We start from the raw sequence: 288,358 nt of genomic DNA on the forward strand, positions 1-288,358 counted from the left end.
ACAGCCCCCAGGTTAGAAAGGGAATGGAATACTGTGAAAGAAGACATGGCTGGCTTAGAGTAGCTGGAACAGTGAACAGTAATACTACACACGGGATCGTTTTGTAGAATGTCCGTCATCATCATTATTATCACCTTCTTAACCTATTATTATTACCTTCTTAACCTATTATTCTTAACCTATTATTACCTTCTTAACCAAGGAACTCACAGGGAGTCCCAAATGGTTCTCCCACCTTTTATCCTCACAACAACCTGTGAGCTTCATGGATGAATGTGGAATTGAATTGAACCATGGCCTCCACGCTGAATTACACCAACATTTTGCTCATTACACTGAGCTGGCTCTCAGTGCTTAGGGATGGGCTGCGCACGTGCAAACTAATACACATTGAATGTTTTGCAACACAAGCGAATCATTCCAAAATTAGCACACTTCTGGGTTCTTTTGTTTTTGGTAACTGTGGCTTATGCCAAATAGGGAGCTGGGAAAAATAAAGAGAACCATGCTCTTTTCAGCTTTTTCTTTTATTGTAGGGCAGCCTCCTCCGACCCATGCTGGTTGGGGCCATGCTGGGAGTTGTAGTCCAACACACCTGGAGGGCACCAGGTTGGGAAAGGCTGTTGCAGGAAATGCTTTTAGAAAGAAGAAGAAGGAGGAGGAGGAGGAGGAGAAGAAGAAAGTACAATTCATGGGTTGAACCATGGTGGATTTCTCCCATTATTACTTGCAAGTAGGCAACGGCTTTACAACTTGGTACTGCTCCTCCCTTCCGTGTCTACATCAGTAACAACACTAAGGGCGCAATCCTATGCATGTCGAGACAGAAAAAAAAAAGTCCTACGATTCCCAGCACTCCCCAGTCGGCATAGTTTGGTTCAGTCTAAACACACGTAGGGTTGCGGCCTGAGCTAAGCGTCTCCCCTCTCCTACAAACAAGGGGCGAGGGGGGAGGGGGGTGCCCGAAGAAAGGCAACCGCGCGAGTTGTGCACCCTGAAAAGGACTACAGGTCCCAGGATCCTCAGCGGCCGCCTCCTGCCTTCCGGGTCTGAGGCTGATCAAACCGAAAGTGCAGCAGCAGCGGCGGCGGCGGCCGCCCGCTCAACTCCGGTCCGGTCCTTTCACCTTCCAGCGTGTGCGGGAGAGCGCCAGAGAGGAGCGGGGGGCGGCGTGGCGGGGAGGCAGAGCCTCGCAGGACCGCGCGGCATGAACGGCGGAGTGGACTACCTCCTCTCGGAGGAAGGGATCGACCTCACCCGAGGACCTTCAGGTACAAAGTCAAAGCAGGGGTGTGGGAGGGCGGCGGCGGCGGCGTGGATCGCTGGTTTTAGCCACACGGAGAAATCGGAGCGACTGGCGCTGCTCTTCCCCGGGCAACGATCAACTCTCGAGCCAGCGCCAGAGCTCGCGGGAAAGCGCCAGGCTGAGGCCTGCATAGCGTTGCTCCTTGCTTCGCGTTGCAAAGCCGCTTGGAAATCCTCTTCAGAGCGCGGGAAGGAGGACAGCTCTGCTGTTGAAATGCTGTTATCAAGAAATGCGAGCGTCCCTGGGAAGCGGGTGCAGCTTCTCTCTCCCTCGTGCAGCCGGGGGGCGGGGCGGGGCTCACCTGGCATTGCACTCTGCTTCAGCGGCCATCCTACGCCAAGGAAGGCAGCTCGTTGTATTCGTAGGACTGGCAGGCGCCTAGTGGTTGGGAGCGGGGACTCTCCCCCCTCCGAGGAAACGATCCATCTCGGCAGAGGACCTTCCGGCACGAAGGCAGAGGCGGGCTGTGCTTGTGCATGGATTAAATGTCTCCCTCCGCCTTCGCTCCAGAAAGAACGTTTGTGATTTAAAAACAAGAATTCTCATTCCCTCTACTTTTTCTGAAAGGAGAAATATGTTTGAGGCTAATTTTACATTGATTTTGTAGTGGAACTTTCTGACCCCCACACACACCCCGCGACGTCTTCAGTAATGAAAAACAGAAAGCATCACTGAGGCTGCAATCCTGCACACACACCTACCGGGGAGTACGTCCCACTGAACTCAGTGGAGCATACTTCGTCATAAGCACCTGTAGGATTGCACTGTGGACGGGAATGGCGTGCGTCAGGAGTGTGCCAGCAGTGTGTGTTGAGAGAGGACGTGCCCTCTGGTGATGTTTGTTGAATTGGTAGGTAGCAGGACCTGCCTTCTCATTATGTGGGGCCTGTGTCTCCTCTTTGTATTTGACATTGGAACAGATGGCCAGCATGTGTACAGGACAGAGTGCTGGACTAGGAGCAGGGTTCAAATCTCCGCTCAGTCATGCAGCAATCTGGGTGAGCCCTGGGGCCAGCCTAACCCATCTTATAGGGTGGCTGTTAGGATACAATGAGATGACTCCTGTCTGAGCTGTTCTGCGCTTCTCTGAAGAAGAGTGGACGTGTACGCCGTTAACAAATAATAACAATCTAGGAGAACGGAAGGCCTAGTTTGAACTACCTCAGTGATTACCTACCGTCGCTATGCGTAGAGATGGTATTCATGTTGTGGGCAGATCCACTGTGATGCCAGCGCTGTTGTGTGTGTTCTTAAGAAAGCATGGGTCTGATTTTCTAGGCGTATGGATCTTGTGTGATGTTAAAAATAAAAAGACTGTTGCAGGTAACTGTCAGTTTTGAAGAAGACATCATCTCAAATCTACTTGAGCTGCTAGTGACATTAAGCTGCCTAGAGTGGTGAACTTCGTTGCAAGCGTCATTATGTTGCTTAGAGAAATGAACCGTGTTCCAAAATGTATCAGCCTTGTTATATGGTAGAGGAGGGAGCCTGGGGGAGAAAGAAAGGAATAAAAATTACTAGTGTCTTACCGTCATGGTCACTGTTCAGGCCTTGCCTCTAATTAAAGGGCAAATGTTCTTAATTCCACTAAGCAATCCTCCCTTGGATCCCAAGAAGCATCCAGTTCAGTGCCTCTCTTTTTTTCAACTTTGGATCACTTTGATTGCTTTCAAATTGAGCATTTTTGCTGGTTTCATATTCTTCAGTCTTGATCATTTCGCTCTCATTGTTTCTTCTGCATTATAGAAGAATCTTTAAACTATGTTGTTTTGGTGGAGGTTGTTACATTTAATTTATTAATTGAATATATTTATATCCCATCCTTCTATAACTGTATTCCAGAGTAGCTAATAAAGTAAGAAAAGTCTGTTTAAAAAAAATCATCCCTGAAAAATTAAAACAATAGAAACCAATAACCACTGAACAGCGTACAGCAGGGACATAAAGGACAAACTAGAGTGTAAAGGCATCGGAAAATAAAATATTTAGCTGTTGCTAGTGACATCTAGTGACAACTATTAAGCATTATTTATAACTTATATTGTAGCACAATTTCCACAGAGGTAGCAGTGTTAGACTGCTGCAGCAAAACCAGTAGAGTCTTGTGGTACCTTAAAGACTAAAAACATTCTAGCATATGCTTTTGTGGACACTGTCCACTTCATCAGATGCATGAACTATTAGCTTCCAGTTAGCAGATTTAAATACACATGAAAGCGGGGCGGGGTGGGGGGAGATGTAAACCATGTGGTCAGAGGTTTACATGTTTAAACAGAGGTTTAAAAACTACATGTCTGTAGTTTTTGAAATGCAAAAACTACAGACAGTGATAGGCAATTATCACTGACTGTACTTTTCTGCATTTCATTTCCTTCTGACTGCACAATTTTTGCATTTGAAATTGCAGAATTTCAATTTCAACCATCACCCCCTTGCATGTGCCTGTAAATCTACCAGTTTGAGGTTAGCAGTTCATGCATCTCATGAAGTGGACAGTGTCCATGAAAGCTCATGCCAAATTAATGTGTTAGTCTTTAAGATGCCACAATACTCTTTCCTATATTTTGACATGTTAATTGGTGCAGGCAGCCATGCATTCTAGTTTTGAAAGATTACATTCTTAGAAATAAAGTTGCACCAAAAGTCAGCTGGTCAATCACAGGAGGAAAAACTCTGCTGCTTTAGAGATTCTCTGCTTTATGATCTGCTGTGGGGTGTGTATGGGGTTTGTGATGGTTCTATTTTTATTGTATTAACTGTTTTTGGGGTTTGGGGGGGTAGTTTCTATTGTACATTGCCTTGAGCACTTTTGTAAATCATAGTTTATAAATATTGGTGGCATACTTTGGGCAGAATATTTTTAGTAAACTTAGCTGTTTGAAGGTGGGAACAAAGGTGGCGATAGTCTATATGAGCTCAAAGAGAGATATGGGGATTCAGTGTTCCTGAACCCAAACAATCTCTCAGTATTTTTAGACCAAATGTCTTGAAACAGCTACACATGAGGAAACAGAAATTCTGAGCACATCATGTTTCTGAACTGATTTCTGTTTTCTTCTAAAGAACTGTGAGCCCGTCTTCAGTTAAGTTGTGGTTTGCTGGCCCAGTTAAGGGCTCGAACAGCCTCCAATGCTTGCTTGTAATCTGAAGTAAATTTACCTTGTGATGGTAATGAGACTCCAATAGCTACTGGTGTTCATACTGGGCAAAATCCAACCTAAGTCCTACTTAGAATAGACTCATTGAAATGAATGGAATTTAAGGTAGTCGTGACCAACCGAAGTCCCATACTTTTCAATGGGTCTATTGTAAGTAGGACTTACGTTGGATTTTACCCATTCAGCAGTTCCACAGATACAAGGGATCTGACCCATAGAACAGAATTTAGATTCACTGTTTCTACCTTAGCTGCCCCAAATCTCAGCTGGACAACAAGACAACAAGTTTCTAACCTACAAGCCAGTGGAAATATGTTTAAAACCAGGCTTCTAAAAGGCAGCAGTGCTTATCAGCGGTGGTTTCTTTACTCTGTATGTCTTTGTGTGCTTTCATCACAGACTCCATGCATGCTCATCACTGCTTCTACTTGCACCACTACACAACTTGTTGCCCAAAAGTTTCAGAGAGGCAGATGCATAAATGGAGCAGGTTTTATGCTAATTTTCAAAACTGAATAAATATTCCTGAACTGCATAACTTACTACAAAAATAAATTGTTTGCCATGAGCTGCTTTGGTTCAGGATCCAGACACTGGTTAGTACAGAGTGCAACTAGCTCCTCGGCTTCATATAAGTGGTGAACGGGGATTACTGGTTCTGTATAAACTCCATGTCAATCGTCTATAGTTTAGCTTCTGCACCCGTACAATGAGATGCTAGTCAGCTAGTGTATTACAGAGCTTTATTATAAGTGAAGTATAAGGCTGATAAGGGATAACGTTTTTGTTTTTTGAGATGATACACTTATCATCATCATCATCATCATCCAGTCCTGACTTGGATTCCTGCATTGAGCAGGGGGTTGGACTCGATGGCCTTGTAGGCCCCTTTCAACCCTACTATTCTGTGATTCTGTGATCGCTCCCTGTGGCAATTAGTGTTAGAGAAAAAGCTCCGACTGGCACCAGCAGTACTTTTTTCCTAAGGGTAATTGCCCCACTGCTGGTGTGTGTGTGGGTGGATGTTCATTGGCGTCACAACTGGGGAGGTAATTATTAAACTTCCCCTCCCTACATTCTTTAATCCCAATGAGAAGCGCCCCTCCCATCCCTATTATTATTATTATTATTAAAATAGACATTGTTACTGACCACGCAGTTAAAGTGATGCCTACTTTGGCCCTTTGAGTTTTACCAGAGTAGAAGGGACTGGCCTCCGTTAGGTGCGGTGCTTTTGAGTTACTGGTTTACTTCTGGTCTTGCAGGTTCTCATGTCTCTCTAACTTGTTCGTGTTCTTAGGTTTGGGATTTAATATAGTCGGTGGGACTGATCAGCAGTACATTTCAAACGACTCTGGCATCTACGTCAGTCGGATCAAGGAAAATGGAGCCGCTGCACTTGATGGACGCCTGCAGGAGGGAGACAAAATTTTAACAGTAAGTAGTTCATGTTCTTCCGCCCAAATGGTTTCAGGTTGAAGAATGATGTTTAGAAACGAAGTACAGTTCCTCCAAAACTAGGTTGACTTCACAAGGCATCTCTCAGTTTGCAACCCTTGTGCTGTTTTGGAAACTCAAGCCCAGCTAGTGTGTGTGTGTGTGTGTGTGTGTGTTTTAAAGGTTTGTTCATTTTATAAGCTTCTGCTCAGGCTTTGCCTCATCCTCACTGTGAGTTTACTTTATGATACATGCAAATCCCGCCCCCCCTTTCCAGAGGCAGTTGGTTCAAAGGCATGACCAAATCCATCCTGCCTGTGACTTGTCTGTCTCTGGAATGAAGGAAAGGAAATTCACTAGTGGGTTCATGATGCCCACCTTCCACCATTCTAGAGGCTTGGACTATTTGCCTCTAGGGGGGAAATAAACCTTACTGGTATGTTGCAAGTCTTCCTTTTTCAGTTAATGCTTAAAGCAGTGAACATCACCTCGCACTAATGGTTGTCTAATAAATGGAAAATGTAATGTGTACCCGCTTCTTCCCTGAAATGGCCACACATCATTTTTCACTGTGTGTGCACAATGTGAAATGCACTGTAAGGACCCAGAGTTTTCTCCAGCCAGCATGTCCCATGGCATACACATGGGGCTTGCTTTGATTGAAGAAACGGTTTACTTATATAGCATAATCCACATGAGGTGTGTTGTTGTTGTTGTTGTTGTTCACATTCATAGGCTATTTTTCCAAACAGAATTCTTTCAAAGCAGTTTGCATAATAAAACTAAAAATGTTTTTAAAAATACAACAAAAGCAGCAGAGAACATTAACGTTTAAAACAACCAAATACACCCCAAATCAAAAGTTGGCTGGGGAATGCTGGGAGTTGTAGGACTTTTTCCTGTCTAAACGTGTATAGGGGTTGTGCCCTAAAATAATTAAAAGTCAGCCAGAAGAAAGGTAACATCAGCATGAAAAACAGGAGCTAATCTTTGCCAAAGGCAGAATGGTGAAAAGAATGGTCTTTGGGGCTTGTCTGCAAGAGGTCAGAGGTGGAGCTGGATGTATGTCAGGAGTGCACAACCTTTTCAGCCCTGAGGGCTGTGTGTGATGCCAGTGGTGCATGCACATGCACGCACACGCTTACCCATGCACACACATACATGGATGGGCTATTTCAGGACCACTGGGAAGTGACCCCAGTGGGATTGCTTCCCTTCTGTAGCCTTCCATTTGCCCCCCTTCATCAGTTCTGGAGGGTTCCCCAACCAGATTTGGGGGGACTGCAACGTGTAGGGCTCATCTCTTCTGCCAGTGGTGTCTGTTCTGTTGGAGGAAGGATACCACCAGATATATGTCCACCTGTGTGGATAAGAATATCCTTAAACACCTGGGTACCTGCATCTAAGCTGGCTTGTCTGCTTATGCCTAAAATTGTTATGCTTAAATTAGCCTTCACCTTTTTATTTTTCGCAGGTTAATGGCAGGGAGCTGAAGAACATGCTACACCAGCATGTTGTGGAACTCTTCAGGACCGCGGGTGACAAAGTATCGCTAAAGGTTCAACACAGGGTGTGTATTCTCTGTTCCTGAAGCCCTGTGACTGTTTCTTGTCAAGTCCTTCAGCCTGCTGCTTCTGGGATAATTCTTTCTTGTAGGTGATGAGCCTTATCAAGAGCAGGGGGGATGAGAGATCCTAATTGTGATTACAGAGATGTTAAACATTAATGTTTTTAATTGGTCATTGTGACTTTTCTGGTTCTTTTCCACCCTGTGAGGAAAAAAACTCATTGTGAATAGTTGCTGTGGGAATGTCACGGGGGAGTGCCGGATAGTCTATACAAGAGTTCACAGTCTTCTTGACACTGTAAACTAGCCTTTCCTCAGCTCAGCTTCCTCCAGATGTTTTGGACTACAACTCCCATCATCCCCAGCCAGCATGTGTTGTGGTGCGACACATCTGGAGGGAGCTAGGTTGGGGAAACCTACCGTAAGTGGTTGCTATTGCCGCATGTGCATGGCTGCATTCAAAGTAACACTCACTGGGCTGCTTCGCATGACACGATAAGCCACCCTGAAAATAAACCATGGTGGGTTGGTAGTTCGATCACTAACCCACGTTACTCCCGAAAGACAGGCCTCTGTGGCTTGCCATGGCTTGTTTCCCCCTTAGTCCTCCTGCCTGCTCCCATCATGTATCCCATTTGCCTTTGCATCACAACCTCAGCAACCTACCCTCTGCTCCACTAATGAGCATAAATGTGCTCATTAGCAGAGTAGAATCATAGAATAGTAGGGTTGGAAGGGGCCTACAAGGCCATCAAGTCCAACCCCTGCTCAATGCAGGAATCCAAGATGAAGCATCCCTGACAGATGGCTGTCCAGCCTCATCTTGAATGCCTCCAGTATGGGAGAGCCCACCACCTCCCCAATTTACTCCTGGGAGGGGAGGTTGTGGCGGTAGTTTTTTTGTAGAATTTTTTCCCCCTTTGGGAAGACTTCTGCAAATTTGCAGTAATTACTGCACTTATTCACAGTAACTACTGCACTTTAGCAAATTTGCGTAAATCTCTCTGATGGTGACAATTTTTGTTTGTCTCCCTAAAGGTGAAAAGTAAAAGTTAAATTTGCGCAAATCTCCCTGAAAGTGAAAAGGGGGGGTGTCTAGAGAGGCAACAAAGTGGAGGCGTAAATTGACACGTGTCATTTCTTATTGATGTATTGGAGGAGGCATGGATGGCAAGGGAGGCAGCACTATTGTGGAGGGACTGGGTTTTCACTGCTCTTGCCAGATAGCTCTGTAGCTCTTTCCAACAAGCCATGCGTAAGACACTCTGCTGGGTTCACACAAACTACTCTGAAAGAAGCCACCATGAACAACCCATCAACAAACCATGGATTTTCAGGGTGGCTTATGCGTGATTAACAAACCATGCTCAAGCCATCGTGCCGGGGTTGCACGACACGACAAGTCACGCTGACACAAACATGGCTGACAACCCACTGTGGGTTGTCATGTCATGTGAACCAGTTCTGTGTGAGATGGCCAAGCTAAACTGATCTCACATATTACTTTACTGTGGAAAAGGCTTCCCAGCAACAAAAGAAGGACAGGACTTTGTTCTAAGCAGCTTCCGATCTAAATTTTGACAGCAGGTTGAGAAGAGAGATGAATAGAAACGGATGAAAGTGAGCATAAGCATTTGCATGCACTCAGGCTTTGGTGTGGTTGCAGATGAAGATAGCTGGTAATGGTGGAGGTGGTTAGGAGGGGCTTTATTGAACAGGTGGGTGTTGAAGAAGGCATCTTCAGGCCTACCATAAGCAAAGGTGAGAGGCGATTAGGGATGTCGGAGAATTCCGCCACGGATCTCAGTGAGGCCGAATGCCAGTGCATTCGGCCCCTCGAAATCTGTGGCGGAACGGCCTGCCGCCCCCCCGCAGATCCCCCCCGGGACGAGACTTACCTGGGGCGGATGTTCCGGGCGGCGGCAGCAGCTCCGGCGGTGGCTGCGGCAGCAGCTGGTCTTCTGACTGGCTGCCACCGCCATTTGCAATCTTGTCGTTTTTTTTTGTTTTTTTTTACAGAGACGTGATAGGCTACGTGAAGACTTACGTAGCCTATCACTTCCCGGTTTTAAAAAAAAAAACGCATACGCAAATGGTGGTGGCTACGGCCGCCGCCATTTGCGTTCCTTATTTTTCGCCGTCTTAGTCTACGTAAATATTTACGTAGACTATTACGGCGAAAATAAAGGGGAACGCAAATAGCATAGTGGGTGCTATCCTTTCTTTTCTTCGTCTTAGTCTACGTAAATATTGACGTAGACTAAGACGGCGAAAAATAAGGAACGCAAATGGTGGTGGCCGTAGCCGCCGCCATTTGCGTACGTGTTTTTTTTTCTTTTTTTTTTACCCAGAGCCCTCCGCGGCCGGAAATCCGGCTGCGGACGGCCCTGGCCTGGTTCTGGCTGGCTGCTCCGCGGAGCCGCCGTGGAGTACAGCCAGCCGTCGAGGATTCTGAGGGGGAGGACCGGATCGCCTCCCCCCCCCATGAACAGAATCCGCGAAAAGGTAAGTGACTTTCGTACATCCCTAGAGGCGATTCAGCAGAGGTGGGGGACTCTGTCACGTCTCTCGAGCATAAAGTGGAGATACATGATGACGGCTGTAGGAATACATCACATTTTTTTAAACTCGGCTAAATCTCATTAAAGTGTAACATGTATACAAGCCTGCAAGAGTTATTAAATTCTTCATTATTAACTTGGAGCAGAATCCTCCAGTTTCCCAGCTGTAGTCCCTAAAATTTCCATCAGCCCCAGCTATGGGAGGGGCCGTGGCTCAGTGGTAGAGCATCTGTTTTGCAGGCAGAAGGTCCCAGGTTCGATCCCCAGCATCTCCAGGTAGGGCAGGAAACATTCCTGCCTGAAACCCTGGAGAGCCACCGCCAGTCAGTGTCGGCAATTCTGGATTAGAGGGACCAAGGGTCTGACTCAGTAGAAGGCCATTCCCTGTGTGGGTCACGCTTGTTTTGAGAAGCAGGTGTTCCATAGAAGTCTCCGCTGTTTCATGGTCTGGCCCAGTCATACCGTTGCCCTTTGTCCAATTGCAGCTGCTACCCCAGAATGGTCCCCCCAGCCACCGAGGAGATGGAGAGCCCGGAGGCGTTCCCTTGGCTGTGATCTTGGTGCCAGGGCTGGCCGTAGCAGCGGCCGTAGTGTGGGCCTTCCTGAGATACCGACAGCGGGTGTGACTGCCACCACTTCTTGAAGACCTTGGTGCATAAAGAAACCTACAGATCTATGAAGTAATTTCCAAAAGAACAAATCAACGATCGTATTCTGGACTGGCATTGGGGGAAGGGGAGGAGAGAATCATTGCCTGATGTAAAGTTGCTGCTGCTTACGATGTTGTGAATTTTGTGCACGTGGAGATCAGATGATGATTGTTCATGAACTGGGATGCCCCACTTCACGGCCCTGCAGAAGATGGGTTAACCTGCTTCTGATTTTCCTTTTGCCCCATAAATTCTCACTCGTGCCGTGTTTTTAAGAGGTGGGCTGTGATGCAAGGCCTCAAACAGTGAACCTCTCCTGACCGTTGGGCTTCTGACATCCTCCTTTGGCTGCTTGTCAAGCTGCTTCTGAAACTTGGGAGCCACTTCTGGAGCAGTTGCCAACATAGCTGTGGTTTTGATGGGGTGGGGGTGGGACTGAGGTGCCCTGGAGCATGTAGTCAGGTGTCTTTGCCTGTTCAAGGGGACTCTTTGGATTGCAGGCACTGCATCTAGCTGCGAAGGGGAAAGAGAGGACTAGAAGTTTTTGGAATTTAAATCTTTTTTGAGAATTTCCCCTTACTCTCCTTTACGTTCTCTTATAACCCACAGATATGCCCCTCTCAAACAGTAGGGAGAGATGAAAATAATGACGAGTTTATCTTTTTCTTAGAGTTTGTTTTTATTTGGGGGTGGGGTGGCGGTGTCCTTTTAATTATATGCCTTTGAGAAACATAGAGTGTAACTGATGGCCTTCTAGTTGGACATTCCCACTTCAGGAAAGTGTGGAACAACAAGGCAATATGGCAGCCCAGTGATCTGCTGGAAGAGGCTGGCTTTCAGATTATCAAAAGCTATATTTGGGTAGGATGTTCCTTTTTCCTAGGTTCCTATGTAAAAAGTGATGCACTGTCCTCAGGGATGTTGGTCTGTCTGTGCCACTGCTTTCACGCTGAAATGGATTCTGTGAAATGCACCCTTAGCTAAACATATATATTGAAGGGTGAATATGGTAACTAGTCTGCAGTGTAGAAATAAAGCAAGCCTTAGCCATAGCTGTTGGGCATTTGCAGAGGAGAGGGCTGTGCTGCCACTCTGATGCTTTAGGAGTACTCAGGGGTTGTGGGTGAAAATCTGTTGAATGCACCGGCACAGTACAACTAGGTGTGCAGCGTATACCGACCTTTGTATTGGCGCTGTTAGTCAGTGCAGATGGGCCAGAAGATCAATTTAAACTGAAGTTTAGTGAGTGCAGACCAAGCGGTTACAACAGGGCTGGGCTACATGTGGCCCTCCAGATGTTTTGGCCCACAACTTCTGTAACCTCGAGCCAGTATAGTCAATGGTAAGGGATTGTGGGAGTTGTATGCCAAAACTTCTGGAGGGCCACAAGTCCTTCCTCTGGGGATAAAGTGTTGTTAGGTATGCATCCACCTTTGTACAGGTATGCCCTTACATTTTTTTAGGAGGCAGGAAAAATTCTACATTGCCCCATCACACCTCTAAAGCAGGAGATAACATCAAGTGTTGGGTTCAACTGACAGCTGATCTTGGAATGATGTAGGCAAAATTCAGTGCTTGTATCAGATGGACAAAAGCTGCAATCTTGAGCGCAGTTGCTAGAAAGTCTATGGCAACTCAGTGGGGTTTCCTTCCAAGTAAATATGTTTCTGTTGGAGTAGTCAAACTTGTTCTTGCGTAGATTGCTGAAGCACCAAGTATCTCTTGCAAATGATGATTATGTGTTCATGCTATACAACCCTTGACCAGAGAGTCTGAACTGCCGCCTATAAATGCTCAGTGTGGTTTTTGAGCCATACTTCTGTGGACCATACAGCCAGGAAATCTTTTTATATAGGCGAACATTTGTGAGAGGACATGGAGATGGAATTCAAAAGGAAAAGCTGCAACAACTTCACTTTCATGATGGTAGTATACCTTCCCACACTGATTGTGTTGTTCAATGATTTGAGCTCACTGGAGTATCATCAGTTTCACTGTTCTCTAAGCGAATGTGTTTTGGTACCTTGCAAAAGAATATTGATGTGTGAGGCCTGTATGATGCCAAAAACAAAACAAAAATAATATATGCAATATACGTATTGAGACTTTAAATTGTGTTCTGAAAGAAAGCTCTTTAATTTCATAATCTCTAATATTTCTTCACAGGATTTTTTTACAAAAATTCTTGGGGTATTTTCATGACTGACACTCACTCACCAAAGTTCCCCCTACCTCCATTTTACTGAGCTTCTTTCCTCTTCAGGGAAGGAAAATCTTATCCTCACTCCAGACACACCAAGGTCACATTTAGTGTTGTCTACCCACCCTCAATGTTGTCAGTACTTATCCTTAACGTAGCTGGGTTTCATGGGTGTTACAGAGAAACGCACACCTGCCCACGTGCCCCAAATCTTTTGAGATGCCCCAATAACATCACGTGCTTTAATACAAGCCTATCGCTTCCCTCTGTACTCAGCAGCCTTGCAGTGACTAAGGGTGCAGTCCTATTGAGATGCCCATTAGCCTCCGAACTCAGAGGTGGATGGGCATCCTGTGCAGAGTGAGAGGAGCATTCTGCATTTTTTCTAAACGGGTGTTTTCACCTATTTAGCTGGGGCTCTGTGGAGCAGGGGGTGAAGGAGGCTGGAGGATTCTTCATAAGCCATCCTCCCTGCCCCCTCCCTGCCCACAGAACTGCCCCCTTTCCCTCCTCTCTCAGGTCACTTTTGCGACCTTGGAGAGGCAGCTGGTGCAGTTCTCTCTCTACCTGCTGGAAGGGGAGTTTGGGTTTCTGGGTCTGAATGCTGCCTCGGATCCTCGGGTCCAGGAATCTGAAAAAAACCTATCTCTTCCCCCCCCCCCCCCGGTCTAAGGGCCATAGGAGTGCCCCCTAAGAGACATTCAAATGGGGCAGCCATGTTAGTCTGTGGTATGAAAACAAAAAGAGTCTGTGGCGTCTTAGAAACCGCTTTATTGCTAAGGCATGAGCTTTCATGGGCTAAGCCCACTTCCTAAGATACATTAGTGCTCACTCCTTTGGCAGACCAGGGTGCATTCAGTCCAAACCTAAGGGCAAAGAGATTTGTAATCATGTGAAGGAAAAACAACAAAAATACAAGTTGTATACAGATAAGGAGACTGGTGCTAAATCTCATACCTTTCAAACAGGAAGCTTCGTTCGAGTGCAGCTGCCCTACAGGGCTAGAAAGGGATAATCGAAATATTCTGTACTGAAACAAAGATTATTGGATGTTCTGTAATATTCAATGATGGTAGGAAATGGAACATGCCAAGATTGTCCAGAGAACACATGGCAGAACAAGAAGGATAGGAATTTGATATTTATTCTGATTTGGATCTTTCAGAAGAGAATGGTGAAAGCTGAGCAAATATCAGTACAGGTAGATCAATTGTCAAAGAGTCATGTGTCTGATACGGGTGTCAGGAGATGTTGTCGAGACAGAAAACCACCAAAAAGATTTCGGGACTTTGTTACACAGTTTTGGCTATCAGCTTATATAATCTTTGTTGATATAAAGAACGGGGATGTGTTGTACCCTCTTAACTATTAGTTTGGGTTCTGAGCAGTTTGTCCTGAGTAGGACCTGGGAGGGAGAGGGAGAAAGGAAACACCGTGGAAGGAAAAAGGAACTGCACTTATGGCTGGGAAAAGAGCTCAAGATAATGAATAACGTGTTCTTTAGAATTAAAGGGATTTCTTTCTTATGGAGGAAGGGGCAGACAAAAAGCCAGCATCCTTGATGTGATGTAAGACCGGTGCCCCCAGTTCTGACGCCAGCCCAAGGCCCCTTTCTCTTGTACATCTCTGCACTGAGCCTATCTTTCAACCTTTCACTGCTGCCTTTGGTGGGGCCCAGCAAGGAGAAAGCAGAAGCCTCCATCCACCGTTCTGGCTTTCTACCATGCTTCAACAGTTAAAAAAGAGGAAGACTGGAATCTGCTTTATGCTGAGCTATACAACTGGTCCGTCTCTCTCAATAATGTCTACACAGTATTGTGTAGACAGGAATCTATTTAGATGTGGAACGGTATAGAAATGTTGTAAGCAAATAAATATCCATTCGCTGCAAGGCCCTACGACCCCTGGCCTGGCAGTCCCCATTTGCCTCCAGTGCAGCTCTCCATTTCTGCCTCTCATTGCAGGAGCTGCTCACTCCAAGCAAGGGCTTTCTAGCTTCGCTCTGTTTGCTTTGGTGGTGGACTAGCTGTTGTGATCTGGGCTATCGGAGGAAGCTTTGGCAGCGGGGAGTCGGGAGACCTGCCATACATTAGCCGTGAGGTGGCTGAAGGGGAGAAGCGAATGGAGCAATCAGGCAATTAACTGTGGTGGGGGAACAGCTTAAGAGCCAAAGAGCCATGTGATTGGCCAGCTGCAGTGGTGCACTGTGCAGGCACTGGAGGTGGAGGGGGAACAGCATAGGAGAGAGAGCGTGCGCTACCTGCACTGGGAGATTTTGCAGGACTCAGCAGAGGAGAGCACTCTCAACGGCGAGAAAAAGATCCATCTCAGTCAAAGGACTCAGGTGAGCCTGTTAGGCATCGTCTGCCTGGTAACTTCATTGATGAGGCCTTGCTTGGATGATGTAGAAGGGGGTGGGGAGGAGAAGGGTGGACTTGCCTCTGGCTGGGTCTGGTACACAGTGTCACCACTTGGCCAGGATGGTGGGGAGGCCCCTTGTGGCCTCAGTGGTGGTGCCTGGGCCCAACGTGGCTCCGACTTGAAAAATAGTGAAGATCACTGAGACAGAGGAAGACGATCAGCTAGGTATCATAGTCCTGAGTTGTTTAGAGCTTTGAATGTCAGCAACAAAACCTTGAACATGGCTCGGTGGCTAATAGGCAGTCAGTCAGTGCAGTTCTCTTCAGACAGATGTAATGTGTGTTTATCTAGGTGCTCCACTGAGCATCCTAGCTGCTGCCTTCCGTACTAGATGAAGCTTCAAAACCGGGCACAAGGACAACCCCATGTAGAGTGCATTACAATCTGATTTTGAGGTTACCAGCATATGGATCACCTTTGCTAGGCTATCCCTATCCAGGCATGGGCGTAGTTGGTGAATCAACTGAAGTTAGTAATGGGCACTCTGAGCCACTGAGGTCTTCTGGGCCTCCAGTGATGCAGATAGATCCAGGAGTACCCCCAGACTACAATGGGAGTGCAGCCCTATCCAAAACAGGCAATTGGCCCAATTCCTGGACCTGGGCACCACCTACCCATAAGGTGGGTGCTCCAGCTTAGCTGATACTGCTGCATCTTGCATCCCATAATCTTCTGGGCAGAGCAGGAGGCTACTACTGTGCATGTGTCCTATCTCCATCTTCTCAGAGCTAGTAGGAAAAGTACATCTGCTCCCAGTATATTAGTACCAAATCCTCAGCTGCCTCCTCTTAAATGCATTGCACACCCCTTCCATTACTGTGATGTCAGTTTCCTTGATTGTTTATTACATTTCTATGCCACCCAATAGCCAAAGATCTCTGGGCAGTTCACAAAAATTAAAAACACAAAGTACAGCATAAAAATAATATAAAATATAAAAGCTTAAAAGTACAGTATAAAAATACAACCAGAATAAACCCTAGCTGCAATGCAGAGATTTAAAATACAGCAACAGGTTTAAAACAGCAAAGCTAAAAGACCAGAATGCTAAAATGCCTGGAAAATAAAAAGGTCTTCACCTGGTGCCAGAAAGAGCACAATGTAGGCACCAGGTAAACATCTTTAGGGAGCTCATTCCAAAGCCGGGGTGCCACAGCAGAATCTGGTCACTCTTAATACTTGCTCAGGGGTACGCAGGGGTCTGTTTTGATTAGGAAATGGGATCTATGAAATTGAACCTGTCCAGGCATCTACTTTTCAGCATGTGGTGTATCATTGGGAAGGAGAGATGGGCACAGTCCATATTAGGTGTGGGCTAATGGAGGAAGAGCAAAGTCATCAAGAAGCCATGATCCAGAATACAGATAATTGAGTGGCCAAAAGTGCTTCTGGAGGAGACTGGACACACCAGGTATGTCAAAGTTGCAGTTGTAGTAGAACATGAGCAACATGTGCAGTTTGGCAAAAATGAAACTCGTACTGCTATACAAGTTCTGAATGTCATCCATATTGCAAATTCAATGTATGAGCCATTTTTTCTTCAGAAGTCTGTAGCTGGTCTCAAGATATGGTCAGAAAAGGACCTCATAGAAATCAATGACAGCATGGATGTCACTCTTAACTCTTTCTGTGTTTGGAGAAAAGATTTGTTACTTCCACATCTAGAAAATTATGCCTGTCATTCATTCATTCATTCATTCATTCATTCATATATATATATATATATATATATACATAGAGAGAGAGAGAGAGAGAGAGAGAGAGAGGGAGATTTGGAAGTAGGCTTGGATTGGCTTACGTAGTAGGAACAATTTGTGATAACCATTGGGGAGGTGCTGTTGAATCATATATGACTTCCAGTTTGTTCTATTTTTCTGACACATTTGCTCATGAATTAGGACATATGCTTGGAATGAGACATGATGGCAAGTACTGTCATTGTGATCAAAAAGACTGCATTATGGCTGCATATCAGGCAGACACTGATAAGTTTAGTCATTGCAGTTATTCTGATTATTCAAAAGAAGGAGTTCTCCTTGCTTGTTAAGTCCAAGCAAAGACCCTGATAAAATGTATAAATTCAAATCCTGTGGCAATGTAACAGTGGAAAAGGGCGAGCAATGTGACTGTGGTTCAAAAGCTGTATGTGATTTGGATCTAATTGTATGTTGCATCCAGGTACTGATTGTAGTATTGGAGAGTGCTGCCTCCATTGTCTGTACTGTCCAGATCCATGTGCTTGCAGAGGGAAGGCCGGCACCTGTGATCTCCCTGAGTACTGCAATGGGACTTCAGCATGGTGTCCTGAAGATGTTCATGTACAACATGGCGCCCCATGCAGTGCGAGTGGATACTGCCTGAAGCCCATTCCCCACTGATCAGTTGAGCAGTGAGACTCTGCAAACACCTGCCCCCTCTTCCCCATTGCTCAGCTGTGTGAACGGTTGGATGGGGGTTGAGGATGCATGTGGATCTACTTTTGTGCATACACACATGCTCCATCCATCCATCCATCCATTCACAGTGTGTATGAAAGTGGATGGATGGAGATGGTGTGTGCGTGTGCACCCCTCACATACCCATCCACCCATGCATCCACATAGCTGAGCTGGGGCAGTAGTTAGAGATTAACTTTATCTGCAACTCAGTTCCCAGTTTTCCACTGCTCAGGGGTTCTCGTTTGTTTTTCAGCCTGTTCTTCTGGATGTTAACTCAGAAATAAGTCCTGAGCTGTGATCATGGTACAGCAGGTTTAATGTACTGCCACCCCCATTCCACCCTACTTATTACATGATATAATCCAATATTAAGTGTGCTGGGTTTGGCCTCTGGTTAATGAAGTTACTGTTGAGTTTGAGAGTGAATGGTGCCCATTTCATTATTTAGGCTCATACAATGGAGACAGGCCATTCTTCAAGTATCTTGGTCATAAGCCATAAGACATCAAAGGTCAAAATCAGCACTGACTTGAGCCTGTAAATGGACTTGGAGAAAGCACAACACCAGCATAATGTGATCATACTGCCTAGACTCAGTTGAGAACATAGCCACCACATATTGAACTAGCTGCAGGTTTTTGAACAATCTTCAAAGGCAGCCCTGCATAGAGTGCATTACAGTAGCCTAACTTGGAGGTTACCCAAGCAAGGATCGTTGAGACTAAGCTGTCTCTGCCTAGGTAAAGCTGGTATACTAGCCTCAAATGGTAAAAAGCCACAGAAGCAAGCTATGCCTCAGTGACATATGGGATGCTATGTGTGAAGAATGCATGCTCTCTGCAGAGAGTGCAGCCTGCAATATGCATGCTATCCTCCCCATACAAACCTTGCTCAGTATAATGACAAGCACATCTTTGCTTGTTATGATATTAGGCAACTTCTGAGACTGGTATTGACTTGAATCCATATTATTCGTTTTCTCAAGTAAAGGTCAAAAGCATCTCATACAGCCAGAGTTCTCAGTAATTTAGTTGTTAAAGGCTCTGAAACCAAAAGCAAATATTCCTTTGTACAGATGAGATCTTTCCCATCCAATCTTTGGATTTTCAAATTAGTTTTCCTTTTAAATGTAGTTTTATGAAGCGCCAAGTGGCTTCCTAAATGCAATTTGAAGAAAGACCAATACATTGGAATATTGATTTATTTTTTTAAAAAAAATTAGGAGCAAATTCCTGGGGCAGCCAATGTCCCTCTGAGTCTTCACTGAGGAAAAACAGCTCAGCAAGGCATTTGAGGTAATCTTACACTTGCATTTCTGTTTGGAGGTTGCTTGTGAATTTCCTTGGGACAGAAGAACAGCATGTCCATCAGTTGCCTTTGCCAGAGCCTTGCTGAATATCAAACAGAATAATATCAGACAGGCTCCCAGAACCATTTGCTCCACTCCCATTGTTGTGAGCTGCAGTTCTCATAGTGGATCAGAAGAAATTCTTCCTTCAAAAGCTGTTGCTCCATGTATAATACCTGTCAGCAGATGCTGATTGCTATCTTTCTCCTGCTGGTTTAAGGACAGATCAAATAGATGGCAGGGGGGATCTTATAATAGGAACAGCTACCAGCACTGGCTTTTCTAATTGCTGCCTCTTCGATGTGAACAGGTGAGCCCTGTTATTTAGTCACCCTAGGCTGCAGTTATCCTTAATCACTCTGGAAACAGCCCCTTCAGGAGAGTCCTGTGCATGTGCACGGTGTGTCAAGAGCAAGATGGATCCCTAAGTGTTTAAATACAATAGCTGGTTTTGATGTAGATTTTTGTAGGAAAAGTTTTCTCCCCAGGGGTCATCTTTGGCGAACCCATTTGTTCCTCTGAACGTTCATGTCTGCTTCTGAAAACATCCGTTCGATTAACTGCACCAGCAGAGAAAGCAAATGCAGTGTTGTAAAATGGCAGGAAAGGGATAGAAAACAAGAAGGATCGTAACTGTTAATGTTGCTGTAATGTTCAGGGTTAGAACATGCTATGCATTTTTGACTGCCCCCTTCTAGAAGGTACTGGCAAAAGTGCAGAAAGTAGAGCTGTGTGCAAGTTGCCGCTCTAAATTCTCCACCCTATTTGTGGGCAGAGAAATGGGGGGGGGAGCACAATTTCACCAAATTTCTCCAGGAGGAGGAGAAATTCTCAACAGTTTTTCTCAGGTAGGGCTCACCATTGGCAGGGGTTGTAGCACAGCTTCTTTCTTTTTTGGTGAGGGGTTTTGGTTTTTTTGTGCTACCACTGCAAGTGGCAACAGCAGCAGTGCTGGCAGGCTGGCCTCCATTTTGCCTCCTCCACAATGGAGGTGCGAGGGGGGCAGTGTTGTGTCCAGCTCCAGGGTAGAGGTGGAGCAAGTATCTGCGCCAAAATCTGTCCTCTAAATTCCTGAAAGTTTTCTTCCTCCCATGAAAGAAGTTTCCATTCATCTGCTTCATTCTCAGGGTATTTTAAATGTATTTTAAATTGATTATTGTGTTTTTGAGGTTACCCAATCACTGTGACCCCTTCATGGATCACTGCCTTGTTGTGGCGAAGGGGCTTGCGTAACTCAGTGAAGCCATAAGCTATGCCGTGCAGGGCCACCCAAGACGGACAGGTCATGGCAGAGAGTTCTGACAAAATGTGATCCACTGGAGAAGGAAATGGCAACCCACTCCAGTATTCTTGCCAAGAAAACCCCATGGAACGTATCACAAGGCTAAAAGATATGATGCCGGAAGATGAGCCCCTCAGGTCGGAAGGTGTCCAATATGCTACTGGGGAACATATTTTGCCAAGAGAACATGCTGATCATAGCAAACACTCTTTTCCAACAGCACAAGAGGCGACTCTACACATGGACGTCACCAGATGGTCAATATCGAAATCAGATTGATTATGTCCTTTGCAGCCAAAGATGGAGAAGCTCCATACAGTCAGTAAAAACAAGACCTGGAGCTGACTGTGGCTCAGATCATGAGCTGCTTCTTGCAAAATTTCGGCTTAAATTGAAGAACGTCGGGAAAACCACTAAACCGTTCAGGTATGACCTAAATCATATCCCTGATGAATATACAGTGGAGGTGAGGAATAGATTTCAGGGATTAGACCTGATAGACAGAGTGCCTGAGGAACTATGGACGGAGGTCCATAACATTGTTCAGGAGGCAGCAACGAAATCCATCCCAAAGAAAAAGAAATGCAAGAAAGCAAAGTGGCTGTCTGATGAGGCTTTACAAGTAGCTGAGGAAAGAAGGGAAGCGAAAAGCAAGGGAGAAAGGGGAAGATATAGCCAACTGAATGCAGAGTTCCAGAGAATAGCAAGGAGAGACAAGAAGGCCTTCTTAAATGAACAATGCAAAGAAATCGAGGAAAACAACAGAATGGGAAAGACTAGAGATCTCTTCAAGAAAATTGGAGATCTCAAGGGAACGTTTTGTGCAAAGACGGGCATGATAAAGGACAAAGAAGGCAGGGACCTAACAGAAGCAGATGAGATTAAGAAGAGGTGGCAAGAATACACAGAAGAACTATACAGGAAAGATCTGAATGTCCCTGATAGCCATGATAGTGCGGTCACTGAACTTGAGCCGGACATCCTCGAGAGTGAAGTCAAGTGGGCCTTAGGAAGCATTAGTAACAACAAAGCTAGCGGAGATGACAGTATTCCAGCCGAGCTATTTAAAATCCTAAAAGATGATGCTGTTAAAGTGCTGCATTCAATATGTCAACAAATCTGGAACACTCAACAGTGGCCACAAGACTGGAAAAGGTCAGTTTACATTCCAATTCCAAAGAAGGGCAACGCCAAAGAGTGTTCAAACTACCGCACAGTTGCGCTCATTTCACATGCCAGCAAGGTGATGCTCAAAATCCTACAAGCTAGGCTTCAGCAGTATGTGAACCGAGAACTACCGGAAGTACAAGCTGGGTTTAGAAGAGGCAGAGGAACTAGAGATCAAATCGCCAACATTCGCTGCATCATGGAGAAAGCAAGAGAATTCCAGAAAAACGTCTATTTCTGCTTCATTGACTACACTAAAGCCTTTGATTGTGTGGATCACAACAAACTGTGGCAAATTCTGAAAGTGATGGGAGTACCAGACCACCTTACCTGTCTCCTGAGAAACCTGTACGAGGGTCAAGAAGCAACAGTAAGAACCAGACATGGAACAACCGATTGGTTCAAAATTGGGAAAGGAGTACGACAAGGCTGCATATTGTCACCCTGCTTATTTAACTTATATGCAGAGTACATCATGAGAAATGCCGGGTTGGATGAATCAGAGGTCGGAATTAAGATTGCTGGGAGAATTATCAACAACCTCCGATATGCAGACGATACCACCCTAATGGCAGAAAGCGAAGAGGATCTCAAGAGCCTCTTGTTGAGGGTGAAAGAGGAGAGTGCAAAAGCTGGTTTGAAACTCAACATTAAAAAAACGAAGATCATGGCATCTGGCCCCATCACTTCCTGGCATATAGAAGGGGAAGAAATGGAAGCAGTGACAGATTTTACTTTCTTGGGCTCCAAGATCACCGCAGACGGTGACTGTAGCCATGAAATTAAAAGACGCTTGCTCCTTGGGAGGAAAGCTATGGCCAACCTAGACAGCATAGTAAGAAGCAGAGACATCACCTTGCCGACAAAGGTCCGTCTAATCAAAGCTATGGTTTTCCCAGTAGTAATGTATGGCTGTGAGAGCTGGACTATAAGGAAGGCTGAGCGCCGAAGAATTGATGCTTTCGAACTGTGGTGCTGGAGAAGACTCTTACGAGTCCCCTGGACTGCAAGGAGGTCAAATCAGTCCATCCTAAAGGAAATCAACCCTGAGTGCTCCTTGGAAGGACAGATCCTGAAGCTGAAGCTCCAATATTTTGGCCACCTAATGCGAAGAGAAAACTCCCTGGAAAAGACCCTGATGCTGGGAAAGACTGAAGGCAAAAGGAGAAGGGGACGGCAGAGGATGAGATGGCTAGATAGCATCATGGATGCAATGAATATGAACTTGAGCACGCTCCGGGAGAGAGCGCAGGACAGGAAGGCCTGGCGTGCTATGGTCCATGGGGTCACGAAGAGTCGGACACGACTGAACGACTGAACAACAACAACAACAATCACTGTGAGGTGGCCAACGGTGCAGTGTGTGTGTTTTCTTTCCATTACACATCTCTCCATTGGTCTGCAGCCTCCCAGGCTGCCTGCACTTCCTGAGCTGAAAAACCCTATGGGAGGAATTACTTCATGATGCCTTCCCCTGGCTTTAATTGAAGTGTGGGAAGCTGAGGAGGTTACAGGCTGCTGGAGTGTCCAATGGAAAACAAGACACTCACACACACTCCTCAGCCTCTTCCTAAGTAAAGTAAGCACAAGAAAACTCAACCCATGAGGATTTCTCAGAAATTTTCTTCCCCACTGAATTTCTTTTTGAAAGCAATTTATTTTCCATCAAACTGAATGAAAATGGTCAGAAGAAATGTGGGATAAATTTTCAGCATACCACTAATACAGAAGGCCAATTAAGGATTGGGGAAAATTTCCTTCCATATAAAGGAAGGGAAAAACATTTGGGATTTCTTAGCATCTGGGCATTGGGGACCCTAAGAAGGACAGGAGAAGTTGTATGAGCATGAATAATGGAAGGAGCACCATTCACTCTCAAACTCAATAGTAACTTCATTATCCAGAGGCCAAACCTAGCACCCTTAATGTTGGATTAGATCATGTAATTATCTATTTCCTAAAATCGGCGTAATTATTCTTGCAGAATTTTGCTTTGCCATGTTGGTCCATCTAGCTTAGTATTGTCTAAAGCAGTGGAGGCTGGTGGCTCTGATGTCAGTGGGGTGGTGAACCTGCTCCGGGTTTCAGTCAGAACCAGTCAGCATTCTAAAGGAGCTATCCAAGGTACTTCACACCTTGGATAGCTCCTTTAAAGTTCCAGCTGGTTCTGACTGAAACCCGGAGCAGATTCACCCACCCCACTGACATCAGAGCCACCAGCCTCCACTGGTCTAAACCAGGTATAGGCAGCCTTTTGATCCCAAGAGCACATTTGTTTTTTCCCCATCTTAAGACATTCTCTTTTCTCTCCCTGACTAGATTCTTGCCCCCTTTCCTGGAATCTATTTTTGACTCCCTTCCTATGCCTGGAATCCCTTATTTTTTCCCCTCCCCCCAATCCCTGGAATCTCTCTATTGTTGCCCCCCCATGTACCTTCCTCACTCCTCCTTGCACCTTCCCCAGCCCCTAACTATGTTTCCCCCCACTGCCTACCTCACCTTGCCACCACCGAAGCTCTAAGGAGGAAGCAGGAAGTTGGCAGGTCAGGAGACTTCTCCTGATCTGCTGACTTCCTGCTTCTTCCTTAGGCCTTTGGTGGTGCAGAGGTGAAGTAGGCTGTGTGTGTGTTTGGCGGTGGCGGCGGTGGGGGGGGGGGATCGTGATTAGGGGCTGGGGAAGGTGTATGTGGACATATGAGAGGAAGACTGCCAGGGGGTCTTGGTGGGCATTAGGGAGCCTGTATGTGCCCCGTTGCCAATTCCTACAGTGACTGGCAGTAGGTCTTTCTGAGATTTAGACAGGAGGTTTTAGAGCTCCAAGGTTTTAATACTCCATAGCCACTATGGATGACATTTTAAACATTAGTTTCTCTTATTTCCTGTCTGGGAGGGGGTGCGGCCCACAGGGAGATTTTCAGGGCAATAAACAGCCCCTAGACCTCCCACAGTTGCCCGCCCCTGTATTAGACCAAGAGTGGGGCATCTTGTGGCCTCCCAGATGTTTTGGTGTACAAGTCCCAGCCAGCATAGCCAAATATGAGGGATGGTGGGGTTTTTAGGACAAAACATCTGGAGGGCCACAAGTTGCCCACCCCTGTATGCAACACATTGCAGTTTTGAGGTTACAGGAAGACAGAGGTTGGGAAAAGCAAAATGCCTCAAATAGTTGCACATTCAAACTAGTTTAACTCAGTAGTTCCAATTACACTTGCTTGGAGGCTAATTCTATTTAAATTAATTGAATTAACAGCAAATAAACATCGGACTGAGGTGTGATGGCCTTCCCGTCACTAATGCATTGTTAACAATGCCTGCAAAAACTATTAAAACTAATGCTTCTTGGACATTTCATGAAAACTTTGTCCCTACTGAATGCACTCACGTATATCTTGACAATTGTTTGAAGCCTGATAAATGAGGCAATGCTTCTTTGCAAATGTGCTCCCAAATATTTTTGCCAGCGCAAGCAGCATCTCTCTCAATCTGATTCAGTTTCATAATGACGCCATTTTGCCTGTGTGAGCCCTGATTGGCTGGGATCACCTGTGTGGGGGAGTGAATCTTTGTTTTTTGTTCTCATTGTGCTGCAGTTGTAGATGGGTGAATGGAGTAGCTGAGCAGGTGGTGATCCGTGCATGAAAAAGTTAAGGAACAGAGAATTAAATGCTCTCCCAACGCTTCTTTCTATCTGAAACTTCCAGTGAGCAAAAACTCAGCAGAGCTGTTCTAATTGCATTCCCTCCCTGAATAATGTAAAATTGGGAAACTATGTAGATAGCCTTTGGAGTAAGCTAGGAATGTTTCATGACAGGACATAATACTGTTTAAATATGCACTGTTTATTTCTAAAGTTATCATGTTCATTAGTTCAAAAGAGGCAACTAAGACCAGAGAGAATTTGCAGCAATTGGGTGTCCTTATTAGGGTCACTAGTGGGAATTAGAGAAATCGTTGTTTGTTTTTAGCTAATAATACATTTGTTATTTAAATGTCTTTTTAGCATAGATATACTTGGATCTCAAATCCAACTGAAGCCTCATGGACACTTTACACTAGTTTGTCTCGGATTGACATTGCACTGTGAATTTTAAAAAGAGGCATTCAGATTTTCAATTTTTGGGTGCTATCCATCGCCCTCCCCCACCCCCAAATGTATCAAATGCCAACATGTAATCATTATCAAAAGGAAATTATTTTTCTATCAATTATCCATGATTATTGTCAGCAGAGACAGGTGCCCAGTCTTAGGCTGCCTCTGTTTGCTATCTTTGTTGCCTGGAGAGAGAGCGCCCTTTGACACAGCCGAGGGAGCAGCCAAGTAGTGACATACAGCTTTTGTTAAATCTGCCCCGTCCGTGTTTCACAGATTGTCCGGCATCTTTTGTTCTGTTGTCTGCTCGTTGACGGAATTGGATTTTCTTTTAGGGATGTACAAGAATTTTGTTCCACTTGTGCTTACGTGCATTAGAGCTAGTGCACATTAGTGGACGTGTGAATTTGCACAAATTTCCCCAAAGGTTAAAAAAGCAGTCTGCAAGTCCACACAGTCTGTGCGACCTGGAAAAAGCTGGTCTACTCTGCAATCCACAGGTCGGATTCATAGAAATCCAAGCTCATTTGAATCCGTTGTGGATTTTTCTGACATCCCAAAGACTGGGGACAGCTTTCAGTTTGCCATTCATTTTGTGACCACTTGACATCATCAATTGCCAGCAAGAGAGGGAGATACCAGCCTTCTATTTTCTCTCTTTATTGACTTCTAGGCATTCACTTATTTAACTTTGATTTTCGTTAGCCACTGTGAGGGTCTCTCCCAGATCCCACCCCCCTCAGAGTGTTCTCAGCTCCCTCTTATGCCAGAGGACCAGGCTTGGAACCAATCCAGGTCTCACTTCTTGGACCTAGAAGCCCCAGCTCATCATAGGGGTGGGGTGGGGACTGACCATCCTTTCCACCCACAAAACAGTTGTTACCATGATTCCAAGACTTCCTTTGATGCTTCCTGGCTCTCTCCTTTCATTCTGCCAGTCCTTCTCTCCCCCTCCTTCTGGTTCCTGGGGGGTGTATATTGCTGACTCTTTCTTTCCTGCTCTTTGAACCTCTCTGCTTTCCACCAAGCCCCACCCTTCTCTGCTTCAGCCATGCTTGATTACAGCCAAGTAGTGCAGGCAGGAAGCCAAGTCAAATCACTCCTGTTCTTGGTCTCATCACAGCCACCATCAGCATATTAATGGGAAGGCAGGATACAAGTTTATTTCACTATGCTTAGGAATATAGGAAGCTGCCTTAACCGAGTTGAACATTAGCCCATCTGGCTTAGTATTGTCTAAAGCAGTGGAGACTGGTGGCTCCGATTTCAGTGGGGCTGTGATTCCATTCTGGGTTTTAGCCAGAGCCATCCAGAACCTTTAGAGCTATCCAAGGTACTGAACCCATTTTGTGGATAGGGTTCCACATCATTGATATCTCCTTTAGAGTTCTGGCTGGTTCTGACTAAAATTCAGAATGGAATCACAGCCCCACCAAAATCAGAGCCAGCAGCATCCACTGGTCTAAGATGCAGTTCGGGCTGGTGCTACAGTGGCTGTGTCCATGCTTTACTCCTACCCAGTTGTAACTCTACTTGCATTTACTGTATCTCTGAAAAGCTGCTGAAAGCTGATACCTGCAAATGTTCTCTGAGATGTGCTGATGAACAAGGCCTAAAAATACTGTACCATGAATGCTCGGCTCAAATTCTCCCACCACCACCACTTTGGTTGTGTGAATTGCCTCTGAGATTCCATAGATCTTCTCTGCTTTCTCTCTTCAGCAAGCAAAATAATGCTTTTTCCAGGTTTGGGAAACTGCAAAGCTTTTTTGCTTTGCAAAACTTGCAAAGCAAAACTTGCAAAGAAACTTGCAAATCAAGCAAGAATACAGCTTTTGGGTGTCTCATTTTCTACAGAGTGGCAAGAGTAACCAGCCTCCAAAGCATCTCTCTGTTGCAACAGATTACTATTAGAAATACCAAGTTTTGTGTGTTTTCAGGAAGCTGATGAGAAATCTTAGTCACTCATGATTGATATTTAAACAGCAGCATCTCCATTTGGACAAGCCTTGTGGTTGAGATGGCTAACTAAACATTTCAATAAAGTTATAGGCTTAGGAGAAGAGGAAATGAAGTCATTAAACTTCATTTTAATGAAGTTTATTCATTAAACTTCATTCAGGGGACTGGAAACAAAGCCCTATGAAGAGAGACTGAAAGAACTGGGCATGTTTAGCCTTGAGAAGAGAAGACTGAGGGGAGATATGATAGCGCTCTTCAAGTACTTGAAAGGTTGTCACAGAGAGGAAGGCCAGGATCTCTTCTCCATCATCCCAGAATGCAGGACACGGAATAATGGGCTCAAGTGACAGGAAGCCAGATTCCAGCTGAACGTCAGGAAAAACTTCCTGACTTTTACAGCAATGCAACAATGGAACCAATGACCTAGGGAGGTGGTGGGCTCTCCCACACTGGAGGCGTTCAAGACGAGGCCGGACAGCCATCTGTCAGGGATGCTGTGACTTGGATTCCTGCATTGAGCAGGGGGTTGGACTCGATGGCCTTGTAGGCCCCTTCCAACCCTACTATTCTATGATTCTAAACAGGGAATGCCTGTGAAAACGGGCTTGCATATGTTTAGCTTTTCGCTCTTGGTTAACGTCATTGCACTGAAGTCCCAGTCATTGTCCATCTCTTCTTTTCTGTGCTCTTACCTCCACTGATGACTTTTTCACATTAACAAACGGATCAATAGTGAAGTGGGCAGTATACTGCAGTGCAGGAAACATTTGTCAATGCAGGGTGTTGGTAGCCCTATTCACACATTCTCCACTCATGGAGACAGGAAAAGTGGGGCAGTGCTGCTGGCCCTGCACCCTTGAGCATCCGGGCCAATGCACAGTCTGGTGGAGTGTCCATTGGAAAAGAAAAATGGGAAACTGGGAGTCGTGGAATGCCTGTTCCAGTTCCTTACAGCTTATAGTACCCTGCAGGAGGACATGGCTGGCTGGCTGCAACTCTGAACAGAAGCAGTCCCATTAGGGATGACCATACAGTGCAACATTGTGTTGCAGGTGACACTTGTAGCACCTTGTTGTAGCTGAGCAGGGATGATGACCCCTAAATGCCTTCCATTGCAAATGGTGGCCTCTACAAATGCAAGCTGTGTCTGCATCAATATATTATTTTTTTTGAAGTACATGACAGCACTGTGATCTGAATGGCTTGAGAGAGGGGCATCCAAACATTCAGGTGATCGCCTCTTTGGGCAAGCAGGAATGCCTGTGACGTATGGTTACGGCAACACTGCCCAGTGGAGGATGCTGAGGTCAAATAGATAACAACCAGAATTGGATCACTGAAGTTTGACTAGTGGGGCAGGTTAGGTCCTATTGTGGTGCGAGCATCTTCGTTTTGAATGCGAAGAAAAGCACAATTGCCTTGTAGCAATAAGCCACAGGAGGTACATTTGGTAACCTATTGAAAGAGCTTGGCGCAGTCTCCCTGAAATACAGGTTTTGTGGAAACGAAGAGGGCATTGCCAACTACTTGGCATTCATTTCCATGCGTACAATATTTCATGGCTGCCTGTAGGTGTTTCACAGATACAAAGAGTTATAGCCAGTCTTGCACATTTTTTTTTTAAAAATTCACCTGCTAAACATATTCTTGTCAAAGCGGTTCTGCAAGACTTTGCAGAAGTCTCTCTGTCTCTGTCTGTCTGTCTTTCTCTATCTGTCTGTCTGTCTGTCTCACGCATACACACTCGCTCTGCAAGAGAGCAGTTTGTACTGGCACAAAGAAAGGTTTAAAATTTTAGTTTGAACCCTGGAGTCATCACTGCTGGAGAGTTTAGGGGGAAACCTGGTGCACATTAGGAGCACTCGCCAATCCATACGTAACTGAGGAGCACATGGACTTGTTGCTAGGTAACTGTCAAGTGCTCAGATTAGTCACTGTCACCTCCCTGCCTAGCAAGCCCATTCCTTAGACAATTTTACAGCTCATCCCTCCCTGCAGGCTCCTGAACAGAATGGTGAGCTAGTGGCATTACTTAGACTACAAGGTTAAATTAAAACATTTGTTAATATCGCATCTTTCCCCTGCAAGCCAAGTCCTTAGTCAACTTCACAGACTGCTTTTTTGCCACCCCTGCAAAATCTGATCCATATAATTGAGCTCAGTCCACACGGAGTTGGACACACAGAGCTGCCAAGGGCACTGGGATACAGGATGCAGGGAAGAGGATTACTTAAATAAAGGGTCATTGATAGGCAACTCTTGTCTGCTTCCTTTTGGAGTGCACAGACCACTCATCTTTCAAGTGCTTACTCAATATCAGCGGAAACAAATTTTATAGGACTATGGCTGGGGTAGGCAACTTTGGGAGGCCCAAGGGCCATTTTTACACAGTGGAACCCCAATGGGCCACACTCTGTGGGGCGCCCCACATTCCATGGAGGGGCAGGAATTGTAGTTTGCTGTTGAATTTCAGCAGCAAATCATTTCATTGTGGTAAAAAGGTCATCTTTACTTCTTCTGAAGCTAAAGTTGACCCTTTTAGCCCTCTGTAGTGGATACAGAGTGCTAAACGAACTGAATTTATCTTCAAACAAGTTAAATTTGACCCTTTTAGTACTCCATAGTACTAATGGCATTTTTTGTGAGGGGACTCCTATGCGCTGAATTTGATGGTTCAGGCTTTGATTGTACATTGACTGGCTCCCATCCCAACGAGACCTACAAACTGCAATAGAGTCTCTCTGTCTGTGTCTGGAAGTGGCTCACCATTTTATGTGTCTGGCTGGGAGCTGGTATATACAGTTGATTCATTTGGATAAAACTGTGCATGACTTTCCAGATAGAAGAGTGACTCTCACAGGAATTGCCCCAGATCATTCAAAATGAATGATCTGGGGCAATTGAAACTTTTGCCACTTCCACTGGTGTAAAGCCAGAGGGGTACTTGTGAACTTCATTCATCAGAGATTGAAGGCCAAAGAGAGCCATCTTCAAGTTGAATGTACGTGCTACCTAATGCAAGGGTTTCGCTGAAATTGTGGATATGGGGAGTGGGATATAATCCATTTTAAACTTCACTTAAAAGAAGGGGCACAGCAAGCAGCTTTTCGGTTCTCATTACTTCCTACATTTTGCCTGTGATTTTAGAAATATATCACTGATTGCTTGAAACTGGAGCATATGCATAGATGAAGCTGCCTTGTGATGTCAGAACATTGCTCCGTCTAGCTCAATATTGTTTGTTCTTGGCAGCAGCTCTTCGGTGTCTCAGGCAGACCAGCTCCTCAGTTCCTTTCAAGCAGAGAGGGCAGAGATTGAAATATCGGTCAATTGCAAATTGCATCATCTATGTCTACTAAGAGATATTCATGAAAAACAGTGTTGGAACCCAAAACCCATGTAGACTTTCTGGGAAAGATTTGCAAGCATGGGAGGAATCTAACCTCCTGCTCACACATCTTTTCTGCAAAATCAACTAGGATCTTGCATTCAAGTATAATATTTAACTCCTCCATTACTAATTCATGTAGAAACCAATTTATGCCTGAATCAAACCTATAGGTGCTTTTGATTTCATCCCATGCTCCTGACATAGGCTGCAAGGTGAGGGAATCAAAGTATTTGTCCCTTGGTGGTCCTTTTGTTCTCTAGATCTTGGTCATAGGTAGATCAGCCTTCCCCAAAGGGAAGGCCATGCTGGCTGGGGATCATTGGGTTTGTAGTCCAATGCATCTGGTAACCGCCTGGTTGGGAAAGGCTGGGGTAGAAGTTTGGAATATATGAATAAGTTAATAAATGCCAAACAGAAAATGAGTTTATAAAATATACTCTTAATTAAAAATTATGCCTTCAGTTGTAGAAGATTTGTTAAAGAATCTGCCTTTTCTTCTCCACAAATAGACTCACAGTGAATATGACCCAGTCACTCAGACTGCAGCACTCCAGTGTCCTGGAAAGCGATGAATAAGGCTACGTAATTTGTTGTTGTTGTTGTTCAGTCGTGTCCGACTCTTCGTGACCCCATGGACCATAGCACGCCAGGCCTTCCTGTCCTCCACTCTCTCCCGGAGTGTGCTCAAGTTCATATTCATTGCATCAGTGATGCTATCTAGCCATCTCATAGTGGGCCATCCACAAATAAGGCTACGTGAAAATGTTCAAAGCAAATAAAAGGCCATGACCCTCTTTCAGCTAACAGTGAGTTCTTATCTCTGAGGTTCAATAAATCTAATGCAAAGAACCAGAACTGTAGCTTAAATAGGAACATTTTAAAGATCCCCATTACAAGGAAGGCAGTGCTGATTTACACAGCTGAATTCTGCAGTGCACAGATAATGCTGAATCAGTTTTCACCACTAACATGTTTTATTGATTGATTGATTGATTGATTGCATTTATATCCTGCCTTTTTTCCTCTAAGGAACTCAAGGTGGCATTCATAATCCTCCTCCTCCATTTTATCCTCACAACAACAACCCTGTGAGGTAGGTTGAGCTGAGAGTCTGTGACTGGCCCAAAGTCACCCAGTGAGCTTCCATGGCCGAGTGGGGACTAGAACCCGGATCTCCTGACTCCCAGTCCAACACTCTCGCCCCTACACCACGCTGGCTCTCTCGTGTTGACTACTGAAGGCCTCAGAAGAGTTCAAACAGATTTGAACCCCAGCAAAACACAACCTACACCCCAGATCATTACTGCAGCTGTGACTAAGTGTTTAGGATGGGGTATAATGACCACGGTGCCAGCCAGACATCATGACCTGTTGTGCTGTTAGCTAAACTGGCTCAATAAGCAGGCACTGATGTCACAACGGCATCAGCAGGTGCAGCAAGACTTGCAGTGCACAGAATTGTCATGTCTTATAGAACAGGGCAGAGGTGAGATGTGGGGTGTGGACAGAAATGGAGCGAGGCTGGGGATAACTCCCTTATGCATAGTAGAACAAGTGGGTAGCTTCCAATTCATGCAGGGCGAGGCAAAGTGCATCCAAGAAAGCTACAAGCACCAAGTTATTAACCCAAGCCTTACTGGATTCACTTCCTTATATCTCATCCGTCATCTGGTCTCCAACATCCTATTTTTGAGCAAGACTCCCCCTGGACCAGTGCAGGGTTCTCCATATGGAGCTATCTTTGAAGTGTGCCTGGAAGCACCTAACCAAGACGGTGGTGGCCTGGCTGCCAACTAGCGCCTGTTTCAGAGAGCGCATTGCACCAAGTCTGAAACAATCCCACTAGTTTCTGGTTGGGTTCAGGATACCATTTAGCATTCTGGTTTTCACCTATAAAGGCCAGCTGTGGTGTGGGCACCTTTCCTCATATGAAGCTCTCCTGTGAGCTCCAAATGCTCCAGCCTTCTGAGGTCAGGCTGGGGACCACATGGGGTCCAGACTCTTTAGCAATGGTGCCAACTTTGTGCAACTTGCTACCTGAACAAGCTGTTCTCTAGTGATGGGTAGATCTACCAGATCCTTTTTTTTACCATATCAATTTGCGTGTTTGTTTTAGGGATGGCAGAGAATTCCGCCATGGACCCCAATGAGGCCGGATTCTAAAGAATCCCCCCCCCCCTGATTCCGTGGCAGAATTCCGTGACACTTACCTCCGCCTCCCTGCGGAATCCTCTTTGGCCGGATCCTCCAGCTCTGGAGCACTAGCGATACGGCCGCCATGCCGTATTGCTGGCTGACGGGGATTGACTGCGGATGCAAATGGCATCCAGGATGCTATTTGCGGGCGTAAAGGTCTTAGTTTAAGGTAAATGCAGCAGTAAATGGCTGCATTTAGCTTAAACTAAGACCTTTCCAGCCGCAAATGGCGTCCTGGATGCCATTTGCATCCGCAGTCAATCCCCCTCAGCCAGCCATATGGCATGGCGGCCGTATCGCTGGTGCTTTGGAGCCGGCTGGCGGCTCCGTGGAATCGCTGCAGAGCGGAGCTGGCTGAAGAGGATTCTGGGGGGAGGAACAGATCACCTCCCCCCAAGGGCGGATTCCTGGCTGGACCAGCAGGTAGGGAATCCACCTATCCCTGGTTTGTTTTTAATCACTCCTTTGTGCACATTTTTCAAATCATATACATTTTTTATGCCCCCACCCGTTGGCTAAAGAGTGTTTCTACACATTTTTGAACTGTATGCACTTTTCTTTGTGGACTTTTCAAATGTCATTGGATGCATTTTTCCTGTTCCATGGAATACATTGCAAGTCTGGAAATGTAGATTTCTAAATGCAAAAGACATCTGGTCCACATCTATTTCCCAGTGATGCAGACTGAGGAAATCCACACACACCTCGCCAAAACAAAACAACAACAACAAAAATCCAATGGAGCAGATTTCTCTCACATCCCTTTTGCTTTGGAGGGCTCTGGGGGCTATTGGCTGACCTGGTTGTTTCATTTTTGAAAATCTATCAGTGGCATGGGGGGGACGACAAAAAAAAGTATCCAGTCAACACCATAAATAACACAGGGTCCCCCTCAACTAAAGGGATTCCAGTGGAAGAGAGCTTTTGTTTCATAGGGACATTCATTCTACATACATCAAATGATACTTGACGAATTACTTGCGGTTAAGCTTCTTGTGAAAATTAAGTCCCTCTGAAAGGGAAGGTAAATGTCATACACCACATGCTAGAGTCTCAGCTTGGTTGGAATCCACAGCTGAACAATGGGCTTTGATTTTCTATACAAAGGAAAGTATGTATTTATTCTCTTTGTTCCACCAAGGTACCCACTCCTTGTTACTTATTCCACATTCTGCCCTAAGAAACCAAAGCCATAATTCTGGTTAAGAATCTACCCTGGCATTAGTTCATATGGCATTAGTTTTAGGATTTATGATGTTTATGTTTTGCCCCCAAATAATACTTTTCTTGTGATCTGAGTGCAATTTCCATGGTCAAAATGGGGCAGGTAGTCCTCTTTGACACAAGACAGTCTTCTATTTGTCCTCTGTTTGAAGGGCTATCTCAAGATAACCCACCACCAGAACTGTTGACCAACAACAGTTAGCACTTGGACAGCAGGCTGAACAGGCAAGCAGCAGGCACACGGGTCACCTGGTCACTGGGGCTTTCTGCCTCCGTTTCCATGGCACGATTAGAATGGGCTCCTTTAGACGACAGACACACAACATCCTGGAGGTTGACGACATCATGTAAAGGACCTGCAAACTTCCGTGAGGGGCCCTTCATGAGTGTGCAATAAGTTGCTCATGTAGAGACGCACACAGTCTTCGTGTAGAGAGGCTCACAGTCTTTGACAGTATGATGAGATGTATTTCTATTTAAATGATAATGATTATTTCTAAATTTACATCTATACATATAAACCAGCATGTGGAAATGTTGTGCAAATCTCTGTCTATTTTTTGAGTGATGCATTTCCTCTTTTGGGGTGATTCATAAATGGCCACCTTAAGGGACTAGCCTGTTATGGATGATTCTTCTTGTCATTTAGGCCGGGGGTGGGCATACTTCAGACTCTATGGATCTACCTTTGTTTTTTACTAGGAGCTCAAGATCCACCAACCAGAGCCAGAAGCAAAATGGTGGCTTAGGGAGGGTAGGGGAGCGGGGACCTTCTGTACACCTAACATTAAGGATCAGGGTGTCTCTGAGCACATGCTCAGACCATGCATTTGTTTTCAAGACCAGAACTGGCCTCATGGTCCTTTCATACACACAAATCTCTCCCTGCTTTCCCCCCAGGCTTTCTTTGTTTCAGCAGCCTAACTTGGTGGGTGGGGGACCCTTTTTGTTGCTTCTTTTTCTTAAAGTTCTGAGAGGCAGAAACTCTGCTGCCAATCTACCGCAAATCAACCCAAGACCTACCAGTAGATCCCAAAGGATCTTCTGTCCTGTCCAGCCCTGATTTAGGCTGTTCTTTTCTCATGGTAAGCAACTACATGTATCCTGTGATCCCCTTTATTGTGGTAATCTTAAACCTCCAGACGGTGAGGATTTTCAGTTGTCCTGGCAAATGAATGGGACCTTGGGAGATCAGTCAGTCAAGGTTTGTTTTTTCTTGAAGACACCAATATGTCTGCATTAGATACGTCTCAGCAGATCCGGCACAAGCAGTAGTCACATAAGACCTTTGCCTTCTCATTCAGCTCCAAACATTTTCCCTCAGCATACAAACCTGTGCTTTAATTGCACGGTTCATCGTTGTTCACTTAAAGGGGTGTGCCACAACAACCACTAATGGTATGTCATCAATAGCTGTAGACCAAGAATCTCTGACAAGACTGCAGCAGCCTAGTTCTTGCTTGCCTTTGCTTTGAATGCAGCAACCAGCATTTCATTGACACACCTAAGCCTGCACACACTTTCTTGGGTAAATATGTACAGGATTGCACTTCCTCCATTTCTATGTCCCATGACTACCCTTTAAGATTGACTAGGAACACTCCCTTACATATACCCCCTGTGTGCCAGATCAGGATGACAAAGACATGCAAAAAGGCATGTCAGAATTGTCTTCCCCTGAGAGACTTTGCAGATGGGAGTTGGGGTTCAACAACATCTGGAGGGCTGTACCAGCTCCTGATTCAGATATTAGAAATGTCATTAGAAGATGGGTGGAAGAAGGAAAGATGGCTGTTGAAGTCAGCACCTACCAGGCTGTGATTGCTCAAACTACAAAACTCTGGAAGCATTTAGACCTCCAGGTGAACACTGAGCATGAATTTGGCCAGATCATCTGCCTCCTAATATTGGATCCAAGTTTAACAAACATGATTATATTTGCATTGCATATAATTTGTTCACCCTCCCTCCAATAAACATAGTTCCTCTTTTTTAAAAGCAGAGTTTCATTCCAATGTGGTACGTACAACAAATTTTACTGAGGACATGCTCTCCCAATACCAAAGCTGTCTATTTGGGTCCCATTTTGTTCAGAATTACCCTGGAGGCCCCTGTAGTTAAAACCCCTCTTAAGTAGCAACATTTTCTTCTGCAGGGGAAGAAGTTATAAATGATCCATCATGGCCATTGAAAATAATGAGGTTTTGTATGCTGTACAATAGCAGCTGATGAAGAGAATCAAAAAGCATTCAGCAATTTTTATAGGGCCAAACTGACTTCTAAGTGGGACTGAATTTGGGGCTGCTTCAAAGCAGCTGTAAATAATTGCTTGAAAGACTGGTTAAATGCAGGGGGGGCCTTCCCATTGCCTGGATAGGTTTTATTTAATTTCAAGTAGATGTTTGTATATGTATATTCTATTAAAAATAGTTGATTAGCCCGAGTTGTTATTAGGGCAACTTTTTGTGAGTGTAGCAGCAAGATTATACAGATATTGCAACCTCCCACACCCCTACCCACCCCCCAGCATACATTTACCTGTGTATGCCAGGGAAAGCTTCCATTTATCCAGATTGGGCAAATAAATTTAGTTTGACCCAAAAGTGATTCTGTTTTATTTCTCTGAGATACAAAATCTTGCTGTCTGATCTGTCTCTAAATAAATGAGCTCAGAATAAAAGTTGTGAAGATATAAATGTGTGGACAGGTATTGTGGTGCATTTGCTTGGTTGTAAAGCATCACCAGAGTCCCTAAAACGAATGATGATATTCTTCCCAGCTTCTTCCCATGATTCTGCTCCTTAATGAATCCTTCAAATGGGTGGATTCAAGGCTGGTTCACCCATGCATATACAGCACTGGATCACTTGTCACTTGATGGCTCATTTCAGCCAAATGTGTTAACTGTCTTTGTTGGAAAGAAATGTGCAAAATGATACAAGTGACACAAAGGTTCTGAGTTACTGTAGTTATGTATATCAGCTCACTCACATGTTCAAGTCATCACCTGATGCTGGAGTCAACAAGTGATGAACATATGTGAGTTGGCCCCCACACAGGTGATGAAGTTAGCTAACAAATAGTGTACATTCATGTGAATGACACATCACAGCCAAGTATAGATCATGATCTATTTATTTATTACATTTCTATACCACCCAATAGCTGAAGCTCTCTGGGCAGTTCACAACAATTAAAACCATAAAATACAATATAAGATACAATATAAAAGTTAAAAACTACAGCATAAAATAAAAGTAAAAACCAAAATAAATCCTAGCAGCAATGCAAAATCTAAAATACAGTAAGCAATTCAAAACAACAGAAGCTAAAAGACTAAAATGCCTGGGAAAATAAAAAGGTCTTCATCCAGCACTGGAAAAATCACAATGTAGGCACCAGCCGAGCCTCTCTGGGAAGTGGGAAGCTCCTTCCACAACAGAGGTGCCACAGCAGAAAAGAACGTCTTCTTAGTAGCCACCCACCTCACTTTCTTTGACAGAGGAACTGCTGGTCTGTGAGTTATGTAGGAGTAGGTGTACATGCTGATTTAGCACACAAGAACATAAGAAGAGGCCTGCTGGATCAGACCAGGGGTCCATCTAGTGCAGCATTCTGTTCACACAGTGGCCAACCAGCTGCCCATGGGAAACCCACAGAGACCTTGTGAACTGGCCAGAGTGCTTTGGCTATGGGGCAGTATAGAAATAGAATGTGACTGACTGACTGACTGACTGGCTGGCTGACTGAAGCAGGACATGAGTGAACTGGATGGGGCCATACTCCCCACCTTTTAAAAAATAAATAAATCAGGTTTTCAGCTTGTGGGTGATTCTTGATCCAGTGGTCACAGTGGATCCACTGGTCACCATGACTGGGAGGTCGCAATGATTAGGAGTGCCTTATAGCAGGCTTGGCGGATGCACCACTTTCCCCCTTTCCTAGAGGTGTCAGACCTGGCCACTGTAATTCATGCTTTAAACATATCTAGACTTATAGCTGTGATTTGTTCTACATGAGGCTGTCTTTGAAAAGCTTTCAAAAACTTCAGCTGGTACAAAATGCTGTTGCTGACAAATCATTGGCTGTCATTGATCGCTCAAAGCATATTATTCTGATCTCGCATGATTTGCATTGGTTACCTATTTATTTCTGAGCTTTAGGACTGTTTTTTCCCTATAAGTGCCCCCTCAAGCACTCTGTTCAACATTTGGGGCCATGTTCAGTGTGCCTGCACTGACTGAAGTTTGGCAGATGTCTGCTAGGAGCGTGGCCTTTTCAGTTGTGGTGACAGTTCTGGAATGCGCTCCCCTGCAAGGCCTGCCAAGGCTATTTTGTCCTTTAAGCACCAGATTAAAAGCTGGCTCTTCATCAAGGCCTTTAGGCATGATGGATTTGGTGGGCTTTATTTGTGGGCTTGCTTCTGTTGCTGCTACTTTGTTTTATGAGTTTCTGCTAAATTTCTAATTTGCATTGTATTTTAATTTGTGCTATAGATGTTTAATTTTTTTCATTTTGTTTTATGTTTTTTGTTGTAAACCACTTTCGGTTTAAGCCTTTACAAAAAGCAGGATATACTATTTTTAAAAATTAAAAAATCTAGAAGGTGGTAGTGAAAATGCGTCACCACCATTTCATCTGAATCTACTGTCTAAGCTAATATTTTCATGGGTAAAAAAATTCCATGGCATGCTAAAATTTCCACAAGGAAATATTTTTTTGTGATTGGGAGACTTGCTTGTTTTCCTAAAATGATGTTCCTGGGTAAGTCCCTATACAGATAACTTTTTGCAGCTGTGGGGCATTACTAATTTCGCTTTTATCTCTTGAGGGAAACAGACTAAGAGGCAAGTTACTCTTAATGGGTGAATAATGAATGCTTTAAAATTAAGGCCTTTGCTGACAATCTGCCACAGTTCTTTCCGACCTGGTGCCACTCAGATGTGTTGGACTGCAATTCTCATCATTCGCAGCAAGCATGGAATGATGGGAGTTGCAGTCCAATAGACCTGGAGGATACCAGGTTGGGGAGGGCTGATCGGTCTGTCACTTAATTGAAGCGGAAAAAGTGAGGGCCATTGGATATAGCTTTACCAGTAAATGGAGACAGAGAGCAGATCTATACAGTGCTTTGTCTTTTTGCAAAGACTGAAAGGAACATTGCCTGATTTAATAGGCTACCCTTAAGTGAGATGAATGCAGAAGTACATTTTTTTCCAGTATATTATCTGGCAGGTATTGCAGGGTTAAATTTATTTCTTATGTCTTCTTCTCAGGATCAGCTCTTTTTGCTTTAGCAAAATAATAGTATTACAAATGAGAAATGTGTATGCTAATTCAACTGCCAGTCATTGATCTATTAGTTGAAGTAAATCAAATGACACTATTTATTTTCAGGGAAGGATATTTAAGGCACAACCCTATGGATGTTTAAAGAGAAAAAGTTCTACAACTCCCAGCATTCCCCAGCCAATCTCTAGGAGAACCAGGATCTGCCTTCTGCAAGAGGAAGGACTCCACATGCAGAAAGTCCCAATTTGGGGGGATCTCCCCTCCTCCCCACACCACAGTTCACCCCATTCTGCAGGGTCTCCTGACTCTTTGTGTAGCATTTTCAGGGGTCTGAAGGGGCTATCATGGGGAGGAGGAGGCAGAGAAGTCCACTTCCATCAGTGCAGTTGATCCACTATAAATCTGGATCCAACCCACTGTTTGGAATCAAGGTTGCCTGGGTGAGAAAGGCATGTCTAGACACCAGTTTTCTAGATATGAGAAAGGCATATCTAGACGTCAGATTTCTATGCTTCAAATTCAGCATGAGAAAAGAGTGGTACATTTTCCCCAGTGATATTTTCAATGCGGGATACCCACCCTTGCTGCCCCTGTCCAGCTGGGAGCCTGGACTGGGTGAAGAATTCTGCCCATGAGTACCATGAGGGCTGGGCACACTTAAGTAATGCGGCTGATTCTGTAAATTGGAGCCATGTATGGGCACACTCTCAGTGTCTTCTGTGGGTGAGTGTGGGCTGTTGAAAGAGCATGAATACTTAAGTAACAAAAATACATTGTGACTCTAAAACTAGATGGCACTATCCAACAGGGGCAAATGCTAACAAAAATGATATTGCACTAGTATAAACTACTCTAGTGCAATGCTAATAATGATAGCTGGCACACTGATTTCCAGGGAAATTGGAGTACCAGCTAACACTGTTGCTGTTGCACTAGAGTAATTAATTCTGGCATGAAGTAATTTATGTTAGCAGTTGCATACCCATTGGATGCTGCCCAGTCAAAAAGCCATACCTTCTCTAGCAACTATTAGAGCATTATAGGCTGTAGTCATGAATAACATCATCATATCAGAATGATAAGTATGGATTATATGGAATCTACTTGGAATTAGGAATGTCTGATCTCGGAAGCTAAGCAGGGTCAGCCCTGATTAATACGTGGATAGGAGACTGCCTGGGAATCAGGCTTCCTGCACTGAGAAGGGGATTGGATTCGATGGTCTTGTAGGTCCCTTCCAACCCTATTTTTCTATTCTATTCTGTTCTGTTCTGTTCTGTTCTGTTCTATTCTATTTTTTTAAACTTAAGTTTGGTTCATCCTGAATTTTCAGAGTTATTTTTAATAAGAAGTTGGCATGAAAATTCATACAAATTTTTGTGCATATTTCCCCTAATACATGCACTTTTGTATGCAATATACACATATTTTGCAAGCAATTTCCCCCAATATAATGCATTTCTAACTTTATTTTCATGAATATATGGATTTTTATGTGCATGTTTCCCTAATAAACACATTTTTGTATACATTTTTGTATACTGGAGAATTCCATTGCAAAATTCAACAAAGTGCAAATTCCCCAGGATAACTCAGTTTTGATTCATTTTTTTTGGTTTGTAACTGCAAAATTAGGTAAATTCACATTAAATTGGAAACTGAGTGACTTTCTCCCCCATTCCTACATGGAATGCAGTCAGAACACCATATTTGCAGAAATGAAATTTGCAGAAGTTTTTAATACCACAATTGCATTCTCTCTCTCTCTTTCTCCCTGGGCAACTTTACTTCATGAAACACAGGGCAATAAAATGTGACCTAAGCTGATAAAAGAAAGAGATACCCAGAAATAAAAGAAATACATGAAGATGCATTTTGACATAGTGCTAAGCTGTAATTTTGAAAGATGGATAAGACTGCAAGAATCAGAGTGAATATATCTACTTGAGGAGTTTCAAGCATATATATGTGAAGAGAGGTGAGGCAGAGTGGTTTGGGTGGATATGGGAAACTGAACAAGAAGCTTGCTCAGTAATTTGGGGAAATAAGATTCATTTTCTTCCAAGAACTAATAATGGAAAAATTCCAAAGAATCATGGAACTAGTTCTATGAGCTAAGGCAGCCTTCCCCAACCTGGTGCCCTCTGGACTGCAACTCCCATCATCCCCAGTTGGCGTGGCCATTGGAGGTTGTAGATCAGTCCATCTGAAGGGCACCAGCTCAGGGAAAGCTGAGCCAAGGAGACCCAAGCCTTACTTCTCCAGAGGCAAACTGCACCCTCTGGGGGAGGCTGATGGCTCCAGTGTCAGTGGGGCGATGTGTCAGCTCTGGATTTCAGTCCGAATCAGTCAGTATGCTAAAGGAGCGATCCAAGGTGTGGAGCAGGCTGCTTTTGAAACTGAGGAGCATTTCAAAAACACGTTGTGATCTGGCACGCAAGTCATTTTTTCAAAAGAAAACTGGGTCTTTAAATGAAGCATAGCAAGAAATATTTTGAGGCCGCATTTGCTGTCTGTCTGGCAGCATTTTCCCTACTGAGACTGGGTGTATTGCTTGGCTCTAGCCCTTTGCTCTTAAACCAGTGAGTCAACACCACAACTTCGGAGGTGAACTGGACAACCCCACACCATGACAGGGACATTAAAGCCTTTCATGCTACGACACCCTCTAAAAGCAACCAATCACAGGGCTCCAATAACAACCCACAGCTCCGTCAGACAATCTGTTGGAAGTGGTAGTCATCAGTGACAGATGCCCTCGATTTCTCCGTCGCTTGGTAAGCTGAGCTCAGTTTGGCAGCTTTTGCATTCACACAGCAAGCTGTGGCATTTTGTCTGATCCACATGAACAAGTGGACAGACGATAGCTGTAGCTATCCCATGATAAGCATGGCCGTGTGAACCAGTCCTGAGGTAACCGCTTTCGAATTGACTTATATGTCACTATTTTTCCCATGGTGAGGTGACTTTTCCTGTCACGTTATGGCAGAGACCCACGTCCCACACAGAACTGAGCACATTTGGGTCTGTTGGGCAGTGCAAGTTGAACATGCAATAATTAGACAAACAAACCTGGGGAAAATCATGTTGTGGATGGTAGAAAAAAATAGTCATGCGAATTCATTCTTTGCCTGTCTCCCTTTCCCATATTTTATGTATGTATGTATTTATTACGTTTATATCCCGCCTTTTCTCCTCCTTAGGGAACCCAAGGCGGCATACATAATCCTCCTCCTCCTCCATTTTATCCTCACAACAACAGCCCTGTGAGGTGTGTTGGGCTGAGAGGCTGTGACTGGCCCAAAGTTGCCCAGTGAGCTTCCATGGCCGAGAGGGGACTAGAACTCGGATCTCCCATGAGCTTTTGTGATTTCCTCAGTATAGTTTTGGAGCCTCCCGATGGTTGAAACTTGCTCCAGAGATCACCTTGCTTGCAAGCCTTGCCACCTTCCTGGGTGCCTGTGTAGCTAAAGGCTTTTGAATAGCCAGATGCAGCACTGGTGTCTCCCTCCTAGCCTGATTAGAGGCTTAAGCCCAGCAGCTAGAACGAGAGCGCCCCTGGGAACAGAGTTTTCCCCAGGAATTGAAATTAGGGCAGGGGTGTCTGCCTTTTCAGGGGGTGATGTCTGAGGGATGAGACCCCTTTTCCTTTGGCAAATGTTGCTGAGGCTATATGATACCCCTGTATGGCACATTTTTGGAAAAAAAGTTTCTCAATCATGATAATTTCATTAGATTTAATTTAAGTTTTAATTAAAATTAGCTACGTTTACATCCTTCTTATTTTCTTGTTGTAATTTTGCCCAAAATTACAGGCAAAACTGAAGTACTTTGGCCACATAATGAGAAGACAGAATACTCTGGAGAAGATGCTGTTGCTAGGGAAAGTGGAAGGCAAAAGGAAGAGGGGCCGACCAAAGGCAAGATGGATGGATGATATTCTGGAGGTGACGGACTCGACCTTGGGGGAGCTGGGGGTGGCAACAGCTGACAGAAAGCTCTGGCGTGGGCTGGTCCATGAAGTCACCAAGAGTCGGAAGTGACTGACCGAATAAACAACAACAACAACAATTTTGCCCAAGTACTCAAATGCAGTGCTTTCATTTTTAGTCACTTTGCATGCATCTGGTAGTGCCAGTCCTTCAATTAATGATATGCATATTAATTCATCATGTGATCATACAGAAGGTGACTTCTTTTAGAAAATAAAATGTTATTCAGTGATGAAAATGAACACTGAACTGTAGCTGTTGTGTTAGCCAGAGATAAATCTATCGATCTATCCAGCTAATCTTGCACAATATATTTTTTTTAAATCATCAGATTAAAATATATAGGGAATTAGCAATAAAATTAACCAAAGGCTTGGTGGGAGAAAGGGTTGTAGGGTCCTATTGAAGGTTGCAAGAAAGAGGACCAAACTAATTATTTGGGAAAGATAATTCTATGAGTGTGGGGCCACCATTGAAAAAGTCCTGTCCTTACTCACCAACTTGATTGACCTTCTGGTAAACCAGTTAGCAGGGCCTCTGAGGCTGATCTTGGGGCCTGGGGAGGTTCACATGGGTGGAGGCAGACCTTCAAATACAAATATTCTGTAGCTGAACAGTCTCCCTTCCTGAGCTAGCTGGGGTAATCTCAGGGCTGGTGTTGGATCATCATCCCAGGCTTCTTTTTCTGGGGGATTTCAACATTCATGGGGAGGTTGCTCAGTCAGGAGTGGCTCAGGATTTCATGTCTGCCATTGTGACCTGTCACAATTCATATCTGGCCATGCATGTCCAGCAGGGCACGCTCTTGATTTGGTATTCGGTATTCTGTTCTGGTGGAGTTGGTGCCCGGATAGTGGATGGGTACATGTGACTCCATTGTCATGGTCAGACCACCATCTGGTTAGCACTGAACTAGCAAAGAAAATGTGCATGTATGCCACCATCACATCTGCATAGAATAGATCAGTGATGTGTTTCTGCACTGTGTGAGGCCTTCTTGACCAGGATGCTGGAGAGGGGGAACCGGAGCAGTCAGGGCCTCACTGTGAACAATTTGCTTCATTCTTTGTGGGTAAAGTCTCACAGATTTGTTCATTTGGACTCCAGTGTGGGGCAGCTCAGACTGATGCCACCTTGGTAACCAGGCGGTTTGGATTCTTTTCAGCTTATAGATCTCACAGATGTGGGCAGGGTTTCTGGAGTGGTGAGGGCTACCACCTGTTTACTCAACCCTTGCCCTTCTTGTCTGATTAAATCAGCCAAGGGAAGACTGATGCCATGGCTAAGAGAAGTTATTGTTGCCCTTTATGGGAGTAGCTTGTTCCCTCTTACTTAAAAGAGGCAGTAATAAGCCCTTTATCAAAGAAACCTTCCTTTCATCCAGCAGATTATATAATTATAGGCCAGTCTCAAATATACTATTCTTGGCCAAGGTGACTGAGAAGATGGTGGTGTTATGCTCTAGACACACATAGATGATATTGATACTGGACCCATTTCAATCAGGCTTTTAACTAGGATATGGAAATGAGACTGCTTCGGTCACCTTGGTGGACGACCTACGCTGGGAAATAGATGGGGGAAGCATGGCCCTGTTAGTTCTCCTGGACTTCTTGGCAGTTTCCAATCAGACCTTGTTTTGCAGAGGTTCCAGCCCTTTCTACCATATTGTCTCCAGAAGATTGAGCTGGGGGATGTTTGTTGGATTCCATGGCCTTTGGCCTAGAACAGGGTTCTATCATGCCCCCCATGTTATTTAATACCTACGTTAAACTGCTGGGAGAGGACATTCAGAGTTCTGGAGTAAAGTTCCACCAATATGCTGATGATGCTGAGCTCTGTTGATCCTTGTCATTTAGTACCCATGAAGATGCCAATAACCTTGAATGTTGCCTGAGTTCAGTAATGGGCTAAATGTGGGTGAATATGGTGTAGTAAAGTCCAACAAGACAGAGGTGCTATGGGTCAGTAGAAAGCCTGTCTTGAGAACTGTGATTCAACCTGTTCTGGAAGGAGTTGCACTTCCTCCTGGAAGAGTTACCCATGACTTGGTCCCATCACACTTACACTACTGCAATGCACTTTAATTAAGGCTACCCTTAAAGAGTGTCTGGAAGCATCAGTTGGTGCAAAATGTGGCAGAAATGACAGGAGGCACCATAACACTGACACCCCCCCAGCCCTATTCCAGCCCCCACCCCCAGCCCTATTCCAGTGAGTCAGTTCCAAAGGATGGCATGGTCAATAGCATCAAATGGCGCACAAGACAGAACATTCACCAGGGCATTTTTTTAATACCATACCTAGGCCAGAAACCAGAGTGGAACTTCTTTATTCATTTTGGGGATCATAGCACCAACCATACCGAAATGACATTGTTCATTCTGGGAAACATAGTACCAAGACTAAGTCAAAACAGATTTTTTTCAGCTAGATTTTGCTTACTAGAAAATGGCAACCCTGCCTTTGACAAGTTGATATTGGAGTGGGGATGTTCAGAGAATTCTGTTGTGTGTGTTTGTGTGTGGGGGAGTGTTCCTTGTGCCAAGCAATTTTACACCCAGGACTTCTTCCTTTTTATATCCCTTATCCAGTTATGTCCCCTGATGACAGTCAAAGCCAACCCACTTGATCTCTCTCTTAAGTCAGCTGACTGGATCATGAGAGGCTGCTATAGATTAGCCAACCACTAGTTGAGGCATCTGATACTTTTGGAGAGCAACTGCCCACATGAGTGAATCATATTTTTAAAAGTGGGCATCTGAGGGAGATGCATTTTCATTTTACTGGAATGCAAATAGCCTAATGTAATGCATGGTGGGAGGGGGATTATCTCAAAATCCACACAATACAAAGAAAAGGAAGCAAGTGTTAGCCTCACACACAGCATGCAATCTGCTAATTAGTGCGAATGGGTCCTTGGAAGCTATTATAGGATAAATATACTCCAAGTTCATATTACTGTCAAGACCCACTTTAAACACCCACTCCGCAATGTAAAATGTGATTGAGGGATTCAGAATTGTGTTCTAATATCAAGGCAAAACCCAATTCATTCAGACAAGGTTGTTGTCATTTAGCAACTATAAAGGAACTTCAGCTGTAAACTCTAAAAAAAAGTTGCTTTGTAACAGAGCACATAGAAGACAAAAACCCTTGCCTTACTTTGCTGTGCCCCTGGTGAAGATTGTGATGAAATCACATTGGGCTAACTGAAGTATAATTTCATGCCTTAAAAGTTCTTTCCTTTCCTTTCTCCTTCATTACTCTAAAAATACAACAACCCAAAGGTTAAATAATTAAGTTTGGAGTTTTCTAGTAACATTTCAGTATAAACTTGAATTCTATTCTCCCCCCCCCCCAATACAATGTACTTTTCTAAGAGTGGATAAATTGGGTCAAAATAATAAATTTTGGTATAAAAAAGGGTGCTTGGGTCTTGGTGGTAGTGGAGAAATGTTAACTGAAATCCCCCCCCCCAGTATTTTCTTTTTTCACCTGGTCCTTCCACCCTTTGGAGGTGAAGACAAGCCATCATCTGGGAGATTATAGCTTGCCCACAGCCACTCAGTGAATTCACTGAGATGGGCCTTGTACAGATGGGGCTTCATCTGACCACCATCAGCCTGCAACCAGTTCTGCTGAGCACTGTGGTTTTTCCAACCTTCAGATTTGCTTTAAAGGCTGGAAAAAGTGAGATGCTCCCTCTGTAGTCCCCTGCACCTGACCTCATAGAATCATAGAATAGTAGGGTTGGAAGGGGCCTATAAGACCATCAAGTCCAACCCCATGCTCAGTGCAGGAATCCAAGTCAAAGCATACCTGACAGATGGCTGTCCAGCCTCATCTTGAATGCCTCCAGAGCCCAGCACCTCCCCATCAAAAAACTCTGCTTCAAAGGGAATTCCAAGGCACAGGGCCTGTGCTAGCACAAATAATCCCCATGAATTCAACCCAACGCTGTCTGTTGCTGCCTGCATGATTTCTAGAGAGCAGCAAAGGGAGTGCCTGTGTGTGCTGAGTGGCCTGAAGTGTGTGAGCTGAGCCTTTCCTCCACAATCTCAAGGGAGCAGGATGGATGTATATATGAGCCAATTCCCCAAGTCTTCCAGTAATATTTCACTCCTGGACTGCACTTTGGGATCCTGTGCTGTTACCATAAAGATGATAACAAAACAACATTTTCTGCAATAGTAAAAAGAGCTGGAAGTGGAAACCAATTTAGCACCTGAGTGGAAATCTTTCATTCCAAGTGGAAACAACGGTATGCCATTGTAATCAATGAGACTGCTAGCAGTTTGGAATCCAAGACTCCTCCATTACAATCTGTGGCAGTTTCTCCATTGAGCTCAGCAGGAGGGGGTTGCATCTTTAAACTGAAAAAGTAACCCAGCAGATGGAATGAAGGCTGTACACACTTAGAATCATAAAATAGTAGGGTTGGAAGGGGCCTACAAGGCCATCGAGTCCAACCCCCTGCTCAATGCAGGAATCCAAGTCAGAGCATCCCCGATAGATGGCTGTCCAGCCTTGTCTTGAACACCTCCAGTGTGGGAGAGCCCACCACTCCCTTGGTTCCATTGTCGTATTGCTCTAACAGTCAGGACATTTCTCCTGATGTTCAGCTGGAATCTGGCTTCCTGTAACTTGAGCCCATGATTCCGTTTCCTGCACTCTGGGATGATTGAGAAGAGATCCTGGCTTCCTCTCTGTGACAACCTTTCAAGTACTTGAAGAGCACTATCATATCTCCCCTCAGTCTTCTCTTCTCAAGGCTAAACATGCCCAGTTCTTTCAGTCTGTCTTCATAGGGCTTTGTTTCCGTTCCCCTGATCATCTTTGTTGCCCTCCTCTGAACCCTCTCTAGTTTGTCTGCATCCTTCCTAAAGTGTGGTGCCCAGAACTGGACACACTACTCAAGATGAGGCCTAACCAGTGCTGAGTAGAGGGGGACTAGTAGTTCATGTGTGTATGTGTGCATACATGTGCATGCATACACACACGCTCCTTAAATGCATCCTGGCAACTTATACATACTAAGACATGCATTTAGACCACCCTACTCCAACTTAGTGTCCTCCAAATGTTTTGGACTTCAGCTTCCATCAGCCCAAGACTCTATGGCTAATCATCAGGAATTCTGGGAATCATAGTCCAAAACATCTGGAGGGCCCTAGGTTGGGGAAGTTTAGACTAATTAGGCAGCCCTACTTTGACATTCTAATTCAAAATTACCCCTCCTTTAAAAAAAAAAAAAAAAGGTAAATGGTGATGTGTAAAACTATCCACATTGAACTCCATATACATCAACCAAAAGATGTTGTCTCTGTTGAAAAAACGATAATGCTCAGAGCAGGCAAGCATGCCCCACTCTGGCATGTGAACAGAGCTTTTACTCCTCCATATTGACTGGCCTGCTGGATCTTGCCTTTCCACAAATGAAAGGTAGCAAGGATCTCTGCTCTCTTGAATAGTCCGCATGCAGCTGGAAAAGCATTCAACTGCTGCCTGCGAAAGACCGGGGAATGCTGGGCGATGCTGATGTAACAGGCTCTCTGCAATTTTCATTCAGATGTGGTTGGCTGAAAGCTGGCAGAGAGCCTCAGCTACGCCTCCAAATCAGATGAGGTAATCCCAGCTCCCTTTTTTGGCTACTCCAACAGGATCTGCGCTTTTCCAGCTTTAAGGTCAGCATCCTCCCCTCCCTGAAATTCACTGGGCACAGGAACACAGCCCCCTTCTCCCCCTTCCCCTTCCAAGCCTCCCCCTCCTATCTCTTTAATGCACATCCCACTATGTTTTGGGGGGAGGGGGAGGGAGGAGCAAATACAGGAAGAAATATACCGCAATGGATATCACAGTTTACTCTGGCCTCCAGGTCCGATCTGAATGGGATTTGCGAGACTGTGGCAAGAATTTGCAGGGCTAGCAGAAGGCACAATCCTAACTAGGAACAGGATAGGAGAATGTCCAGGACACCCCCGTCCCCCTGCGAGAAGTGATAACTGCCCTCTCTGCCCTCATTCGCTAGCTCCGGGTGGTTTAAACGTCTCCCTTCGGAGATGCATCGGCTCAGGAAAAGATGGAGTGGTACCCTTCAGCTCTTTCGAGCCAGTGGGGAATGTTTCTGTTGAGACGAGCTGGCAGGGAAAAGAGGGGTTTGGGCCTCCGGTACAAAGTGCTGAGAAGAGCCAAGACTGCCCGCCGAATTTCCCGGGTCGTCGCTCCTGTTCTGCCTTCAGCACCTGGAGAGCTCCTTGCACGCTCTCCTCCTCGCGGGGACCCGTTCCGCGGGATGGCGGGCTCAAGAAGCTTCAGCACTCTGGACAGCTCCCCCTCCGCCCCCTGAACCGTTCCGGGATTGAACTCAGTGGCTTAGTGCACGTCCTGTTTCCCCTTAAAGGCTTTTTCGCCCCACCACTGGTATTTCTTCCAGAGACTGAAACAGTTATCCAAGCCTTTCCTGGCTCCCTCCACCCCCACCCCACCCCAAATAATCCTCACGAGCGGGCTTGCTTGCCACAGATCGGTCGAAGAGCCAAGCGTTGAAAGGTAAACTTAGCACCCGGATCGCTTCCCCCGCCCCCGCCCCCGCCCCCGCCCCCCAAGGCTGCAAAACTTCGGGGACAGAAACACAGGAGAGCCAAAGACGCCGCAGAGTTGGCAGTCCTGTTTTTCTCCTCGGCTGAATTTCGAGGCTCTGTGTATATATGTAGGAGGTCTTACCTCTGTACAATGTCTGGGATATGTTCTAGCCTAGAGATGGGTGCTGATCTTCGCTTTCAGCTTCCCCTCTCCCCGAAGCGCCTTCCCCCATGTCAGTCCACATCCTGAAGTTCATCTTAAATACCTATACTTTGGCTGAAGGTCTGCTCCAGATTTCTCTACCCGCCCCTCCTTTAATCCTCCCTTCTTTCTCCTTTCGGTGTTCCCCTCCCCGCCACCCCCATTCTGGGGTATGTAGAACACCGGCTGATCTCTAAAGCAAACAAGTCTGCCTTTGGGTGATGTTGGTTGGGATTTGCAATTAGAAAACAGGACCGGGGACTGGCTGGGAACATGCCGTGCAAACGCCGCCACATCCATGAGCTGCATTATTAAAACAAACAAACAAACAAACAAACAAACGAGACGTGAGTGTTCTGTCGGGAGGTGAAAAAGGAAGCATCTTCACCAGGAAACTTTGGCATCAAAGGGCAAGGAAAGCTCTCCCCGGACATTCCCACCACAGCTGACTGATCCTAGCATGGGCACTGATTTTCCTGTGTAGCTAAGGGTGAAAGAAAAGAAAAGAAGGAAACACACACAGAGAGAAAATCCCATCCCCGTGGGCACTGCCACATCTGGCAGGGAATTAAGGGCTTAAATCCAGCCTTCGCTGCAATCCACAATGGCAAATGAACCGGTGATTTTGAATGTTTATGACATGGTGAGTAAGAAACAATCTGATGCCTCCGTTCGGGGCGGGAGGTGAGGGAGACGACGCCGGGATGTGATTGGACAAGAGAGTCTGTTGTGATGAGCCAAGCAGCGCGCACAGCGCTGGCCGGGCGGAACCGCACACAGCCGCTCGCGAGGGAGCTGCCGCCGCCGCCGCCGCGGGCTTTCCCTCCCCTCACCCCCTCCTGCTTTGGGGGGGCGGCCCGTCAGATCAGGCTAAAGGTGCAATCGGGCTGGATTTTCAGGAGATTACTCTGAGGAAGGTCCCCCCCCCCTTAATTCTCAAAAGCCCAGCTAAGGATGGGGAGAGGCAGCGAGAGAGGTGTTTGCATGCCTGATGGTCAGAGCTGGACGCCCTTGACTTCCAAGGCCATTAAGTGCCCCAGACTAGGGAGGAATGGAAAGAGGGAGGGAGGGAGTGCTTTAGGCTGCAATAATCCTAAATACAGTTACTTCTGAGTAAACATGCATAGGATTGCATTGTTAATATATCAACCCGCCACAGACCCAATGCGCTTTTATTTAGAAGTAAAATTCAGTAGAGTTCCACGAGGCTTACTCCAACGTAAGACTGGATAAACCTTTCTGTGAACCGCCCATACAGCTTCGACTACTGGGAAGTATATATAATAAATACATAAATAAGATTGCAGCCATCATCTTAACATAGCACATTAGGACTCCAAGGGCATGGGGCAGTTGGAAAAGATGCCCTGATTCAATGGCATTTGGGGGTGTATTTTAACATTAATATGATCACTAGTGGAACAAACTACTTTGCTCTACCATTGTGCCATAGGAGGTGAGGCTCCCCCCCCCCTTCCACAACCACTGTCTGCTAATGGAAAGCACCCCCTTTATAGTGCAATCCTATGGATGTCAGAAGTAAATGTGTATAGGATTGCAGCCTTAGTGCTGTTCATATCAAATTTAAGCTCCTTTTCTCCGCTGACATCTTCTTTATTGGGTTTACTCCTCACAACAAGAAAAGAGGATACTCAAATAATAAAGATCTGTAACACCAATCAAGGAATGAGAGGGTTAAGAGCTCAGTGTTCAATTTAATGTATAATTCCCGTGGACTATCTATCAAGATGAATTTCTTCATAAAACTCTGCACTGTAAGAACTGGCTTGGGTCCTCTTGACTGATAAGATGTTTCCCCTATATTTTCTGATTGGAGACTCCAACATTTAGCAGACACACAAAATATTAACCAATTTTATTGTCAAATAAAGACCCAGCAGCCGGCTTTTTCACATAAATGTTCAATTGTGCCTCTGAAACACTGATGAGATATCTCATAGAGTTATAAAAGCTCCACTGCATGAGTGAGTCATGAAGCATTCACTAATGAATTATGGTAAAAGGTTTTAGAGAATTTAAGCAAGCTTAATCATGAACTGAAGAGTTGGCTAATATTTGAATATAAAATTATGCCCTATCTATCGGGATCACCTAAAGCAAAGATATAACAACAGTTTGAGGAGGTAGGTAGCCCTGGGCAGCAAACACACATCCTCCTAACATCAGTTTTCTGTAGTCAATGGGAGTTCATTGCTGGATTAGGCCACTTGGCTCTCTCTGGGTCATAATTAATAAGTAGGAGGGGAATCAGGAAAGGGGTAGTCTTTTGCCTCTAATCTTCCTTTGGCGAAAGTTATTGAGGGTATTACTTTAATTAACCATTGAAATACAACTGCACTGAATCAGCTCTGGCTCCTTGAGTTGCTTTCAAATGGGTAATATGTTCTTCACTTTTCTTTGGTTGCCATTTCTAAGCTTTGATTATTTGTTTTCTTTGAAGTATTGCATTTTAAACCTGTACAGCTGTTAAAAGGTATGTTGATTTTTGCCCACAATGCCCAGTCTAAGGCAGTGTTTGGGTGGCATGTGTGTGTTTTTAATTGTTCCAGACTTTTAATGGCTCAGCATGTATGAAGTTTTAAATAGTCAGCACGTGTCGTTGTATAAGTAGGCTCTTAAATTGCTGATATCCTTAGGAAAATGTCCAGCCAGCCAACATGGAGTTCTTTTTAATATTTTTGCACATATGGGTAAACATTTTGAAGAAAGTGTGTCCTGTTTACCCACCAACAATAACCTCTTATTTTTATTGACAGAAATATCAATGCAACAAAATTTCAGCACAATCATATATACCAATAGTCATTTCAACTCTCCAAGTGCCGGTCCTTATATACACAAACCAGTAGCACCCAGATACAAGAGGGAGGTATCAACATGATCAGGGAAACCATGAGGTTTAGAGAAGTAAAAAAAATATTTAGGGAAAAAAACTAAGGGTACACCCACCCACCCCAATAAATACAGTCCAGTGAGAACTGAGAATGTTGCCTGACTGTTGTGGGGAGTACAGGGGGAGCGGTATTCCAATGGAATGGCTGGAATCCTGAACAGGAACACCACATATCACAACATTTTGTTGCAGGTTTCACATGCCGGTTGGGGGTGATGGGAGTTGTAACCCAACATATCTGGAGGGCACCAGGCTGGAGGAGGGAGGCTGTCTACTTGTTTATTGTTTGAAGATCTTTATGCTACTCCTCAGAAAGGCTCTCAGAGCGGCTTACAAATAATCAGTAAAAGAAGACAGTCCCTGCCCGCAGGCTCATAATCTAAAAAGATGCAACGCAGAAGGAAAAAGGAAGAGAGAGGGAAGAGGAGAAATATTAATTCTTTTAGCAGGGCTGGTGGAATGGCCCTGGTCTCCCTCTCATCTCCCTCCATCCAGCCTGCTGGAATGGCTGCTGGTGGTAAAAGCTGAGGGAGGGCGAGCCTTCATGGGGCAGGTCTTCAGCAGGCCTCATCTCCCACCAGACTAACCTGGCGCAAAGAGCAGTATATACTATATCAAGACCTGTCTGCCTGAATTACTTTACTGTTTTAACTTAACTCCCTTAAGTTGGGTAGATTTCCCTTCTCATGCATTGTCTATGTCCTGCCAGTAGGAAACTGCATCCAGGCATGTGGTTCATATTTAAGAGCACATGATGATTCCTTCAAGCTAATCAGCAGCCCATTCCCCCACTTTAAACCATAGAAGCAGGTTCCTTAGGAGCTTCTAATCGCTGGGTACTATGGGTGAACTTAAAAAGTAACTACAGCAAAATTCTTAAAAGTATATTTCTTCTCTGCAGCATCCAGTGAGATCTTAGGTATGTTTTCTTAGCAGCAAGCTCCACAGTGTAAGTGTGTTTAGGATCGCAGCTTTAATTTTTAATACGTTAAAGAGCAGACCTTTGAATCTTGCTGTGAATCTTACCCTCCCTTATTTAGACCTCTCCCCTCCCCACCCATTCCCCACAAACCTGAAGCTAATCTCTCAGAATAAATTTAACTGTTCTGGAATAATGTTTCACAGGTAGATTATTTTTACTCCTCTATCAATTGTTCCGTCCTTTTAAAAAAGCATATTGGTTCCCTCCGAAAAGTGTGGGAAAGACAGTACTAAGTGCTGAAGATGGATCATTGTTTTCCTCCAGAATGTTACAATCACCTATATCCACACGCAGGGCCACCTATATCCACCTATATCCACACGTAGGAGAGTAACCACCTATATCCACATGCAGGGCTAGCCCTACCATTAGGCAGAATGAGGCGGTTGCCTCAGGTGGCAGATGCTGGGGGTGCAAGGAGCAGCAGTAAGGCACTGGATAACAGGACTGTGTATGCCGCATTGCCCACTTGCACCCCCTTAAGCTAGTCTGTTGCCCTCAAGTGCAGCAGAGGACATTGTCCTGTCACCAGCACTGAAGTAGTCAGCCATCGTATCAGCCAGCCCTGCCCCACCATCCATGTGTCTCAAAACTGAGCTGAAAGGATTTCTTCTAAAACTGAGGTCATACATGTTTAGGGGCTTATTCACATCTTGACTTTTCCTCTGTCAGCAGAAGTACATAGAGGAGAATTTTCTGCCTCTGCAGATGTGTGTTTTGTGAGGGTGACCCTGCCCACTCGAAACTGGACTGAGCCCTGTTACATCCAGATTGTTACATCTACAACAGCCACCCCCAGCCTGGTGCCCTCTGGTGCCATTGGCCATGGTGGCTGGGGATTATGGGAGTTGTAGTCCAACACATCTGGAGGGCAACAAGTTGGGGAAAGCTGCCCTACAGCATATACAAGGATTTATGATAATCCCACTGCTTATCTGTCTCTCTGCGTTACTCTTATCTCCCCTGCCTTTATATGTATAATTCATTCTTTCTCACAACACTTTGCCCCAGTAAAAGACCTACAGTTCTCTATGGATTCAGAGTATCAGGTTAGCAACTTAGAAGTTTACAATGTGGTGCCTTGTAGAGGAAACCTGGTTCTGTGTGGGATAGAATTGTGTTTATCTAGTATGCTGGGAGCAATATAGCAGCCTGTTCAGAATTTACCAGGTTCAGACAAGGCAACACAGAGAAAAACAGCTGGCTTTAGCAAGAATGGAGATTAGAATCCAATTAACATGCTTCTTCCTTTGTGAGAGGTTCCCATTTTTGATCCCTTTGCCAAATGGTACTTCCTGGCTTGGACAGTCATTGGCCAGAGAACAGCCGCTGCTGTGCCCAAATCAATGGCCATCAAATCCAGAAAGCCTCCTGTGGTGGATGAAGCACTGCTTCTTTCCTCTGACAAAAACAAATTGCGAGCATTTGGAGCATAATCACCCAAAGTTAAGCACTTCGAATGCCTGTTGATTTCAATGTGAGAGCTAAGCAGCAGCTTAAATCTCCCCATTGAAATAATTGGGGAGATTCTCTCAGGCATTTGGCAGCATATAATGCTTTTTAATCAGGTCCTAGATTGTCTATGGTTGATAGTTTAAAAAATTGGTTATAGATATATGTTGCCTGTGTGTGTGCTGTCAGTTTATATGTGTTTTATGTAAATGGTTTTACACTTTGTGTAATGTATTTTCGGGCACAATCCTATGGCCGCTAGTCAGTGGCTAGATGGCCAACCTCAGAGACCACGCACCAAGGTCAGTTCCCTAAGAACCAACCTCCACCCCCTCCCAGCCTGCCTCGTAGGTGGCGTGGAACGGCCCGGTGCTCTGCACTTGGAAGAAGAGCACAGAGTGGCGAAAACCGGGTGTTCCTGGGGGTGTGCCGGGGCAGAGAGGGTGGTAGTGCCGTTCCGATGCTTCCTATGTGTCATCCGGCATCCGCTCCCTTGCCCGCCCGCTCCAGCTTCCCACAGCTAGACAGCCGAAATCAGCTGTCTAGCCGCAAATGCAGGGTGGCTGAAGTGTGGAGGGGACGATCCCCTCTGTGCTTCTCCTGCCCTGTATTGGATAGGCGGTCACCTCAGAGTTCAGAGGCGGCCACCTATCCCCATAGGATTGAGCCCTTAATGGTTTTTAATCTTTGTGAACCGCCCAGAGAGCTTCAGTTATGGGGCAGTATAGAAATGTAATGTATGAATGAATGAAATTGTGACTTTTAAAATGCTTAACTTTGGCTGGATCATACCCTCAGCTAGTTCACTTTGCTTGTAGAGAGTGAAGCAAGCAACTGTCAGCTGATAGACTTTAAAACATTTAAGACCCCATTCCTAAATACATTAGGGGCAATCCAGGACAAGTCCGGTGCACTTAATCTTGCACTGAAATTCATGTGCCACAAGCACCTGATTTTGTACTTAAAGGTCCATTGATTTCAACAGGATTTAAGTACGAATGAATGGGTGGAGCCATTGGCTATTATTCCTAAACAGTTGGATGGAATCCAGATCAAAGGAGGACAAAATACCAGCAGGGATTGTGGAGTCTAAAATGGGAACTAGGAAGCTGCCTTACACTGAGTCAGACCCTTGGTCCACCGAGCCCAGTATTGTTGACACTGACTGGTAGAGCTCTCCAAGGTTCCAGGCAGGAGTTTTCCCAGCTTTATCTGGAGATGCCAGGGGCTGAATGCTCTGCCACCGATCTATGGCTCTCCCGTATAGATTTCCCTTTCCACCTGGAATGACTATCATTGATCATTCAGCTCACTAAAGGCCTCAAAAGAGAGATGTTTGGCCTAGCATGACCAAGGACTATTTCTAGACCTACTTTTGGACTAGACCCACAACCCACCAAAGATCAGTGAATCCCATGTCTAGTCATTGGTCTGCCCCAACCAGAGCCTGGAAATGCAGCCTAAGGCCTGTGATGGACCTTGATAAAATCCAGGAGGGCAGTTCTTACATTCCTAGTGGGACATGTTCCCTCCAGCCATGAGTCAGCTAGGCAAATTCCCATCATGGGTCAGCTCCTCAGTGTCATTTATTTTTATTAATATTTATTCATCAGCAAAGTTATATGCTGCCTTTGCTATTTGGTCTCTCAGGCACTGTGTCATCATGTCATTACATTTCCCAATATTACACACACACACACACACACACAGAGAGAGAGAGAGAGAGAGAGAGATGAAAGCTAGATTCTTTCTTTCTTCTTCTTTCTTTCTTTTTAAGGCAAGCAGGGGTTACTTGGATATAATAAGTGCTCATGGGCCACCAAACCTAGTGCCTATCTTGCATGTCACTGGAGTTTGGGATATAGCATTATCATTTGCACTTTATTACACAATGATGGCATAGCACAGCAGAGATGTATGTGTCTGGGGATGGGGGTAAGAATAAGTTGTAAAACGATTGTTCTAAACAGATGTGGTGTAATGGTGGCAGTTGGGAGAGGATTCACATCTGGGGATAGCAATTAACATGAATGTAAAGCTCTGTCTTGACTGACAAACATGACCCTCCTGTGGCACATGGGAGCACTTTGGCCACAGGAAAGCTTAGCCGGAGGACGAAAGTGCAATTAAGGGCCTCTGTGCAGATATGCAATTGCTGCTTCATGAAGTCTTGTGTATTCACAGATTGCAGCCATTTATCTTCACCCTGATGGACACATGTGAGAAAGAAGCGGCTTGTCTCTAATGAAATGTTAATAGCTAGCGTGGGGAGCTACACCTATAAGATTTACTTTCTGCCACATAAAATAGGGGCTCCTAACTTTTAGGGCAGCCTTCTGTAACCTGGTGCTCTCTCAATGTTTTGAATGACATCTCCCACCATCCCCACTATTGGCCAAGCTGGCTGGCACTGATGGGATTTATAGTTCTTAGGGCTGGACTTACTCTGAAGGAAATTTATGTTTTATTTGATTTATATCCTGCCTTTCTACAAAAAATGTTGCTCAAGGTAGCTAACAATAAAAAGAAATACATCACCCCCTTCTTCACTTAAATGAACGCAGTGAGGGGAGAGGATCACAGATGTTTCCTGTTCAGAAACTTATGGGGGTGGGGACGGGACACAGGTGACTTATGGATGGCTAATTGGAACAGAGAACTGAAGGGGTTAATAATGCCATTTCTGATTTTTTTTCTCCAACTGAATCCAAAATTCCCTTGGGGATCTCTTTAAATTGTTAACATATGGCTGTTGGATCAAAGGCCTATGGAAGAAATTCCAAAGGATCCTCTTATCGAAGGCTGTGCATCTGAGTTGCTCCTGCCAGTCTGGGAAAGTAATTCATACCCATCTCAGGGTAGCTTTTGGTTAAAGAGGAGAGAAAGAAATAACTGTTAGTAGCGGGCGATCAGTGGGCTCCAAACATCACTGCAGAGCAGACCTCCCCAAGCTGATGCCTCCAGATGCTTTAGACTTCAATTTCCATCAGCCCCAGCCAGCATGGCTAATAGTCAGGAATGATGGGAGTTGTAGTCTAAAACATCTGGAGGGAACCAGGTTGGGGAAGGCTGGTGTACAGAATGGTAACCCGTTTGTAACCACAGCATCAACTGGGCTGAAGCCTAACTGAAGTAAGCCAAACTCCCAGACTCAGTGGTAAGATCAATATGGATAGTAACTGTAACAACACATTGTGATGGGGCAAATGTACATCTGGGGGAATTCAGAATATAAACTCCGCAAGTTCAAAAAGCCTCAACCCAAGCCCAGGTCAGGCCCAGATCCTGTCTAAGTTAGGTCCAGCTCAAAATAGGATTCAGCATTAGCTGTCCATCCTAGTCACTTCCCAAGCATGAAACCTTATCTTTGAGAATGGGGAGAGGGCAACCAGTCATCAAGAGGTCTCACTAGAGACAGTGGTGGAGAGGGCTTTCTTCTTAACTGTAAAGGACACTCCTGAGCACAGACAGGAATGTCATTTCCAGCCAGGGAGCATTGGATGTATGGCTGTACTGCCTTCCAAACTGAACTAGGAGGCAGAGAGAATGACCATCGCTCTCTTCCCACTCGGGAACGATGAGCATGGGATATGTAGCTGCCTGTTTCTAGTGAGCCCTCCGCACCACTAGATTCCCCTCCCCCTTCTCGAAGGTTAGGGGCTTCTTGCTTGGAAAGTAGGTAAGGAAAAGGAATGGTGCAGGTGCTTCATCCTCTTGCTTTGGGAGTGGGTTGGCTTTCTTGAAAAATGTGTTGTTGTTTAGGGGATTTTCCAGTAGAGCGAACGTGCTTCCAGTAGAGCTGACATGCATGATCAGAGTTGTCACATGGTTATAATACACACACATACACAAACTAGCATGTCAGGGAGGAAAGTTTAGCTCAGCCTTGCAGCTTTTGTGATATGGCAGGGAGTTCAGACATGCTGTTCTACCCACTGCAGCCTGAAACGGTACAATGAGGAAGGTCATTTGCTCTCCAGGGAGGCAGATCCTGGATCCAACCCCAGGTCATGTAGGGTTATGCCACTGTAGGTAGTTCCAGGGTGGTCAAAGTAGCCTTATGATGCCATATTGATGAATTGCCTCCAGTTGCATCCCTTCTTACTCACTCCCACCCACTTCTCTGCCATGCAATATGTTTGAGTTAAGCAACTACACTGCATCTGACTGTTGTGGCTACGACAACTGCAGGTGTACCAGATTTGGCTCACACTGTTCCATCAGTGCAATCTCCTTGGTAAGCCCTTAAGAGGAGCACATTGTCACAGGTCACAACATAACACAACTGTGCCACTGGTATAGGATTATATGACAATGCCGCAGGCCATTGGATTCATTCTTGTCTGATGTAAGAGACAGGTGGTAAGGGAACCTTTCTTAATAACAAATTAGATCAATCTACATTGCCTAGCAAAAATATTGCCTTAGATCATGGACAACTAAATGTATCCACAAAAATATCCACTACTATTGATGCAATACGTGAACATCACATATAACTAGCATGTGAGTTATATATTTATCACCTCTACCATCTATTGACTCATTGCTCAGGATTTGTGAATGGATCTTGGCCATGCCCACTGCAAACAAAAATGCTCCTCTCAAGATCAATGCAGGGCATAGTAAAGTACATACCCTATGTGGGGCTGCCTTTGAAGATAGTCCAGAAGCTGCAGCTTGTGCAAAATGTGGCAGCCAGACTGACAACAGGGACAAGACAGTCTGAACATATAACACCAATTCTGGCCCACTTGCTCTGGCTGTCTGTATATTTCTGAGCCTGATTCAAGGTGCTGGTTTTGACCTATAAAGCCTTACATGGCTCAGGACTGCAATATGTGATAGAGCACCTCTCCCGGCATGAACCTACCCATACACTACACTCATCGTCTAAGGCCCTCCTCCAGGTGCCCCCTCTGATGGAAACTTGAAAGGTGGAAACAGGGGAGAGGGCCTTCTCAGTGGTGGCCCACCAATTATGGAATGAACTCCCCAGTGAGGCCCACCTGCTGCCAACACTGATATTTTTTCAGCACCATGTTAAGACCTTCCTCTACTCCCAGGCATTTGACAGCTTAGGATTTTAATCAGGTCATGGGATGTTGTTTGGATATGTACGTGCGTCTGCTCTGTTTATATGTTTGTAGCTAAATAGTTTTTATCTATTATGCATAATACTGTATTCTTAAGGTTTTTAATCTTTGTAAACCACCCAGAGAGCTTTGGCTATTGGATGGTATTCTCTGGTGCAACAGGGGATGATTTTTGTCCTTTAGGTGATTTTTTAGATGAATACTTTTCCAAATTTGTATGGTTTTAACGAATATGTTATTGGATATTATATTTAGAGTTAATTTTTGTCATTATTCTTTTGTCAATCGCTCCAGGACTCCTTTCAGTTGCATGAAGTGTACTAAACTAATAATGGATTATATCTTCTTCTTTCTCTGAACAGCAGGAGACAACTGTTCTTCATATGGAATGTTACAACAGATGACAAATTTAACTGCAATGTCCATTTCTGAAAGCAGAGTGTTGAATGCAGTTTGACAGCTGAAGGACTTTAAATCCGAAAGATACTTCAGCTGATCACAAGTCTGTGTAATAAAAATATTACAAGGTGAAGTCTTGACTCTGAAGTCTTGACTACTTGCCATGTTTTCTTGCTGCTCAATATCTGTCAGTCTGGATTTCAAAATGTCCTTAGCTTTCAATAAACCTAGATTTAATAGTAGGAACTCTTTAACAAAGCCGCACCAGTTCAAAATCTTGTCAAACTGTGTTAGCCAGGAATTACGGGTTTTACTGGACTTTAAACAAAGTTAAATCTAACACCCATCAATTTTTTTTCATGTCCCTCAATGGTAAATGGTATAACCACCTTGGACTGATATTTTATTTAATATCCCACCTTTTCCATTTTAAAGAAGTATGAAATTGAATAGAAATATTTCTGTTGATGGAACTGCTTCCATCAACAGAACCAGAGCGGCATGGTTTCCCCCCACACACCATTACAACCCCCCGTATGTGCTCAAAATCTGTTCTGATGAGTTGGGGACCTTGGGGTACTTTCCAGAACAGATTTGTGGGAGGCTCCAGAGGAGAGGACAGAGGGAGAAAGCTCCATCGCATAAGCAGACTTCCGCTCACGTGACACTGGATTCTGCCCAAATCTCCCAAGGTGGCTTCCAAGTAAAACAGACCAAACAAACAACAAACAATAACCCCATCATAAAAACACAATCCAATACCACAGCAGATCAATAAAGCAGCAGAAAGCCAGGGTAAAATTATCATAAAGCCACATAGCACTAAAATCCAGAAGCAGTGGTAAAAACCATCAAAGTTTATTAAAAACATAGACATAGTTTTAACCTAGTGCCTAAAGCTCATCAAAGCTAGTGCCAGATGAACATCCCTGGGGAAGACTGTTCCACAGCCAGGGGGGCCACTAAGAAAAGCCCTATCGCAGTTGACACCTACCTGACTTCCAAAGGCAGTGGAACCTGGAGGAGGGCCACCAAAGATATATCTTAAAAGCTGACCAGGTTCACATGGGAGTAAGCAGTCCTTCAAATTCATGAAGCATTCCATATTTTTATATTTTAAATATTTTAAGAGATGCATTTTTGTATGTAATATGATGTATTTTAATTTCTGATTCTGTAAATTGCTTAGGGATATCTTCAAATACTGTTGTGAACTGTGCATAGAGCTTAAGCTATTGGGCAGTATAGACATGTCATGAACAAACAAACAAACAAACAAACAAATGAATAAGGTAAGTGGTATATAAATAAATTAAATAAATGATAAATAAATAATATTAGGCAGCTGTTTATAGTTAACATGTGTCATCCTGGTATAGTGTAGATACATCACATGTATATCTTTGCCATCTTAACTTCCTTACTTTGGGAAAACTTTAAAATCTTAGCATTCTCAGGTCTCCAAGGCCTTGAACCCTGTACAGTCCTTTATGGCTGTGCAAAATAAAAGCTCCATAAGCTGAGCATTTGGCCTTAATAGGCACACAAGAAGCAACACACTGAGGAATCAGAACCCACTGCCCAAACACAAAGCATTTGATCTTTCCTTGGCAACATAAGCATCTCTCTCATCTCAGCAGTAGTGCTGGCTGTTGACCAGTGTAATCCCACTGATATCTCTGGAGTTATTTTGGATCTACATGGCGCAAGTAAATTGTAGGAATAGTTTATTTGAACAGCTTGTCTTCTGCTTACATCCTTCCACATAGCTGCCAGGATGTAATTAGTTTACTTCTGGGGCTCTTGACTTCTCTGCATTTTCCAGCTGTCTGTAGTCTTAATCTGATACTGAGTGGCCAGCGGACAGTGGCTTGCAACAGAAGCTGTCTCTGAAACCCAAAGCACTTTGGTTGCTTGTGAAAGTAGCTTCTTCTGGTTTCCTGAGCAACATTCATCACTTTAAGTTAGCCTTCCTCAACCTGGTGCCCTCCAGATGTGTTGGACTACAACTCCCATAATTCTTAGCCAACATAGCCATGCTGGCAGGGAATTATGGGAGTTGCAGTCCACCACATCTGGAGGGCACCAAGTTGGGGAAGTCTGCTGTAATTGGTAGCCATTCAGGGAAAGTTTGGTTTTATGTTTATAGTTTTATTGTCAGGATCATTCTGCTGATTATGTTAAACCTTATGGCATATGTCTGGGTGTTCCTTGGTGTGGGTACAGTCCAATTTCACAATTCAGTTGCCAGTAACATTTTATCTTACAAATCCATCCATGTTCCCAGGGGTTGGGACATGGAGGCTGTGATTGGACAGCATAAGCTAATTCCTTTGCATCTCTTGAAGAACTTTGAAAATAAGGACCATGCTTCTTAATTTGATGTGGTAATTAAATAGGCATGCAAAGCCAAAGAAGTATGACCAGGTTTGTGCTTTTGTGAACTAAAAACCTTTTAAGGGAGATCAGTGGAAAGATTACAGGTAGGGTGACCATGTGTCCCACTTTACAGAGGACAGTCTTGTATCTGACGGGCTGTCAGAGCACAGTATTCTGTTTGAAGGCATCCTCTACTGAAGGGCTGTCCAGTCCAAGTCCGATTTAAAGATAAAGAACCATTGGAAGGGAAAGCTGGGCCTTGCTGGTGCCCAGCAGACTGAACAGGCAGACAGCTCACCTGGTTACAGTCTTCCCCACTATCATGAGATGTATTTTTATTTAAAATATAGAAAATATTTCCACATTTGCATATATAAATATAAATTAGCATATGCAAATAGTATGTAAATCTCTGGCCTCTTTGGTCCTCCTTTTTGGTGCTGTATTTTCTCTTTTTTGGCAATGTGTAAGTGGCCACTCCAGTAACAGGCAGTGATTTTATGACATAATGCTGTTCCCCCTCCCCCTGCTAGGGTGGCCAGATGCAAAAAGGGCTCTTGAACCTCGAATTAATAGTTATGTCAAACAGAGAATTTCAGCAGGTGTAGCTTGCATGAGAATTCCCTGTTCTGCACAACTATTGAAGGTGCAGGAGGTGTGTTCTCTTTTTCATTGGTCACCCTACACTTGCTCTCCCCCCCCCCACACCACTGTACAAGTAATTTGCTCATCAATCAATGAGAAATCACCATCATTCAATCACCTTCAGTGTACTTAGCATCAGCTAACAGCAGTAGGTGGTAAATCTGTGGTCTGGACTTTTCTACTTCAGATTGTAGTTGGGTGCTCACGTGCTTGAAGGATCCTCCATAAAACAAATGGGAGGGGGGACCCCTGCACATAGAAAATAGAAAACAGAGATGTCTGGGAGACATATTCCAGTCTCCCCTTTATCTGGCATGCCCATTTTCTGTGCTCAGGGATTTATTTACTTTTTTGTAAGAAGGAGAATTAAGTCATATGAGCCCAACCCTACAGTCCAATCTTGATGCAGGTTGACGACATCATTTGCTGTTTGGAGAAACTAGTCTGTCTCCAGGACATTTGGGCAGGTGCGTGGAGGATAAAGGGCAGGATCAAGGGCATGCTGGATGGGGTTATGCTCCCCGTGAAGCCTCAGGCTTGCAGTTTGGGTGTATTCCTGGAGTTGGCCCGACTTTCTGACATGCTCTGGCAACCTGACACAGGACACAAATCACAGCAAAACTTTTTATTGCAGCAGTTCAGGTTACACAAAACAGCTTTCCAGAGCTTGAAGCAAAGCTTCCAGCATTTATAGACTCTAATGAACCAGAATGCCTAGGCAGAGGTTGCTTTGGTTAAGGGAAAGTTCCAAAGCTACAATCCACACAGAGTCAGAGTTAGCATTCAAGTCCAGCTGTGTGTGTGTGTGTGTAAATAAACACACACACACACACACACATTTCCCCGTCAGAGTCTTAAGGAAACAGGATTCAAGGCAGACAAGAGTTCAAGATCCACAAAAAGTCCAGGCAAGAAAGTATTCCAGGCAATTAAGACGTTTTTCTCAGCAAAGGCCCTTTGGCCTCTGCCCAGTTTAAATACAGGAGAGGAGCTGCTATTCTCTTCTGATGATCTATCCTGGCAGGGGAATCTGACCCATAAGCAAGCCCCACATCTAAGGGGGCACCTCTGTTCTTCATGCTTCAGTTGACACCTTAACCTGAGAGACACCCCCTCTCCTGTGGAATCTTAGAATACTAGATTTGGAAGGGGCCTATAAGACCATCCAGTCCAACCCCCACTCAGTGCAGGAATCCAAGTCAAACCATCCCTGACAGGTGGTTGTCCAGCCTCATCTTGAGTGCCTCCAGTGTGGGAGAGCCCACCATCTCCCTAGGTAATTGGTTCCATTGTCGTATTGCTCTAACAGTTCTAAAAGCTCTATTAGAGAACAGAGAGCTTCCTTCAGAAAATGGAAGTCTTGCCCAAGTGAGGAAAACAAAAGGCAGCACAAGCTTGCACAAAGGCAATGCGAGCAGACAATAAGAGTTGCAAAAGCCATTTTGAAGAGCATATTGCTAACAACATCAAGGCCAACAATAAAAAATTATTTAAATATATCAGAAGCAGAAAACCAGCTAGGGAGGCAGTTGGACCATTGGATGACAATGGAGTTAAAAGAGTACTGAAGGAGGATAAGAAGATTGCAGAGAAGCTGAATGAATTCTTTTCATCTGTCTTCACTGCAGAAGATATAGGACAGATACGTGTGCTGAACTGATATTTTCAGGAAGGGAGTCTGAGAAAGTGAGACAAACAGTGGTGACAAAAGGTGAAGTTCTGAACCTTATTGATAATCTGAAAGCAAATAAATCACCAGGCCCAGATGGTATCCATCCTAGAGCTCTCAAAGAACTCAAATGTGAAGTTGCTGATCATCTAACCAAAATATGCAACATTTCCCTACAATCAACCTCTATACCAGAGGACTGGAATATGGCCAATGTAACACCAATTTTCAAAAAGGGATCCAAAGGGGATCCAGGAAATTACAGGCTGGTTAGCTTAACATCTGTTCTGGGTAAATTGGTTGATGGCATTATTAAAGATAAAATTAGTAAGCATATAGAAGGACAAGCCCTGCTGAGAAAGAATCAACACAGCTTCCGCAAAGGTAAGTCCTGTCTCACTAACCTTTTAGAGTTATCGACTTTAGAGTGTCGATAAACATTTAGACAGGGGTGATCCGGTAGACACTGTTTACTTGGACTTCCAAAAGGCTTTTGTCAAAGTCCTTCACCAGAGACTCCTCAGAAAACTTAGCAGTCATGGAATAAGAGGACAGTTCTTCTTATGGATCAGTAACTGGTTAAAGAACAGAAAGCAGAGAGTAGGAATACATGGTAAATTCTCCCAGTGGAGGGAAGTAAATAGTGGGGTCCCAAAGGTATCTGTATTAAGTTCAATGCTTTTCAACCTGTTCATAAATGATCTGGAATTAGTAGTGAGCAGTGAAGTGGCCAAGTTTGCGGATGATACCAAATTATTTAGGGTGGTTAAGCCAAAAGGGATTGTGAAGAGCTCCAAAAGGATCTCTCCAAGTTAGATGGGCATCTAAATGGCAAATGCGGTTCAATGTAAGCAAGTATAAAGTGATGCATGTTGGGGCAAAAAATCCCATCTTCAAGTATAGCCTGATGGGATCTGAACTAGGCAGTGACCGACAAGGAAAGAGATCTTGCGGTTGTGGACAACTCAATGAAGATGTCAGCCTAGTGTGCAGCCACTGTAAAAAAAGGCAAACTCCATGTTAGGTATGATTAGAAAAGGAATTGAGAATAAAAATTATACTGCCCCTATACAAATCTATAGTGTGGCCACACTTGGAATACTGTGTCCAGTTCTTCATCAAGGATCAAGGGGCTGGAGCATCTCCCCTATGAGAGAAGGTTAAAACAGCTGGGATTGTTTAGCTTGGAAAAATGGAGGGTAAGAGGAGACATGATAGAAGTGTACAGAATTATGCATGGTGTGGAGAGTATGGATAGGGAGACATTTTTCTCCCTCTCCCAAAACACTAGAACCCGGGATCATCCCATGAAGCTGATTGGTGGGAGATTCAGGACAAATAAAAGGAACTACTTCTTCACACAGCACATAAACTATGGAATTCGCTACTATGATTTTTTTATTCTCAATTCCTTTTCTAATCATACCTAACATGGAGTTTGCCTTTTTTTTACAGTGGCTGCACACTACTTCGCTACTACAGGATGTAGTGATGGCCACCAATTTCGATGGCTTTAAAAGGGGATGGACAAATACATGGAGGAGAAGGCTATCAATGGCTACTAGTCCTGATGGCTATGTACTACCTCCAGAACCAAAGGCATTGAGCCTATGTACCCCAGTTGCTGGGGAACATGGGTGCCAGGGTTCTGTTGTGCTCATGCCCTGCTTGTGGGTTCCTGATTGGCAGCTGATTGGCCACTGTGTGAACAGAATGCTGGATTAGATGGACCCTTGGTCTGATCCAGCATGGCTCTTACCGTAAGCACGGAACTCCCACCCAACTTGGACTCCTTTTCTCATTAGAGTTGCTTGAAATGGGACCTTACTTATCATTGTTCTGAGTTTATTAAAATTGGCTTTCCTAAAATCCAGGGTATGCATTTGGCTACATTTGGCTTTTGCTTCTTTTAGAACAAAAAACTCAAGTATAACATGGTCACTTTCCCCCCAGAGTTCCCATAACTGCTACTTTATCTACTAGGTCATCTCTGTTGGTTAGGATCAAGTGAAGGATAGCTGATCCTCTAGTTCCTTCCTCCACTTTCTGTAGGAGGAAGTTATCCGTGCAACCCAAGTCAGGAATTTCTTGAAAGGACCATGGTTTGCAGAATTTGTCTCCCAACAGATATCAGGGAAATTGAAGTCCCCCATTACTACTGCATCATGCTTCCTTGAAACATTGGACGTTTGCTTTCAAATGTTTCATCCTTGTCTTCTCCTTGATTGGGTGGTCAGTAGGGGCTACCAAGCTCATCCTCCTGTATTTCTGAGCAGAAATATGTATTTTTAACATATATAGTGCAAGTGCAACTTCACCTCCCTTTCTGTTCCTTCTGTTCTTTTTGAACAAGTTATATCCTTCAATAGCTGTATTCCAGTCATGGGAGTCATCCCACCAAGTTTCAGTTACACCTATCAACTTGTATTTTCCCTCCTCTTTAAGAGTTCAAGTTTGTTCTGTTTGTTTTCCATATTCTGGGCGTTAGTATATAGACATTGAAGACCATGTGCTCTATAGTCTGGCTTTCTTCCTACATGTTTGTGAAGACTATTATTGGGCGCTATTAGAGCTGTTCTCTCCATTGTGGTGCATGAGCCTTCATCCATTGTTACCCCCCAACTTTACGTCTCCCTCCCCCATAGGATTCAGTTTAAAGCCCTCCGGATGAAGTTCTTCATGCCAAAGTCATTCTTCCCAGCCTTTGCGAGGTGCAACCCATCCCTTGCCAGCTGTCCATCTTCTAGGAAGTATAGCCCGTGGTCCCAGAATCCAAATCTCTCATGTTGGCACCGCTTTCATAGCCAGTCATTCACCTGGAATATTTTTCTTTCCCTTTCTGTCCTTCTTCTAACTACTGGAAGGATGGATGAGAAAACCATCTGGGCCTCAAAGTTCTTGAGTTTCCTTCCCAAAGCTTCAAAGTCTGATGTGATTTCTTCGTAGCTCTGCTTGGCAGCATCATTTGTTCCCACATGGCTGAGAAGGGATACCTGTCAGTGGGTTTTATGAGTGCAGGCAACCCTTCAGTCACGTCTCCAATCCATCCTCCCGGAGATAGCATACCTGGCGGGTCCACGGGTCTTTGTGACATACTTGGGTTTCAATCCCATGCCGCAAGGAGTCTCCCACAACTACTACTCTTCTCTGCTTGTTGTTGTAGGCCTTGGTTTCATTGCCTCTGCTTGTCAGGATTCCCTTGGCCCCCTTTCCTCAAGCACTCACAAACCCACAAAAGAGAAGATTCAGTCTCACGCCTTTAATTCATTGTTCCCAGGTTCATTACAGATGCAAATCCTCCAAGACTCTCCAGCTACAAAAAAAATGCCTCCAGGGGATTCAAATGAGATAAACGAAAGTTGCCCACAGTTTGAAAGGGCAGCTGTCTGACTAGGCTAACTTAGAGAAAGAAGTCTCATCCCTCTCCTGCTGCTCCCCTGCATAGCCTCTCATGCATCGCTAACTGGTTTGAACCTCTAAGCTCCACCCCTGATGTTTCCCTCTTAGCTCTGCATCTCTGCCTGGTGTCTCTGAGGTCACAGACCTCACGCCCCTCCTCCTCCTGCTTGCTGCTTCTCACAGAGAGAAGAATGAAGCTTTATGCCCAGCCATCTGAGAGTTAGTTACTTGAGAAGCACGCCTATCCATCTCTGAATTAGCCTGTGAAAATCCCCCCATTCTACCTGCTCCTCTTCTGAATCTGAGCTGCTAACTATCTCCCTGCGCTCAGAATCAATCCTGGCACTGCTTGACTGACCTTCAGCCTCTTGCTCGCTCTCATGCAGGGTCCCCTGTAATTCTTCCTCTGCAGGCTGTCATCCAGTCTCATCCTCAAGTACCTGAAAACGGTTCCATAGTTCCACTGCTTTCACTGGTGCATAGTAGCTCCTAGTTCTTCTGCTCCTGTCACCCTTTCCCAAGGAGTATCCTCTACTTCATTTTTCCTTGCCTCAGCGTTTTCCTCTTCTGCCTCAGCTTGCTGTTGCTCTTCTAGCTCCTGTACTTCGCTTTGCTGCTGTAGTTCTACCATTCTTCCTCCTGCTCAGTTCTCACAATCCCAGGCTGTAAATCAGAGGCCTCCCTCAAGGCCACATCCTGCCAACTCCTAGGCCCCGAACTTCCCATGACTGGACTGGGTTTTAAATCATCCTGCTCAAATTCTGACTCAGACTCTGGCACCAAAGCTTTAAGTGGGCTAGGCCTGACAACTCCTGGGCTCGACCCTGAACCTGGATGCCAAGGTTTCAATGGTGGCCAGGGGTGCATTGGCACAGGTGAGACTAGTTCACCAACTGCGCCTATTCCTGAATTTTGGGACTGACCTTGGGAAGCTGCCCATGGGGACTGTCATGATGCAGGCCTGCACTTCAAAATCTGCCACCCCACCCCTGGCAGGTTTCCCTTTGGTCAGCACTTAGGGAGTAAAATAGAGCCTTGCTAGTTTCCAGCAGGTAAGGATGCACCCTTCTTTACGTTAAGGCAAATGAAGGCAATGAGAGCCACAAGCATTTTGGAAGCCCCAATCACCATTCATCTCTAATCAGTTGATACATCACTATTTGGATGTGGACAGAAAACCCTGGAGTTATTTTTTTTTTCATGAGAAGCTGATTAATAAATACTGAAAGACACTGGAAATTCTCAGTGAAAATGATGTCAGCTATAATGTATTTCCAGGATGTGGGCTGATATGCATGCATGCATGCATGCATGCATACATACATACATACATACATATATTCCTTATTAGCTTTAATGAGCTCCATGGTGTGGGTGGCTGTGTAATATAATTCAATAACTCTTCTATCACTGATGGAGAGATTATGCTTAGCAACATTGCTTGGCAACCAATCTCAGCATCTTGTGTTGTAGGAATATCACGTCTGCTAAAAAGAATTTAGAGATATTACCATCATTTGCTGCAGGGTTGTGCATGGTGGCCGTTTTCAAGTATGTGGCCCCCTAGGCAAGCTGTCACAGGCTATGTGAGGGTGGATTACTTGTGGTTGCCTTGGGGCATGTGTGTGTGTGTGTGTGGGGGGGAACTAGACAAATTTATCTGCAGTGGAGGCTGGTGGCTCCGATGTCAGTGGGGTGGTGAATCCACTCCGGGCTTCAGTCAGAACAGTCAGAATGCTAAAGGAGCTATTCAAGGTGTGCTTTGGATAGCTCCTTCAGCATTCTGACTGAAACCCAGATTCACCAGCCCACTGACACCAGAGCCACCAGCCTCCATTGTTTATATATGTGCAGCAATATCCTTCAGGGAGCTGTACACTGCCCCTGATTGCTTTTCCCCATTGTAAGTAATAAAACAGTTTTACCTACCTGTTGCCAAACACTTATTAAAAAGCTAGCACCTATTTTCTATACGTATGTAAACACATCTGTTTTCAGACCAGAAGACGAGAGCCTCATGATTTCATACGATTTTTATGAGCTCCAGTTCCATGTTTGTATACATATAACTAGCCTTCCCCATCCTGACACCCTTGAGATGTGCTGGGCTGCAACTGCCATAATTCCCAGGTAGCATGGCCAATCATAAACTGGATCACAAATCTCATAAGCTGGAAATCCACGCTTTGGCCTAGTTCACATGGGCAGTTGTGGGGTTGTGGGGTGGTTTGTTACCCACCCCAACAAGCCACCCTTGCCAGGTTCAGATGACACAAGAAGGTGCACTGGTCTAGTGAGGGTAATTATGCAAATCTGGCCAGCACGCAACTGGTACACGCAGGGTGGTTAACAAGCTAAGTTGGCTTGTTAACCACCCTGCGATTGTATGAACTGAGTGCCTGCCTTTAAATCCACTGAGGAAGCAGAAGCTAAAATAGCCATGGTGGCTTCTTCTGCCTGCTCCTTCTCCAATCCTGTTTTCGCCCCCTCCTTCACCTGCTATGCTGCATACTTGATGTCATGCTCATTACTGCAGGCAGAGGAAAGCTTAAGCAGTCATTTTCCAATTGATGTGACAAAGTTGTCTGCTAAAAGTATCCCATACTCCCCCAGTGGAGCACTGGCAAGTTTCCAGGGGCCCATCTATTACAGCCTTCCTCAAGTGCAGCCCTCCAGATGGGGTGGACAGCAATTCCTATCATTCCCACCCAAGGAGCAAGGCTACTCTATAATGTATCCCAGCTCTCATAATCCCTCACCATTGGCCATGCTGCCTGGGGTTGGTGGGAGTTGCACTCCAAAACACCTGAAGGGCTCCACATTGGTGAAGCCTGATCTAGTGTCTGTTAAGAATCTTGCCAAAAATATTGGCCAACGTGGCTCTTGGTCTGATCCAGCCAAGGCCAGGGGAAGCACCTGCCATCCTCAGGGGGCAGCTGCCAGCAGGGCCCACCAGTACTTTAGCACTCCTGCCTGCCTGGCCCCCTTGCTGCAGGCATATCTGGCAACAGCAGTTGGGAAGCTGCCTGCCATTTTGAATTTCTCATAATGCCCCAGAGCAGCTAACATAAAGATGCTCTGGGGCACTGTGGGAACTTTAAATTGTGAGCAACTTCTCAAGCCCAGCAGCTGCCATTGCCAAGTAAGCCCACAGCCAGGAGACCTGGGCATGTACCCTGGGTAGCATGCAGGGCATCACACCAAAGTAGAAGGGGCCACCACAAAGCATTTTGCCTGGGGCTCCCACTAACCTGGAACTAGTTCTGGATCCAGCAAAGCACCTGGGATCACTTACATGGATTACCTATTTCTTAACCATTAAGGAATCCTGAGTATTCAGTTTTGTTTTATTAATTAGGGGGGAAAGTTGAAAAGAAAGAAAAATGCATCACGTAAGGCTATAGTCAGCCCCTGCACTAACATAAAAGGGCTTCTTAGACCTAACGCTGCGACTACACTCAGGTAGTGGAAGCCAAGCCCACACCACAAGGGATCAGAAAGACCGTGCAATAGAGCAGCTTTGAAACAAAATATTAAATGTTGTTCCCTTGGTATTTTATTCTTTTCTGTTTATTCTAAGATGTTCATCCTGCTGGTCAGCAAGAAGGGCTCTCAAGGGGGCTAACAATCCAGTTAATATACATATACGTATACATATACATATACATATATATACACACACACAGAGTCACACACACTTCAGTGAAGCAAAACAAAACACTACAGTAACAGATAAGAGCAAAAAACAAACCTCAGCAAGCAGCATTAGTCAGTCAGCAAAATGTCTTCCCAAATAGGAAGGATTTACTGGAGGAGGGCTAATGTTGTCCCTATCTTCAAAAAGGGTAAAAAGGAGGAACCTGGGAACTACGGAACAGTCAGTCTGACATCAATCCCTGGGAAAATTCTGGAGCAGATGATAAAGCAATCCATCTGGAAGCACCTTGAAAACAATCCAGTGATTACTCGAAGCCAACATGGATTTGTCAAAAACAAGTCCTGCCAGATGAATCTGATCTCATTTTTTGATCAAGTAACCTCCCTTGTAGACCGTGGGAATGCTGTAGACATCATATACCTCGACTTCAGCAAAGCTTTCGACAAAGTGCCCCATGATATCCTGATGAGCAAACTAGCTCAAAGTGGGCTAGATGAAACAACGATCCGGTGGATCCACAGTTGGCTACAAAATCGGACTCAAAGACTGCTTATCAATGGGATCTTCTCAAACTGGGGAGAGGTAACGAGAAGGGTACCACAGGGCTCAACCCTGGGCCCAGTGCTCTTCAACATTTTTATTAATGACTTGGAGGAGAAGGTGCAGGGAATGCTGATCAAATTTGCGGATGACAGAAAATTGGGTGGATGACATAAAATAGCTAATACCTTGGAAGACAGAAACAAAATTCAAAGTGATCTTGATAGACTGGAGCACAGGGCAGAAAACAAGAGAATGAAATTTAATAGGGATAAATGCCAAGTTCTGCACCTAGGGAAAAGAAACCAAATGCACAGTTACAAGATGGGGGATATGTGGCTCAACAACACTACAAGTGAGAAGGAACTTGGAATTGTTGTAGATCACAAGTTGAATATGAGCCAACAATGTGATATGGCTGCAAAAAAGGCAAATGCTATTTTGGGCTGCATTAATAGAAGCATAGCTTCCAAATCCCAGGAAGTACTAGTTCCCCTCTACTCAGCACTGGTTAAGCCTCATCTGGAGTACTGTGTCCAGTTCTGGGCACTGCACTTTAAGAAGGATGCAGACAAACTGGAGAGGGTTCAGAGGAGGGCAACAAAGATGATCAGGGGACTGGAAACAAAGCCCTATGAAGAGAGACTGAAAGAACTGGGCATGTTTAGCCTTGAGAGGAGAAGACTGAGGGGAGATATGATAGCGCTTTTCAAGTACTTCAAAGGTTGTCACAGAGAGGAAGGCCAGGATCTCTTCTTGGTCATCCCAGAGTGCAGGACACAGAATAATGGGCTCAAGTGACAGGAAGCCAGATTTCGGCTGAACAGCAGGAAAAACGTCCTGACTGTTAGAGCAATATGACAATGGAACCAATTACCTAGGGAGGTGGTGGGCACTCCCACACTGGAGACATTCAAGATGAGGCTGGACAGCCATCTGTCAGGGATGCTCTGACTTGGATTCCTGCATTGAGCAGGGGGTTGGACTCAACAGTCTTATAGGCCCCTTCCAACCTACCGTACGATGATTCTATGATTCTAAGAAGGACTAGGCCCCAATATCACTGCAAGCTTTACCAGCCTATAGCCTCTTCCCAGCAAATGAGCTGGAGTAGTTCCTTGGCTGAGGTTTATAAATTGTGAGGGACAGCAAGCAGCTGCACAAGGCTTGAGAGGGAGGAAGGTCGAGGCTCCAACACTCACTGTAAGAAGCTTTGCCACCCTGCACAGCCTATCCATGACCTGCACTCACTCCGTGGGACATATCCCACGGATCTGGACTATGGAGTATTGTGTGGAGAGCTCTGGCATTTTGTTAACATTAAAAGAGACTCAGGACTGTACAACAACCATGGCAAAACCTGCACACTCATTGCCTTGAACCAAGAGCAATGCGACAGTGGAACCAATTACCTGGGGAGGTGGTGGGCTCTCCCACACTAGAGGCCTTCAAGACGAGGCTGGACAGCCATTTGTCAGGGATGCTCTGACTTGGATTCCTGCATTGAGCAGGGGGTTGGACTCGATGGCCTTGTAGGACCCTTCCAACCCTACTATTCTATGATTCTATGATTTACTCAACTTCATAATGAAGTCAGCAAGGTGGCTATATGGGGAATGCTGGGAGTTGCAGGACTTTTTTTCTGTCTAAACATACATAGAATTGCACCCTAAATGTTAAAGATGTCCTCAAGTAAGAAAGCAAGTGGAAAGCATCTCACTCTTTAGACAGACTGCCCTTCCTCAAGCGAGTGCCTTCCAGATGTTTCGGAAGAGAACTCTCAACATTCCTGAACATTGGCCATGCTGGCTGGGGCTGATGAGAGTTGAAGTTCAGCGTATCTGAAAGGCTGAACTAGATATGATCACACACATTTCCCACTATTTTTCTACTGCTCTCTGAACAAAATCAGTGGGAGACACAGAGTAACGATGCAGTTGTGCAATAATATCCCAGAAATAAGATCATCGCTGCCAGATCTCTATATATTCTTCTTCTTGCAAGTGTTTTCTTCTTCTTCTGTGGTATCAGTGCTGGACTTCGAACACCACTTTGCTCCCAACTTTTTGCTTCTCCAAAAGAAGCAGAAATATTATGTGCAGCTGATTAGTAATAGCAGGTGCTCCCGTAGAGGGAATGTTATATACACACACAAATCAAAGGACAATATAGCCTTATCTGAAATGTACAAAAAAGGTTAGTAACCATCTCAAATGTAGAAAGGTGGGCTAATAATATTATCAATAATAAAACAATAAAACAACAGCAGCAACCATGACTAGGCACTTTGCAAGTAGAAAGTACAAAGAGCCCCTCCTGAAGGCTTGTGTTCTAAAGCAGCCTTCTCCAACGTGCTGCCGTCCAGATGGCTTGGGCTAAAACTCCCATCATCCCCAACCAGTATGACCATTATGTGTGGGAATGAGGAATGGGAGCAATAGTGAGCTAGTTAATCAAACAGTTAGTCAAGCCATCAAAAGGGACTTCCCAGAAAGGGCTGCAACCTTGCACATATTTAGGCAGTTCAAACTAAAGCTAAACGCAAAGGGCCTCTCAAAATTCTCCAGCCTATTTGTGGGCAGAGAAATTGCGGGAATAATTTCACTGCATTTCTTCTAGGGGAGGAGAAATTCTCCAGCAGTACAGATAGGGCTCGCTATTGGCAGGGGTTGTAGCACAGGTTCTTTGGTTTTTTCCTAAGGGTTGTTGGTTTATTGCACTGCTTCTGTAGGTGGCAATAGCATCCACTGTGTTGAGGCTTCCACTCTTCCGAGGCAGAATTTTGAATTTCTTTTGGTAGTATTTTTGAGCTTACCTAATCACTGCGAGGTGGCCGAGGGTTGTGTGTGGCTGTGTGTGGCTGTGTGTGTTTTCTCTCTCTATTACACATCTTTCCATTGCTCTGCACCCTCCCAGGCCACTTGCACTTTCTGAACTGAAAAAGCCCCATGGGAGGAATTGCCTCAGTGTCTTCCTCATGATGGCTTTAATGGAAGTGCAGGAAGCTGAGGAGGCTACAGGTTGCCACAGAGATTACTGCACAATGGTAGACAGGACACTCATGCACACTCCTCAGCCACCTCCTAAGCAAGGTAAACCCAAGAACCCCAAACCTAACCCATGAGAGTGTCTCCGACATTTCTCCTCCTTTGAATTTCCTATCGAAAGCAATTTATTTTCTATCAAATTGAATGAGAATGGTAAAAAAAAAAATGTGGGAGAAATTTTCAGCACAGCACTAGTTTAAACTCTATTGAAGCCAATGTCACGTAAGCAGTCTGTGTGCAGGAATACTGCTAAAAGCATTATTGCAGGATCCTCTGTTTCTTCATACCTTCCAGTTTGGTAATTACAGCAGCACTATGCTATGTTTTGAGGGGCCGCGGTGGCTTAGTGGTTATGACGCTGAACTGCAGACTGGAAGGTCGGCAGGTCAGCAGTTCGAGACCCGAGTGCTGTGTGACGGGGTGAGCTCCCGTCTTCAGTCCCAGCTTCTGCCAACCTAGCAGTTCGAAAGCAAGAAATTGCAAGTAGATAAATAGGTACCGCCTCGGCGGGAAAGGTAACAGCGTTCCGTGCACCTCGGTGTTCAGTCATGCCGGCCACATGACCACGGAAGCATCTTAGGACAGCGCTGGCTCTTCGGCTTAGAAACGGGGATGAGCACTGCACCCTAGAGTCGGACACAACTGGTTGGGGACACTTTTACCTTTATGCTATGTTTTATGCCAGACACAGAACTGACACAGCCTCTGCAGGTTTGTGCCATTTTGGAGCCCCACTGTGTCTCTGGTGAAAGTGGAAGGATTTTAGTCTGAGCAAGATGATACTGTTTCTTTCAAGCGTCCACCACGGTGCATCACCACAGTCACTGCCTTTCCACTTTAGACGCCAATGAGTAGTAAAGAGCAAGGAATGGAACACTCTGTTAATGCACCATGAACGCAGCCATTCCCTCTATAGTGTTGTTTGCTGTATCCAAACTAAGCTAGGCAGACCAGTTGTCTGACCAAAGAAATATGGCTGTACTTAGGTTAATTCCTACCACAATACAATTCGTGGAGCGGTTTTCACAGATCAAAATATAATTGCCCAATTAGACATTGCATGCAAAAGGCATTTGCTTGCATTCGTTTCCTGTCTGGTGGGGTGGAACCGAAATCTATCTTCCTGCTATGGATTTGGTTTTTTCCAGTTCATTAGGATTATTTTTTTTCTACCTCCTACACAGTTGTGAAGCCCAGTCCTTCCTTCCACCCTGCTGCCACCTGTCAAGGTTATAAAGACCACTCATGTTCTTTCAGCAGCTGAAAAACTGCACTTATCTGTTGACAGTTCAATTTCTTTTCCAGCTCATCCCATCTTCCTTGAAAAGTGCAGTATGTTGTTGTTTCCAGAGAGGATAAGTAGCAGGTTATGTGCTCCATATATGTGCACCTGGGTGCATAAATAATATTTACAAGCTGGAAGCCACTTTGAACCAGTCGGGTAGGCAACAAACGAATTTTACATTGGAAATAGAATACTTGATTTTCTCACCAACAAGTTCTTTGAAGGGCAGATTTTTTTCTTCATCTGACTAATCCAGGGGTAGAAAACTTGTGACCCTCCAGACATTTTGGCCTACCCATTAGCCCTAGCCAACATAGCCAACGGTGAGGGATCATGGGAGTTGTGGGCCAAAATATTTGGAGGGCAAACAAACTTGAGAGAGGCAAGCAAAGACAACCTCAGGCCTCTACTCGAGCTGCACTTTTCCCACCCTGCTCTCACTAGACCATTAATACCAAAGGCCCTGTGGGAAGGATACGTATGAGGTATTATATTTGAATATTGTTTGTTCTGATTTTATTAATGTGTCTTTATGTAATTTGTAAGCTGCTGTGGAAGAATTCATATCCTGAAGGTTCTGCAGCTCTGTAGTGTATAAATATTCTATATATTGTTTGTCTTTTTGCCCTGACATTTATGTCCTTGAATCTATTGTCTGTTGCTTAGGGATAATTTCTCTCTTTTTTTGTTAGTATATAGTAAAGTTAACGTAAAGCAGGGGTGGGGAACTTTGGGCACTTGTTCGGCCAATTCCTCCCCCCCCCCCCCCCGGCTCACTGCAGACTGCACTCCTGCCATCTCACAAAGAAAACAGAGGGGGACTAGCGGTCTGCTACCAAAATCCAGTGACAAACTGCCATGGAGCTTTAGAATGGACAAATTTAGCTTGAAAAGAAGCTGAATTTGTCTGTTCTAAGCAGGACCACCCTAACCTCTTTTGGTGCCCCAGGTAAGGTAGTATGTTGGCACCCCACAGGCAGACGCAACGTTGCCCTATTTTGCCTGCCCCACAGCTGCTGCTGCCAACATCTCCACTACCACCCTCCTCCTCCTCGCCTTCTCCCATCCCCAGCCACCGCTGCCACCATCACCCACCTACCTCCTGGCAGTACTGTTCCTCCTCCTCCACTTCTCTTTCCCTTCTCCATCCACTCTGGCTGCTGCCGCTAACACATCTTCCTCTCTTTCCCTTCCCCATGCGTGCCCCCAGGCCACCTCCTCCTCTTCTTTCCCTTCTCCGCATCCCCCCTGCCCCCGGCCGCTGCCATCATCCACTCTTCCATCTTCCCCCCTGACCACCACTGCCTAACTGCCTCGCTCACCATGAAGCATCCTTCTTAGCAAGGCTTTCTGAGTGAGATGGCCCTGGAGAATGCTTGCGCTCCGGCAGAACAGGTGATCTCCAAGACCACCTCACCCAGATGCCTCCCTATGAGGAAGGACCCCTCACAGTGAGGCATTTGGGCTGCCACCATACTGGCCCTCTGGAGATCCTCAATGGCCACTTTTCTGCTATGGAATTTGCTGTAGCAGGGAAGCGGCTGGTAGGGCTTCCCAGAGAGTCTACCCTACCCCACCCCATGCCTAGCTCTGAGGGGCAGGCCTTCCTCTGTCCTCCAGTCTCTCCTACCTTAGATCATGAATCTATTGGAAAGGGAATTCATATATGCTGTTACTTGCCTTGGGCTGTATAAATGGATACCCAGCATGTCCCAGCCAGCATGGCTGGCTGAAGGGATGGTGGGAGTTGTAGGACTTTTTTCTACCTAAGCATGCATTGAATTGTATTCAATATATAGGTCAGAAAATTGTATAAAACATGTCATGGAATCCTGTGGAGGCTGTTGCAGTTCAGTTACAAAATAAAAGTGGGTAAAAGAAAATGGCAAGAGAAATACTTTGCACATGGTTTAAGATGGCTGGACATGATCCAGCCCTAGTTGAATATGGGCTTAATTCTCCCACTGGAATCAATGAGACATAAATATGCTCATCTATGGCTGAATTGTGCCCTTTCTCATTTCTTGGTCTGCAACGCTGAATACAGAGAAACTACAACAACAACCCACTCTTGTTTTTGATGTTTTAGGCTTGTACATGTAAAGTTAAATTTCAGATTCTTTGGAAATTATTGGCCATTATTTCATATTGCTTTACAAATCAATGTACATTCACATTCCAAAAGAGCCAGTCTAATTTACTACACAGAATGTGTGATTTGGAGCTGAGTGATCAAACACAGATCACTGCTCAGCAGTGAACTTAGGGGACATCCATATGCATCACATTTCTCTATGTGTAGGTGATCCACGCAAGGGGAAGACTACACAGCATGTTGTTTGAAGCGTACGTTTTCTTTCTGCTGTGAGTATATGGACTGGGCACCAGATGTGAATATATGATGGCCTCAGCTAGGCAAACTGTGCCCCAAAATGTTTTGCCCTACAACTCCCTTCAACTTTAGCAAGCACTGGCAATAGCAAAGGATGATGAGAGTTGTAGGCCAAAACATCTGGAGTGCTGGAAACTGCCCATCCCTATCTTAGAGAATTGTTGCAAATTAGCCCCAATTATGATGGAAAGAAAAACTGGCATGAATAATACTGATGTCTTCCATTTACATTTTAACTTCTATCCAACTTTCTACCGCAAACGGGCACTCAAGATAATGGCGGTGATATATATCTCAAGTTTTTGTTGTTGTTTTAAAACAAGGCTTAAGGTGTTGCTGTCTTAGGTTGTCCTATTGAACTCAATAGGATGCCTCCCAGTGAGGGCAAGGCTAGAATTGGGCAGTTAGAAATATAGGTAAGGCTGCAAATGTAACTCATAAAAGACATTTCAGTTCTGTCACTTGAAAGCTCTGTACAGTTTTAAATACTTGTTTCTGCTTTGTTAACATGTTGGTAGATATTACGTGCAGGCATTCTCACTTTCTGTAGAGCGTTGGGCTTTCTTGAAAGGAGGCACAGTAAATGAGTCAAAAAGGCCCATTTAGAAAAATGCATTTGTATGTGGTGAAGTTAGAGGAGAGAAACAGGGAAATGAAAGCTTTCTTTGCAATCAATTTCACTTGTCACAGAGCCAGCAGTTCTGCCCCAGGGAATCTCTCTGCTAATGAAGGGGGAAAATGTTGCAACTAAAATACTTCATGTGCCATATGTGGTCAAAGGGCAGCAGGAACAAAGGCCAAGAACAGGTGCGTGGGCCAGCTCCTAGAAAAGCAGGTTTAGTGTGAATAAAAGGGGACCTCTTTCAAAAGAGCTCTAACAAAAGGAAAATTAGCAGAAGCACCAGTGGGAAAGAAGAAGGCTGCACGCACTTCTGCATGGAAAAAATGGGTGCAGATGCCTCTTGATTTGCCCCGTTCTCACCCTGAGGGTGACTGGAGGGATTTTAAGATGATAGTTTGAGTGGCAGCCTCCAATTACCTCTAGTGGATTCCAAAGGACTAATCCTTTGTGTATAATATTCAAAGGTGGGGGGAGGGAGTCACATGGAGAGACCAGGGATGGACCCTGAAGAAACAGTAAGGTTGAAGAGATTAATGACAGTGGTGCAAAAGAAGCAGTGTGAAGTAGCTGAAATGAAGACTTCCTAATGGGGCTCTTTAAAACAATATAATTAATTGGCGGTATTTACTTCTATGCAGGGATGTGAATGGAAAATATCTCTCTCACACACACACACACACTCACTTTGTACTGCCTTTTGCCACACTGGGATAGCAGGAAGCAGTATTTATTTATTTACATGGGTTTATATACCACTTTCCAGTGAACTATCAAAACGATTAACATAATAATATAACCATACAAAATATTACAATAAAGTACAATAAAATAACTGGTTGAGAATAAAACTGTAACTATAGTGGCTGGGTCACCCCTCAGGGAAAGCCTACAGAAAGAGGTGGGTCTTAAACTGAGGTCTGAAGATGAAAATGGAAGACACCTGCCTAACGTCAACAGGGAGCGTGTTCTGGAGGGCAGAAGCCACAATACTAAGTGCTCTGTTACGGATATTCCTGAGGCGAACCACAGGAGCATGCAACACCATTAGAAGTGCTCGTTCTGGGGACCACAAGGACCTGGGAAGGGACTAATAGATGAAATAGTAGAGGTAAAAGCAGCAAGAGAGCTCATCCACAGCATTGGGGGAGGGTGTCAGGTAATGTGGGAGTAGCTGTAACCATGGGGAAGAGACAGTGAGAGGGTGAGGCTGTATACAAGGCCTGAACAACTTGCGACCCAGGAAGCAAAATGCAGCCCACCAAGGGCTTGATAAACCTTGCAGTTTTGCCACAGAAAACTGGAGTTGTGTTTGGCTTGGTGGGTCTCAGGTGGGCAGGCATGGTAGTATGGAGCAGTACAAGATGGCCAAATGGAATAAGGGTCACTCTGCAGGACAAGGAGGGACTAAAGGGGATGAACTTGAGCCAGACATCCTAGAGAGTGAAGTCAAGTGGGCCTTAGGAAGCATTACTAACAACAAAGCTAGCGGAGATGACAGTATTCCAGCTGAGCTATTTAAAATCCTAAAAGATGATGCTGTTAAAGTGCTGCATTCAATATGCCAACAAATTTGGAACACTCAACAATGGCCGCAAGACTGGAAAAGGTCAGTTTACATTCCAATTCCAAAGAAGGGCAACGCCAAAGAGTGTCCAAACTACCGCACAATTGCGCTCATTTCACATGCCAGCTAGGTGATGCTCAAAATCCTACAAGCTAGGCTTCAGCAGTATGCAAACCGAGAACTACCGGAAGTACAAGCTGGGTTTCGAAGAGGCAGAGGAACTAGAGATCAAATCGCCAACATTTGCTGCATCATGGAGAAAGCAAGAGAATTCCAGAAAAACGTCTATTTCTGCTTCACTGACTACGCTAAAGCCTTTGATTGTATGGATCACAACAAACTGTGGCAAATTCTGAAAGTGATGGGAGTACCAGACCACCTTACCTGTCTCCTGAGAAACCTGTACGAGGGTCAAGAAGCAACAGTAAGAACCAGACATGGAACAACCGAGTGGTTCAAAATTGGGAAAGGAGTACGACAAGGCTGCATATTGTCACCCTGCTTATTTAACTTATATGCAGAGTACATCATGAGAAATGCCGGGTTGGATGAATCAGAGGTCGGAATTAAGATTGCTGGGAGAATTATCAACAACCTCCGATATGCAGACGATACCACCCTAATGGCAGAAAGCGAAGAAGATCTCAAGAGCCTCTTGTTGAGGGTGAAAGAGGAGAGTGCAAAAGCTGGTTTGAAACTCAACATTAAAAAAACGAAGATCATGGCATCTGGCCCCATCACTTCCTGGCATATAGAAGGGGAAGAAATGGAAGCAGTGACAGATTTTACTTTCTTGGGCTCCAAGATCACTGCAGACGGACTGTAGCCATGAAATTAAAAGACGCTTGCTCCTTGGGAGGAAAGCTATGGCAAACCTAGACAGCATAGTAAGAAGCAGAGACATCACCTTGCCGACAAAGGTCCATCTCATCAAAGCTATGGTTTTCCCAGTAGTAATGTATGGCTGTGAGAGCTGGACTATAAGGAAGGCTGAGCACCGAAGAATTGATGCCTTCGAACTGTGGTGCTGGAGAAGACTCTTACGAGTCCCCTGGACTGCAAGGAGGTGAAATCTGTCAATCCTAAAGGAAATCAACCCTGAGTGCTCATTGGAAGGACAGATACTGAAGCTGAAGCTCAAATATTTTGGCCACCTAAAAACTCTCTGGAAAAGACCCTGATGCTGGGAAAGACTGAAGGCAAAAGGAGAAGGGGACGGCAGAGGATGAGATGGCTGGATGGCATCACCGATGCAATGAATATGAACTTGAGCACGCTCCGGGAGAGAGCGCAGGACAGGAAGGCCTGGCGTGCTATGGTCCATGGGGTCACGAAGAGTCGGACACAACTGAACGACTGAACAACAACAAAAGGGGATGTAGGTTTTGTGCCCAAGATGACATATACATATGAATAAATTCCAAAGCAACTATGATGCTCTGGTTCTATCACCACTGGAGATTAGAATACCCTCTTTTATTTGCATATTAATATGCATTTACAGAAAGAAAGGGAGAAAATATCCATTGTTCTTTCACTTTTTTAATTTGGTTGTGTGAATAAAGGCATTGTAGTCTCAAGGATGCAGATTATGAGGGATAAAAGCTGGGGGCTCAGAACTGTCAGCACCAGAAGCCCATGAAGCCAGAACTGGACCACAAGTACGAACTGAGTCCATTGCCCATTCTGAGATGAATGGTACACCCTGGAAAACCAGCCTGGCTCACCAAATCTCTGAATCAGGCAGGCATAGGACAGAAGTATGCGTATGAGAGTGGTCACTGGATTTGGCCCGTTAGGGAAATTAATGTAAATTGTGCAGCTACTTTTACAGCAGAAAACACTACTGTCCTTCAGCACATTATGCAATTTTATTGTTCTTTATTCGTTCAGTCGCTTCCGGCTCTTCGTGACTTCATGGACCAGCCCACGCCAGAGCTTCCTGTCGGCCGTCGCCACCCCCAGCTCCCCCAAGGTCAAGACATTATGCAATAGCATTCTTTTATTCACCCTCCCTTGCCTCTGGGAGGAGGAAGAGAGAGCTGCCTCCATTTCACACAGACAATGCATCATTCATTTGGAAATCTGCTGCCACAAGATGTGGAGATGGCCACTTGCTTAGAGGGCTTCAAAAGGAGATTAGACTAATTCATGGAGGGCAGGTCTCTCCAGATTCAGAGGGAATAGGCACCTGAAGGCCAGTTACTGGGGACCCACAGTAGAAGAAGGCCACTGTCTTCATGCCAGTGGAGGCTGGTGGCTCTGATTTCAGTGGGGCTGTGATTCCATTCTGGGTTTCAGTTAGAACTCTAAAGGAGCTAACCAAGGTGCAGAGTGCCTTGGATAGCTCCTTTAGGGTTTGGACTGAAATCCAGAGTGGATTCATCACCCCACTGACATTGGAGCCATGAGCCTCCAATGCTTCATGCCCTGCTTCTGGCCTTCCAGCCAATGTCTGGCTGGCTACTCTGGGAAGAAGGATGTTGGACTAGATGGACCTTCGGTCTCCTCCAGCACAGCAGTTCTTATGTTTGGGACACTGGTTTTAAGAGGCTTAGCAATCCTGGTGTCAGGATTTCGGATGCAATATTTTGCTCTGGGGTTGTATCTAATGGTATCATCCTGCTAGTGCAAAGCTTCTACCACTTGCAGAAACCCCATTTTTATCCTTGTGCAACTGTCAAATTCCAAACTTTGATTCTGCTTGTGCAAACTGTTGCACAAAGTGTCACACAAGCTGGTCCACAAATCATTGCTGGAGGTGTTGCCCAGCTCATTACGACCTCATGAGGCTAAGTGTTGCTTCCACTCGTCCTGCTAACAGTTGTGCAACCACTAGCAGAACAACCCCAACTCTTGTCATTTTTCTGCTAGCATGACATTGGATATATTCTAAATACAACAGAGAGAAAGACTCATTTTATTCTATAAGGCAGTGTAATGTAATCTATTAAAAGCACATACGTCTTTGGAACATTTGATTACTATGGATTCCAAGTACGTGTATTTTTCCAGCACACGTTTTAACTAGGAATGATGAGAGGCAAAGCAAACTCCCAGTCTCTTAGCATTAGGAACATGTGAGCTGGCTTCTACTAGGTCAGACTGTTTGCTCATCCAGATCAATATTGTCTGATCTGACTGGTCACAGCTTTCCAGAGCCTAAAGCAAAGAAATCTCACATCAGCAGCTACTTGATTTTTTTTTTTTTTTAATGGAGATGCCAGGGCTTCAACCTGGGACCTTCTGAAGGTGCCCTACCACAGGCCTGTGGTCCCTCCTCATAGTTATAGTCTCAGAGGGAGCTGATCTTTGATGACACTTATCATTACTGGAATAGTAATATGAGACATGCTCATTTTCAGGTACGCCAGTCCCTAATAACATTTCGCCTCCACACTTATGAATCAAGATAAGATTATGGAGGTATCCAACAGCAATATTAGTTGCCTGTATTGTACATCATGTCCCCCCTCCCACACCCCCACTATAAGTCAGATCAGCTTTATTGGTATACATCTCTCTTGCATGATCCAATATCATACACTCTTAAATCTGCCTGCAAAATGCTAGCTTTATTTGACTTCCCTTTTACAAACTGTCTTCTCAGGGGAATACTTTGCTATAACAGCAGAGGGTCACTGTGAATTTTGTTAGCTGGTGGTAACTTGGTGAGTGGACAGAGAAGGGAAGAAGGTTGTATGAAGACAGTGTTATTGACTGTAATATGTGTGTGTGTTGGGCGGAGGGAGGGAGAGCGAGTGAGCGAGCGAGCGAGAATAATAGGTACTATTAGACTTTGGCTGATTTTTCTATTTGGCTTTTTTTGTTTTTGATCAAGCTTTGTGGGTGACCAGGTTATTTATTTATTTACATCTAGACAGATTCCAGAGTGGTGAACAATAAAATATACAAATCTGGATAAAAGAATAAAACACCATGTTAAAAATTATTACTATTTTTTTTTAAAAAAAGAAAAAGAATTATGTTAAAACCATGACTGGTCAGTTAAGGAAGACTTCCTGAAATAAAGATGTTTTCATGAGGAGCTGGAAACAGCATGATGTTGGCTCCTGCTTGGCCTCCAGAGGCAGGGAGTTCCATAGAAAAGAGGCCACCACACTGAAGGCTCTTCTCTGGGTGGACTCCAATTGGGCCACAGGTCTGTGCGAAACCACCAGGAGCAATTACATTCATGTACAAACATGCATCATGGAAGAAGCCATCTACAAAGTGCACAAATGCAGAAAACCAGGGAACACAGTATCCTCTCAGTTATGCAATATAACCTTCAATCTGCGTATGTGTATGATATTTGTCTGATCATGCACAATTTTAATAAGTAAATATTTTTATTACTTTTTATTAAAACATTTCTATCCACTATACACCTTATACTGTAAGTTTTATAGCTTAATGGACATGTTTAATTGTTTTTACTCAGCTGTATCTGAATGGGATCTTGCAAGTAATTCTAGCAATGTTTCAAAACATCAAAAAATGCAAAAATGACCAAACAGTCTTATGATACTTTTAGGACCCAATCCTATAGAGACAGACAGGAGTCTCTGACCTCCCTTGAAGTTGGAGGTGACCGCCTATCCAATGCAGCACGGAAGCAAGGAGGGGATTCCCTCCGTGCTTCAGCCACCCTGCACTTTGCCTGAGACGTGTGTTTTTGTGTGTCTAAGTGCGGCTTTGGGGAGGGGGCAGGAGCGGGGCTGCAGACCACATAGGAAGCTGTCTAAAACAGCTTCCATGGTCTCCTCCCATCCCCGCCCTCAGGAACGCCCTGTTTTCACCCTTCCATGCTCCGTGTTTTGAGCCCGGAGGCTGCGGTGGCGCAGTTCTCTCCACGTGAGCTATGAGGGGGAGGGGAGCACGGCTTCCCGGCTACATGCCTGTCTACGAGCTGGGAAACCGAAAAATCCTATCTCCCCCAGATGCTGTCTAGGGGACATAGGATTGCTCCCTTAAGGACTAACAAAATATGGCATGCTCTTATTGCAATAACTAATGCCTGTATCATCATATGCGTGAAGTGGAACCTAATTAACGTTCTAGGCATTTTTGTGCATTTGATTAAAAAGTATGTAGCCTACAAAAAAGTTCATACCACAATCAAGGTGTTAAGTCTTGAAGGTGCCATTGGACTCTGTGAGTTATTAAGCAGCAGACTAGCATGGCTATTCTTCTCTCAAAGCAAGCTGTCTTTGTCTTATGGTGAATGTCAGGATATGGGCAGAGTGAAGGTGAGTTCACATATGCATGCATATCACGTGATCTCATCACTTGGTTACTCAGTACTGGTGGCTCACGGATGACTATCTGAAATGACTCAATTAACAAGCATCGTGTCCGAGAAGAAGTATTGTGAAACCTGTCTCATGTTTGATCTCTGATTCTGTATTTGCACATGATAGTTTATTCACACAATCTTCATTCGATGCTGCAGGCATAAGGAAGGATGTGTAAACCAGGCTTATGTTTCATTAGGAATATACATAGGTCATCAGCATGGGGTCCTAATGCTTAAAATCCATATATGGTGCCTTTTCTAAATACTTCCACAGACATATGAATTAATTCCCATTGGATATGGTGTTTGCTTAGGCTCACAGACCACACCACCTGATGAAGACAGTTCCGTCTGATTTTAAACTGTGGTGTTGGGACAGAACAGATACAATTCTAGACTTTAATTTCTATTTTAATGAGACAAGTCTGTGAGTCTCAAGAGGAATAATGGAAACAGCTAGAATCCCCCTATGAAAGGGATGGAGACAGAGGGGAACCTTTCAAAAAAAACCATAATGTGTCAAAAGGTATTCAGTTGGTTATTACTTTCACTTTTTAAATTTCCATACACATTCCACCCCCACCCCCACCCCTGGCACTGGTAATGGCTTTAAAGACCCTGGAAATGTATACTTAAGCTGTATGCTGCAAGGTAATTGCATGTCACAGGGGGAGACCTTGTAGAGCTTTATTTCTATACTGTACAAGTGTAGAGCTGGGGGCGGGAGAGGGGAATACGATTTATGTAAATTGCTCCTGCCTTTTATTCAGTTTCATCCCACTCCCAAAGAAGATGAAAGGGGGAAGAACAAAGAGAAGGATCTTTCCCTTGTTTTAACCTTCCCCCTGCCCCACTTACTTGTCTGATCCAACTAAGGAGACCTGTGCATAGAAGCAGCCTTAACTAGTGAGACTAGATGTGCTCTACCCACACTGAATTGATTTCCAAGACTTGTACGACTTGGATGCAAAGCAAAGTGAGGACCATAATGTACCAATCAGCCCCCCATTTCAGGGAGGGGGGTTGTTGTTTTTAAAAAAGAACCTGTCAAGAGACTGTGCAAGTTTAGTTTGGCCTTTTTCTCAGCACAAACTGGGGGGCGGGGGAGAATCTTTCTCCTGTTGTGGGGCTGCAGAACCCTGGGGGCCAAATCTATCCTTCTTGGGGTCCCACTTTGGTCTTGCAGGGTTCCCCAGCTGGTCACACCTCCTTCCCCTGCCCCCATCCCTTTCCCCTGACTGCTGGTCATTTGGTGGCTCCGAACTTTTGTGCAGTTTCTTCTCCATTCTAAAACATTGAAATGCCTCTCCTAAGGCTGAGTAAGGCAGTAAGAGCTTTAAGCTAAAATATTCTGGCATTTCGGGGCCCACCCCTTTTGCCTTCAGCCTGCCCACCACTGGAATGTAGCCCTCTAAAGCTTCTCTGAAATGGAACTTGGCCCTCAGGCTGAAAGAGGTTGTGCACCCTGGCCTATTGATTCTGGCACGTACTTGTTCTTCCCAGTTCCATATTTGTTGTGGTGCTATTCATTCAAGAAGAGTGTCCAGCAGATCCACAGATTCTAACTGTGGTTCAAGTGAGTATTCTTAAGAAGTCTTACTTAGGAATCCTCCTCTTGCTCCAAATAGGCTGTAAGGGATCCTGTAAGGGATCCTGTAAGGGAGTACTGTGTCCAGTTCTGGGCACCACACTTTAAGAAGGATGCAGACAAGCTGGAGAGGGTTCAGAGGAGGGCAACGAAGATGATCAGGGGACTGGAAACAAAACCCTATGAAGAGAGACTCAAAGAATTGGCCATGTTTTACCTTGAGAATAGAAGACTGAGGGGAGATATGATAGCGCTCTTCAAGTACTTGAAAGGTTGTCACAGAGAGGAAGGCCAGGATCTCTTCTTGATCATCCCAGAGTGCAGGACACAGAATCATGGGCTCAAGTTACAGGAAGCCAGATTCCGGCTGAACATCAGGAAAAACGTCCTGAGTGTTAGAGCAATACGACAATGGAACCAATGACCTAGGGAGGTGGTGGGCTCTCCCACACTGGAGGCATTCAAGACGAGGCTGGACAGCCATCTGTCAGGGATGCTCTGTCTTGGATTCCTGCACTGAGCAGGGGGTTGGACTCGATGGCCTTGTAGGCCCCTTCCAACCCTACTATTCTATGATTCTATGATCCCTGAAATGTAAACTTGACCAACCTTCTGTCTCACTACAGTGTGTTACCAGAAACACAATGGCTATTGTCAAATGCAGCAGCCTCACATCTGTTCCTCCCCTTCTATCCTCTGGTAACACCTAGTACTATGAAACATATGAAATGGCAACACTATATTACACATTTCCCTGCTTCCTCTCTATCTATTGGCTGCCATTTGCAGGGTCCAAGACATGGCATGACATCATCACATCATGAGTTTTGTAGTACTAGATGTTACCTGGGGGGAAGGGGAGGAGGGGAGGCAGGGTTGGTGCCTTCAGTAGCAGCCATGTACCTCTTGCAAGATCTGCTTTGAGCTTAAGAATATAAGAACATAAGAAGAGCCATGCTGGGTCAGACCAGGGGTCCATCTAGTCCAGCACCTGCTCACACAGTGGCTAACCAGCTGTCGACTAGGAACCCACAAGCAGGACATGAGCGCAACAGCATCCTCCCACCCATGTTCCCCAGCAACTGGTTTACACAGGCACACTGCCTCTGATACTGGAGGTAGCACATAGTCATCAGGACTAGTAGCCATTGATAGCCTTCTCCTCCAGATATTTATCTAACCCTCTTTTAATTCCACCCAAATTGGTGGCCATCGCTACAGCTTCAGAAAGTTTTCAGATGCAATAATACCATATGGGTAGCCCAGCCTTAGCTATTGTCCATAGAAGACACTAAAAGACAGAATGTTGTTGCAGTGGAAGGGCTAAAATGATGATTGTTTAGTACCAGATTCACAAGATTTGGTGACATAAGGTAACAGAAAGTTTGTGTTGCATGCATCATTCAAGGGACAGAGAGGAAGGCACAAAGCAAGCTGCCTTATACAACGTCAGATCACTGTATTTATATTGACTAATTCATTCATTTCTATCTTACCTTTCCACCAAAGAAATGGTGGTCAGGGCAGCTAACAATAAAATCCAGATAAGCAAAGTTTTAATTAAAACATAGCATAAAAATAAATACATTAAAACACAACCACTTGTCCATCTAGCTCAATGGCACTGAAAGTGAGTGGCAGTGGGTCTCCAGGGTTTCAGACAGGATCTCACCCCCCCATCCTGGAAACTGAACCTGGGAGCTTTTTCATGCAAAGCAGATGCTCTGCCACTGAATTATGGCCCTTCATCCACACCAAACTCATTCATGCTCCTTGTCCAGTACAAAAACAGTGGTGTTGGTACTAGGCCTTGCAATATGTTGGCATAGAGTTTTGTATAACATGGGATTCCCCTGTGTGGATGCCAGAATTCCTTTTGCAAACAGTAAACTGGTCATGTTGAGAGTTCAGCACATGTCTAGATTGTCAGCCAGGATTTGATGAGGGAAGTTCAAAAATTGGATTTCCTTATGACTGGTTGGCTGGTTGACTCAGGTATCTACTTTCTGATTTGCAAACATCAACGCAGGTTTAATTTCAACCCACCTTTGACCATGTCAAGGTAGCTTTGTTTAGCCCTGATTCTGAACATGAAGACTCATGGTGTTACTTTCTGGACAGCATTTAGGTTCTTATATCCCCTCCCTCTGCAAAGTATGTTTTGTACCAAAACATTATCCATACAATAAATAGCTTTCTCATTGATCTACCCTCTCCCTGGTTGTTTCACTGCTGTGATAATCCCTTCATGTATAGCATTAGCCATGAAGTTACGCCAGAGTAATACAGTAATTTCTAAGTGCCACCTGCCACCTTCAGCAAATAGTTCTCATTTTGAGAAATGAAGAACTGCTTTTGTCAACAATGTTCCACTATAGCTCAATAGCAGTGAACCACTCAGATTTCATTTTGTTTACTTAGAGTAGATGGGGATATCTGAAAAAACATGGACCGTAAAATAATCATCTCTCTATGTTCATTTTCTTCCTGCTTTGTGTTCCCTAGATCTTCCAACAAACAGTTCAGATAATCTGAAATTATTTGGTTTGGTTTGTTTGTTTTTTTATTCATTTGCAATTGTGCTTTGACTCCCTCTAGATTAAAAAAAACACAAGCAAACCATGAACCCCCAAATGTGTAACTGGGTTCATTTGTAATGGCTGAACCAGTTACATTTAGATTGAAAATCGTTTTCTTCTATTATTTCTAGAGTGGATTGGTGCTAGTGAAAGATAAAAGGCTAAAGGTACAATCCTACGCATGGATAGGCTGAAAAAAGTCATACAACTCCCAGCATTCCCCAGCCAGCCATGCTGGGTATCCATTTATACAGCCCAAAGCAAGTAACAGAATATATGTATAAATGGGCTGTATAAATAGATATCCAGCATGCCCTAACCAGCATGTCTAAACATGCATAGGATTGCATCCTGAAGTGCTGTTATCACACACAAGTGGTACAAGAAAGGACACAGTTGTGAAACCATTTAGCTCATAGCTGATGAACCAGGGAGCTCCATTTCCTTGGTTTTGTGAAATAACTGGGACAAGGTAGCAGATTTGCATCATGGCTATGGAATCAGTACTTCAAGACTGGGAATCCACCCAGGGGGTTTGGTGGCCATATGTCCTACTTTATAATGAACAGTCCTCTGTTTGAAGATGTCTTCTGTTCAAAGGGCTGTCTGGTCTAAGTCTGGTTTAAAGAATGGAGAGCAGGGGCTTAATGTTAGCACCTGGACAGCAGCTGAGCAGGCACACAGGGCACCTGGTCACAGTCTTCCCCATGACTGTGTATTTTACTTCTATTTAAATTGTAGTAATTTTTGTCCTCTTTTTTGGGCAATCTATAAGTGGCTGCTGTACCAGAGAATGATCAAAAGGCACACGATGACCCTTCTGAGCACTGAGAGCCCCTTCTTACATTATGCTGGTGGCAGTGCTGGCTCCAGGTTTTTGAGGACCCTTAGGCAAGACATCTTCCATGGGCCCCCTAACTTCATGAGTCTACCTGCTGACTGCCTTTGTCACCAGCTGCTCTTGCACCTCATCCTCTTTCTCATCACTGCTACCACTTGCTTGCTTGACAGGCAGAGAGCCAGTGGGCAAGTAGGCCGTGGCATCTACCGCTCCTCCTTCTCACCACCAGCACTGTCTGGAGCAAAGGGAGAGGCAGGTGTCAAGCAGGCTGCCATGGTGAAGAAGAGGAGCGACTCCAGGGGCTCTTGTCCGTGGGCCCTTGCTAGGGTGTGGGCCTTTGGCATGTGCCCAACAATGCCTAATCTTGACGCCAGCCCTGGCTGGTGATGTTGGACCGGGTACAGCATGGCTCCTTGCATACTGCTAGGATAATATGAGAAGCTGTAGGCCACGTGAAAGGAACTCACACTGTGGCACCTCCGTATGCCAGCAAAACCACACTTTCTGGGAGGGGAGCCACCAGTACAGGGAAGAGCTGTGATGATGTGGGTTCCTTCTGTGTGGGCCAGAGCTTCTCACATTGTCCCAACAGCATGGGAAGGAGCCATCCAGCAGCTGCTCCTGTATTGCAAAGGTAACGTAAGAAAGGGCCTCTAGCTAGGCAGGCCTGGCCCTGTAAACTACGTGGATGGGAGGCTGTCTGGGAACCATAAGCAGAGGCAATGGAAATGAAAAACCCCACAAGAGTCATGTGAACCACCAGAAGCAACATCTCCAAGCAAGGCAGTGGCTCAAACCAAAAAGATACATTTTGTTTGTTCGTTTATTACATTTATATCCTGCTTTTTTTTCCTCCTTAAGGAACCCAAGGCGGCATACATAATCCTTCTCCTCTCCATTTTATCCTCACAACAACAACCCTGTGAGGTAGGTTGGGCTGAGAGTCTGTGACTGACCCAACGTCAGCCAGCAAACTTCCATGGCCAAGTGGAGACTAGAACTCAGATCTCCTGACTCCCAGCCCAACACTCTAGCCACTACACCACACTGGCTCTCGTGTGGTGAGAGCCAGCATGCTGACAGAACAAGCCAGTGGGGCAGATCAAAATGCCGAGTGGTGGTAGTTCAGGCCAAAGATGAGAGTCGGATAGACTAATCTGTAGAAGTTGAGTAAGATGCACTGAACCCCAAGAAAGAAATCCTGTGGAATTAAGTCAATGTGCAGACTGTTAGAATACAGTTGTCACCGACTTTTACAAAGGTCACATGTCAAGTAATATTTTTTTTAAGAGGCAGCAAAGAACACCTGAAGGCCCAGGCCCATGCTGACAGACTGAGTGGCAGTGGCTATGCCACAACACCACTTCGGTCACATGGAGTGGTGTACAAGTGCACATGCCTAATGCTTGATTTCTTATGGCTTGATTATTCAGCACATAATGACTTCCATCTGAAGGTACGAAGTGACCCCTCTGAAAAGTATGCCTGTTCAAGGTGACATCAGCGGAGGCAGAAACCCTGTGGTGTGTTTGAGCTGTCACTGCCAGTGGTGAAGCTCTTCTCAACAATTTGTTAGTGTTCACAGCCTCCCCAACCCAGGCATTAGCGCTCTCCTGACATCAGTGGAAGATTCATCTGTTTGTGTGCATAAAAGCTAGGCTGCTGTGTGGCACCATCTGGGATTTATATTTGGGCTTCCAGTACTTAGTTTTTACGGATTTTTTTAAAACGAAAAATCCACCAGCCTCCTATATGCCAAAGCTCACCTGGGAGGCTGGTTGTTCTCACTATTCTGAGTGTTGAATTGTTAGGAGGGTTGTTTGTTGTCAGGCAGCAATGGTATTTGAACCTAGCCAGAGGAGGTAATGTAGTAGTTATCAATAACTATTATTGTTATTGATATTGTTATGGTTGTTATCACTTATGTAGTGCTGTCAGTGCATATGTTGCCTTAAAAGTACAAGAGGAGAGGTCTCTCCCTCAAGGAGCTTACAATCAGATATTCAGCATAGGGGGAACAACAGTGCAAGTGGTAAGCTTGGTGAAGGCTAAGGGCATCTCTACACCAGCCTAAAATCCTGCATTTAAAATGGGGCTTTCTGCTTCCGTTTTAAATGCAGGGTCACGACGACTCCCTTTTTCACGTGCTTCCTTCCTCCCAACCCCTTCCCCCTCCTTCTCCCCATATCTGAGTCTTCCAGTATCTTTCATTGATCTTGCTCCTCTTCTTGCTGCTTTTACTCTTTACATGGAGGGAACTCAAGCGGAACACAACAGGGTAATTTGATAGCTCATTATCTGCGACCTATTTAAAAACGGAAGAAAAGGCATTTAGTGCAGGAGATGCCCTGGATGATCATTGCATCATGTAAAGAGCCCACAAACTTCCATGAAGGAGTAATCTCAATCACAGGATAAAAGCTCCATGTGAAGAAAGCCTAACAAGGAGCAACTGGGTGTTGAGGCTGTCTTCTCTGAATGCCATTGGGGAGCTTGCATGAGTGAAGCTGAAGCTCAGCTGGAATTTGCATTTCACTGGCCTAATGGACAGAAAGGTTTACAGAAATATTTTGTAAAACACTTTAGAAAAAACCTTAAAGGGGGTTGGGGGTGGAAATCCCAAAACATCCCAATGAGGACTGAACATGCTCAGTGGCCACAGAATGGTGAGTGTCTGTGGGGGGATGGAATGGAGTATCCTGGAAGAGGGTATGGCTGGGTGGAACCCTGAACAGGAGCACTGCACACTGCAACATGTTGTCGTGGGTCCCACTTGTCTATAATAATAATCCTTATCTAGTCTCTGGAAGCCCAGAGGATCAAGTATATTATCAGGTTGGTGCGTTTTCTTTTCTTTACTTCTTTAGAGCCCCAAGTAAGAATTAGAGGTGGGGGTTTTTAACTCTTAGAAAAACACACATTTTCAAAAATTGTGGCTCTTCTTTCCTCCTCCATGATCTCATTTTTCACATGCGGATTAATACAACCCCAAAAGTTAATGGTGAGACTGTACTCCTTCCTCCCTGCCCCACTTCCCTGCCCCAGGCTGGCTCACTGAATCGATATGGAGCTGGCTCTGATAATGATTTTGGCTGCTTTTCAGCCTTGATGTCACGAATGGATTTTCCCCTGCCTTGCATGAATTATGTATCTATGTGCTTGTGGCTACATTTGCATTCTTAAAAATGTACTCCTGCGTAAGCACTGGAATCCATTTTTTATGAAGGGTGGTATGTAAATATTTTAAACAAACAAAACAAAACAAATACTTCCATTCATAAATATAAGACTAGGTAAAAAAACAAAAACCAAACAAGTTCCTTCAGCCTGCGGTTCAATGCAGTGCAAGTGGACTTTGCTGCTGGGAAATGAAAAAAAAAAAGGATGAGTATTCTTTGTAAGCAGCAGATCACAGGGTAAAACTGTTGCTGGAACGCACCACTTCAAATGTGGGCTGGGACCTGGGTGGACTTGGTCCAGAAAGGCAGCTTATCGATAGTTGAATTCATTGACTGATTTGATTTGTACGCTGCCTTTCTACAAAGAAAAATGGCACCCAAGACACTTACAATCATAAATAAAACTTGATTAAAACAATAATAAAACAAATGGATTAAAACAATTAAAAATGCAACAATGACAAAATAAAAACAACACCCAAATCAACAGACCCACTTACTCACCAAAGGCTTGTTGAATAAAAAGGTCATTACCAGCCGGCAGGAGGACATCAGAGAGGGGGCAAACCTGACCTCCCTCAGCAGGGAGTTCCACAGCCTGGGAGCGGCCCCAGAGCAGGCCCTCTTTCGTGTCGCACCTCCAAACGTTTAAATGAACTTTCGACCCAAACCTGGGAGCTCTGGTGGAAGAGCCTGAAAGGTTTCCAGAAACCACCACTCCCCAGCTTAGCTTTTTGGTGCCATCACCTGTTTCAAGGTCCTGGTGGTGATTCTGCTTCCCCAAAATCCCTGTAGCTGGTGGCTACCATTTTTCCTCCCAGAATTCCCTAGAGTACAGGGAGGGTAGGAAGCACTGCTGTCACTCTTACTTGGTTTCATGGTGATGTCATGTCATCATTTAGCAACACCATTACCATGTAGCTGATCAAGCACTCCATGTGAATAGCGTGGAAAATTTGGGGAAAGATTTTCAGTGCAATCCTTCCAGAGTGCAGGTGGGGAATCACATGGTGGAATTATCCTCCAATTCTGCCCCCCCCCATGTATTTTTATTTATTTAAAAGATTTATATTCTGCCCTTCATTGGAACTTCTAGGGAAGTTTATGTGGTAACACATAAATAAAATATAGCACACAACATGTTACAAAAGAAAAATATATTAACATACATTAATATTGTAATATATGCATTGTATTTTATTGTTTTAACTTTATGTAACTCACCCAAAGAACTTTTGCTATTGGGCAGAATAAAAAATATAATAAATAAATAATTTTAAAGCTTGGAGAAATAAAAATGTTTTTGCCCGGTGTCAAAATGATAGCTCAAAGGAGGGAATTCCTCAAATGGGGTGCCACTACCAAGAAGGCCCTCTCTGGTTGCTACCTGCCTTCCTTGCACATAGAAAGCTACCTGTCAGGGAAAAGGGGTTTCACCTAGCTTTCTCCACAATGTGGTAGTTCAGTTTCTATGTGCAAACATGAGATCCTATCACCTGCAGTCTGAAGCACTACAGTTCACAAACTGTTTTGGCCCCCAGAATCTGCTGTTTGTGTAGATCATGTCTCAGAACACCCTTCACATAACACAATTCTACAGCTTTATGTGTGTTTGAAATGACATGGGAGTGGGGGGGAGTATAACATATCTTTTTTTCCAGATGTCCAGGGGACAAAGTACATGATACATTTAATAAAGCCCTGATAGGTTGTTCTTGTTTTTTAATTGAAAAACAGACCTGAAATGCTGCAATTTTGAGTGGAGAAGCGCAGGGAGGGAATGTGCTTAATCGTTTCCCCACGAGCAGTTTTCCGGAGTCAAAATTGTCCCCTCCCATTTGATTTTCCCCTATGGACCTCCAGATACATAAACATACCACTTTAAACCATTCCCTCCCCCCTGCCCTGCCCCCACACTCATTATAAAAATGTCAGCGGCAAAAAGTCTCACGCACTGGGGCAAACTATGCATCTCTCCCACGGGAAGATGCATGCGTGCCCAATGCAGAGACAGCTTGTGCATCTCCCCATGGTGACACATGAATTCTCCCTTTGTACATGACCCATGAAGCATGTGTTGCCATGAGTATGGCTCTATTTATCAGCACAGAGGGAACATCCAGAAGCAATGTAACTGTTCACAGGATGATTAATTCAGCCCAGTTATGTTTCTTTGGAAGGCAAACTGTGTGCCAGCTGCCAGTAACACTCAACTTAGCCTTGGCTGCTAGCCTGTTGAAGCATAATGCAGATGGCAAGTTGTTAAGCAGGCTGGGCCCTTAGCAAAATAATAGAAACCAGCCTGGTCCCTGAGCCTTTGCTACTACTTTAGACAGCCGTCCTCAACCCGGCATCCACCAGACATATTGGACTACAACTCCCATAGTCCCCACTCAGTGGCCTGCCAGCTGGGGATGATAGGGTTGTCCAACACTCCTGTAGGGTGCCAAGTTGGGGAAGGCTGATTTAAGATTGAGTTACAGTGCACTAAATCTAGAATGCCTGGAGGTATTTGGAAACCAGTTCTAAATCCATGCCCTACTTCTTCAAGCGTTTACTGCATCTGTCAGCTGAATCAAAACCCTGAGGCACCATGTCCCCAAACCATTTTATTGGGCTTCAGTTCCATACTCGATCTCAAATGTTCTGTGTGGAATACTTCTGTTTCTTAATGATCTGATTGAATGTTTCCCACGTATTCACTGCTGCTCATTTTCAAGCTGTTCATCATAACTTCATTGCAGCCAGGAGGACTGAGGCTCAAACTACACATGATGCTCAGCTGTGTGATTCTCCCCACCACCACCATGTAAGAGTGACTGTGTGTGTGCGTGCATGCATGCGCGCACGTATGGGGATTTGCGTAATCCTTTCTCCTCTGGCTGTTTTGCTTCTAAAATCACCCCAAGTTGCTTTTCCACTTGGCGGGGGTGGGAAAATACTATGTCCCTGCATTTTTCTTCCTACAAGTGAGAAAGCACACTCTTGATTAACATTTCTAGAGCTGCTTTGCATTAAAGAAAATGAATCCTTCAGGGGAAGGAATCACAAACCTGAGCTTATATATAGTCTGAGCCTGAGTCAAAGTAGACATAATGCACTTTACATTGTTACTGCCCAGTTTTCCATGTAAACAGAATTGGTTTATTATTTGTATGAATTTAAAGCATTTTTACCCTACCGTTTAGCCAAAAAGGCTCCCAGAGCAGGTTACAAAGATATAGCATGACAGTCTCTGCCTTCAGGCTTACCATCTAAAAGACATGACATACAAGGAAAAGTGGATGGGGAGGGAGGAGTCAATTCACAAAAATCAATCCACAAGTCCACAGGATCTTATGACTCAGAAAAAGATGGTCCACTGCGGAATCCACGGTTTGGATTCATAGAAACCCAAACTCATTTGACTCCATTGTGCATTTCTCTGAGATGGTTAGTTATACTTTTTATATAGTAAATTAGATTTCCTTTCTGGTTTTCTTCCTGCCTTTGCAGGGTCAGAAACAGAATAAGACTCTTCCGTGATGGGGGCAACAACACTCTGGGTTATTTCCCAACCTCCGTGCCAGGGAAAGGGGGAGAGATCAGAAGGGCTGCATTGGAATGCCCAGTCACCTGGAGCCAACCTACATGGTTGAATTAATGTGGTGGTAGAGCGCACTGGGGTCGTTTGTGACAGATGATGCCATCGCTGTTGCCAATCCGTCACCATCCCGTAGCATCCGTCCCCAAAATGTGCATTTTTGCAGAGTAGTTTTAGTGCAACTTTCCCCCTTGGACCTGTGATTCCACTGCAGCGTGTCACATTCCTGCGAACTAAATTTGGTAGGTGGAGCGTGCCAAGGGGTGTGTCTGTGACCTGTTCTGACCTGGGAAGGGGAAGTTCAAGGGGTGGTTCCCTTCTTTTTTTATCTTCCTGTTTTTCCTGCCCTTTGTGGTTGTTGCTTTGGAAAGACTTCCTGCAGTCCTGCCATTTTTCCAGAGAACTCTGAGGTGGTAATTGCTAAGTGGCTCCCTTTCCTGCTGTCCCTTTTGTCTTCTCATTACTAATACTGTGCACTATATTGCTGTATTTTGGCAGCAATATACCGCAGTTGCTCGGGGCTGTTCTCTGCTCATGTCCCACTGCTCTTGGGATTTATAGGTGTATCACATAAGCATTGGTGCGATAAAGCGCCGTGCCAGTTTCTCATAATCCCGTATTACCGCTATTTTGCTACTGCAGGTCATAGCGTTTCCATCAGTATTTTGGAGTATAGGTTTCCACTGGTCTATCTACAGTGCTGATCTCTGGGGCAAGTTCCCATTTGCCTTATCAGCAAGCTGAAGCCTTAGAACCAGCATTAACCCTTGGCGAGCAATGGCTGTTCTTCCTGTTGTTATTTCACGGCATTTGTGGATCTGCAATCCGAAAACATGCCGAAATCTTACGAAGTGTCAGAGCAGCAAGGCTAAGGCTGCAACTTACCTGAGAGTAAGGCCCACTGAATATTTACTTCTGAATAGACGTGCGTGGGATTGCTGTGTAAGGCTGAAGTCCTAAGCATACCTCCTTAGCTATAGCAGGTTCCACTGAAATCAATGGCAACTACTTCCAAATTAGGATTCCATGGCATCAATGTGTTTAAAAACTAAGAGTGATGTTTCTCTTCCTCTCCTTAGGACAGTCCCCACCATAAATCCCATTCAGTACATACCGAGAGCCAAACAAAGCATAGGCCTTTTACAGGCAAACCAAGGATCAGGGCATAGAACCATATGCTTACGCTACACTGTGTGGTCCTCCAGTATTCATTCCCAAAGGATGTTTTCAGGTTGTACCTATTATAAGCCATGTCAAACCAAACTAAGTCACAACATGCCATTAGTGGGCTTCGTGGCAAGGGTGGGTGTCCTGGGTTCATAGAATCATAGAATAGTAGGGTTGGAAGGGGCCTACAAGGCCATCGAGTCCAACCCCCTGCTCAATGCAGGAATCCAAGTCAGAGCACCCCTGACAAATGGCTGTCCAGCCTCGTCTTGAAGGCCTCCAGTGTGGGAGAGCCCACCACCTCCCCAGGTAATTGGTTCCATTGTCGTATTGCTCTTACAGTCAGGAAGTTTTTCCTGATTGGCCTGAGCAGTGCTGTCCACTTTAAAGGATAGGTGCTGACCCAGGCGATTTCCGTATTAGCTAAGAGTAGCACTGTAGTGATTACAAATGGGATAAAATGTTGCTATGTGGAATGGAGTGTTGCGGTTCAGGTTTACAGCCACCCAATTCCATTCCCCCACTCCATAGTCAGTGGGGCAGCTAGGGCAGGGCCCCACAGCCCAGGCCCCCCCCAAATGACCACTCAGAGAGCAGCATGTGCAGAAGCAAACTCCATCTTATTCCTGTAGTCATGAAGGTGCTATGAGCTAAGTGATTTTAAAATGCAAAACTGACGTGCCCAGAGTGTTTTTTGTTTTCCGTTGGGGTTGGCAAAGAGTTTTGTTGTTCCAATGCATCAGGAATGTAGAAGCAGTTTTAAAGCATGGAATGGCGGATGAAAGGCAGCAAGAGGAATATTACTTGTATGTTTCACAACCGAAGTAATGCACATGGCCATCTAAAGGGCGCCCCGTGAGACTATCATAAAAAGGTAAAGGTGTCCCCAATCAGTCGTGTCCCACTCTAGGGTGCGGTGCTCATCCCCGTTTCTAAGCCGAAGAGCCAGCGCTGTCCGAAGATGCTTCCGTGGTCATGTGGCCGGCATGACTGAACACCGAGGTGCACGGAACGCTGTTACCTTTCCCGCCGAGGCGGTACCTATTTATCTACTTGCAATTTCTTGCTTTCGAACTGCTAGGTTGGCAGGAGCTGGGACTGAAGACGGGAGCTCGCTCCGTCACGCAGCACTCGGGTCTCGAACTGCTGATCTGCCGACCTTCCAGTCTGCAGTTCAGCGTCTTAACCACTAAGCCACCGCGGCCCTAAGACTATCATGCCCGGGGTCTAAAATTACCCAGCTGCCCCATTGCCCATAGCCAGCCAAAATTCCGTGGTCGCCAAGCATGCCCAGTCCTCACAAGGCTGTTCTGGGGATTACTCTCGTTCAATGGAGGCTGGTGGCTCCAATGTCAGTAGGGCAGTGAATCTGCTCTGGGTTACATTCAGAACCAGTCAGAACTCTAAAGGAACTATCCAAGGTGCAAAGCCTACACTGCTCTTGCTGGATTTTTCCCCTTAAGACTGTTGTACTTCTGCAAACCTTGGAATTCCCCCAAGTCTGCTGATACCTACCATTTTGGCAACATAAACAACGACATAGGCAGCCTAAACATCAGAAACAGAGGGAATGATGTTCCCTGCAGCTAACCCAGATATAATCTAAGTCAGCCAGAGCCTGTTGTAAACCTCTGTGTGTGTGCGTGCATGCACGTGCGTGCATGTATTTATTTATTTTTTAAGTTATGTCCCACCCTCCTGCCCGAAGTAGTGCTTCATTTATATTTTTCCGACTCTTAACAGACCTTGTGTCAGGAATGCCCCTAAGCAGGAAGAGTGTGCAGCACAACATGTCCTGCTCAGCTCGCCTCTTTCATCTATTCAGGACTGTCCAAAGTTCAGATTGAAAAAGCCTGCCTAATAAGGGGCATATTGGGATTAGTACTCTAGAGGAAGAGATGGCAGATGGGCCAGGGACCACAGAGGCTCAGGTCATATGCCAGCCTTTCCCCTAAAATGGAAGCATTAATTTCCCAGCCAGAGACCAAGGAGCATTACGGGGCTTTCTGGCAGGAGAGCAGACTTGTAAAGGTGGGGGGAGGGAGGGGGAGGAATTGCTGGCGAGGCACTTTGGAATTAGGGGCTTCTGCTATTTGGGTTGTGCCTGCCTCCTTCTCATCACCTTTGGGATTTCTGTGTTGAATAATAAAGCAACTCTGTTTTTAATATGGAACTGTAGCGTTCATTCAAAATGCATCTCCAGATACTTAAGAGAGCTAATAGGGTTGGCAAAATCATCAATAATGCAAGTAAAAAGGGAAGGAAAGTGGATTAAGTGTATCCACTAGGAACACACTGGTTGATACTACTGTGTATCAGAGCCACCCAGGAATGGGTGGATAGATACAGTCCAGATGGCAGAAAAATCCCCACTGAAGACAATGAAGCTGAGGGATTTGTGGAAAGGAATTTGGCTGATTAGCTGAGAGAAGCAAAATATATTTGCTGATCAATTCACTATCATCAGGGCTGTGTGAATTCTGTCACTGTAGCACATAAATGCAGAAATTAAACTCAATATCCTCAGAATCTTTTTAAAATGCAAATTTCTAGGCCTTATGAAGGCTACAAAAATTGGCTTGAAAGTTTGCAGGAAATGTTTGATGGAATATCAGAAGCCAGAGGAGGGATTGGACAGCATTTTGAGGGGTCAGGGCTTCAGTGCCTGTAACAGAAGGCTTTGAGGATGCACCAGTCAGGAAGCTAGACAAGGACTGTTGTCTATCTTAAACAAGAACAGAGCAGGCACAGAAAACGTCTGACTCTACCCAGATACAATTAAGTCCAGTGTCATGTAGTGACTAAACTGTATAATGACTCTATCCACATAATGCCTCTCAAAGCTTCTTGCCATTCTTCATGACTAGCAAATACGTGCCAATTTGCATAGAGCATGCAGGTCACAGAATCCAGACCTTATTTTTTTCACCACTATCTTCATTCAGTTTTTGGAAATTACAACTGCATTAAACAGTCGGCCTGAGGATTATGTCAGAATGCAAACATAAATCAAATAGTCCACACATTTTGGCTACCTTGGCACTGGAGTTGGATATTTAGAGGAGCAGAAGCACAGTTCTGGATTATTATGTTATTTGAAACCTAACCAAGGACCGAGAGACACCTTATGGTCACCCCATCCAGCTCCTGTGCAGTTGATGCAAAGGCTATAGCCAGCAAAAGCAGGGCTTCTAGTTGCACAGGCAAGTGAGCAAGCATTACATTGCAATCGTACGCATGTTTACTCAGAAGTAAGTCCCAAAGAGTTCACTGGGGCTTCCTCCCAGGGTTACAACCTGACTCCACCTTCCCCCTCCTGGCATCCTCCAGATGTTTTGGACTACAACTCCCAGCATTTCTGACCACTGGCCATGCTGCCTGGGGCTGATGGGAGTTGAAGTCCAAAACATCTGGACGGCACCAGGCTGGGGAAGGCTGGCCTAACTCAACTTGCCTAGGTCATTAATGGAGGCTCTTCTCCAGGTGATTCCCCCTACTGAGGTGAGGCGGGTGTCAATCCTCTTATCATCTCCCGCTCCCCACAGTTCATACACAGCCCTCCTTCACAGACAGCCATGTCCTTTGCCCCACAACTCAGGGCCCATCCCCTGCAACATAAGAGTCAATCAAGATATCAGATAACACACCTTGCTTGGCCTCTCCTTTCATTCAAATCCAGCAAACCCTCTCCCTGGATGCGGGTCCCTACCTTCTACTCTCCACCACTCCACTCTCTATTCCAGGGTCCCTAGAGATGCGAGTGAGGAAATTCCTCAGTACCACCACCCCATCTTCCCCCACCCCACTCCAAAATAAGGACCACAAACTTCTCATCCTCAAAAGGCCTGCTGTGTCACGGCGAGATCTTTTGTGGCCTACAAAAAATGACAGCAGATTGATCAGAAAAGACACAGTGAAAGACCAGCCAGTAACAGTAGCTGACAGAATGAAAGACTTCAACTTGCCAAGCTTAAGGGCCTGATAGGATTCGGGGGCCTGACAGGTGTCAGCAGAGGTATCAAGGAAAGGCAGAAAACAGAGTAAAAGTCCAGCCCAAAAGATGCAGACTTTTTCAGCAGCAGTCTTGGAAGCTACACTTTCATATCATAATCCTATCAGCCAATGAGGGGGCATTTCAGTCTCTCTCCAGAATGGCAGGTTTCAGCTAATTGTAAAGTACATTTTTATGAAACCTATAATAGCTACAGTGATTATTCTTTTTCCTATAACTATTGACTGAGTAAATGTTGACAACACAATTCCCCATTCCTGCTTGATATATCTCAGGTCACCAGTTCCAGATCTTCTGTGGACTTGCATCCTGATGCCAGCGCAACTTTCCTCCACCCTCCTCACTCACTCACTCATCCTGAATCTACAAAGTGGGAGACCACCTTTGTGGTTACTCTGACACATGTCACAACCCCCTGTGTTCCGACTCAGTTCTGCAGTTCCTCCATGGGTTACATTCAGCTGTGATCCAAAAATGTAACAAAAGATTTTTTTTAAAGGCAGGGAGCAATTTTTCCAGAGGCATTTGAACCTTCTTCTAGGCATACAGGGACTGAGGTTAAGCTAATCTGAAGTATTATTATTATTCCTTTTGTGTTTTGAGCCACTTCATTCTCAATATTTTATAGGATATATTTCACAAGCTTGTTTTGGTGTTTTAAATGTTTTGCAATTGCAACCCAACCAGAGCCTTCAGGATAAGGTGAGATGCAATAACTCCACAGACTGGTATGCGGTTCCACAGGGGTCAGTTTTGTCCCTCATATTATTCAACATCTACATGAAACAGTTGAGTGCGATCGTCCGGAGTTTTGGAGCGTGTTGTCACCAGTATGCTGATGACACGCAGTTCTATTTCTCCTTTTCATCTTCTTCGGGTAAGGCTGTGGATGTGCTAAATTGGTGCCTGGCTGCAACAGCAGACCGGATGAGGGCTAATAAACTGAAACTCAATCCAGACAAGACTGAGATGCTGCTAGTACAGTAGATGGTTCTCCTGATCAGATGGAGGGGGCGCAACCTGTTCTGGATGGGGTTACACTTCCCCCTGAAGGAGGAGGTTCATAGCTTGGGGAACCTCCTGGAGCCATCTTTGTCACTTGAGGCTCAAGTAGCCTCAGTGGCACAGAATGCCTTCTACCAGTTTCGGCTGGTGGCCCAGCTATGGCCCTAGCTGGACAGAGATAACCCGGCTTCAGTTGTCTATGCTCTGGTAACCTCCAAGTTAGATTACTGCAATGCACTCTACGTGGGGCTGCCTCTAAAGACAGTTCAGAAGTTGCAGCTTATGCAAAATGCAGCGGACAGACTGATACCAAGGACAAGATGGTCTGAACATATAACACCAATTCTGGTCTGCATGCACTGGCTGCCTGTACGTTTCTGAGCTTGATTCAAGGTGCTGGTTCTGACCTATAAAACCTTACACTGCTCGGGACCACAATACGTGATGGAATACCTCTGCCGGCATGAACCAACCCGTACGCTCTGTATCCAAGGCCCTCCTTTGGGGGCCTTGTCTGATGGAGGCTCAGGGGTGACAAGGGAGAGGGCCTTCTCGGTGATGGCCCTCCATTTATGGAATGATCTCCTTGATGAGGCCCTCCTGGCACTAGCATTGCCATCTTTTTGGTGCCAGGTCAAAACTGCCCTCTCAGGCATTTTGCAGCATATAACTTTTGTTTTTTTTATCATGTTCTGAATTGTTGATCACATCCTGGCTGATCGTTTTAAATTGTTTTAGATATATGCTGTTGTTGTGTGTGCTATCTGTTTATGTCCTTACATGATTTTTTTTTAATATACTTTATATAATGTATTTTAATGGTTTTTAGTTTTTGTGAACTGCCCAGATAGCTTTGGCTATGGGGCGGTATAAAAATATAATAAATGAAATGAAAATGGTATATAAACATTTGACTGTCCAGGCATTGTCTATTCCATTAATGTTTCCAAATCTGTCTTTCCCCCCTTTCTCTAGTACTGGATAAATGAATACACCTCCACATTGGGTATTGGAGTCTTCCACTCTGGAATTGAGATCTATGGCAGAGGTATGGAGCTTTCTGTTAGTTATGCCTGAAACAGGGAGGAATCTTTCACTATGTTCTAAAAATAGGGGTGGTGGTGGTGGTGTCTATCATGCATTGCTGTTTAGCATGAGCAGGAAGCTTGCCTTTAAAGACAGTGGTATCTTCACACCCACAGTTGCTTGCATGCTTTTTTTCTGCAACACAGTTTGGAATTGCCATTTTTATTTCTAAAAAGCAACAACAACAAAATTCACAGAAGTCAGTGTTGGCTCCAGGATTTTGAGGGCCCTTGGGCAAGGCGCCCTCAGTGGGCCCCCTCCCTCAGAGAATCTACTTTCTCACTGCCGTTGTGACCAGCTGCCATTGCGCCTCATCCTCTTTCTTATTATTGCTACCACTTGCTTGACAGGCAAAAAGCCAGTGAGCAAGTAGGCTGTGGCATCTCCTGCTCCTCCTTCTCACCCACCACCAGTACTGTCTGGGCCAGAATGAGGGACAGGCCAACAGTCTGCGGTGGTGAAGAGGAGGAACAAGTCCAGGGGACTCTTGTCAGTGGGACCCTGCTGGTGTGTGAGCTTTTGGCAGGTGCCCAACGATCCTACCCTTGATGCCAGCCCTGATAGAAGTGTAGGGTTGGATGTAACCATGTACTCCCAACTCTCTGCATCACAGCAAGTTTTTAAATAGGGAAACGTTTCTGGGTATAATTTATATGCATTAAAGTTGTAACATGATGCTTTAAAAGACCAGGGTCTGGAGAGGATTTGATTAGAAGGAGCAGCTTTCTAAGCAGGACTTTGATGAGGCACTGTGAGAGAACAGTAGCATTAGAGATAATTTTCTTTTTCTTTATTCGAATGCATTGCCTAGCTCAGTCATCAAAGGCAATGAGTCTTCTGGGATTGTTCACTAGTGCTGTATTAGCTGCAGAAGGCAACTTGAATTGTTGACCCTGTAATGACCCCTGCAATTTTATAACATCCAGTTTCAAGGACCATCAGAGAAGGCCAGTCCAGGGAAATGGTGGAAACAGGATGCTCTCTGAGCTGCGTTGAGGAGCCCAGGGTCTAAGCTGGCAGCTCTGTGGGTTGTTAGGTGTTGTGGACACCTGCACAACCTGAAGGCCCTCCTCACAGAGCTATTGATACAAGGGCTACCTGGCATTCTATAATTAGACTGCTTAAGGTTGCTAACTTTTGAAATAAAAAAAAAATGTTGGCACCTAGTTGGTGCAAGGGAGTGTGGTCCTCTGTGTCTAGAGAGTAGTTCCAGGAGCAGAACTGGGCAAATGGCCTAGTGGTTTTTGGCTGATCCAAGGGTGGAGCCCAGCATATAAAGGTATCTATTATTCACCAAAGGCATACATTTTTTAAAAAATGCTAGAGAGCGGGAGAGTGTAACTCTTGCTTTTCTGGAAAATGAATCTGTCCAGACATGTTTTTTTTCTGATTATCTGGCAACCATGTTGACTGTATTGGTTTAGGCCACAACCCAGATCCAAGTGATGCTGTGACTACTCTAAGACAAATCTGGCAGTTCTGTCCAATTTCAGGGCTGGTATCTTTCCCTCTGTTTCCAAGGTACAGGCTCTGGGTGCAATTCCTTATGTAGCCAAAACGGTACCATCTACACACAAGAGGGAGGTATCAGAAGGCTTGGGGGAACCCCTAGGTTTGCAGAAATACAAATATATATATATATCTGGAGGGGAACACCCTATTGGGGAAGAGAAGCCCACAAATTCCTCCCAATGCTCTGCAGCCATGGAATGCTCACTATCTGGAAGATGGGTTGGTGGGGAATAGTATGGACTGAGCAGCATTCCACACTTCATACTATGTTAAAGGTACCACTTGTTGATAACTACTAGTAGTAGTTATAGTTCCAACTCCTCCAATTCTTATTTATCATCATCGTTAGTAGTAGTAGTAATAGTAGTAGTAGCAGTAGTAGTATAAAGAGTTGGTCTAGCACAGACTGAGCTGTGAACCTGGAAGTCTATGCATCAAGTCCTGCCTCAGCCATGAGTTCATTAGGTGGCCTTAGACAAGGTGTGGACAGCTCCCTTTATCTCCAATATTGGGATGATAATAATAATACTGACCAACCTTAGAGGGGTGATGTAAGATAAGAGTATATGAACACTAAATGCTAATATTATTATCCATTATATGAAGATAGTGCAATGTACATCCAGCATTGTCGTTTCACATGGCTTTTAAACTCCTAGCACTGCAATGAGAATATAAAGGTCATAGAATCACAGAATAGTAGGGTTGGAAGGGGCCTACAAAGCCATCGAGTCCAACCCCCTGCTCAGTGCAGGAATCCCAAGTCAGAGCATCCCCGACAGATGGCTGTCCAGCCTCGTCTTGAACGCCTCCAGTGTGGGAGAGCCCACCACCTCCCGAGGTCATTGGTTCCATTAGGTCAAGGCACATTCAGACAGTTTTGCCAATAGCAATGATCGCAGGCATGATAGACCACAAATCTGTTTCAGTGTTAAGAAATAGTATAGCAAAGGTGACCCTTAGCTGATAGTATCTCGTCATGATCTGTGTAAAATATGAAGTAGAGGTGGGCAGCAAGTGGCCACCAGCTTCCCTTCAGCCCCTTAAGGTGCAATCCTATGCATGTTTAGACAGAAAAAAGGCCCACAGCTCCTAGCATGCCCCACTGTGGAAGAGGGCCCATTGAAGGTGTCTTACCAAAGGGCCCTCAAAAACCTGGTGCTTTTCCACGTGTCTCAATGGTGCAGCAATACTTTGAAAAGTGTTTGACTTAGCCTGGTAAAGGGCGCCTTTGGGTTCCGCTTCAGGAAGCAAAATGTCTTGGGTCAGCACTACCAAGGCATCCTGGGTCTGTCCAGGATTGATATGCAACCAGTAATGTTACCATAGTATAAAGAGTTGGTCTAGCACAGACTGAGCTGTGAACCATTTGTGTTCCTTAGTTTGAGCTGTCTTAGTCTACGTAAATATTTATGTAGACTAAGATGGCGAAAATAAGGGGAACGCAAATAGCATAGCTGCCGCCATTTGCGTACACTTTTTTTTTTTACCCAGACGTTTTAGGCTACATAAAAACTTACGTAGCCTATCACGTCTCTGTAAAAAAACAACAACAACTGCAAATGGCGGCGGTGGCAGCCGGTCGGAAGATCAGCTGCCGCCGCCCGGAAGATCCGCCCCAGGTAAGTCTCATCCCGGGGGGGATCCGCGGGGGGGGGGAGGCCGTTCTGCCACAGATTTTGGGGGGCCGAATGCACTGGCATTCGGCCTCACCATGATCCGTGGTGGAATTCTCTGCCATCCTTAATTGAGCCTCATGTGGTGCAGAGTGGTAGGTGGCAGTATTGCAGCCGAAACTCTCCCCATGACCTGAGTTCAATCCCAGCAGAAGCAGGTAGCCGGCTCAGGTCGACTAAGCCCTCCATCCTTCTGAGGTCAGTAAAATGAGTACCCAGCTTGCTGGGGGAAAGGTAGTCATGACTGGGGAAGGCAATGGCAAACCACCCCGCTATAGTCTGCCATGAAAACGCCAGCGAAAGCGGTGTCCCTCTAGGAGGCAGCAATGACTCGGTGCTTGCACAGGAGGAACCTTTCCTTAATGCTGAATGATGGCCAGCAAGAAGACACTATCTGATGTAAAGCATTGGGTTAGATTTCAGAATTGGCAGTCCAATCACTTTGCTGAAGAGTAAGGAAACCATTATTTAATGGTGAGGGAAGATCACGATGTTGTATTGTTTGGGAGGGAGAGGTACCTTCTTCTTGAGTTAGAATACCATCCTTGGCTTGTGTGGCCTTTTCCCTAAGAAAGCCTTCCTGCTATGACTTACAGTATCTTTCTTTCCTTGCCAGAATTTGCCTACGGAGGGCATCCCTATCCTTTCAGTGGGATTTTCGAAATCACACCAGGCAGCGCCATAGAGCTCGGCGAGACCTTTAAATTCAAGTAAGGGCCCTGCCTTCTCCAATCCCCGCTTGTCATCCTGCAGCCCAGGAGCTGTCAAAAGGACACTCCATTTTTAACTCCTTCCTTCCATTCTCTTCTCCCTTCCCAAGTGCACTTATTTTACTTTCTAATTCTTTCTGACATTCAAGGGAAGCATAAGGGAGTCAGAAGGTGCATACACCCAAGGGGAGTGGGGTTGAAAGGGGTGGCTTTCTGCTGGGAAAGTCTCTTTTGTTGTCTATCTTGTTTGCTCTCTGTAGGAATTGGCAAATCTGTCGGTTTTGCTTTCTCCTGAATTTGCTTTTTTTTTAAAAATCTCATGCTCTTTCTCTCCCCAAATTTACAAATTTTGGTAAATTCTTACCAAAAACAAACTGAAACGAAATTCTCTTCCATCTGCACCAGCCAAATTCAATAGGTACAGCTATTCCCAGCACAGAGTGGACCATGATGTACCTGCCTGCCATGTAGCTATTAAAGATGAGGAATCTGTCAGAAAAAAGAGAGGTGGCAGCCCCAGTTCAGCACCACTAATATGGTTAAATACAAAGGGATTCAAATCCAGATTTTTAAGAGCAAGGTACTCAAAAGCCCTGGCCTAGATGGATAAATCTGTCCATTTTGGTTTCTCCCACATTCATTTTTTTAAAAATTCAAGTTCTTTTTGTCCCAATTATGGAGAATTTTACAAATTTTGGTAAATTCTTATCAAAACCAAATTGAAATAAATTTCTCACCCATTCCTAGTTTTATGGCATCATCTAAAACAACACAGGTCTTAAATCTGAGAGGTCTAAATCCTCTTTTATGCTGTAGTGAATACAGTATTGGCCTTTGACTAGGGAGACCCAGGGTTAAATTCCCATTTAGCCATGTAGCTGACAGGGTGACCTTGGGCTAGTCACTATCCTTCAGCCTAACCTACCTTACAGGGTTGTTGTGGACATAACATGGGGAAAGACATGTGCCTCGAGCTCCTTGGAGTTAAGGCAGGATATGAATGCAATAAATAAATAAGGTACAGCACACTGAAACATGTAAAGTAATAATGAAGGAATTGGAGCCTCTGAGCATTTGTTGAGTTTGCTTCCCCTGCACTGACTGTCCACATGTGGCAATGTTTCTAAGGGCAACAAAGCAATTTCTAGTTTGATTGTAGACCTTTTCATATTGATGATGGGGGTGGGGGTGGTGAGAATTAGTAACCAGTATAAGGAGTTCAGGAGCATCACATTTGGCTTATTTATCCAGGTCCTAAAAGGAATAGTCTAACTGACATCCTGGAGAAAGTGACTAATTAACAAAATGCCTGGAGAACTTTGGATGAGATAGGCACAAAAACATGGTAAGGGAGGTCAAATACTAGGAAGGGCAAGACTTAGGGCAGGCACACAGTTGTTTTAAGGATGCTGCTTTCAATTGCTCCCCATGGTGGCTGCTTCTGTTGTGTCACAGCTATTTGTGTTAAGCAACAAGCCATATAGAATGGGCAGCTTTTACTCCATCCCATTGCAGGCCAAACCTCTAAAAAATGGTGGCATGGAGAAAATCACACAACTTATGTGGCAAGCCACTGTATGTGACCGGTGTGTAGCCTAAGGAGACACACCACTCACGTACAGTAGCTTGTCACATAAGGCACCACAGGAAGCAATCTTAAGTGGTTCTTAAGAGCAATCTTAAGTGACTGATTTGCATGCACTGGCCCTTAGTAAACCATTGGCAGGAGTTGGGCCTGTATCAACCTCTCCATCCTTGATTCATATTTCACACCTCAAGGTTGGCTTGCAGGCTGTGAATGGATCATATGAATGGGGTTTGGGAATGAGAGGAGGCTTCAGTTTAGTCCTCTTAGCATCTGTAACACAGTATATTTATTATTTATTGAAAGATATTTTTTTAAAGCCTTTCAGGGTCTATTGTCCTCATAAGGCAGTACACTGAAAATTCCATAACAAAACATAATGCTATATAAATGCTATATAAAATCACCAAATTGAAACTATATTAAGCCCCCTTAAATATGAGTAGTAACAATTAATCAAGACCATAGCAATTAATCAAGTTTGACTGAAATAAAAATGTCTTAGGAGTTCTCTTAAAATCCAACAATTGTAGGACCATATGTATTTCTTGGGGACACAACACGATTTACTTCAGAGTAAATGGGTGTCTCTACATTAAGCAAAAAACCACATCCTTTCCGGAGCTTCCTGTTTTCTGTTTCTTTGCAGGATTAGGAAGGGCTTCTTTACACGGGGGAGTGCCTCCCTCCCTCCCTGGTATGTGTGCAAAGGAGCAGGGGGGCGGCGGCGGGGGGGGGTGTTCTTGTTTTCATAACTTCTGCTGTAGTCTTCTCGTAGCCCCCAGGAAACCTCTGACTTCTGAGTAGACATAAAATGTAAGATTGTGCTGTAAGTCTGCAACCTTTGGCACACTTACTTGGGAGTCAGCTGCATTGAACTCAATGGGACTTACTTCTGAGTAGACATAAAATCACCCTGGGAGTCTGCGACCCTCTGCACACTTATTTGGGACTAAGCCCCACTGAACTTAATAGGATGCTCTGAAACAACAGAGGACGTTGCTTCTGAGCTTGGTGGGGTGAGGGATCAGATGTGTTCATTGCAGGGAGGCATTTTACCCTCGTCTCCCTCCAATTGAGAAGTGTGGAGGCAGGAGTCACAATCAGCAGGTGATTCTTGCCCTTGCGCCTGTCAGATCTGCTCAGTCTCCTTCAGTGCAACCCCGCTCCCATCCTCAATGCCTTTGTCATCCTGACTGCACCCCCAACAACTGAAAACAAACACCCACAGCAGGCAGACACAGTGGTTTCTACCACTACTGGAGAATTTCACGGGGAGGTTATGGCGCTCCTGTTCCATGGGCTGGGGAAAATACCACTTCTTTGCATTTGGGGAAAACAAGAGATAGGCTGGGGGAAATTGTGGGAGGCGTCTTGGAGGTTAATGGCATCACGTAAAGAGCCCACAAACTTCTGAGAGAGAGAGCCATGTACAATAGCAGGGTAAAAGTTCTGTGTGATGAACCCCAATATGTATATTGTACATATTCAGTGACCTGTAAGTCACTGAAAATGTTCTGCTACAGAACCCTAACTCTTCTTCACAGAACTACAGTTATCAGGACTCCTGCAGGGGTAACCTCATTCTCCAAGGGAGTATATGTTGAAATAGTCAGCACTGTATCAAATGTACGTTAAACATTTCTGAAAGTATCTGCCATTTAAATGCAAAACTATGGTAGTAGTGCTCAATCAGACTTACACACTATTTCTTGTGCTTTGCTATTTTTTTTTTATTTTCAAAGAGAATATGAACACAGACCAAACTAGAACTATGTCGTTGTGGGGTGGGGTTCTAGGTAGAATGGCTTTAAATCAGCCTATCTCAACCTCATATCATACCCTCCAGATATATTGGGTTACAATTTCATGATCCTGAGCCAAGGATGATGGGAGTTTTAAGTGCAAACATATCTGGCGGTACAAGTTTGGATTTAAATTAATAGAATTCTTTAGCCAAGTGCTATTGTGGATTACTTTTTACACCACTTAAGTCTGTAGTATTGGTATGCCCTGACTTTTCACCTGGACTACATCCTTGGCTCAATCGGCCATGTGAATAATATATAGGTATTGTCTCTCTCTTGTGCCACCTGGGTCTCTCCTTAGCCTCTTATCTTATTGCAGTGGAGGCTGGTGGCTCTGATGTCAGGTGTGTGTGTGTGTGTGTGTGAATCCACTCTGGGTTTCAGACAGAACCAGTCAGAACTCTAAAGTTTCTTTAGAATTCTGACTGAAACCCCGAGCAGGTTTAGCCCCCATTGACATTGGAGCCACCAGCCTCCACTGTCTTACTGTATGTTTCCTGTTCTTGACTGTCACCTTTTTTTAAAACCAGAGAATCCATTGCCTTGGGCACCACAGACTTCACAGAAGAGGATGTGGATAAAATCATGGAGGAATTGGGCAAGGAGTACAAGGGAAATGCTTACCACCTCATGCACAAGAACTGCAACCACTTCTCAGATGCTCTGGCAGAGGTTGGCTGCCTTCCATTTATTTTCTGTGTAATAGTTTGGGACCTCCAGCAATGCTTGCGTGACTATTTTGGCAAACTCAGCTCCAGCCACAAACAAATCCCCGATCAGAGCACTGTCACTGAATCATTGTAACAGGCTGATGGACATTTCCTGTTTGTAGAACTTTTATAAGCTAAGATACTGAGGCAGTAGCTGGCCTATAATGGGTAGTCAATCATGAGTAATTATTTTCTACAGCGGCATCCCATAATGTATCTACATGGCATAAAAAGGAAGGAGTTGAAAATCGAGCAGAAAGACACTCAGTTTGTGATGATGCCCTGACAGTAGAATGAAGAGCACTGTTATTTGCCAATTGCAACTTTGCGTTTGAGAAACCCGGTTATCTTTTTCATCCATGCCACTGAGCATCTAGGAGAATTTAGTCAAGTTACTTCACTGCCCTGCTGTGCAGCTGCTTCCACTCGTACTTTTTGGCCTATTTGCATTGCAATTTCCTACTGGGCATAGCCCTACATCTGGTATGTTATTGTCAGTTAACGTAATGGTGCCCTGATCTCACTTGACCTGTAATTCATAAAATTTTTGTTAGTTTGTATTTTTCTACCCTAACTCTTAAATTGCACTGTAGGACCTTTGGCATTAGGGAGCATTCCCAGTATGGGTTTCTTGGGGTGGGGGGGTGGGAAGAGGCTTCTTTCAGAAACCTGCCTCTGAGTCATTTTTGAACAGAACTCCCCCCGCTTTCCCCTTCGTCCCACAACTTTCTCCCAACAGCAACCCTCTTGACTGTATGCCCCCCGCCCCGACCAGCACTCATTTCTCTTTGCCTTCCAAAGCCTTGCCTTTGCCCTGTCCACTCATATTTTCAACAGGCCCCTATTTCTCAGATAACAGCCCCCTCTTATTTACTTTCACCATTCTGCATCTGGACCACCTGTCCATTTTGCTCCCCTATTTTCCATGCCCTTTTCTAAGTCAGCTCCCCAGTTCCCAGACTCTTTGTTTTTATTACCAAGAAGCCTTTTCTCTATGCCAGAAGTGAGGAACTCAGGCTCTCCAGGTGGGGGTCAAATCTGGCCTGCCTCGGGTCCCAATCTGCCGTTCTGGGGTTCCCTAAATGGCCATGCCCCTTCCCCTGGCCCCCTTCTCTCCCCCTGACCACCAATCATTTGGTGGCTTCCCAGCTTTTATGCAGTTTTCCCCCATTCTAAAGGTTGAAATGCCTCTCCTAAGGCTTAGTTATGGGCACCAAGAGCTTTAAGCTACAATATGCTGGTAGTTTTGTATATTTGGCTGCACCCTATTTGCTTTCAGCCCCACCCACCACTGGAATGCAGCCCCTGAGAGCTTCTCCAAAACTGAATTCAGGCGCCGGATTGAAAGAGGTTCCCCATTCCTCTGTATGTCCCCCAACCTTTCCAGCCAACAGCATATAGTGAATCTTAACTCCTGCGCCTATGTCCATTTATCTGCGTCCCAAACAAAATTACTCTTTCTTTCACTGAAGCTAAAATGTCAGCATTCCATTGCTGACTGCCTCTCACTCTGTAATTAAATGTTTGTGAACATGCCATGACATGAAAGCAGTTTATCCTATGGCCAGAGCGGCCTGACAGGCAACAGTTTCTTAGCCTATGATGATGATACAGTTTATTGTTGGTCTGGCAGATAGCCTTTCCAACATAACCATAAAACAAAAATGTTACAAATAGACAAATCACTACAAAAATAGCTATCAATTAAAAAATCTCATAAAACTATGGAGACAAAGTTCCTCAAGGGACATGGGGCTGACAGCACACAGTATTTATCCTTATAAAATTCCATCCATAGACTTCCACATAAATCACAGCAACATCTTTCCCATGGAATAAATATTAGTCTAGGGTGTACAGACCAAGACGAGGCTGGACAGCCATTTGTCAGGGATGGTCTGACTTGGATTCCTGCATTGAGCAGGGGGTTGGACTCGATGGCCTTGTAGGCCCCTTCCAACCCTACTATTCTATGATTCTATGACCATAGCTTCAGCTATTGTGCCTTGCACATGCCTTGCTATAGATAGCATTAAACCTAGATTTGACTTTTGCCAAGCCATTGCTCTCCCCATCCATGGACTCCTGTATAGCCCAGGCTGAAACAGCTTCTTGGCCTATGCTTTTCTCATGGCTGCAACCCCCTGGAAGGGATGTGTGATTTGGGCCTTGGGGTGCTTCTAGATGAGGCTTTTATAGTGCAATTGCCCAGTCTCCCTCACAGAATTTTATAGGGTGTGCATCCAGACAATGGGGTCTTCCATTTGTAATGCTCCCTTGTTTTCCAACTGCTTCTTCTGTCTTTTTTCTTAGTACAGCCAATTTGTTAATGTGGAAAAGATGGAAGAGCTAGAAGCCATCCGTCTAGAAGTAGCCCTAGTCTCAGTCACACAAATGCTTAATTATTCATTCTTTGGTCTAGGAAGAAAAACCCTCAGCACAAGACCTTTGACCAGAAAGGGACATGGTGGTCAGTTGATGTTTCCCCTGCTCCCTTTTATAAACCATACAATTTAACACAGATTATGCATCGGTCCCTTATTGTAGCTCCCAGCTTACTTTCTTCAAAAGGCATCCTTGTTGAAATTATAGAGCAGGGCTGCTGTAACTGAAGAGCCAGTACTTTCCTCTTTAAAAAGAAAAATGAAGCTCTCTACTGTGATATCTTTAAGATTTGCATGGACAATCCATATGAAGTGCTATAGAAAAGGTCATAAACTGCTGTTCTCTCAGAGCAGCTCCCATCCCCTATATATGTGCCTCATGGCTGCCATGAAATTGTTCTTCATGTTTTTCTTACCATAATGGGAGTAGAACAGAGGAAAAGGCCAAATCAGTCATTCTGACTTGCTTGGCGGCCTCTAGGACCACAGGTAAAAGAATGACAGCACTTTTGACAGTTGGGCATGCTACACACTACCCAGGGGTGGGCAACTTGTGCCCCCCCCCCGTGTTTTGGCCTACAGCTCCCATGATCTCTCACCATTAGCTATGCTAGCTAGGGCTGATGGGAATTACAGGCCAAAACATCTGGAGGGCTACAAGTCACCCACCCTTGTGTTACACTATAGCTATGTGTAGTGAAGCTTGAATGGTCCCTTCTGCTTAACCCTTCTCCCATCACTCACTTTCCCACAGGTATCCCACCCCCAACTCCTTGTGGTTTCAGACTTCTATTTGCAAGATAACTACTTGGAGGTAGAAAATACTGGAATACAGCTGGCGGGGGGGGGGGGGAGGGATGCAGGAGAAAAGCAACTGGCAGGGGAAGGGTTAAGCACTCCCTTCCCTGCCAGAAGCATTGTCCCCTCCCCAAAGGTAATTTGCATTGGAAAGGGTTTCTTTACATGTGGCTGCAGTGAAACTGTACTTTAAGAGGTCAAATTACTCAGGTACACACTTGAGATATACCTCCTCTGAAGCCTTTGAGAGGGGAAATGGGCTGTGTAGGCGTATAATGTGTTCTTTCTTTACAGGACTCTGTGGGATGTTGAGACGGAGTGAAGCATCTCAAGCCATTTTCTAAATTGCTACATCTTCTCTCTCTCTTTTTAAAGAACCAAGCAGATGTATGTTAAGTTGGAAGTTATTACACTTCAGTACAGGATTCAAGTACAATTATTATTTCAAAGTCTCCTTGTTCCTACATTGGCCTCCTTGGATTTGATTGATAAAGTGGCTTGTGCAAAGCATTAGCATCTTAGCAACAAGAACCTCTTCTCTTCTTTGGGCACTAACACAATGATACCCATTTGGGGGGTTGTATCCAATGGTGGCTTTGTCTCAGCGAAAAGCACTTCCATTTGTGCCAATTCTCACCAATTCTGTTGTGTACTGTCTCTTTAAGAGGCAAGCCAGAAGGCCTAGCATGAGATGGCCATGAGAAGAAACGGTTTCACTTTTGCAGCAGAATCCTGTATGAGTATTGGGCCTGTATGAGGCAGGGGCAGTTGTTGTTGTTGTTGTTGTTCAGTCGTGTCTGACTCTTCGTGACCCTATGGACCATAGCACGCCAGGCCTTCCTGTCCTGAGCACTCTCCCGGAGTGTGCTCAGGTTCATGAATTCATTGCATCGGTGATGCTATCTAGCCATCTCATCCTCTGCCGTCCCCTTCTCCTTTTGCCTTCAGTCTTTCCCAGCATCAGGGTCTTTTCCAGAGAGTTTTCTCTTCGCATTAAATGTGGCCAAAATATTGGAGCTTCAGCTTCAGTATCTGTCCTTCCAATGAGCACTCAGGGTTGATTTCCTTTAGGATTGACTGATTTGACCTCCTTGCAGTCCAGGGGACTCGTAAGAGTCTTCTCCAGCACCACAGTTCGAAAGCATCAATTCTTCGGCGCTCAGCCTTCCTTATAGTCCAGCTCTCACAGCCATACATTACTACTGGGAAAACCATAGCTTTGATTAGACGCAGTGGTAAATTTTGAGGTGCAGGCACTCATCATGACAGTCCCCATGGCTGTATCACCGCCCCTTTCCCAGGAGAGTCCAAACATGCAGGCAGCTATGTTGATCCATATCAACAAACCAGTTCTAGCAGTTTTCATCTCCACCAGAAACAACTCTTTTATAAAGTAATGGGTCTTAATTTCCCATTCAAGACCAAGACACCCCAGAATACTTTGCATTACATCAGGGAACAATATACTGTTGCTAGAAAAATCTATTTGTCCCCCCCAGCTACTGTGAGGATTGCAGCTAAGCCCAGGGAGAGCAGGGACGTATGAGCAGGGTGGCAGATAACATCAGTGTCTGAACAGGGGGCTGAGCAGCCCTAGGCCTAGATAGGCCATTAACCACCAGAGACAATTCTCACTTAAACTGCAGTTGTTGTTTTTCATCCAATCTAAGTTTTCTGCCCTGGGCTTTCACCAGTGAATTATAGTAATAAATGGTTGAGTTTTTGGAAGAAGTCCGGTGCATATTGCTATTCTCACTTACATCGTACCTACCAATTTAAGGGTCTCCCCAAACTGTTTTTGAGGGTAGGGGGACTCTCCAGAACAGAAAAGAATATGGAGCGGAGGTCTGCACTAAGCAAGAGGGAACCTGTGAAAAACAGGTGCTCTTACTTGCACAAGCGGAAGCACTTTGTGCTAAGGCAAAACGACCATTGGATATATAACCTTTTCTGGAATTATTAATCCAGATTAAGTATCACCTCTTGCTTTTGTTCTAATTTAACTCAGACTAGAATCACTCCTGAATGCGTAAGCATTAAGAACAGAAATGAAATTATGGCTCTTTAACATTTTTATGATGTGAGCAGTTTTTGATTTATTGTGATAAAGAAAAAAGATTACTCATTATTTAAAAAAAATGTAATAAAATAAAAATAGTCATGAGTATTTTGATGACCAAATGTTTAGTCCTATGTATACTTGCCTGGGTATAAGTCCAACTGAACTCAATAGGACTTATTTCCGAGTAAATATCTATATGACTCTACTGTTACAGTTACCTGAAAGGAGAAAATTTCCCATTTGGATAACTCTCTATACTGTAGCATGAACCAGAGGACCTGATCTTTTTTATTACTTTAGATTTCATTGTCCAGTTTTTCTTAGAGTAAGGGTGATCAAGTGAAAAAGATGAGAGACTTCCTGCACTTTTAATAGTTGTATATTAGAAGAGAGAATTTCAGGACGGGTAGTTTGCAGCACTTCTACTTAAACACAAACCTACCTAAAATAACATTTGCACACTGGCTAATTGACTATAATTCTGATGCCCAATTTTGGGAAAACTTACTATCAGTATATCCTGGATTGTTCAGTAGGATCCTCATACAGCAGAATTTAACAAAATTTGGAATTCTGGCTTGGAATCAATGTCATGTTGACGGATAAACCCTTCAATTTCCAGTTCCATTCTGCTTACACCTGAATAAGCATAACCAATAGTTTAGGATTCTTCTGATGGTAACTCTTTTTCGCAATCAGTAATTTATGAAGATTATTCATTTTTATAACAAGAATAAACAATACCAGAAATGAAAGAGAACAAAATCAGAACAGACAACGTTCTCTTTATTCTATCAAATTCTGGTGGGAGGTTAAAAGTTTAAACTCAAAGTACTTGCGGTCTCCACTGGAACAAGTAATCCTGATTAGGAATCTGTGCTAGCAGCTTAATGAGTCAGCAACATAAATAGTTCACTGACTCCAGACTGACCAACCCAGTGTTCTATTCACCAATTCTAACTAGTGCTGTGCTGAATCCTGCCTCGTTTGGGGGAACTTTTTCTCCTCCTGTGAAGAGGCATTGTTTTTTCTGCCTCTTTCTCAGGGAGGGGGAGAACTTCTTTTGGGGGGGGGGACAGGGTTTCCACGTACCTTTTTCAAAGGTGATTCTTGAGGGGTCTTCTTTCAATTTTTAATTTTTTTTTTAAAAAAAAACACCCCTTGCACTTGCACGAGCCCAGAACTCTTCTCCAGCCCAGAGTTATTCCAGAATGCCTATTGGAAACAGAGCAGTCACATGGTCTCCAGAGAGTTTAGAAAAAAAACTCCTCTGCCTCATACAGGCCCAATACTCATACAGGATTCTGCTGTAAACGTGAAACCGTTTCTTCTCATGACCAGCTCATGCTAGGGAGAAGAGTCCTGGGCTTCTGGCAAGTGGAGGGTTTTGTTTTTGTTTTAATTAAAAAAACAGAAAGAAGACTGCTCAAGAATCGCTTACACTTAAAAAAGTGTATGGAAACCCTGTCCTGCTCCCCGAGGAGAAAATTCCCTGAAATTCTCACCTCTTCCAACCTCTTTTGGCAGAGTTTCCATTTTGCCCCCACGAAATGCCGAAAGTGGAAGAATCAAAGTTTTCAGCACAGCACTACTTCAGACTTCATAGGAAGTATGATGAGTGTGTGGGTGTGGTACATACACGCACACACACTCACCCAGTGGAGGCTGGTGGCTCCATTGTCGATGGGGCGGTGAATCTGCTCTGGGTTTCATTCAGAACTCTAAAGAAGCTATCCAAGGTGAGTTCCGACTAAAACCCAGAGCAGATTCACCACTCCACTGACATCAGCGCCACCAGCCTCCGCTGTATACAAGCACACACATACTCACATATATGTGTTTGCAGAGGAATGGAGCTGAGACGCATGTTTGTAAATGTGTAACATTTATGTGCTGGGCCCTGTGCAGGGGGTGCAGAACCTCTTGCAGCCCAAGGGCCGAATTCCATTTTGGAAAACTATTCAGGGCCCACATTCCAGTGGCAGGCAAGGTTGAGGCCAAAAGGGGTGGGGCCAAAGGCAAAAGTGGCGGAGCCAAAATTACTAAAAATACCAGCATAATTTAGCTGAAAGCTCTTACTGCCAGAAACTAGGCCATAGGGGAGACTTAGAGAATGTTTCAGTGCTCTGCACTATTGCTGAGGAATTTTTTTCTTGTACAGTTATGGACAAAGATTCCGTAGAGGCAACCAGCTAGGTGGTCAAAAGAAAACTGAGGGAATGGGCAGGAACCCGCTGGGACATGCACAGTGGGGGAGAGTTCCCGCCAAAAACATTCCTCAGCATTATAAGTTTCCCGAATGAGGCTCAGTGCAGGCACGGAGCCCACATGTGCGATGCCCAGAGACCACGAAGAAGAAACTACATTTCTGTTACTAAAGTGATGGCATTTAAAGCCTTAGGCAGCAATATTTGAGGGGCACCTCTCCCTGTATACACCTGCTTGAGTATTAAGATATACTGAGGGGTCCCTCGCCTGTCCCACCATTGGGAGCGGTACATTATATGGAGACCTAGAGAGCGCCTTCTCCACTGTGGTGGCCCAGTTATGAAATGTCTGCCCCCCAGTCCCAGAGGCCCAGCTGGCATCAATGCTGGCTTAAAGACCTGGTTCTTCACCCAAGCTTTTAGGGTCTTGGTGACCATAGCTTGGCTTGACTTATTGTCACTGATTTTATACTAGATTGTGGGGATTTGCTATGGTTTTATAACTTTATGTTAAATTGTTTTTATTGATATTATCCTGTCCCAAGATCTTTTGCTATAGGGCAGGTTAGAAATATTTTAATTACTTAATGAATAAATACACAATACATTTCCAGGAGATCTTGGTACCCATAATGGTGCTGTGGCCCAATGAAGTCTGAAGCAGCAGCTTCTTCTCATTGCTGTCACTGCTCCCAGTTAAGTTCCAGTGGGAGTGGGAAAGGGGCAGCTGAAGCAATTGGAATAGTTGATGCTGAGGTGAGCTTGACTCTGGGGGGAGTTTGAACTATCTGGAAGTTCCAAACTGGGGATGTCTGTATGTACTTTGAACTCCACAATTCTAAACCTTGGTGGCATTAATTAGAATCTACAATAGGTATGACTCCTGGTTTTGGAACTGTATACAGTTTGATAAACATGAGTCCAGTAGGTGCCAGGCTAGCTTTCCTACATCATTATGCTTTTCTTCAAGGGCAATGCAAAGCTATAACATGGATGATCTTATATCTAGCGCAGCCTAATCATAATACCCTTTTTGATCATTAACTGTGGTTTGCTAAGACATTGGGCTTATGACTACACCTACTGGGGTAGAAAAATTCCTTTTTGTGCCAATGCAGTAGCTTGGATGACTTACAGTTGTTCGCCCATTCAGAGTGAAACCCATTATTCTCCAGTGTCATCAGCAATCTTAGTCTTAATTATAACCAAGCCTTCCCCAGAGGGCCACTTGTTACCTTTCCTATCATCCTGCAGCTGCTCCCTCTACTTAAACATCTTAATCTCAAGGACTTCCGTGCATTAAAAAAAACATAATTGCATTGCAAGCCTGGTTTGCCTTTGAACCAAAGAATGGAGCGATTGAGTGCAGAGAGGTGTTGGGAGCACAGAGCATGTGTTTTTTCACCAGGGTGCAAGGGAGTCAGGTGTGCTTTTTTGAGGCTTCTATAGCAGAGTATTGACTGGCTAGGCTGAAGTTAATAATTGACCATTCAAATTGGTGGACTCCACTGTGCAAGTTAGGGGGAAATGAATTTTTGTGTGAAGCCTAGAGCTTGAAAAACATTGGCTCATCACATCCCAGTGGTTTGGTTTAGTTAAGTTCAACTAACTCAGTATTTCTTTCCAGGGCAGGCCCAAGACATTTTGCTGCCTGAGGCAAAGGACAAGATGGCACCCCCTTCTATTCCACATACAGAAGCCAAATGGACCGGCAGTTGAACCTTATTTCAATGCCTGTGACAGGATGGTGTCCTCCACCACACCCGAGAGCAGCCGGCTAATTTAGGGGGTGTAGGAGAGGCTGTGTGTTACACACAGCTTTGTCCTCCAAGACAGTGGAATGATGGGAGAACTGCCACTGGTGCCCCCCAGCATCTGCCACCTGGGGCAGTTGCCTCACTCTGCTTAATGATAGAGCCAGCCCTCTTTATATCCCACGTTTCTTTTAAAATAGTAAGCAAAGCTGCTTAAAATAAAAAATAATATAACAATTAAAATGACACATTCATTAAAAACAATAGTTAAAACAGGCAGCGATATTAAAACTTTAGCAAAAGCAGCATTAAATATCCTAATCAGCAAGTCACTGATTCAGAATTGGCTTTACCATCTGCCAAACAGCATGAAAAGAGGGAGCCTGGCAAATCTCCACTGGAGCTGAGAGGGATTTCTCCATTGTGGCACCACCACTGAGCAGGTCCTGTCTCTTGCACCCACCTGCCCACAGCAGGGCTCCCAAGGGTGATGATTTTAAAGGCTGGACATGTTTGTATGGAAACAGGCAGTTACTGGAGTCACCTCATTCTAAGCTGTTTAGGGTTTTAAAGGCAAATGCCAACACTATAAATCGTGCTTGGAAGCAAAAGAGTAACAAGTGCAGATGTAATATATACTCCAATCTTCAAGTGCCAGATAGTAGTAGACAATTCAAGTTATAGACAATTCCCAGCTCCTGTTGGCTTTCCCCGAGGATTTACTTTAAAAGATGCTCTACCACCCTTTTTATGTTTAGCGCCAGCAGTCTGGTTCCATTTTGGTTCAAGTGGAGTACAACCCTCTTGTACAGGCCTGGCTTGTCCCAAAATGTTCCCCAGTGCCTAACAAATCTGAACCCCTCCTCCCTGCACCACCGTCTCATCCATGCATTGAGACTCCTCAGCTTCGCCTCGCTGTGTGTAGAAAGGTAGCATGTCAGAGAAAGCCGCCCTCGTGGTCCTGGGTTTCAGCCTCCTACCTAGCAACCTAAATTTGGCTTTTAGGATCTGACGACTACATTTCCCCAAATCGTTGGTACCAGCATGGACTATGGCCACAGATTTCACCCCAGCACTGTCTACTGGGCTATCTAGACTAGAATAAACTATCCAAGGCCTAGAGGAGAATGAGAGGCAGAATCTAGAACAGGCCTCCACAAAACTAAGTGGTGTGTTGGACAAGGGCAGCATAGCTTAGCGCCACAGCATGTGCTTTGCATGCGAAAGGTCCCACGTTCAATCCCTGGCTTCTCCAGTAGGGCTGAGAAAGAACCCTGGGCCTGTCTTCATGGGTGCTTTGCTGCAGTTTGGGACCATTTGGTAGTCCTTTGTGGCACATGATGCTATAGCCAGTCTGCAGCCACCCCAGAGTTTACCTGTGGGGAAGCTGCATTTTTGGAGAGTACTTTTACTCCATTGTTTTTCTTTAATTTGGCTCCTCTGTGGTTCAGCTGCTGTGTGCCCACCCCTCTGCTTTAAATTCAATATGATCAGGCATTCCTAGGGGTGTGTCTTTCACCTGGCCATGGTTACTTTCAGTAAACGAGGTAAATAGCCTGGCTTTCCAGCTCATCAAAGCGTTGGAGCCTTCCATGCCTTCCGAATCATGCTGTACTTCCTTTTCGCCAGTGGGAGTAATTAGCCTCCATTTTCCAGCCCAGCTCCCTTGCGTTACTTCACTGCTTCTCTGCACAGAGGGAAAGGGCTGTGGAGTTGCCACCCTTCGCTAGCGCTGCTGCTGCCTCTGCTGGGGCCTCCTCTCCTCCCTCTCCTGCATTCTTTAGTTTTCACTGTGTTGCCATATTGATACAGCAGGGCTGCAGGCTCCCGTTCCTGCCTGCTTCCTCTCACTATATAGCTAGTACTTGAAACAGTGCAGCTCTGATTTTCTCAATGGGAAAAAGATGCTACAGATTCTCAATGGGGGGAAAGCAGGCCACAGAGGCTGCAGACTGAGAATGGGTGAAGTGGCTAGATGAGTGTATTTACTCTCTGGAAAAGGAGAAAGGAGGTGGGAGCTCTAATTCCCTGACTGTTGGCTAGAATGGGGTGAAATTGTGCTGGAGAAGTGCGCTCATGGGGAGCCTTCAGATGCTGTCAGGGATAATAACGTGATAGCCAGGGGGAGCCTGGACAGGGGCAGGAAACAAGTCTCTTTCATTGGTTGAGCATCACCTGCTGGGTCGATGACATTCAGTTCTACTCCCCCCACCCAACGCGGAAGCAGGTTCCTTTCAAGCGCTGTGTGACCCATTAAAAGTGGATTTTTAAAGTACGGCACACTCGTCTTTTCTTGCTCTGTGTATCCTAATGGAACGATGCTGATTCCATGAAAATCTGGATAATACTCCAACGCGCTTCTCATCCATCGTTGTGAAGATTCCCACCCCACCCCCACTGCCTGAAACCCCAGAGAGCCACTGCCAGTCAGTATAAACAACACTGAGCTAGATGGACCAGTGGCAGAGGAGGCTGGTGGCTCCGATGTCAGTGGGGTGGTGAAACTGCTCTGGGTTTCAGTCAGAACCAGTCAGAACTCTAAAGGAGCTACCCAAGGTGCAGAGCAGTGGTCCGACTGGGTATGGGGTACCTTCCTATGCTCTGTACAAAGCAGACTGGCACGTGGCTGGTAGATTGCTTTAGATACAATAAGATGTTGTTCAGGCCTTTTCTATAGAAAACTGAGCCCTATTTGGCAGCCCTATGTGGTTCCATAACATAAGAGGCATCAAATAGACAGATATTATCTTCTTTAGATCCACTTTTGTTGCAAAGCAGAAAGCCCTCTGACTTCAGAGGTCTCTAGGCCATCTCTGGATTGGTTTCAAAAGTTTTCTAGATCTCCCTGCTGCTTGCCTCGGGATATCATTTCACAGTATGCAATGCGGGGGTTGTGTTCATGCATGCTTATTTGCCATTCTCAGCTGTGTTCTCTCAGCACTGCAAGATGAAGGCTGTCCTGTCCCTAGAGCTTGCATGAGGAATGAAATGTATGGCATTTGGCCAGTTGCCCAGCTTGCTTTGTTGATTCCTTTAGGCTTCTGTTTTTCTCTACAGGGAAGTTCACAGTCTCTCTCTCCTTGACCCCACTGCCTAGGGTAGTTGTAAGAATGGTATTAAGAGGAAATCTACTGCATTCATCTTGAAATGATATGAGTAAATTTTATTTTCCGGAATCTTCAATATAGAGACAACGGGGATTGCATAGTTTAGGTTGGAAGTCACGCAAACTGCTAAAATGCCATTTTGCTGCCTAGCCCCTCTTTTCTTTTACAGTTTATTGGGTGCTTCTGCTTGTCTCTCTGCTTCATTGGCAATACTTTGCATCTCCCCCCTCCACCCCCCCATGGCGAAAGGAGTCATGGAGAGGTGATCGCCCATGGAAGAACCAACTTAAAATGCACATTTTGATAACTGTTTCATGTTGTTTTCCCTGCCAATTCCACAGATCCTGTGTGGGAAGGAAATCCCACGTTGGGTGAACCGCCTGGCCTACTTTAGCTCCTGTATTCCGTTCCTGCAAAGCTGCCTCCCAAAGGAATGGTTAACTCCAGCAGCCCTGCAGAGCCACATCAGCCTTGGCCTCCATAAGGAAGAGCAGGGAGACACAACTGATGAGGAGTCCCCGTCCACGTCCGCAGTGGCCTCTGCTCCTGGCCCTTCGCGAACCTGCAGACATACAAGGGTCTGAGCTGCGCCAGTTTGAGGTGCCCACCAACCTTGTCCCCCCCAGTTTGTTGCTCACTTACCATTTCCCATACCCTTTTTATCCTTCTCCCAAGAACACTGGGAAGTATTCTTTCAAAGAGGAGATGAAACCCTTGCCTCTTTTTTAAAGTACTGCTGCAACTCAGCAAAGTGACTCATCATTCTAGAATTACATAGTCAACAAGTGTTGGCGTTTCAATTCCTGGGGCTGACATGTACTCTTTTATCCAGAAAAACAAAACAAAACCTGCTGGAATCTCTGGGACAGGACCTGAAGGGAAGCCATATTGAGAAGTTCCTTGTCTGGAGCTCTTTTAATCCTCTGCCACCTCCTGCCATGCACACAAAACGCCTTCTCTCCAGTTCCTCTACGGTTGCATCTTACTCACAGTGCGCCTCCTTTAAGTAACAAAATAATAGACTGGAATCAGAGCTTCACTTTCTCTTCCCTAAGACCAGCAACAGGCTCCAGTTAGCTCTCCATCTCCTAATTTCTCTTTCTTTTTGTAATCAAGTTTCTTAAGTCATCTGAAGGATAAATGAAAGGTGCTGCCATTCGATCACTGTAGATTTTTTGTGTGTGAATTAGAATATTGTATAAGAGACTGAAGGACTCTTCACCCTTCAATTACAATAGCAAAAATAATCTAGAAATGAATGTGTGGCTGTGACTTGTATTGAGTTAGAGAGAACGAGAGCTATAATTAGGATTGCTAATTCTTTTCTGGACAGAGGTTCTCATGCCTTTAATCTCACCATGGACACATTTAAAAGGCACAATTTTTCCATCGCTGGAGCTTAAGAACAGGAATCTGCCTACTGGGTCAGATCATTGGTCTATCTAGCCCAATATTAGCAACACTAACTGGCAGCATCTCTCCAGGGTTTCATGCAGGATTCTTTCCTAGCCCTATCTGGAGATGCCGGGGATCAAACCTGGGACATTCTGCATGCAAAGCAGATGCTGTTACCACTGAGCTACACACCCTCCCTGTGGCTTCATGATGGGAAAACTGAGCCTCTTGAATTTTTCCATGTCATGTGAAAGATATAGAAAGAGGGCCAACCCTGCCATACAAAAAGGTGAAGTGACCTGCTTTAGGCAACACCATTGGGGGAAGGGGGTGTGATAGATGAAGTCAGAAATCAGTGTCTGATGCAGCACAATTTTTTTTAAGGGTTGGGGGCATTTTGGGCCCACTTCAGACATCAGAATATCTTGTCATGGCACTGTGCAGGAACCTGTATCTAGATTGGAACTGGCAACCCTATCTAGGGCTGGTGTTGGGGCTGAACTCATGGGACTCTCTTGGGTACTTTCTAGCTGCTGCTTTCCATCTTCATTTCCATAACAGACTCCAGAGTGTGATAATGCTGAAATCACAGGTGAATCAGTGCCCTGAAACCTTTCAAATATGAAAGACAAAATTCAGCACAGCACTAATTGTTTTGACCCCAGTGTACTGATCCGTTTTTTCTGTGAGCTTTGTACTCTGACCCCACGATCTCCTTCATTCCCAAAAATGTTGTTTTCTCTATTTTTACTGACAGTGCCATCTATGTAGCTGCACCATGGGTGAAACTCCTTGGGGCCCGCCCCCAGTTATGCCACTGAATCTTCTATGTGCAACCATGAAGGCTATTGATTTTTAAATGAAATCTTGGAATCAGGCCAGAGTCAGCAGCCAGCATATTTGGGCAAACGCTGGAGCCCATGGGCCCTGGAGGGCTCACAGGGGCTGATGCCAGGATTTTATTTTAACTCAAGGATGTCAAGCCAGGCAGCTCTGCAGCAGCCATGTCCCCCCCCCCCCCAATGCCTCTGGGCCCGCCCCCAACATAGTGCTGCTACATTGTGGGCGGTGCCTAGAGGTACTGGGGGAAAGAAGATGGTGGTCGCTGATTGCAGTGACTTTAACCAAAGTGGTCCAGCCCCCTCCAAACAGGCAATTCACCCCCCAGCCCGACCTTACCAAGTGGTGGGTAAATGGCAGCAGGTAGGATCAGGCTGCAGGGAAGCCACTGCAGAACCGCCTGACTCGGTGGGTCACCTTTCAGTTCAAGACCTTGAAAGGAAAAAAGAAAAGTCATGCCGGTTGGGTGGGAATGACTTCTTTTTTCCTTACTCTGCCACCTGGTAAGCTTGGTGGTGTGGGGGTTACTGTATCAACTGGATCAGAGGCATGGTGGGGTTGTTCTGGAGGAGGCCCAGAGGGCCCTTTCCCATGGGGCCTTCAAACCTGGTGCCAGACAGGCCTGCTTGAAATGCTAACAAGAGCCCACAGGGTAAGGAATGGTAGCGGACATGCTCTGCCTGTAGAAGGGCCAAGGTCGAATTTGTGGCATCTCCATTTAAAAAGATCTCCTGAAACAAAGCTAGACCTAGCCTTAGAGAACCACTGCCAGAGTAGACAGCACTGGCTAGATAGACTGATAGAAATATAAGCTGCCTTATACCAAGCCAGCCCATCGGTCCACCTAACTCAGTGTTTTCTACACTGACTGGTCGTGGTTCTCCAGGGTTTTCCCCTGTCCCAGCTGGCAATACAAGGGACTGAGCCTAGTGCCTATTGCATAGAAAGCGTGTCCTCTGTCACTAAGCTACAGCCCTCCACCAAATGACCTGACTCATTCTCATAGCTCCATATAGTTATACGTCACAGAAACAGTCCAGCAAAGCTACAAGTTGTAAACAAGCTGCAAGTATGATTGCCACCTTCTTCTTTTCTCCCACAGAGGCTCTGTGCTCTGAAGATGTGGCTTTATGATAAGACAGAAATTCAAGAGCATGAAGATGCAGTGATGGGTGTGCACAAAGTTTCTATGTAATTAAGTTACCTGGCCTTTTAAAAAACAAACAAACCCTGATCCAGGGAAATCCCCAGCAATATTCAGGCGGGGGGTAGGGGGGGATTTGAGAATCGCTGCCCTAGTCAATTCTGCCTTAGAAGAGGCCCAAAGTATGGTCCTACTCCACATCTTTGGGGGCCTTTTCAGATCACCCAAGAATGGCTTGTTTTTATAGCTGCTAAAGTAGCGCTACACAACTGCCTTCAAAGGTAGCTTTACACATCACACACTGGCTGGTGTGACACCTGACTAGTCTCCCTACAGGCACCTCCCTTGGCCTGTGGTGAACAGGCTGAATTCTGGCCTGACATGCCTCCACTCAGCACTTCAAGACTTACTGCAGGTGTGATTCTGAGGTGGGTGAGTCAAGGTAGTGTTCTTTAGATTGTGGAAGAAACAGTGCTGGGGAGCCATCTCTGGACATTATGGGGACTGTACTATATTCTATATATGGAAAGTGCCTCCCTCTTACACACACACACACACACACACACAGTACAAAGGCCTTGCAGTAGAAGCTATTAGAAGGACTCTGGGTTTTTTTTTTAAACCCTCATATCTGAATTAAGGGCAGCTATTAGACTGAATATTAGTTAAACCTCTGCAATTCTAGATGGCCATGCCCAGAATAAGTCATTTCTCAGTCAAACCATCTATTTTCTTTGGCTGTCCAGGACTGCTGACTCCACATTGTCTGCTGTTTCATTTATCCTCCAAATTGGCACCACACAGTCTCTTCTTTCCAAGTTAATTGAGCATACATATATATTTTACACTAGAATCAGGATGATGATTGCCATTGTTTTGAAATTTCTAGAACTGCTCTTCAAGGAGGAAAAAGTATGTTGGCTGAGTTGCCCTTTTATTGCCCTGAAAAAATCCCCAGGACCCACTCTCCGCTGGCAAACAGCCTTGCAATCTACGTTATGTGCAATGACTTTAACACATGGCTTTAGGTCCTGCCTCTGTGGGAACTGAGTGAAGGTCACTGCAGGAACATCCACTTGGAAGGAGAAACCTGTAATCAGGATGAGATGTAGGAGCAAATCATTCCAGATGTTATGACAGCTGTGTCCATCAGTTGAGTTTCTGTTTTGCTTTTGATCTCAGAGTAAAGCTTCAGAAGAGAAGATTTATATGTCAACTCATTGGTGGAAGGTGCAAGGGAGAAAGATATTACTGGGTATATATAAATATCGCTGGAATTGTTTAGATCCTGCTCCTGCTAGATGCTGTGATGCATTGTTAGATCTAAACTCCATCCGCAATTTATTTTTTTCTCTTCCATATCAAAATTTATATGTATGGTTATTGTGATTCTTTAAACAATTATATTTAATGGAAAAGCAGAGTGAAGAATGGAGAAACCATCGACTGGGCAATGGAAATAGTATCTGTAACTGCTGACTTACTGCAGGAAGCAGACAAAGCATTGACAATAACAGCTTTCCTGGCTGCCACCTTTGGGTGCATGGCCTCATCCTTTGTCCATAGTTTCTAATGAGGGAAGGACCATAGCTTTGTGGTTAAAAAAAATACACCTTTGTATGCCTCAGGTCTCAGGTGCAACTTCTGGTATGTATGCTTAAAGTAGGGGTGGACAACATGTGGCCCTCCAGATCTTTTGGCCTCAACTCCCATCAGCCCTAGCCAGTATAGCCAATGGTGAGGGGCGTCATAGGCCAAAATGCCTGGAGAGTCAAAGTTGCCCACCCCTGGGTTAAAGAGATCCAGGTGGCAGACTGAAAAACATCTCTGCTTGATATTTTAGACAGCAGCTGCTGATCAGAATAGTTGATCAGTACTGGGTCAGATGTAACAGTGGTCTGACGAAATCCTAAGTGTATTTACCCAAACATAAGTCCTACTGAATTTCCATAAAACTACAGTCCCAGACTAACAAAGCCACTCCTTGTGTACGTGCTTGCCCACCCCCCTTTCTACCATTCCTTTTATTCAACATAGCCAAACACATTTTGCTATGCCCCATTCATACCATTCCCCAGGTTCCGTTTCCCAATTTCCCAACACGTTTGGAAGGCACCAGGTTGGGGAAGGCTGAGCTAGCCAGCCCATGAAATAAACTTTTTAGCCATCCACTAAACAACAGCCTAGAGATGATAATCTCCTCACGTGACACAACACAACAGCATTCCCGTTAAAACTCCATTTGTACATGGACTTCTTTTGCTCAGCAACACACGCCATCTCAATTTGAGCTCTGCACTTTTGTGGCCTGGCTGTTACGCAATTTGTTTTCCTCCTCTGCTGGTGGGTTCATATTTCAAATCACTTTCAGTCACCCACTAGACTAAGAACAGTTTCTGGGAATATTTGATGGTTTCTGGATACTTTCATTTCCGCTTGTATTGGACATTTTCAACTCCCTGGATTATATATTGCCAGCTGTGGTTTGTTTAGGAAATTCAAGTAATGGCTTCAGCCTCACCAACCCTCAAAAGTATACATTCTATAAACAGGTGTCACAATGCAGAATGCTAATGCCTTGCCAATCCGTTATGTATGTTTTTCAAGTGAGCATCCTTCAGTTTATGTCAGCCTTCCCAACCTGGTACCCTTCAGATATTTGTACTAAAACTCCCAGAATTCTTGACCATTAACCAATCTGGCTGGGGATGATGAGAGTTGAAGTCCAAAACATCTGGAGGAAACCAGGTTGGGCAAGGCTGTCGCAAAGGCTTATTGCTTATCAGCTGACTGGGGGGGACCAATGACATTCATGTGTTGCACACTGCAGTGTTGCATCCAGCTCTGCTGTCCTTGCATTTGTAAAAATATAGGGCACAGTGCAGAAGAAAATCAAAACATTTCTCAAAAAATCATCACCATAGGCTAGTTTGGAACAGTTCCGATCCTGAACTGTGGTCACCTGTGTCTGTCTGACAGGCTTTACACTGGACCTGTGAGATCACATACCTCAGACACACACAACCTGGTGCCCACCAGACGTTTTGTACTACAACTCCCAGAATCCCTGACAAGTAGCCCTATTGGCTGAGGCTTATGGGTAATTGCAGTCCAAAACATTTGGAGAGTACCAGGTTGTCTACCCCTGGCGTGCTGCATGCATTCACCATGACAACAGAGCACAATGATCCAGAAGCCAACTGAAAAGAGCAGAACGAAATTGAAAAGGACAACACCCCACGTATCTCCTCCTCTGACTATAAGACAACTGCTTTCCCTTGCAACCCCCCCCATTCACATAAGCATTTTTTGTGTAGTGGAATGAACCGCTGAAGCCTTGTCCATTTCTTGACATCTGGTTTCTGGCTGATAGTAAAAAGCAGATTCAGGAAATACCTTTCCTTCACCTTTAGGTGAAAGAAAATTAAAAAAGGAATGCCTTCTTAGACAATCTCCATGATAAACAGCAACCTGGCTGTTGATTTCAGTAACACTTCCCCTTTAAGGTGCCTGCGTGTGATTGCTTCCTGCCTGGTCCTTCAGCGTAACAGCAAAGGGGCCTAGGTGAAGAACCTCTTTAAGGCCATGTATTTACACCACTTCCTTTGGCCTGTCTCACAAGGTTCTGGGCAACCTCCTCTCCCTAGAATGTCCAAGATCGAGCACAGAAGAGAACAGCTGCTGCAACTGGCAGGCAGGATGAAGCTTTGGGATTGTCCAGGGCTGGTATATAAATACCGGAAACCTGGCCTTCTCTCCTTTTCTGCTGCACTTCACTTTCAACCTGTTGCACTTCTGGCTCTAGCAAGTCCTGCTTCAATTCCAGTAACAGATGGCTGGGACCCTGAGTTTTTCTTAAGGGTGTGTGTGTGTGTGTGTGTGTGTGTCGGGGGGGACCCTTCCAGAACACCCATGCGTGGGCTCTGGTCCAGCCTTCCAATAAATGTAGGGCCTGGAGTAGGGCCAATGGGTGCAGGGCTGAGGCCAGGGGTCAGCATTGCTGGGCACCTGCCAGCAGGGGTTCACAACTATGAACCACTAGAACTCTGTCCTTGCCATTGCTGCCCGCACACCTGTCCTATCAGAGTGTACAGCAGCAGTGGAAGGAGGGCCCTGTTCACTTGTCTGCTCTCTCCTGGATAGAGATAAGGCCTGGGCCGAGAGAGAGAGAGACAGAGAGAGACAGAGAGAGAGACAGACAATGAGGACAAGTGAGTGAGTAACGGTAGGATCCTGAGGGAGTCTTGTCCTAGGTCTGGAACTAGTGCTGAATGGGTGTGATTCACCTCCCCACTCCATGTGTTCATAAGTGTCCACAAATATGGATATAATAATGTTAACAAATCATTCAAATATTCTCACAAAACTCCCATGCTTCCAATTTTTTTTTAAAAAAAATCACCGGGTGTCTCTGTTTGGTTTGCTCCCAGAAAGATGGCCTGACCCAGGCCATACTATTCCTAAAGGAGATCTGGGCTGATTCCCATCATACATTTTTGAACATGAAGGTTCGTAATTCTGCAGTTGCAAAGCAATGAAAATGGAAAAGAGCAATAAGCAATTACTCTGGCTGCAAAGAAGATACCAATAATTAATGTGTGCCCCCAACCCCCTCACATGGAACAGGAACTGGTTAATTAAGGGCCAATTTGAGGATGGTGGCAGTGAACAGGAAGCAACTAATTAAAGTGGCAGAAGCTGAGAAGCCCAAGTCAGTTAAAAGAAAGGGGCAAGGGGGAAAATTAAAAGGACAGTAGCCCTGGGAAGAGTAAATAGCACTAGCCAGTCCACAGTGTACAGGCTGGCGCTGCAACTGCATTTCTACACCAAAACAAATCACAAATCGGGTCTTTAAAAAGACAGGAAGACAAGATGGGGGTGCACTGGATTGCAACAGGTTGGCAATTATGTTGTCTGGATTCTCTGTAAAAACTGAGTGAATGAATTATGCTTGTCCCAAACTAACACCTAGTATGGAAGCAACTACAGCTATTTCACTGCTTTACGGATGGATTTGTCCTTCAAAAAGCTTTAGATAAACAGAAGAAATACTGTACTGCACTTATAATAACCTCTTTGCATCTCTGGCTCCAGGTAAAAGATGACATGCGGCCCAGTCCGATGCACGTTGACTTGCATTAAACCCACTGAGTTCAATAGGATGAGACTGCAGGCAAAACGCAAATCAAGGGCTGTACAATAGGTTTGAAGAAGGTCTTATGTATAGCTACCAAGCTGCAGTCCTGTTGCTCTTGGTGCAATGCAGCTGAGCACTTAACTAGGAGTTAACAAAACAACACAAGGTCGATTCTGAACTGCTTATTTATTTTCTGGCTAAAATACTGTTTCTATACTTGCTCTTTGGACTAATCTAACTACTCAAAGCACTAGTGCTTGACTGCTTATGGCTGTTTCAGAAATTCAGTGGGAGATAAAACAGAGTTATCTCTAAAATTACATGACCAATCTTAATGAAATTTTCCAGGAGGTTAGTTCCTACGCCTTTCACATTTTCTTAACAACAGTTTTGGTTTTAAAATATGTAATGCCTTTTATTTGCTGTTTTATTCTATGTTGTCTTTATTGGTTGTTGGTTGTTCCTGTATTGAATTTTATTGTTTTTAATTTTGTAGCTTGTCCTGGATATATATTGAAGGGCAGCATAGTAGTTCTTTAAGTGTTGTGTTGATGTTGTTTTTCAAACTGCATGGTCTCAAAAATTGCGGAAAGGCAATCTCCTAAATTTATCCGATACATATATTATGACAGGAGGAGAGTGAACATGATAGAGAATGATCCACCACCCATAGCTCTCCCCGTGTTTCTCTGGCAGCCTGTATGAGCTCTCTTAGAGCGGAAACCTTACTGCAGGGGTGGGCAACTTTGAACAGTCTGGAGGCCATTTCCCCTCACACCCATGACCTTCTGCACGCCAGACTCCCACTGCCATGCCACCAAAAACAATGGGGGAGTAAATAAAAGTCATAGCAAATGCTACAGAGGCTTAGAATGGGTAAATTTAGCGTGATGGTTGCTGAATTTCATCAGCAAACCATGTCTTTTAAAAACATTCCTTCCTGTTTTTAAAGAAAAGACACAGCATGTGTGTGTGTGTGTGTGTGTGTGTGTACTGGGGGGGCAGGCATGTGTATAGCCCACCCCTGCTATACAAGTTATGTGTGTGGAGGCAACAAAAAACAAGTTACTGAATGAAATGTAGATTATTTGGCAAGGTAGTGATTCTGTTGCAAGAAAATAGCATTTGCCAACTACTTAGAGGGCAATATGTAATGAGTGGGAAAATGTGAGTCACCCCCACCCAAGCAAATGTCTTTATCATGATAGTAAATACTTTGTGGACACTTACCGGAAGTGTGTCATGAGCACAGATTGAACAGTATTTGTGACATTGTGGTGACAAGCAACACAAGTTCATCTGCCACCACTATATGTGACTTTTTAAAGTTTGCTGTTCATCCTTTTTTAAAAAATATATTCCTTAAAGGCTAAATGCTCCCGCAGTGTACCACTCACATGTGGAGCATTCAAACACTTCTAAAAAGTAGTGATGCCCTGTTTCTTTAGCACTGCCTCATCGTTTGGGGAAAAGGAATCTTTAGAATGGGCATTCCATAGAAGGCAATGCTATGTAGATAAATATCATCCACACTCCAGATGCACATTCCAGTGTACATCTGGATACACATTCAATTTATACCTATGGTTCCTGATCCAGCAAGAAACCTGATGAAGTGTGCAGAATGATCTCCTTAGCTGGATATGGATGATAGGGGTTTTGTAATATATGCTATTGAAAAATACATTAGTTGAACATAGGGAGCAGTCAAGCACCCAGACAGCGTCACATCCTGCAAAAGTGAATTCTCTACTTATAGCCCATTCATCACTAGCCAGCTGAGAAAATCAGACTTTTCTCTTTTATGCCTGCTAAATTGTTCTCTCTAGCTACACACAGACACACAGGGTCTATCTTCATGGGTGATTTGATATGGTTTGGGACCATTTGGAGGTCCTTTGTGACATATGACATTGTGGCCAGTCCACAGCCACCCCAGACTTTACCTGTGGGGAAGATAGGTTTTGCCGTTTTGCAGAGTAGTTTTACTCTGTTGTTTTTCCTTTAATTTGGTTCCCCTGCAGTTCAGCTGCTGTGTGCCCATCCATCTGCTTTAAATTCAGTATGATCGGGGCATTCCTAGGGGGGTGTCTTTCACCTGGCTGTTCCCTCGGTAACTTAGGTAACTAGAGTAACTAGCCTGCCTTCCCAACACATCAAGAGCAGTCTTTTGAGCCTTCAGAATCGTGCTGCACTTCCTTTTCACCAGTGGGAGTAACTAGCTTCTGTGATTATGAACTTAGCTGATGTTTGTGTTACTTCACTTCTCTGATGTTGTGTTAAGTCGCTTCTCCGATGTGGTGTAAAGTTGTTTCTCTGACCTCATGCTACTTCGCTTCTCTAATGTGAATAAGGGCTATATCACTGTAGAGATCTAGTGCAGTCTCGGGAACGTGGGAGCAGAGAAGCTTGTCATTGCGAAGAGGGAGAAGTGCCCAGGGAAGGAGAGAAGGGGGTTGGAAGCTATAACTCCACGACAGTTTGCTGGAATGGGAGAAATTGGGGGTGGTGGGGTTATTTCATAAGGAGCCTTCAGATGCTACACTGAAAAATTGGGGATTTTGGCTTTTTCATTCAAAAGTGCACACATTGGTGAAGGGAGGGGGGATAACTCTGTGACAGTTTGCTAGAATGGGGTGAAATTGGAGGGGGTACTCTCACAGGGAGCCTTCAGATGCTGCACTGGAGAATTGGGGATTTTGGCTTCTTCATGCAAAAGTGCGCACACTGGGGAAAAGTGTGTGTGGGGGGGAGCTCTAACTCTGTGACAGTTTGCTGGAATGGAATTGCAAATTAGTTATTCTACATTCATAATAATGTATTAGCAGGAGGGATTCTTCAGAACTGTGAATTAACTACTCTCCGTTCATAATAATGAAGTAGCAGGGGGGAGCCTGGACAGGGGTGGGAAACAAGCCTCTCTCAATGTTTGAGCAGTCCCTGCCCAGTTGATGACGTTCAGTTCTACTCCCCACAGTCAACCCAGAAGTATGCTCCTTTCAAGCGCTGTGTGACCCGTGAAAACCAGATTTTAAAGATACAGTACACTCAGCTTTTCTTGCTTTGTGTGTCCCTGATGGACCAAAGCCAATTCCATGAAAATCCAGATAATACTGCCCAGAGAGCTTCAGCTATTGGGCGGTATAGAAATGAAATAAATAAACAAACAAACAAATAAATAAATACTCTAATGTGCTTCTCATTTTGTTGTTGTGAAGATCCCCCTACTCACACACACATACACAAGCAAACACTGGTTTCTTCCCCCTTCACAGCCTGATTAATAGACGTCTTAGGACACAATTCTATCAAGATAAGTGGCTGCCTCTGAACTTGGAGGCGACCGCCTATCCTAAGCAAGGCAGGAGAGGCACGGGGGAGATCGTTTCCTCTGCGCCTCTCCTGCCTTGCTATTTTTTGCTAGACAGCCGTTTTTGGCTGTCTAGCGGGGGGGGGGGGCTGACATGGAGAGGAAGCTGCCATATGACATTGGATGTGTCGTACGTGCAGCTCCGCTCTCCTCACCCCGGAACACCCCCCAGCCCCACCCCTTTTCAGTCGCTCTGTGCTCCTCTTGCAAGTGTGGAGGATGGGGCTTCTCCATGCTGCCTCTGAGGCAGCGTGGATGAGGGGGGAGGTCGGTTCCCAGAAATGAGCATATCCTATCGCCCTCTAGACAGTGTCTAGTAGCCATAGGATTGCTCCCTTAGTTGGCAGCCATCAAAAGTAACTGAGCAAGCATCTTCAGGTCATTAGTGACCATTGAGAGCATGATGCAGATTAAAAGTCAGAGCTGCATTTTAGTTTAGTGTTTTAGAAAACACACCCCTAAACTATTCCTATTGAGATTTTCAAATCAAAAGTGCTTATTTAGTCCATAGACCTTTCATTGCCCATAGTTTCTAAATCTAAACCCCATAAAATCAAGAGACATTTCTAAGCCAGCAGTCTCTGGGTGATACCCATTCTATATTTAAGACATCACCCTGACTAATGCATGATATTGTTGGCCGAAGAGTAACTAGCCCAACCTTTATATGATCCTTTACCAGTCCATATGCTAAAGTATGAGCATGGAAACCAACAAGCCTGTGCTGTTTCTTTGCACTCTCTACAGACTGATTTCCTTTGGTTGACAATCTACAATAGTTCAAAAGCAATATAATATAATGCTTTCTTGATTCTGTTTGGTGAAGAGTTCTGTGTAATCTAGACGCCTTCATGAAAGATATCACTTCATTTATTTTATAGCTGTTAATTCTCTGCCAGCAACAAGAAAAGGGATTGCGTTAACATTTGATATAAAGAATGTGCCATCTAGTGGAGAAACACCAGGACGATGGTCAGACCTACTTTGCCAGACAGATGTATTTGAAATGGTCACATGACCAGAGTGATGGTGGAATGTGTTTGGGTTTAGTCAGTCCGATCAAACTTGCCTAAAATGCATAACATTTTTCTCAGATTCGTATTTTCTTTCATAGCCCCCATTTTAGCATGCTGTTTATTAATTGCTAACAGCTAGGCCACTGCTACAAATATTCTGTGGTAGTGGATTTTTTTCTTTTTCTTTTAAAAGAAAACAAATGAGTAACAGTAGCACATTCAGTTTATAAATTTAATTAAATTTGTTAATCCATGTTCTCTCACTGAGGTTTGGCCTGCTCCTGATTGCTTCTGGCTCAGTTATAAGTGGTATTGTAGTTGGGTGACTTATTTAACAGCATGGCAAGGGCGCAACACCCCTCCCCCAACCCTTGGAAGTTGTCCACCCTGGCACTCAGGTTTAAATCTGCCTGGAAACCAGACCATCTGATCTGGAAACCCTTCCCTAGTCACGCTCAATGATACTGAGGGAGATGATGCATTTTGAAGCCCAGGCCAGGGAGCCTGTGCCATCAGCTCTGGAAGGAACCACCAATGGCTTGAGACAACTATGGTTTGCTGTTTTGTTTTTTAGTGACATTTGTTTGTTTCAGTATTTAGAAATGGTAAATTCTGAGAGTGCCTTGGACTGCAAGAAGATCAAACCAGTCCATACTCCAGGAAATAAAGCCAGATTACCCACTTGAAGGAATGATTTTAAAGGCAAAACTGAAGTACTTTGGCCACATAATGAGAAGACAGGATACCCTGGAGAAGATGCTGATGCTGGGGAAAGTGGAAGGCAAAAGGAAGAGGGGCCGACCAAGGGCAAGATGGATGGATGATATTCTGGAGGTGACGGACTCGACCTTGGGGGAGCTGGGGGTGGCGAGGGCCGACAGGAAGCTCTGGCGTGGGCTGGTCCGTGAAGTAACGAAGAGTCGGAAGCGACTGACCGAATAAACAACAGAAAGGCAATAAAGAAATGCATTAGGGGCAGCTGCAGGAGTTGGGAGTTACAGGAGGTTTTTCCTGTCTAAACATGCATAGGGTTGCACCCTAAATAATAATAATTAAAAAACCTGCTCAGGAGCATCTAAATGTCATCTATTCCTACTTGCTATGCCTTTTAGTAAAGCCAGAGTTGACCTTGGCTGGCACCAACGATGTGTGGGAGCTCCCAAACAGCGTTCTTGCCGTGGCAATTGGCCTGTTTTGATAGGCAGCGGAGCTGGCCGTCGGACTGTACAGGAGAAAGCGGAAGGGCTATATATAACGTCCGCTTTTATCCGTCTGTGACATACAGGTGAAGATATTAGAATACTGAGGCTGTCTTGGAGAAAACCCCACTGAACTCAATGGGACTTGCTTCTGAGTAGACACGTCTAGGATTACAACTGGGAAATGTGTTCTCAAGACGGAGCAAGCTAGACACAGAATTAAAATCAACCATGTTAAGCACAGTAATAACGGTGGCGCCTCATCCCCCCCCCTTTAATTTGCCAAGTCTCCAAACTGGGGGAAGCTGCCCCAACAGAATTTCTGCCTGCTATGCCGCTCTTAAAGGCACAGGGGCCCTGCTTCCGCCGGGCTTCTCCTTGGCAGCGGATTCACGGCCGCCTATGAATTTTTGCCTGCGCTGCGCTTTCGCGCCGCGGAACCTTGCTGCTTCCGGCTACGGAATCCAGGGGGACGTGTTTTTCTGTGGAAACGCGGAAGTGCTGAAGGAACAGCCTATCTCTCTGCCTAATGAGGTGAAACCGCAGACAGGGCTTGTCATGGCTGGCATGCGAGCACTGCGTAAAAGCAAGACGCTACGGTACGGAGTCCCGATGATGGTGAGTGACGGCAGCGGCGGACACGTAGCTGAGCAGCGGGAATGCGAAGCGTTTGAGGGAGGGGCGTAGTCCGCTCCGGCGTTCGCCGGCTGTAGCGCGCCGGGCTGGCCACCAGGGGGCGGTGTCGGCGTGAAAGGCGGCGCGAGGGCGGCCACCCCCGCGCTCTGCTCCGCGAGGGGCGCGTGAGGGGTCGGGGTCGGGGGCGCGCGCGGGAGTCACGTCAAAATAACGGCTGTTACACGCACACGCCCCGCCTTCAGGCCGCCCACCCGGCTCGTGCGGGGGAGGGGGTTATATAAGCTGGAGGGGAAGTTGAGGAGGGGTCACCGTTTTATTCTTAGCAATGTATAAGCTATATAGTATGGCATATGTACTTGAAACCTGGCTGTAATTTTTTTAAAGAGGCGTTTGGTCTTTTTTTAAATGACGTGGCCTATTTTTTTTACATTTTTTTTTTAATTTTCTTCTTCCTGTTCTATTAATAATGGGTTTCCGTATTGTGTTCGTAAATTGCTTTGAGACTGCTTTTTCCGATGGGAAGCGACGCATAAATGTAATAAATAGTAATAATAGTATGACCGCTGTTCTCGGCCTCTCTGAAGAAGGAAAAACATTTGATAAGCCAGGCATAATCTCGTGCGAGAGGGGCTAGCCTAGCCTTCCCCAGCTGGTGCCCTCCAGATGTGTTGGACTCCAATCCCCAGCATCCCCAACTAGAAAGTTGTCCAGTGCACATCTGGAGGGTACCAGGTTTGTGAAGGCTGGGCTAGAGCAATGCACAGTGCTGACTTTCCAGCCGCTAAATGAAATCCAACAATATGAGGGGCAGGAGGAGCTAGAGATGTGGAAGACCAGAAAACACACAGCTGGTCATGCTTGTGGACGGAGGACTCCTTGTGCTACAAAATAATAGACTTTGTGCAGCTATTTCTTTTCTTACCAGATTTTCTGTGGTAAGAGAAAAGATAGAAGTGGCAGGAAAACACAGGAGGGTAACAAGTTGCAGATTTTATGGGGGTTGGCTAGACACCCCCCCCCCATAAAATTCCATGAACAAGGCAGGGTAGCAGTGCTGTAAAAACCTCTTCTGGAAGCACCCTAGGTCTTTTCCCAGCCCATCTCAAATCTCGGAGGAGCACATTTCCTCTGTTCCTGTGGCGTCCTGTCCCTAATTTCCTGACACTGGATAAACCCAACCAAGTATGAGACACTTGATGACCACCTTAAAGCCCTGGAATGTCACTGATGTGTGAGTAAGGGTGCAATCCTATTCAGATAGGTGGCCGCCTCCAAACTCGGAGGCGGCCACCTATCCAATGCAGGGCAGGAGAAGCACAGAGGGGATTGTTCCCTCCACGCTTGTCCTGCCCTGCATTTTCGGCTGGACAGCCGACTGTGGCTGTCTAGCCGAAAATGCAGGGCAGGAGAAGCATGGACCTTCCCCCACTCTGCCACAGGAGGGCAGAGTGGGGAAGGAGGCTGCTGTACGACACATTGGATGTGTCGTACAGGCATTTCCGCCTGCCCCGGAACGTCCTCCGGGAACGCCCCTTTTTGGCTCTTCCGTGCTCCTCTTGTGAGTGTGGAGCACAGGGCTGTTCCACGCTGCTTCCAAGGCAGTGTGGAACTGGGGGGAGATCAGTTCTCTGGGAACTGACCTCGGAGCGCGGGCTTCGAGGTTGGTTCCCAGAAATCGAGATACCCTATGGCCATCCAGCCGCTGTCTAGCAGCCAGAAGAATTTAGGAAGCTGCCTTATACTGAGTCAGACCATTGGTCCATCTAGCCCAGTATTGTTAACACTGACAGGCAGCAGCTCTCCAGAGTTTCAGGCAGGAGTTTCTCCAGCCCTACGTGGAGATATACTGGGGATCAAACATGGGATCTTCTGCATGCAAAGCAGGTGCTGTACCACTAAGCTTCACCCCATTCTTGTTTCTATGCCTGGCACTTCTTTGGTGTTGATTTGGCTATTGCCCTCATATCCTCCTTGGAAGCTTTCCAGGTGCCACTGGCTGACCATGGTTAGAATACTGGATTAGATGGGCGTATAGATTGATCCAGCAACGTTCTTTGTTATAACTGGAAAAAGGAATGCCCATGTACACTTTGGGCAGCCTTGTAAATAAACCCACAAAAATTACTAGCCTGCAAAAAAAAAAAGAAATGCGACTAGGCTACTATGAGACTGGTCAGGGCCAGCCCACCCATGAAGCAGGATGAGGTGCCCACATGAGGCGGTGGAGCCAGAGGAGTGGTGAATTACGTTTTGGGGGGGGCACCCCAGCCAGAAGAGCCCACTGCTGCCTCCAGCAAGTGCTCTAGAGAGCCCCACCAGATGCTCTCTTGCTGTGGTATTCCCGGTGGCGCTGTCTGGAGCAGCTGCTGGCCCTCTGTTGCCGCAGGGTTCCAGACTGAGATCTCATCCATGTCCTGTGAGATTGTGGCCACGTCCCCATGAGATCTTTGACCGGGTCTCACAAGAGCCCTGGCGGAGCAGCAGAGGTAAAGGGGATGGGGAGATGGGGGGGGTGCATAGCAGCTAAAGGGAAGGAGGGGTGCACAGGGACGGCACAAGTTCTGCTTCAGGCAGCAAGAGAGCTTGCCCCAGGCCCGAGACTGGTAGCCTGTGTTTCTGTGCTAGCCGAGGAGGAAGAGAAGCCCCATCCTCTTCAGCCCACATGGAAATGCAGGCATCTAGCCTCTTGGCAGGCTAGTGAAGGGGAAAAGAAAAAGTTGCTTTCCACCAAGTGGACTGGTGGAGGAAGGAAGCAGTCTGTTCCTCCTCTGCCAGCTCTCTGAATTTCCATATTGGTTGTGGAGAAAGGGTATTTCCTTCTTCCCCAGCACAGAAACCAAGTGGCGGTCAGATGAGGATCTGTTGCTCCTCCACCAGCCCTCGCATTCACCTCTGTGGAATTCCTGGTCAAATATAATGCCAATTATGTTACTTCAGTTCCTAAATAAGTTTGAGAATATATAGCTGTCGTTCTCTTAGCTGTTAACTGCTGATGCTCATTTCCCTATAGAAGTTTCCTCTGGATAAATCCTCTTTCTAGCGTTTCATTTCAGTAATTTACTCTTTAAACAGACCTGCACAACTGAGTACAGCCCAACAGCTGTGTATTGTACTAGGCCGGGCTTGGCAAGCTACTTGAGTTTGTTGCTTGGACTACAAAAGCTGTCAAGTATCTTGAAGGACATGATATATAGCTGACCGGCTGCACAACATTTAGCTTGGTGGCCTTTGAAATTCAGTTATTTGCTTTTTGCTGACATGCATTTGTTTGCTTGTGGGGGTGGTTTTCCCTCCTTTGTGACAGTTTTTGTGTCATGAGTTTCAGGATGCTGGTTATTTTCGTTGTTCCAATGGTACATGGTTCTGCAGACACTAAACAGACAGCAAGTGTGACTTTGTACAGAATGTAGTGTTTTGTGTGAATTCCTGTCTTCTATACTATTACATTCTTTCTCTCCAAGATCTGTTTACAAACCATTCCAATGTCATTAACTGAGGAGGTTTTTGTTTTTCTTTGTTTTTCTTTTTTGCAATAATGTATATGATGGGTCAGTGAAGCAAGTAGCACAGAAATCTTCCGAGCTGTTAAAAGCGCGCGCGCGCACACACACACACTGAGCAGTGTAAGAATTGTAATAAAGCAGTTGCACTGAGCAGCCTAATACAATACATAATAATACAATAAAACTCAATATAGAGAAGTGGTGGCACACTGTAAAAATTATTTGATTCCCCCCGCCCAAACATGCTATTGTGTGTTCTATATGTGTAACATCCTCAGAAAAGAATGAATTGTAGAATGCTCTGTAGAGTTCTCCCAGCTGAACCTTTGTTAAATGGATCCATACTTATTTCTTTACCCAGTAGGCAGGAATAGTACAAGAAGAGCGATTTAAGATATTAGGGTTCTCAGTTTTCAGACATTTCCAAATGGAGGCAAGTCTGCAGAACTGGAGGGAACCATGCGTAACTTCTGCCATTGGCCAGGGGACCAAGGGCCACTGTAGGCGTGCAACCCTTGCCTCCTAGGAAGAACATCATCATGCAAGAGGGAGATCAGCCTGGCACCACAGAGCAGTCAGAGAATGAGCTGATGCAGGGAGCTTCCACCCTTCTGCCAGGAAGAACACTCTGCTCCAACTGACAGTTGCACACTTGGGCCCATCCATTGGCCAGGGAACTAAGGGCTCCTGGGTTGTGTGTGTGTGGGATATTCCAGCCTACTGTAAACTGCCTTTGTGATCATTTGAGAGGTGGGATATACATCTTCTAAATAAATAAATTAGGGTGCAATCCTATGCATGTTTGAACAGAAAAAGTACTACAACTCCCAGCATGCTCCAGCCAGCCATCACGCTGTGAGTTGTAAGATTTTTTTTCTGTTTAAACATGCAGAGGATTGCACCTTTAGTGAAGCTGATTTTGATAAAAGGCTAGCAGACTTTGTTGTCAAACTTGGGAACTGTATAAGCTTTTCCTACAGTTCTCCTATGGCTATCTGCTAATAACTCTGAAGAGTTTTACGATATTAGACTTCAGTTATATTGGTTGCAGATGGTTCCTTCCCTTAGTGAGCAAGCATAGATTGTGAAGCATAGCTGTGATCAGCTTCATTGGTACAAGTGAGAACCTTTTGTACCTTAGTAAAGGAAAGGTTCCTCCTGTGCAAGCACTGAGTCATTGCTGACTCCTAGAGGGACGCCACTTTCGCTGGCGTTTTCATGGCAGACTATAGTGGGGTGGTTTGCCATTGCCTTCCCCAGTCATGACTACCTTTTTCCCAGCAAGCTGGGTATTCATTTGACCGACCTCAGAAGGATGGAGGGCTGAGTCAACCTGAGCCGGCCACCTGGGACCCAGCTTCCGCTGGGATCGAACTCAGGTCGTGGGGAGAGTTTCGGTTGCAATACTGCCGCCTACCACTCTGCGCCACAGGAGGCTCTGCCTTAGTAAAACTGACAGGCACCTTGTCAGTTTCTTACGTCCCTGCTTGGGAAACTAATCTACTAGAAGGAGGGGGAAAAAACCAGTTTAATCTTAGCTACCCAGTTATGTTTAGAAAAAACTAAAACAAATTAAGGGACAGGAGACTACTGTTTTGGTAACAGTAGCAAGTTATCTTTGTAGTTGGGATTGTGTTTATCAGTTTGTGTTGCCTGTTCATCCCCCATTCCCACCCCCCAGTTATTATGCTTGTGTTGTTTTAGAAATTGATTTGCTTACTTACTTACTTATTAAATAAATGTATATATTGCCCAACTAGCAGATGACTTTGGGGCTTACTCTACATCACTCTTTACATATGATTTGTAACATTGAATACGGCTAGTGGATCACTAAGGGCAGTTTTCTATTGTGCTCATGCACCAGTGGGAGCGACCACTTGTGCAAAGGAGATTTTGTGGTTCTGCAATCAACCCAAAACAAGTGAAAACACTCGTGTCCAGAATGGGGCAGGCCAGTGAAGCTCACAGAAAGGAACATCACTGATCTGTCCCTATCTGGAAACTAGTGTCTCTACGTGTTACTTTTAGGAGGACTTCAAATGTGCCTGATCTCAGAAGCTAAGCAAGGCCAGCCTTGGTTAGTACTTGGATGGGAGACCGCATGCTTCCTGCACTGAGCAGGGGGTTGGACTCAATGGTCTTGTAGGCCCCTTCCAACCCTATGATTCTATGAAACCACAAAATTCCCATTGCGCAAGCAGTTATTCCTGCTGGCGCAAAGAAACAGCGGGAGCACTATGGCAGTATAGGTTACTGCCTTCTATTTTTAACTTGAGGACTTGTTCCCATTTGGTTCTGGTTTTTAATGACCAGGGGTGAGGTTGTGGAACAGCAGTCTTCAGCTTTTCAACTTTGGCCAGCAGCATACAGTCAGGGCCAGAAAAATTGGAACAAGGATAACTGTTTTCGCAGTTGGCCTCTGTACACCACCACATTGAAGTTGGAAGGAAACACACCCAGATGGGAGCGAAGGCAGGACTTTCAGCTGTAATTCAAGGGGTTTGACAAAAGTGGGGCACTGACCATTCAGGAAGGACAGCCAGTGGCATACACACACACCCATTGTTGGTGGCTCATAAGTAACGGAACAAACCAACATCATTTCAAACTTAAGATCACCTTTAATACCTGGATGAAAATCCTTTGCAGTCAATGACTGCCTGAAGTCTGGAATCAATGGACATGAGCAAATGCCGAGTTTCCTCCCTCGAGATGCTTTGCCAGGCCTTTACTGCAGCTGCCTTCAGCTGCTGCTTGTTTGTGGGTCTTTCTGCCTTCAGTCTTGTCTTCAGTAAGTGAAAACCATGCTCTATTGGGTTGTGATCAGGTGACGGACTTGGCCATTGAAGAACATCCCACTTCTTTGCCTTGAGAAACTCTTGGGTAGCTTTTGCTGTATGTTTTGGGTCATTACCCATCTGCAATATGAAGCGGCATCCTATCAGTTTGGCAGCATTCGGCTGAATCTGAGCAGAAAGTATAGCCCTGTACGCTTCAGAATTCATCCTGCTGCTTTTATCAGCTGTCAGGTCATCAGTAAACACCAGCGACCCGGTTCCATTGGCAGCCATACGTGCCCATGCCATAACACTGCCTCCACCATTTTTGACAGATAATGTGGTATGCTTTGAATCATGAGCTGTTCCTTTCCTTCTCCATACTTTTCTCTTCCCATCATTCTGGTACAAGTTAATCTTGGTTTCATCAGTCCAAAGAATCTTATTCCAGAACTGGGCATGCTTTTTTAGGTGTTTGCTGGCAAAGGCTAATCTGGCCTGTCTGTTCTTGAGCGTTACCAGTAGTTTGCACCTTGTCGTGAAGCCTCTGTATTTACATTCATAAAGCCGTCTCTTGACTGTAGATGTTGACAATGACATGCCTACCTCCGCAAGAGCGTTCTTGACCTGGCTAGATGTTGTGAAAAGGTTCTTCTTCACCATGAGCAGAATTGTGCGGTCATCCACTTTAGTTGTCTTCCGTGGTCTTCCAGGCCTTTTGCTGTTGCTGAGCTTGCCAGTTAATTCCTTCTTTTTCAGGATGTTCCAAACTGTTGTGTTGGCCACTCCCACTGTTTTTGCTATCTCTCTGATGGGTTTATGTTGTTTCCTCAGCCTAATGATGGCCTCCTTCACTCGCATGGACACCTGTTTGGACCTCATGTTGGGAGTTCCAGTGGACAGTTACCAAATGCACATGTAACACTCAGAACCAGCTCCAGGCCTTTTCTCTGCTTGATTGGTCATGGGGTACCCAGGAAACAGGCCACACCTGGCCATGCAGCTGCTTGTCAGCCATTCGTTCCATTACTTATGAGCCACCAACGATGGGTGTATGTGTAAGCCACTGGCTGTCCTTCACTGGTGTGTGGGTAGTGCCCCACTTTTGTCAAACCCCTTGAATTACAGCTGAAAGTCCTGACTTCGCTCCCATCTTTGTGTGTTGCCTTTCAACTTCAATGTGGTGGTGTACAAAGGCCAACTGCCAAAACAGTTATCCTTGTTCCAATATTTCTGGTCCTGACTGTATGTCCACTTCTAATCTTGTCCTATATGCCATTCTTTTTCTTATTGTCATTCTCCTCTTAAAAAACAGAAAAGGCAAATGGTCAGTGTGCCACTGCTGTGACCAAATTGTGGGTCATAACTTACAGTTGGAGATACATGTATTAGGGAAACAAAGGTTTACCATCTGCTAGTTGTCTTGTTTTAGAAGGATATTTATATGTTTAATCTGTTGTAATTATTCATTACACTTCAGGGTTAGGAAGACTAGAAATGTGATTAAATAACAAAATAAACCTTCAGACCAGAGATGGAATTGGGTTACTTATTTGTGACATTTGTATACTGCTGAATATAATAAAATATCTCAGTGGTTCACAATAAATATTAAAATACAATATTAAAAACACAACATTAAAACACAGCATTAAAAACACTTCCAACTACAGTAAAAAATCAAGGAGCAGTGAAATGGACTGGCATAATTAATTTACTTACAGCCAGGGAAAGCCTGGGTGAACACGTGTGTTTTCAGGAGGTGTTTAAAAGATGTCACATTTTCTGCCTCCCAAACTGCATGAAGGAGGGTTTTCCAGATGGTAGGTGCTGCTACAGAGAAGGCCCACTGTCTGGGTACTTCATGGAGACATTTTGTTTGTTTTGGAATTATTATTTCAAATTATGAGGAGTGTGAGTTGTTAGAGGGGTTAGAATAACCAACACAGTGAAAGGAACTAGATGCAGTAGTTCTTTGGTGAAATTTGGCGATCTGTTTTTCTCCAGCTATGAACCTGACAATATGTGTTATCATATCTGTGCCTAGCGTAAGCCAACACGAACGTAGGAGAGTGATACAAGCTGGCCTTGAACAGTGTTTAACAGCTTTTGTGCTCCAGGGTGTAAAATTCTGCAGAACCAGGATGGTAACATCAGTCCAGATGTTGGAATGGACTCTTGTGACCTCATGGGTATTTCTTACATGTCTCACAAGAGGTTGTGCTGTATGCATAGATTGTCACATTTCTTTGCCTCTTTCTTCTCTATACTGTTGCCAAACTGGTTTCAAAGGATAGAGAGAACTACTTCTTTCCATTTTGCAGCCTATATTAGTAGTGCACCTGGTTTTCAAGTACAGTAGATGGTGCTCCAGTTTCTAAAGTATGGAAACTGAAATTCCAGTGTTGACTTCACATTTCTGATAATGGGTGCAGCTGCCAGTGACTCATTTGCCGTGTGACTCTTGCATACTATACTGGGAAAGCAAGAGTCTTTGGCACTGCTACCATCAGCTGCCATTAGACCCTTCCCTGAGCATGCAGAGTTACATATTTAGAACAATAAACTCATCTTAAAGGATATTCAAAAGAATCCCTTTAAGACAAACAGCAGGTGAGTGTAGAAACATTAATATATCTATGAATGCTAGTTTCTGATCTGTGTTTGATCAGGCAGCACTTCTGGTTCACATTTCCTCCTGCCCTTTGGAGGATGCTCATATACTGCTGTTTCTTTCTTTCCCATTAAAAAAAATGGGAGCTGTTCCCTTCTGTAAGGAAAAGAAAACCACTGAACTTGGGAGCATCCATAGGACAGGTTTACAAGTTTTGCCCTCAACCGCAGCAGGTGCCACTACAGCTATTTTGCTAGTCCTTCAGAAGTCAGTGTCTTCATTGATTTCTATATGAGAAAATAAATACAGCCTATCGTACTGAGAAGTCTTTTCCTGTTGCATATGTTAACAGATTTTTGCAAACCAAATTTTAATCTCTGAATTTGCCAGGGCCTTCATTTGTTGTTTGATGTTTGTCTTTTGTGGTTACTGACAGCTGATGTCTTTGTAGTAGGGCAATAGATACAAAGGACAGTATCATGTTATTCATATTGCCATTTTGTGTTGGAAGAAGGATAATTAAAGCTTGAAATCAAGTGGATTGTCAGTATATTGAAAATCATCAAATTATAAAATAAGGAATAGTATTGATATATGGGTAGCCAGATACTATCCCAAATTGAAAAGACTGCCTTCAGAAAGTTTTTATGCAAAGAAATCCCATGGGAAAGGCTTTCCGTAGTTCTGAGACAACAGCTTGAGGAAAACAGTCATGGGCTCATTCAGAAAGGTGGCACGCCAATAGTGATGCTTACAGGCTACTCTCAGTGTTAGTAGACAGTGGGCCATAAAAAAGAGGTAGCCTCTGCGCTGTGTTAACATTGCTAAGCCTGCAACATTTAACTCTGGACATGATGGGCTCAATTTATTAACCCTTTTTTTCCTGGCCAGTATTTCTTACACCATGGAACACTGTATGGTAAAAGAGAATATTAATTCCTTGTATGGGAGTGTGCGGTGCTTTCCTGGCTGGTCGTGTGGAAGCAAATGAAGAAATAATGCCAAACAGTCTTCAGACAGCTAAAGCTTTTGACTGTATTTGGAGTTGAAATGAAGAGGAAAGAGAATTCGTCATTTCTTCAGATGGAATGTGCCTTGCTTTGGGGGAAGAAAGGGACAGCCCTGTTTTTAACAGGAAGCTGTTCTTGACCCACCTCAAGAGACTTGTTCTTCAAACAGCTGCAGCTGTGTTAATACCCTTGTTATCTGACCTGGCCAAGCAGTGTGTGTAATGCAAAATGACAACAGTCTGGTTGAAGAAGCCATTTTAGCTCATGCTTGCACAATGGAGTATATGGACTACCTTCCTGTTGAGATTGGTTTTTGCAAAATGCCTTTTCTGTACTCTCTCACCCCGTATGAAAGACACTTTCTAATCAGCCTAAGGGGGCTCCTTTAAAATAAAAAAAAACTATGCACCTCCGCTAGAGTTTTTTGCCTGCCCACATCCATTTCCGTGTTGCAAATTTGGTTATAACAGTCTAGACATCGGGCAGAAGAGGGTGGGTCATGCACTCTTTGCACAATGCCGTTCTCCACTTTGGTCAAATAATTGGGCTGCTTTGCTCAAGCTGGAGACCTTTGCACAGAAATATGGAATGCCTATTGTTTGCACCTCTCCATTCAAGATGGATGAGGGCATGAAGGTTACATTCTCTCACATACTTGCTAGGGACAATTACCTGAAAAATGTTAATTACAACTTTGAATCTGCCAAGCTTGCCAAATAGTGTATTTGCAGTTGACAACCATTCATTGTTACTAATAAACTTAGGACATGGAAAATTCCCCCCCCCCCCAATCTCTGCCCTGGGGTCATTTAAAAATAGATTCTCAGTGTGAACCAGTCAATTACCTATTCAGACAATAAAGAGGTTCTGTCTACCCTTTCTGTATGTGTCTCTTCCTTCATCCTTCTTTTCCATCCACTTCATTCCATTCCCCCTCTCACCTAGTTCCTGGGGGTTTTTCCCCCTCCCAACAGTTGGTCAGCATTCTCTGGATACTGAACTCACCTAGTCCTCATTTTGGGGTTCCCCCTTGGGGGGAAGTGATGTCTAAATATAATTTGTACTTCTGCAAACCTTGGAGTTACCCCGAGTCTGCTGATAACCACTTGTTGTCTGTGGCTGTTGCCATTTTGGCTGCATAAGCAGGGGAACTAGAAGAATGGAAGCGGAGTTCAAATACATACAGGATGATGATGTTACATGAAGCTGGTTATTTAAGGAAATGACAAAGACCTGATGACCACAGTTAGAAAAGCACTGCTTTCAAGGTAGAATAAAATTCTGAAGCATAGTGATGTCATGAGCCCATATTGGGTGAGAGGTTATTTCCAGCATCTCTCCAGAATTTCAAACTATGAACTAAATTGCATGTGGTTTAAACAAGAAGAGAGTACAAGAAAAGAAGGAACCAGCTGGCAATCCCATTGAGCAAAACAGGCAATACTAATTCAGATGCTGACTTGGCTTTCTTTGGAAGGTCAAAGAAACAGTAAGAGAGGAAGCCTGCAATCCTATGCACACTTACCTGAGACTAAGCCCCATTGACATTCCACTGAACAAACTTACAAAGTAAGCATGGATGAGATTGCTCTGGAAATGTGTCACATAGAATGCATGAAAAGAGGAAGAACTTTTTTAAAAAATATCTCTGAGCAACAGAAACAACTTTAGATGCCCCATAGGAAAGTATAGATTACCTTTTCATGAATAAGGTACATGAGAAATATTAGAGTATGCTTAAAGGGAAAACACTCAGCAGGGCCTGTAATGCTGAACCTTTCAACTTAAGCAGGTCTACAGTCAAGATGGCTACAAAGCTAATATATGGGATGAGAGATGCTACTCTTTATTGAATTTGGTAGCCACACCCTTTGGGCAGAATAGCCATCCTCTTCCTCTTTCTAAAGCAGGGGAGCGACAAAGCCCTGCCTGCCCCAGATTGCTGCTTCAGTTCTTTAACCATGGGTGCTGGAGTAAAATATGCTAGGGCAAATGTGCCTTGACCTGCTGGAAGCATGAACGTGCAGACTGTCTTGATGCTTATTTCCTATTTTTCTCAGAGGGGCAGATTGTCCCCTACGTACATCTCCCATAGTTCAAATTGAGTGGGAAAACATCCCCTCCTCACACACATGCTTGTTATACTGGCAGTTGGATGAGTTTTATGTGTCTGAGATAGTTGTGCTAACTGATTTTGCTAGTTGATTTTGATTAGTGCAGAATAATTCATCTGGCAGCAACAAGGAGGGATGGGGAGGTCAGACAATGGCAAGTTGCAGTATTGTCTAAGTAATCAGTTCTCCAACATTGCCAGACCTGGTTTTCCATTAGACAACGTGACAACTAAAAGAGGCCCCTGCTTTTGGAGCTAGTTGTGCATATATATAAGGCTGCCTAAGTTTTTGTCTTCTGGATAGTAATTCCTTAAAGTATTTTTCATCCTTTCCGTGCATTTTCGTGTATATGCACTGCTTTGGGTCAAATATCTTTTCAGGGGCCTTGGAGCTCTTTTCTAAAGGTAAAGAAATGGATGTAAAATAATGGACCCATTTAGAATTGTGTTGGTAGGATTTCCCCATTTTTACTCTCCTTACTCTAATCTAGAGCAGCGTTTCCCAAACTAATTTGGCCATGGAACATTTTTGGGCTTAAAATATACTGATGGAATCCATAAATGCTGGTCTTGGGGTTATGGGATGGCCCTGGAATAAAGTGTGTGGGGGAGTAGAAAATGTTTTGAGTGAAACAGAGAAAATTAAGCCTATTTCATACCAAAATATTGCTACAGATAATTCTCAAAAGTTAGTCTGATTTTTTATTTGAATTTTTAAAAAGTTAGTTTTGGGGGGATGTTTTATATTTTACAAAGGATAAATGATATACGGGGCAGAACAAAGGGAAAATTATCTGAATGAACAACCGTCTTTCTGATAGGGGGCAGTTAATTTTTAAGTGTACAAATTAAAATAATAAGTACAAAAACATCACAAAATAGCAATATAATAAAGGTATAACATGAGGACTCTAGGAATCAATACACTGTCTCAACATGGCATTTGTTTTCCATGTTGATAAGCTTTTCCCTCCACTTGAAATGGAGGAGAGAGACTCTCCATGACCTGTACTCAGCATGGTATCGGACAAGGCCCTTCCCTTCTGTTTCATCAGGAGGGGGAGGATTGTAACAACAAAGTTTGAATGGCTGCTGCTTCTTGCCTGTGTAATTTGTGCTTTGAATTTGTGGCTTAAGAACCCCAGGCGTATTTGAACTCATGAGGGTTTGTATCCAAAGAATCCTTTTAAACATTACTTTCTCTTTCTCTCTTGGAGCAGGAGAATGGGACAACACAAACAAATGTTCTGATATACCTGAGATGTTTGCGAGGGCTGCCTTCAACAAAAACCCGTCTTAATCTGAAAGCGAAAAAAGGCTGGAGGCTCTTTGGAGTGTCTGTTTTTCAGGCTGAGGTTGAGCCATATTGGCAATATTACTGCCACTGCTGTACTTGGATAGTGGATGAAGTTTCCAGAGCTGTCAAACTGGGACCTTTCAGCAGCCCTAAGTTGCACACATAGCAGTTTTACTTTCAAAAAGGAAACCCCCAAAACCTCCTTAATTCCCATCACGGTGGAGTAAAAAGAGAATATTTCATTTGACTGTTCCAGTTCTGTAGCTGCACAATTCATAGCTTGAGGCTTCAACAGCAGCGGTCTTAAAGAAGAGGCTTGAAAATTATCATATTCTCTCTCTGAATAAAATATTTCATAACATTTTCCCTTCTTTCTTTTCACCAGTGCATGATTGGTGTTGCCAGCAGTGAATATTGTGATGTGATTAATTTAAGGTTTTGTGACAAAGGGAATGTAATTTTTGTAATCTGGCTTTTGAAATCAGTGCTACAGCACAGAATGAATTTCTCTAGCAACAGAGGTGATCTAACTTAGCAAATTGCTAGGCAGTGCTGGAACAATTGCTTCTTGTTTTGTTAACCCAGGAGTTATGTTATACTTTATTTCTAAGCCGCCTTCCACCCAAAGGCCCCCAAAGCAGCTCACAAAAATATACAAATACAATATTCAAACAATACACCAATACAAGTTTAAAGCAGAAATATCACAACAGCTGTTTAAAACTAAAACAAGTAAAAATCCTGCAGCCCAATCACACCTCCTACATATCCAAAAGCAAAAACCCATCAGCAAAAATGCCAGAGTAGATATGGAATAATCCAGGGCTCCTTATAATGTTTGCCAGGCAGGGGGATGGGCAGAGCAGAGGAGGAACAAATGCCTTGGTTGGGTCAGCGCCTCCCCCTGAAGCAGAGCCTCCCAAGCTGCAGGTCCAGCCTTGCTTTTAAAGTCTCCAGGTTTGGGGGGGGGGGTGAGTAGGTGGAACAGCTCACCCTCGATGGAACAGCACCTTCCCCTGAAGCAGTTCTCCCAAGCTGCAGTTGGCTGCTTGAGGTTTTGCTGAATAATTTGGTGAGATCGGAATCTGTAGTAGAATGCAGAGTTCTTATAGTATCAGAGGTCTGACTGAATGTATCGGCTTTATGTGTTGATGAGCAATAATATACTCCATCTATAGTGCAGCTTTAATAATAGATGTTTGCTTATCATACTTTTTTACTCAAGGTACCACAAGTAGCTTTTGACAATGCTGTTAAGGAGAAATTAATGTCAATTTCTGCATGAAACACTGAGGTTGCTGAGCATATGTGACAGATGGTGCTTCTGTGTCACATCACATGTTTCATTCTACCTTTCATCCTGTGCACATATAATTTCATTTAAAGTTTGCTCTTTGTGTGTGCCGTGAACTCACTGCAACATCAACAAAATCCCTTTTTGAAAATTGAGTATCTTAATCACAATGCTGCTAGATTGTGCTTTACAATAGGCCAAGTGAGGAATATTACTATTATGTGTTGTTAAAGGTGACCTTCAGATGCAAAATGCAAAACCTATAATCAGATCCATGTTTTCATGGCTTTACAGTAGTCAGAGTCAAAGTGAGACAATTCTGTATGTACATTCAAAACCCAATTCTGCTTTTCTTGTGTGCCACACAGACTACAGAATATTAACAGATCCCTCATGTTGTTAATCTCAGATGTGAAAAACCTCTGATCCAACACATAAATACCTACAGTAGGGAGTGCTAACAGTTAAACAGCACAATGTTACAAAACATGTTATGCCCCTGAATTGGGGAAAATGGGTTGTGTGTGAAGACAATTTATAAGTTATTGTCTGTCTGTTGGGAAAGCAAGATTATTGGTTATAGAATTTTAGTTATATATCTATACTCTGACTTTGCGTCATTTGATGCCCAAGGCAGCTTACATAAAACTGTAAAAAAAATCAGTTATAGCAATAAGAAACAAAACATCACAATGAAACAACAGATAAAAACACCAGCAGCATCTGTCTCAGTTATTACAAGGCTTTGTCAAGATGCAACAGAGTGTCTTGGGAATTAAAGCTGGCTCACTTGTTCAGAATTACGGACTTTCCAAAGGAAGAAAATTAGTCTATCTCAGGCCTTAAAATGTGCTGTTTCCTTATAATCACTAAACTGAAGCTGACATCTTGCCTGAAAGGGATGAGTGCTTTCAGTGGTTTGAGGGTCAAGAAGAGGACTAACCCTTAGAGAGGACATTGCTATGTTGAGTCTGTTATAGCCTCAGCTCGTTGCTACATGGCCCAGTTGTCATATTATGGATTCCGGTATACCCTGTAATAGGCAGGGAGAAGCCTTGTCACTCTGACCACAGGCACCAGAGTCAGGAAGACCTTGATGCTCTGAGAGAGAATTCCAAGCTTTCTTCTGGGGATTGTTGGAGGAGCAAACTTGTTGGATAAATGTATATGCACCCCACAGCAACATCCAAGTATCTTCACTGGTTTACAGCCATGGCTTATACAGAACTAGGTTTGGTTTATGTTATTGATTCCCAAGGCTGGGAATTGCTAATTCGTGGCTTGCACTGTGGTCAGTGTAAGCACACTCTTGCTGCCTGGACAGATCTGTTTTAGCTCAGTCTTTCTTTAGTCAGTGACCATCTTTAAAATTTTGCACATTTATAAATGAAATCTGAAAATTAGAAAAAAAGTCAATTCCCTTCTCCTTGCCTGAAGACATGGCATCCTTGGTCAAGGAAAATGTGAGAGGGAGAGGAATATATTACATGGCTTGGCATTTAAAAATACAAGGGAGCTAATGCTGATTCTGTGGAAACAGATGGGTACAATCTGATGTGGCACCCCGGCTCTGGAATGAGCTCCCTAGTGAGGTTCCCCTGGCACCTACATTGTATTCCTTTCGGTGCCAGGTGAAGACCTTTTTATTTTCCCAGGCATTTTAGCATTTTAGCTTTCTAAATTTTTATCTTTGTTGTTTTAAATCTGTATTTTAAACTCCTGCGCTGCTGCTAGGTTTTATTGTGGTTGTATTGTTATATTGTGGTTTTAATGTTCTATATATTTTAAATTGTTTTATTGTGTGTTGTTTGGTTTTAATTTTTGTGAACCGCCCAGAGAGCTTTGGCTATTGGGCGGTATAGAAATGAAATTAAATAAATAAATAAATACAATCCAATGAATGTTGGGCAAATGTAAGTGTCATAACTAATTGGTCTTGGGAACATACAAAGCAGCCTTATACTGAGTCAGAGCATTGATCCATCTAGCCTAGTACTGTCAACACTGACTGGCAGCAGCTCTCCAGGTTTCAGGCCAGAGTTTTTCCTGCCCTACCTGCAGAATTGCAGGATGAAACCTGGGACCTTCCGCATGCAAAGTATGGGCTCTACCACTGAGCCATGGCCCCCTCCCATTTCTTCAGCTGGTGGGTCTTGAGCCATAGCTCTGTTGCAAACTAACTCGGGGCATTTTGAACCAGTGGCAGCACAACTATAAAGAGATAAAAATAATAAAACTTTAAAAGTTAAAAGTAGGCTCCATGTTTGGTTCTGAGTCAGGAAAGGTTGAAGACTACTACCCTAATCACTCTCATGTAAGTCTGACTGACTTCTCTGGATCTTAAACACATTACTTTTTGGGACTGTGTATAGCAATGGTATTCCCCATAGTAACCTATGGCTGCGAGAGCTGGACCATAAGGAAGGCTGAGCGCAGGAAGATAGATGCTTTTGAACTGTGGTGCTGGAGGAAAATTCTGAGAGTGCCTTGGACTGCAAGAAGGTCAAACTAGTCCGTACTCCAGGAAATAAAGCCAGACTGCTCGCTTGAGGGAATGATATTAAAGGCAAAACTGAAGTACTTTGGCCACATAATGAGAAGACAGGACACCCTGGAGAAGATGCTGCTGCTAGGGAACGTGGAAGGCAAAAGGAAGAGGGGCCGACCAAGGGCAAGATGGATGGATGATATTCTGGAAGTGACGGACTCGACCTTGGGGGAGCTGGGGGTGGAGATGGCCGACAGGAAGCTCTGGTGTGGGCTGGTCCATGAAGTCACGAAGAGTCGGAAGCGACTGACCGAATAAACAACAAAAATATTTTCATTTAGGATGCAATCCTATGTCCACTCAGCTGTGAGCAAGCTCCATTGAATTTGGTGGGGCTTAGTTTTGAGTAGATATGTATCAGATTGTTCCATTAGTTTTCTTCTAGCGGGCCTACATTGGTCAATTTCAATTTGGTAAGAGTTGCATTATGAGATATAGCTGTATATTTATGTGAATAAAATGTCACATGAACATGGATACTGTAACACATTTTGCAAGCTTGAAGTGAGACAAACTAGATCTTAATGGCTCTAGCAAAAGCAAAGTGTTGCTTTCTGACTATTGTGGAGCAATAACTTCATAGTGCAGCTGTTTCAGGCCAGTATAGCTGCTGTTCAGACGCTATATTACTCTGGCTTTGTTCAGTAACCCAGTGTTGATGTATTAACACTGTAAATCACTGGAAAGCTAAACCAAGTTCAATGCCCATCTGTGTAAATTATTACTGTGATAATTATTAAAGAAGACAATGGTTTGTGTGTGTGTGTGTACATTCCTTAATAATATTACTTTGCATTAAAAACCATTTGCTGGTTGTTGCTCAACTTGTCTCAGATGTTTGCAACTCTCCCTCTTCATTTTATTTTTAAACTGCATCTTGTTACTGGGACTGTGATCCCAGCCAGTTGAAAATCATGTTGTAAATGTGGTGTTACAATGCTGTGTAGTCAATGTCACAAAGCCAGATCAGAATGAGAGCAATGTTTCCTTCACTCTGAATGGTGAACAGACTTCCCCTTTGTTTGTAGCCCCTCTCAATACATGCTGAAGTGGGGAGGTGTTTTATGTAGAGTGTAGAAACGTTTGCAAACATTGCCTGGGCTCTGCCCCATCCAAGTCCAGTTCAGTCCTTTTCATTGCTTCCATAAGGTTAGACCTCTACTAGTTATAATTTTTAGTCATAAAGGCTACACTACCTGGGCTAATATTTGTGAAACAAAGCACCAGCCAATCTAGCATTTGATGACTTCCTTTAGCAACTTTGAATTTGAATCTACTCCTTGGCTGTTTTCCTGTTTTGTCAAATGGGTTTGGGCTGAGCTGATGATCTACAGCCCTGGTCATACATGGAAGTCCCCAAAGCCAAGGTTAGACATGTATGAATATATATGATCTTGCCACAGTGTAGCAGGGCATAGTAAAAGGTTACACATTTTTAAAAGTGAATTGCTTTTTATGGCATCCTCTGACTGAGAGAAGTCATTTCACTTCCTCTATGCAGATATGCCCATTTCTCCTCTGTTTTTTATAGCTCCTATTCACAAGTCTCAGTGGTTTGGAGCTAACGGCAACAGAACTAATGGAAGATATAGGTGCAGCAGTGATTGATTTCTCCAGCTACATAATAACATATACAGTAGGATCCTGGTTCCAATCTGCTGGCTTGTTCTGGAAGCTTAATTAGGTCCTTTTCACCTTGGCACCACAGTGAGCCAACTGAATATTGTGGCTCCATTTGTTAAAAGTTTGAAAATGGTGAGAACAGGTCCCAAGAATCTGGTGACAAGGCTCCTTAATGCTGCTAAATGAAGGAGGCACTGGAGGAGGGGAGATCAAGAAAATCTGAGTCTCCAGGGAGTCCTCTGTACAAAAGTGGAAAGTGCTGATATGTTTGAAAATGAAAGCTGTAGTAAGCCTGCCCATTTGATATGGACGGTCAGTCAAGTTAGTTTCTCAGGAAACAAAACAAAATTTTTACTTAAGGCAGCAGCCATATTTCTCATACGTGCCCCCCACATGTACCAATTAACTAACTTTAATATCTGTGCCTTAGGCATATGCTGGGTCTGAGTCAATGTTATATTTATAGCTTACTTAGCTTTTTTTTTTAAAGAGGCAATTTTAAATATATTATACAATATGCAGAGAAAAAACAACAGACTTTTTCGAATTTACTCAGAATAAATTCCCATATAAGAATAAACTTGAATTAAATTTGAGAAGGGAAAACATTACAAAATGTATACCATATATGTTAACATAAACTTTCAAGAAGAATGTATAAAACTAGTATTTCACTTTGAAATATATTATTTTTTACAATAAACAGTAAAAGGTTTTCCACTTTCCTGTAAAAGTATTCCATCACTGTCTATTTTCTTTTGTTCTATTATAATGAGTTAATTTAACCATCACTCCTAAGTCACACATTTTATTGTACCTAAGTTTCACAGGACATTTTTTAGATCTTTAGATCTTTGCATGCAATGTCGTAGCAGTAGCCAACATAAAAGACACAAATACCTTGTGCTCTTGAATAAAATTCAAAAGGAAAATTACCAGGTCCAAAGGAATTTCATACCTTAAAATCTTTCCGTTAATTTTCTTTCTTTTCCAGTTTTTTTGACCTAAGGGACATTTCCATCATAGATGAAAATAATCTCCTATTTTGTCTTTATATTTCCAATAAAAAGGGGAGTAATTCTTTTGTTTATAAAAACTAGTGTTAAATACCATTTTGTCATAATTTTATAGCAATTTTATCTGAGTCATGCTCAAAGAGAAAATATGATTTTTCCTCTAAATATTTTTCCAAATTTTCATTGGGATATTTTCACCTGTGCCCATTTGTGTCGTTACCTGTTCAGGTTCAGTATCGTATTTTAGGAACAATTTATAAAGTTTTGATAGCAAATATTTGCCCTTCATAATAATTGTTTCAAATTCTGTTAGGTCTTCTTAGGGCTCAATCCTATGCATGTTTAGACAGAAAAAAGTCCTACAACTCCCAGCATTGCCCAGCCACCATGCATAGGATCCTTAAATACTGCTTTTCACTTGAACATGCTTAACATTTTTATAGCTGTTTAAAGCTGGTTTTCCCAGTGTAGTGCCTGTTGGTGCTGTGGTGGCCACAGGCACCTCCCTTTGGCAACTGCAAAAGCCCCCCGGCCACTATTTATTTATTGGTAAGAAGGGGGCTGGTGCACTGCTGGGTGAAGTGCCAGCCTTCAGTGCCATCTTTATTTTCCCAGAAGCTTTTGGTCCCAGAGGCATTCTTAGAAACTGGAACTGATCAGGAGCTCTAGTCCAGCACTTCACTTTAAAACGTACCCAGCTGCTAAGAAAACATAATAAGCTGGGGGTGGGGAGGGACGACAAGGAGTATCTGTGGGGAGGGAGGTTTGGGGCCTGTGGAGTGACTGGGCGCAGGGGTAGGCAGGAGAGAGTTATGGGGTGGGGGAGAGAAGGGAGGGGTATGTGGCTTGTGGGACTGATCAGAATGAGGAGGCTGACTCTTCTCCCCCACACACTGTGGTTCCAGTCCAGATCAGGCCTCCCATGGGTTAAAGTCCTCCTACTCCCCCCCCGCCGCGCATTACGCTCCCAATACAGACTAGGGTCCCACACTGGCAATTTGTGTCTGTGTGTCTATGGGGGGGTGGGGATCCCTGCACTCAAGGGAAGAATTATGCTGCCTGGTAAGTAAGTGTGTGTGGGGGGTGAGAAGCTGGTAGAGCAAGGAGGATCAGGAGGGCAGGGGACAAGAGTGGGGGACAAGAGAGAGGAAGGCAGAGATTTGTCTGTGAGTGTTCTCTGCGTGGAGTGGAGGTTTGTGAGCGTTCTGAGGGTTTTGTGTGTTTTGTGTGAAGTGGATGTGTTCACAATACTCTTAGCCTCACCAATTTGGCTTTCTGTGAAATAGATGTCATGTGACTGGTCATAGCCATCATGGTACTAGTTTTGTAAATGGGCGCACCCCAGCCTCAGCCATTCTGTGACAGTGTGCATGGCACTTCCTCGGTAATACAAATGTGCCCACTGGACCCAAAATGTTGGAGACCCCTGGCTTAAACATTTTGCACGCATTATCTTGGAGTCCTTACAACAGTCTTTCAAGATGAGTCCACATGCTATGCCAGCAGCTTCTCAGAATTGTACATAATTGTACATGTTTCAGATTCCACTTTGCTTCCCATCTTGATCATTTTTTTCTCATTTTATATCTTTCAGCTGCTTATAGTTGGTGGCTCTTTTGGGCTACGTGAGTTCACCCAGATTAGATATGATGCCCAGAAGCTCCACAGTAAAGTAAGTCAAATTCTTTTCCTCCTCCGTTTTAAAGAACACACGCATCAAGAGGACTGGACGAACTGTGTACATTGGGTTGTGCCAATCTTTATGAGGACTAACAGACGTACAAATCTACACATATGCTTGGGAGTAGCCCACTCATCCATTTACTTGCAAACAACAGAAAGATGAAACTTGGGTACCTACATGGCCAAGGTACTGCAGCCCTATTCAGAGTCCCCCCTGCCACCCCAATGTAATTAGGATCGCATGAGGGAAGAATAGGGATGAGCCCATGGGCCGTGCCCTCTCCACATCCTCTTTGCCTGTCTCCACAGCCCTCCTCACATTGGGGGCTAAGCGTCTGCAGTGCTGAGCTGCCTCGACGTGGGTAGGCTGCCCATGCAATCTACAACCTGGGGAATCAGGATCCTAAATTGCATGGGAAGCCTGTACAAGTAGAGAAGGCTCCCCACTGCAGAACTGACCCCTCCAGTGTGTGGAGGGCTGCGGAGATGAGTGACAAGTAGGAGTGACAAAAAAGAGGACATGCATCGTCAAAAAAAGGAGGAAAGCATCAATTTGCATAAAATTTACATATGCTAATTTATATGTATAAAAGAAAATGTACAAATTATTATTATTTAAATAAAAGCACATTTCAACTCACCATAGTGTGGAAGACTGTGCCCAGGTGACCCTGTGTGTTTTGCTCAGGCCACAGTCCTAACATCAAGGCCCAGCTCTACCTTCTGATGGTTCTTTATTGGTCCCCTTCAAATAGGGGACAGTCCTCTGGCAGCCCTTCTGTAAAAGAGGACATCTGGCCACCCTAGAATGGAGCCAATGAGCTCATCTGTTCTCTCCCTGTCATGCAGTTCAGTTCACGTGGAGGTGAACTTCTGAACAAGACCTCTGGTTACTGGAAAAGTTTCTCTTTCAAATTAGGCCATGAAGCATAACATTTCAAACACTCCAGTATAGAGCAAGTGAAGGCGCAGAGTGGAATGCTAGGCTGTGAGAGTCCCCATTATTTTTTATTTATTTTCTACCTTTGTATACTGCCTTTCTGCTTTTGCACTCGAGGTTCACAGTGAATAATGGCTTACAATTTAATATACAAAAGGGAAAAACTAGGGAGGGGTAAACAAGCAAATTCAGGTACCCTGGCCACTGTGAAATACAATTTAGAAAGGAAAGTACAATGTTATCTATAAATATGATTACTAATATTAAGAGCTGAAATTATCAGACATGTACATAATGTAAGGTCTTTTATTGCAATAATTATGAATCACCTAATATTTGAACAGCTGACTTGAATGACTCCTTCCTTCCATTTTGGTGAAGTTATCAATTAACAGAGCAATTCTATGCACTCAGAAGTAAATCCCATTGAGTTCAATGAGACTTATTCCCAGATAAGTATGTACAGAGTGCAGGTTAAATTGTCAAAAGACATTTGCCTAGCAAGCTTACTGTCTGCTGAAATCATGATACTGGTGATTAAGGCTTTCTTGTTGTGTGGGTAGATTTTAAGGTGATTTGTTAACGAGCTTTAGTTTACTAAAGTTACACTTGCCTAATACAACCAATATGGGGATACAACAGAACATTCTTAAGGTAATGTATATCTGCAAAAATAGGTTTTCCAGGCCTTTGACATACATTTGGTTCAAGGCAATGAGTGTGCAGGTTTTGCCATGGTTGTTGTACAGTCCTGAGTCTCTTTTAATGTTAACAAAATGCCAGAGCTCTTCACACAATACTCCATAGTCCAGATCCGTGGGATATGTCCCACGGAGTGAGTGCAGGTCATGGATAGGCTGTGCAGGGTGGCAAAGCTTCTTACAGTGAGTGTTGGAGCCTCGACCTTCCTCCCTCTCAAGCCTTGTGCAGCTGCTTGCTGTCCCTCACAATTTATAAACCTCAGCCAAGGAACTACTCCAGCTCATTTGCTGGGAAGAGGCTATAGGCTGGTAAAGCTTGCAGTGATATTGGGGCCTAGTGCTTCTTAGAATCATAGAGTCATAGTACAGTAGGTTGGAAGGGGCCTATAAGACTGTTGAGTCCAACCCCCTGCTCAATGCAGGAATCCAAGTCAGAGCATCCCTGACAGATGGCTGTCCAGCCTCATCTTGAATGTCTCCAGTGTGGGAGTGCCCACCACCTCCCTAGGTAATTGGTTCCATTGTCATATTGCTCTAACAGTCAGGAAGTTTTTCCTGCTGTTCAGCCGAAATCTGGCTTCCTGTCACTTGAGCCCATTATTCTGTGTCCTGCACTCTGGGATGACCAAGAAGAGATCCTGGCCTTCCTCTCTGTGACAACCTTTGAAGTACTTGAAGAGCACTATCATATCTCCCCTCAGTCTTCTCCTCTCAAGGCTAAACATGCCCAGTTCTTTCAGTCTCTCCTCACAGGGCTTTGTTTCCAGTCCCCTGATCATCTTTGTTGCCCTCCTCTGAACCCTCTCCAGTTTGTCTGCATCCTTCTTAAAGTGCAGTGCCCAGAACTGGACACAGTACTCCAGATGAGGCTTAACGAGTGCTGAGTAGAGGGGAACTAGTACTTCCTGGGATTTGGAAGCTATGCTTCTATTAATGCAGCCCAAAATAGCATTTGCCTTTTTTGCAGCCATATCACATTGTTGGCTCATATTCAACTTGTGATCTACAACAATTCCAAGTTCCTTCTCACTTGTAGTGTTGTTGAGCCACATATCCCCCATCTTGTAACTGTGCATTTGGTTTCTTTTCCCTAGGTGCAGAACTTGGCATTTATCCCTATTAAATGTCATTCTGTTGTTTTCTGCCCTGTGCTCCAGTCTATCAAGATCACTTTGAATTTTGTTTCTGTCTTCCAAGGTATTAGCTATTTTATGTCATCCACCCAATTTTCTGTCATCTGCAAATTTGATCAGCATTCCCTGCACCTTCTCCTCCAAGTCATTAATAAAAATGTTGAAGAGCACTGGGCCCAGGATTGAGCCCTGTGGTACCCTTCTCGTTACCTCTCCCCAGTTTGAGAAGATCCCATTGATAAGCACTCTTTGAGTCTGATTTTGTAGCCAACTGTGGATCCACCGGATCGTTGTTTCATCTAGCCCACTTTGAGCTAGTTTGCTCATCAGGATATCATGGGGCACTTTGTCGAAAGCTTTGCTGAAGTTGAGGCATATTATGTCCACAGCATTCCCACAGTCCACAAGGGAGATTACCTGATCAAAAAATGAGATCAGATTAGTCTGGCAGGATTTGTTCTGGACAAATCCATGTTGGCTTCGAGTCATCACTGCATTGCTTTCAAGGTGCTTACATATGGATTGCTTTATCATCTGCTCCAGAATTTTCCCAGGGATTGATGTCAGACTGACTGGTCTGTAGTTCCCAGGTTCCTCCTTTGTACCCTTTTTGAAGACAGGGACAACATTAGCCCTCTTCCAGTCCTCTGGCACTTCACCCATCCTCCATGATAGACAGTGGTTCTGAGAGCTCTTCTGCCAGTTCCTTTATTACTCTAGGATGTAATTCATCTGGCCCTGGAGAACTGAACTCATTCAAAGTAGTTAGGTGTTCCTTGACCATATGCCTATCAATCTCAAGCTGCAATCCTGCCCCTTCAGCCTGTACTTCTTCTTTGCCAGGGAGGTCATAGACCCTCTTTTGGGAGAAGACTGAACCAAAGTAGGAATTGAGCACTTCTGCCTTTTCTTTGTCATCGGTTATCATTTTGCCATCTTTATTTAATAGTTGAACCAACATTTCTTTCCTCTGTCTTTTACCATGCATGTATCTGAAGAAAGCCTTTTTGTTGCTTTTAGCATCCCTCGCTAACTTCAGCTCATTCTCAGCTTTAGCCTTCCTGACACCATCCCTGCAATTCTGTGCTACCTGCCTGTACTCTTCCTTTTTTGCTTGTCCTTCTTTCCACTTCTTATATGTGTGCTTTTTTGTTTTCAGTCATCTCTAAGCTATTTGTGAAGCCACATTGGCTTCTTCTGTTGTCTTTGGCCTTTTCTTCTTGTCGGAATTGTTTGTAATTGTGCCTTGAGAATTTCCTTTTTTAAAAACTCTCACCCATCTTGGACTTTTTTTCTCGTTAGAGTTGCTTGCCATGGGACCTTACTTATCATTGTTCTGAGTTTATTAAAATCTGCTTTCCTAAAATCCAGGGTATGTGTTTGGCTACACTCAGCTCAAGTATAGCATGGTCAAGTATAACATGGTTATATACCCAAGAATAACATGGTCGCTTTCCCCCAGAGTTCCCGTAACTGCTACAGCTTCTTCCTCCCACTCAGCTGTTGCTTGCCACCAACCTTACGTTTTCGGCCAAGAAAACTTAGTGTCCTCCAACAGGCCAGCTTATGTGCAGGGAATTCTCAGAATGGACTTCCTGTTTGCCACTCTGTTTGCCGCTCTGTAAGCCACTGCCCTGAAGATCAAAGGTGAACGCTTGGATAGGTGCAAATATGTTTACCTATTAATCTTAGGGAGTATGAACCAATGGGGGGCGGCCAGCCTTGTTTACCCCACCTTCTGCACCCCTGCTTTACCAATTACACTATGGGAATCTACAGTCAGGGCCAGAAATATTGGAACAAGGATAACTGTTTTGGCAGTTGGCCTCTGTACACCACCACATTGAAGTTGAAAGGCAACACACCCAGATGGGAGCGAAGTCAGGACTTTCAGCTGTAATTCAAGGGGTTTGACAAAAGTGGGGCACTACCCATTCAGGAAGGACAGCCAGTGGCATACACACACACCCATCGTTGGTGGCTCATAAGTAACAGAATGAATGGCTGACAAGCAGCTGCATGGCCAGGTGTGGCCTGTTTCCTGGGTACCCCATGACCAATCAAGCAGAGAAAAGGCCTGGAGCTGGTTCTGAGTGTTACATGTGCATTTGTAGCTGTTCACTGGAACTCCCAACATGAGGTCCAAACAGGTGTCCATGCGAGTGAAGGAGGCCATCATTAGGCTGAGGAAACAACATAAACCCATCAGAGAGAGAGATAGCAAAAACAGTGGGAGTGGCCAACACAGCGGTTTGGAACATTCTGAAAAAGAAGGAATTAACTGGCAAGCTCAGCAACAGCAAAAGGCCTGGAAGACCACGGAAGACAACTAAAGTGGATGACCGCACTATTCTGCTCATGGTAAAGAGGAACCCTTTCACAACATCTGTACATGGTTTTGATTCCTTTTTTAAAAAAAAAATAGGATAAGTATCCCCTTCATATGTTAATGTTTTAATTGGCACATACAGGAGAACTGCAAGACATGGTGGAGCCATTACTTCTGCTTAGTTGGAAAGGATGGTCATTATCAAGCAGGATTTTGAAGATCATGAGAATGCAAAGAAAGGGAGGTGTGGCTGATAGGAAGATGGCAAATACTGCTCTTGAGAAAAAATGTTTGCAAATTACCATGCAATAAACTTTTCATTCTCATGTAATGGTTTCATACTTTAAGCATAGGAAATTTGCTTAAATTATGTGTTGCAGAGCAGAGCATCTGAAATCTAGTGTAAAATTTGTTATCTTTCTTGTTCATTTCCATTTTCATTTTAAAAAGACGTTTCTAACCCTTTTGGTCATGGAGTTAGGTTTGAAATACAGTCAGGGCCAGAAATATTGGAACAAGGATAACTGTTTTGGTAGTTGAAAGGAAACACACCCAAATGGGAGTGAAGGCAGCTGTAATTCCAGGGGTTTGACAAAAGTGGGGCACTAACCATTCAGGAAGTACAGCCAGTGGCATACACCCCCCCCCCCCATCGTTGGTGGCTCATAAGTAATGGAACAAACCAACATCATTTCAAACTTAAGGATCACTTTTAATACCTGGGTGAAAATCCTTTGCAGTCAATGACTGCCTGAAGTCTGGATCCCATGGACATGAGCAAATGCCGAGTTTCCTCCCTCAAGATGCTTTGCCAGGCCTTTACTGCAGCTGCCTTTAGCTGCTGCTTGTTTGTGGGTCTTTCTGCCTTCAGTCTTGTCTTCAGTAAGTGAAAAGCATGCTCTATTGGGTTGAGCATCAGGTGACGGACTTGGCCATTGAAGAACATCCCACTTCTTTGCCTTGAGAAACTCTTGGGTAGCTTTTGCTGTATGTTTTGGGTCGTTACCCATCTGCAATATGAAGCGGCATCCTATCAGTTTGGCAGCATTTGGCTGAATCTGAGCAGAAAGTATAGCCCTGTACACTTCAGAATTCATCCTGCTGCTTTTCTCAGCAGTCAGATCATCAATAACCACCAGTGACCCAGTTCCATTGGCAGCCATACATGCCCATGCCATAACACTGCCTCCACCAGGTTTGATAGATGATGTGGTATGCTTTGGATCATGAGCTGTTCCTTTCCTTCTCCATACTTTTCTCTTCCCATCATTCTGGTACAAGTTAATCTTGGTTTCATCAGTCCAAAGAATCTTATTCCAGAACTGGGCATGCTTTTTTAGGTGTTTGCTGGCAAAGGCTAATCTGGCCTGTCTGTTCTTGAGCGTTACCAGTGGTTTGCACCTTGTTGTGAAGCCTCTGTATTTACATTCATAAAGCCGTCTCTTGACTGTTGTTGTTGACAGTGTTGACAATGACATGCCTACCTCCGCAAGAGCGTTCTTGACCTGGCTAGATGTTGTGAAAGGGTTCCTCTTCACCATGAGCAGAATTGTGCGGTCATCCACTTTAGTTGTCTTCCGTGGTCTTCCTGACCTTTGCTGTTGCTGAACTTGCCAGTTAATTCCTTCTTTTTCAGGATGTTCCAAACTGTTGTGTTGGCCACTCCCACTGTTTTTGCTATCTCTCTGATGGGTTTATGTTGTTTCCTCAGCCCAATGATGGCCTCCTTCACTCGCATGGACACCTGTTTGGACCTCATGTTGGGAGTTCCAGTGAACAGCTACCAAATGCATATGTAACACTCAGAACCAGCTGAGCCTTTTCTCTGCTTGATTGGTCATGGGGTACCCAGGAAACAGGCCACACCTGGCCATGCAGCTGCTTGTCAGCCATTCATTCCGTTACTTATGAGCCACCAACGATGGGTGTGTGTGTATGCCACTGGCTGTCCTTCCTGAATGGGTAGTGCCTCACTTTTGTCAGACCCCAGGAATTACAGCTGAAAGTCCTGCCTTTGCTCCCATCTGGGTGTGTTTTCTTTCAACTTCAATGTGGTGGTGTACAAAGGCCAACTGCCAAAACAGTTATCCTTGTTCCAATATTTCTGGCCCTGATTGTATATAGGCAGTGTTGACTGAAGCTCCAGGAAGCAAAAATAAATTGTGCAAATTTCATTAGTTCACATTTTGATAATTTGCATGATTCATTCAGAGCACAAAATTCTGATGTTCTTGGTATAGAATTTGGATTTATTTTTATATAGGTAGGTAGGTAGGTAGGTAGGTAGATAGATAGATAGATATTAGAGCTTTATATACTCTAGGTAAAACTGTATGGATTTACAGTGTCAGCACATGGCAACTTTGCTGGGACTGCAGCACCCTGGCAGGGCACACCACGGCACTGAAACCTGCCTGATGCTCCTTCACCCAGCCAAGTGATTTGGAGCCATCATCTAAAATTTCTCACAGTGCCTTGGAGCAGTGCTACATTAGGGGCATTGTGGGAAATTTATAATGGTAGCACCAAGCCACCCACAGATTGTAGTGCTGCTGCTCTTTGCCACTGCCAGTTGAACCCACCAGAACTCTCCAATGTAGGCAGGAACCACCTGAGGACATTTTGCTGAGGGCTCCCTCAGACTCCGAACTGTCCCTTGTATCAGGAATTAAGAATATTAAGCTTTTGCTGAATGATGTGTGACCACAGAATGTTGAGAACTAAGTTTGTTCTGAGTGGCAACATTTTGGTTCTGTATGCTTCATCTCCTCATAGGCCACCCTGTGTTAACTATGTTAAAATATGCATGGCCTCCATGTGGCACTTGGGAGGTAAATTCTGAATAAGAAAAAAAAGTTTGGCCGGTTTTTTCAGACTTCATCTTAAAGGGTCAGCCTTCAAAGGATGCAGAAGAACACGACAAAAACCCTTTCCTTGCCATCATAGAATCATAACAAGCAAATAGAAAAGATGCCATTTATAATCTACTTTAATATGTAAAACTCCATTTTGCGCTTTGTTGTCAATGCAAATTGTGTTAATCTCTGCAGCTCCTCAGAATTGTTCAGACCTGCCTGCAGTGTATGTTCAGTTGGTTGTATGGCCTTAGCAGAATGTCGAGATGTTGTTAACTCCTGTTTTTTTAGCGAAGAGAAATCAGAATATGGCAAATAAGGTATGGACCAGAACTTCCTGGCAGATTGTGAAATTAGGATAGAATGATAAAAATAAGCATATCAAATGGGATGGCTCTTGGGTATCCGGAAGATATGGTGCCTTTTCCTCTAGCACTATGTATGACACAATTAAGATATCAGTCAGACCAGGCCAACCCCCTGACTTGGTCAGGCAGCATATACAGCATAACAAGGAAGCTTTTTCTAGAAGGGAGGGTAGTTGTGTGTTCAGTCTGCCAGCAAGGGCTTACAGAGCCATTGCGGAATCTGTGGCTGAACTTTACAGAATAATTAAGTTGTCGTGTCTAGCCAGGCTTCCTACATTTAATTGGCTTTCAATAAGCTAATCACAATGACTGCATGTGGCAAGGGAATGATGATGATCACTGTTTGTCCCTGTCCCCCCTTCTTGTTAAGCAGATCATACTGGGCTGAGCTTTGAGTTTAATGAAGAAAAACCTTTGCTAATATCCCTGTGTAAGTTAATTTTCAGAGACTAAATTCATTAGTGTGTCAATTTGACTGCAACTCCTGATTTTATTTTTTATTTTTTTAAGAATGACTTTCAAATGTCATTTAACATGTTCAAGGTTTGTGAGTGATATAAACATTTCTACTGCTTGGGACACCCCCCACCAATTCCCCCAAACAACCTACTGCTGTTCATCAGAGTTATACTAATAAAAGTCATTTGCTTAACTTGATTTTTTAAATTTCAGACTAGTTCAGTGCTGCACATTCCAGTTGGTGGATGGTTTGATGCAGCTGAACAATTAATACCGCTTTTTTTTTTGTTTTTCCGCCGGTGCAGAATTGGATGATGATATATAAATAGCTTTGCTGCTGGCAGATAATCCTGATTCTATGTGAGCCTTAGTTTTGAACCATGCTAGAGTACAGCAGAGAAGAATGATGGGATATGTGAACTTCTTCCACATAACAGATCACATGAGTAATTTTCCCTTTCCCTGCAAGCAGTTAAGAGGGCCTCTCCCCAGGCACATGTGGAAATGTTAGTGTGAACCAAGCTGTATACAGATCCAGCCTCAGCAATTCCCATGATAACAACAGCTTGGAAAAGTGCTGCCACAATCAGGGAAATTGCTGCTAGCTGTGTTTTAGTTTTGTGTATTGTCTTTGAGCTTATTGTGTACACTATTGAAGTTTTCAGGCAAGAACACCCCCCTTCCCCCGGTTTCAGTGTCTGGATTCTGATTGCACTTGATGTTTCATCCCTATGACTATTTATTTATTACACTTCTATAACGCCCATTAGCTGAAGTTCTCTGGGTGGTTCACAACAATTAAAACCATAAAATACAACAGAAGATACAATATAAAAGCTTAGAAGTTTTAAACTAGAGTATAAAATAAAAGTAAAAACCAAAATAAAACCTAGAAGCTTAGATTTAAAATACAGTAAGAGATTTAAGACAACAGACACCGAAAGACTAAAATGCCTGGGAAAATAAAAAGGTCTTCTCCTGGTGCTGAAAAGAGCATAATGTAGGTACCAGGCAAGCCTCTCTGAGAAACTCATTCCACAAGCGGGGTGTCAAAACAAAAAAGGCCCTGTTCTTAGTAGCCACCCACTTCAATTCCTTTGGCAGAGGCTCCCAGAGAAGGACCGCTGGGAATGATCTTAGAATCTGGGCAGGTATATATGAGAGGAGTTGATCCTTCCAGTAACCTGGCCCCAAGCCATTTAGGGCTTTGAATGTTAATACCAGCACTTTGAATCAGGCCCGGACATGAACTGGCAGCCAGTGCAGATGAAAAAGTACTGACATAATATGATCACATTGCCCAGTCTCCGTTAGCAATGTCATTGCTTTATTTTGGGCCAATTGAAGTTTCCAGACTGTTTTCAAAGGTAACCCCACATTAATCCAGATGAGAGTTTACCAGAGCATGGATAATTGTAGCTAGGCTATCTCTGTCCAGATAAGGAAGCAGTTGGTATATCAGCCTGAGCTGATAAAAGGTGCTCTGTGCCACCAAGTACACCTGTGCCTCTAGTGACAATACTGGATCCAAGAGCACACCCAAACTACGATCCTTTAGTGGGAGTGCAACCCCCTCCAGAATGGGTTGAATATCACTTAGCCAGGCAGATGAACCACCCACTAACAGTACCTCTGTCTTGTCTGGATTGAGTCTCAGTTTATCGGTCCTTATCCAGTCCATTACCATGCCCAGGCACTGATTTAGTGCCTGCCTCACCTGGATTTGAGGAAAAGGTGAGATAGGTGTCATCCGCATATTGATGACACCTCAGCCCACACCTCCGGATAACCTCCCACAGCAGTTTCATGTAGATGTTGAACAGGATGGTGGAAATAATAAAACCCTGTAGAACCTCATAGCGTAGCTGCCAAGGCACAGAGCAATAATCCCCCAGAACCACCTTGAGAATTAGCCATCCAAGTAGGATTGGAAACACTGCAGCACAGTGCCTCCAACTCCCAACCCAAACAACCTATCCAGAAGGATACTGTGGTTGATGTTATCGAAAGCTGCTGAGAATCCAAGAGAATCAACAGGGTCATACTCCCTCTGTCCCTCTCTTGGCAAAGGCCACCCCATAGGGTGACCAAGGGAGTTTATGTTCCAAAACCAGGCCTGAAGCCCAATTGAAATGGGTCTAGATAATTTCATTCAAGAGTGCCTGGAGTTGACCAGCAACCCACTCAAGCACCTTGCCCAGGAAGGGGATGTTGGCTACTGGCCTATAGTTGTTAACATCATCTGGGTCCAGGGTAGGCTTTTTTCAGGAGTGGCCTAATTACTGCCTCCTTTAAAGAGACTGGCAACACTTGCTCTCTCAAGGAGGAATTTACAACCTCCTGGACCCAGACAGATATCCCTTACTTATTAGATGTAATAAGCCATGAAGGGCAAGGGTCAAGCACACAGGTGGTCGACTAGATTTGTCCAAGCACCTTGTCTACATCCTCGAGCCTTAACAACTGAAACTCATCCAATAAAACTGGACCAGATGGTGCTCTGGGCACCTTTGCTAATGGAACTGCATTAATTGTGGTATCCAATTCATGATGGATTTGAGCGACTTTATCTTCAAACTTGTCACAGCATGCTACCAAGGGTTCTACCATTTCTCTCCTTGGCCCAGATTGTAGCAAGTCATAAACCATGCGGAAAAGCTCCACTGGATGACACTGAGAAGATGCAATAGTGGTAGAAAAGAACTCCCTTTTTGCCACGATCACTGCCACAGACTTCTTACTTGTCCCCCCAGAGCATGATTTAAAGGCATATGATACAACAGAATTCAAAAATCCATATGGTGTAATACCTTTATTAGGCCAACTGAAATATCACCAAAAATGTGCAAACATTTGAGATCTCCAGATGTTATAAAAAGCTGGTTGGTGGGGGGACAGGGGAGGGAAGATAGTGGAGGAAAGGCTGATTGAATGTTGTTGTCAGGATGTCTTCATAGTCAGAGTCTTAAGATGATATGGAGGAGGAGGGATTGCAAACATTCAGATTGGGCTCTGCCAGGTGATGTGATGGTCTCACTGCCCTAGGACCATTGGGAACAAGAAAGTAGCAGGCAGCTGTTGATCCTCCATTTCTGAAAATGTAAAATCCAGGTGTTAACTCAAAACTGTCACCATCCTAGGTGAACCAGACAGGTTCCTTGGTTGGTGGAAAACAGAACATGGCTGACTTTGTTTTTTGGTACCGCAAAATTGCTAAAGCGAAGCAAGTCTGGGTATAGTTAGTGCTGGATGGAAGACCACCCAGGAACCCTATGCTACCTTGAATTCCATGGTGGTAGGTAGGGGGAACTTTTGTTGTTCAGTCGTTCAGTCGTGTCCGACTCTTCGTGACCCCATGGACCATAGCACGCCAGGCCTTCCTGTCCTAGGTGGAACATACATGGAATAAAATAATAAGGTAATTCCTGAACTTTTATGCTGCTTCTGATACAGATTTTGTGGCCCTATGGTGGACTTGTATAGACTGCCAACATCTCTGTTCTTTATATAACAGTGTGATCTGCAGGATGGTCTAGGGAGTGATCCATGTGTAATGTTCTGTCTGTGCAAAACGAACAATAACTCCTTTTAATAGTGTTGGCGAAGTAGGTGCTTAAAGACATCTTGACCCCTCAGGGGTCCATTTACCAAAAATTCATTGTGAGGAAGGTGAAACAGTGTTTCCAGGTTATCCAAGAAAAAGCCCAATAAAGGAGAAGGGGAGACACATATATTTTGTTTTATGTAGGGAGGCTAAAATAATTTTAGACAACAAGATAAGCTGGCCTCAAAGCTTTTAGTGATATCCATTTATTTGTGGCAGCTGTTCAGAATTACTTTAATATTGTAGTAACTTACCACCAAGGACCTTTCTATATACAAATGAATTCCCAGATTCAATTCAATTCCCAGATTCCATTGATTCTATTCCCAGATTCTATTCTATTTCTATTCTATTGAGTGGCAGTGTGCCTCTTCACACTAGTTGCTGGAGAACACAACTTGGAGGATGCCATTGCACTCATGTCGTACTTGTGGGCTTCCCACAGGCAGCTGGTTGGCCACTGCGTGAACAGAATGCTGGACTAGATGGACCTTTGGTCTGACTCAGCAGGCGTCTTATGAAATCACAGAAACCTTGAAAGCTGCCACATTTTGGAAGGTTTGTTCTCTTTATTTCCAGTACTTCATGAGATAAAGTGTAGTAAATTGGTGGTAGCTCACATACTGCTAATAGTTCTGAAAAGAGTGAATGTTGTAGCTGCATCTTAAAAAAAATAGCTACATGAGAAGCTGTCCCTGTCACAATCTCCTCAGTTACATAACTGTTATGTATGTCCTTCCTGTCTGATCATCCTGGCATCTCCTCTATCTCTTTTTCCCGTGGCAATTGATGGTGATGATGCAGGGTATATTATGATTCCAGAACCTCCTAATCACCATTCCAGCATCATGGCTGTCTGCAGCTTGTTTCCACTGATATATACCAGTCCTAGGGAAGAGAGAAGTTGTTTCCTTTAGGTTGTTCTTTAAAAGTCCTCTCCAAATCCAGCAGAGATTGTAAGTACAATGATTCTGTGCTTTGTACTGCACTGCTATCAGCCTCTGAGTGTGCTGATACACTTGTAATATGGAGAAAGAAGATGGAGGTGTTGGACGTGGTGATCCAGAGCACAGGAGTAGGTACTTCGCATTCAGCTGTACTTGCAGTACTGTGGACCAGGACCATGGACAAGATCTCCGGTCACTCTGGTGCTTTTAGTGCCTTATGTAGAATATAGAATCTATTCTTTTCTAGACCTCAATATTTAGCAAGCACTTTACATACACACACACCAATATACACAAAAATTAAAAACCTAGCATGGCACTTACCCCACTTCACTCTCAACTCTTCCATTTTCCCAAATTAAAAAGACTGAATACATTGGTCCTACTAATAGTGTTGGCATTTTTTCCCATCAGTATAATGTTTTGAATGCAAACTACATTTAATCTAACCTCTCCAGATAGTTCTAATGCTGTCTTCAGAATAACTGGAATACTGGCTTACAAAAACCAAATGGCATTCAAAAACAATTCCATTGCTTCCAAGGAAATATACTTAGAGCAATACAAATACATAAATTCTCATTTTACGTGCTTTACAGGGGATTTCGAAGGGATTTGGAAGTGAGTGTTTATAAAGCACTTTGGGCATGAAAAGTGCTGTGTAAATACTTAAAATTATGGAGGGTTTTTTTTCTTATTGCTGCTGCACTTCACTAGATGTCAGTATAGAAGCTACTTTGACTGGTATTTGGTGAATCTTGGATTGAGTCCTGGTTTTATTCTCTTTAAGCCCTTAGGAGAAGTGAATCCGTTTGATTAAGAATCTGATGCCTTTAATGAAATAGTGAAGCACAGTTCATCAGATGTATGCACTCAAGGGTTGTAAGTTAAATTCCATAATTTATTTGCATACATGAACTGGACTTCCAAATTGCTCCCACATAAACACCATTTTGAAACTAATGGTGATTGTGCAGAAGTAGTATTTGGTAGTCACAATCGTTACTTGTGAACAAATAATAGAATGTAATTGTTCTGTGTTTCTCTGAACATCACAAGGTGGAGAATCTGGTCCTTGGGTTGTGTCATTTCAACATAGTCTAGTTCTATTTACCTGGCCTCCAGGGGCATCATAGTCTCAAAAGACAATCATACATTTGAATGTAAGGGATCAAATACATGAGTGATGGGGGAAATCAGAGGTATGCAGAAAACTGATTTTAATCAGAGTTCAAAAAAAGTTAGCAGCATGCACTATAGAAATAATTGTGATGACCCAGGAGATCTCTTTCTAAAGAGACTGCAGGAGTTGAGACTCCAAGTTGCATGTTTTGACGTTTAAAGGTTTCAAATCCTAGCAGAAAATATTGGTGCATTTTTCATATAATTACACCCTTTTTGAAGAAGAGAAGAAAAGAAGGAAAGTTTTGAAGCACTGCACTATATAACATTTCCTCTTTCTCAGCCCAAACCTCAAGGGCATTTTGTTTTAAATCCTGCACTTCAGGCTATTTAAGTGGTTTGTAAAAGTACAGGTACAGCATATTAAAGAGACTTTACAAAGGCACCTTGAGGAATTGTGTTTTAATATTTTAAACATAGGTGTCTTACGTTTCTTACCGCCCTGCCCCATTTCCTCCATTACATTCAGGATGAGTCAACCAGCTATTCAGCAGCAGAGTTCCAGTTCCAAAAAGAGAACCTATATACCAAGCTGTGTATCTTTCAACAGCAGCCCGGCTTTTTGGACATGCAGTAGAGTATATGCCCCCATAATAAATGTCAATTAAATGGTAAATAAATGGTCTAAATATGACCCTATATTTCTCTGAATTAGTCACTGCTTTTATGTTTTTTAAATTAATTCAGGAAGGGCATATCGCTAACTGTGCCCCACAGTGCATTCTCTTTTTTTTCTGCACCCTCACAGCTTTCTTTGAACTCTTCCCTCTGTTAACCATTCCTTCGTTTCTCTTTTTATTCTGTACCACTGCCCCTCTTTGCTCTTTCTACATTGCTACAAGTTGTTTTGCCGCCATATTGATTATCCTCTGCTTCCTTATGCTGCAGTTCTCTGAACTTCATCTTCCCCTTCCATTTTTTTCCTCTGTACCCCATAGTATGCACTCTCTTGTCTCTCAGAGACAACAGGGGTCTCTACATACCCATCCTGTGTGTGCTTTTTTAAATCTGTATTTTATTTATTTATTAAATTTATTAATCACCCATCTGGCCGGTCACCCAGCCACTCTGACAACTCTGACATTTTGGTCTCTGACAACTCTCCACTATTGTACAAGTCTCTTATGTATCAAATAAAATGTTGATATTTTATATAATGTTAATATTATTGATAATTTAATTATATTTTTAGCTTTTGTGTATTTCTATTCATATGTTTTAACTGTAAAAGTTTTTAATGTTGTAAATCCGCCTTGAGTCCCACTATTGGGGAAAAGGTGGGAAATAAATAAATAAATAAATAAATGTATGTTTAGGGCAGTGTTTACTCCCTTACTTAGCTCATCCAGGGCTCAAGCTTATGCTGCTCCACTTGGGAGCAGTGGAGCTTAGATGGCTTTTATGGTCAGAGAGGAGAAAGAGGAACTCTGTGATGTCAGCGCTGGCTGCACATTTAAGCACTCGTAGAGGGCACTCAAATGCATACATACATACATGAATGTGGAGTAAGAATGTGCATTTGCTTGCAGCATTTTATATCCTTTCATGCAGCGAGCTAAAGGCAGCATATGTTGTTCTTCCTTCCCTCCATTTTATCCTCTCAACAACCCTGTGAGGCTAGGTTGAGAGATGGTGACTGGACCAAGGTCACCCTGTGACCTTTGTGGCACATTGGGGAATTGAGCCCAGATCTGCCCAGTCCTAGTCTGACTTCCTTACCACAGTATCACACTGGCTTCTGCTTGTCCACCTAGTCCAGCATTCTGTTTGCAACAGTGACCAGCTGGTTGCCTCTGTGAAGTTCACAAGCAGGGCCTGATGGTGCCCAGAACCTGGTATTCACAGGTCTACTCCCTGGGCTTGGAAACTGTTGTGAGTAATAGGCTTTTTGTATACCTGTCCTCTGTGAATTTACTGAATCCATTTTTAAAGCCATCTATGCTATGTTTTTGTGGGCTCTTGGGCAAGAAACAATCCTTGGCCCTCTAACCTTACCCTCATTCCAAATAAAGAGCACTTGCACCCTTCCTCCCCAAAGGTGATCTGGACTATAATAATGGCTCATTTCCAAATTCCATCCTGAAGCCTTGGTTTCACAGTACCATTGTGATGAAAATGAAATGAATGTCTTGTGTAGGAACTGTTATAGTCAGAATTTGCGTTGTTGATGATGATGTTGTTTTAAAAAAACTATTACTACCATCATGTCCATGAGAGGCACAGTTAAACATTCATCTGGAGATAGGGAGGAGCTGATGTTTCAATAATGAGGAGCTCTGTAAGAAATGTTTGCTAGCTTGTGCAATGTAATGTTAGTACCTGTTAGAAATAGCTATCTGGTATGCATGTTCACTACCCTAGGCAGTTGTGTTGTTGTTCAGTCGTTCAGTCGTGTCCGACTCTTTGTGACCCCATGGACCATAGTGAGCAAAAAATAGTCTTTGTGTTAATGTAGTCAAGGCAAAACATCAGGGCAGATTTAATTTTTGACATGTTTTGTAGGGACTTCCATGACTACATAAGCCAAAAACCAGAGTTAATTCAGGCAACTTTATCAAAGATACATATTTAAATTCATGATTTGGCTTAAAAAATGGTCTACGGGCTATACTGGGAGATATAAAACTGAAGGGAGGGGGAACACAGGTTTTACATAAATAAACTCAAACACCAATTTTATGGCACATTATAATATAAATCAGCATCTGGGTATTGTGTTTATTTTTTAATTTAGTGGATAGTAAAACTGGAGGTATGATGCAGTTCTCTGCTGCCCTTGTAGAATGGGAGAGCACAGAGCCCATTCAAGTGGTGGACAGGAAACAGCGAGATGGCTAAGACTGGAGAGAGAGAACTGGAAAGAAAAAGGATTTCTAGCCAATTCCTCCCGTTCTCCATCTATGTTAAGTTCTTATGGGCCTCTGTTACTCTGGTCTTTGCCAGTACAAAGCATGTTTTTTTTGTTTTTTTTACAAAAAGCTGGGCATGTGTAGTCAAATGCCTTAGAGGCTCTTTTTCTTGTATTTGGCAAAAGCAGGCAAGAAATCCATGAAATAAATGCAGAAAAAGTTCATATAGAGGTACACTTTGTAGTGAACACAAGGGAGTTGGGTAGGTTCTGTAGCTGAGCATATGACCAGATAAAGGTGATGCACTGTTGAATTTGTTAACATTTAGGACACATTGCAATACTTGCCTTTTTTTCCCTAGGAGAAAATGAGTATTTGGGAGGGTGGAGGGTCACACAATTCTTTATCCTATGCTTTATGAACAAACTGTTTTAACCCAATCCTTCTACTTGGTTCCCTCCATAGATTTGATATTTTGAACCTTAGATCATGAATATTTGGGATAGCTACTGCCAGCTAGTAAAATTCTCTTGAATGAGAGAGTGAAAATGATATGGAGTGTTTCTGGAAAGATTAAGCTTGTATTTAAGATCTCACTGCTACGTAAAGACCATATTTAGCCAGCAAAATACACCAATGAAACAGAAAATGGCTAAATAATAAATGTACAAGCCAGTTAAGGAGTTCTGGAAAGCTATATGCTGATCATAAACTTTTGGGATAGAGCATGCATGTTGATGATGAAAATGAAAATTGAACGAGTGAATGAAGATGAGAATTGGCATGCAATATGGCAAAAAAGCATAAATGATGGATCAAGTAAATGCTTGACAAGGTCGAGAAAAGATCACCTGTTGGATGACATGGATGGCAAAGGAAACCGACAGCTTTGCAAAAGCTGATGATTGCTGTGTTTCCTGGCAATGGCGAATAATGGTAGGTATAGGGCATGCTCTATCTCCTGTATTGCCTAGGTCTAGAATCAATCAAGGCAGATCCTTGATCAGCTCACTTTATTTTCTCCTGATCTCATGCTCTCCAGTGATGGCAATGCCCCACATCAGGGATGCTCCCCAAAGTCCAGACCTGAGATAAAAAACACGCAATAATGTGTAATCACTGCTGGATCCCAGAGTTCGTAGTGTATGCTTCCTTTCATGCTTTGTGTTGGGAAAGAAAATAAATCAACATCTTTTGCTTTTCCAGGATGAAAACTGAATTCATTTTGCACTTCATAAATTATGACAGGAAAGGGAGCTCCATTTTTAAACAGCACCACTTAAAAATATTCTTTCTGGGGTATAAACAACTGTTCTGAATGTTCTGGAAAGGTCCGGCAGTATAAATTAGTTTTACAGCCCATAAAATTCTGAAGTACAAATATTTGATCAGTGATTGCCAACCTCAGAGTAAAATGTTGTCAATTTACCCATCAGTCCAGTATCCCCAAAATCTTTTGGGTTGAGGGTCTGGTTAGGGCCTTACGACACGTTTGTTGCTTTTTCTAGTATGGCGTAGAATCGTAGAGTTGGTCTTTTGGCCATCTATTCCATACAGGAAATCCAGAGCTATAGTAGGCCTCGAACATAGCAGAGTGAGTTTTTCTGTGAGCCTCAATCCTTTGGCCCCAAAACTGTATCTTTAAATACATGGTGGCTGTGAAATGTTTCTACAACACAGCACTGACTTCAATGCAGGAGTTGATAGAGATGGTGCCCTAGGAGGAGAAAAAGAAACCCTTTTTTCATCAAAGAATCTTTTCTCCTTTCTGGTTGCTTAATGAAATTGACACTGCCGGTCTGCTTTGGAGTCTTGCATTCTTTGCTAGTAGTTTTTTTCTCCCTTTTTTTGGAAAGCTATCTATTCCACTTGAGGACAGAGAGTTGCATTGATGCAGTTCAGCCCTAGCTGTCAGGATATATTATTGTTGGACCAGAATGAACCATCACGGAGGTTCAACCATCATAGAGTATATTTAGTAGTGGCACGTGCAGCTTTATAACCAGGGCCATGTCTTCTTGTTTAAAATGTGTTGTGCCATTGAGATATGCAGAAAGGTCAAATGCCAGAAACGTAGTGGATATATAAGCATGGTGGAGGGGAGAGCTTGTAGAGGGAAAAGGGGACCAGCGCTTTAAACTTGTATTCATACCCATAACTTTACAAGCTGTTTATGTTGATATCATTATGGGTTCCCTATCAGATTTCTGTGAATAGGACTGTCACTTTGTTGCCTTAATTTAAGGCAATACCTAGCCAGAGTCTTGAACTTCACAAAGGAATGCTAATAGCCCAGAATATTTTGATGATATGTTTCCATGGGAATGAGTTAGATGATCTTCAGAAAGTCTTCTGAATGCCTAGAAAATACTTGGGGTGGGGGGCATGCCTTTCTCCCCCCACTTCTAACTAAAGATGATGCAATCTAGGGGCAGTATCCAGTGTTGCCCGTGTGCTGGGGGACCTATCACTGGCACATTGGGAAGCTAGCAGTTCCTGAAGCAACTGGAAACGAGTCAAAATGCTCCTTTCTGGAATGAGACAGGTCAGCAGAGGTTGCAGAAGGGAGCTCTCTTGTTCCAGAAATGAGCGTTTCAGCTCATTTCCGGGGTTGCTATAGGAAGTGCTAGCTTCTTGTTGTGCTAATGGTGAGTCCTACAGGTGCAACAGAATGAGTGGAAGCACAGCAGCAATATTGGATACCGCCCTAGGTGTGTGGGGAAAAAAATGGAGGCTGCGATTTGAGTCAGAGACAGAGAGCTGGGTTTGGGGGCTGTGTATGCTAACAGCATTTTGGGATCCTGGCTGCCTCTCTCTGGAGATCTGATGTGGGACAGTGGATTTGGCTGTTGTTTGGAGTGTGTAAGCTGTGCCTCCACCTATGCTCAGCCTGTATATTTGCAAGAAAACAACAGCCTTGAAGTATAAGAAATGTCATAAGTTTTCAATGACCTCCTTCCAAAGAAAATCAAACCCAGGTAAATGCTGTGCCCTTGGAACTTTTCACCACTTGCAGAAGGGGAGAGAACATGACAGTATGTATATACATTGATTCATTGTTTGAATTTGTTAGCCATGTATTGGAATGTATACCATCCTTTGGGAACCAGGTGTTTCTTCAAGTCTCTAGTATATCAGTATGCAGTTTCCAAAGTGGACTCCTTGGGGACAGGGGATGAGCAGAACTTGGCTGTTGTGTTTGTATTCCTGGTGCAATCAGTTCTGTTGATCTTTAGTGAGGCTCTGGCAGTCTTAAACTCTTTGGTTTGTGATCAAAATTGGACTTAAACCAACAGAAGTTCATCTAGCCATGAAAATAAATAAACCAAAGCTTTCTTGGACATTTGTCAACCTGTCCCAATTTCTCATTTTATGAATAGAAATGGGTGCAAGGCATTTCCATGTACCATTTATGCAGGTCATCTTTCTTTCCTTTAGACTAGTCAGGACAATCAAGGTGAAAAGCTCAGGATTTCGTGTTGACCACTCCTTGCAAGGGTCACCTATTCTTTAGATATTGCCAGACCCTACTGTGACAAACAGCCAGTTGGAATTTTAATGCCTTGCCATCATCTAAGAATTAAGGGTTTCCTTTCCTTCTGCACAGAAAAACAGCACGTTTATAACAGGCTGGAGAGGAAATGTCTTGATTTGTAAGCCTTCAGAAACATTAGGTTTTCTTACAAATTTACAAATGCAGTTGTTATATATTTTCTGACCTTTATTCTTAACTTGGCAGATTGATCCAGCTTTGGAAGAAAGAATTAAAAAAAATAAAGTGACTCTGGAATCGGAATATGAGGTATGTATGGTTCACTGCATGTATTGGCACTGAAGTGTTTTCTTTTCTACCCTGCCCTAGTGATAATATGGTGTTTTCTGTCCATAACTAAAATTAAACAATCCCTAGCTTTGATTTCAAGGCCATCCAGTAAAAGCAGGCTGCTTTATTTATTTTGGTAGAAACAATCTTTCGAGAGTTCAAAGCCTTTTAGTGCACACCCCTTCTTTGATGTCCGTCTGCCAAATGCAGCACTGTAAATGCCATTTTTACTGTTCCTGTGGTTAGTCTATAAAAGAAATGTGGGGCTGACTGGAATGTGCATATGTCTCCATTTATACTGCTAACCTTATGATGGGATCCATGTGGCTAATTGCAAAACCATATGATTGCCTTAGTGACACTGGCTGTTAATTTATCAGCATCTCAAACGGCTTGCAACTTTCCTGGTTTTCTAGCTCCATTTGACAGTCAGCATTAAAATATATATCCTTGCAAATAAATATATTTCATTTACTTTGGAAATGTGTATGATTTGGGAAGATACGCATTTTCTACTAACTACTAGTCTCTAGGACTGGAAATGAATTTCATCTCCACCAGGACAGGACTGGTCTCCATTGTCTTTTCTGTACTTGGACAGTAAGAACGTAAGAGCCATGCTGGATCAGATCAAAGGCCTATCCAACCAGATACCTGTGGGAAGTCCAGAAGTGGGACATGAGCACAACAGCACCCTCCTGTTTGTGTTCCCCAGCAACTGCTCTCAGAGCCATGCTGCCCCTGAATCCAGAGGCAGTATGTAGTCATGATGAGTAGTAGCCATTGAGAGCCTTATCCTCCATTAATTTGTCTAATCTCCTTTTAAATCCATTCAGAATCTTGTGGTGGCAAATTCCATACTAAATATGTGCTATGTGAAGAAGTACTGCCTTTTGTCTGTCCTGAATCTCCCACCATTCATCTTCATCGGATGACCCCGGGATCTACTGTTATGAGAGAGGGATAAAAACTTCTCCCTATCCACTTTCTCTGTACCATTCATAATTCTGTAGTCTTCTCTCCCGCCCGCCCCCCCGCCCCCGCCAACCCTTGTTTGGCTAGGGCCAGAGCCCAAGCCCAAGGAAGAGCAAAGAGGGTAGGCAATAGTAGTGGAATACAAACCAGTGCTGATCCAATGCTCTCTTCTGGCTCCTCATGCATTTTCTGTAGAGCACTTTTTAACTTCAAATTTTACTATTTACTTAAGGATGGAGGAGGAAGGACAAAAATCCCCCCACAATTATGATTGGAATTAATTAACTCTGGGGCATCACCATGCTTAAAAATGCATTTTCATTCTGAATCATTAATTACAGCTTTGTAAATGGAATGAAAATGCCTCCCTAAATCCATAAGTCAAACATCCTTAATCTGTTTGCCTTTTAGGGAGCCTTTTGTCTTCCATACTCACTTGTTCGTATTGTAACTCTGCTCTGATTTATTTATGTGAAGGAACTATCACATAACAAAAAGAAGAATCTCTCCCTTTTATTCTTGACCCACCAACTCATCCTGGAATGGTGTGCATACATATGCAGTACTTCCTTCCTACTAGGGTTAAAAAGTTTCTTGAAGGAAACTATTTAAATTGCCAGAATTGTATTGACTCTTATGGGTAAATCAAAAGTAATACCATAAAAATGGATTAGGAAAACATTAAATGTCCATTCAGATTATTATTGCAAGGATTGTACCTCATGGAAGAAGTGGCTAACAGATTCTTATGCATTGCCTTGACCCACTGAGTGGAAATCAAAACATTTCTCAAAGTAGAGGGAAATTCATATTGTCCCAACTTGGAAAGTGCTTCATAACCAATGGGGTTCAGCTAAAGTAGGGGTAGGCATCTTTTGGGGGCTATGGTCACATTTGACAATTTGAGAAACTGTCCTGGGGACCACCACAAAATGGCTGACATGGAAGATGTGGCAAAGGACAAGTAATCTGCCCCAAAGCCTGAGTACAAGGTAGAGGTGGGGTCTGAGCCACAATACATGAATTCCTCCTTTGAACCCAGTTTTCAGCACCAAAAGAAACCTATTTCACAGCAGTCCTAGTTTCTGGTAAGAAAATGTGTTCTTTTTTTAAGGGCACCTTGGTGAGCTCCAAGAAAGTTGTCCAGGGGCGTATCGGTGCCCATGAACACCACATTGCCTACCCCTGAGCTACATAAGTCAAGGTGTAAACCCACAAGATGTTGGACATCTTTAATTATATGCACTTGTACCGAGGGAATTCGAAGAAAAACATGAGCTCATAGTGAACTGTTCAGCACTTTACCTATCACTGTTACTACTGTTAATGTTACTGCTGCTACTACCCTTGCCTCAATCAGGGAATTTTCTTTTAGGGATGATGTGCTCTCTTTTCTCCTATCGAGAGTTTCAGTCTTGCCGAAGGTGGATAACCTTTGGGTTTTTGTAAATGTTTGTAAATTCACAGGGGTTTTCCTCAAAAGAGATGTGCATGAAGTGTACCCCAAAATAGGTGAAGTACTTCCACACAATCTAGAAAACTCAAATTTGATATACATGTAGTTCAAGATGCCCTGATTACTAGAAAAGTCTGAAAATTGGTAATTTTGCAACTAATAGTCAAAACTCAGGATGTGACATTTCCTGCATAATAGATGTCAGCACAGAACAGTACCATCTGCTCAGAGCACTAGTGGCAGCAGGAACATCTGATGGGCTGGGGAGAGGTTTCTGGAGAACATCTGCCCACCAGTATCATCACCCCACCCTTTGCTGCCACCACCACTTTTCAGGGAAGCAGATTCAGGAGCCACGTGATACCATTGTCTGATTCCAGTGACAGCACCCGGTATTCCAAATCTGTTGTTGTGAGGGCAATATTGTCTGCCTGTAAGCTTGATGTTATTATTATGAACCACTTTGAGAACCACCAGAAAAGGGATAGAATGGAATGCTGGGCTGTGGCAGCCTTCCCCAACCAGGTGCCCTCCAGATATTTTGGATGCCAGTTCCCATCAGCCCCAGCCAGCATGGCCAGTGGTGAGGAATGCTGGGAGTTGTAGTCCAAAACATCTGGAGAGCACCAGGTTGGGGAAGGCTGGGCTGTGGGAATTCCATTGCCCTTAACACACTTGAATCAGACTTTGACTGATGGAGGGGAGATGTGCAGTAGCAGCCAGGATCTGTGCTTTCAGAATGCTTGGTGGTTTGGTCATCTTCTACTTCCTTTCAGTGTATAAGTAAATGGCACTTTTAAGGTTCTGTACAGAGAAATGAAATAGTTTCATTCACTCTCATTGCCATTGATTGAGAAGATGGATGGACTTTGAAGGAGAAAGATATATGAATTTTTTTATATATAGTACTCCTTGTTAAAGGCAATAACAAATTCCCAGTGGTTGTATAAAGGTTTTATAGATTTGAGGTATTGTTCAGTGAAGGTTAGAATTGTACAATGGGAAGGAGTCTTGCAGTCCAGGGACTTCATCCACATCAAGGACCTTACTGAAAGCATGAACTAGAGATCTACAGGTACATCCTTTATACACACACACACACACACACAACCGTGCACGTACGCAAACACAGTTCGTATGCATATGGTGAAACTCTTGCATTCTTCCTCAGTACTATTTCTGTAGTGATGCTGACTGGACTAGAAGTAACTGTTCTTGGAGCATATACATATTTTAAAAATCTCTTGCTTCCCTGAAATTATGAAGGAAGTATGCATCTTTAACAGAATTTTTACTACAATTTCCACACACCTAGGGGGAAGGGTTAAAATTCTAACATTTGTAATACAGATGCAACTTTGGGACAAAGAAGAGGTAGCACTCTCATTTCATTTCTTCCCTTCTAATTGATGACTAAAATGTCCTTCATAGTTATACTTTATATAAGCTGTCAGGGCAGCCTTATTCTTCTGTATCTATGCCTAACTCTTACGGTAATGGCACTCATTACTAAGTGCATGCTAATAGTTATCCGTTTTCTAATTAGAATGTTAGCTGCTTAAATCCTCCCCCACCCCACCCCTCGGCCTTTTTTGTTTCTGAAGTGAGAGATGCAGCAGAGTCTCTAAACAACATATTTCGGGGCAAGGGGGGGATAGTTTGCTCTTTGTATTAGTACCATATATTTTGAGAAGGAGCTTGTGCCGTTGAATAATTACTAAGCTGTATTGTATAAGATGGGTGAAGTTCTGTTTATCCATACAGCACTGCTTCTGATATTGATGTTCTTTCAAGGTCTCAAGTGAGAGCTACAGTTGGTGCATATATTTATATACCGAATGACTGCACTTGCAGGTCTATCATGTGTTCTATCTGTTTTGTGCTCTGGGAATAGGCTACTGCCCCAAGTTCCCATATACCCACTGTTTAAATATTCTGCTCACAGGTGTGTATGTTCTTACGCAGCCAGCTCGGCCTTGCTGTCTCATTTGCCTAATAAATCATTGGTCTTTCTACAAGTGCCACCAGAGCTAATGGGAATGTAGCTCTACTTCTGGGATGCACCTTGTAAAGCAGATTGTAAAAATGCAAAGCACAGGATTTCATGCTAGAACACTGTGGTCTACATTATTTGAGGTGGCAAAGTGTGTGTGTAAAAACCCCAAAACAAAGGCAGGTATAAGAGGCGAACATATCCTGATAAGATACTTTTCTTTAAATAGTACAGAACTTCTTGTAGTCATCTTTTTTTCTTTCTAAATAACTCTAATCCCCAGAGATACAAAGTAAATTAGCATATCTGTGTTAAATTTGTGTCTTGCCCTGTCTCCAAGCAACTCAGAATAGCATTTTAGGCCTTATACTCACTGAGGTTGGTGGTAAAGCTGTGCCCAAAGGTTTCATTAATGCTTTACCAGCTCAGAGCTAAGGGCTTGATTGTGACCCTTCTTCCTTAGGCATGGCTGGCAATGTGGAAAGGTGTACCTATTTAATGGATCCAGTGTGGTGTAGGATACCACTGAGACAACAACACAGCACCAGATTTGGTCTGTTGGTTTACAAAGTGCAATATAGCCTAGGGTCTAGCTGGGCAAAGATTGTTTCTTCTCCTTCCACCTAACAATCCTTTGCTTGTCTTGAACATTAAGCTAACCTTCTTTAGGATGAAGCTTGAGGGAACCAGTGGGATCTTGAGTGTGCTCCGTACTTGAGCCTTGCCTCTGCTAGTTACTCATCTGACTCAGCAGTGTGTGCAGGCTTTCCCCAAAAGTGACAGTTCTGTCAAGTATACTGTCAAGCCATTGCTTATCTCTGTCTGTTCCAATTTGTGCTGGTTGCAGGAGGCTATATGGTGTTCTCATTGTACAGGGACTATTTGTTTATTGTTTGTTTTCCCCCACACAGTCATGTGCGTAGTATAGCCAGCTGTGAAATAGCTGTAGCAAATGGAGACTGAGGGGAAGAGGAGAAATACCGCAATTTTCCTTAAACATACTGGAATGCCATTGTGGTAGGTCATGGAGGTGAACAGTCCAACCTTGGCTGCCTCCCTCACCTTCTCTCTGGCTACTAGGGTAAACATGCTGTATTAGTGCAAATGAAAGCGCACATACCATTTTATTGACAGTATTGATTCATTCATTCTTCTCCCCCTTATCTCCAGCTTTTTAATGAATCGATCTAGGATTGATGCATTCCCATCCCTACCACCCTTGTCTTTTCATTTTGATCAGACTTACTGAAGATGTAGCTTGTGTGATGGAAGAGCAAGCTTTCCCCCCTCTCCTCCAATAGCCAGATAACATCTCATGTGAACCAAATGCCCCACACAAATATGCAATCTGGCGAACCCACCCCGTCACAATTCACTTTGAAGGGAAGGAATCACTTTGTTGGTCAGTAGAAAGCCTGAGTCTGGGACTGGGATTCAACCTATTCTGGGAGGGGTTGTTCTCCCCGCTAAGGGATCAGGATTGTAGCTTGGGAGTGCTCCTTGATCCTGTGCTGTCCCTGGTTCTTCAGGTGGCGGCAACAAGTGTGTTTACACAATTACACGTGGTGCGCCAGCTGCACTGGTCGCCAGTTGCTTTCCAGGCTCAATTCAAGGTGTTGGTTTTAACCTAAGCTAAACAGCTTAGAACCTGGCTATCTCAGGAGCTACCTGTCTCATTATTAACCTACCCAGTTAGTGTGTATGTGTGTTAAATGTTGTCTTAGCAGCGGAAGTGAGGCATTTGGAGTGCTCATCCAGTAGTGTAAGTGGCACATGTATGAACTGGAGCAAGGAAAAAGAGAGAAGAGATTCACATCTGAAGCTACTGTAGGAGAGGTGAAAGTTCAGTCCTGGACACTAGGAACTAGAGGCTTGATGCTAAATTACTTACAAATTAAATCACAGATTACTAAATTACACTTCAAATTAAGGAAGGAACGTGCCGCATCCACACTTCCTCATGTAGTTATGTTTATGGAGTCCATACTTCGTGCAGCTTTGACTGGATTAGGAATGTTTTTGGGAGGAAGGCTGTGATTACACAAAGATATCCATTTTGGCCCTGGCATAATTCTTTCAAGCTGGATTTATGCATACAATAGAATTAGGTGATAAAGTACTGGTAGAGTAGCCTGCGCTGTTTCAGGTTGTAAGTGGTGAGTATCCTTGACAAAAACGAGGAACATTAGTGTAGCAGAGCTAAAATTCTAGCCCTATCTTCTTTCTTCCTGCTATTCCACTTTTCTTATGGTATGGACTTCTGTTGTATGTGGCAGAGCATTTAAAAATAGTATCCCAGTCCTGAAACATGAAATGGTACAGTTCCTTCTACCGGGACTTTATCAGCTCACTCTGCTGAATGTGTAGATCAGGCTTTAAGCCATAGTCAGACCAAGTATGTTGGAGCCTCATGCTCTCTGCATGGCTACGTGTGTCTCTCTTTTCTCCTTCCCGCCCCCCTCCCCATTACAAAACATAATTAATTACAGTCTTTCATTCTCATCATGGAAGGTTTTACCAGAGGGGCTATTGACTATTACCTGGATTCCTTGTCAACTGTTCATTTTTACCTAAGTAAGCAGGAAGAAAAAAGTTGTCCCCTCTTAGTGAAATTTCATGATAAGATTCTGTTTCAGATCTTCTCATGCCTGAAGCCATGTCTTGTTCAACTCTGCTTTCCTGTTTCCCAGTGGAACAGTATTTAACTCAACTGCCAAATAATGGACCTGAACAGAATGCATTCTACAGATTTAGGAAAATGGAGTTGTCCAGTGCAAACCCCGCAAACTTCATATTGGACATTGAACTAGTGCTAGTGGCAGCCAAGCCATCTGATATAGATTAGGGAGGCAAAGTACAACCATTTAGCTCAGGGGTGGGTTGGGGAACCTCCAACACATGGGCCAAATGTGGACCTCCAGGTCGTTCAGTCTTGGCCTCACCAGTCCTAATCTGGGTTACTGATATTATTTACCCTGTCTCCCAGGTACAAAGCTAATGGAAGGAACCAAGCAAGTTGGGGAAGGAGAATCCCTGGAAGCAATTATCTTTGTTGTTCTTGCATAGTGAACTTGCATCCAAGACTTACATCCATAACTCCACCCACCTTTGGCTCTGGCCATACCCACTGCTTGAATTCAGAGCCAACAGGTTTTGCCTGAGGCAATGTGGACCTCGACAGGAAAAATATTCCCTACCCCTGATTTAGCCCCCCACCCCTGATGGTGCTAATGTTTTCCTTTGGCTTAAAGTAGGTACAAATGTGATGGAATTTTTAGTAGTCCAGTTTAAAGTACATTTACCTAATTTAAAGAAATCCGAGCTGATTAGTTGTATTAATTTTAAGTAATTGATTAAATTTTTATTCATGTACACTTATACGTGAATAAAAAGCATGCTTTCTTTGTCTTTTGTTACTGAGAAGCTCAGCTCTGCTGACTTGTACACATGTATCTGTAGCTTGTATTTTGTTTTCATTACCGTAGCAACTTGTTCAAAGCACCCATGTTTGTTCCAGAAAGATTGTTCTAAACTTTAGAGAATCCTTTGCTAGAAATTGCCACTGTGGGGGCAGATGCAAGAGAGTCTAGCAGGCCACCAGAAATGACTTGGTGGGCCACATGTGGCCAATGAGTTGCTCTAAAGCAAGATGCTCGTGGCAGCTAGGAGCTACAGGATCCTGATGTTAGCATGCTATTGATAGAAATAGCCTAGGGGGTTGACATACTAATTAAATCTTTGTCTTTCTGTAAACATTTGTGGTAAGCTAAAACTTGTGTTGTTTGTTCTTAATATTTGTCAGTGAGCTAATTTCCCAATTTAGTGAACGTACAGTGTGAAATTTATCACATGCCCACCACATCTCTGTAAAAGATCCCTGTATTTCCAGGTTTGTTGAATACATATATATATATATATATATATATATATATATATATACATACACACACACACATACACATACACACACACATACAGTACTGTGCAAAAGTCTTAGGCCACCATTAGATTTGTTGTTTTAGCAATGGTATAATGACCATATATAATTATTTCTCAGTCTCTTCATTAGATTACAACCAGAAAATACAGGAAATTTGTATGCAGTATTCAACAATAGAAAAAAAATCAGAAAAAACAGCTTCCATAGGCTAAAGTGGCAAGTATTTAGTGTGACCTCCCCTTACACTAGAGTAACAGCAGGTGCCTGGCCAGGAATGGTCTTCGTGGAAGGGTAGCAGCCAAGAAACCACTTTTGCGGAAAGGAAACAGGGTGAAAAGGCTAAAATACGCTAAAGCTCACAAAGATTGGAATGAGGATCAGTGGAAAAGAGTATTATGGAGTGATGAATCCAAGTTTGAAATTTTGGGGTCCAATCATCAACAGTATGTGAGAAGAAGAGTTAGAGAGAGATGGATGAATGAGTGCTTGCAGCCAGTGAAACATGGTGGAGGGTGTGTCCTGGTTTGGGGCTGCATTTCTGCCAGTGGTGTTGGCGATCTTGTCCGTATTGATGGGATCATGAATGCTGAAAAGTACAGACAGGTTTTAATTCATCATGCCATTCCTTCTGGAAAGTGCCTGATTGGGAATGGTTTCATTTTTCAGCATGATAACAATCCCAAGCACACTGCTAATGCAGTGAAATCATATTTACAAACATTTTTGTGAACCGCCCAGAGAGCTTCAGCTATTGGGCGGTATAGAAATGAAATAAATAAATAAATAAATTTAGCGAGGAAAACAGCTGATAAAACACCGACAGTCATGGACTGACCTCCACAGAGTCCAGACCTGAATATTATAGAGGCAGTATGGGATCACCTGGACAGAGAAATAAATAAAAGACAACCTACATCTAAAGAAGAACTCTGGGAAGTGCTGAAAGAAGCCTGGTATAATATACCAGAAGATTACTTCAGAAAACTTCAGGACAGTCTCCACAAAAGAGTTCAAGATGTACTTAGAGCCAAGGGAGGTCACACTAAATACTGACATTTGCCTGTACATATTTTCTGTATTTTCTGTTTGTATCTTAATACAGAGACCAAAAAATAATCATGGGTGGTCATTAAAACTTTGCTAAAACAACAAAGCTGGTGGTGGCCTAAGACTTTTGCACAGTACTGTGTGTATGTATATATATGTATATGTGTGTGTGTGTGTGTGTGTGTGTGTGTATATATACACACATACATACACACACACACACACACACACACACGAAGAGGCATGCTGGATCAGACCAAGGGTCCACCTAGTCCAGCATTCTTTACACACAGTGGCCAACCAGCTGTCGACCAGGAACCCACAAGCAAGACATTAGCACAACAGCACCCTCCGGCCCATATTCCCCAGCAACCGGTGTACATAGGCTCATTGCCTCTGGGACTGGAGGAAGCACATAGCCATCAAGACTAGTAGCCATTGATAGCCTTCACCTCCAGGAATTTGTCCAACCCCCTTTTAAGGCCATCCAAATTGCTGGCCATCACCACATGCTGTGGTAGCGAATTCCATAGTTTAACTATGCGTTGCATGAAGAAGTACTTCCTTTTATCTGTCCTAAGCCTCCCACCAATCAGCTTCATGGGATGACCCCGGGTTCTAGTATTTTGGGAGAGGGAGAAAAATGTCTCCCTCTCCACATTCTCCACACCATGCATAATTTTGTAGACCTCTATCATGGCTCGCCTTACCCTCCATTTCAATCTCAGCTGTTGTAATCTCTCATAGGGGAGACACTCCAGCCCCTTGATCCTTTTATTTGCCCTTTTCTGCTCTTCTTCCAGCTCTACAATATCTTTTTTAAGGTGTGGTGATAAGGAACTGTACACAGTATTCCAAGTGTGGTCACACCATAGATTTGTATAGGGGCAGTATGATCTTGGCAGTTTTATTCTCAGTTCCTTTTCTAATTATGCCTAACATGGAGTTTACCTTTTTTACAGCGGCTGCACACTGGGTTGACATTTTCATTGAGCTGTCCACCACAACCCCAAGATCTCTTTCTTGGTTGGTCACCGCTTGCTCAGATCTGATCAGGTTCTATTTGAAGTTGGGATTTTTTGCCCCAACATGCATCACTTTACACTTGCTTGTATTGAACCACATTTGCCATTTAGATGCCAACTCTCCCAGTCTGGAGAGATCCTTTTGGAGCTCTGCACAATCCATTTTGGTTTTAACCACCCTAAATAATTTGGTGTCATTGGCAAACTTGGCCACTTCACTGCTCACTCCTAATTCCAGATCATTTGTGAACAGGTTGAAAAGCATTGGTCCTAATACAGATCCCTGTGGGACCCCACTATTTACTTCCCTCCATTGGGAGAATTTACCATGTATTCCTACTCTCTGCTTTCTGTTCTTTAACCAGTTACTGATCCATAAGAGGACCTCTCCTCTTATTCCATGACTGCTAAGTTTGCTCAGAAGTCTTTGATTAGGGACTTTGTCAAAAGCATTTTGGAAGTCCAAGTAAACAGTGTCTACTGGATCACGCCGTCTATATGTTTATTGACATTCTCAAAGAACTTTAAAAGGTGAGTGAGACGGGACTTACCGTTGCAGAAGCCATGTTGATTCTTTTCTGGCAGGGCTCAGCCTTCTATGTGCCTTACTAATTTAATAATGCCTTCAACCAATTTACCCGGAACAGACATTAACCGGCCTGTAATTTCCCGGATCCCCTGTGGATCCCTTTTTGAAAATTGGTGTTACATTGGCCATCTTCTAGTCCTGTGGTATAGAGGCTGATCTTAGGGACATGTTGCATATTCTGGTTAGAAGATCAGCAATTTCATATTTGACTTCTTTGAGAACTCTATGATGGATACCATCTGGGCCCGGTGATTTATTTGCTTTCAATTTATCAATAAGGTTCAGAACTTCATCTTTTGTCACCACTATTTGCCTCAGTTCCTCAGATTCCCTTCCTGAAAACGTCAGTTCAGGCACAGGTATCTGTCCTATATCTTCTGCAGTGAAGACTGATGAAAATAATTCATTCAGCCTCTCTGCAGTCTCCTTGTCCTCCTTCAGTATTCCTTTAATTCCATTGTCATCCAGTGGTCCAATTGCCTCCCTAGCTGGTTTCCTGCTTCTGATACATTTAAAGAATTATTTATTGTTGGCCTTGATGTTGCTAGCTGTATGCTCTTCAAAATGCTTTGTTGCATCTCTTATTCTGTGCTTGCATTGCCTTTGTGCAAGCTTGTGCTGCCTTTTGTTTTCCTCACTTGGGCAAGACTTCCATTTTCTGAAGGAAGCTCCCTTTTCTCTAATAGCTCCCTTAAGACTGCTCGTTAACCATGCCAGCGACCTCTTGGACTTGGTGCTACCTTTCCTAACCTGTGGTATACATTTTAGCTGGGCTTCTATTATTGTGGTTTTGAGTAACCTCCAAGCATTTTGAAGGGATTTAATCCTCTTGACTCCCCCTCTTAACTTTCTTTTCACCAATTCCCTCATTTTAGAGATGTTTCCTCTTTTGAAGTCAAATGTGACTGTGTTGGAGTTCCTGAGCACTTTTCCACTTAAATATATATTAAATCTGATAGCACTGTGATCACTGTTTCCAATTGGTTCAACAACATTTACATCTCGTACTAGGTTCTGGATGACACCACTCAGGATTAAGTCCAAGGTCACCTCCCCTCTCATCAGTTCCATGACCAACTGTTGTAGGGCACAATTGTTTAGGGCATCGAGAAATTTAACCTCTTTCTTGTGACTGGAACATGCATTGATCCAGTCAATGTGGGGGTAATTGAAGTTACCCAATATTACTACCCTTCCTTGTTTAGAGGCCTCCCTGATTTCATTTTCCATCTCAAGGTCACTCTGGGCATTCTGGTCTGGGCGTCAATAGCATGTTTCTAGCACTAAATAAGTTTTGGAGCCTGGTATTGTCACCCACAGCGCTTCTGTGGAAGAGCCTACCCCTTTTAGGTGTTCTAGTCTGCTCAACACTATGCCCTATTTGATGTACAGGGCAACACCTCCCTCAGTACTCCCTTCACTGTCCTTCCTATAGAGTTTATAGCCAGAGATTACTGCATCCCACTGGTTCTCTCCATTTCACCAGGATGCATGCGGGTCCACGTACACATGTTAACAAGGACACTCAGTAACAGTTCAGATGATGCCTCCTGCAACATAGAATCATAGAATAGTAGGGTTGGAAGGGGCCTACAAGGCCATCGAGTCCAACCCCCTGCTCAATGCAGGAATCCAAGTCAGAGCATCCCTGACAGATGGCTGTCCAGCCTCGTCTTGAACACCTCCAGTGTGGGAGAGCCCACCACCTCCCTAGGTCATTGGTTCCATTGTTGTATTGCTCTAACAGTCAGGACGTTTTTCCTGATGTTCAGCCGGAATCTGGCTTCCTGTAACTTGAGCCCATTATTCCGTGTCCTGCACTCCGGGATGATCGAGAAGAGATCCTGGCCTTCCTCTCTGTGACAACCTTTCAAGTACTTGAAGAGCGTTATCATATCTCCCCTCAGTCTTCTCCTCTCAAGGCTAAACATGCCCAGTTCTTTCAGTCTCTCCTCATAGGGCTTTGTTTCCAGTCCCCTGATCATCTTTGTTGCCCTCCTCTGAACCCTCTCCAGCTTGTCTGCATCCTTCTTAAGGTGAAGTGCCTAGAACTGGACACAGTACTCCTGATGAGGCCTAAGCAGTGCTGAGTAGAGGGGAACTAGTACTTCCCAGGATTTGGAAGCTATGCTTCTATTAATGCAGCCCAAAATGGCATTTGCCTTTTTTGCAGCCACATCACATAGTTGGCTGATATTCAGCTTGTTATCGACAACAATTCCAAGATCCTTCTCACTTGTAGTGTTGTTGAGCCACGTATGCCCCATCTTGTCACTGTGTATTTGGTTTCTTTTTCCTTGGTGCAGAACTTGGCATTTATCCCTATTAAATGTCATTCTGTTGTTTTCTGCCCGGCTCTCCAGTCTATCAAGATCACTTTGAATTTTGTTTCTGTCTTCCAAGGTATTAGCTATCCCGCCCAATTTTGTGTCCAAGGTTCACAAGGTACATGCAAGTACATCAAGGTCCAAGGTACATGGTACATCCAAGTACATCATCTTACAAGAGGCATCCCCCTCCCTCATGTGAGTGAGAAACTGGAATAACTTAAGAGTGTACCTGCTGCTTGTACTTCTTTAAGTACACGTGTGTGTGTGTTGTTGTTTTTAAAACATAAAAATCTGCCTGATCTGATCTGCTGTTTAAATCAATCTAATTTATTACTTGGCTAAATATTGCAACTCTACCTTTTAGGGGACCAGCTTAGTGGAAGCTATAAAAAGGAATTACTTGGAGTACTGGTACATGTTCAGTCTTTAAAAAATGAAAGAGTCTATTTTAGGTGATTTCTGTTCATAAGCCATGGATAGTTTGAGAAGAAATTGTACCAGCTGAATTTCTCTTCTTGTATAATTATTTAAAAAACAAAACAGGAGCTCTGACCTATAAGTAATCTGCCTACCCAAGAGAGAATGTCTATTGGAGGGAAAGTTTAAGGAGTGGACACAGAGGTCCAAAGGTATTAAACTTCTTCATCCACAGGCCTAACAAGACAAGGCAAGAAATAACAGCTCTTTCTTCTCTGTGCTTTTCTTCTCTTTTTTTAAACATCAAGATGACAAATGGAGTTAGTAATAGAGACAAGAAAAGCTTTTTGCTTAGGGAGTATAAAACGACTAAACCAGATGAAAGGTGACTTGAGGCACTAACTTAAAAGAAATCATGGGAGATACTGCTTAACCTGAGTATAGTAGATTGGCTATGAAAAGCATCTTATAGATAAAATGGGCAGCTGATTATGTTGACCCCAGTTCCTATTTCCTTTGGATTTTATTTGCTGCTTTTAAAACCCTCAGTTGTGTACACCTAGGTTCTGTGTGAGATTTTAAGTCCCTGTCTTCCGTTGACTGTGTTCAAATATTGGATGGCTTTTAGAAGTTTCAGCAGTGAATGTTAAATGAGTAGGTCATGTCTTGCCATGTGTTAGTCCCATGGCTTTTAATAATCCCTACAAGGATCTCTTAATATTTGGACATATTGCAATGCCTGAGGATGCAAGTCAGAATTTTGGATCCCCACTACTTTCTCTTCCAACTCCCAGGATTTATTGCTCCAATCAGCAGGCAGGTTATATACTAGTTTGTTCTTTTCTGGAAAAACATTTCAGGTTCTTGGGAGAGAGCACAAACATTTTAGCGATGTGCCTTCTACTAAGCTGAATAGGTATTTCTAAATCTTAAGTGTCAACATTTTGTTTTTGAGGTGCTTGTAATTTTCTTATCCTCATTATTTGTTGTTCAATTTAGGTTTTTTTGAACATAATTTATGAATAGTATTTTCTGTCTTTACCACTGAATATGCCTCCAGGCCCTGATTTCTTGTACTGATTGACCCAGGAAGAAAGACCAGAGGGCATGCCATTCTGTGTGTGTTTTCAGTTTTATCACTCTCTCAAATCAACAATTCTTATCTTGTCCACATCTTCTAAAAAGAGCCCTATGAATAATGAACTCCCAGCAGAAATTAAGTGTGCAGTGAATTAGAGGCATAGCGAAATGTAACAGAATTTATGGGGGAGCTGCGAAGAGCCAGGTGGAAATGAGAGGTTCCACCCTTTCCCCTGTGTCCTGAGAGACTCCATCTTTTCTTTAGCTACCGTTGTTATATATTGAATTATGTCTTCACTTGTGTTTCCCTCTGTATATTTCCTTAATATTGGGCAGTATCCAGCGGGGTGCTTACGCCCCACCAATTCTTTTGCACCCTGGCAATTCCCTTCCACAAGTGGCGCCCACCACTTGTGGAACGGAGATTTAGCATTTCTGGGGGCAACCCAAAACGAATGGAAACGCTGATTTGTAGAACAGGGCAGGTCAGTGGAGCTCACATGAGGGAGCTCTGCCTACCTATTCTGATCCAGAAATGAGTATTTCTGCACATTTGGGGGCTTCCTCTAGGAAGCACTAAATCTCCATTGTGTAAGCAGTGGGTCCTGCTTGCACAACAGTATTGGCGAGACCCACCACTTGCAGAAGGGAATTGGCAGGGCACAAAAAGAATCAGTGGGGGCATAAGTGCCACACTGGATATTGCCCTACATTTCCTGTGCAAATGGTGGTCATGGGTTTCAAAGGAGAAGCTGCAACTCACATACAGCAATCAAGGATGCCTTAAAGATCTAGCAATGTTTTCCAAATTGTGTACTGATTTTCTCCCCCTGTTTTTCCCTACAGAAATTGAAAAATACCACCTTTGACGAGTGGAAGAACATCCGAGGGCCCCGTGCATGGGAGGATTCCAAGTCTGTCCAAGAGCAGCAGCGGTAGCAGAAGCAAAGATTTGGCTGAAAGACAGCCCGGCTTCATTCACTTGGTGTGTTATTGAACTGTGTCATTTTCCAGTGAATGAGTTAACTACGTGTTGACTCCAGCAAAGAAATAACTGTCTTGATCTGATATCATGGCTAAGCAGAAACCTTATAAATAAAGATCTGGAAGTGCGTTTCCCACGGATAACTGATACACTCCACACATTTTATTTGTGTAATAATCACACCATTCCAGCCAAAAACACCAGAGTTTCTTCTATTGGTATTTCGTCAACTAGTTAAGGCCAAAATCTTGACACAGAAAGCTGGATAGATACCTAGTGATTTCATCCAGGTTCTCACATTATTATTAGGCCCATTCAGGGCCAGCCCTGGACCAAACAGCATCCCAAGCACCCCTTTCAGTTGTTCAGTTTTTGAATATCTTGTTTTTTATTTTAGTTCATGTTGTGACTTTCATGCATGATTTTTCCTTGTCATTTAAGGCAATGCATTTTCACACATGGATCTGATCACAATCACCCATGTGTACGCTGTTGTAAATTTTCCCATGAATTTTATGAAAAGAATGTTAATGGGATCCTGGCCACGTTGGTCAGCATTGACAGCTTTACAAGTGAAGATGAAGAGTTTGTAGTTATTTGTTTTGGCTGTTGTGTGGATGGTTGAATAGATACCCCATGACATATGCTTCCCAAGTCTGTTCCTAATATGTTAGTGGTGGGCAACCTGCCCTCGAGATGTTTTAGTCTACAACTCCCATCATCCCTTACCATTGGTTGTGCTAGCTGTGGTTGATGGGAGTTGTGGCCCTGTAGATGTTTTAGCCTACACATTGCCCACTGCTGACCTAAGTGTTTGTATGTGGCAGGAGGTAGCAAGGAATCTGCACCGATGGATCCAAGGAGAGTGAGTTGTGAGCCTCAGTGCTGGAGGGAGGGAGCTAATGAGAATAGGGGGATGGGGGCCAGGAGGGTTTCAGAGTAGGCTGTGGCCCATTTCTTCCTTCAGCAAATAATGGGAATTACTACTTTTGTAAAGGTGCGTATAATTTTCTTTTCAAGAAAGTGCTTCTTGATCCTGTAGAACTTAGGAAGCAGTCTTATATTGAATCAGGGCTTTGGCCCATCTGGCTTAGTCTTGTCTGCTCTGAATGGCAACAGCTCTGAACCGGCCATATTGGAGTCCCAGTTAGGTCTTTCCCAGCCTTACTGCTTGAGATCCTTTCATTGGAGATGCTAGGGACTGAACCTGGAACCTTCTGCACACAAAGCATGTGCCCTACCACTTTTCTATGGACCAGGCAAGGCTATTAGATCTTTGGCTACCCTTCCTGTGAGTGTTTAAAATGTCCCAACTTAGAACAGTAACATGTCTCAGGGAAAATTCCAAGCTGCTTGTTTGTCTGGAGAGATGACTTGCCAACCTACACCTCAGTCCCTCAAGCACTCAGAGTTCTTCATGAACATACGTCTCTTACACAGAGACCTTTGTTTGCTGTTGCAAGATTCCATAGCCCAGCAAGTCCCAGTGAAATAATTGTTCCATTAGCCTCAGTTGTGGTCGGAGGCTAAATACAAGCTCATGAAGCTGCAAGAGCTATTGTGGCCCATCAATTGCTCATTCTGCCTGCCACACATTTTTTTGCAGTAGACTCATTCTCTTCTTCAGTTTGCTAGTGGCAGCTTTCCCTGTGCAAAATCTGTAAGAGCCTTGACGGTAAAGCTGTAGAATGTTTTAACTCAACATTTTGAAGTCTAGCACTTCCTGACTGTATTTGATCATACTGTGTGTATGTATGGATTTAAGGAGGCTGGGACTAGCTCAAAGGTTAACTTCTCTTCAGTCATGTCATTGTGTGATTCTGTGTCTTTATGTATTAATATTTGGTGTATATTTATTTTTAAAAAGTTTTACATTCTATCTCACATTAATACAGATCATGGTGGCAAAACCAAAATAAAATTGCCATGCATATGGCACATGGAACATTCCGGTTCAGGGGATAGAGTGAAGGCTACCATGGAGACATACTGTATCCAAGAATTTTGGAAGTAGGCTTTAGTTTCACCTCAGCCAGAGCAGAGGAAACTGTCCCAAATACCATTTCCTGCCTAGTCCAAGAGTCTCAGGCTTCTGTTTTGCATTCTATAATGAGTCTACTACTATGGAACCATTTTCATTTTACTTTCTATAAACTGAGCCTTCTTCCCTGATGTGAGAGGCGTCTTTTTGAGCCTGTATGGGAGTTGTTTCACCATGTTGATATCCCATGCAGCTCGTGTGTGTGTGTGTGTGTGTGTGAGAGAGAGAGAGAGAGAGAAAATCTCTCAGCCACAACAGCTGGGCCAAATGTGCGAATTTTCCCTAGCCAACTGGCATCCTCCTCCTTGGAAGGTTGATCAAGTTGGAAAGACCTACATTATGAGCCCTGCCCATATGCAGTATATTCTCGCTCTTGCGCTCGCTCTCTCTCTCTCTCTCTCTCACACACACACACACACCCCCCGTCTGCATAGGTGAAGTGGTTCTAACTAATATTCAAGGTGAGGTCTGACCAGTGGAAAGTAATAGGGACATGGTAGCTCTTTTTAAGTACCTAAAGGGTTGTCACATAGAAGAGGGCCACAACCTGTCCTCTCTCATCCAGGACTGTAGGACACAAATAACGGGCTTAAGTTACAGAAAGGCAGATTTCGGTTGAACATCAGGAAATAACTTCCTAATGATCAGAGCAGTCAGACAATAGAACCAACTGCCTAGGGAGGTGGTAGGCTCCCCGTTGCTGAAGTTATTCAAGCAGAGACTGGACAGCCATCTGTCAGGGATGCTTTAAACTGGATTCCTGCACTGAACAAGGGGTTGGACTTGATGTCCCCTTCCAACTCTGTGATCCTATGAATACTTCGGGGTATTCAGTTCAGATTTTATCCAGAATGTGTATTCCAGTGTGAGCCTGCCAAGTTCGTTGCATATCAAAACTGACATTGCTTTAAAATGGTAATTTAGACTCAGCCGCACATTTTTTTTCTCTTTGTTTTGCTTCATATATCTCACTTTCAGGTATCTGTAACCTGCTACAGGCCTCAGCTATGTAAAATGACCTTCAATAGGAGGTCATTTGCCCCAGTGAGACTAAGCCATCAGTCCTGTACACACTCACTTGGCAGCAAGTTCTAGTGAACATAGTGAGACATACTTAGTTGTAGATAGAATTGGGCTGCAATGCATGAATCCTGTGCATATTTACCTGGAAGAATACCCCATTGAACACAGTGGGACTTCCGAGTAATCATGCAAAGGCTTGGGCTACATATTGGAGTAAACTAGATGTGGAATCCTCCCCCCCCCCCCAGTTACCTTAGCAGCTGCTATTCCTGGTGGTGTTTTCTTAAGCTATGAGAGACATTTGCTTTGTACAGTGCACATATCTTCAGATACAGAGGGGGCATTTCCTCCAGTGTTTCATTAGAGATTCCTATGGATCATTGCTTGGAAGCTTGCATGCCAATTCGAGTAAATTCATCCTGTGCATGGAGTATTTGCTAGGAACAATGTTTTAATTACAAATGCAATCTCAAATTTAAAGGTTTCAGACCCTGTTGGCTGCTTTGCCTTAGGCCTTTGAGGACTCTAGCTTGGCAGACGGTAACACATAATTATTGCGAGCCTAGGGAGCAAAAACTCCATCTTAGCAGGAGAAGGAAATCTTGAGAGAGTTAATAGAAAGCATCTCCTTTAAGGCCACTTTTTTCTGAAGACTGCCTCTGTCAGTGTGGCTCTCTACTCACAGGAAGCATTCAACTTACAGTCTCTTGGGATTTCATTGTTATTACCCTAGAGATCTCTCCTAGCATATGCCTGATAGAAAATCCCCAGGGGCCTTTAGTTATTGAGCTACACATTTTTGATAGTGTTCAGACTTGCATTGTGGAAGACCTCTTGTCTTGATTCTGGCGTTCAACTCACCTAGCACCACCTTAAGAAGGGGTGGCAACTTGTGGCCCTCCAGATGTTTTAGCTTACAACTCCCATCAGCCCTAGCCAGCATAGCCAGTGGTGAAGCATAATGGGAGTTGTAGGCCAGGACAAGTGGAGGGCCACAAGCTGCCCACCCTTGACCTAAAAGGGAGGCCCTTATTTGGCAAAGTTGCACAAGGCTTTGGTTAGGGGTGTTGGTACAGTTCTGCTATGACTTAAGGCATTTGCTAGATCCAGGATCTTTGCTGAAACAGGATTCATACCCTCCACTCCATGTGAAAATAATCAAAGGTGACCTAGATTTTTAGGGCAGAGAAGAAGTAGGGAGGGACTATGGGGGAATGAAATGAGTGAGATTTCTCCTGAGATGTTCAGAAAGCCTCTAAGTTCCCTTCCAGTCGGGGACCAACCTCTCATCATGTTTTCCTAGACAAGAGCCTATTCCTCAAAAAGAGAGTGCATGTTCTCATATTTTAGGGATGCCACATTTGTGTCAGCTCATCAGCTAGATGTAGAGTTGCCATATGCAAATGTAGTGGAGAGAAACTGATACACAGCTTCATTGCCATTTGGGAATGTGTGTTTTTCTACCTGCAAGTACACGTAGGTTTGCAGGGAAATGTAATGTGAGGAGGAGTTTTGTAAGCTATTGCTAAGCAACCACTCACTCAACCTTATGTCCTCTGCTCATCCCTAATGGAGATTTTTCAGAAATCTCACTGTAGAGGTTTAATATTCCATTTGTGTGAAGAAGGAAAAAAAAAAGATCTTCCTACCAAAGTTCAATCTTCTATATGACCTGCAGGCATCACTGTACCGATTATATGAAATCTATTCAGACAAGATGCTAGCTAGGCCAGCAGTCCTTTGCCCCCTCTCCTGCAACTGAAGATCAGCCAAAATGGAAAGGACTTCTGAATTTCTGAAATAAGTTCAAGTACTCTTGGGAAAGATGGAAAAGGTAGAATTATAAGCACACCTCACCAACCAAAAAAGCAAAATAACATACTAGCTGTAGATACCAATCTTTTCCTGACTTGTATGTAGTTAGAACTATCTCATAGGAAATTATAACTCATTCATTTATTCATCATTATTTAAAACATATGCTGCCTTTCGATCTAAAATGACCCACACAAGGTATCTTATATAAAATTGTCACTGTAATTAATTGCTGTCATCTGATGGGGTTAATTATATGTGGACATTTGGCTGCATTGTTTTAAAAGGGAATTTCTCACTAAAACCTTCCCTGTGTGCAAGACTGCATGGTTGCTTGGTTACCCTTTGTGGTCTTAAGATATTTCACATGGTATTCTTAAGTTCTGTATATTCTGGGCCTTGGGCAAGTAAATCCAAAGCACCTTTTTATCTTTTTTGGCTGAAGAAAGGATTCCTTAGTAGAAGGGCTTAGATAAACTCCCCAAGCAGCTGGACAGATTAGGTAGGGTATGTCAGAAGGATTAACCCGACTAGTAGCAGCCTAGCATTTTTCTATTTTCCTTTTTGGAACCTTTATAAAGAGGGAGAGCTGCTTGTAGGCAAAATCTAACAACTGTATAAAGCCATCAAATAAAATATATTTGATGGAATGTAAATCCATTCCTTGTGAACCTAGAACAGTGTACAGAACTGTTAATATAAGCTGTAACAATTTAGCCACAAATCCTTTTGTTTTGTTTCTAACTATCTGAAATTATGGCACTCAAGAAAAAAAATGTTTTCAATTTTTAAAGCCTTGAAGGATGTAAAACTAACCTCAAAGCATGTACATTTCTAATAGCGTTAGTTCAGCCTTCTCTCCTTACCCCAAAGTTCTATCAAAAAGCAACAGATCTTTGACTGTGGTACAATAGATCTTAATTTAATTACTAATTAACCTTTTGGAGAAAGAAAGCTTTCATTAATAAAATGTCACTGTGCTTACTCAGTTAATGGAGAAACCAACAAGAATCCTTAAAAAAAAAAACAACGCTCTTCATGGATCTTTTAAATAAGTCTAATTATGCCACTAAAAAGTCCCCAAGTCTCTCCCCCCCACCACTTTTTTTTAAAAGCTGGGCTGGTTCTTTTCTGTAAATCTTAGGTTCTTCTGTGCCTGTTCCATATTAATTCAACTCCACGTTTTCCTGATGTCAGCTGAGAAAGGAATAGCTTCTGTAATTCTGCATTGCTGATAGAACTGTTTGAGTCTGACTGAGAAACTTGAAAGCGTCACATTCACCACCCATATCTGGGATACTGGAGAAGAAAGGGGTCTCCCACAATATTGCTGTTATACAGCTTGTACAGTTCTTTTCTGCATAGGACTACCCCATAAGCAGATAGGGCGTCTTCCCCTTTAAGAACTCAGAGAAAAGAAAGACATTGCACAGGTGGAGCGTCAACATTGCAAGTGGCATGAAAAATTCCACCTCATAAATGTGGCCCTGCAGACCAAAGTACATGCTACGTTGAATATATAGCCTGCAGATGATCCTACCTACAAGTGGGGCACAAGTGGTGTGGGGAGGGATTTGGCTGGGGCTTGCAGGACCTGGTCCTGCAAGTTACAGCCAAGGGCAGGAAATCCCACTTGTTACCCTCCAATCGGAAGTCTGCAGTGACATGTGGATTCCTCTCTCCAGGCAAGGGGGCGGGGGGAGGGGAGGGGAGGGGACCATGGAGGGTGCCCAGTCTGCAGGCTGGATTGGGCAATCCCAACGGCCAGATTAGGGCTGGAGGTTGCCTTTGCTGTACAAAGGATATACAAATGTACATCTTTTGCATATTGCCCAATTACTCTCTGGGCAGTTAAAAATGAACATTAAAAGCCATACAAATAATCAATAAGAGTCCTGAAAATCAAACTGAATCAATCACAGTGCATAGCTAAATGGAAAAAAAAATCCCAGTAACAGTAAAACCAACAGAGGCTGGTGGCTCCCATTTCAGTGGGGCTGTAAATCCATTCTGGGTTTCAAGCAGAATCAGCCAGAACTCTAAGGGAGCTATCCAAGGTGCTGGAATTATTTTGGGGATGGGGTCCAGCACCTTGGGTAGCTCCTTTAGAGTTCTGGCTGGTTCTGACTGAAACCCAGAATGCATTCACAGCCCCACCGAAATCAGACCTACCAGCCTCCACTGAGTAAAACATTAGAACAGCAGAGCTAAATGGTAAAGAGCTTAAAATGATCTTGAAATTATATCAGATGAACAGGAGTGGGAGAGAGGTTGTATATCATTGGGTATGACAGAGTGTTTGAGGAAAGGGAGAAGACATCTTCACAGATCAGCAGTACTGCACTCAGATTAGATTTTGGATGGAGTAGGGGAGCTTCATCTGCACATCAGGGTGCACAAACAAGATCTTTATGCTGGGTTAGTGGCATATGTTTTTTGCATTTTTTTCTTTTAGGGCAGAGGTGTTGAACCTCAACCCCAGGGACCAAATCTGGTCCACCAGGGGTCCCAGCCCAGCCCCCTGGAGTTCTCCAGATGGCCACACACCCTTGGTTCCTGCTGTGGTCCCTGCTTCACCCCAACCCCTTTTTTGGGTGGTTCCCCAGCTTCTGCATGGCTTTTCCTCATTCTGAAAGGTTGAAATGTCTCTCCCAAGGTTTAGTTACTGCTGGCTTGGGGGGGGGGGGCATTTTGGCTCCACCCCTGCTGCATTGGGCCCCACCCCCTTTGCCTTCAGCCCTACCCACCACTGGACTGCGGCCCTCAAGAGCTTCTCCAACACTGAATTTGGCCCTCAGGCTGAAAGAGGTTCAACCTCCCTGTTTTCAAGAATCAGGACAGCTGTTCTTTAAATCCAGACTTGGAAAATGATGTGAAAGCACATGAGATAATTAAATGGCTAAAGCTAGTGGTGTCTGGCCCTGAACACTGCTGGAACCATATGGAAACAGCTGTACAGTGGCTGAACAGTTTAATAAATAATACTGAAGAATACTGTTGACCCTTTCATATTGAGCCAGATTTGTGAATGTGCTGGTGTGTGTGGAATAACTTATGCTCATGCATGCTGGGGTGGTTCTTTTTTCATTGTGAACACAGTTTTAAAAGAGCCAAAGTGAAAGAGAAACCACATTGAAAATGTTGGAAGTGATCATTACGTAAGATATAGTTTATTTTTATGAGATGAGCCCTGGCACAGCCTTTGGTCAGGGGTGGGGGTGGTAATGAAGCAGAGAAAATCTAGAAAACTGACACCTGCATCAAGGCTTTAGTATATAGCACCAGACAAAGCATTCCATGCTTATTTTGTAAAAATATTCTTAGTTGACATGTGGTATTCTGAACCCAATATTTTGAGTTTTTGTAGAATTCCTATTTCCAGTGTTCTGGTTGCAAGTGCCATTGCTTATATAGCCCAAACGGCAGTGCCCACACACAAGAGGGAGGCTTGAGGGAACCCCAAGGTTCGCAGAAGTACAAAAAATATTATGAAAGCCTTAAGGCGTGGGGTGGGGCGTGGAAACCCTATTACAGCCCAGTCAGAACTGAACATATTCAGTGGCTGCAGAAAACTGCCTGTTCGGAGCAGGAGGAAAAAACCAGGCGGAGGACAAGGAATAGAATGGAATACCCTGGAGGAGAGCAAGGCAGGCTGACTAGCTGGAACCCTGAACAGGAGCACTGCATCCTGCCACATTTTGTTGCACATCCCACATGTAAGTTTATTAATGTACATTTTTGCAAGGAGGCATTTGATTAGGTGATAGGCAAGAGGGATGTGCAGTTGTGGGAAAGTGGTTGGAGGTCAGGAGGGAGGGGCCATGTGCCAAATGCAACAGCTCTACCCTCTGAATACTGGAGACCTTTGTAGATGCTACCTGCACGTTTTCAAAGACCGTGAAATAGATCAAGATGCCTATCATGCATTACATAAAACTATTTTACTCAACATTTTTTCTTTCCTGACTTATGAAACGCTGGTATCTCCCAACAGGGCAATTCCTAGGCTCAGTTGAAGTATAAATCACAAGTACCTCTCATCTCTACAGAATTAATATGGAAAATAGCCTTTATGAAAAATGGATCCTTGTCTTCTGAAAGAAGGAAAATGAAGTCCTCCAAATTAATTTGAAGACATACTTTAAGATCTAAGCAATTTCGCCTGAAACATGGGATTAGCATTACATCCCTTAAATTACAGCATCCAGCCCGCAATAGATTCTTGTTATCTTTTTCTGCCTAAAAAATAGCATGGCATTATGCGCTCTGCTACATATACAAAGGAAACTTCTTGCTTCTTTCAATGATGCAACTCTCATCCAGTACCAATCACTAGCTAATAATAGTGGTTCCAAGAGACATTGCTTCTACAGCAATTCAGTGGCTTAATGGACCATCTTTTGTTGAACAAAGGACAGGGGAATAAAGTGAAGCTTAGCAAAGAAAAAAATAGCTCAAGGACAGTAATTGCAAGGGGGTTCAAGGGAAAAGGAAAAGAAAGCAGTAAAAAGTAAACTTCCCAAATACTATACCCAGCTTTCTTTTCCAGAGTCTGCTTTTCTGCCCAGGGATCTTGGCTGGCTGGCTTCCTTCCTAGAAGAAACCCAAGTTTCTAGTTCTTAAGACTGCAAAGAAAGACTGCTTGTGAAAGTTAGGTGGAAAGATTTGCAAAATGTTAGGACAGGTTTCAATTCATGTAGGGCTCTTTGATATTCCCTAATCCTAGCAGAAGCAGTATATGTAAAATATGCGATGTAATCAAATTTGCCTAATGTGTACAAGCCATGCCATTTTTTAAAAAAGAAAAAAGCACAGGCCGTACCCAACTCTACTATGAAGGTACAGGACTCTGGAGCAGGTTGAAAATTGCAGCCGTAAGTGAAACATCCATGAGGTTTGGTTTATTCCAAGACAAGCTACCCTAATCACTGAGCCACTAGTCCATCAGGCACTAGAAATGCTTCATAGCAGATATCCACAAACCTCATTTGTATGTAACAGCAAACTATAGTTTAGTGCTACACAAATGCCTGTGTGAGCTTGTGCACTCCCCCCTCCCCTCTTCTGCCACAGCCATGAGGAGAACTAACAAGGAATTTAGGTTAGCTTTAACTATGGTTTATCCAAATAAGCCAGGATTATAAATCATGGTTTGAAGTTGGCTTGTTAGACAAGCCATAATTAAAACTAACCACATTTCCTGGTTCAGACATTATGACAAACCACAGTCAATTGAAAACAGATGTTTCCCTTCTCACAGCTGTGCTGGAGGAGAGAAGAGGGGCAGTGCACAAGCCTCAGGCTCATTCACGTCCGACTTACTCATCATTCGATATGATGTCCAAATGCAGCCACTTCTAGCTTTGTGTGTTTCTCAGTGCACCGGGCACTGTGGAAATAAGAACATGAGAAGAGCCCTGCTGGATCAGTCCAAAGACCTATCTGGTCCAGCATTCTGTTCATACAGTGGCCAACCAGCTGCCTGTGGGAAGCCCACAAGTAGAATAAGAGTGCAATAGCACCCTCCCGCTCATTTTGCCCAGCAACTGGAATACGGAGGCATGCCACCTCTGATACTGGATGTCGCATATAGCCATCCTCACTGGTAGCAATTGAGAGCCTTACCCTCCAGGAATTTGTCTAATCTACTTTTAAAGCTGTCCAAGCTGGAGACTATCACTACACTCCATAATTTAACTATGCGCTGTGTGAAGAAGGACCTCCTTTTATCTGTCCTGAATCTCTCACCAATCAGCTTCATGGGGTGACCCCAGGTTCTAGTATTATGGGAGAGGAATAAAAACATCTCCCTATCTATTTTCTCCACACCATCCATCATTTTGTACACCTCTCGTCATATCTCCCCCTCACTCGCCTTTACTCTAAGCTAAACAATCCCAGATGTTGTAACCTTCCCTCACAAGGGAGATGTTCCAGCCCCTTGATCACTTTAGTTGCCCTTTTCTGCACTTTTTCCAACTCTACAATATTCCAAGTGTGGTCACACCATAGATTTGTATAAGGACAGTATGACATTGGCAGTTTTATTTTTGTTTCCTAATTATGCCTTACATGGAATTTGCCTTTTTCACAACAGCCAGTTGGACATTTTCATCAAGCTGTCTACCAATAACCCTAAGATCTCTTTTTTGGTTGGTCACCGGCACCGCTAGCTCCCATCAGTTTATATGTGAAGTTGAGTTTTTTGCCCCAACATGCATCACTTTACACTTGCTTACACTGAACCACATTTGTCACTCATTACTGACGATGCATGTCCACACATTTGCAAGATGTCTTTGACAATCATCTAATGGCATGCTTGTGTCTTCATGAATCCCTAGGCAGGAATCTAATAGGCTACAGAAACTAGAATGTCAGCCCCAGTGGGATTAGATGACTCTAGGTGAGTTTTATTTGGATTTCATTGACAAGATAATTCTGACCAAGCACCCACATGTTTCCTCTCTCTTTGTACATATTGCTTTTAAATGGCTATTAATATATTCAAATTATTTTCAAATTACATTTTTAACTTCAAAATTTTGTATCGCAGACATGCCAGTTTCAAAAGCACCCCTGACCTGGCTGGCTGGGGCATGCTGGGAATTGTAAGAGGTTTTTTTCTGTCTGAACATGCATAGGATTGCACCTTAAATGTCTGTGATGGTTCCAACACCCTTTTTCCTGTAAGGTGTAGAAGTGGAATCTAGACCTGTGCATTACAGCACCTCAAACTAACCGGTATCTTGATGCCCTTTGAAGAGTCTGCCTTTAACCTGATGATACCCTCTCTGCACATATCATATCATGTACCAGGCTCTCGTTTATTTATCCCTTAGGCAGTTGGAGGCGCTTGCTACTGTTTTCCATCTCTGCAAGCACTAGAAGGACACACAAAGGCATCTCAGCAGCTGCCTAAGGTTAAACATTTCATCATTCACCTACCCATAAATGGATGTTTTCCTCAGTCTTTTTGAAGAGCCACTGCCTGCAAATAAAACACACTGCAAGTCATCTTTTGTGTGCCTTTTATGTGCTAGTTTGTTCACTTTCTGTTTGAAAATGTGTTATGGCATGATATGGGGCCTTGTGGAGGGTCCTACACTGCAGCTCCAGTAAACTAGAATTCTGATGAGGCCTTACAATATGATCCTTGAAAAGCCGCAACAAACTCTATGGACTATGGTTGGGGTGGGGAACCTACAGCCTGTGGGCTGCATCAGCCCTCAGCCTAATTTCATACAGCCTTCAGCATCATCTGACGGTGTTGGTCCATGCTTGCTCACTGGACCACCCCTCTGGGAACTGCTTCCACTTCTACTTTGCTTGTAGTGTGTGAGTATTCACACAAGAGGTAGAGTGGTAAAGAAAGAATGGGCAGGGCCAGCCCTACCATTAGGCCAGGGGTGGATGACTTCCAGGGGTCAGGGGGCCACATTGCCCCTTGAAACCCAGCAGAAAACCCCTGCTGCAATTGTCACCACCACCAAATTTGTCACAGTGGTGGCATGAAAAAAGAAAACCTTGGTAATTTTGCAAGGAAACAGCCGCGCACTTTGTTTGTAAGCAGAACTGTGCTCTCAGAAAGCTTGCCGGGAACATGATCCTGCTTCCAAACAATATACACACTTCTTGTGCACCGTATTTCCTTACAAAATTGCTACTGCCACTATAGTGGTAAATTTGGTTGCGGGGGACCACAGAAACCACTATTGGGGGAGCTGCATGTCACCCACCCCCACGCTAGGCAGAATGAGGTGGCAGCTTCAAACAGCTGATTTGGCATGTCAGGAAAGGGCAGCACATTGTTGGTAGTTCAGTTTATTGTTATTTTATTGTTAGTGCCAGGAAAGAGAATAGGTGTTTCTGGGATTTTCTCCCTCAGGTGTCAAAATAACCTGGCCTCACATTGGGTACTATGTATCTTGACCAGAGGTGGGGAGGGGAGGCATTTGCTGCTCTACCTCAGACAGCAAAATATCTTGGGTTGGTCCTATAGATGAGGTAGCACACAGAAAGAGCTGTGCAATCCCGAAAGCTCTTGACTCTGGTGACACCTACTTTTGGCTGCAGCTCCCAACAGACTTTTCCAGTGGGCCAGTAGTCCTTCAGAGGAAAAAGGTTCCCCACACCCGAAGAGAGCGAGAGAGCGGTCCAAGTGTTGGAAGAGCAGTTGCCTCAGCAGTAGGTGGTGACCGATACAACGTCCCATTTCAAACCTCATTTCTAACTTGACTCTGAAATTGCATTTTTTCAACCCAGAGGGTCAGGGGGTTAACACATGACCAGGGTCAAAAGCCATAGCCTCAAAATTTTAATGGAAACCAATCTATGGGTTTATTGATAGACAATCCCTGAAAATAATAGTATCTTTGTTTGTTTGTTTAGAGCATATTTCCCCCTCCCCCTTCAGCCAAAAAAGGCTTCCAGAGCAGTTTACCTAGATTAATAATAGGACAGTCCTGCCCACGGGTTTACAGTCTGAAAGACATGACACAAAAGGAAAAGGAATTGGGAGGGAGGAGGTTAAAAGCAAAACTCAGGCCCCAGTTCTTAGTTTCAAAGTTCTTATAGTTGTTATTTCTGGCAGGGAATGATGAAACAAGCTCCCTATAGCTGTTCCTCCCCTGGCCGATGTATAGGGCCAGGTTGGGCTCCTCTGTGCCATGATGTTCTTCCTGGGAGGTGTGTGTGTGTGCCCTCCCAGTGCCTCTTGGTTCTCTGGCCGATGGATGAGGCCAGAGTCTGCAGTCCCAGGGAAGTATCTGAATGCTCAGGGCAAATTGCACTATTTAAAAACCTGCTACATAATCCAGGCTTGCAGGAGCGTGATTTTGCTTGGAAACAAGGCATGTAGTCCCCACACACCTCATTTTATAGCAAAATAGCCCTTCTTTTGCCATGAATTTCTGCAGCAAAGAGCTGAATTTTTTTCTGCTGCCACACCACAAAATTTTGGTAGTGGTGGGGCAGTGGGGCTGCACAAAAGGCAAGGGGAGCATATGTGGGGTGCCTGTTCCTCACCCCTGGTTTAGAGAAAGAAAGCAAAAGATGCTCTTTTGAGAGAGACGCTGTCTGCCATTCCAAAGCCAAATTATGAATGAAGCCTCTGTAGGGTCCAGCTTCAGGGCCGGTCACTGTGGTGGGATGCCCATTTTGCCTCAGGAAGCACCAGAAATGGACCAAAGGGGCCTGATTCAGCTCAGGCTTTGGCACTTGGTCGAATCCATTGCACATCCCTACTTCTCAGTATGGGCGTTTCCACATTCAGCTGCAAGTCATCGAATGCCGCGTAATTAAACAGTGAAAAATCAGTTGAGATATGTGCATGTGCAAACCACATCTTGAAACCACATCTTCAACTCACACCACATGGTCACCTCCAGCTCAACCAGTTTATAAATGGTGACATGACCCTCTGAACTGAGGAAGTAAAAGATGATTAGAAAAGCTGATGGCTTTAGTTGTTCCTTTATTTCACATAGCCCACAGAAATCTCTTCTAACTATGGTAGTCCAGGGATGCTGGAAGAATCTGCAATGGACTAAAATGAGTTCAATTCCTAAGAATCCAACCAGCGGAATCCACTGTGGACCAGCCTCCTCAGGCCACACGGAGTCTATGGACTTTCAGATCTTTTTACTTTCCCAAAATTTATACACATTTTTTTGTAGGAAAACACACAAGTTTCTGCTGAGTCTGGTAAATATACAGTCAGGGCCAGAAATATTGGAACAAGGATAACTGTTTTGGCAGTTGGCCTTTGTACACCACCACACTGAAGTTGAAAGGAAAGGAAACACACCCAGATGGGAGCGAAGGCAGGACTTTCAGCTGTAATTCAAGGGGTTTGACAAAAGTGGGGCACTAGCCATTCAGGAAGGACAGCCAGTGGCTTACACAAACCCCCATCGTTGGTGGCTCATAAGTAACGGAATGAATGGCTGACAAGCAGCTGCATGGCCAGGTGTGGCCTGTTTCCTGGGTACCCCATGACCAATCAAGCAAAGAAAAGGCCTGGAGGTGGTTCTGAGTGTTACATGTACATTTGGTAGCTGTTCACTGGAACTCCCAACATGAGGTCCAAACAGGTGTCCATGCGAGTGAAGGAGGCCATCATTAGGCTGAGGAAACAACATAAACCCATCAGAGAGATAGCAAAAACAGTGGGAGTGGCCAACACAACAGTTTGGAACATCTTGAAAAAGAAGGACTTAACTGGCAAGCTCAGCTACAGCAAAAGGCCTGGAAGACCACGGAAGACAACTAAAGTGGATGACCACACAATTCTGCTCACAATGAAGAGGAACCCTTTCACAACATCTAGCCAGGTCAAGAACACTCTTGTGGAGGTAGGCATGTCATTGTCAACATCTACAGTCAAAAGATAGCTTTATGTATGTAGATACAGAGGCTTCACAACAAGGTGCAAACCGCTGGTAACGCTCAAGAACAGAAAGGCCAGATTAGCCTTTGTCAGCAAACACCTAAAAAAGCATGCCCAGTTCTGGAAAAAGATTCTTTGGACTGATGAAACCAAGATTAACTTGTACTAGAATGATGTAAAGAGAAAAAATATGGAGAAGGAAAGGAACAGCTCATGATCCAAAGCATACCACATCATCTGTCAAACCTGGTGGAGGCAGTGTTATGGCATGGGCATGTATGGCTGCCAATGGAACCGGGTCACTGGTGTTTATTGATGACCTGACTGCTGAGAAAAGCAGCAGGATGAATTCTGAAGTGTATAGGGCTATACCCTCTGCTCAGATTCAGCCGAATGCTGCCAAACTGATAGGACGCCGCTTCATCTTGCAGACGGATAATGACCCAAAACATACCGCAAAAGCTATCCAAGAGTTTCTCAAGACAAAGAAGTGGGATGTTCTGCAATGGCCAAGTCAGTCACCTGATCTCAACCCAATAGAGCATACTTTTCACTTACTGAAGACAAGACTGAAGGCAGAAAGACCCACAAACAAGCAGCAGCTGAAGGCAGCTGCAATGAAGGCCTGGCAAAGCATTTCAAGAGAGGAAACTCAGCATTTGGTCATGTCCATGGGTTCCAGACTTCAGGCAGTCATTGACTGCAAAGGATTTTCACCCAGGTATTAAAGGTGACCCTTAAGTTTGAAATGATGTTGGTTTTTTCCATTACTTATGAGCCACCAACTATGGGTGTGTGTGTATGCCACTGGCTGTCCTTCTGAATGGTTAGTGCCCCACTTTTGTCAAACCCCTGGAATAACAGCTGAAAGTCCTGACTTCGCTCCCATCTGGTGTGTTTCCTTTCAACTTCAATGTGGTGGTATACAGAGGCCAACTGCCAAAACAGTTATCCTTATTCCAATATTTCTGGCCTTGACTGTATGTGGGGAAAAGTTGAATGGGGGGCAATATGGTAAATGTTATATACTAACGTAAATTATGTAAATTGTCGCGAACCCTCTTGCAGAATTATTTGTGTATTTTTCTGCATAACGAGAAATAATCGAATCTGTTTATGAACAGACGCCAAAACAAATGACACTGCACAATCCACAAAACACACACAGGATGGGTTTTACAAAATCCAGTCATCCCTATGGTAGCCCAACGAATCACGGAATGGACTTCAGCCCTACATTTGGTGATAAACTCAAACGCTGATCTCAAGAATATCAGTAAATACATCGATCAGAAACTTCACCATATCTCTTTTAAACAGATGTCGCTTCCTCCATAACTTAAGTGATCTTCTGAATCTCAAGCTTTATGCTGCAGGAGAAGGAATATGAAAGATGGTGTTCATTTGTGGGGGAGGAGCTACTGTATGCTTGAAAGAAGTGGGGGGGGGACTAAATGAAATACTGACCTCTGGCTAAGATGGCTGTTTTTAGCAGGACCTACTAAAATGAATTAAAATTATTGCACAATTTAGAATCAGACTAAAGAGAATAGGGAAGACCCACAGATCAGTTAGATATGAGCTCACTAATATTCCTCATGAATATGCAGGGGAGGTGAAGAATAGATTTAAGGGACTAGATTTAGTAGATAGGGTCCTGGAAGAACTATGGACAGAAGTTCTCAACATTGTTCAGGAGGTGGCAACAAAAAACGTCCCAAAGAAAAAGAAAACCAAGAAGGCAAGATGGCTGTCTGCTGAGACACTGGAAGCAGCCCAAGAAAGAAGGAAAGCAAAAGGCAACAGTGACAGGGGGAGATATGCCCAATTAAATGCAACTTTCCAGAGGTTAGCCAGAAGAGATAAGGAATTATTTTTAAACAAGCAATGCACGGTAGCGGAAGAAGATAATAGACTAGGAAGGACAAGAGACCTGTTCCAGAAAATTAGAAACATCGGAGGTAAATTCCAGGCAAAAATGGATATGATCAAAAACAAAGTTGGCAAGGACCTAACAGAAGCAGAAGAAATCAAGAAAAGGTGGCAAGAATATATGGAAGATCTGTATAGGAAGGATAATAATATCGGGGATAGATTTGACAGTGTGGTCAGTGAGCTAGAGCCAGACATCCTGAAGAGTGAGGTTGAATGGGCCTTAAGAAGCATTGCTAATAACAAGGCAGCAGGAGATGACGGTATCCCAGCTGAACTGTTTAAAATCTTGCAAGATGATGCTGTCAAGGTGATGCATGCCACATGCCAGCAAATTTGGAAAACACAAGAATGGCCAACAGATTGGAAAAAATCAACCTATATCCCCATACCAAAAAAGGGAAGCACCAAAGAATGTTCACACTATTGAACAGTGGCACTTATTTCACATGCCAGTAAGGTAATGCTCAAGATCTTGCAAGGTAGACTCCAGCGATTCATGGTACAAGAATTGCCAGATGTACAAGCTGGTAGGGATGTCAGAGAATTTCACCACGAATCTCAGGGAGGCCGAATGCAAGCGCATTCGGCCCCCCGAAATTGGTGGCGAAACGGTCTGCCCCCCCCGCCCCCCTGGGACGGGACTTACCTTGGGCGAATCCTCCTGGCAGCAGCGGCTCCGGTGGCGGTTCAGCGACGGTTTGGTGGTGGCAGCTGCGGCAGCCGGTCTTCCGACTGGCTGCCGCCGCCGCCATTTCCAGTAAAAAAAAAAACAACACGTGATAGGCTACGTAAAGATTTACGTAGCCTATCACGGCTAGATTTTTGAAAAATACCATGATAGGCTATGTAAATGTTTATGTAGCCTATCACGGCTGAGTAAAACAAAAAGAAAAAACAGCACGTACACAAATGGTGGCGCCCATGGGCGCCGCCATTTGCATTCCTTATTTTGGCAAGTCTAGTCCACGTAAACATTTACGTAGACTACAGCAGAAATAAGGGGAACGCAAATAGCGTAGCGTCTACGCTCTTTGCATTCCCCTTATTTTCGCCGTAGTCTACGTAAATGTTTACGTAGACTAGACGTGCAAAAATAAGGAACGCAAATGGCGGCACCCATGGGCGCCGCCATTTGCGTATGTGCGGTTGTTTTTTTGTTTTTTTTTACTCAGCCGTGATAGGCTACGTAAACATTTACGTAGCCTATCATGGCTGACTGCAGGGACACAAACAGCGGCGGCTATGGCCGCCGCCATTTGCGGCCCGGCTGGCCAGGATTCGGGGGTGGAGGGATGGAGCACCTCCCCCCCGGCCAGAATTTCAGGGGGGAGGGACGGAGCGCCTCCCCCCCGGCCAGAATTTTTGGGGGAGGGACGGAGCGCCTCCCCCCCCCCCACGAATCAAATTTTGTTAAAGGTAAGTGACTTTCGTACATCCCTAGCGAGGTGGATGGATGATATTCTGGAGGTGATGGGCTCGACTTTGGGGGAGCTGGGGGTGGTGATGGCCGACAGGAAGCTCTGGTGTGGCATCCATGAAGTCATGAAGAGTCGGAAATGACTGACTGAATAAACAACAACAACTAAAATGAGGAACTCAGAGAACATCCCTTCAGCAAGATCGCAAACCACATGAGCAATGAGATCAGAGTCATCGGCTTTGCACCTAAGAGCATCTCTACACCAGCCTAAAATTCTGCATAAAACAGGTCTTTCTGCTTCTGCTTTAAATGCAGGGTCACTACGGACCTTTACACATGCTTCCTTTCACTCTGCCCTTTCCCCCTCCTTCTCCCCCTTATGTGAGTCTTCCATATGTTTAATTGATCTCACTCCTCTTCTTGTGGCTTTTCCTTTTTCACAGAGGGAACTCAATTAGAACACAAGCGCGGTAATTTGATACTGATTATCCCTGATCTATTTAAAAATGGAATAAAGATCATTTAGTGTGGGAGACACCCTGGGGGTTAATGGCATCATCTAAAGTGCCCACAAACTTTCATGAGTGAGCAATCTCAATAGCAGGATAAAAGCTCAGTGTGAAGAAGCCCATAGTCAACAGAATGAGTAATGCTCCGATGTCCTCTACCATTACAGATTATGTTGCATATGGCACAGAGAGGGAGAAAAAAAGATCTAGAATCAAGCTGGTAGCAGGTTGCTAGTTTACCAATGCCATTTCAGTTTCCTTGTGCTACAGGGAAGAAGCTTTTAAGGTTTATATAAGGTATCGCTCCCTCTAATAGCAAAGGCTGGTGATGAGCGCCAACAACTATGCAGCCAAAATGGAGCCACTGTGAAACAAGAGTAAGGTATAGGCATACTTGAGGAACCTGGAGGTTTGCAGAGCTACCACCAAACAGACCCCTTTTTTTAAACCTAAGGGGGAGGGGGAAGAACCCAAAACAGCCCAATGAAGGCTGAGCATGCTCAGTAGCCATAGAATCCTGAGTGTCAGTCATAAAAGAACATGGAAAACTTGGAAACTGGTAGAGTAGAATGCCCTGCTTGGAAGGAACGGCTAGCTAGACCCCTGTGGAGGAGCATTCCTGTTAGGAGGAAGGATACACTGCAACATTTTGTTGCAGGAGTGTTAGACTAGGATTGGGGAGACCCAGGTCCTAGTCCCCACTCAGCCATGAAGCTCACTGGGTGACTTTGGGCCTGTCACTGACTGTCAGCCTAACCCACCTCACAGCGATGTTGTGAGGACAAAGCCAAGAAGAGGAGGATCATGTACATGGCCCTGGGCTCCTTGGAGGAAAGGCAGGATATAAATGCACCTCCACCTCCATGGACCTCCACAATTTATTTATTTATTTATTTATTAAATTTATTAATCGCCCATCTGACTGGTCACCCAGCCACTCTGGGCGATGTACAACCCACCATAAACAATTTAAAACAATAAAATTTTACCATAAATTTTTTTTAAAAAAAATACCCTAACCCACCCCAAATGCCTGCCTGAACAACCATGTTTTTAATGCATGACAGAAGCTCATTAAAGAGGGGGCATGGTGGAGTTCCCTAGGGAGGGAGTTCCACAGAGTGGGGGCCACCACAGAAAAGGCCCTCTCCCTCGTCCCCACCAGTCTAGCTGTCCTGGCTGATGGGACAGAGAGAAGGCCATCCGAGGCTGATCTTGTTAAGCGGCCTGTCTGGTGTTGCTGGAGGCGCTCCTTAAGATAGGCTGGGCCGGAACCATATAGGGTTTTAAAGGTCAAAACCAACACCTTGAATTTGGCCCGGAAAACAACTGGTAACCAGTGCAACTCCTTCAGCACTGGAGTGATGTGATCTCGCCGGCGGCTGCCTTTAATCAGGCGAGCCGCCGCGTTCTGTACCAGCTGCAGTTTCCGAACCGTCTTCAAGGGTAACCCCACGTAGAGCGCATTACAGTAGTCTAAACGAGAGGAGACCAGGGCATGTACTACCGATGGGAGCAGATGGTCGGGAAGGTAGGGGCGCAGCCGCCGTATCAGATGGAGTTGATACAGCGCTGTCCGGCTCACAGCTGACACCTGAGCCTCCATGGACAGCTGGGAGTCCAAAATGACCCACAGGCTGCGGACCTGGTCTTTCAAGGGTAGCCGTACCCCATTCAACACCAGGTCAACATCCCCCAGCCTCCTCTTGTCTCCCACCAAAAGTACCTCGGTCTTGTCAGGGTTCAGCTTCAGCTTATTCCTCCCCATCCAGCCACTCACCGTCTCCAGACATTTGGACAGGGATTCTACGGCCAACCTTGGTGAAGATTTGAATGAGAGGTAGAGCTGAGTGTCATCCGCATATTGATGACACTGCACCTCAAACCTCCTGATGATAGCCCCCAGTGGCTTCACATAGATGTTAAATAGCATCGGGGAGAGGATGGAACCCTGTGGCACCCCACAAGTAAGTGGCCACGGGTCTGAAACCTCCTCTCCCAGTGCTACCCTCTGGTACCTGCCAGAGAGGAAGGACTGGAACCACCGCAATACAGTGTTTCCAATGCCCAACCCCTCCAGGCGGTCCAGGAGGATACCGTGGTCAACGGTATCAAAAGCCGCTGAGAGGTCGAGGAGAACAAGGAAGGAGCATTCACCCCTATCCAGAGCCCTCCTCATATCATCCACCAAGGCGACCAAGGCCGTTTCTGTCCCATGCCCAGGCCTGAAGCCTGACTGAAATGGGTCTAGATAATCAGTTTCTTCCAAGTGTGCCTTCAACTGCACCGCCACCACCCGCTCAATCACCTTGCCCAAAAATGGCAGATTTGAGACTGGGCGAAAGTTGTTCAGAACTTGAGGATCCAAGGAGGGCTTCTTTAAGAGCGGTCTTATCACTGCCTCCTTGAGGGCTGATGGCATCACTCCCTCCTCAAGGGAGGCGTTCACCACCGCCTTGATCCCCTCACCCAGTCTCTCTCTGCAGCTCATAATGAGCCAAGATGGGCAAGGATCAAGTAAGCAGGTGGTTGGCCTTACAGATGAAAGCACCTTGTCCACTTCATCAGGAGGAAGAAGCTGGAACCGATCCCACAAAACCGGTTTGCCACAGGCCGCCTCTTGCTCACTAACTGTATCCACAGTGTGCAGAGTAACACACCTAATCTGATCAATTTTATCTGCAAAGTGCCTTGCCAAAGCCTCACAGGAGGCCTTAGAATGCTCCAGTGGTTCCGGAGCCACAGGACCGACCAGGCTCCGGACCACTTGGAACAGCCTCCTGGGGCAGCACTCTGCAGACGCGATGGAGGCAGCATAATATTCCTTTTTTGCTGCCTTCACCGCCACGTGATAGGCTGAAGATATAGCTCTAGCCCGTGTCTGATCGTCTTTGGAGCGAGACTTCCGCCACCGGCGCTCTAGCCGTCTCACCTCCTGTTTCAGAGCTCGTAACCGCGGATTGAACCATGGTGCAGTCCGAGCCCTGTTCAGGGGGAGAGGGCGTTTCGGAGCCACCCGATCTAATGCCCCAGTGATTGCGGCATTCCAGCCACCCACCAGGGTCTCGACCGAGTGGCCGTTGGCATGCCCCAGAGAATCCCCAAGCGCGTTCAGGAATCCATTTGGATCCATAAGACGCCTGGGGCGGACCATTTTAATGGGTCCTCCACCCCTGCGGAGGGGTTGTGGAACCGAGAAGTCCAACATCACCAGATAGTGATCTGACCATGACAAGGGGGTGGTGGATATACCCCCAACTTCCAGATCACTCCCGGCTTCTCCAGAAACAAACACAAGGTCTAGTGCATGACCGGCTACATGGGTGGGCCCAGTTAGAATATGGTGCAGCTCCCAGGAGGCCATGGTCTCCATGAAGTCCCGAGGTGCTCCTGTGAGGATGGCCTCCGAATGTACGTTGAAGTCCCCCAACACCAGTAAGTTAGGGGACTGTACACGCACATCAGAGACCACCTCAAGCACCTCGGCCAGGGAGTCAGTCGTGCAGCGGGGTGGACGGTACACGAGCAGAATCCCCAGACTGCCCTTCGGGCCCAACCTCCAGTACATGCACTCAACAACCTTGGTCTCCTGGAGAGGGGGTCTGGTGAAGACCAAGGACTCTCGGTAGATAACAGCCACTCCCCCTCCCCGATCCCCAGCCCTCGGCTGCTGTGCATACGAAAATCCAGCTGGACACATGGCTGCAAGGGTTGGAGCAGCAGCCTTGGCCAGCCAGGTCTCCGTAATACATGCCAGGTCTGCACCCTCATCCAGGATCATGTCATGGATGAGGGAGGTTTTCTGGGTAACAGACCTGGCATTGCAGAGCAGCAAACGAAGGCCAGAAGATGGGGTCACGCCTCCCCCAGCCATCCTTTGGCTCTGGACAGGCCTGGAGCAGGGGACAGATACTACACATCTCTCCCTTGTTCCCCTTAGCTGGCATGGCCTGCCCCTAGCGCTCCGCCAGCGCCTGCCGCCCAGCCTCGGTATGTTCTGGCCCCCAACACTCCCCCCACTGCTTCCATCAGGTGGACACATGCCCCCTCGCTCCCGCCTATCAGGCAGGCTACCCACCCCTGAAAACACAACAAAATCCCCCCCAACAAAATAAAACAAACAAACAAAACAATTAAAATCCCCTTAAAAATGCCAGGCAGGAGTCCACAGGGAAGGCCTGGTGGCGGTGGTAGCGGCGACGGCGGCAGCAGGCCCAGCGGCTGCAAGCACGCCTCTTCCCCGGTGGTGGTGGTGGTGGCTTCTCCTGCAGGCCCTGGCTCTCCCAGGCCACCTCAGCCAGCCAGCTTATGTAGCCCCTCCAGGGAGGGGCAGGTGGAGCAGCACAGCAATTGAATTGCCATGTTTGCTACACATGACATGATTCTTGATTTCATGCACTATGTGAAATTGGCCGAGGCCAGGGGTTTTGCTGGACCAATCCATCATGGATTTTGGACACATTAAAAGCATCCTTTAATCATTTCAAAGACTAACTTGAAGCCGCCTATGGAATAATTACATTGTAGAATCATAGCGTTGGACGGGGCTGTTTAGGCCATTGAGTCTAACCCCCTGCCCGGTACAGGAATCCATAAAGCATCACTGACAGATGAATGATCTTCAAGTTGCACAAAAGCTCCTAAGATACTAAGATCACGAAGCAGAATGTCTAAGCAAGCTATTGTCACTTCTTCTGTAAATAATAGCATGTGATGTTTCACACACAAAAATTGCTTCCATCTGTCAAGTGGTTAACTGTGTATTTAAATGTTAGGACTCTTTTTTTCCCCTTTTCAGTTTCTCTAAGTGTTCTTACAAATGCCAATAAGTACCTGCTTTATTGAATTCAAATGACTCCATTCATATTTAGGGAACATTTACTGACTGGTGCTTTTAAAGGAAATACATCTTGGATCCTTGCTGCATCACAAGTATTTTGAGAAGCTCAGTCGAGCTGCAGTTCTGGAGCCTTCAAGGAATCCCATTGGCTTCACTGAGATTACTCTTGTTATAAGTGCTTTCAAGGGTGCATGCTACTCTTTCTCCCTTCAAATAGCCAGCACACAAAGTGATAGATAGCAAGAACTTCTGTCACCCTCTCTGCTTATTTTTGCTTTCTGGTTGCAAACTTGTATGGGACAGTTCACTGTCTCTCTGCACGTGCAGTGAGAGGTTTGAACTCTTGATGGCTTGAACTGAGAAGGTCAGTTCTCATCTTTGATCTAACAGATTTTGTAGATTTTTGAAATTGTACACACACGCGTGCATGCGCGCATGCGCACACACACGCGTGCATACACAGTGGGGATGAATAAACAGCACAGGCAATGTCGCCTCTATTATCCCTCCATCAACACACTAAAACAATTGCCTGTCTCTAACCATCCGCTGCAGAACAATTTTCAAAGGGACACTAATATGAGCACAGGACAAGCAAACCACAGCAAAGTGCCTCGTACTGTTGTGAGTGTGTTGGCAGGATTGCAAAACAGGTTACTGTGATATCACATTTCCATGAGTTCAGCTTGCTCCCTGTCATTTAACATACTTATGGCAGGTTCTTCAGTAGAGTAGGGCTGACTCACCCATCCATTGTGGTTGCGAACTCGAACGTGCAATAACAGGTCCTCCTTGAAGCAGTACCCTATGATCATGTTGCCTGAGGGTGCTTCCAGACCGACAGCTCCTAGTCCTCTCAGTCAAAAGACCTGTGCAGCTAGTCCATCTTTCCCTCCTTAACTGATTCTTTTTTGGGGAAAGAAGAAAGATAAAAGAAGCAGTGGGAAAACATGGGGAAAATTCCATGCATGAGGCAGGGCGACTGCACAATAAAAGACTTGTGTGGAAGCACTCAGAGTGAAGAGGCCATCCACTGAGCTACTATGTTATACTCTACAGTACATAAAGGGTAGGACTACCAAAGGCAAGTTGTACTCCATACAATTGGATCCCATGGTTAGTTTTGGATTAATAACAGAGCCTGTTTAATGGTTAGTTGGCTGCAGTCAATCATCCGCCCTAAAGTGGCTCCCAGACTAGAGACAGACAGTCATTTTTAAGACAGCTGAAGCTGCTATGATAGAGTTCCTACGGTGTCAAAAACATTTCTTTTGCCCCACTGATGGCTGTAGCCAAGCCTTCCCCACCCCGCAACCTCCAGTTGTTTTGGACTTCAACTCATCCACCCCAGTGAGCCAGGCCAATGCGCAGGAGTGCTGGGACGGTGGCGTAGCCATCTGTGGATTAACATTTGATCTATGGGCCTGGACTGGGATTTTGGTCTGTGGGACCTAGTAAACTGTACTAGGTTGGGCAGACCAGTCAAAATAAGGCAGTATCATGTGTAAAGATGAAATGGGGGGCTCTCACTAAATGCATTGGCCACTCACGGAGAGACACCCAGCATGGTAGTCCTGCAAGAAGGGACCGTTATTGCTGATGATCCCTGTCCTTGCATGTGAATCTGTCACTTGCTGTCTTTGCCTGAGCTCAGGCTTGGCTGTTATACACAATGAGTGAGTGAAAACTCAGTTGGTGCCTGCATGACAGATGGGCCCAGTCAGTGCCTTGACTAATTAAGCAGACCCTCTTGCTCATCCACCTCTGTGTTACATCTTTGACAAAGAGACAACTAGTTCCGTGATCAGCTCCTTTGTCTTCCGCCCTCCCTCCGAGGGCTCCTTTCCCTGAACAGTAGGCTAGATCTGTGCTTCATTGTATTGGCAGCAGCAGAGGTGTGATGTTTTCTCTCTCTGGTCCAAACCTTCGTTTTCATGTTTACCTCCTGCCATACAGAGCACACCAGTCGGCTCTAATGAAGCTACAGAAGGCTGGTGTGTTCCTACAGGGTTCTTTCTTTATTGCTTTCCCAGATATGCTGATGAACCCACGTCCAGCCTGTGTACTGCAGTGAGGCAGAAATACAAGAGCTGATCAAACAGGAGAATTGTGCCACAGAGGACATTGTCTGCACACTGCTCACATGCCCACTCCAAGCAACCCTGTTCCCCTATCAGACCTCTAGGGTGCCACCACCAGCTGCCACAGGATCCTTGCAGGGAGCCCCTTGAATCTCTGCGTGCCTCTTCTAGCCTCACGCCAAAACCGCAGGCTTGTCCTTAAGTTACCTGCTTACACACAATCCCCTGCATTTGCATATCGCACAACTAGTGGGGAAGGTAAGCCCCCTTCCAGAGCTGCCTCCTTGTCACCCAAAAGGCCAGGCAACTGCTGGATTTTATATGTTCAAAAATGGGGATCGGCCATTCTGTGTTTCTTTGCCCCAGCGATTCTAGATGCAGTCTGAAATCTCCATATCACCTAATGGAGCCTGATCCAACAAAGGCTGCAATCCTAGGTGCACCTACCTGGGAGCAAGGCCCACTGTAATCAGTGGGACTTATTTCAGAGTAGAGACATATAGCATTGCACTGTCAGTCTGCTGTCTCCTCTTACACTGTGCCTTTGTTGTTGTTTATTTGGTCAGTCGCTTCCGACTCTTCGTGACTTCACGGACCAGCCCACGCCAGAGCTTCCTGTCGGCCCTCGCCACCCCCAGCTCCCCCAAGGTCGAGCCCGTCACCTCCAGAATATCATCCATCCACCTTGCCCTTGGTCGGCCCCTCTTCCTTTGGCCTTCCACTTTCCCCAGCATCAGCATCTTCTCCAGGGTGTCCTGTCTTCGCAGCCATAGGTTACTACGGGGAATACCATTGCTTTAACTATGCGGACCTTTGTTGTCAGTGTGATGTCTCTGCTCTTCACTATTTTATCAAGATTTGTGATAAATCTTGTGCCTTAAGACTGACCAAACGCAGATCTTGGGTTGGAGCCAGGATCAGCCTTCCACAAGAGGAAGGGACCTCCCATGAGAGGTAGGACTCCATTCACAGAAGGTCCCTCTGCCTAATTTTGGAGGGATCTCCCCCCTCCCACTCACCCCATTCAGCAGGCTCTTCTGACTCTAAATAGCATTTTCTGGTGGCGGGGGTGAGTGGGGGCTGCCATGGGAAGGAGGGGGCAGGGAAGTGCACTTCTGGCAGCACACTTGACACAGTGTAAATCTGGAACCAAACTTTTGTGTGTTCAAAATCAAGCCAGGTTTTTTGTTTTTGTTTTTTGGTCTCTCTCTCTCCTCTCACCCCCTGCTTTGCTTAGAATCCTGCATGAGAAGAGTTCTGGAGAACCTGAAAGGTAATGGCTGACTGTGGATTTTGGAATGTGTCTTTTGTACCAACATGGCTTCCTTTGTTTTGTTTTAAGGTCCATTTATGACACCATGCAGACTGAAGGAGGGAACCCCTCTGGGTGCCTGAACAAAAAAGCACGGCAAGTTGGATAATCGTGAAGGCCTTTAATTGAAGCCCAGTGTGTTTTGGGTTTCGAAAACCCTTTTTCAAGGGCACTCTACAACAGAAACAGAACAAAAACCAGTATGTAAATAGCACTCATTAAAATATTCTACACCCATCAAAACCTTATTTTATATAATTTATAAACAAAGCAATGCAAATACAAAATGTGGAAAGGAAAACTAATAAGTAGTATTGACATAACCCCCCTGGGGGGTTCCCTCCTTCAGTCTGCACAGTGTTCTGGCGCCTTCCCTCCTCGTTGGCTTGGTGTTCCATTTATGACACCACAGCACATGTGTGTGCACCAGCACTTACCAACGTTCGTTCCTACAACGGGTTGGGCAGAAGGCAGATTTACAGATGTTTGGACCTCAGCTCCCAGCATACCTGATCTTTGGCCGTGCTGGCAGGGACTTATGGTAGTTGTAGTCCAAAACATCTGGAGGTCTACCTTCTGCCCACCCCGTCCTACATGACTAAGCAAACAAATGGGTGCGGGAGATGCCGTTCATGGGCTTCCAGGTGGCCATCTCTGCTCTGAATCATTGGTCTTCAGCTAGTGGGCCAGGACTCACAAACTGGTCCATGTCCTGGCCTAAGCAGCATCACCACCATTTGTTGCCGTTGTTTAGGATTATGGTGGTTTTTGAGAAAGTTGGAGAAATGGAGAGAAAGATAGGGTGAGGTAAGAAAGATAGAGAGACAAATGAAGAGGAAGATAGGAAAGGAAAATAAAACAGGCAGAGAAAGGGGGGGACACAGAAGGTAAAAATTAGGGAGTGGGTCCCATGTAGCACGTTGGGGCTAAAGGGATGGGCTCCTGTGTCTGAAAAGATTTGACTGCTACTCTGCAATCCTGGGCATATTTAACTGTAACAGGAAAGAAAGAAAGAAAGAAAGAAAGAAAGAAAGAAAGAAAGAAAGAGAGAGAGAGAGAGAAAGACAGGCAGACAGACAGACAGACAGACAGACACTTTACAAGTGGGCCCTATTTTGCAGATCAGGATAGAAGGTAGGCCCTGGATCTGAAAAGGTTGACGACTACTACCACTACGGTTTCATATATTCACACATACACCAGACTGATGTATTTACATATATTTACTGGTGTTAGAAGGAAATAGGATTATTTTTAAGTGCTCCTTTTCTTCTGAGAAAAGCATGTGCTCAAAGCACTCTGTTATTATTTCATATTTTCTGGAGTTCAGCTTTGGTACCGAACACAGGTGTGGGAGCTAAGCCTTGGTGAACACCTTAAGTCCTATCCTTTGCTATTTTTTGTCCCATGCCTATCCTTTGCCTCATACAAATATTGATGACATGGCTATAGGCTTACCAATCTGAACTCCGGTGCATTGTTTGGATTGCTTGCTCCTTGGGGCAGAGACCTGTCTTTTTTGCTTATGTTACCTTATAAACCCCAATGTATGTTGATGGTTTTGTAATGTTGTTGTTGCTGTCATTGTCGTCATCGTCATCATCATTATTCCCCATGGTTTCTCCTGTACCATTCTCCTAACTTAGCTCCTATTAATTCACCTCCATTTTTCCTAACCCTGGCAGTACCTACCTAACAGAAATGCTGCATTAAAATGTACAACAGAATAAAACATGCAGATTAAGTAAATAGATGCATGCAACATTGTATAACTAAAATAGAACTATTCCACTCTCAGGAATTCCACTCACAGGTACACTTAAGTCCCATTGAAGTGGAGTAGATGGGACTTGTGCCGCAATCTTATGCATGTTTAGAGAGAACCCCCAGCATTCTCCAGATAGCAGTGCTGGCTGGGGCATGCTGGGGGTTGTAGGACTTTATTCTGTCTAAACATGCATAGGATTGCGCCCTTAAATGCTTAACTCACTGATTTCTCTATGAATTAAGAACACCACATTTTTCTCTGGGTTGCAGCCATAATAAAGGCTGCAACTAATATTACAGGGAAGGTGTAGTGGTGAGTCAGCATGGTATAGTGCAGGGGTGAGGAACCTCTTTCAACCCAAGGGTCAAAGGGCCCCAAGTTGGCGAAAGCTGGGATAAAGCATTGGACTAGGACCTGGGAGGCCAGGGTTTAAATCCCCAGTCACTCATGAAATGCACTGGGTAACTCTGGGCCAGTCAGTAACTCTCAGCCTAACCTACCTCCCATGGTTGTTGTAAGGATAAAATGGAGAGGTGGGGAATAACCTCGGATGCCGCCCTGAACTCCTTGGAGGAATGGCTTAGAGATGTGTTATCCCCTGTAATATCTAGAAGAAGAAGAAAATCTGTGATGTGGCATTATAGGATGTGACAGCGTGCAGCGTGCCCCACCTCCATGACATTGGCAGCCCATTGGCAGCTTCATTGGCAGCCCATGGGGGGGGCAGTGGAGGCTGGTGGCTCCAGTTTCAGTGGGCCTCTAAATCGATTCTGGGTTTCAGTCAGAACCAGCCAGAACTCTAAAGGAGTTATCCATGGTGCTGAACCACATCCCAAAATAGGTTCAGCACCTTGGATAGATCCTTTTGAGTTCTGGCTGGTTCTGACTGAAACCCAGAATGGATTCACAGCACCACCAAAAATCGGAGCCACCAGCCTCACACCATAGGTTTCTTTACTTTTAATATTACTGGAGGGCTGGGTTGGGGTGCAACCACACATGCAAAGCAGACTTGAATAAAAGAACAGTTGAACAGGTAGCACTATTTTACGGAACAAAAAAGTCCCTGCTCACCAAATGCACCATGCGTGAAAGAACATTATGTCCTTCTTGCGTTCTGTCCACAATCTGTTTTATAACTGGAATTGCCCGGACCAGGTGTCTTTAAATTCCCTCCCAGCCCCCATGTGTTTTAACAACATTGTTTTAGTACTCTGGGTTTCATGGGAAGTTGCGTTTTTTTGTTTTTTGTTTTACTTTTCAAGGCAATCAGAAGTTTGATTTATATTTCATTGCATAGCACAGTAATTGTTTCAAAATGCTTTTTGCATATGTACCGCAGTTGGAGCTATTATTTACTTAGAGATAATTGAGATTAATAAATAAAGACATTTGTTTGAGGTTGTTTTAGGTTGCTTCCATCTGGGTTTTTCTAACAGCATGACAACAACTTCAGTACTTCAGAGAATGCTAATATCATGAAGCCATTGTAGAAACTTGTCACCAAGTGTTCTCATCTCTGGTTGAACTGGGAAAAGAATGGTATTAAATGGATAAAGAATCTGCGTTCTCCTGAATCGGACCACTGGTTCAACATTGTCTGCAGTGTCTGGCATCAGGGCTGGCCCCACCAGGAGGCAGGGTGAGGCGGTCACCTCAGGCAGTTGATCTGGGGAGTCATGAAAGGGCAGGAAATGGTTAATTACTTAAGGCACAGTCCTCTGCATGTTTAGACAGAAAAATGTCCTTCACCTCCCAGTGCTAGGAGATGTAGGATGTTTTTCTGTCTAAACTTGCAGAGAATTGTGCCCTGAATTTATTATTCAGGTGGAGAGGCACTACTGGGGTTTTCTGCCTCAGGTGCCAAAATAACGTGGGTGGCCTTGGGTACTATGCACTTTGACTTCTATGAGGAAAACACCATTTACTACTCTGCCTCCAGCAGCAAAATGTCTTGGGCTGGCCCTGAGTGGTGGCAATGCTCAGGTAAAGATATTTCCCCAGCCTGTACTAGGGGTGCAGAACCTCTTTCAGCCTGAAGGCCAAATTCCATTTTGGGAAACCTCCCAGGGGCTACATCCCAGTGGTGGGCAGGGGCTAAAGGCAAAAGGGACTGGGAGAATCCCACATAAATACCAAACAGTTTAGCTTAAAGCTCTTACTGCCACAGTAACTAAGCTTTAGGAGAGGCATTTCAACCTTTTAGAATTGGGCAAACTGCACGAAAGCTGGGAAACGAACAAACAATCAGGCCCTCCCCTTCTGGAGTTAGGGATGTCAAACAAATCCATTTGTGGGGTGGAGTTCAATGAGTTTTCCTAGGCCTGACCCCCCACCCTAGACTTCGTTTCGTTTCCTGCTGTGGTGCCTGACTTGATCTGCAGCAAGGTGAGCCAGTTCATGGATTTTCTCTGAATTTGGCATATTTTTAAAAGGTTCTATAATTTGGGCAAATTACGGCCAAATTTGCACTTACAGCCAAATTTGTGTAATTTGTGCAAGTTTGGCTGTAATTTGCACAAATTCAGCTGTAATTTGTGCCGCTTGCTCAGAAATGTGTGCAAATTGCCGAAGCTTCCAGAAAAAAAATGCACAAAAAATTCCTGGAGTTCAAGGAACAGCCTTCAGCTCAGCTCGCAGATGCAAAGCGTGTTGTACATGCTGCAGAACACCAGGGAGCCAAAAAAGAACCAGATTTCGCAGCGACAGACATCCCTATCTGGAGTACCCTAGAAGGCTGGATTTGGGCCCTGGGCCTAAGGTTCTGCACCCCTGCTTTAACTGTCAGTGCCAGAGATTGAACTTGGCTTGCATTCAGCCACCAAGCTTTAGATCCTCCCCACAGCTGACCTAATCCCCTGCCTCTGCCTCATGCCTAGGACATAAGAGGAGCTGCAAACAGTACCATGTCTTCTGCGAATATTCCTCATGGTATGAGCCACAGCACCAGTAAGTGTAATTTATTTGTTTCGAAAATTTATAAACTGCCTGTGATGTTCCTGCTCCAAGTTATTTTCCCTCCAGTTTCACCTGTTGAAATGGAAAAAAATAAAACTCCGGGACTTCTGCCTCAGCTTTGGCCAGTTCTCCTCACTGATTCCCAACGCTTTGACCTTTTACTTTGTGTCAAGGAGACACCCAGTAAGTTAACTGGTTTCCTTAACCAATACAGGAGTAGTAACAGGAAAAAAGCCTTTTCTATTTAGTAGTGAATAAATTAAACCAACATATGGGATTATATATATAATACAACAAATAAAGTTTTATTAAAGACAAGAAGAGTTGTATCTGTTATTATTTAATCATCCCATACAGAGTCCTAACCTGCCTACCCTCCTAAGCCCTTCTCCCCAACCCCCCTCACTAGATGGACATTCCCTGAATCCCTCAACCCCGTCCAACCCTCCAGCGGTCAGTTCTCCCCCTTCAAACGCCTTAGAATTCTCTCGCGCACGAGCCCCTCCCACCTTTCACTCACACACCAACAGCCCATTAACTCTAACCTACCTGGATGATATTTCACAATTCAAACAGAAACATTTGCATTATCATGCATATGTTACATCGCCCTTCGCCTACCAGGGATCCCAGGGCAGTGTAAGCAACAGCCTATGAATGCCAGGAGTACAGTGATTATGAAATATTGCAGCTTGGATTTGTTTTATCAATGGACCCAGGAGGTTGCGTCCCCACAGCAGCACGCATGCGTCACCCTGTTGTACTGGCAACAGCCACTGTAGCCAGATACTGCATCGTGGTGGCAGATATGAGCAAAGAGAGCTATGACAGGAGCGACGTGATGGAGGACCTGCACGCGCTCCTCCTCTAAGGTCTTTTGGACACAGTGCAGCTCAGTATGTTGGCAGATACACAAGGCGTGTTAAATTGTGGGGAAGACTTGGAATGGAAGGGCAGCATAGAGGAATAATCCTTGTTTTCTAGGAACAGAATGCTCTAAGTGGGATGTCAGTGCGAGCCACCTTCTGCGCAATCCCTACGGGCATCGGTAGGATAGGGTTGTTAATCATGCGTCTTTGTGCCATGGGATTTAACTCACTGTGTTCAACAGAAGTGTTCACGTGAGTCAAAGTTCACAGCTGTCACCCTCATCCAAAGGTGCTGTATCAGGGCTTCCAGATGAGGCTGTTCTCGTGCAATCACACTGCCTCATTCACAGAATTTTACAGGGAGTCCAGATGACCGTGTCTGCTGCTCGTGGTAAATCTCTCATTTTCTCACTGGTCCCATTTTTTCTTTTCACAAAAAGTTCATTAAGGGCTTTAGCTGCATGCTGTCTTTCGATTGATGGTGATAGGAACTGTCCCCCGCCTTACATGCATGGGAATGTCCAAGTGCACACAGAGCACCTACGCGCACACGCGCACACAAGGGCTTTACAATGCACTGCAGTTTGGGATACAGTCCCACTTGCGTGCCCTTGTCACAGGCACAGAACTTGAAGTCTTGAACTGAATTGGAAGCTCGTGCTCTCAGTCAGGAGTATCTTTGTATGCACAAAGCATCCATGGAGTGTTAGATCAGGGGGATAGGAAGCGTCTACGCACATGTTTGAAAGATATGCCGAGCTGCTCCAACAGCCAATATCCTATTTCAGCAACTACCAAATGCCTTTTCTCACCGAATGATATTCCATACACAATAAAAAATTCAGTCACCCTATGTTTTGTGTATTGAGGATGACAGAATGGGCAGACCACAGGAAGTGGGGGCACAGGGGAGGGACCAACATCCCTGAGCATCTGGAGTGGAAAACATGTGTTACTGACCTGAAAAGCTTTACAGAGGCCCATGTTTGACTGATCCCAGAATAAAGCCAAAGTGACGAACTGAAATTCTGCAGTACCGGGAGGACCATCTACTTCCAGAGTCAGCCTTTCATCAAAGGCATGTCTTTCTGGCCTGCCCATCTTGCCTGTCATGGAGCTGTCCATCCAGTGAACAGGCATGGCGGGCCCACTCAAGCTGCCAGGAGGGAACTAATCAAGCAACATGCAAAAGACTCTACCGCTGCAAAGATGTGATGTCTTTGCTAACTGGAGGTGATCTTCTGAGGGGACCACTGGAAAGAAGTTTGTGTTGCTTCTCGTTTGTGCTGTATGTGAGCTTTATGGAGAGACAGAGCAATGCCAGAAGTTAAGGGGAAATTAGTACCTGTATGTCCCACATTGTTGTTACTTAAATGTATGCTTCCCAGCACAAAACAGTCTCGAAGCAACTTGCACAAAGGAATACAGAAATCCATAATTAATTTAACAGGAACCCCCCCCCCAACAATATAAACCATAATCAGCACAACAATACAAATACAAATAAAACACCATATAAGCATAAGCTAAAAACAATAGCATACGAAAAGTTTTCATCCACAATACACAAATTTGCCCCACAAAAGCAGCCCAGAACAGCTAGGCCAAAACTAATGATGTCCGAATGCCTGGGAAAGTAATTATGTCTTTTGTTGTTCAGTCATTCAGTCATGTCCGACTCTTCGTGACCCCATGGACCATAGCACGCCAGGCCTTCCTGTCCTGCGCTCTCTCCCGTAGTGTGCTCAAGTTCATATTCATTGCATCAGTGATGCTATGTAGCCATCTCATCCTCTGCCGGCCCCTTCTCCTTTTGCCTTCAGTCTTTCCCAGCATCACGGTCTTTTCCAGAGAGTTTTCTCTTCGCATTAGGTGGCCAAAATATTGGAGCTTCAGCTTCAGTATCTGTCCTTCCAATGAGCACTCAGGTTTGATTTCCTTTAGGATGGACTGATTTGACCTCCTTGCAGTCCAGGGGACTCGTAAGAGTCTTCTCCGGCACCACAGTTCAAAAGCATCAATTCTTCGGCGCTCAGCCTTCCTTATAGTCCAACTCTCACAGCCATACATTACTACTGGGAAAACCATAGCTTTGGTTAGACGGACCTTTGTCGGCAAGGTGATGTCTCTGCTTCTTACTATGCTGTCTAAGTTTGCCATAGCTTTCCTCCCAAGGAGCAAGCGTCTTTTAATTTCATGACTACAGTCACCGTCTGCGGTGATCTTGGAGCCCAAGAAAGTAAAATCTGTCACTGCTTCCATTTCTTCCCTTTCTATATGCCAGGAAGTGATGGGGCCAGATGCCATGATCTTCGTTTTTTTAATGTTGAGTTTCAAACCAGCTTTTGCACTCTCCTCTTTCACCCTCAACAAGAGGCTCTTGAGATCCTCTTCGCTTTCTGCCATTAGGGTGGTATCGTCTGCATATCGGAGGTTGTTGATAATTCTCCCAGCAATCTTAATTCCAACCTGTGATTCATCCAACCCGGCGTTTCTCATGATGTACTCTGCATATAAGTTAAATAAGCAGGGTGACAATATGCAGCCTTGTCGTACTCCTTTCCCAATTTGAACCACTCGGTTGTTCCATGTCTGGTTCTTACTGCTGCTTCTTGACCCTCGTACAGGTTTCTCAGGAGACAGGTAAGGTAGTCTGGTACTCCTATCACTTTAAGAATTTGCCACAGTTTGTTGTGATCCACACAATCAAAGGCTTTAGCGTAGTCAATGAAGCAGAAATAGACATTTTTCTGGAATTCTCTTGCTTTCTCCATGATCCAGCGAATGTTGGCGATTTGATCTCTCGTTCCTCTCCCTCTTCGAAACCCAGCTTGTACTTCTGGTAGTTCTCGGTTCGCATACTGCTGAAGCCTAGCTTGTAGGATTTTGAGCATCACCTTGCTGGCATGTGAAATGAGCACAATTGTAGGTTAGTTTGAACACTCTTTGGCATTGCCCTTCTTTGGAATTGGAATGTAAACTGCCTTTTCCAGTCTTGCGGCCATTGTTGAGTGTTCCAAATTTGTTGGCATATTGAATGCAGCACTTTAACAGCATCATATTTTAGGATCTTAAATAGCTCAGCTGGAAGACTGTCATCTCCGCTAGCTTTGTTGTTAGTAATGCTTCCTATGGCCCACTTGACTTCACTCTCTAGGATGTCTGGCTCAAATACAGTGACCGCACTATCATGGCTATCAGGGACATTCAGATCTTTCCTGTATAGTTCTTCTGTGTATTCTTGCCACCTCTTCTTAATCTCATCTGCTTCTGTTAGGTCCCTGCCTTCTTTGTCCTTTATCATGCCCGTCTTTGCACAAAACGTTCCCTTGAGATCTCCAATTTTCTTGAAGAGATCTCTAGTCTTTCCCATTCTGTTGTTTTCCTCGATTTCTTTGCACTGTTCATTTAAGAAGGCCTTCTTGTCTCTCCTTGCTATTCTCTGGAACTCTGCATTCAGTTGGATATATCTTCCCCTTTCTCCCTTGCTTTTCGCTTCCCTTCTTTCCTCAGCTACTTGTAAAGCCTCATCAGACAGCCACTTGGCTTTCTTGCATTTCTTTTTCTTTGGGATGGATTTAGTTGCTGCCTCCTGAACAGTGTTACGGACCTCCGTCCATAGTTCCTCAGGCACTCTGTCTATCAGGTCTAATCCCTTAAATCTATTCATCACCTCCACTGTATATTCATAAGGGATATGATTTAGGTCATACCTGAATGGTTTAGTGGTTTTCCCTACGTTCTTCAATTTAAGCCGAAATTTTGCAACAAGAAGCTCATGATCTGAGCCACAGTCAGCTCCAGGTCTTGTTTTTACTGACTGTATAGAGCTTCTCCATCTTTGGCTGCAAAGGACATAATCAATCTGATTTCGATATTGACCATCTGGTGATGTCCATGTGTAGAGTCGTCTCTTGTGCTGTTGGAAAAGCGTTCTTGCTATGATGAGCGTGTTCTCTTGGCAAAACTCTATTAGCTTTTGTCCTGCTTCATTTTGTACACCAAGGCCATGCCTGCCTGTTATCCCGGTGATTTCTTGACTTCCTACTTTAGCATTCCAATCCCCTATGATGAAGAGGACATCTTTTTTGGGTGTTAGTTCTAGAAGGTGTTGTAGGTCTTCATAGAACTGATCAACCTCAGCTTCTTCGGCATCAGTGGTTGGGGCATATACTTGAATTACTGTGATGTTGAATGGTTTGCCTTGGATTCGTACTGAGATCATTCTATCGTTTTTGAGATTGTACCCCAGTACTGCTTTTCCCACCCTTTTGTTGACTATGAGTGCTACTCCATTTCTTCTAAGGGATTCTTGCCCACAGTAGTAGATATGATGGTCACCTGAATTAAATTCGCCCATGCCTGTCCATTTTAGTTCGCTGATTCCCAAGATGTCGATGTTCAATCTTGCCATCTCATGTTTGACCACCTCCAGATTACCTTGATTCATTGATCTGACATTCCAGGTTCCTAAACATTATTATTCTTTACAGCACTGGATTTTCTTTTCACCACCAGACACATCCACAGCTGAGTGTCCTTTCGGCTTTGGCCCAGCCGCATCACTCTTTCTGGCGCTACTTGGAAATACCCTCTGCTCTTCCCCAGTAGTATATTGGACACCTTCCGACCTGAGGGGCTCATCTTCCGGCGTCATCTCTTTTAGCCTTGTGATACGTTCCATGGGGTTTTCTTGGCAAGAATACTGGAGTGGGTTGCCATTTCCTTCTCCAGTGGACCACATTTTGTCAGAACTCTCTGCCATGACCTGTCCGTCTTGGGTGGCCCTGCAGAGCATAGCTTATGGCTTCACTGAGTTACGCAAGCCCCTTCGCCACAACAAGGCAGTGATCCATGAAGGGGAATTATGTCTTTGCCTGGCGCCAAAAAGATAACAGTGACTTGTATGTTGCTTGTGGCCACTTATCTACATTTAACACAGGCAGCTGACAAAATAACATCAGATTACTTTTAGTCATCTACAGGTGGTAGTAAAAGGTTTGACTACATGAAATGCTGTTATGAATGTTCCTGCCTTGCAAGGGCTCAGGTGAGGACTAGCAGCTTTGTACTTAAAGTTGCAATCCTAAACACATTGACTAGGAAGTAAACCTGGCTGAGTGCTACAGACTTACGTCTGGGTAAATATGCATTGGATTGCTCTGCAGGAGCTCTCTCTTGCTGATACTTTCACAGAGCTAACATTGTCTTCCCTGAGATGGTGAGACTGTGAGGCTCCTTGGCAACACACGGTCACTACCCGTGTTCGCCTGTGAGGGGGCATAGCTGTGAAACTCCGGTTGTTTTCACCGATTGCTTCTTTTATTTCTTGTCTGTTTTTAACTCTGTATTTTTCCAATGCTCTGTGATAGGGGTGTGTGTGTGTGTGGGGGGGTGTTTTTTAAGGTTAAATTGTATAATTGTATATTTTCTTTTCTGTTCTGAGTACTCAGTGAGCACAAGAGTGGGGTATGAATATTAAATAACAGTCTTGCCATGGTTATCTGTGCTCTGGTAACCCTACAGTTGGACTGCTGCAGTGCATTACACATGGGACTGCCTTTGAAGACAGTTCAGAAGCTCCAGTTACTTCAGGATTTGGCTGCCAGAACTGTAACTGGTACAGCTCATTCCAATCACATCTTGCCAGTTTTAAAAAAGCTTCACTGGTTGCCTGGTCCCTCCCAAAACCAAGTTCCCTGCAACGGCTCCTTTTCTGGCCAGTAACGGACCAGGCTGGTCCCCCCTTGCCATGCTGCTCCTCCTGGGAGGCATGAGGTGCAATTTCCCAGTGGCCGTGGTTCCCTTGGCCGATGGCAGAGTGAGCTTCCCTTCTGCTCTGCCATTCCAGGGCTTTTGTATCCACTATTTGTTGTTGGTTTGTTTCACTATGTTGTATTTTAACTTTGTGCTTGCTCTTTTATATCATTACAAAGCAGCCTGGAATCCATTCTGTATATGGCTTCCAGGCGGTATATAAATAGTTTTTAAAAAATAAATAGCATAGTATAATATATGTATTTCATCAACTGCTAGACCTCTTAACTATATCTAAAAAGATATCTATGAGCGGTTTACAGCACAAAAGTTTGAAATACAAAATGTCTCCAGTTAAAATATTTAAAAACAGAGAATACAAAATGTCTCAGTTAAAAGATCTCAAACAAAACAAAAAACCCGCTCGCAATTAAAATATTTAAAATCGGGGACCTAACAACCAACAAACTGGGCAGCACCACCAGTCAGGGAGGGCCTGGCTGGAAATGTAGGTCTTTAACTGTTGCCTAAAACATCTCAAAGTTGGTGCCTCCAAGGTATATAAATACTTCATATAAAACTTTGCACATGCCCAAAGTTGTTCTTTCCTAGGGTAGTTTTTATTATTGATTGATTGATAGGTTTATATCGAACGTGGCCACCTAAGCATGCCACTGCATCTAGCTTCAGAGCGTGTTTCCTCCCAGCAAGCAATTCCCACCTTTTTTTGACATCAAGGATCTCAGTAATGAGTTTGATGTGGCATCAGTATTCTCCTGATTGTTCAGTCCATCCTGCTTAATAAAAGGGAATTTCAATTTTCCACAGAATTTAGTAATTTTCTCTCCACAGTGTGAACACAACATAATCCCAGTTCTTCTCTGTGTGTCGCTTCCTATGTTGTATTAAAGCAGAAGATGAAGGACTGTCTGCATGTGAGAGATACAGGTTTAGCATAGATTTGTTCAGCAACTAAGAGGTGTCCTGCAGTGTATTTCCCCTCCCTCCTTGCATAAGAGTAAATGATCCCCTCACAATCTGCATAAGAACCACATTAGAACAGACCAATGTTTAAATACTTCTCCCTTTGATTTCTAACTAAGGGAATGAAATACTGGAGCCTTCAAAAGAATAATACATCACAACATCTTCACATTGAGCACCGGGCTTGTATTCCATGTTAATCAGAAGATGTTATAATTTTAAGCAGTCGTTTTATCATGCAACTTTTAAAACAAAAATTGTTTTAAAAACTAAAGTCCTGCTGACATTTTCAAGCAAATCTTGGAAGCAGACACTACATCAGGGGTGGGCAACTTGTGGCCCTCCAGATGTTTTGGCCTGCAGCTCATCATCCCTCACCATTGGCTATGCTGCCTATGGCTGATGGGAGTTATAAGCCAGCATATCTGGAGGGTCACAAGTTGCCCATCCTGGTCTAGACTGAATGGAGTCACTGCGGCTGTGCTGCTTCTTGCATCCTCTTTCCATAACAGAGCCAACAAGGGAAGCCAACTGTCCAGACTGCTAAACTAACACATGGTGCCATGTCAACACATGGGGCAACCCCTGTGCAATCACCAAGCCATGATCATGCAGGGGGTCCATTTGTGTGACCGGATGCCTGCATTGGGTGCTTTGATTGTCCAAAGCACCACATGGGTGTTTTTGAAGTTCACAACATCCATGTATAAAGCCAGGGCTGGGCCAGCGTTAAGGGCTGGCATGACTGGGCACCTGCCGAGGGTCCACAGCCCAGCAGGGGCCTACTGACAATATCCCCCTGGACTTGCTCCTCCTCTTCACCATTACAACTTGCTTCTTCACCCTCTTCTCACTCTGGCCCAGGCAACAGAGGAGCAATAGATGCCACTGCCAATTTGCTCATTGGCTCTCTGCCTGGCAAGCAAGCCGGGCAGGTGGTAGAAGAGGAGGGTCAAGGGCATCAAGAAAGGGAGAACCCATTGTGACCATGTGGAGAGACTGCTTGTCGCCTGGATCAATGTCTGATGGTCCTTCCTTATGCAAACTTAGAAGCTGCCTCTGTGCTGCTAGAACCAGCACTGAGGTTATATCGGCTCTATTGCAACAGGCACTTAAGGGCACAACCCTGCTGAGATAGTCAGCAGCTTCCAAAGTCAGAGGCTGCCGGGTATCCAATGCTGGGCAGCTGGAACATGGAGGCATCGAGCCACAGCTTTGGGGAGGGGGAGGGAAAGAGGCTGCGCAGCGTATAGATGCTGCGTAACATGGCTTCCGCGGTCCCCTCCCTGCCCCTGGGTTCAACCCTGTTCCCCTGTCTCCGTGCTCCGTTTCCGAGCATGGAGATGTAGCTGGCACTGAAAGAACCGTGCCGGCTAAGAGGGGACGAGGAGCACGATTTCTGGGGACTGAGGTTGGAACCTGGCTCTGACCTCAGTTCCCAGAAACCCAACAGTCCTATGGCCGTCGAGACAGTGCCGTAGGATGGCTCCCTAAATCAGTGTTCTGGCGGGGCCTGGGTTTGTCGGGTCGAAGCACTGGGACTTTTTTAGTAGCAGGGCTGCTGATGTCAGCTGTCGCCCCTCGCCCCAGACTTCCCTGTTCCCTCCGGGCTTAGCTGCAATCATCACAGTAGCTAGGAAATTGATTTCCCCAGCAATCTTATATGAAATAGGTGCAGCCCTATGCATGTTTAGATCAAAAAAGGTCCTGCAACTTCCAGCGTTCCCCAGACGGCCTGGCTGGCTGGAGAATGCTGGGAGTTGTAGGACTTTTTTCTGTCTAAACAGGCATAGGGCTGTGCCTTAAATAGATTTCCCCAGCGACAACGTATTAATCAAATATAAATCATTAAATGGATTTCACTGGGGGGAAATGGATTTCCCCAGAAGCAATATATTGTTGTGATCTACTCCTCTTGTAATGCAAGCTGTACTGTGGTGGCCTGGTCTTGAATGGGCAGTTAAGTCCCATTAGCTTTACAAAGGACCTGCTCCTGGTGGAGATGAAAATTGCTAGGCATGGTTTGTTGTTATGGATGAACACAGTTGCTTGCATTTTTGGCCTCTCCCTGGGGACATGGCTATGGGGATTGTCATGATGAGCGCATGCATTTCAAACTTTACCACTGCACCGCTAACTTAAGTATGTCTCAGTGCTGGCTCTGGGGAGCTTTGGCTGTACCCCCCCCCCAAAAAAACAACGACAAAGTTTGCTTCCCACTCAGTTGTGCCTTGTGCACACAAGCTGGCATTTTATTCATGGAAATCTCTAAATCAGCTTGTCTTCATACTCCTGTTCTGTGGCTGTGTAACAGACATAACAATGGACGGCAGGAAATTGAAGATGTGCAGCATGACGAAGGCCAAGGGGAATGGGATGGCGCTCACAGTCTGATGGGATGTCTTTTTGGTGATTCCAGGATCCTCTGAAAGACAGCACTGCGCCTTGTATCCAATTTCCTGCTGTTTTACTTCTTCGTGCATGTCAGCTAAAGCCACTGCCTGTCATTATCAGACAATACATCATATTAAAACAAGGGAGCGGGGGAAATTAATGCCTTGTAGCCTTTGAAAAGATATCCCATTTCATCCGAGTCCATGAAACTGTCATTCACTCTTGCTTGTGCCCAGGCACAACTCCCTCCCACGGTGGACTAGCTCCCTGTACTCAAAAGATGAGAGGAAAGTCAGAGGACAGGGCCCAGGAGCATCAGGCAGATGTGAAGGAGCATCACCAAATTCAAAGCAAGGAAGTGGGTGTTCCCTAATCCCCAGCTGCCAGCTGGATGCCACATTATTGGAGAAGCAGGGTGGGATGAGCTCTGTGAAACTGCATAAGGACAAATTGCTTTGCATCCAGCCTGGCGAAGGGATCCAAAGAATCTGAAAGCTTGCTCACCATTCTGTGACATTTTGGTTGGTCCTAAGAAAGGTATTGTCTGACTGTAGATTTTGTAACCTCCCTAATAAGATATTGTAGAACAGCTCTAGAATATTGAGAGCTGAATTCCATTTTGGAGAAGCTCTTGTGACCCGCATTCCAGAGGTGGGGGGGGGCAAGGCAAAGGGGGGGGCAAACATACTTGCATATTTTAGCTGAAAGCTCTTCCTGGCAGTCACTCAGCCTTGCAAGAGGCAGTTCAACCTTTCAGAATGGAGACAAGACTGCACAAAAGCCGGGAAACCATCAAACACTCTGTTGTCAGGTGAAGGGGACGTGGCCATTTGAGTCATCCTGGAGGGCAGGATTGGGCCTCCAGCAGGCCCCCGCCTGAGGTTCGGCACCCCTGTTATTCAGCAATGGGTCACAAAATGTGGGGTAGCCCTCGCTTAGGGGCAGTGGAGGCTGGTGGCTCCGATGTCAATGAGGTGGTGAATCCACTGCAGGTTCCAGTCAGAACTCGAAAGGAGCTCTCCAAGGTGCAAAGCCCCACTGACATTGGAGCCCCCAGCCTCCATGGCTGAGGGGTGTGTGTGCACACCGCTTCCAGGGAAGCCTAAGCTCCTCCCTAACCCCTCCCGGTGTGCATCTCAGCTGGACCAGAATCATCATCAACAAACCTACCACTTCATCTGCAGGAAAACAAGAGACTTCGTTTTGTTCATTGTCACCATTGCTGGTCAATGAGACAACTCCTGCACCCTCTTTTGGCCATCTTTCTGTTTCCTTGAAATGCCTTAGATGATAGACCACCCTTCCCCAAGCTGGCGCCTTCCAAATATTTTGGACTTTAACTTCTATCAGCCTCAGCCAGCATGGCCAATGGTCAAGGATGCTGGGAACTGTAGGCCAAAACATCTGGAGGGCACCAGGTTGGGGAAAGCTGTGATAGACCCATGAGACTCTCTTCCTTCCCTTTCTGTTTCATTCACTTAACCTGAACATCCCTAAGAAAAGCTGGAATCGAATGCTTGTTGGAAAATGAGCAAACGTTTCTTTAGTTTTGCAGCTGGTAACAACTACTACTACTACTACAACAACAACAAAGGAGCATAATGCTAGTGATAACTCAAATGTGTCTACCAAGATACAGATATATAAAAACGTAACTAAATGTATTATTTATTTACATCATTTTCACCCTGCTCTTCAACTGAAAAAGGCTTCCAGAGCAGCTTACAAAGAATAATAATGAGATAGTCCCTGCCCTCAAGCTTACAGTCTAAAAGATATGGCACAAAAGGAAAAAGGGATTGGGAGGGAGGAGGAAAAAAACCCACAACTCAGGCACTAGTTCTTAGTTTCAATGATCTGAGAGGTTTTCTTTCTGGCGGGGAAGGGTGAAACAAGTTCCCTGCAGCTGTTCCTCTTCTGGCTGAGGTACAGGGCTGGTTGGCCTCTCCCTGGCCAGCATATTCTTCCTGGGAGGCGGGGCGGGGGGGAGTGCAGCCTCCCAGTGGTCCTGGCTTCCCTGACAAAGGAGGCTGGAGCCTGCAGGCCCAGAGAACTGTCTGAATCCTCTGAGCAGATTATGCTTTTTTAAAAACCCGCAACATAAAGTTTCACATTTAAAAAGAATTTCAAAAATAAGACACCCCTTCTATTTTTTTTAATAACTCTTCACTCACTCACTCACTCACTCTCTCTCTCTCACACACACACACACGCACACCCATGTACCAGTATCTTAATTCTACACGATATGAGCTGAAATTCAAAGTTCTTATCACAGGGCTGATCTATAGAAGTACAAACATCCAGCAAGAGCGTCACCTGAGTGGTTCATCAGTTCTGGGAGAACATGGATTGCTAGCAAGCCCACCCTGAGTGTACAGATTGCTCCTGGCTATTAGCTGCTTTGGGGCAAATAGCTTTAAGGGGGATTTCTAGTCCCCTGAGCTGTGGTCCCAATCTAGATTCCCTCACCTCAGCTGTTGTTGGTTGAAAAAAAGGCGGGGGGGGGGGACAATGATATTGATAGATGGGTTTAATATCACATCCAGTTCTCTAGAATCCAGAAAACAACTTCAGGCATGTCCAAAGGGTTGTGAATAGTACCCAATGGGATTTTTTTTTAGCTCTTTTACTTTGAACAGCAGATTCACACACAGAGACACATGCCATATCCCACGCTGCTTTTCAAATTTGCCATTTCAAAAAACAGCTTGCCATGCAATAGGAGGAAAACATGTTCAAGACAAGCAAGTTCAACACTGCCTTGGGTCCATGGAACTAGGCAGGCAGTTCTTTTAATTCTACCTGAGGTGATTTGATGCTACATTCTAGCAACACAGGTTGCTCTCCTACAGTTAGCAAGAACACAAGGAGAGCCCTGCTGGATCAGACCAAAGGCCTATCTAGACTAAAGGCCTATCTAGAAAAACACAAGGGGAGCCCTGCGGGATCAGACCAAAGGCCTATCTAGACTAAAGGCCTAGCTAGAAAAACACAAGGGGAGCCCTGCGGGATCAGACCAAAGGCCTATCTAGACTAAAGGCCTAGCTAGAAAAACACAAGGGGAGCCCTGCGGGATCAGACCATAGGCCTATCTAGACTAAAGGCCTATCTAGAAAAACACAAGGGGAGCCCTGCGGGATCAGACCAAAGGCCTATCTAGACTAACGGCCTATCTCGGAAAACACAAGGGGAGCCCTGCGGGATCAGACCAAAGGCCTATCTAGACTAAAGGCCTAGCTAGAAAAACACAAGGGGAGCCCTGTGGGATCAGACCAAAGGCCTATCTAGACTAAAGGCCTATCTAGAAAAACACAAGGGGAGCCCTGCGGGATCAGACCAAAGGCCTATCTAGACTAAAGGCCTATCTAGAAAAACACAAGGGGAGCCCTGCGGGATCAGACCAAAGGCCTATCTAGACTAAAGGCCTATCTAGGAAAACACAAGGGAGCCCTGCTGGATCAGACCAAAGGCCTATCTAGACTAAAGGCCTAGCTAGAAAAACACAAGGGGAGCCCTGCAGGATCAGACCAAAGGCCTATCTAGACTAAAGGCCTATCTAGGAAAACACAAGGGGAGCCCTGCGGGATCAGACCAAAGGCCTATCTAGACTAAAGGCCTAGCTAGAAAAACACAAGGGGAGCCCTGCGGGATCAGACCAAAGGCCTATCTAGACTAAAGGCCTAGCTAGAAAAACACAAGGGGAGCCCTGCGGGATCAGACCAAAGGCCTATCTAGACTAAAGGCCTATCTAGAAAAACAAAAGGGGAGCCCTGCGGGATCAGACCAAAGGCCTATCTAGACTAAAGGCCTAGCTAGAAAAACACAAGGGGAGCCCTGCGGGATCAGACCAAAGGCCTATCTAGACTAAAGGCCTAGCTAGAAAAACACAAGGGGAGCCCTGCGGGATCAGACCAAAGGCCTATCTAGACTAAAGGCCTAGCTAGAAAAACACAAGGGGAGCCCTGCGGGATCAGACCAAAGGCCTATCTAGACTAAAGGCCTAGCTAGAAAAACACAAGGGGAGCCCTGCGGGATCAGACCAAAGGCCTACCTAGACTAAAGGCCTATCTAGAAAAACACAAGGGGAGCCCTGCGGGATCAGACCAAAGGCCTATCTAGACTAAAGGCCTATCTAGAAAAACACAAGGGGAGCCCTGCGGGATCAGACCAAAGGCCTATCTAGACTAACGGCCTATCTCGGAAAACACAAGGGGAGCCCTGCGGGATCAGACCAAAGGCCTATCTAGACTAAAGGCCTATCTCGGAAAACACAAGGGGAGCCCTGCGGGATCAGACCAAAGGTCTGTCTAGACTAAAGGCCTAGCTAGAAAAACACAAGGGGAGCCCTGCGGGATCAGACCAAAGGCCTATCTAGACTAAAGGCCTAGCTAGGAAAACACAAGGGGAGCCCTGCTGGATCAGACCAAAGGCCTATCTAGACTAAAGGCCTAGCTAGAAAAACACAAGGGGAGCCCTGCAGGATCAGACCAAAGGCCTATCTAGACTGAAGGCCTATCTAGGAAAACACAAGGGGAGCCCTGCGGGATCAGACCAAAGGCCTATCTAGACTAAAGGCCTAGCTAGAAAAACACAAGGGGAGCCCTGCGGGATCAGACCAAAGGCCTATCTAGACTAAAGGCCTAGCTAGAAAAACACAAGGGGAGCCCTGCGGGATCAGACCAAAGGCCTATCTAGACTAAAGGCCTAGCTAGAAAAACACAAGGGGAGCCCTGCGGGATCAGACCAAAGGCCTATCTAGACTAAAGGCCTATCTAGAAAAACACAAGGGGAGCCCTGCGGGATCAGACCAAAGGCCTATCTAGACTAAAGGCCTAGCTAGAAAAACACAAGGGGAGCCCTGCGGGATCAGACCAAAGGCCTATCTAGACTAAAGGCCTAGCTAGAAAAACACAAGGGGAGCCCTGCGGGATCAGACCAAAGGCCTATCTAGACTAAAGGCCTAGCTAGAAAAACACAAGGGGAGCCCTGCGGGATCAGACCAAAGGCCTATCTAGACTAAAGGCCTATCTAGAAAAACACAAGGGGAGCCCTGCGGGATCAGACCAAAGGCCTATCTAGACTAAAGGCCTATCTAGAAAAACACAAGGGGAGCCCTGCGGGATCAGACCAAAGGCCTATCTAGACTAACGGCCTATCTAGGAAAACACAAGGGAGCCCTGCGGGATCAGACCAAAGGCCTATCTAGACTAAAGGCCTATCTCGGAAAACACAAGGGGAGCCCTGCGGGATCAGACCAAAGGCCTATCTAGACTAAAGGCCTAGCTAGAAAAACACAAGGGGAGCCCTGCGGGATCAGACCAAAGGCCTATCTAGACTAAAGGCCTAGCTAGAAAAACACAAGGGGAGCCCTGCGGGATCAGACCAAAGGCCTATCTAGACTAAAGGCCTAGCTAGAAAAACACAAGGGGAGCCCTGTGGGATCAGACCAAAGGCCTATCTAGACTAAAGGCCTATCTAGAAAAACACAAGGGGAGCCCTGCGGGATCAGACCAAAGGTCTGTCTAGACTAAAGGCCTATCTAGAAAAACACAAGGGGAGCCCTGCGGGATCAGACCAAAGGCCTATCTAGACTAAAGGCCTATCTAGGAAAACACAAGGGAGCCCTGCTGGATCAGACCAAAGGCCTATCTAGACTAAAGGCCTAGCTAGAAAAACACAAGGGGAGCCCTGCAGGATCAGACCAAAGGCCTATCTAGACTAAAGGCCTATCTAGGAAAACACAAGGGGAGCCCTGCGGGATCAGACCAAAGGCCTATCTAGACTAAAGGCCTAGCTAGAAAAACACAAGGGGAGCCCTGCGGGATCAGACCAAAGGCCTATCTAGACTAAAGGCCTAGCTAGAAAAACACAAGGGGAGCCCTGCGGGATCAGACCAAAGGCCTATCTAGACTAAAGGCCTATCTAGAAAAACACAAGGGGAGCCCTGCGGGATCAGACCAAAGGCCTATCTAGACTAAAGGCCTAGCTAGAAAAACACAAGGGGAGCCCTGCGGGATCAGACCAAAGGCCTATCTAGACTAAAGGCCTAGCTAGAAAAACACAAGGGGAGCCCTGCGGGATCAGACCAAAGGCCTATCTAGACTAAAGGCCTAGCTAGAAAAACACAAGGGGAGCCCTGCGGGATCAGACCAAAGGCCTATCTAGACTAAAGGCCTAGCTAGAAAAACACAAGGGGAGCCCTGCGGGATCAGACCAAAGGCCTATCTAGACTAAAGGCCTATCTAGAAAAACACAAGGGGAGCCCTGCGGGATCAGACCAAAGGCCTATCTAGACTAACGGCCTATCTCGGAAAACACAAGGGGAGCCCTGCGGGATCAGACCAAAGGCCTATCTAGACTAAAGGCCTATCTCGGAAAACACAAGGGGAGCCCTGCGGGATCAGACCAAAGGTCTGTCTAGACTAAAGGCCTAGCTAGAAAAACACAAGGGGAGCCCTGCGGGATCAGACCAAAGGCCTATCTAGACTAAAGGCCTATCTAGGAAAACACAAGGGAGCCCTGCTGGATCAGACCAAAGGCCTATCTAGACTAAAGGCCTAGCTAGAAAAACACAAGGGGAGCCCTGCAGGATCAGACCAAAGGCCTATCTAGACTAAAGGCCTATCTAGGAAAACACAAGGGGAGCCCTGCTGGATCAGACCAAAGGCCTATCTAGACTAAAGGCCTAGCTAGAAAAACACAAGGGGAGCCCTGCGGGATCAGACCAAAGGCCTATCTAGACTAAAGGCCTAGCTAGGAAAACACAAGGGGAGCCCTGCAGGATCAGACCAAAGGCCTATCTAGACTAAAGGCCTATCTAGGAAAACACAAGGGAGCCCTGCTGGATCAGACCAAAGGCCTATCTAGACTAAAGGCCTATCTAGGAAAACACAAGGGGAGCCCTGCTGGATCAGACCAAAGGCCTATCTAGACTAAAGGCCTATCTAGGAAAACACAAGGGGAGCCCTGCGGGATCAGACCAAAGGCCTATCTAGACTAAAGGCCTATCTAGGAAAACACAAGGGGAGCCCTGCTGGCTCAGACCAAAGGCCTATCTAGACTAAAGGCCTAGCTAGAAAAACACAAGGGGAGCCCTGCGGGATCAGACCAAAGGCCTATCTAGACTAAAGGCCTAGCTAGGAAAACACAAGGGGAGCCCTGCGGGATCAGACCAAAGGCCTATCTAGACTAAAGGCCTATCTAGGAAAACACAAGGGAGCCCTGCTGGATCAGACCAAAGGCCTATCTAGACTAAAGGCCTAGCTAGAAAAACACAAGGGGAGCCCTGCAGGATCAGACCAAAGGCCTATCTAGACTAAAGGCCTATCTAGGAAAACACAAGGGGAGCCCTGCGGGATCAGACCAAAGGCCTATCTAGACTAAAGGCCTAGCTAGGAAAACACAAGGGGAGCCCTGCGGGATCAGACCAAAGGCCTATCTAGACTAAAGGCCTATCTAGAAAAACACAAGGGGAGCCCTGCGGGATCAGACCAAAGGCATATCTAGACTAAAGGCCTAGCTAGAAAAACACAAGGGGAGCCCTGCGGGATCAGACCAAAGGCCCATCTAGACTAAAGGCCTATCTAGAAAAACACAAGGGGAGCCCTGCGGGATCAGACCAAAGGTCTGTCTAGACTAAAGGCCTATCTAGGAAAACATAAGGGGAGCCCTGCGGGATCAGACTAAAGGCCTATCTAGACTAAAGGCCTAGCTAGAAAAACACAAGGGGAGCCCTGCGGGATCAGACCAAAGGCCTATCTAGACTAAAGGCCTAGCTAGAAAAACACAAGGGGAGCCCTGCGGGATCAGACCAAAGGCCTATCTAGACTAAAGGCCTATCTCGGAAAACGCAAGGGGAGCCCTGCGGGATCAGACCAAAGGCCTATCTAGACTAAAGGCCTATCTCGGAAAACACAAGGGGAGCCCTGCGGGATCAGACCAAAGGCCTATCTAGACTAAAGGCCTAGCTAGAAAAACACAAGGGGAGCCCTGTGGGATCAGACCAAAGGCCTATCTAGACTAAAGGCCTAGCTAGAAAAACACAAGGGGAGCCCTGCGGGATCAGACCAAAGGTCTGTCTAGACTAAAGGCCTATCTAGAAAAACACAAGGGGAGCCCTGCGGGATCAGACCAAAGGCCTATCTAGACTAAAGGCCTATCTAGGAAAACACAAGGGAGCCCTGCTGGATCAGACCAAAGGCCTATCTAGACTAAAGGCCTAGCTAGAAAAACACAAGGGGAGCCCTGCAGGATCAGACCAAAGGCCTATCTAGACTAAAGGCCTATCTAGGAAAACACAAGGGGAGCCCTGCGGGATCAGACCAAAGGCCTATCTAGACTAAAGGCCTAGCTAGAAAAACACAAGGGGAGCCCTGCGGGATCAGACCAAAGGCCTATCTAGACTAAAGGCCTAGCTAGAAAAACACAAGGGGAGCCCTGCGGGATCAGACCAAAGGCCTATCTAGACTAAAGGCCTATCTAGAAAAACACAAGGGGAGCCCTGCGGGATCAGACCAAAGGCCTATCTAGACTAAAGGCCTAGCTAGAAAAACACAAGGGGAGCCCTGCGGGATCAGACCAAAGGCCTATCTAGACTAAAGGCCTAGCTAGAAAAACACAAGGGGAGCCCTGCGGGATCAGACCAAAGGCCTATCTAGACTAAAGGCCTAGCTAGAAAAACACAAGGGGAGCCCTGCGGGATCAGACCAAAGGCCTATCTAGACTAAAGGCCTAGCTAGAAAAACACAAGGGGAGCCCTGCGGGATCAGACCAAAGGCCTATCTAGACTAAAGGCCTATCTAGAAAAACACAAGGGGAGCCCTGCGGGATCAGACCAAAGGCCTATCTAGACTAACGGCCTATCTCGGAAAACACAAGGGGAGCCCTGCGGGATCAGACCAAAGGCCTATCTAGACTAAAGGCCTATCTCGGAAAACACAAGGGGAGCCCTGCGGGATCAGACCAAAGGTCTGTCTAGACTAAAGGCCTAGCTAGAAAAACACAAGGGGAGCCCTGCGGGATCAGACCAAAGGCCTATCTAGACTAAAGGCCTATCTAGGAAAACACAAGGGAGCCCTGCTGGATCAGACCAAAGGCCTATCTAGACTAAAGGCCTAGCTAGAAAAACACAAGGGGAGCCCTGCAGGATCAGACCAAAGGCCTATCTAGACTAAAGGCCTATCTAGGAAAACACAAGGGGAGCCCTGCTGGATCAGACCAAAGGCCTATCTAGACTAAAGGCCTAGCTAGAAAAACACAAGGGGAGCCCTGCGGGATCAGACCAAAGGCCTATCTAGACTAAAGGCCTAGCTAGGAAAACACAAGGGGAGCCCTGCAGGATCAGACCAAAGGCCTATCTAGACTAAAGGCCTATCTAGGAAAACACAAGGGAGCCCTGCTGGATCAGACCAAAGGCCTATCTAGACTAAAGGCCTATCTAGGAAAACACAAGGGGAGCCCTGCTGGATCAGACCAAAGGCCTATCTAGACTAAAGGCCTATCTAGGAAAACACAAGGGGAGCCCTGCGGGATCAGACCAAAGGCCTATCTAGACTAAAGGCCTATCTAGGAAAACACAAGGGGAGCCCTGCTGGCTCAGACCAAAGGCCTATCTAGACTAAAGGCCTAGCTAGAAAAACACAAGGGGAGCCCTGCGGGATCAGACCAAAGGCCTATCTAGACTAAAGGCCTAGCTAGGAAAACACAAGGGGAGCCCTGCGGGATCAGACCAAAGGCCTATCTAGACTAAAGGCCTATCTAGGAAAACACAAGGGAGCCCTGCTGGATCAGACCAAAGGCCTATCTAGACTAAAGGCCTAGCTAGAAAAACACAAGGGGAGCCCTGCAGGATCAGACCAAAGGCCTATCTAGACTAAAGGCCTATCTAGGAAAACACAAGGGGAGCCCTGCGGGATCAGACCAAAGGCCTATCTAGACTAAAGGCCTAGCTAGGAAAACACAAGGGGAGCCCTGCGGGATCAGACCAAAGGCCTATCTAGACTAAAGGCCTATCTAGAAAAACACAAGGGGAGCCCTGCGGGATCAGACCAAAGGCCTATCTAGACTAAAGGCCTAGCTAGAAAAACACAAGGGGAGCCCTGCGGGATCAGACCAAAGGCCCATCTAGACTAAAGGCCTATCTAGAAAAACACAAGGGGAGCCCTGCGGGATCAGACCAAAGGTCTGTCTAGACTAAAGGCCTATCTAGGAAAACATAAGGGGAGCCCTGCTGGATCAGACTAAAGGCCTATCTAGACTAAAGGCCTAGCTAGAAAAACACAAGGGGAGCCCTGCGGGATCAGACCAAAGGCCTATCTAGACTAAAGGCCTAGCTAGAAAAACACAAGGGGAGCCCTGCGGGATCAGACCAAAGGCCTATCTAGACTAAAGGCCTATCTCGGAAAACGCAAGGGGAGCCCTGCGGGATCAGACCAAAGGCCTATCTAGACTAAAGGCCTATCTCGGAAAACACAAGGGGAGCCCTGCGGGATCAGACCAAAGGCCTATCTAGACTAAAGGCCTAGCTAGAAAAACACAAGGGGAGCCCTACGGGATCAGACCAAAGGCCTATCTAGACTAAAGGCCTATCTCGGAAAACACAAGGGGAGCCCTGCGGGATCAGACCAAAGGCCTATCTAGACTAAAGGCCTAGCTAGAAAAACACAAGGGGAGCCCTGCGGGATCAGACCAAAGGCCTATCTAGACTAAAGGCCTATCTCGAAAAACACAAGGGGAGCCCTGCGGGATCAGACCAAAGGCCTATCTAGACTAAAGGCTTATCTCGAAAAACACAAGGGGAGCCCTGCGGGATCAGACCAAAGGTCTGTCTAGACTAAAGGCCTAGCTAGGAAAACATAAGGGGAGCCCTGCTGGATCAGACTAAAGGCCTATCTAGACTAAAGGCCTATCTAGAAAAACACAAGGGGAGCCCTGCGGGATCAGACCAAAGGCCTATCTAGACTAAAGGCCTATCTAGAAAAACGCAAGGGGAGCCCTGCGGGATCAGACCAAAGGTCTATCTAGACTAAAGGCCTAGCTAGAAAAACACAAGGGGAGCCCTGCGGGATCAGACCAAAGGCCTATCTAGACTAAAGGCCTAGCTAGGAAAACACAAGGGGAGCCCTCCGGGATCAGACCAAAGGCCTATCTAGACTAAAGGCCTATCTCGGAAAACACAAGGGGAGCCCTGCGGGATCAGACCAAAGGCCTATCTAGACTAAAGGCCTATCTCGGAAAACACAAGGGGAGCCCTGCGGGATCAGACCAAAGGCCTATCTAGACTAAAGGCCTATCTAGAAAAACACAAGGGGAGCCCTGCGGGATCAGACCAAAGGCCTATCTAGACTAAAGGCCTAGCTAGAAAAACACAAGGGGAGCCCTGCGGGATCAGACCAAAGGCCTATCTAGACTAAAGGCCTATCTAGAAAAACACAAGGGGAGCCCTGCGGGATCAGACCAAAGGCCTATCTAGACTAAAGGCCTATCTCGGAAAACACAAGGGGAGCCCTGCGGGATCAGACCAAAGGCCTATCTAGACTAAAGGACTATCTAGAAAAACACAAGGGGAGCCCTGCGGGATCAGACCAAAGTTCTGTCTAGACTAAAGGCCTAGCTAGGAAAACATAAGGGGAGCCCTGCTGGATCAGACCAAAGGCCTATCTAGACTAAAGGCCTATCTAGGAAAACATAAGGGGAGCCCTGCGGGATCAGACCAAAGGCCTATCTAGACTAAAGGCCTATCTAGAAAAACACAAGGGGAGCCCTGCGGGATCAGACCAAAGGTCTGTCTAGACTAAAGGCCTAGCTAGAAAAACACAAGGGGAGCCCTGCGGGATCAGACCAAAGGCCTATCTAGACTAAAGGCCTATCTAGGAAAACACAAGGGAGCCCTGCTGGATCAGACCAAAGGCCTATCTAGACTAAAGGCCTAGCTAGAAAAACACAAGGGGAGCCCTGCAGGATCAGACCAAAGGCCTATCTAGACTAAAGGCCTATCTAGGAAAACACAAGGGGAGCCCTGCTGGATCAGACCAAAGGCCTATCTAGACTAAAGGCCTAGCTAGAAAAACACAAGGGGAGCCCTGCGGGATCAGACCAAAGGCCTATCTAGACTAAAGGCCTAGCTAGGAAAACACAAGGGGAGCCCTGCAGGATCAGACCAAAGGCCTATCTAGACTAAAGGCCTATCTAGGAAAACACAAGGGAGCCCTGCTGGATCAGACCAAAGGCCTATCTAGACTAAAGGCCTATCTAGGAAAACACAAGGGGAGCCCTGCTGGATCAGACCAAAGGCCTATCTAGACTAAAGGCCTATCTAGGAAAACACAAGGGGAGCCCTGCGGGATCAGACCAAAGGCCTATCTAGACTAAAGGCCTATCTAGGAAAACACAAGGGGAGCCCTGCTGGCTCAGACCAAAGGCCTATCTAGACTAAAGGCCTAGCTAGAAAAACACAAGGGGAGCCCTGTGGGATCAGACCAAAGGCCTATCTAGACTAAAGGCCTAGCTAGGAAAACACAAGGGGAGCCCTGCGGGATCAGACCAAAGGCCTATCTAGACTAAAGGCCTATCTAGGAAAACACAAGGGAGCCCTGCTGGATCAGACCAAAGGCCTATCTAGACTAAAGGCCTAGCTAGAAAAACACAAGGGGAGCCCTGCAGGATCAGACCAAAGGCCTATCTAGACTAAAGGCCTATCTAGGAAAACACAAGGGGAGCCCTGCGGGATCAGACCAAAGGCCTATCTAGACTAAAGGCCTAGCTAGGAAAACACAAGGGGAGCCCTGCGGGATCAGACCAAAGGCCTATCTAGACTAAAGGCCTATCTAGGAAAACACAAGGGAGCCCTGCTGGATCAGACCAAAGGCCTATCTAGACTAAAGGCCTAGCTAGAAAAACACAAGGGGAGCCCTGCAGGATCAGACCAAAGGCCTATCTAGACTAAAGGCCTATCTAGGAAAACACAAGGGGAGCCCTGCGGGATCAGACCAAAGGCCTATCTAGACTAAAGGCCTAGCTAGGAAAACACAAGGGGAGCCCTGCGGGATCAGACCAAAGGCCTATCTAGACTAAAGGCCTATCTAGAAAAACACAAGGGGAGCCCTGCGGGATCAGACCAAAGGCATATCTAGACTAAAGGCCTAGCTAGAAAAACACAAGGGGAGCCCTGCGGGATCAGACCAAAGGCCTATCTAGACTAAAGGCCTATCTAGAAAAACACAAGGGGAGCCCTGCGGGATCAGACCAAAGGCCTATCTAGACTAAAGGCCTATCTCGGAAAACACAAGGGGAGCCCTGCGGGATCAGACCAAAGGCCTATCTAGACTAAAGGACTATCTAGAAAAACACAAGGGGAGCCCTGCGGGATCAGACCAAAGTTCTGTCTAGACTAAAGGCCTAGCTAGGAAAACATAAGGGGAGCCCTGCTGGATCAGACCAAAGGCCTATCTAGACTAAAGGCCTATCTAGGAAAACATAAGGGGAGCCCTGCGGGATCAGACCAAAGGCCTATCTAGACTAAAGGCCTATCTAGAAAAACACAAGGGGAGCCCTGCGGGATCAGACCAAAGGTCTGTCTAGACTAAAGGCCTAGCTAGAAAAACACAAGGGGAGCCCTGCGGGATCAGACCAAAGGCCTATCTAGACTAAAGGCCTATCTAGGAAAACACAAGGGAGCCCTGCTGGATCAGACCAAAGGCCTATCTAGACTAAAGGCCTAGCTAGAAAAACACAAGGGGAGCCCTGCAGGATCAGACCAAAGGCCTATCTAGACTAAAGGCCTATCTAGGAAAACACAAGGGGAGCCCTGCTGGATCAGACCAAAGGCCTATCTAGACTAAAGGCCTAGCTAGAAAAACACAAGGGGAGCCCTGCGGGATCAGACCAAAGGCCTATCTAGACTAAAGGCCTAGCTAGGAAAACACAAGGGGAGCCCTGCAGGATCAGACCAAAGGCCTATCTAGACTAAAGGCCTATCTAGGAAAACACAAGGGAGCCCTGCTGGATCAGACCAAAGGCCTATCTAGACTAAAGGCCTATCTAGGAAAACACAAGGGGAGCCCTGCTGGATCAGACCAAAGGCCTATCTAGACTAAAGGCCTATCTAGGAAAACACAAGGGGAGCCCTGCGGGATCAGACCAAAGGCCTATCTAGACTAAAGGCCTATCTAGGAAAACACAAGGGGAGCCCTGCTGGCTCAGACCAAAGGCCTATCTAGACTAAAGGCCTAGCTAGAAAAACACAAGGGGAGCCCTGTGGGATCAGACCAAAGGCCTATCTAGACTAAAGGCCTAGCTAGGAAAACACAAGGGGAGCCCTGCGGGATCAGACCAAAGGCCTATCTAGACTAAAGGCCTATCTAGGAAAACACAAGGGAGCCCTGCTGGATCAGACCAAAGGCCTATCTAGACTAAAGGCCTAGCTAGAAAAACACAAGGGGAGCCCTGCAGGATCAGACCAAAGGCCTATCTAGACTAAAGGCCTATCTAGGAAAACACAAGGGGAGCCCTGCGGGATCAGACCAAAGGCCTATCTAGACTAAAGGCCTAGCTAGGAAAACACAAGGGGAGCCCTGCGGGATCAGACCAAAGGCCTATCTAGACTAAAGGCCTATCTAGAAAAACACAAGGGGAGCCCTGCGGGATCAGACCAAAGGCATATCTAGACTAAAGGCCTAGCTAGAAAAACACAAGGGGAGCCCTGCGGGATCAGACCAAAGGCCCATCTAGACTAAAGGCCTATCTAGAAAAACACAAGGGGAGCCCTGCGGGATCAGACCAAAGGTCTGTCTAGACTAAAGGCCTATCTAGGAAAACATAAGGGGAGCCCTGCTGGATCAGACTAAAGGCCTATCTAGACTAAAGGCCTAGCTAGAAAAACACAAGGGGAGCCCTGCGGGATCAGACCAAAGGCCTATCTAGACTAAAGGCCTAGCTAGAAAAACACAAGGGGAGCCCTGCGGGATCAGACCAAAGGCCTATCTAGACTAAAGGCCTATCTCGGAAAACGCAAGGGGAGCCCTGCGGGATCAGACCAAAGGCCTATCTAGACTAAAGGCCTATCTCGGAAAACACAAGGGGAGCCCTGCGGGATCAGACCAAAGGCCTATCTAGACTAAAGGCCTAGCTAGAAAAACACAAGGGGAGCCCTGTGGGATCAGACCAAAGGCCTATCTAGACTAAAGGCCTATCTAGAAAAACACAAGGGGAGCCCTGCGGGATCAGACCAAAGGTCTGTCTAGACTAAAGGCCTATCTAGAAAAACACAAGGGGAGCCCTGCGGGATCAGACCAAAGGCCTATCTAGACTAAAGGCCTATCTAGGAAAACACAAGGGAGCCCTGCTGGATCAGACCAAAGGCCTATCTAGACTAAAGGCCTAGCTAGAAAAACACAAGGGGAGCCCTGCAGGATCAGACCAAAGGCCTATCTAGACTAAAGGCCTATCTAGGAAAACACAAGGGGAGCCCTGCGGGATCAGACCAAAGGCCTATCTAGACTAAAGGCCTAGCTAGAAAAACACAAGGGGAGCCCTGCGGGATCAGACCAAAGGCCTATCTAGACTAAAGGCCTAGCTAGAAAAACACAAGGGGAGCCCTGCGGGATCAGACCAAAGGCCTATCTAGACTAAAGGCCTATCTAGAAAAAAACAAGGGGAGCCCTGCGGGATCAGACCAAAGGCCTATCTAGACTAAAGGCCTAGCTAGAAAAACACAAGGGGAGCCCTGCGGGATCAGACCAAAGGCCTATCTAGACTAAAGGCCTAGCTAGAAAAACACAAGGGGAGCCCTGCGGGATCAGACCAAAGGCCTATCTAGACTAAAGGCCTAGCTAGAAAAACACAAGGGGAGCCCTGCGGGATCAGACCAAAGGCCTATCTAGACTAAAGGCCTAGCTAGAAAAACACAAGGGGAGCCCTGCGGGATCAGACCAAAGGCCTATCTAGACTAAAGGCCTATCTAGAAAAACACAAGGGGAGCCCTGCGGGATCAGACCAAAGGCCTATCTAGACTAACGGCCTATCTCGGAAAACACAAGGGGAGCCCTGCGGGATCAGACCAAAGGCCTATCTAGACTAAAGGCCTATCTCGGAAAACACAAGGGGAGCCCTGCGGGATCAGACCAAAGGTCTGTCTAGACTAAAGGCCTAGCTAGAAAAACACAAGGGGAGCCCTGCGGGATCAGACCAAAGGCCTATCTAGACTAAAGGCCTATCTAGGAAAACACAAGGGAGCCCTGCTGGATCAGACCAAAGGCCTATCTAGACTAAAGGCCTAGCTAGAAAAACACAAGGGGAGCCCTGCAGGATCAGACCAAAGGCCTATCTAGACTAAAGGCCTATCTAGGAAAACACAAGGGGAGCCCTGCTGGATCAGACCAAAGGCCTATCTAGACTAAAGGCCTAGCTAGAAAAACACAAGGGGAGCCCTGCGGGATCAGACCAAAGGCCTATCTAGACTAAAGGCCTAGCTAGGAAAACACAAGGGGAGCCCTGCAGGATCAGACCAAAGGCCTATCTAGACTAAAGGCCTATCTAGGAAAACACAAGGGAGCCCTGCTGGATCAGACCAAAGGCCTATCTAGACTAAAGGCCTATCTAGGAAAACACAAGGGGAGCCCTGCTGGATCAGACCAAAGGCCTATCTAGACTAAAGGCCTATCTAGGAAAACACAAGGGGAGCCCTGCGGGATCAGACCAAAGGCCTATCTAGACTAAAGGCCTATCTAGGAAAACACAAGGGGAGCCCTGCTGGCTCAGACCAAAGGCCTATCTAGACTAAAGGCCTAGCTAGAAAAACACAAGGGGAGCCCTGCGGGATCAGACCAAAGGCCTATCTAGACTAAAGGCCTAGCTAGGAAAACACAAGGGGAGCCCTGCGGGATCAGACCAAAGGCCTATCTAGACTAAAGGCCTATCTAGGAAAACACAAGGGAGCCCTGCTGGATCAGACCAAAGGCCTATCTAGACTAAAGGCCTAGCTAGAAAAACACAAGGGGAGCCCTGCAGGATCAGACCAAAGGCCTATCTAGACTAAAGGCCTATCTAGGAAAACACAAGGGGAGCCCTGCGGGATCAGACCAAAGGCCTATCTAGACTAAAGGCCTAGCTAGGAAAACACAAGGGGAGCCCTGCGGGATCAGACCAAAGGCCTATCTAGACTAAAGGCCTATCTAGAAAAACACAAGGGGAGCCCTGCGGGATCAGACCAAAGGCCTATCTAGACTAAAGGCCTAGCTAGAAAAACACAAGGGGAGCCCTGCGGGATCAGACCAAAGGCCCATCTAGACTAAAGGCCTATCTAGAAAAACACAAGGGGAGCCCTGCGGGATCAGACCAAAGGTCTGTCTAGACTAAAGGCCTATCTAGGAAAACATAAGGGGAGCCCTGCTGGATCAGACTAAAGGCCTATCTAGACTAAAGGCCTAGCTAGAAAAACACAAGGGGAGCCCTGCGGGATCAGACCAAAGGCCTATCTAGACTAAAGGCCTAGCTAGAAAAACACAAGGGGAGCCCTGCGGGATCAGACCAAAGGCCTATCTAGACTAAAGGCCTATCTCGGAAAACGCAAGGGGAGCCCTGCGGGATCAGACCAAAGGCCTATCTAGACTAAAGGCCTATCTCGGAAAACACAAGGGGAGCCCTGCGGGATCAGACCAAAGGCCTATCTAGACTAAAGGCCTAGCTAGAAAAACACAAGGGGAGCCCTACGGGATCAGACCAAAGGCCTATCTAGACTAAAGGCCTATCTCGGAAAACACAAGGGGAGCCCTGCGGGATCAGACCAAAGGCCTATCTAGACTAAAGGCCTAGCTAGAAAAACACAAGGGGAGCCCTGCGGGATCAGACCAAAGGCCTATCTAGACTAAAGGCCTATCTCGAAAAACACAAGGGGAGCCCTGCGGGATCAGACCAAAGGCCTATCTAGACTAAAGGCTTATCTCGAAAAACACAAGGGGAGCCCTGCGGGATCAGACCAAAGGTCTGTCTAGACTAAAGGCCTAGCTAGGAAAACATAAGGGGAGCCCTGCTGGATCAGACTAAAGGCCTATCTAGACTAAAGGCCTATCTAGAAAAACACAAGGGGAGCCCTGCGGGATCAGACCAAAGGCCTATCTAGACTAAAGGCCTATCTAGAAAAACGCAAGGGGAGCCCTGCGGGATCAGACCAAAGGTCTATCTAGACTAAAGGCCTAGCTAGAAAAACACAAGGGGAGCCCTGCGGGATCAGACCAAAGGCCTATCTAGACTAAAGGCCTAGCTAGGAAAACACAAGGGGAGCCCTCCGGGATCAGACCAAAGGCCTATCTAGACTAAAGGCCTATCTCGGAAAACACAAGGGGAGCCCTGCGGGATCAGACCAAAGGCCTATCTAGACTAAAGGCCTATCTCGGAAAACACAAGGGGAGCCCTGCGGGATCAGACCAAAGGCCTATCTAGACTAAAGGCCTATCTAGAAAAACACAAGGGGAGCCCTGCGGGATCAGACCAAAGGCCTATCTAGACTAAAGGCCTAGCTAGAAAAACACAAGGGGAGCCCTGCGGGATCAGACCAAAGGCCTATCTAGACTAAAGGCCTATCTAGAAAAACACAAGGGGAGCCCTGCGGGATCAGACCAAAGGCCTATCTAGACTAAAGGCCTATCTCGGAAAACACAAGGGGAGCCCTGCGGGATCAGACCAAAGGCCTATCTAGACTAAAGGACTATCTAGAAAAACACAAGGGGAGCCCTGCGGGATCAGACCAAAGTTCTGTCTAGACTAAAGGCCTAGCTAGGAAAACATAAGGGGAGCCCTGCTGGATCAGACCAAAGGCCTATCTAGACTAAAGGCCTATCTAGGAAAACATAAGGGGAGCCCTGCGGGATCAGACCAAAGGCCTATCTAGACTAAAGGCCTATCTAGAAAAACACAAGGGGAGCCCTGCGGGATCAGACCAAAGGCCTATCTAGACTAAAGGCCTATCTAGAAAAACACAAGGGGAGCCCTGCGGGATCAGACCAAAGGTCTATCTAGACTAAAGGCCTATCTAGAAAAACACAAGGGGAGCCCTGCGGGATCAGACCAAAGGTCTGTCTAGACTAAAGGCCTATCTAGGAAAACATAAGGGGAGCCCTGCTGGATCAGACTAAAGGCCTATCTAGACTAAAGGCCTATCTAGAAAAACGCAAGGGGAGCCCTGTGGGATCAGACCAAAGGCCTATCTAGACTAAAGGCCTATCTTGGAAAACACAAGGGGAGCCCTGCAGGATCAGACCAAAGGCCTATCTAGACTAAAGGCCTATCTAGAAAAACACAAGGGGAGCCCTGCGGGATCAGACCAAAGGTCTGTCTAGACTGAAGGCCTATCTAGGAAAACATAAGGGGAGCCCTGCTGGATCAGACTAAAGGCCTATCTAGACTAAAGGCCTATCTAGAAAAACGCAAGGGGAGCCCTGTGGGATCAGACCAAAGGTCTATCTAGACTAAAGGCCTATCTAGAAAAACACAAGGGGAGCCCAGCGGGATCAGACCAAAGGCCTATCTAGACTAAAGGCCTATCTCGGAAAACACAAGGGGAGCCCTGCGGGATCAGACCAAAGTTCTGTCTAGACTAAAGGCCTAGCTAGGAAAACATAAGGGGAGCCCTGCTGGATCAGACCAAAGGCCTATCTAGACTAAAGGCCTATCTAGGAAAACATAAGGGGAGCCCTGCGGGATCAGACCAAAGGCCTATCTAGACTAAAGGCCTATCTAGAAAAACACAAGGGGAGCCCTGCGGGATCAGACCAAAGGCCTATCTAGACTAAAGGCCTATCTAGAAAAACACAAGGGGAGCCCTGCGGGATCAGACCAAAGGCCTATCTAGACTAAAGGCCTATCTAGAAAAACACAAGGGGAGCCCTGCGGGATCAGACCAAAGGCCTATCTAGACTAAAGGCCTATCTTGGAAAACACAAGGGGAGCCCTGCGGGATCAGACCAAAGGCCTATCTAGACTAAAGGCCTATCTAGAAAAACACAAGGGGAGCCCTGCGGGATCAGACCAAAGGTCTGTCTAGACTAAAGGCCTATCTAGGAAAACATAAGGGGAGCCCTGCTGGATCAGACTAAAGGCCTATCTAGACTAAAGGCCTATCTAGAAAAACGCAAGGGGAGCCCTGTGGGATCAGACCAAAGGTCTATCTAGACTAAAGGCCTATCTAGAAAAACACAAGGGGAGCCCAGCGGGATCAGACCAAAGGCCTATCTAGACTAAAGGCCTATCTCGGAAAACACAAGGGGAGCCCTGCGGGATCAGACCAAAGGCCTATCTAGTCCAACATCCTGCTCCCCACAATCAGATGCCTCTGGGAAGTCCACAGACAGTACATGAGGATGATACCCACCTCCTGCTGTTGTTTCCCAGTGACTTGTATTCAGAGGCATGGTGCCCTTGATCTTGGAAGTAGCATACAGCCATCATGTCTAGTAGGCACTGATAGCCTTATCCTCCACGAATTTGTCTAATCCCCCTTACGCAGTGCTGTGTAAATTGCATAACCCAAAAGGGCTGGAGCCCATAAGTTCAGGTTCCTGACCCACTGAGAGAGCATCTTATTATTTGTCCCTATGCCCCCTACCCCCACTGTTAAATGAATAAATCTGCAGGTTGCTAAAGTGGACTCTGAAAGGGCCCTTCTGTTGCTAACAGGTCTGGAGGTGTGATCCTTGCCGGTGGGTAGGGCCAGAACTTAGTAGTAGCCAGTATGTTTTGTACATATAGCGTCTCAGATTCTATTCCTGCCATCTCTTCCTGAAGGGTTTCAGATTACAGGACTGGAAATTAAGACTCTGGAAAGGCACTACCAGTGAGGTTTAGATGGACACAGGGTAGGCTGACCATTTTTCCTTGAGACAAAAATGGGATATTGGAATGACAAAAAACAGGACGGGGTTATGTAATATTCTGTATTCATGAAAAAGTAAGACGATAACAAAAGTTTTATTACATGAACATATTGAGCTAACAATTATTCTTCAGTAACATAACTCACACAAAAATTTAGGTAGACATAGAGGGGGACGGTATATCACCACGATCATACCATGAATATTTCTCCAATGAAGTAATCTTACGCAGCAAATTTTGGTCTTTCAAGACCTTATAATAAAACTTCTCACACTCCATGACACAATTTTGTTTTACAACTAACATAGCCCTCACTGTCTCAACACTTAATCTAGATTTCTCCTTGACCACATAACAGAAAATATTCTCTCGACAGGTGCTGAACTTCCTGGAAGACAAAGAATAAACGCTACAATATTACAGAAGTCTTGAAAGTCTAGGCGTTTTTCGCTCATTTCAGAAAAAAATCTTTACCCATCTATCAGATACAGAAATGTTTTCTTTATTCCATGTATCCAACTGCCTCACAATTGTAGATTTAATGAGGGTCCACTGATCAAATACACGAGTTCCTTCTGTTTCTGTGTGTGTGATGAGTTCCTCATTCAGGCTGTCCTGTATTTCTTTCCATTCAGGTGTCTTCCTTAGTAGCACCCACTTGAATTTCTCAGTGTTTCCTACACTGCACTTCCACTTGTTGATATATTCTAAGCTGATTTCATAGAAATTCTCAACTACTTCAAAAAGCTTAGCCTCATTAATTTCTCCTGAATCTACTAACATTTTCAGTTGTTTTTTGACATCAATAGTTACAAACACTTCACTCTAAATTGTTTACAAGATTTTCAATGTTTATGGCTACTTCTGTAGCTGAAATATTATCTTTTTCAATTAAACTAATGTAAATTTGGAACGTAGACACTTGATCTCTTGCAAATGACAACCACAATTTCAAACAGGGATTTTCAAACCATTTTCGCAACTTAACAGGGCATTTTTCTTGAGAAAGAAAATAAGAACTAAGCCCATCAAACATGCTTAAAATTCTGTCAATTGATGGACCCAAGGACAAAAATCTTGTATTTCCATGCTCTAACAATGTAGCGTAATTGTTTCCTGCAAAGTCACAAAAGTTTTTCAGTTCTTCAACTCTAGCTGTGTATATATGGAAGTATTTGTATACTTTCACTGCAAAACATTCAATATCAATTGGTAAACAGTCGACAGCACACTGGAGACAATTGTGTATAATGTGTGCCTCACAACCAATACCGATTATCGGCCTCTTCAGCTCCGCTTCAAGTTTTCGCCACATGTCATTTTTACCAGGGCTTTTGCAACCACCAAAATTGGTGTTCGTGTTATCTGCACACAAAGCAACAATTTTGTTTTGTAAAGCAAATTTGTCAATTACTTCCTTCAACATAGCACACTGTAGATCGGATGTTTCACCAGGTAAGGAAACAAAGTCTATAATTTTGTCTTGAACACCACAATTTGGCAAAAAGTACCACACAACGACTGGAAAAAGTTTGATGTCTTTTTTGTTTGATGCATCTACTGACTGTAATGCTTTTTGTTTTATTCAAATCCTCTATTACTTTGCCCAATATGTATGGTAATAAAACGTTGGTAATTATTGCTTCTGATTTGGTATGCGCTGAAGAAAATTTTGGTTCATAAATTTTCTTTATCAATGTCGACAAGCAATCATTTGCGTGAAAACTTTGGCCGTGACGCACAGTATTATAAGCAAAAAGAGCTTCACTTGCTGCAATTTTATCACTTTCACTATCACCATCACGTCTCATAAACGAACTGATGTTTTTAACTGAAGCCAGAGTCTTTTCAGCATCCTTATGTTTCTGGCTATGTAGATGTTGGTTGATGTCACTTCTACCTCCATGAGCAATGGAAAAATGGACATTACAATATTGGCATACCACTTTTGTTCCATCACTACACAGTTTGTCCGGTTTAATAAACTTGAATTCCTTTTGGAGATCGTCATTAAAACTGCAGTTTCGCCTCTTTGTCTTTGGCATTGCAAGGGTAGACTTTAAGCTTTGAAAAATAAGACTTCACGATATGAGTGGAATGTGGGACTCCGATCATAGCAAGCAGCGAGAACACGTTCGCTTCATCTCTTACTAGCGATGTTCTCTCTCTGGGCAAGAAGCCTGGCCCTACAATATATAAAGGAAAATGTGCTAAGGTAAAAAATAATAATAATAAAACCACAGTATAACAAAACAACTGCAGCTCCCTTTGTGGTCTCTCAGGGTATAAGAGACTTAAAAAACAACCTCACTGCAAAAGAATATGGAAAGGGGTGCAAATGAATAACACTAATTTATTGCATATACACAAAGAAACCACTCACAAATATACATATATAAAATACTTATAAAATATCACATAAGCAGTAAACAAATCTGTATGGCATACCACACTGAACACTCTAATGCAGGACTGCAGTGGCCAGACTGCAAAAAATCATAAACATACACCAAAAAGAAAAGAAAAAAGGAATGAACACCCTGACTGCTATCACAAGCTGGTATATGCTAATGTCCCACCGGAGAGTTCCGCTGTAATAAAAAAAATAGCTGACAGCCTGTTGAACCGAAATATGAGTCTGAAAAGTCCGAATCAAACTGAATGTAGGGCAGAAAGAATCTCTATGGGCGGGCGGAATGATGGTAGAAATAACAGCAAGACTCACCCTCCTGGCTCCCACATGCTGAATGGGGCTTAGCGACCACCTCTTGAATTCCCCTCCACTGCAGACAAGCAAGGGGGCGGCGTCTGATCGTCGCTAAGAAGCCTGGCCCTGACTGGAGACAGTAAAGGGAACTTCCTCTTTCGACACACTAGTAGTTTTATTGCATGCATTGATTAGTACAGAGCCTTATGATAAACACGTTCAGTGTTTTACAAAAAATTAAAAACGGGACAAAATTGACATTTATATTAAAATGACGGGGCAGGAAATATGGAAAAAACGGTACTGTCCCATTTAAAATGGTACGTATGGTCAGCCTAACACAGGGCCATCTGAGGTGAAGAACAAGATGGTGCCCCTTCCCATTCCATACACAAAAGCCAACTGGACTGGCAGAGGAGTCTGTCTTCAACACTGATGATGGGACAGCATCCTCCATGGCACTGGGATGCAGCAAGCTAACTTAGGGGGTGCAAAGCAGGCCACACAGCACACATCTCTCCTCCAACACCTTGGTGCCACCCACCACCTTCTGCCTGAGGCAACTGCTTCACTCTGCCTAATGGTAGGGCCAGCCCTGGATTGGCAAAGGGTTTGACAGTATAAGGCAGCTCCTTAAATAGAAGGTGTAAAACTTGTTCCACCAAAGCTTTCAAGTTTGCAGGACCACTCTTGCTTTTTATTAAGCAAATCCTTAAGTGTTGTGCTATGCATCAGAGTGTCAGTAGTCAATCCCCCAATAATAGTAATATTAATAATAATATTAATGTATGTCTTTTAGATCAGTCAATGGGCTGCCCTCATAATTTATAATAGTAATACTTCTCTGTGAAGAAAACACTCACCCCACTCTGCCTAGCACCCCACAGGGTAAGATATATAAAACTCTTTGCATGTTTCCGTAATGGAGGTTAGCGGAGTGACTTGACAAAGCGAGAGCAAATTTGCAGCTGTGATTGCATTGACGACACTGAGGTTTTAGGTCTCCACCTTTCATGGTGAAAATTGCACTTATAAAATTAAACAGCAATTTCACACATCTTGCTACACTATGAAAATGATTAGCCACGGCAGCGGCTGGAAAGAGAGAGAGGGAGAGGGAGAGAGAGAGAGAGAGAGAGAGAGAGAAGCAGTCTGCCATGGCCAGGTTCCCTCAAATTATTATGTGTTCTGTGTGAATTCACTCTCCATTCAGTCTTGCCAGGCCCTGAAGATGGAAGGTCTGTAGTTGTTCACAGATGGTGGCACTGTGGACAGCAAAGTCATCATTAGTGATAGTGGCAATCAGTCTGTTCCTGCAAATGTGGACACAAGAGAGAAATAGTAATTCACTGGGGAAATCCAATAATGTTGCAACCCAATTCCAGTTAGAAGAGTTTGTTAGAGAGTTATCCCCTCACCCAAATTTGTTTCAGGTCTTTGTCAGGTCTGCTACTGCCGCTGCTACCTGTTACTCCAGAGCAGGGGTCTCCAATGGGGGTGGGGGATGAGAACACTTGGCATTTTAAAAGACTGCCCCATGGTGACAAATTAGTATGGCTGTGCACAGACAGACCCCCTGCTTCGCTTCAGATGCTGCTTCAGACCTTCCAAAGCAGCCCCGCTTCACTTTGGACTGATTCGGACCCCATCCGCTTCACTTCGGATTCAGATCCAAAGAGAGATTCAGATACGTGAATCATTCTGATATGTCGTTTTCCCATTGACTTGCATTGGAAAATAGAAACAGCTATAATGTTTTCAGTTTTCATGATAAATTAATGAAATTTGGGGACCTCCCAGCCCCCATGGAGGGGATTCCACTTGCTGAATTTCAGACAGTTTGGCCCAGTAGTTTTTGTGCTAGGCACAGATAAAGTGTGCTCTTCTCAGAAACTCAAGCCAAAGGTCATAAAGGGATAATCAGAGAAGTTAGGTGTTTAAGCGGTGATTAGGAGGAGGTCACTATCCCTAATCTCTTCTGTAGGTTTCTTTGAAGTGCAAATAACCCCTCTCCCCTAGTACTACTAAATTTGGTAATCTGGGGCCAGATAAAGTTGGCATCCAGGCTGTGGATTGCCAGTTTGCCATTTTAGACTGAGAGATGATTGATTCATGCAACTGCCCTGTGGTAAAAATTTGCTGCATTTCTAAAATCTGGTCAGCTTAATGTGCCTAGCTCCATCTTTTCTAAGTCTATATAACTTCCTTCTCACTCCCTCTCAAGTACTGTGTTTGATTGTAACAGTAAGGATGTTGGAGAAATCTGCAATGGATTCAAGACCCCAAAGATGCCTCATATTGGGCTTGCTTGCTTTGCCACACAGTGGGGTATTATTTAAATAATAGATGTGATGTGTGTCGTGCTTTGTCCACTGTATTTTGAAATGTGGATGTGTGTAGTGCTTTGCTTGACCACAACAAAAGCACAGAGAGACACACAAGAGCAAAAGAAAAGCAAATACAGAACTCCCTACAAGCAAAGAAAAGGGTTTTTAATATGTTTTGTTTTAGGGAAAAGATATATAGTTCAAAAATGGGAAGGGAAGGAATACAGGAGGGGTGAGGGAGGGAAAGCCAAAAACAAGGAAAGGAAGGAAAGTTCTGTCTGTCTGTCTATCTATCCATCCATCCATCCATCTATCTATCTATCTATCTATCTATCTATCTATCTATCTATCTATCATCTATCTAATCTTTTTTGTTTTAAAGGATCTAGCAAAAAAGACAGGGAAAACTACAAAGATGCTTTGGTTTTTAAATAAATACTCTAGAAAAGAAAGCAAGGGAACAGCTGAATTGAGAAGGGCTGGGTGGGAAAGAGTCCAGTGCGCGCGCGCACACACACTGCAGATCTAGCCAAATAACTTCAGAGCTCTGTCCAGTAACACCACCAGATCTTTCTCTCGCAATGAAAAAATGGCAGCCTTTTTTCTCCAATATATCCAGTATCCCCCCCGGCCTCCTCCACCACTGTCACTGATTGGAGGCTTCTGGGTTATGTTCAGCCCTAATTTGGCAACTACAGTTGCCATTTGCCAAAACTCCCTCCCTCCCCCCCCCATCTTTCTCAAGTTGGGCTGATCAGAAGGCACCAGAATAGCTCCAAATCTCTGAAGTGGAACAAGGTGCTTTGGTGGTGCCCTGCTTCACTTTGGGGCACCTCAGTGCTGTTCTGATCCGCTTTAGATCATGCTGAGGCACCTTGGAAGCATCCCGCTTCGCTTTGGGATTTGGGATTTGGACTGACGCAGTGCACAGCCCTACAGATTAGCTGCTGTAAGGGGTGGAGGGCCAATCGCAAAAATGTTGGGAGTGCCCTCTTATCTGTGTTTGTGTGTATGCTACTCACTCTGGCTTCTCTTTCTCTCTCGCGCACTCTCTCTCTGGCTCATTTTTTCTCCCCCTCTCTTTCTTTGGCTCCTCTGTCTCTCTTTTACTCCCTCCTCTCTCTGGCTCCTCTCTCTCTCTCTCTCTCTCTCTCTAGCTCCTTTTCTTTCTTTCTTTCTTTCTTTCCTTCCTTCCTTCCTTCCTTCCTTCCTTCTCTCTGGCCTCTCTCTCTCTCTCTCTCTCTCTCTCTTTCTGGCATCTTCTTCTTTCCTGCCTTCCATTTCTCTGGCCTCTCTCTCTCTCTCTCTCTTTCCCCTCCCCCCTTAAAGCCAATGGAGCAATTCATCCATAGGCTTTAACAGGGATAGGAAAAGCCCCCCTGCCAATGAATGGCTGGGGGTGGGCAAATGTCACCCCCACCAAGGACGCTGTTGCCCCAAGGGTCCTTGGCAGGGGCTGGACTTTGGCCCCCTCCAGCTGTTCGGTGGCAGGGGGCTTTTTCCTCTTCCTATTAAAACCAAATGAGCAATTTGTCCATTTCCTTTAATAGGGAAGGAGAAGCTCCCCTGTAAAAAATTATCTGGAGGTGGGGTGAAGGTCACCTCCCCTCTGCCAAGGACCCTGTTGACTGCAGTGTCCTTGATGTGTGTGGGGTGGACTTCGCCACCCCTCCAGCTGTTTGTCAGCAGGGGGTGGTCCCTCTGTGCAAGTGAATGGAGGAATCACAAGGCCTCCGCACCAAGTTGGAGACTCCTGCTCCAGAGCAATAGAAGGACAGCATGGAATCGTTCTGAAGAAATCTCAACCATGGCCCCCAAAAGAAGAGTTCAACATGTGATTATTTCTGTGGGTTTCATTCTGAGACAGAGAGAGAGAGGCCTACACAGATAGTGGAAAGAAGAGTGGGCATGTGCCCTATTTTACAGAGGACAGTCCTCTATTTGAAGACCCCCTCCATTTGTCCGGTCCAAGTCCACTTTAAAGGAAGGGAGAGCAGTGGGGGCCTTGGAATTGCCCATCAGTAGTTTGCAGCTGGACAGCAGCTGGAGCAGGCACACAGGTCACCTGGTCACAGTCTTCTCTGTAGGTACAAGATGTGTTGCATTTCTATTTAAATTATAGCAATTATTTCTAAATGTACATCTCTATATATACATTAGCAAATGCTCATTCTATGCAAATCTGCCCCCTCTTTTTGTGTGATGTGTTTCCGCATTTTTGGCAATGCCTAAGTGTCCCCCGAGTGCAGAAGGCATGGGCAGTGGTGCAGCTCGGGCTGGACCTTGGGGTCAAAGTCCAGGACACCACAGCCTAGCCCCCCCCCCCCATCACTCAGAAAGGTGCAGGTGATGTGAGCATCAGGATAGTAGAAGAATCTTATTCCTGTAGCCATAGTGGTGCTGATTTAAGTGAGTTTAAAATGCAAAACTGCACATGCTCAGAGTTTTTGGGTTTTTTTAAAAGCAGGGCTGGCAAACTGTTGTGTTGTTTTTCTTTTCTAGATAGAAATGCAGAAGCATTTGTACAGCATGGAATGGCGGTGGGAGGAGGGCAAGGTTTGTGTTCAGCTTCACAACTGAAGTAATAGACATGGGCATCTACATTCCCCCCCCCAAAAAAACCATTAAGTCAAGGGCAGTGGAGGCTGATGGCTCCGAAGTCAGTGGGGTGACGAATCCGCTCCAGGTATCAGGTAGAACCAGTTGGAACTCTAGGGTTTTCCCTCTCAGGTAGCTCGCTTAGAATTCTGACGGAATCTGGAGCGGATTCACCACTCCACTGACATCAGAGCCACCAGCCTCCACTGGTCAAGGGTCTTACATTGTCTAGCTGCACTACCGTGCCCAGGAGAGACCACCAGCCAACTGGAGATGGAACAAGCCAGCAAGTATGAAAAACTGCAGTGGTAAATGTTCTACCTATGGCCCACATCATGACAAATGAATGATGCGGCCTTAACTATCACTTCTTGTGTGGTGCAACTGTGGGAGTAGTAGGAATGACATAGCTATACTACGGCACCAACTGGAATACTAGTACTGACTTTGATTTGCATCCAAGTTTCACCTAAAGCAAAATTCGAGGCAAATCTATTCAGATGAAAGATCAATAGGGATCCTATGGGAAGTTAAATAACGTTGATTAAATCAGCACAATTAAATTTCTCAGGAGGGTATCACACATTTCTAAAGTGTCACCAAATTTTGCCTAAAGCGAAATTCAAGACAAAACTAGAGGATTTTGCTGAAGCAAAACAATAGGATTAGAAATATTTCTCAGAAGGAGACTCACATATTTTTGCATAGCTCTTGCTACTCAGATTAAATATTCCTTTGAAAGTCTTTTGTCTTAGATTTTGTAATAAAAGAAACATCTTTGTGAGAGCCCAGAATCACAGCTGTTTTAAGAAGAAAATGATTGGTCCTAGAGGAAAACAGTAATATCTTGTTGTATTTTATTTGTTAATTAACTATAGTTCTTCTCATTGGTCTAGAATTACACCCTCCAGGAGTAACTCCTTATGTATGTATTTTTTCAATTACCTTGAAGAATTCTATTAATTAAAATACCAGGGTTAGTCCAAGACAATTTTGTTGCCCCAAGCAGTTGCACCATGTGACCTGGGAATTCCTCCCAGCATCCCTTGCAACATTGCGTGTGGCAGCTTCATATGTGTACCGTTTCAGGCCATGGGTTCTGCCAATGCCCTGTGCTGTAGCCTGGATTGCAGGGATCTGCTATGGATCACAGCTTAAGCATGGTAGAAGTTTGGTGACGCTTCTCAGATAAGCAATATATTGCCACCCAAGCAAAAACTTGGGTTGCTGGCCCAGTCAAGCTGGACCTTTCAAGGACCACATGTCCACATATTTTGTAATATTCTGTCAGGAATTCCCAAAGACAACTAAAAATAGAAGAACATTGTTTGTAAAGGTGCATACGGTTCAGTGATTTGATCACATGACAGGAATTAGCCATAGCTCTGCTCAGTGGGAAAGTGCTTGCTTTGCTTGAAGAAGGTCTCAAATTCAGTCTCTGGCATCTCCACTTAAAAGGATCAGATAACAAGTTATGGGAAAGACCCCCGGCTAAGATTTTGGCGAGCCATCAGAATAGCCAGTACTGGGCTAGGTGGATAAAGAGTCTAATGTGGAATACGGAAGCTTCCTTTGTTCCTAATAAAGCATCTAGGATGGGATGAATAGAAGCACACTATCAATAGACAGAGAGAACCATTTGCCCAACAGGCAGTCACTGTGGTATACTACATGTAACTGCTTGATAATCCAGCTGCCTGCCAAATTGTAAGATGAATTTTACCACAGATGAGAGGTAATATGGTCACTGAAAGTGGACTGAGATGTGGCACAGAAAAATATGGCTGTGATGTCAAACTATCAGGACCCCAAGGTAATTCCCAGAGGCCATCCACCAGGCACCTCCACCGAATGAAGTGAGATGGATGGCTACAGGAGAAGGGCCTTTTCAATGGTGGCACCTAGAGGTGTGCATAGACCACAAGATTCTACTGAGACCCTAATTCAGTGCTTTGTTAAATATCCCAAGTCTTCTAGGACTGATTTGAAGGCTGGTGGCTTTGGAAGAATGGCCATCTTATGGCCCCATCCTTGCCCTCCCTAAAGCACAATGATTGGAGAGCCTATAGTAAAACATGACCTATGATTAGAAGGTGGATCTGTCAGTCACTCTGTCCCCCTTCCGCCCCTACAACAGTGTTTAGAGAAACAAAAGCAGAAGATGCTATTTTTGGAGACAGGCTGTCTGCCTTTCTGAAGCTGAATCTCAAGTGAAACCTTGTGAAGAGTCCAGATTTGGTTCCGGTCACTTCAGAGGGAAGCCTGCAGTGCCTCGGGAAGCACCAAAATGGTCCAAAGGGGCCAAATTTTGCTCAGACTTTGGGCTTCAGATGAATCCAGTGGACATCTCTGGTGCTGCCTCATCTGTGGACTGACCTCCCCATCAAGCCTCGGCTGGCACCTGCCTTATGGTCTTTTCAGTACCAGGTGAAGACCCGTTTATTCTCCCAGGCATTTCAAGAACTGTGTTAGTACTTTTAGATCTCTGCACTGTTTTATTTTTTCATGCTGGTTTTGCTTCAGTTTTATCATGTGCTGCACTGTTCTTACCCCCTGATTTTACTTTGTGTTATTTTATTATTATTTTGTTGTGATTTTATATCTTCTACTTTTAATTGACTTGCACACCGCCTGGAGAACTTTGGTTATTGGGTGGCCTAAAATTGTAAAACAAAATACAGACAAACGGGGATCTGGCTGTGTGGTCAAATCAACTGGCTGTGTGGTCCATCAGGTGGCCACTGGTGGTGGTGGATCAAATGCGCCCACATCTAAAGATGGCATGTTGAATAGCGAATATGTCAGTCAGTCAGTTGATTTTGATTGCATATAAATATATAGGTTCTTACAATTTTGCCCATAAAAAAGGGACAGTCCCCAAAAGAAAATGGTTGAACAAGCCTCTCAAACCGATTCATCATGTGCAGAATCCACAGCAAAAGTTTTTAGGACCTTCACTCTAATCTTTTGTGAAACTGTGAATATGTAACCTGCTTCTGGTAGTATAGTTCAGTGTTGTGTAAACATGACTTAAACCTTTATTTTAGGGCTGACCTGTATGTTACACACGAACATGTATATTACTGAAGGCTGCTTCTTCAAGTGGAAAGCAGCTCCCAGAAGGAGTGATTGTCAAGAAACAAATAGGGGGAGGGAGTGTGCTTGTTCTTTCCACTTCCTGCTCTTTTATTTTTTTTTTATTTTTGCTTCAACTCACCCTCCTCCCGCCCTGTTAGTCGTCCCCCTTCCAGCTGAATTGCAGATGTGATTTTGCAAAGGGAACTTATTAACTTGTCATTTAGCTGTTGAGGATTGGAGAAACCTACTGTTTTAGCTACAAGAAGGAATTTTCCGACTTCTCCCCCTGCCCCCCCACCACTGGATTTGTTGTGAGGGGAGAAGTCTGCCAAAAACTGGGTTTGTTTTTCATTTTTTGGTGGAGTGTAGTCACATGTTTCATTTATTTTCTTTGAGACATGTATACCCAGCTTTTCTCCTCCAAGAAAGGAGTCACTCAAAGTGATTTACATAATAGAAACTGCATGTTCAATGTTGCCACTCTGGGGGAAACAGTTGCTCCCATCCCACCCTACCTAATGGTACTCCTGCCAGGGTGTATTGGATTCTGGAGTGAATTTCAGATTCCAGCCTAAGCTTTGAAATCAGTTACCTCCAGGCTGCAGTAGACCTTGGCAGGAATGGTCAGTGGGCCTCGGCTTTAATATGGCATGATGATGTCATTGAACCACCTTGGTGCAGTGAACTTCCTGTACCCATGTTATGAGGCCTGGCATAGCCTCCAAACCTCTGAATCAGACCTGGAATCCAACAGAGTACATACATCCCGCATTCTGGTACAGAATTAATTCCTCCCAGCCAGAACACCAAAATCCAACTCAGATTCCTGTTGGGGTGGAATTCAGTAGAACCCTTATTGTATCTTACTTCACCCAATCTTTTCCTTTTCTTAACTCTTTAAAGTAAATCAAAGATGGGCAACCCATGGTCCATGAGCCACATGCAGCCCTCCACTGCTCTTGTTGAGGCCCACAAGCCCTGGGATTTCAAACCCACTTTTTCCTGCAGCCCAGCTAAGCAGCTGGGTTGCAGGAAGAGGCCACTGTTCTGGCACTGCAATTTTCAGCACTGGGACAGGATCAGGGGAACTGGGGCAGGCGAAGAGGCTTGAGATACCTCACCCCTCAGCAATCTGGCTGCAGCTGGGACCACTGTTTCCCTACTGCTATTGGCAGGGAAACAGCAATCCCAATTAAGGTTGCTGCAGGGGGGAAGAGGCTTTAATCTCCTCTCTCCCTGGCCCCCAGGGATCCCAGCACTGCCAAGGTGCCTTGAGTGCCGTTTTTGGTAGAAAGGTGGGGTACAAATCAATGAATAAATAAGGTTGCTGTTTCCCTGCCGCTAATAGTGGCAGGAAAGTAGTGGTCTCAGAGCTGCTCAGTAACTGAAGCAAGCCAAGGTGAGCCAGGTTCCATTCTGATAGGCTTGCCTGCTTGTTCTCTTTTTCCTGACAAAGCTCTTATGCCTGTAACACAGGGATGTTGAACCCCTTTCAGCCGGAGGGCCGAAATCCATTTCATAGCTCTCCGGGGCTGCATTCCAGTGGTGGGCAGGTCCAAATGCAAAAGGGGTGAGCCAAAAATACCAGAGTGCTTTAGCATAAAGCTCTTACAGCCCATAATTAAGCCTGAGGGAGGCATTTCAACCTTTTAGAATGGGGGAAAACTGCACAAAAGCAGAGAAACCACCAAACTATTGGTAGTCAGGGGAAGGGGTGGGGCCAAGGGAAGAGGGCGTGGCTATCTGAGGAACCCTGGAGGGCCAGATTGGGAACTGAGGTTCTGCATCCTTACTTTCACAGCTTCAAGTCAAACAGGAATTCATCATGTGAAGCTTTTCATGGCATGCCAGAAATCCCATGAAATCCTGTCTAATGCATCTTGTGCACTTCTCCCATTGAATAGCACTGCAGCTGGGACTATTACACACGTATGGAAATCTGTTAATGGCAGCAGGGCTGCCCATATGTTTGCCACAGAGAACAGAATGAAAAGACAATGGATTCACACAGGCGTCACAAAGTGTCTTGCGCACCGTACGAATCTGTATTAATAATAATCTAACCTTGAATTATTCCTGCGCTGTGTGGCAATACATGGCATTCCCTGAAAAGGGCAGATAAGGGCCATGCTCGCGTGAAACTGCTGTGCTGAGCTGAGCTGGAGAGGGAGCTGGGAAGAAAACTGAGAAGTAGAAATTACTCATCCCTTTAGCACTTCCATTTTAAAGGTATTTTTTAATGAAAAAGTTAAGCAAAGATACAGCAGCCACTGCATTACCTTAGACACATCCATCAATAAAGGGCACGTGGCGATTACAGAGAGATGGAGTAAACAGGAAAATAAGGCTCTGTGCCACCAGCTCCTTGAAACAGTTATTACAAATATCTGTCATACAAATGTTTATGTCCCAACATCCAAAGGAAGCCATGGATCCTGGCAGCACTTCATGGTTTAACAGCTTAGTGGCATCAAGGAGAAATCCTGGAAAAAATTAAGATACCAAAGCAGGCAGGGGAAAGGGTTGGATGCAGAGGAGCAGGAGAGAACAAGGGGACCAGCACAGCAGCTCGGGTGGGCCTTGGAGCCACAGTCCAGCCCCCCTGGCCCCTCCCACGACCACCCAGAGAGCCGCAGGTGCAGGAGCAAACCCCATTTAATCCCTGTAGTCATGATTGGGGATGTCAGAGAATTCTGCCACAGATCTTGGTGAGGCCGAATGCCAGTGCATTTGGCCCCCTGAAATCTGTGGCGGAATGGCCTGCCCCCCCACCCCCCGCGGATCCCCCCGCCCCCCCACGGATCCCCCCCAGGACGAGACTTACCTGGGGCAGATCTTGCGGGCAGCGGCGGCTCCGGCAGCTGGTCTTCCAACCGGCTGCCACCGCCGCCATTTGCACTCTGGTCGTTTTGTTTTTTGTTTTGTTTTTTACAGAGATGTGATAGGCTACGTAAAGACTTACGTAGCCTATCACATCCCAGTTTAAAAAAAAAAACACGGCGTACACAAATGGCGGCGGCTACAGCCGCCACCATTTGCGTTCCTTATTTTTCGCCGTCTTAGTCTACGTAAATATTTACATAGACTATTATGGCGAATCAAAAAGGGACGCAAATAGCGCCCACTATGCTATTTGCATTCCCCTTTCTTGTCTTCGTCTTAGTCTACGTAAATATTTACGTAGACTAAGACGGCGAAAAATAAGGAACACAAATTTGCGTACGCCTTTTTTTTTTTTTACCCAGCAGCCACCGCAGCCAGAAATCCAGCTGTGGATGGCCCTGGCCTGGCCGACTGCTCCGCGGAGCCGCTGCAAAGCAGAGCTAGCCATCAAGGATTCCGGGGGGAGGGACGGAACGCCTCCCCCCCCGCCATGAACAGAATCCGCGAAAAGGTAAGTCACTTTCGTACATCCCTAGTCATGATGATGCTATGATTTAAGTGGGCTTACAATGCAAAACCGCACACGCGCAGAGGACTGTTATTTTTAAATCAGGGTCGGCAAAGGCTTTTCTTGTTGTTGCTCTATCGCGTCAGGAATGGAGGAGCAGTTTTAAAGCTTGGAATAGTGGTTGAAAGGCAGGAAGAGTATCACTCCCTAACTGAGTGATACACATGGCCATCTAAAGGGTCCCCCATAAGACCGTGAGGTCCGGGGTCTAAAGTTATGTAGCTGCAGTGCTGAGCAGAACACCTGACTGGGGATGGGGTGTATGACAGAGCACATCCCTCACATGCAGAAGGTGTTAGGTGAAATTCCTGGCTTCTCCAGGTAGAAGGATCTTAGAGAGAAGGGTTGGGAAAGACTTTTGCCTGAGGCCTTGGAGAGGAGCAACCAGTTGGAGGAGGCAATACTGCTAGATGGGTCAGTGGTCTGAATCAGCGTGTGGCAGCTTCATATGTGTACCGTGTCAGGCCTTCTGCCAATGCCCGGTGCTGTAGCCTGGATTGCAGGGATCTGCTATGGATCACAGCTTAAGCACGGTAGAAGTTTGGTGACACTTCTCAGATAAGCAAGATGGGAAGAGATTACAGAAAGTTCCAAGTGGTGCTGGAGCGCCAGACAAGGTTGTCTGTATGCTTCTCCAACAGGGAACAGAGCGGGACTGAGACTTAAATAGAAGTTTGGCTGCCTTTAGGCTGGCTGGCTCTGCCTCCTTATTGACTGAGGCTTAGGGCGCAATCCTATCCAGACAGGCAGCAGCCTCCGAACTTGGAGGCGACCGCCTATCCAAAGCGGGCAGGAGAAGCACAGAGGGGATCATTCCCTCCATGCTTCTCCTGCCCTGCATTTTCGGCTAGACAGCCGATTGTGGCTGTCTTGCCGCGAGAGGGCTGAGCAGGGGAGGAGGCTGCTGTATGACACATTGGATGTGTCGTACAGGCATTTCCACCCTCCCCGACTTTAAAATGAAGTAATAAACTATACAGAATATTGCACTGCTGATGGAACCTCGCAAGGTAATAACTAAAAGTTAGAAAACTACAGAACTTCTGACAATGAAATCTTGGTACATGGAGCTATGGCAAATAGTCATGGCAGAGAAATTGACTAAGAGCACAATCTGGATGTCCGTCAGCTTCCAAAGGCTGACGGACATCCTATGCAGAGCAAGGGGAGTGTGGGGGCGATCTTTGCCTCCATGCTCCTCCTACTCTGCATTTTGGCTAGACGGGTCCCCTCCCCTCCCTGCCCACAGAACTGCCCCCTTCCCTCCTCTCCGAGTTCATGTTTGCGAGCTTGTAGAGGCAGCCGGTGCAGGTCTCTCCATGCTGGCTGTGAGGGAGAGAAGGAAGGGGAGAGAGCTCAGGCTCCTGGGTCTGAGGTCGGAGTGCTGTCTCCAGGATCGGATCCAGGAATCCCAAAAATCCTATGGCCCCCCAAATGCTGTCTAGGGACCATAGGATTGCTCCCTTAGAGGGCAAACCTAAGGTCCCAGGAGAATGTCCCAGGTACCATAGGATTCTTCTGAGTCTCCCCCTCCAAGGCCGTAGACACTGCTATGACCTCAGAAGGGACACTCCAGAATTCGATTCCTCCCTCTGACCCTCCCCTCCCCCATTACAGCCAGCACAGAATGTCTTGCAGTGTCTGTGGACAGTATCCAGTGCAGCCTGGCAGAGCATTGGATACACAGAAGGCTCCAAGTTCAGAGGCTTCCACCTAATGATGACAGAAGTCTTAGGTTTACATCCTTACCAACTGAAATTGGCTAAAGGCAAAATATCTGATTTTATAAAATATGGCATCGTTTTATTGTATATAGAAATCAGGGACATACACAGCAATATTTGACAAAGCCTTTCCTCAGATTATGGAAAAGAAACTAAATGTAAGTTGTTTTTATGACGAACCATAAAGAAAGCCTTCAAGAAGCCAATGGGTTCCACAGATATTTTTGTCTGTAAACCAAAGGTTTGTCTGTCAACAGTAGATTTAAATGTGGTGTGTTTGCTTGTTTGTTAGGAAAAAAATACAGAACATTACACAATGCAACAGCTGACAGTAAAGTACGTGAAAAAAGGTTAGTTCAAGATTTGTCATTCCAGTTTGTGATAACACAAGGACCATTGTTCCATAAATTTATCATCTATTTGTCTCCCTTCCCATACCCTTACGATGTCCATCAATTTAGTTATTGATAGGGATTTGCACTGAATTTGGATGCAGCCTGAAGCCTGAGCTGAATTAGGCCCCTTCAGACCATTTCTGGTGCTTCTCGAGGCAAAGCGGGCTTTCCTCTGGATCCACCAGAACTGAAGCTGGGCCAGAACCAGGCTTCATGCTTGGAGAAGTGGACATGCTGTCTCCTCTCCATATAGTGTCTTTTGGTTTCATTTCTACAAAATGCTGATGATTGGCAGGGGAGAGGGAGGAGTGGTGTTGCGTGATGGACAGGTCCACCTTCTAGGTCCACATTTTATCAAGGGCTCTTCTATTACTGTGCTTTAGATGAGGGCAAGGATGGGTCCATGAGATGGCCTTCCTTCCAAAGCCCCAGGCTGCAATGTGAAAGAAGTCTTAAACTGTTTTTCAATTTTCATAACTCTCTAGCCTCTGCACTTATCCTTCCGAAAGTTTGCAGGTTTCATGCTTGGAGGCCATTTTCATACAAATTGCCCCAAAATACTAGTCCTGGGAAAGAGTGAATCACCCCTCCTCAGAAAAAAATTGAGGACTCCCCTTCCACATGAACTACTCCACCTATCCCTCAGAAACTGTGCAGGTTTTTTTTGCTTAAGGACATCTTTATGCTATCAGTCATTTTCAGAACAAAGGTCCACAAGGAAGATAGGGGGATAAGCATCTCTGTGGGATACCCTCAAAATGTCAAGTCTGCTCTTGCATGAAAAAAACTGTGCCTATTGATCTATAACTTAGCAGGCTTGATCCCCTCAGAAGGGGCAACTATTCCTGCAAATTCTAATTCTGCCAGGAAATAAAAACATTATCAGCAGTTCCCTTAAAAAAAATCAAAATATAAAGGTGCGTAGCACAAAAAACCCTGTACCTATTTTCCTCACATTTGGCAGGCAGAATCCCCTCCTGAGGGTCTACTGTGTCTGCAAATATCATTCAATTCTGACAAAGACAGAAAATTTATCACCATTTTTTAATTTCCCATGATAGTCAATGGGAGGCACGAAGTCTTGGATTTCAGAATCCCGGCTCGGGTTGAAGCAGACAGACTCTGAATCAGTCTGAGCAGAATTCCAAAGCACCAAATTGGGGTCCTAGTTGAATCTGGGGGTCAGTGCACACCTCTAGTTATTGACATGACATTTCAGATCCAGTAAAGCCACTCACCCAGTGACGATGGTGGTTTGCTTTTCCAGTGCTAAGCTATATTCATTCTGACTATCTGTTTTGACCCAAGTTAAATACAGTTAGATTGCTATCCTATACGCACTTACCTGGAAGTAACTCCCACTGAACTGAATGGGACTTACATCTGAGTAGATAAGCATAGGATTGCACTATTAGAGGCCCAAGGGATTTGATAGCCAGCCATTTTCAAAATGTAGAGCAATTTTTATTAAACATTTTTTTAATGCATCTATTTTTAAAAAATCCTTAGCAGCTTATTTGCATACTCAACATGGTTTACAGCAAAACACCACCCAGAATTTGTGTTAATGGTAGTGATAGCACTGTGTCTTGTGTCTGTCAGTGTGGACAGTTCTAAGAAGAAGAGCTGGGGGAGGCATAATGATGATGAAGAAGGATCTCACATTACTGTGGAAATGGTGCCCTTTCTGGATGTTGCAGCACTTTATGATCCTGACCAACAGAGTCTGACACATTTTTATTTTACCTTTGCTCTGCACATAATAAACTCATCATTAGCTTCATTTGTCACTCTGTCTGGATAGTGTGTGCATATACATGAAGATTAACAAAGGATGTCCTTACTTGACTATCAAAGTCAAGAATTTTTATGAATATCCCCTACAACAAATGTATAGGCAAAAAGCCTGTAAGGGTGCATCCCTATCGTCCCCAGGACAGCGTTCCAGAGGCCATAGGTCTCTGCAGGCCTTCCGCTCCACAGCAGAGGGGGAGATCTGGGGTGGAGGTCCTCCTTGACCGGGAATGGAAAGGTCTGCTCTTATGGTTCCCCCCACATCAGTGCGCCACTGCAGGTAAGGGAAAAAGGGGGCACCCTGGGCATGACTCAGGAGTGGATCCAAAGTACATATTCCCTGGAAGTGGCCCCAGAATGCACAGTGAGAGAATATGCCAACCAATGGGAGGGGGAATTTTAAAAAAGAAAAAAAAAGTGAGGCAATAAAAGGAGGCGGGTAAATGGCCACATATACACATATACACACACACGCCACCCCGCCCTTCTACCCTGGCTGACACAAGCTAGTACTGCTAGCTGGGGAATGCTGTGAGTTGTAGGGCTTTTTTTCTATCTAAACATACATAGGATTGCACTTTAAATAGTTAAATTTGCTTTTCAGAAGCTGCGATTTTTGCCCCCATGAAAGGTCAGACCTGGGAAATCAGTTCCCGGGAACACAAAACCAAAGGGGATACGGTAGGTCCCAGAGCAAGTTCTCCAGTCCTCTCACATGGGAGAAAGGAAAGAGAAATCCATGTAATTCTATTTTACATGGATTGACGCACTGGGTTGTGAAGACGAGCTGAAGGGAAACATCTGTGTACCTCAAATAGCTGTGCCTCTCTTAACTTACTGTCAGCTGTAAATGCATCTGTAGTCCTGCTGGCAAGTGGCATTATCTTTAATACTTTCTGCTCTTGCTGAGAGAATTCAAAGCAACCGATGTTGTTTACAAAGCACTAAAAATAAGATCCATCCAAGCAAAGAGCTGCTTTTTTTGAAAACTAAGCTGGCAAACTAGCACAAACTAAGATGGCGACGCTCTTGCCCAGTTCATTTCAATGGGCCATGCCCAGGAGAACTCGGGAGTTTGTCTCTGTGGAACTATGGTTCCATGCCACCCTCCTTCAACCTGGTGCCCTCCGGATGTGTTGGAGCATAACTCCCAGCATGCCCCAGCCAGCATGGCTGGCTGGGGCATGCTGGGAGTTATGCTCCAACACATCCAGAGGGCTCCAGGTTGGGGAATGCTGCTCAGTTGTACACAGCCTTTAAAGGAGAGGGAGCCCATGCTAAGCGCAGTCCTCTTCCATCACCTTTCCTTCCCCAGGCTTGTTGCTCCTGACAGACACAGAGGCCGTTACAGACAGGGAAACATCCGCGCCTGGCCCCGGCGTCCACATTCAGAAGCTGCCATTCTACTCCAGGCTGATGGAAGCCACAGTTTCAAGCCTGGCCATTTGTCACTGAAGCCACACGGCGATTTGTGAGGCAGCGGCTCATATTTCTGGCCGTCGAAGGGCTCCCGCGATGCCTCCCAAGGAGCAATTCGACTTGGGTCAGGAAAGATAACCGGGCGGATGGAGAGAGGCGCGCGCGCTCCCGCTCTCTGTCTGCCGCCGCCACGACCGCCAGCCGGCAGCCGCAGCCATGGATTCCCGGGCACCCCCGGGCAGGCCAAGGCTGCTTTTGCCTCAGCACTTTGCGGCGGCTATATTTAACCTCGCTCGGATGTCCTTGGCCAAGTGAAGGAAAAGACCCGGGTCAGTTTTCTTTGGGGCGGGGCGGGGCGGGGGCTGTTATGCGTGCGCGCTGCTTGCACACGCGCAAGGGCCCGCGCGCCGTCTGGTCCCCACCTTCCCGTCACTACCGCCCCCGCCCCGAGAAAGTGCAAAGCCAAAGGCGCGGCACATCGCCCGAAGGGGCAGCCCCCCGCCAGCTAGTCCGCCCGTCAAGGGCGGGCGGGCTGGCGGGCGGTCCGTTCCCGCGCCCCCTGGCCGGGGCCCGCCTCTGCCTTGCGCCTCGCCTCGCAGCCCACCCGCTGGGAATCGCCCCCCCCCCCCCGGCGTCGCGAAGGCTGCATATGCACGGCTTGTCATTCGGTCGCAGCGCTCGCTCGCAGCTGATCGGGTGACGCGGGCTTTGGGGGGGCTGCGAGTCGCGCTGTTGGACTCGGCTGCTGCAGCTGTGCACAGGGCTGGCGGGCACGGCCTCCCCATCCGACGGCGGCCGGGCTCCGGGGCTTCGCCTGCCTGCTCTGCGATGCTGGGAAGTCGCTCCGCCGCTGGAGCGACGGTGTGAGCGACCGAGGCAGCAGCGGGGAAAGCCCATCCGACTCTCTCGCATTCTGGGGTCGCCCTCGTCCTTTCCCTCTCGGGACCTCCGCCCCGCTTCCTCCTCCTCCATCCTCACTCCCCCCCGTACTGTCTCCCTTCCTCCCCATCTCCAAATTACTCCGCACACGACCGAAAGAAGAGGGGAAAAGGCAGGCTGCTAGAATTCTCAGCCTTTCCCCTTTTCTTTAGCCCCCAAACCAATCTACCTACCCCACATTTCCAAATGCACTTCGCCACTCGAAGCAGCAAAAGAGAAGCTCGCTTTTCCAGCAAGCAAGGCAAGTTGGATTGACATGCCAAGGAGGTCCCCCGCCCGCCCCCCCGCTCACCTCCCTCTCTCTTCCTTCTGTCCTGGCAACGATTTACCACGAGATGCAATGAGATCGCTTTAAAGAACCGGAAGGATCTGTAACTGCGGAGTAAGGAGGAACACCCCCCCGCCCCGCCGACAAGAATCAGAAAGGTAAGTGACAGTGGCTCGTTCCCAGTTCGGCGCATACAAAAGCGACAAGGTTTGTGGTTTACAGCTGGGAAGCGAGAGTTTCGTCACCGCGTTCGAATTCCCATGCAGGGGTTTTTGGGGCGGGGGGGGGAGAAGCGAGGGAATGGCTTCGCCAAGCCATCCGTCAGGAAGCAACTGCTGGATATGCATGTTGCCAAAACAAACGGGAGGCTTGTTTTCCTGCCGGGCTGGAGCTCGCCTGCATGCGAGGCTGTGCGCGCGCATCTGCGTGTGTGTGCGCGCGTGTGTTGCACATGCATATGGAGATAAGCCGGGTGCTGCAGCCTCCCATCCTAGTTCCGCGCTCAGACCATCGGAAGGAGCTGGAGGAAGTCGCAGGGAAGGAGGGACTCGGCTGGGGTTGCGTGCTCCATCCCAAGCTGCACTGGAAAGGTTGACCCTGCTCGCTTTCGCTGCCGCCCCAGAACTCTCCTACCGCCACCGCCACCGGTTTTATTCTGGGGTCGGGAGGTTGGGTGGGGGGCGGTGGGATTTTAACATCATAACGGCGCGCCGGCGACCACTCCGGCGGGAAGCGCGCAGGAAGAGCCGTCGCACAGCCCCGAAGCCCGGGATCCGCTCCCGCCGAACTTGCGGACGGCCCATTGGAACAGATGCCGGCGGAGGCCCGGGCCGGGCCGGGCCGGGCGCCAGAGTGGGCTTATAGTAGGCGGCGGGGGAGGGGCGGCGGGAGCCATGGGCGGAAGAATGGCCTTTCATGCGGTGGCTATAAATTCTCCTCGCTCCCCCTCCAGATCGCCCTGTTCCCAGGTACAGAAAGCGGCCCGAGCGCGGCTTGTTTTGGCTTCGAGCCGCGCGAGAGAAAACCTGCAGGTTTTCACAGAAGTGGCTGAACCTGATCAGGGCGCAGCTGACCCAACAGTTAAAAAGAATAGTGATCGTCAGGATGGGTGAGGAGGAGATCGCCACCGGCTGCGGATATGTTCGCAGAAGAGGCGGGGGTGGCGAAGGGCCCGGCCGTGGTCCAGCCCAGGGATGCCCGGCAGCAGCAGCCTCGGGCTGGTGCGCTCCCGATCCCCGACGCGGAGGAGGAGCGACCCGGAGCCCGCCGGGGCCCTGCGCGGCTCTCCTCTCCCTCTCCACGCGGGCGATTAATCTTCCGCAGCTGTTGTGCTCCGCCCGCCCTGGCGGAGGGCTTGTTTACCTCGGCTTTCCAATATAGCTCCTGCGCCACCCGCTGTTCCTAAATAGGACAAGGAGGGCAGTTTACTTTGTAGCAAGAGTGAGCGGAGGCGGGCGTAGGAGATCGGGATCGGCCTGGGATCGGGGCCGCTCCTGCGGAAGGGGCTGACTCCGCTCTGCCCCTTCCTGCGGCTTCTCGGGCCTACCAAAGGCCGGTGCCTAAAAACCGGCCGAGGCGGGAGAGGCCCCCAAGCCTAGAACGAGCCAGCGCGCGTTTGCCTGCACCTTTCCCGGCCAGGCTTCCATCCGGTTCAGAATGAGGGACACTTGTAGCTCGCACGCTGTTCATCCGAGGGGCAGGCTCTCCCATGCAGAAATAGGTGGAAATAGGTACAGGTGAAATTCTTCTTTCTTGTTTACAGTGAGGGCCAGTTGGCAAGCCTAACGTAATACAGGAACAGAAATTGTTTATTGGTGTCAACTGTTCTGAAACTTTGTGCTTCCCCTGGCCCCCCGCCCCGGTCTTCCCAATATAACGCGCAAACAGATTCTGATATGGTACATTTGCCGTAGCCTGACAAGACCTTTTCCCCACCCACTCAACAGAAGAATGGGAATGTGGTCTCTTATTTTGTCTGGTATACGTGTATTGTACGGTTGCTCTGAACCGGGGGTGGGCGGACTGCAGGCTTGCAGGACCCACTTTGTTTTTCACCCCACTCCCGAGATCCATCAGTGGGAGCCAGATGCAAAAGGCATGCACTCGGGATGAAAGAATTCTGACCCACTGCCCTTCCAGACAGAAATGCACTCCTGTCCTGGCCACGCCACACCAAGCTTTCTTCATTTCAGCACTACAGTTTAGGGTTGGGGTTGGAAATCATTTAGGGAGAGGGGAGTCATTTCCTTAGAAATCCTTGCAAATCACCAATGGATCCAAATCTACCTTCTGCCCACCCGTGCTCTAAGCAACGTAGTGGAACCTGAAAAGGGAAGGGAAGGGGTTATTTGATGGGAGGATTCCTGGTGGAGCCAGGATTGTCTTTCTGGCTACCTCCATAATTCTAATGGCTCTTTTTCATGGCCATTTTTAGACATTGTGGTTATGTGGTGAAGTTGCCATGAATTGACTTTGGCACGGTGCTTTGCGGAATGATTGCAAATACACAAATCCAGATTTAACCCAGATTTTGGAAGGTTTTTCAGGTAATGGTGAGCTATGTTCTCAGCACACACATCTGGATGTGTATATTGGCTCTGACCTACACTGTGGTATTTGATTTGGAAAGGATAACTTCCAAAGCAGTGGAAACAAAACCAACCCTCCTGTATACAGTATATTTCCTGCTCTGTTTGCTCAGGGTACCTGACAACGCTTTCTCATTTCATCCATCTTCATAATTAGGCTGTAATGGAAGGTCACTTGTTCTCAGTTTAGAGATGGGAAAGCAGTCTGAGACAAAGATAATTGATCAAGGCCATCTAATGTGATTTAAACCCACTTCATCTTAGTTCAGACCTATAGGCACTGAACAAAACTGGGTTTCTTTTCCATCACTCTCACTGGCTGTTTGTTACTAATCCACCAAGGTACATTAGATGGATTGAGAATGGAACAGAGGAAGCTGCCTTATATTGAGCCAGACCATTGGTCCAACTAGCCCAGTACTGTCAGCACTGCCTGGCATTGATTCTCTAGGGATTCAGGCAGAATTCTTTCCTAGCCCTCCCTGGAGATGCTGGGAATTGAACCTGGGACCTGGTGCCTGCAAAGTATGTGCTCTACTACTAAGTTACAGCCTCTCAACTTAGAAGAACTAAGAGGCCTATATTCTATACCGAAAAAGAGGAGGAGGAATACGCTCAGTTTCTTGCCACAAAAAAGTTTCATTGAAGTTACAATTACAGGACTTTTTTCTGTAGGAATGCTCAGCCTGCAGTTGGACAGTGCTAGATGGGAGAGTACGCATTTAGTGGAAATCATATGTTCGTTGTGTGGTTATAGTAAAGGAAACAATCTGAAATAAGGCCAAAAGGGCTGTCTGACCATAGTTGGGCATTGGGAAGCAGGATTTCTGGATGCTCCTTACAAATCCATCAGTACTTTGCTGATATCATAGAATCATAGAATCATAGAGTTGGAAGGGGCCTACAAGACCATCGAGTCCAACCCCCTGCTCAATGCAGGAATCCAAGTCAGAGCATCCCTGATACATGGCTGTCCAGCTTCGTTTTGAACGCCTCCAGTGTGGGAGAGCCCACCACCTCCCGAGGTCATTGGTTCCATTGTCGTATTGCTCTAACAGTCAGGACGTTTGTCCTGATGTTCAGCCGGAATCTGGCTGCCTGCAACTTGAGCCCATTATTCCATGTCCTGCACTCTGGGATGATCGAGAAGAGATCCTGGACTTCCTCTCTGTGATAACCTTTCAAGTACTTGAAGAGCGCTATCATATCTCCCCTTAGTCTTCTCTTCTCAAGGCTAACATGCCCAGTTCTTTCAGTCTTTCTTCATAGGGCTTTGTTTCCAGTCCCCTGATCTTCTTCGTTGCCCTCCTCTGAACCCTCTCCAGTTTGTCTGCATCCTTCTTAAAGTGCGGTGCCCAGAACTGGACACAGTACTCCAGATGAGGCCTAACCAGTGCTGAGTAGAGGGGAACTAGTACTTCCCGGGATTTGGAAGCTATGCTTCTATTAATGCATCCCAAAAGAGCATTTGCCTTTTTTGTAGCCACATGACATTGTTGGCTCATATTCAGCTTGTGATCGACAACAATTCCAAGATCCTTCTCGCTTGTAGTGTTGTTGAGCCACGTATCCCCCATCTTGTAACTGTGCATTTGGTTTCTTCTTCCTAGGTGCAGAACTTGGCATTTATCCCTATTAAATGTCATTCTGTTGTTTTCTGCCCAGCGCTCCAGGCTCTCAAGATCACTTTGAATTTTG

General features: G+C 45.1%; 3 protein-coding genes, 2 long non-coding RNA genes and 1 pseudogene across 7 annotated transcripts; 5 read left to right on the forward strand and 1 right to left on the reverse strand.

Annotated features, from left to right (window-relative positions):
• The first annotated feature begins 1,045 nt into the window (after positions 1–1,045).
• On the forward strand, positions 1,046–16,518 carry SYNJ2BP (synaptojanin 2 binding protein). Of its 2 annotated transcripts, XR_014789670.1 has the most exons (5): positions 1,046–1,271; positions 5,765–5,901; positions 7,376–7,471; positions 10,515–11,955; positions 12,061–16,518. XR_014789670.1 is itself a non-coding variant. In XM_084847781.1 (4 exons), the coding sequence occupies exons 1-4, from the start codon at positions 1,208–1,210 to the stop codon at positions 10,653–10,655; spliced, it is 438 nt and encodes a 145-aa protein (XP_084703907.1). In that variant the 5' UTR covers positions 1,046–1,207; the 3' UTR covers positions 10,656–16,518. The 2 variants fall into 2 exon arrangements, 1 of the variants encoding a protein (XP_084703907.1); XM_084847781.1 differs by having other exon boundaries at positions 10,515–16,518.
• On the forward strand, positions 12,555–17,697 carry LOC146357447 (disintegrin and metalloproteinase domain-containing protein 20-like; annotated as a pseudogene).
• An 82,660-nt stretch (positions 17,698–100,357) lies between these two features.
• Positions 100,358–127,747, forward strand: LOC146357448 (deubiquitinase DESI2-like). The gene is made up of 5 exons (XM_084848248.1): positions 100,358–100,471; positions 106,740–106,812; positions 110,655–110,748; positions 114,672–114,813; positions 127,505–127,747. Exons 1-5 carry the CDS (start codon positions 100,358–100,360, stop codon positions 127,745–127,747), a joined length of 666 nt encoding a protein of 221 aa, XP_084704374.1.
• LOC146357449 (uncharacterized) lies at positions 116,391–121,697 on the reverse strand. The gene is made up of 3 exons (XR_014789681.1): positions 120,931–121,697; positions 120,604–120,734; positions 116,391–119,235 (listed from the first exon to the last, which is right to left on the reverse strand). It is a non-coding gene; the product is annotated as an uncharacterized LOC146357449 (long non-coding RNA).
• Positions 127,748–129,632: 1,885 nt separating the features above from the next.
• On the forward strand, positions 129,633–132,509 carry LOC146357450 (uncharacterized). 2 transcript variants are annotated; one of them, XR_014789683.1, is made up of 3 exons: positions 129,633–129,761; positions 130,501–130,570; positions 131,432–132,509. It is a non-coding gene; the product is annotated as an uncharacterized LOC146357450 (long non-coding RNA). The 2 variants fall into 2 exon arrangements; XR_014789684.1 differs by having other exon boundaries at positions 129,633–129,806; positions 131,432–132,073.
• Positions 132,510–141,748: 9,239 nt separating this feature from the next.
• COX16 (cytochrome c oxidase assembly factor COX16) lies at positions 141,749–202,579 on the forward strand. The gene is made up of 4 exons (XM_084847876.1): positions 141,749–141,882; positions 163,293–163,370; positions 184,488–184,550; positions 200,270–202,579. Exons 1-4 carry the CDS (start codon positions 141,823–141,825, stop codon positions 200,360–200,362), a joined length of 294 nt encoding a protein of 97 aa, XP_084704002.1. The 5' UTR covers positions 141,749–141,822; the 3' UTR covers positions 200,363–202,579.
• The last annotated feature ends 85,779 nt before the right edge of the window (positions 202,580–288,358 follow it).

Source organism: Heloderma suspectum, chromosome 1 (assembly GCF_057233095.1).
Source record: "Heloderma suspectum isolate Gila_16-S chromosome 1, 16-S_ref, whole genome shotgun sequence".
In the NCBI taxonomy this organism is placed as follows: Eukaryota; Metazoa; Chordata; class Lepidosauria; order Squamata; family Helodermatidae; genus Heloderma; species Heloderma suspectum.

What these genes read in the sequence shown, in the direction of transcription:
- LOC146357448 (XM_084848248.1), top strand. Translation starts at nt 100,358, where the DNA reads ATGGCTGTTCTTCCTGTTGTTATTTCACGGCATTTGTGGATCTGCAAT. An exon ending in AATTGAGATCTATGGCAGAG is followed by an intron (nt 106,813 to 110,654) that starts GTATGGAGCTTT and finishes TTTCCTTGCCAG; the next exon opens with AATTTGCCTACGGAGGGCAT. An exon ending in GGCGAGACCTTTAAATTCAA is followed by an intron (nt 110,749 to 114,671) that starts GTAAGGGCCCTG and finishes TTTTAAAACCAG; the next exon opens with AGAATCCATTGCCTTGGGCA.
- SYNJ2BP (XM_084847781.1), top strand. Translation starts at nt 1,208, where the DNA reads ATGAACGGCGGAGTGGACTACCTCCTCTCGGAGGAAGGGATCGACCTC. An exon ending in CCTCACCCGAGGACCTTCAG is followed by an intron (nt 1,272 to 5,764) that starts GTACAAAGTCAA and finishes TCGTGTTCTTAG; the next exon opens with GTTTGGGATTTAATATAGTC. An exon ending in CGCTAAAGGTTCAACACAGG is followed by an intron (nt 7,472 to 10,514) that starts GTGTGTATTCTC and finishes GTCCAATTGCAG; the next exon opens with CTGCTACCCCAGAATGGTCC.
- COX16 (XM_084847876.1), top strand. Translation starts at nt 141,823, where the DNA reads ATGGCTGGCATGCGAGCACTGCGTAAAAGCAAGACGCTACGGTACGGA. An exon ending in GGTACGGAGTCCCGATGATG is followed by an intron (nt 141,883 to 163,292) that starts GTGAGTGACGGC and finishes TATATCTTTCAG; the next exon opens with CTGCTTATAGTTGGTGGCTC. An exon ending in CTCTGGAATCGGAATATGAG is followed by an intron (nt 184,551 to 200,269) that starts GTATGTATGGTT and finishes TTTTCCCTACAG; the next exon opens with AAATTGAAAAATACCACCTT.